Source organism: Medicago sativa, chromosome 6 (assembly GCF_051527215.1).
Source record: "Medicago sativa cultivar Bolivia chromosome 6, Bolivia_mono, whole genome shotgun sequence".
NCBI classification, from domain to species: domain Eukaryota; kingdom Viridiplantae; phylum Streptophyta; class Magnoliopsida; order Fabales; family Fabaceae; genus Medicago; species Medicago sativa.
Window position 1 is genome coordinate 94723545 of NC_140754.1, and position 274499 is coordinate 94998043.

General features: G+C 35.2%; 10 protein-coding genes, 1 non-coding gene and 3 pseudogenes across 15 annotated transcripts; 6 read left to right on the plus strand and 8 right to left on the minus strand.

Moving 5' to 3' along the window:
• Positions 1-15847: 15847 nt before the first annotated feature.
• Positions 15848-20165, plus strand: LOC146918424 (proline-rich receptor-like protein kinase PERK15). Its single transcript, XM_085720075.1, has 8 exons — positions 15848-16835; positions 17468-18007; positions 18096-18182; positions 18272-18342; positions 18450-18526; positions 18770-18917; positions 19041-19202; positions 19571-20165. Exons 1-8 carry the CDS (start codon positions 16208-16210, stop codon positions 19904-19906), a joined length of 2049 nt encoding a protein of 682 aa, XP_085576201.1. The 5' UTR covers positions 15848-16207; the 3' UTR covers positions 19907-20165.
• A 3309-nt stretch (positions 20166-23474) lies between these two features.
• On the minus strand, positions 23475-30443 carry S1P (SITE-1 protease). 2 transcript variants are annotated; one of them, XM_085720073.1, is made up of 10 exons: positions 29775-30443; positions 28551-28679; positions 28316-28468; positions 27952-28068; positions 27500-27684; positions 27147-27410; positions 25374-26445; positions 24631-25128; positions 24480-24540; positions 23475-23840 (listed from the first exon to the last, which is right to left on the minus strand). In XM_085720073.1, the coding sequence occupies exons 1-10, from the start codon at positions 30279-30281 to the stop codon at positions 23749-23751; spliced, it is 3078 nt and encodes a 1025-aa protein (XP_085576199.1). In that variant the 5' UTR covers positions 30282-30443; the 3' UTR covers positions 23475-23748. The 2 variants fall into 2 exon arrangements, with proteins under 2 accessions (XP_085576199.1, XP_085576200.1); XM_085720074.1 differs by having other exon boundaries at positions 27952-28078.
• A 1097-nt stretch (positions 30444-31540) lies between these two features.
• On the plus strand, positions 31541-38952 carry RSY3 (Adenine nucleotide alpha hydrolases-like superfamily protein). 3 transcript variants are annotated; one of them, XM_085720065.1, is made up of 11 exons: positions 31541-31896; positions 33511-33708; positions 33808-33892; positions 34317-34392; positions 34587-34763; positions 34866-34968; positions 35116-35225; positions 35376-35465; positions 35567-35695; positions 36770-37618; positions 38266-38952. In XM_085720065.1, the coding sequence occupies exons 1-11, from the start codon at positions 31554-31556 to the stop codon at positions 38356-38358; spliced, it is 2253 nt and encodes a 750-aa protein (XP_085576191.1). In that variant the 5' UTR covers positions 31541-31553; the 3' UTR covers positions 38359-38952. The 3 variants fall into 3 exon arrangements, with proteins under 3 accessions (XP_085576191.1, XP_085576193.1, XP_085576192.1); XM_085720067.1 differs by having other exon boundaries at positions 36905-37618; XM_085720066.1 differs by having other exon boundaries at positions 35119-35225.
• Positions 38953-41477: 2525 nt separating this feature from the next.
• On the plus strand, positions 41478-114191 carry LOC146918427 (uncharacterized; annotated as a pseudogene).
• A 12307-nt stretch (positions 114192-126498) lies between these two features.
• Positions 126499-132915, plus strand: LOC146918428 (protein tesmin/TSO1-like CXC 5). Its single transcript, XM_085720077.1, has 8 exons — positions 126499-127164; positions 128256-128363; positions 128932-129109; positions 129684-130034; positions 130456-130562; positions 130635-130729; positions 131103-131519; positions 132299-132915. The coding sequence occupies exons 1-8, from the start codon at positions 126848-126850 to the stop codon at positions 132625-132627; spliced, it is 1902 nt and encodes a 633-aa protein (XP_085576203.1). The 5' UTR covers positions 126499-126847; the 3' UTR covers positions 132628-132915.
• A 1288-nt stretch (positions 132916-134203) lies between these two features.
• LOC146918429 (uncharacterized) lies at positions 134204-135675 on the minus strand. The gene is made up of 3 exons (XM_085720078.1): positions 135534-135675; positions 135343-135429; positions 134204-135234 (listed from the first exon to the last, which is right to left on the minus strand). The coding sequence occupies exons 1-3, from the start codon at positions 135603-135605 to the stop codon at positions 134452-134454; spliced, it is 942 nt and encodes a 313-aa protein (XP_085576204.1). The 5' UTR covers positions 135606-135675; the 3' UTR covers positions 134204-134451.
• Positions 135676-137961: 2286 nt separating this feature from the next.
• Positions 137962-138672, minus strand: LOC146918430 (F-box/kelch-repeat protein At3g06240-like; annotated as a pseudogene).
• Positions 138673-140789: 2117 nt separating this feature from the next.
• Positions 140790-148409, minus strand: AIM1 (Enoyl-CoA hydratase/isomerase family). Its single transcript, XM_085720079.1, has 18 exons — positions 148148-148409; positions 147959-148030; positions 147589-147651; positions 147202-147258; positions 147022-147089; positions 146546-146627; positions 146379-146434; positions 145958-146254; positions 145715-145801; positions 145456-145630; positions 144830-144951; positions 144198-144361; positions 143792-144046; positions 142724-142845; positions 142485-142606; positions 141933-142081; positions 141553-141691; positions 140790-141135 (listed from the first exon to the last, which is right to left on the minus strand). Exons 1-18 carry the CDS (start codon positions 148239-148241, stop codon positions 141091-141093), a joined length of 2169 nt encoding a protein of 722 aa, XP_085576205.1. The 5' UTR covers positions 148242-148409; the 3' UTR covers positions 140790-141090.
• Positions 148410-159436: 11027 nt separating this feature from the next.
• LOC146918432 (putative protein ABIL3) lies at positions 159437-164014 on the plus strand. Its single transcript, XM_085720082.1, has 8 exons — positions 159437-159849; positions 159961-160043; positions 161428-161575; positions 162521-162620; positions 162730-162766; positions 163234-163382; positions 163500-163564; positions 163676-164014. The coding sequence occupies exons 1-8, from the start codon at positions 159760-159762 to the stop codon at positions 163763-163765; spliced, it is 762 nt and encodes a 253-aa protein (XP_085576208.1). The 5' UTR covers positions 159437-159759; the 3' UTR covers positions 163766-164014.
• A 133-nt stretch (positions 164015-164147) lies between these two features.
• On the minus strand, positions 164148-168369 carry LOC146918433 (rop guanine nucleotide exchange factor 9-like). Its single transcript, XM_085720083.1, has 7 exons — positions 167773-168369; positions 167163-167279; positions 166648-166802; positions 166134-166208; positions 165756-166031; positions 165295-165612; positions 164148-164865 (listed from the first exon to the last, which is right to left on the minus strand). Exons 1-7 carry the CDS (start codon positions 168053-168055, stop codon positions 164446-164448), a joined length of 1644 nt encoding a protein of 547 aa, XP_085576209.1. The 5' UTR covers positions 168056-168369; the 3' UTR covers positions 164148-164445.
• Positions 168370-173142: 4773 nt separating this feature from the next.
• On the minus strand, positions 173143-175638 carry LOC146918434 (uncharacterized). Of its 2 annotated transcripts, XM_085720086.1 has the most exons (6): positions 175365-175638; positions 174777-174932; positions 174592-174678; positions 174373-174507; positions 173964-174080; positions 173691-173850 (listed from the first exon to the last, which is right to left on the minus strand). In XM_085720086.1, the coding sequence occupies exons 2-6, from the start codon at positions 174897-174899 to the stop codon at positions 173698-173700; spliced, it is 615 nt and encodes a 204-aa protein (XP_085576212.1). In that variant the 5' UTR covers positions 174900-174932; positions 175365-175638; the 3' UTR covers positions 173691-173697. The 2 variants fall into 2 exon arrangements, with proteins under 2 accessions (XP_085576211.1, XP_085576212.1); XM_085720085.1 differs by having other exon boundaries at positions 173143-173850; positions 174777-175611.
• A 4500-nt stretch (positions 175639-180138) lies between these two features.
• On the plus strand, positions 180139-204249 carry LOC146918435 (uncharacterized; annotated as a pseudogene).
• Positions 204250-209600: 5351 nt separating this feature from the next.
• LOC146918436 (uncharacterized) lies at positions 209601-264604 on the minus strand. Its single transcript, XM_085720084.1, has 6 exons — positions 264323-264604; positions 264153-264239; positions 263926-264060; positions 210532-210645; positions 210337-210417; positions 209601-210249 (listed from the first exon to the last, which is right to left on the minus strand). Exons 1-6 carry the CDS (start codon positions 264443-264445, stop codon positions 210025-210027), a joined length of 765 nt encoding a protein of 254 aa, XP_085576210.1. The 5' UTR covers positions 264446-264604; the 3' UTR covers positions 209601-210024.
• Positions 254322-254428, minus strand: LOC146918437 (small nucleolar RNA R71). The gene has a single exon (XR_015017013.1). It is a non-coding gene; the product is annotated as a small nucleolar RNA R71 (small nucleolar RNA).
• Positions 264605-274499: the final 9895 nt, after the last annotated feature.

Here is a 274499-nt window from a genome sequence, read left to right on the forward strand (position 1 = left end):
CCCCCTAATAAATCTTTTGCACCGTTTCTGCTCAACCTCTCTCACATACTAGTTGCTTGCTATTGTTTTCACTTTCCACATTGCCAATAAAGTGCAATGTCACTTATCCCTTATACATTATGAAAAAGTGTGTAGTTCAATGTCAGGTGTCGTCCAATAGGAATTAGGAAATTTCAATGTTTTCTTTGTAGGACGTCATGGTTAAAATACTCTTGATATAATTTTATTTTAGTAGGCTAGTTTTAATTCTCTAAGGATAGGATAGATTATCTAGTTGGTAGATAGTATATTTAGAGCTTTAGTTTTATGTTAGAGTTGTTGTGGTGATTTTTTTTTGATTTAATTCATATACACCAAAAATGTGACGATATTATATTGGTAGAAACGTTAAACTTTGATTCGTCTAAACACTAATATTATTGTTGTTGTTATTATTATTACTGCTACTATTATTTCTACTACGTGCCTGTTTGGTTGCCAGTTTGCAACCTCTAAAAGCACGTTTTCAGGCTTCCATCGTGATTTCTGCCTTTTGTAACATGTTTGGCTATCATTTCTCAAATCAATTCAGTCTTTCAAAAGCAATTTTAGGAGAAGCTCCAAATCCTAGCTTCTCCAAATCAATTCTACGTTTACTGTTGGTTGGCAGTTAAAATACTTTTCTTCTTCCTTATTTGCCCTCACCTCCTTATTTGCTCTCACCTCCATCTCTCTTTTACCACAGATCCAACTGGGTTTTTTTTTCTTCTTCTTATGAACTGTTTTAGTTTCTATTCTATCTTTGCTTTTACGAATCTGCTCTTCATCTTCTCTATTTCTTTCAAGTAGATTCCGCCTTCCAGAAACCTTTGTTATGATATGCGTTTTCTTGCTGCTATTTGATTATGTTATTGTTATTTTTTCTATTCTTTTTTAATTTTTTTTTGGGCTTGAAAACGCATAGATTTATACAAAATGTATTTTATTTCTCAATATTCCAAAAAAAAGGGTAAGTTGGAAAAAGAAAAAAAAATTATAACTTCTTTTAAAAAAAATATTATAATTTTTCCATTTTTTTTGTGTTAAAAACTTTTCGGTTTTGTTATAAATTTTTTTTTAAATCAATTCTGTCAAATTTACATTTATATATAATAGTGAAATTTGTCAAAAAAAAATATAATAGTGAAATTAAAGGCTAAACAACATTTGAGTCTTTAAATGTTGGTGAATTTGAAACTTGTTTTAGCTAATTTAGAACTTGCAATTATATCTAGGATTTTAAATGAGAATGTGTGCATAGACCAACTTATACTTGTTTCATATTGCAAAAAAGTGAAGGAGAATTAATTAAGGTTTTCTAGAGAGAGAAGTTCTAACTTCTCTCTACCTCTCCTTCTGAGCTCTGTTTAGGGTTTCCATATTCATATAAGTGGTGGTTTTCCACAACACCTCCTGGCCTTCCCCAGCACCTCCTGGCGATTCATATATTATTTAGTAATTTACTACCTAACTCATTTAGGGTTAATTCGATCGATGATCATTCATATATGATTTAGTAATTTACTACCTAACCCATTCAGGGTTAATGTAGTGGCTAATGAATGAATAGACATAACAATTGTGAGTTGCAATTTCTTAAAAATAAAATAAAATAAAATAAAATGTGAGTGGTACTTAGAGTCCTGTCATAGAGTCACATGTGAATGCCACATTAAAGACTAGATTGCATTCTTTATGCTTTCTTCCAATTAAAGTGAGACTATATTTTACAACTGTATTCAAGGGATTCAAACACACTATCTTAAGATTACAACATTAAGCACATAAATTGATGCATTGTTGTGTAAACTCGTTTTGATTCAATTATAAGGGTTTTACAACTGTATTTAAGGGATTCGAACTCAGTATCTTAAGGTTACAACACTAAGCACATAAAATAATGTGGTGCTCATTTTGATTCAATTATAAGGTATAAAGTATACGGAAGAAACCTCCTAAAAATTAGATCAAGTGTAACATTGATGTCACATTTGTGTCTATTTGTGACATAACATATTATGGTGCGTATATATTTACCAGACAACTAGGCTAAGATTTTGCTGGCTAAAACCTTGTAGTTTTCACGTCTTCAAAAAACTTATGAAGGTGAAGTTTCCGGTCTTTTTATAGGGAAAGAATGGGCAGTGAATTCTGGTCTTGATAGCTATTGACACATTGAGACTAGTTTTTTTTATGTTACATGAGAAAATCTACTAAACTGGCTATACGTTGAATGTTACTCCCCATATTTACGATTTTATTCCTCTTCCTATTTGTGTTATTTTTCTTTGACAATAATTCCTATTTGCATTAAAAACATTATTATTAAGACAATAATTCCATGGCTGGCACACCTTTCAGCTATGACAGCCTCATCCATATGTTGGCGTGACATGGCATACAAGTTGGCAGCAAAATAAAGACGCAATTAAAGTGAAAAAACAAAGTTAAATAAAGATATTTTTCATGTTCATCCTACAATGTGCACAATAAACAAATCCTCATCCCATTTCATAAAATAGGTTAAAAAAATCCACAAATATATAGGACAAACATTCTTCTTTTTGTCTGTAAAATTAGAGTATAGATATATAATCATGTTCCTCAGCTCATAAACATGGTTTTGAAACTGATCCTAGTACAGATTGAAGCATGATGTGTGTGTATAGACTACAGACAACAATGTTTTTGTCATGCTAAAAGGACTGAAAATTTTTGTCAAAAAAAAAATCTTATGGACTAAATTTCTATTTTGCAAATTTAAAAGACTACGTGAACCAACTTATATAATTTCAAGGACTAAAATATCGTTTACTCAAATTTAACAAGTTTACAAGTAAATGTGTGAAAAAGAAAGTGACATTAAATGTATTTCTAATAACACTCTTAATCACCTTATGATGAAGAATTGATAGGTTACCGTTTCTCATATTTATTTATAGGCAAGCAAACTAGGTAGCTGACTTGCTTGCGGGTTATGCACTTCAACACCTACGAGTACTTGCTATTTAGACATTTGATGGGTTGTGTTAACCTTTTATGACAGAATGTAGTCAATCTCTATCTTAATCGTCGTGTTCGTCTGTAGTTTGGCCTAACGGCCTCCTTATATCGAAAAAATAACACTCTAGCTAAAATAGTTTAAAACTTGTGCTATCTTTGCACATTTGTATTGCTTCCTTTTGCTCATTTTTGGGGTAAATAAAACTACTTTTCAGTTCATATAATACTCCTTTCTTTTCTTTTGTGCTTGGTTTTCTTTTGTGGGCCTAGAGATTTGTTGTGCTCTGTGTCACTGAAATTCTACATATACAGTAAGCAACGGAGGTTGAGTTTAGAAGAAGGAAGTATTCTTTAACATGATGAATTAAAGTTTAAATATCAATTTGGAGAGGTGGCCGTATATAGTGTGTTTTGAATATGATTAACTTAAGTGGAAAAACCGACAGTGAGTTGGTTCAAATGATAAGGGATTTGAGTCTCTTAAATATGTGATCAGAGGTTTGATTTAAGATAAAGAATTGAACTGGTATACATTCAAACCTTTTAAGTTTTTATTGAGATTATCATGAGAAAAAATCGACCAAGAATTAAATTTTATCGTAGATTGTTCCATCACCGAAGATCGAACTCCATTACCAATTAAATATATTTCTTTAGATAAAACATATTAACCACTTGTGTGTCAACCTCGTGGTTATTACACTATCAAATTTAATTGCATAAATAAATGTACATAACCACCTCAAAAGGCTTTTGCAAAACAACACCGCTAGAAATGATTAAAGCTGTCAAAAATGGGCCGAGCTAACGGGCCGGCCCAAAAGGCCATATTTTTGGGCCGGGCTGGGCCTAAAAAACTAGCCCAAAAACACACTCGGGATTTTTTGGCCCAAGCCCATTTGGCCCATACAAAAATTGGGCCGGGCCGGGCTGCCCCATCGGGCTTTGGGTCGGCCCATTATTACTATTTAATTTGATTTTTTGTTAAAAAAATAGTATATTTTTGAAAAAAATTATCAACTATTTTAAAATTTATCAATAAAAAAATATTTAAATAAATAAACTTAATAAAAATGAATGAATTTAGCTTAAAGTTTTAAAATTTTAAACTTTATAAACTACTTGAATCAATTTGATTTAATTTGATTTAATTGAATGAATAATATAAAGTTTCATTAATATTCAATGTTAATGTAAAAATTACTTACACTTTTATGTTCATCCAATCATATTTTAGGAAAAAAAATAGTGGTGAGTGATTAATATATAAAAAAAAAGTGAATAAATTTTAGAAGTAAAAAATAAACGGGCCGGGCCGGGCTGACCCATGGCCCACACAGGCCGGGCCGGGCTCTAGAATATGCGGCCCAATTATAATTGAGCCGGGCCGGGCTGACCCATTTATGTAGTCGGGCCTCTTGGGTCCGGGCCGGGCTGGGCTGGGCCAGCCCATTTGACACCTCTGGAAATGATGTCAACAATTTAAAAATTGAATATTGCCAATAAATCATGATAGATAATAGCCTATGCTGGTTGGCCCTTTATATTTATAAGTTAGTAATATACTCATTTTAGGTTTTACCGCATATTTCTCTTTTGTAATTCTTATTTTCATAAGCTATTCTTTTTACATTGTTGAAACTCTAACCTTTTTCTACTTTTTATTTATTTCGTGGTCTCTATTGTTAACGTGACATTAGAGTTTAATTCGATCATCCTTGAACTATTTGCCACTATTATGTTGTTGAGTTTTCAAAAGTTCGGGAATATATTTAATTTAGTACTCTTTGATGATTGTATCTATTAATCGCGGTTTGGTTCTCTTAGTTTGTTCCTTTGTTGGTTATTAGGTTGTTCCTTATTGGTTGTTGTAGTAGATACGTTTTTGATCCAAGTTTGTGATCAGTGTTCAGTGTTATCGTTCGTTGAGAACGCACGGGGTAAACTTAAACTTGTTTCGAAACTTATATTTAAACGAAAATTGCTCAAAACACCCTTCAATTGTAACACACTTTTGAAGTGTATTTTGACTACAAATGCACTATTGGAAGGAGGCTATTTATTTAAATGTGAATTTTTAGCTCGGTCTTATAAAGTCTAAATTTCTATTCCCGTCGGTCTTAAGCGGGTCGGGTAGCTCATTTAAAAAAAAAATTGATTAAGGAAGAAACTATAGTATTACTTTATATTGCAATAGTATATATTACTTTATGTACGTGGGTTCGTTGGGTTACGTCCGTGATTAGTGAATCTTTGTTATGATAGATTAGAGATTATCCACTAGGTCTGTTTTTATCGATGTATTCCCTTTTGGGTTGTACCTGGGTCAGGTTTTATGTCCCTCAGTCTTTGTATCTCTCTTTTTATTTATTTTATATTTCCTTTTGATTAAAAAAAATTGCAATAGTATATATAAATTTGATTATGAGAAGAATATTAGTTTTTTTAAGGAATATTATAATAAGAAACGGGTTGAGCATAATATATTTGGTCCACATATTCAAAAATCAGACGAATGTTACGGCACAAATTATGATAAAGGTGGGAAACAAATATATAATAATTGACAGTTTGATACCCACCATGTGATGTGGTTGGCTATCAAATGAGAAAGGAAGAGAATGGTATCCATGTGACATTTCTGACTTTGATACCCCCACCTTAGATTGTTGTTGGGTTTCAACAACACACAAAAAAAGATATAGATAATAGTAGATAAGAAAATACAATAAACACTTTTTTTCTTTATGTATTTCCTATTTTCTATTTACTTATTTTCTGTCAACTTCCATTTATATATTTGTTGTCATTTTGTTCTTTTTTATTCTGCACTTTAACCAAATTTAACGAACTATTGCTAATAGGAATAGAAAGGTTCCCTACATATGAGACATTAAGACCATATACTTCAATCATATGGGAGGCAGTTTTCATAATGAAATTAAACAGAAATAACTATATGGTGGTGCTCAACTAATTTGTAATTTTAGAATTGGACTCTATACATTCTTTTTTTTTTTTTGACATAAACAAAATTATATCATTTCAATAATCAAAATAGAAAAAATAGAAGATATATAGTATTGAATTAAAGACATGGTGATTAACATATAAGGACTGTAGAGACTAAATCATATAATTTAAATCAAAGATTATTACCGTAGATTGAAGAAATCATCTAAACTTGTTCACACCAACTTCATTGACCCCAATATTCACAAGATGGAAAAGCTACTATAATCATATAACATAGATATAGAAACATCTCACCACCTTGTCAAACACTTCAAGAAGGACATAAGTCATCAAGTGCTCCCCCATTTCAAACCATTCTCATGCGAGAAGAAGAAATACAATGCCAAATAAGAGAAACAAAATTTGAAGGGAGATCAATATCGTCTATCAAATCCTTTACAAAATTTCAATCTAGACGAAGAACTTCTCCAAATCATCTATTGTACCACTTAAAAAAATGTTTAATCATCAATTGTATCCTTTTAAAAAAAGTTTGATATCACTATTAGGTCTCTAGAGTTGAGGATCATCACATTAAACATTTAACGACCACAAATTTGATTTGGATACCACATTTTTTTCTAAAACCTCAAAATATTATATATTAGTTATCTTATTTATATATTTTCTAACATCCATTTTTCCGTCAAATAAAGAATTTCTAATTCACACTCGACACATCAATTATTCCTATCATTAGTCATTCAAATTTATTAATATATATTATGTCTATAATTAAAAATTCAAGTAACTATATGGCGGTGCCCTACTATGGCACTATCCTATATGACTCACCTAAATTGAAAACCACTCGTAACAAAAGGTTTTTTTTTTTGTATTAATTGGACAAAGAAAAGTTTAAAACCCCTAATGCTTAGACTTAGTCTATTATTTCTAGAAACTAAATTGATTAGTTACATTTGGCATTATTAATGCTGTTATAGAAGCAAAATAACAGTGGGAAGATTTCTTAGTCAAACGTTAGTTATCAAATCCCAAATTTTACAAGCCTGCAGCTGCCGCACAAATTTGATTTGAATATGTCTTTCTTCCATTTTCCAACAACTCATCTCCAACGATATCTTTCTTTTCTTAATTTCTTTTTTTAGATATAATATGATATGATATTTTATGATGAATACAGTGCTACCCTTAAGTTTGGGTGAATATGCATCGATCACCCAATTATTTAATGACATATATTTGTATTTATTTATTTTAAAAAAAATAAAACTGTCGATGAACTTTGCCTATAAAGTACTTTTTTTTAAAAAGAACCTACAAAGTATGTCAATATTTAACCAAATTTGAAGGTATTTAAGAATTTACCATATTTTTTATATAAAAAATGGTAAAAAAAAATTCTTGTAAAAAAAAAAAGAATTTACCATTTTATATATAATATATATGATATGTTTGTGGGATAATGTTATGTCGAGTAGGCCTCTTTATTCTGGAAGCTAAGATTGCCTGCAAGTTGCTTCATGCAATCGCTGTCAATGAAACCATTAGGGTCAACATATTTTGTATCCTTTTAATCATCTATTATTTGCTCCATCTATCTATTAATTTGTCTTTTTAGAAAATCTTCATATGTTGCATCATAACTCATAAGTGTCATTTTCTCTTTTCAATGTACAACTGTATCATAATTAATTTATTATAAGTTATTACATTTTTTATTACAATGATAAGCAACTCAATTGTTGAGTTCATTGAATAATCGATGAATCTGATTTATAATATTGACCAAACACATCAACTATTCAATAAAAAATAAATATTTTTTTATAATAATGATCAGAAAGTGTTGTTACAATTTAAAATCACAAATATCTATAAATATATTTTAAGAAATATTTATGTCTATTTGTATCATTTTTTATTTTATTGCTAGAAATTTAGGGTGGGGTGGTGTCCTAGTCCATGTTAAGCAAGGCATTCGTCTCAAAGAACACTTCTAAAAGAATTTACATTTACCTTTATTTAAGGCACTAACAGAGCTCGAGTCCGGGAGCTCCAAAACCAACACATGTCTTATTACCTTTAGACCAACTCCTTGAAGTAATTTGTATCACTTTAAGTTATTATATTATCCTCCTCATATTTTTTTTTTTTTTTGAAGAAGCTAAATTAGCCTCCTCATATTGATGATTAATAAAAGTAATTTAATAATTTGTCGTCCTCTTTAATTTATATATGTGAAATAGTTTAGTCTAACACTCGTGTTCATAGGTCATGAGTTCGAATACGACAATAAGAATACAATAATGTTAAATTAAACATCTTGAAAACTCTTTTTCAAGCAATTTGGAACCAAAATATATATATAAAAAAAAGGGAATTTTGAATGAGAATAAATGAAAAATATTTCTCATGTTTCTGTTGTTGGAAGTCTATCGTATGTTTATATATATTGTGATCGGATATTTAGATTCCAATGTGCATGTGGTTGTGGTATTCTTGCAAATTAGCACTAGAGTATATTTTCTTGATGGTGAAATTGAGTTTCATGATCTCTTGTATTAAGGCTAGTTACTTTGCATGGTGTTTATTGATTAAGATTTTATTTTTGGACTTAGAATTGTAGATTCTATTTCTAGGTCTTTGAAAATAACTGTAGATTCTATTTCTAGGTCTTTGAAAAAATTTGCGATAATTTAATTGCTTTCTAAATGGTGATAAGAACAACAGAAGTGGCAGTTGGAGCAAACATAAAGATAAAAATTTGACCGTTTAGCACATTAAGATTGATTTGATGGTCATTGATCGTTTAATAAGGGCACACCAGCAATGAAATTCAAGGATTGTGTATAAAAAAGAATGGTTTGGTTCCATTTCCGAGTTTATACATCCGGGCTCCAGCTTGTTAATAAAACTCTTATGCTGTGATATTCCATTTACATTTACCTTTACTTAGGTATGATAGGGCACATGCATGGGTACGAATTTTGCTATCCACTTGATGAGTTTAGGTACTAGGACTTTTCCAAACGATATATACGCAGACGGATACTGTAATACCCTACCCATGTACCCTATCCATTATCATCACTAGTTGGATCTAAAATAAGATGTTAGTTAGACTTTACAACATGACGAATTAAAATTTAAATTCTAGTCAAAAGAAATATATATTTAATGTCAAATGAAAAGAACTTGTGAAAATTAAAAATAAATAAGTTTTTTGAATCCCAGTAAATGCATGTGGATATCCCCACAAATTATACTCTAGCCCACAATGAAGTAAATTTTGTGTATGGGATTTGATGGGGTAACTCCAAAAATATAACGGTTTATTCTTTATATAGTAAAATCACTCCAGAAAAAAAAAAACGAGCTTGCACTTAAAATATAAAAGCCATGAATCATGATCATTATTTTTTGTCTACTCTTTTTTCATAAAGCATAGAATCTAACATCCAAATACATTATTATAGCCTCCAAATCCCAAAACTAAAAAAATAATAGTTATTTGCAACACACTTGAAATATATTATTAATAAAAAAAGACATGACATAAACCATACCCAAATGAACAATAAAAGTTAACGAAATATACCCGTTGTTGGATCAGAGGGGAGGAGAGTCCGTGGAAAGTGTTTAATCTTCACTTTTCTATATGATAAAGACATATAACTCACTTGCGCTCAACTGATAATTTTGTTAAAACTTGACAATGTTGATTTTGTCAAAATCGCAGTGCTCACCATAATTTTGACAATCTCCCCGCAAATCAAACATGCACTAAATCTAATAGATTTAATCTATGCATATTATGAAAAAAGTGCTCTTAATAACGGTGACAAATATTCCCACCAGTAAATATCCTCCAAGGTGAAACCAAAATTTGCAAAAGCTTATAGGACAGCTAGCATTCTATCTGCTCTAATTAGTACAAAATACCTCAAGCAATGAATAATTATATATGAAGTTTTATTTTCAAGAATAATACATGAAGTTGGATTCTTTAATTTTACAAGTTAGAAAATTGTTCCTTATTATATTTTCAGCAAGCACGTCCACATCTTGTTACGTGGATAACCATTGGTTTCCACTTTCCAGCTGGTCCTCTCCTCTTACTTAGAGTAACAGCTACTGTGTTTAAACTAAAAAGAAATAAAAGAAATTTTTTGTCTTTCTCAAAATATACAGAAAAATGGGTTACCTAATCTTTGACTCACTCACAATTAACTACTAACAGGGAATTACCTTACTATAAATGAGAGAATAGACAACTAGCTTTCTTTGCAAAATTTAGTTTCTTTTTATAAAATGATGATATAGGAACACTTTATTTGCAAGCATAACTCTCTTAGTGAGTGACATCAATGGAAGTTTAGTTTCACACTTTAAAAATAGATCATATACAAAATAGTGAGTGAAATAGATCACATATACTTTAAAAATAGATCACATGCAAATTAATGCAGTTTTATTCAGAAATAAATTGAATGTTAGAATGAGTGTTGAAGAAAGATTGTTTCTAATAATTCTATTGTTTAGATATTTGGTGTTTTATTTCGCGAGATACTTTGTGTGTTTATCATTGTCGCTTTTCAAGATATTTTGATATGCTTTATAATATATGAAGTGTATGTGTGTTTGGTTCTACAAGAGAAAACTTTGATTTTGGATGAATTGATTCTATAAAATTGATTTTGGTTAAAATTGAGTTAAAGTAAAATGATTTATGTTTGGATACATTCGTGTAAAAGTGAGATGAACAATAAATTTAAATTCGAAAATCAATTATAGAACTAAAAACTACAATTTTTAGCTCCAAGTAGAATCAATTCTAGAGACAAAATTAAATTTCGGTCATATTCCCAAATTGTTCTTTTAAGATTATAAGTTATGTTTTAGGCATCTGTTGTTGGATTAATTATTTAATTAATCAATTATGGATTGACAATAATCAATTATTATAAGTTGATGTCATAATATAAATTATGGTCTATTGTGTTAAGCACTAATTATATGATGAATTTGAGTGATTGGGCTTTTGTTACTAAATGGACCGTGATGGGTTGGACCATTTAGATAAGCCCAATGAGAGGTCCCTGCCCTCAGCCGTTTAGCTATTTAAACGTCATCCCATTAGACGGTTAATTATTCTGAATGTCATGGTGAAAACCTAGAGCTAGACGGAATGAGGGTAGTTATCCCTCTCATAGTTGTCGGCGTTGTCTACGTTTATCCTTCATCAACCTAATTCAAAGGTACACAATTTCTTGTTCCTTCTTTGTCACTGATAATATGCTATAATTTGTATCTAGTGATCTGGCTAAACATTAAAACTTTCATCATCTGTTGCTTTGAATCTAGGTTATATGGGCGCACATGTTTGCCTACAATGAATGATCTTGTACTAGGTGTAATTTGAAGGACAAGATGGATAAACTCAACCCGAAATATCATTGTCACAATTTGGACCTTTTGATGACCCATTGTTGTCTCAATAAGAAACATCAAGATTTATATAAAATATGTTTAAACTCAGAGACTAAATAGCTATTTTATTTAAAAACTAAGATATATATTATCATTATTATTATTATTATTGATAAAAAAAAAAAGAAGCTAAGATATTACTTTGTTAGTAAGTGATTGATTACATGATCTCAATTTAAATATTTTAATGAGTTTTTCTCAAAAAGACTCATGAACTTTGAAGACAGTTGTCTACCTTGATGGTCTTAGTGCAAGACGACCACCAATCAGAGAACCACCTCTAGTTCAACTACGCATGAGAGGACCAACACCACTCCATCCATAGAGGACCAATACAAAATTATAGGAAGAAAACCATAAATTACATAAACCCTGAAAAAACAGGAGAAGATGGAAATGGGGGATGACCCATTAAATTATAGAAGTTGAACGAAATTGGGAAAATTAAAAAATGACAAATTAGCATTCAATTATCTTTAGAAATAGGCATGAAAAGAATCATCTCCCAAGGTTTGCATAAAATATTGTTGAAGAAGAATGTGGCTTTTTAATGTATTTAAAAATAGTGCCGCATAGCGCCATGTGATGTGGCATGATGTTGGATACAACTTGGCTACTACGCAAGTAGTTAACGGCCACATCATGTTCAAAAGGAGAGAAGTAACCAAAGGTCGACATTGTTTGAGTGTAAATAATTTTCTAGGGTATTTTGATAATTTGCAAATTTTAGGGGGACAAATACCACATCTCTACATTTCGGGGGGACAATTTGACTATTAACTCAATCATCATTATTTCTTTTCAAAGCATTCTTGTGTGATTATATTTTATTTTAATTTTTTTTTACAAAAGAGGTTGTTGCGTGATTTTATATAGGTGTTTTCCCATAGTTAAGTAAAATTTGATTTATAATATTTGATTTATAATATTTGAGTCCACAGCTGTCACATGCAAGTCTAGTCCATGTATTTAGTATTTTGATAAATATGTATTTAGTATAGATAAAATTTTGATAAATATGTATTTGATTTATAATATTTGAGTCCACAACTGTCATATTTTATATAGATAAATATTAACTCAATCAAATTTTTTATATAGATAATATGTATTTAGTATTTTGATAAATATTTGATTTACAATTTAAGACAAAATTCTTTATATTTATTTTTTCTAAAGACAAAATTCTTTATATTTATTTTTTCTAATAATGTCTTAATATAATTCCCTCAAAAAATATTTAAAACCAAATAAAATATACTCTCTCTCTTCACTTTTGTGTGTGTCATGTTTAATAGATAAATTGTATTAAAATTAATTTTGTTTGGTTGCAATGATATATAATTATTAGTGAAATTCATTTAATATTTTCTTTTAGGTGATGAGCTTGAGAGATTTTGTGCTTATTAAGAAGTAACATTAAAAAATAATAGAAAGTGTGATATGTATACGTGAGTCACACTTAAAAATCTAAAATGACAAGTTTTATTCCGACGCTCTAAGTGCATGTTTGATTTCATTTTTAGAATGATCAAAATTGATTTTGGAGGTGTATAATTAATTTTGACATGTTTGGTTGCTAATTGCTTCCAAGTATAATTGTTTTTGTTTCAGAATTGATTCACGTTGAAGTTAAGATTTTTTTTTTTTTTTGGATTACGAAGTTAAGATTTAGTTATTTATTCTTGAATTGATTTTTAAACACAAATTTTATGTTCAACTCAGTTCTCTACGATTGTATCTATTCTAAACGCAAATCACTTTACTCTCTGCTCACTTTTAATCATAATCAATTTTAATTACATAACTAATTCACTCAAAATTAATTTTTATTACTGCATAATTAAACACACACTAAGACTAGGCTTGAAATGAGTGGAATCCAACTCATCTGAGCTCGACTCGATAAAAATTGGTTCATCTTAAAACTTAACTCAAGTTCAAAATAATTTTTTTTCTTCGAGTTCGGTTCGTTTAAAGTTCATGAGCAACTCAATTCATCTCTTTTTCCTTTTATTTTTTTTTTGCTTTTTTTTAAGAACCTTTTAATTTTCTTTTAAAAAAACATATATTGAATTAAAATAAAAATTATCACTAACATAAATTGTTTAAGAGATAGACACAAATACAAAGTTAATACCTACCATAATCATGCAAATAAATATAGACAACAAGTATGATAACATCCGATTGAGGAAGCCAAGGAGTGGTAGACTCAAATGCAACGTTGATGCCTCCTTTTCTACATCCAGTAATAAAGTAGGCATTAGCATGTGCATTCGCGATTCAGAAGGAAACCATGTTCGTTCAAAAACCATGTGGTTTTCACCACCGTGTCCAGTTGACATTGGAGAAGCTTTAGGACTTTATCATGCAACTCGGTGGATCAATGAACTTCAGCTCATAAATGTTGATTTTGAGGTAGATTCGAAAACAGTAGCTGATTATTTCAACAAAGTCAGAGGAGATAGCACCAAATTTGGATCCATTATGGATAATACTATCCAATTTTGTAATATCTATTTAACAAACTCTCATGTCGAGTTTATTAGGAGGCAAACAAATGAGGTTGTTCATGAGTTAGCTAAGGCAGCCACATTATTCCCTAGCTTTCACATATTTGATGAAATTCCAGCATGTATTTCTGATTTAATTTTTTATGAAATAATATAAGTTATTTTCCCTAAAAAAAACCAAAAACAATAATACAAAAAGTACATTAAACCTAATACATGCAACAGAGACAAAACCATACATAATTTCACAATTAGAATTAAGTATAATCATATATAAAAAAATAATTGAGTATAATCAAGTTAAAAAACTCTTTTATTTCCAAATTCATATATATGGACACACAAATATATACATATAATCGAAATCAATTTATAAATTATTTAGTTATCAAATTGATTTTCAAATCAACTATGTACCTGTTTGCCATCACGGTGGATACCCACCAAAACCACGTTTTACCAAACTCTCTAATTTGGAGCTTCACAATTTTCACCGTGGAACTGTATGAGGAAGCGCAATTTAAGTTGAAAACGTGATGGCAAACACACACTCTAACTCATATGGTTCATGAACCATTATCAAACAATTTAATTATTGAATCAAAGTTCGAACTATTCTAGAGTTAACTTGATCTCGTAATTAAGACACTTGTTAACCTCATTTAAAAAATAGATTCACCACGTCGTAATTCCTTACTAAGGTGAAATTAAAACCGTAAATGAAGGTGTACTAATTGTAAATACCTCAATTGACGAAAAAGAAAGAGAACAAGACACCAAAAATGGAAAGGGGAAGAAAAAGGCAACCGTCGTAATGGACCAATGACCAAAGCAAAAGAAAACCAAAACAAATAGAAAGCAAAAAGATAAATAAGTGATGTGTTTGGGGTTCGAATCTCGGCCGCTACATATAATAATGCATGTCTCTATGCCAACTGAGCTATATTCACGGGGACCATTTTAAATTATTTATTTGGTAAAAAGTGAATTGTTAAATCAGATGTCGTAATCGGGTTCGAACTCCGACACATCTACTTATGTGTGAACTTATAATTGTTTTACATTTTGTCTATCTACAAAAATAAAATGCTATCGTATCATAACAAATAATCTAAAATTGATATTTTGGATAGTCAGTCATACTATACATTTCAAAAAAAAAAGTCATACTATCCATTTCAAAAAAAAATTGTGGATGCCTCAAATGGTAACGTATTAACAAAATTTTATTTTCAAATTCATTGAATAATTGATCGAATGCTCATTGAATAACTAATCGAATGCATTATTTACATTCATCTTTATTCAAAGAAACCAACAGGCTCGAACTAACCTATCAAATTTTTTAAATAAATCAAATTAGTATATCGAAATTAATATAAAAAAATTAAATTTAAAACCTTATAATAAACACACTCTAAAATCTTAAATCAGCATAACCATCAATCTAAATTGGTTTCATTCAGAAACTAAAATTAAAACAATACAATCACAAAACTCATGAATCAAAACCTATCACATTATCATTTTGAAATCAATGCTAACACTAACATACACATAAAAATATTAAGAGCTATAATGGCGTTATCAAAACAAATTCCAATCTTAAAGAAGAATATCCATTATTTTACAATAAATTCATTGTTTTATTTTTGGAAAAATTAAATCCAATTGCTAATACATTAAAATAATTAATTTAATGGTAATAAAATGTTGAATAGAACCGTGGGAATTTCGTGTGGGCCCCATGTTTCTCATATTCTCCTCTCTAATTGGCTCAACCAATAAGGTATTAACCCCAAAACCAAAATATAAAAAAACCAAAAAAGTGACCAATTCACACTTCACACACAAAACACAACACACAACAAAAACATCTTCATAAGACACACAAATCACACCTTACTCTTCAAAATATCTCTCTCTCTCTCTCTCTCTCTGAAAAAGTTTCAATCTTTCTTGAGAGAGAAACACATTCACATTCAATTGGGTTTTCTTAAATCTTCATAAGAAAACCTTAAACACTTCAAAAACTTTCTCTCTCTCTAAAAGTTTCAATTTTTTTTAGAGAGAAACACGTTCAAATCAAAATCTCATAAACCCATTTCAAATTCTTCAAATGGGTTCTCTTTAATCTTCATTTTCATCAACCCCATTAATTTTTTCATCTAAAAATTTGATTTTTTGAAATATTTTCTGTAATGTCGACTGCTCCGGCGCCATCTTCGCCGCCGGCGGGTAACGGCACCGCACCACCACCGTCAACTCCGGCGAATCCACCACCAGCAACACCTTCTGCACCACCACCTGCAACACCTTCGTCACCACCTCCGGCAACTCCTTCATCACCGCCGCCGTCAACTCCGGCGAATCCACCACCGGCCACCCCATCTGCTCCGCCGCCTTCTACTCCGGCAACACCTTCATCACCACCTCCGTCGACGACTCCATCAGCACCACCACCATCAACACCTTCAAATTCACCACCATCACCACCAACAACTCCGGCGTTATCACCACCGTCACCACCTTCCGGAGGAGGTACTACTCCGTCCCCACCGTCCCGGACTCCACCAAGCTCTGATGACAGTCCATCACCACCTTCCTCCAAAACTCCGCCGTCACCGCCGTCATCTTCACCACCGTCGTCATCATCAAGTATTTCAAAAGGAACTTACGTCGGAATCGCAGTTGGAGCGGTGGTGCTTCTGCTGATTTTCAGCTTTTGTTGCATTTTTTGCTTTAGGAAGAAGAAGAGAAGAAGACGTGATGAAGAATACTATGGGCAGCAGAATTATCAGCAACCACCACCAGCACAGAGACCTAAAGGTGAGATTTTTTTTCTAGGGTTCTTCAATTTTTCAGATTCAGTTTCTTAATTTTGTTGAATGATTATGATTATGCATTTAATTTCATGAATTTTTTACTTTTCTGGTGTTTAGTTTTTGTTTTGATCTCTTTGATTTTTATTGCTTGATCTGATTGCATGCTATGTGTGATGTTTTGCCCCTTTGATGGATTCGTATGAAGCTCAGACACATGCAACGCACACGACACTGACACTGACACGCTGAGTCTCGTTGTAAATTGAACACGTCCTGTTGATGTTGGTCACTGACGCATGTTGGACATTGGACACACATTTGATTAGAATTGCCGGTGCTACAAATATGGATCTGAGTCCTCCACTCGGACACATGACTTTGTCTGAGTGGAGGACTCGTATCTGTTAAGCAAGTGGTTTGGATTTGATTCATGATTAGAGTTAATACTGTTATGTTACTCTATTGCATGGAGAATACTAATGTACTTTTAATTCATTCTAAGTTATTAAGTTTTGTTCTGATCTATAAAGAAAATGGTTCCATATTTTGTGTTTTTTTATTATGTTAAAAGATATTGGTATTTAAAATAGTCAATGATAATTGTTTATTTGATACTGATTTTGTGATCATTGACAGTTGATCCTTATGGTGGTCCACCGCAACAATGGCAACATAATGCTCACCCTCCTTCCGATCATGTAGTCTCAAAGCCACCACCTCCTGCTCCAATTCCACCACGACCACCATCTCATGTTGCGCCACCACCGCCACCTCCCGCTTTCATCAGCAGCAGCGGTGGTTCCGGATCAAACTATTCAGGCGGCGAACTACTTCCACCTCCTTCTCCAGGCATTGCATTTAGCTCTGGAAAAAGCACGTTTACATATGAGGAGTTGGCGCGTGCAACCGACGGTTTCTCTGATGCTAACCTCCTCGGTCAAGGTGGATTTGGATATGTGCATAGAGGTATTCTCCCTAATGGTAAAGAGGTTGCTGTTAAGCAGCTGAAAGCTGGTAGCGGACAAGGAGAACGCGAATTTCAAGCTGAAGTTGAGATTATTAGCCGTGTTCATCACAAACATCTTGTTTCTCTTGTTGGATACTGCAGTACCGGGTTTCAGAGGCTTCTTGTTTATGAGTTTGTTCCGAACAATACTTTGGAATTCCATTTACATGGTACAATATGTTTTTGGTCATTCCTTTGTGTTGCACAATGCTTTTGCTAGAAGTGTTTTTAATTCTTAAGGTTATTTTTGAACTGCAGCAAAAGGACGACCGACAATGGATTGGTCAACAAGACTGAGAATTGCTTTAGGATCTGCTAAAGGACTTGCATATCTTCATGAAGATTGTATGTTCTGTACTATTGACTATAATTTTTTTCAGCCTCGGCCAGTTTATGTCAAACCAATTGTTTATTGTAAATTTCTGTTTGTTCAGGTCATCCTAAGATCATTCACCGTGATATTAAAGCTGCTAACATCCTTCTCGATTTTAAGTTTGAAGCAAAGGTATGTTCCATTACACGTTTTCTTTGTGTTAGTGGTGATGCACTGTTTAAAATGTTCTAAGAAGTTTTGAATTTTAGTTTAATTTAGTATCGAATTTCTGTTGTCAGGTTGCTGATTTTGGTCTTGCAAAGATTGCTTCTGATCTCAACACTCATGTTTCTACTCGAGTGATGGGGACTTTCGGGTATGAACAAATTTATTCCCTTCCTCTCAAAATTTGGATATCGGGATGAAATGCAGTTTCTTCATATCGGCTATTGTTTGTTGATAGATTGCATAAATACATTAAAGGGTCTGAAATGTACCATATGGTGGTTTTGAACTGCGTTAACCATATGAATTGCTGTCGAAATTTTCTGTTAAGTTTTTTTATCAACACATCATTTCTGATATATTCAACTCATGAACTATCAATTGCTGCTTACAGGTATCTGGCTCCAGAATATGCTGCTAGTGGAAAACTTACAGACAAATCAGATGTTTTTTCTTATGGAGTCATGCTCCTTGAGTTGTTAACTGGACGACGACCGGTTGATAAAGATCAGACTTACATGGACGATAGTTTGGTTGAGTGGGTAAGTGTTAACATATAGAGTTTATATATTAATAAAATAGAGTTTTATGTATCTTTCTTTTATTGGATGATAACAAGGTTCAATAGAATAGCTCTTAACTATATTCATCTTTCATCGTCACAGGCTAGGCCTTTGCTCATGCGTGCTTTAGAAGAAGATAATGTAGATTCTCTGATTGATCCAAGGCTTCAGAATGATTTTGACCCTAATGAGATGACTCGTATGGTGGCATGCGCTGCAGCTTGCACACGTCACTCAGCAAAGCGTCGACCAAAGATGAGCCAGGTAAAGTGAAGAATTTGTTATATCATTTATGAAATATTAATATGCCAAACTCATATCTGATTCTCCGACACATAAGGCAAAATACATTGTCTCATATAATTTGGAATGTAGAATCTTGAATTATAATCTTCAAATATTTGTCTCACTCTTTTTTTATACCTTTCCATTAATGTCAAGATTTAGTTCCAATATGTCAGTGTTGCTTGTACAAATGTAATGGATTTGTTTTGACAAAAAAAGATGTTGATATGACTATAAAATATTAAAATCCTACATGAATCTTACTTTCTATTTTTTGAATTTTGAGTTCATGCTATTTCCTTCTATATATGAGCATCTTTAGAGTCTAATAATTTTACATACTATAGGTTGTGCGCGCTCTAGAAGGAGATGTGTCGCTAGCAGATCTTAATGAAGGGGTTAGACCTGGACACAGCAGTGTCTACAGTTCTCACGAAAGCTCCGATTACGATACTCAACAATACAAAGAAGACATGATAAAGTTCAGAAAAATGGCATTAGGAACTCAAGAGTATGCTGGAAGCAGCGAGTACAGTGGAGCTACAAGTGAATACGGTTTAAACCCGTCTGGCTCAAGCAGCGAAAACCAAAGCCGTCAGACAACAAGGGAAATGGGCCAGACAACAAGGGAAATGGAAATGAGAAAGATGAAGAACGGTCAAGGATTCAGTGGAAGTTCGTGAGGCTTGACATGATTGTTTGCTTTTTTCCTTATCTTGTATAAAAAATCTATGTCCTTGATTTTTCACCTATGGATGGTACAGTTGAATTTTGCTTGACTGACATGTTTGGATTGACTTACCAAATTATTATCACACTCTTTTTTCATAAGATTGTTTCATATCTTTTAATTGTATTTATCAAGTTATACAACACATAACAGTTGATTCTTTCATTATTTTTTCCTTATTAAGGGTTGGAAATATATTGCAATTTGCATCACTATCAAGTATCAACCTTGTTTTCCATTGTTGCTCTTCTGTCAATTTGATTTTAGTTGGAAGTAGGTTTGATATCAAACCTTATTTTTTAAGGCCTTTACTTGATTGTGAATGAATCTCTTGAACAAAATTGTGATTTTTTACCTAATTGAGACAATGAGTAGTTGTATTCAGCATATTATATTTGGAGGTGTGTTATTGTTCAACTGTGTTACTTGTATATGTGGGAATATGTGTCTGTATCTGCTTTTTTTCATGTGAAGGAAAAGCAACTTGCTGGATACTCAAAATGGAGATCTTAAAAACCTTTATTAATTTTGACCAGCAAGACAAACATGGACAGTCAAACCAAATCACTATTAAGTTGAATTGTAGCTTTTATAGGTGCACATTGTTTCAAACCAAATGCACTTAATTCCTCAATCAAGATTGCTTGAATTACAAAGATTGCTTGAATGAAATGTTGAGAGTCTCTTTTAGTTGAATCTCTGACTTCGTCAAAACTTTTGGGGAGAGTTTGCTACTATCAAATGTGACATAACTCGAGTAATTAGTCTAAGTAGTTGAGTGCTTAGGATATCCAATCTAAACCAAAAGCAAATTTGTTTAGCATAGCCAGCAGTTTGAAACCATGGTGGAAGTGAGGCCAAATATTTGTTTTTTTTTAAGCTATAACACTCGTTGGCTTCTTTTTCATCGCAGAACAATAAAAACACGGAACAATTATATTTGTACAATTATTTTGTAACAACTTTTGCGACAATTATCTTATATCTTCTTATTAGACAAAAACAATAAAAGAAAGAGAGAAAAATAAAATAAAAACACAACAAAGGTATGAAAAAGTTGTCTAAAAATAGTTGTATAAATACTATTTATCAAAAAGGTTTTGTGAAAACACTCATTAAAGCATCATTTGTTTAAGATTAAGGTTGTGTCTTTCATTGTGTGAAATGATGTTTATTTTATGGACTTCATATAATTATAATTTTTTTCTTTCAAATTTTGGTAATTTTAAAATTTTGGTCATTATATTTATTTATACCAAGTGGGATTGTAAAAGAATAATATTGGAGCCAGATATGAAAAAGCTGTACTTTTGGACTGACACAACAAAAAGGATATATGTCACATGGGTTGAATCATTAAAAAAAAGACAGCTACAAAGTACAAACTAATTCAATTCATCATTCCATTTGGTAAGTGATGAAACAACCAACATTACTAGATTGGAAGAATTGCCAGGCCACCATCTCTCTCTCTCTGGGACACCTCAAAGGCTCAAACCTCTTTAAACTCCACACGGTTTGAGTAAAGTCAAGGTGTGTGTGTGCATTCAAAGAGAAAAATAAAAGTCATTGTGCAACATGGACATGATATTATTAACGTGACGTGAGTTCCACTTTGAAGAATATTTGAACATTTTTCTTATCCATAGTTACAAATAATAATTAGTCTATCATGATGGGGTGACATGGTCAATAGACAACCAATGTCCTAACTGCTTAGCCTCATAATCTCAACGTATCATTAGGTCACTTTAATTAATTAGAGGTTCATATACATATATATACAAGAATATTATTAAATGTATGTTTGGTATCATGACGAGTATGCCAGAATCACGGTAATCCATCGTGGCTTTGCAAAAGTTATAAAGTGTAACTTTTAAAAAATCATGATGGATCGCGGTGATTCTGACATATCCACCGTAATACCAGATATAGACTAATATTAATTGAAAGAGATCAACCATTTAAATAAATCTTAGTACTTTGAAGAAATGACCTGGAATACTCATGTTCACCCAAAAAATAAAAACTACATTAAACCTGGATAATCACTCCTTAAGAAGGGCAGTGGGAAACAAGAGTTAAGAAACTAGTAAGATCACTTAGTCAAAAATATCATTTTTGACTAAATATTTAGTTTTTAACAGTTTATATCAAAGGATGATGCATGTCAATCTATAAAATATTCAAAGTTTAGAAATTCAAACTAAGTGCTCATATAGCTGTAACCAACAAAGTATACATTTGAGTGTAGAAAAAAGAAATTGAGGTGAGTAAATTAAGATGAAGAAATAATACAGCAGTTTTCATGAGGTTTGAAAAAAAAAACACTATACAACCATTTTACACAATAAATCAGTATCTCTCGGATTTTATCCAGTTTACTATGGAAGTTGCTTGATATGAATTGAGCATGTGGATGGCAATACATGGAGAAAAAACTAAACATTAGCATGGATAAATAGCTTAAATAGTAATTGAAATACATTGAAAGCAAATTTTAAGTGTTACAAGTTATTTTTGTTAGTATAATATATATATGTTAGCAAGACTCATATATATATATATATATATATATATATATATATATATATATATATATATATATATATATATATGAGTCTTGCTAACCGGTGCCCTCAGGGCAATGGTTAAGGAAACCAAAAAAGTATATTTACATTGAATTCAACAATGTTTTGACTTTTAAAAAGTTAAATTATTCACTTTTCACCATTTCCCAAGACAATGTTTCTATTTTTATCTTCTTAACCAATGCCCTAAGGGCACTCTTTAGCATTTCCCTTTAAATATTAATCTAGCTACCAACATTACATTGGTTCGAGTAGAACTGGACTCTGATCTTTAAGCAAAATTTTGGATTCGAGCTTTGTGAATAAAAAAATGTGGCTGGAAAGCGATACCACTAAAGGTGGCCATCCAAATTTTTCAACAGAGATTAATCATCAAAAAATTAGTACAGACTTCACACAATGACATGATTATAAAAATAAAAAAAATACTAATCTAACTGTTTATATCATAAGTTGAAATAAGTTTCGAACAAGTTATTCCAAACAACTTTTTTTTTCTTCTTCCAATAAATGGTTATTGAGAAACTCATTCAAAACTTCAGCAATCAGTTTCTCTTTTTTACATTTTTGGTGAAGAGATCTTAGATTAGAAGAGCAGGATCCAAGTCATACGAAATCTACAACCTAGATAACATTGGTCTAACAAGCAACACATTGAGTGTCTTGGTCTTGAGGATCCACTGATTTCTTAAACTATTACTCCCTCCGAACATTTATAAGCAAATTTTGCTTTTTTGGGTTCATTAAGACAACTTATGTATCTAAACTAGATACATCAGTTGTTAAATGAACATGAAAAAGGTAAAATTTGCTTATAAATGTGACCGGAGGAAGTCATTTGCAAACTTATTTTAAATTAAGTATTGCCTAATTTTACGGTTACTGCATTCATTTGCTAAACTGCAAATAAACGTACTTCATTAACTCTTACAAATCTTGATTTAGCAATAAACATAAACATTTAAGAATACATTATTTCATCATCAGAAAATTGTGCTCTTGAAAAGCAATCAGTAACAGCAAAAATGTTACAAATTTATAGTGAAAGGAAAAAAGAAAGGAAAAAAAAAAAAGTAAATTATTTGGCTATCTTCCTACAGTGATGCAAATGGAACAACTCATGAATTTGTAACTATGCTAATGCTACAGGGGAATTTCTTTGGAGGCAAAGATCTATAATTACATTAATGTTGAGTCTGGACTATAAATTGGTCAATCTACCGGTGCTTGATGATCCTTTCCTTCTTCGACGTCTCTTTTGCCGAATGCGCCAAAAACTCAATAGTAAAATACCTGTCAAAATAGAGAGAAATTATGAAAACATAGATATACATCTTCAAATTTTGATTGGGTCTAACTAGTATCCATGAAACACTGACACGTATCTTTAAATACAGACACCAAGCACAACATTGAAAGTGAGATGTCGGCATCAGAAATAATTTGAGAAAATAGAATAATTGAATGTAACCACGTGTGTCGGTGTCATGTTGGTATCATAGTATCAGACACTGACACATGTTGGACATAGGACATGCTTCAATCTGAAGTGTCGGTGCTACATAAGGGTCTAACTCAACCCTATAAAACGGACTTGTAAGGTGAGAAAAGTCACCATTTAAAAACTCATTAAAGTCATATCTCATTCAATCTGGGAATCTTAACACACCCTCACACCTAGGACTTGACATATGGAGCATGACCTGAGTGCCCTGCCCTGATAGCGGGTGGCCTAACTGATCTTGGATAGGCCTTGACATCATCTTAAAATTTAGGTCGAGTCTAACTCAACTCTGCGAAACCAATTTGTAAGGTAAATGATGTCTCCTATTTATAAACTCATTTTCAGGCCATATCTACGTCGGAATCTTAACAATACATAAATTAGTACTAGTCTAAAAAATTGGATGGCAAAGTTAAGTATTCACTAACCAGTTGCTGCGATGGCCACAGGAATAAGCCAGTGACTACCGACCAGCATAGGTGCATCAGGCTGCAAGAAATATCAGAGTTCAGTACATCAGCAATATTCAGCATCTGAAATTTCTAGAAAACCAGCTCAACAACTGTTTCAGTTTCTTACCTCGTCTCCGTAGAACAAGCCCAAATATCTGTTCCCAAGAGAGTCGTCCTTATTTCGCAAAGTTACCTTCCGACGCCTAAAGTTGGAAGCATCAACCGTTGAATTGAAACCATTGCCCAGATCAATGACAGGATAACCAGGCAATCTTCTGTTTCTTCCTCTGACTTGCAAACTGTATCCCTTGGTTCCCCATATTTCGAACCTTGAGTCGGTCTTGCAGATCAATTCCTTCCCCGTAACAGCTGAATATGAAGCGAAATTTACATCAGTTCTGCGAGATGGCAACTGGTTGTCGTCTTCATACAAGGGAGCGTCTTGTTTATTTGAATTAGAGAAAAGTACTGGATCTCTAACATTCTTGCTAGTAAAATCAAGCATTTTCCTCAAAAGCGTAAAACAGTTCGTCACCATATGACTGCTGTCCAAACAGTTGGAGTCACCGTACACGGCAATGCGACCTTCACCCATCACTGTAAGACCAAGAATTGGAGAATCTGCCTGTTTCACCAAGAGAGGCCAAAATTTTAAAAACAGAATTGATATTTTGATACAAATTTAAAAAACCAAAAATAGACAACAATTTGAATGGTTAATACCATTTAAATATGTGAATAATTACGTTCAGTGGCCGATCAATGAATATAATAAGGTTTCGCAACTCATTAACTATCCACAGAACATAATTAAACACAATTTTAAACGTCATTAACCATGTTGAAGAAATAGAAGATGTCGTCTCACACCTTGGTGGTGCTAGAAGTAAGCAACACATTCTGAGTGGCTCCACTTTCTGAACTATCCGAGAAAGGAAAGCTATGTACATAACCACCCCTTGGAAACCTCACTATGTCTGTTCCAGATGCATATCGGTTCTCCTCACCGAAAAGTGAAAAATCACCGCTCAGAATCTTATCTCCAAAAGCAATTCCAAATGGAGCCAAAAGATCATTAAGTGCAGGATTATTAGCACCTCCAGTGACAGGGGTCCACCAACTCCGTGTATTATCATCAAAAAATCTCATCTTTACCATGGTATCTACATTGTACCACTCAGCAAAGACAGCTAATCCCAATCCAGTATTTATAACATCATCTCTCAACTTTTCAATCTCCTCGGGAAAGTACTCTTCTTCAAGATCCACCAAAAGAAGTGTTCCATACTGTCGAGCATCAAAGCATGTAAGAGGAGAACCGAGTGTTTCGACATAGTAACCAGCATCTCGTAACATGTTGAACATTATATGAAAATTTGTATGTAGATGATCCCCGTGCCAGTCAAGAATGTCATTACGAACATCCAAGGAATCTCTAGGAATATAACCTGGGGGGTATTTGATATTGTGAAACTGATCCCACAAAATTCGTTTTGCTCGCGGCGGTGTTGGCACCACTTTTAACTTCAATTGAAGCACACAAGTGCTAATTCGAGGGTGCTTCTCTCCTTGAGCTGGAGGGCTTGAAACCCTAAGAGTCACATTACCTTCAATGTTACCTGAAAATTGTGCACCTTCTTCCTTGATTTGCATATAAATGGCCAAATAACCAGTCCAAGGCCAAATGACTTCAGAATACGTAAAATGAATGCTTAGAAGATTCCCTACTTCTTCGAAAGGATGCCATATTGGTGGACTTTCGACATAGCCAATAACACCCATTCCATTTAAAATGCTGGCATTGAAGATGACTGGCATGGCACCTGCATAGAGTGGCTGGCGACAAAAGGGCCATGAATAAGGACAATCGGTGTAATCAAGAAGACTGGGAAAGATGCTTGCCCTAGGTTTGTAGCTCTTAAGAATCTCATATGATTCTAACCTGAAAATTGCATTAACAAACAAAAAAAAAATTATGATTAGACAACAGTTAAAGAAACTCCAGTCCTTATATATTGGGGAATTTTTCAATAAATACCAGTAGTTTTAAATTAATAAATGGATCCCTATAGTTTTTAAAATTTGGGTTGGGTCTAACACAACTCTACAAAACCGGCTCGTTAGGCCATATCTCATCCAAGTGGAACTCTCAACACACCCCTTCACACCTGGAGCATCTGGAGCACGACTTAAGTGGCTCAATAGCAGGTGGACCTAAGGGTCTTGGATAGGCCCTGATACCATCTTAAAATTTGGGTTTAGCCTAACTCAACCCTACAAAACAGGCTTGTAAGATAAAAAGCGTCTCCTACTTATTAACTCATTTCATCCAACGCGGGGCTCTTTCTAAGCTTCAATAAAAATGAGGTCCTTGAATCCAAACTATTGCTAACAAATTGTTAGGACACGTTAAGGAGCCAATTTAAAAAGTTTTTGAAATTATAGGGACCCGTTTATAGTTTAAAAATAGTGTTATATTTTGAAACTTTCAAAAATATACAAGAACCTGAAGATTAGTTTAAGAATCTAATTTAATAAAAAACAAATTGCAAATAACAATTGAAATTGTCACTGTGTGAAGCAATGTGATATGTTTTAAAAGTTAAAACAAAATAAAGTGGAGAGCTAAATAAGAGAACCTACAGATCAATTCTGCCAGCTCCCTGCTCGTACATGTTAGGTCCAGCAAGCTTTGCAGCACCCTCGACTAATGCTTGTTTCATACTTGCCGGGTTTAAGATATTTTTGCGATCAGATTCTGGAATGACACTGACAAGCAAACATACAACACCGGCAACTACAGGACTTGCAACACTGGTTCCTGATAAACTTTTACAACCCGAACTAATCTTTGATCCCATTATGTCTCGTCCATATGCAACTACGTCTGGCTTCACACGGCCATAACTGCAAGGTAAATATTTACAGTGAGTAAGACCAAACTTGCAAATATATTGCAGGGAATCACAAACTAACAGACGGCAAATATATGTTACCCGTGAGGAAGTTCCCAGGTACTCATGCCACGTGAGGAAAAGGAAGCTATATGATCACTATAGTCAATACCACCAACACCAATCACATCGCTTTGATCTGCTGGATTATTCAAAGTTCCATAAAGTGGTCCATCATTTCCAATTGCAGAAACCATAATTATATTATTGGCTGTTATCTCCCATATCTGGTCAACAAATATGTGTCATATAACTATAAAAAGCACACTTCTATAGTTGGCGGAAGAAATAATTACCCTATATGAACACTAAAAAAATACAAATGATGGCTTCTGCAATGTAAAGACTTTAGTAGATGAAATACATTCTCCATAAAATAATATAACTATCTGTGTAAGTACTAAATTTGGAAGTTTTCCAACTTAAGAAAAATAAACTACAATACCCATTACTATCAAATTTCTGAGCTAGAATAGATAGGAACAGGAAATTACCTTTTCTACAAATGGGAGATCCAAGTAATCCGGACCACCGATGCTCAAATTGAGCACATCCATATCGGTTGCAATTGCATAGTTAAATGCATCAAGGAACCAAGAGGTATATGACACCTGCAATAGGCTGAATGAAATCTTCTCAAAATCTTGCCAGTATTGAAGAATAAAAATAACATAAGCAGCAGATTGAAGATGCATCTATGTTCTCCTGTTTAAGGCTTGCTGATGATTGCTCTAACCGGTTAATAAACTTCAGACATTACATGATGCATTTCCATGCAGTTAAAAGGAGTTAAATTCAACCCCTTCGCCCCTTCTAAAGAAATAAGAGAGTTCAATAATAATACCCAACAGGCATTACCTGTGCATCAGTAAACACGCGAAATGCATAAATCTCTGTATCTGGTGCAAAACCAAGGCACTCAGCATCCATACCGGCAACAACACCAGCAACGAAAGTCCCATGTCCCAGATTGTCATTTAACGTATCCTCGTTGGTCCAATTTGTACGCTCCTGAAAATATACTCAACGCTCAATTCATTGACTATCAATCTACCACTAACCCCAACATCAAATTAAGCAAACAAGCATTTACCTTAATGTTACGGAAATGTGGGTGATCAGATCGAATGCCAGTATCAAATATGGCCATTTTGACCTTTGCACCAGTGTGCCCTCTCGTCCAAAGATCTTCCGCCCCAAACATGGAAGTAACTTGTGATCTCTGATACAATAAAAAAACACCTCAGACCATGCACATTTACAATGATCAATATAATTCAAACATGCCAAATTCAACTCAACAGAAACAAATACTATTGCTAACATCAACAAGGATAATACAGGTTGCCACCAAAAACATTACATAAAGTCATTAAACCAAATTCAACTCATCAAAGACAAAAATACCAAAAATTTCATAGTTTTCAATAATCAATAAATTCACTATACAACTAATTAAGTGGGATCGGCTACATGTATCAAACGACGCCAAAATGTTCTAGTATCATATATCATATCTCAACCTAACTCATTAATCTCTTTCTTAATAGTTTTTCTTCATAGTTTTTCTAGGCCTTTCTCTACCTCTAGTGGTTTGACTACCCTCCATCTAATATACTCTCCTTGCTACAAAATCTCTAACTCTTTTCTCTACATGTCCAAACCACCTAAGCCGAGTTTTCACCTAATTAAACTAGACAGAAACAAAATAATACTAACAATACAACCACAAATAATAACAAAGACAATACTAGTTCTAGTTACTACAATAAAACATTTCCTAGCTTTAACATGATCTATTTCTAAATAAATCTTATATTTCCCAGCCCGTTTATTCCCGTCAAAAAAGGAACCAACTTTATGACTCCAATGCTTCATCAAACCCCTCTTATAACTCACATACTTTACCAACCCTAACATCTTAATCTCTTCAATAATTTCTTTTATTGTTATCTTTTTCTCACTCTATTTTATCGTTATCTCTTTTTCACTCTATTCTTATCTCTTATATTGGTGCAATTCCTTACAAACTAAATAACTATGAAGCATCGACATACATGACATTGATGCCGGAAATTTATGAGAAAATGACATAATTGAATGTAATCAGTAATCACATGTCTCTAAATAGCATAATTTCAATCATAATGACGACAACGGAAATACCACATGTCTCTAAACAACACAATTTCAATCATAATGACGAGTGACGACAACAGAAATGTGACGAGTGACGACAACAGAAATGAAAGGTAACAAATCAAAGTTGTAATCTTTATAGCTTCCCAACAACATAAACCAAAACAAAAAAATCAACCTGAATCAACAACTGTCTCCTCAAATTAACAGAACCATTAAGATTCACACTATCTTGTTCTTGTCCATGTTCATCAGCCTCACAAAAAGACATCTTTGTAAAAATCTTCCCAGGCTTTTTACCCCCATCAAAAAAGGAACCAACTTTATCATCCAACAAACCCCTCTTATAACTCATATCCAAACTCACATACTTAACCAACCCTAATCTCTTAATTTCATCAATCACCCCCAAATCATCAACCGAAACAAGGCCGAAATCGGTTGGAAACTTTGAAGCTGGATTTTTACGGTTGATCCATTGCCACCCTTTTGATTGGAGGTTGGATTGAAGGTAGGAAAGGTGGTGGCTTGAAGGTTTGTATTGGGTGAATCCGATTATGTAATTTGGTGGGGGTGAAGATGAAGGGGGTGAAATTGAGGGGTTTTTTAGAGTTAGGGTTTTGAATAGGGCGAGGAAGAGGAGGAAGATGGAGAAGATGGTGGTGGTGGTGGTGGTGGTGGCCATTGGCCGAAATGAAGAAGATACAGTGAGAGAGAGAGAGAGAGTGAATCAGTGATTGAAATTGAAATTTTTAGGGTTTTGTTGTTGATTGCTACATTTGAATTTGGATTAAGACATTGGAATTGTGATTGATTTGATTCTTTGCTTATGTTTCAAATCTGGTTTGGTTTCACTTGTCTGAATCTTCCATGTCTTTTGTCTTTGGTCTGTTTTTCTTGTTTTTTATAAAGATTTTTTTTTTTTTAAATCATAATACAATCTAAAATCGATTAATTTGAGGGTCAATCTCAACGTCTATTGATATGATTCATTTAAAATCATTCATACGAAATTTAAGATTTAATCCATGTAAACAATGTATTCTGTGTCTAATTGTGAAGATTAATCCAGAGGGTCAACTTTTCTATGCTTCATTTGATCATATTTATAAGTATTTTTGCTTCTATATATCGGTTATTTAATGAATTTTAAAAAATAAAAATTACTTATAAATGTGACTGAAGGGGTAAATGTTTTTCTGTATGCATCGGTGAATGGATCAACTCTAAACAAAATGGTTAAAAAATTTAAATATCTACACCCTTTTGGTCATCAAATATGATTTTATTCGATTGGTAACGCCCACGGACATTAAATTTGGTACCATTTACTTTTGTCACTTTATAAGAAACTAGTCTCTTCTTAAATACTAGACCCAACCTCCATCAATAATTTTTTTTTATTTACACTCGTATTTTATCATCGTTTAAGATTGATTGTGATTTGTTAAGAGTGAAATTGTATCAAAATTAAATTCTTAGAGGGTGCATTTCCTATAAACCAAAGCATTGATCAATTTTTTTTATACCTTATTTGATTTAGAAATGATCATTTGACGAAACAAAACATGTATTAAAAAAGGATTGACCAAAGACATAAATTTTTATCCCCTACACCCTACCACATCATGATACAACATTTTCAATAGTACAAACTATTAAAAATATTTTTAATTTTAAAAAGACAAACTATTAAAAGTATTAAGAAATATTTTTTGTATAATTGTATCCAAACAAACTAAATTATTTTTTTAAATAATTTTTTTACAATAAACAAGTATAAAATAGATTTTAATTTTTAATAAAATCTCTAAAAATAATCTTTAAATTATAGAATATCAAAATCATTTATGACTTTTGTCAAAAGAAAAAAAAAATCATTTATGAGTATTTTTGTTCGTAAAAGTTAAGGTTAAGTAGGTCTCTGTGAACTCAACACAAAACATAGGTTTAGCTTATGTTTGGTAACAAAGTACAGTGGAACAGGGTGAAGTGGTTTTTGTTCCGACTGAAAGAGGTTATGGCACGAGGCTTAATCCTGTCATCATCACCAACATCACTCTCTGCAAACACTCTACTATCTTCCTTCTCCAAAAACCTATCAAAAAATTTCAAACTTTCACCGTTTTCTCACCTTTTACACCTTCCAAAACCTTCCTCTGTTTCATCACCATGTTGCTTCACAGTGTGTTCCTCCTCTTCTTCTTATTCACAGCAATGCTCAATTGATATGGTGAAATATAGACAAGTTTTTTCTAGGAGAATGGATATGGCTGGAATCAAACCGCACCATAGAATTGGTTAGCTTTTTTTTTTCCTATCACTCTTGTTCATGGTCATACAAAGAAAAAATTAATCTTTTATGGGAAATTTTGATGTTTGTGTGATTTGGAGTGCGTCTTTTTTGTTGTATTTGTAGTTTTTGTTAGAATCCATGCTCAAAGTCAATATGATGGTAAAGTATAATGCTCACACGCATAAAAATTCAATATTTTTTGAGAATTTTGCTATTTGTGCTACTTGGAGTGTTTGTTATATTTGTAGCATTTGTTAGAATTCAAGCTTAAGGATAATGTGATGGTATATGGTTGTATGTTTGGTTCCACTTTTGGAGAAGACAAAAATGATTCTAGAGGTGTAGAGATGTTCTCATGTTTGGTTCGGTGGTGACAAGAATTGATTTTGAGTTAATTGATTTTGAAAAAGTGATTTGAAGGTGGAGTGATTTATGTTTGGATATTATTCATGTAAAAGTATGTTAACAATAAATTTAAAATTTAAGTGTAAAAATAAATTTTAGAATCAAAAGCTCCAATTTCTAGCTTCAAGTTAGAATCAAATCTAGAGGCAAAATCAATTCTCTTCAAGGATATCCAAACATGTCAAAATCTATACACCTCGAGAGTCAATTTTGGCTCCTTCAGAAGTGGAACCAAACATACCCTTCTTGGTTCATCCTCACACAGAAAAATTTAATCCTTATTGGGAAGTTTTGTTATTTGTACAATTTGGAGTGTGCCCTTCTTGTTATATGTGTAGCTTTTGTTAGAATCCAAGCTTAAAGTCAATATGATGGTAATTGGTTTTTTAGCACATTGAGTCATTTGGAAAGCTTATTTAGGCTCTGTTTGGATATACAACTTAATTAGTTAAGTGCTTATAGCATTAAGTATTTGTGTATAAGCTCTTAATAAAAAGGTAAAATAGAGTCAAACGACTCCCATATAAGCAGTAAGTTGTTTCCGTAAGCTCTCTCAAAAAGCCTCACAAGTCGCAAGTAGTTATGTCAGTAGATAAGCTCAAATAAGCAATCCAAACCAGTATAAAAAATATTCGATAACATAGCTATAAGTTGTTCTCGGCATATTTCAATAAGCTTTAAATCTATAAACTTTAAAGATATTTGATGACATATCTTTAAGTTGCTTTTAGTCTCTGTTTGGATAGACAACTTAATTAAGTGCTTATAGCATAGGCATTTATCATTTAAGTGTTTATGTATAGTCTATTTCGATAACAAAAGATAAAACAAAGGCAGATTGTTTTTGTATAAGCTATGAGCTATTTTTATAAGCTATCCTGGAGAGCATGTTGAAATAAGTTGAAAACAACTTATATAGACATGTCGTCGTAACTCATAAGTTGTTTCAATAAGCTCTCCCAAACAGTCTCACAAGTGCTTATGCCAGTAGATAAGCTCTAATAAACCAATCCAAAGCTTTATAGACCAGACTTCTTGCATAAATAGTTTATGAATAAGGATTGAATTTAGTTTCTAAGAGCGATTTGTTGAATAAGTGCTTAATTTGTTAATTGCCCATATGCTAGTGATGCAAAAAACCTTTTTTTTCTTCCTTTTTTTCTTTGCATTGTTTATTGTCTGTGTGATGCTATTGTGCTTCTTTTCCTATCAGCTTTGGGAGTCTCTGGTGGTCCTGACAGTATGGCACTCTGTGTGTTAACTGCTGGATGGAAAACTGCTGGTGTTAATTCTGTTAGCACTGACAGTAGTGGTTTCATTGACGGTCTGTTGGCAATAATTGTCGATCATGGACTACGTGCAGAGAGTAAAGATGAGGCCAACATTGTTCGTAACCGCGTTTCTCAAATGGGTAGGTCTAACTTGGCTGTTTTATATAGTTTGGAAATGTGATTTGAGTTCTTGAACTTATTCAAACTATGAACTTTTCTGACCTAAACACTTCATGCAGGAATCAGATGTGAGATTGTTAATTGTGATTGGCCAAGTGGCAAGCCAAAACAAGGTCAATTGCAAGAAGCTGCTCGTGACATGAGGTTATTGCATTCAAATGTCGTGTTAATAAAATATTAGGCCTCGTTTATTTTCTGAGAACACTTTTTCAGTTTTCATTTTCTAATATTTATGTTCATTTGTAATTGCTAATAAGGAGATTTAAGACGTATGTAGTGAACAGTTGTGATAGGGAGAAGATGAAAGAGAAGCTAGGCAGAATTTGTTTTCAGAAACGATATAAATAGTGTTTTTGGTATTTTAATTTTCTTTTTTAAATGCTAGACCTGTTTTCAAAAAATATAAAAGAACACGATGAAGAAAATATTAGATCTATATTCTCTTATGCCTATAAGTTGAACTGAAAATGGAAACAGAAAACATGAAAGTAAACGGGCCCTTAGATGTTTGTGCTGGGAATTTCGATAAAGTGTGCTAATTGTGGATTTTAACTTCTTTGGACTTTAGGTACCAAGTCTTTCATGATGTCTGTGCCAAACACCAGATTGGAATGTTGTTTATTGCACATCATGCTGATGACCAGGTTTAATTGGCAATACTTTATGTTCAATTTTTTTTATTCTTCCATATTATTTTCAAACGAGACTAAAATAAGATTGGAGTTTTTGAAATACTTTGAGCCCTTGTGGTCGTAATCGTAAGTGATTAAAAAAAATTGAATTTTTGAAGGCTTGTTCAAGATGTTAGACATGTATTCATTTCTGAGAAATTATGCAGGCCGAGTTATTTATTTTAAGACTTTCTCGAAATAGTGGTGTGCTTGGACTTGCAGGCACACCTTTCACCTCCCAGATTTTCCCTATGCATACACATTCCTACTGTCAAGTTCCGGCAAATCAAGGCATCCTTCTTGTGCGGCCTCTTCTGGAATTTTCAAAGGAAGACATGTATAAGGTTGGTACTTGATATTTGTTTATTTATGTATTGTTCATTTTTTCCCATCTCTTATTGGAATGTTTACATGATAATTTTAATCATCTTCGTTTATCTTCACAGATATGCCGAGGAGGTACCGAAGAGTGGGTAGAAGACCCAACAAATCAAAACCAGTTATTCACACGGAATAGGATACGAAGGGAACTTAATCACTTGTCATCTTGTAAGTTGTGATGTTGAGCATTATGATTTCTTGAATAGTATTTCAAGTCATTGCTAAGTTCTTCTGGCCTACATTCTTTTCTGGTTTTAATAATATGGGTGAGTAATGGCTCTGAGTTATTCAAATGATGGTTTCTTATTTTTTCAGCAGCATTTAAGTCTGAACTCCAAAGAGTGATTTCTGCATGTCGAAAAACACGTACATATGTCGATCAAGTTTGCCATAGCCTAATACATCATGCTGTGGTTATCAATGACGTGAGTATCATTTAACTATTTATTCTATTCATTGCATTTGCCTATTTGAATTCTACTTTATGTTGAGTGTGGCATTTCTTAAGTTTATATAATTGCATTCTATGGAATTTTACTCCTGTCCTGATTCTACGATATTGGTTATTTTTGCAGCATGGATACGCCGTTATTGATTTACAGATTCTTTGTCCTTCTAAAATTGAGGACATGTGCCTGATGAAATTTCTTTCCTTGGTCTTGCAGGTACTTATGATCTTATACATGAAATTTTTGTTTTGTTTGAACCTTTATTTGTATGTGCATACTCTTCTAGTCATAATAATGTTCAAACTTTATTGTTTCAGTTTGTTTCACAAAGACAGAAGCAAATAAGAGGTAGTGCTTTGAAATTGCTAATGAACTACCTACGTACTTTCCTGTGTTGCATAGGTGCGGGTACGGGATACGGCATTTCTCAAAAAACAAAGCTACGGGTACGTTAGGATAATTTTTTTTTAATTTAAAATAACATTGCATGAGAAAATTATATTGCTCAAATGACGACAAAAATTCAACCCAAAAAAAATTACGACGCTAAAACATCCAAATTGAAAAACTAAAGTACGGGACAAAACTTAATATCTATGCATGAATAGGAAAAATCACACTCCAATAGTGTCAATATCACTATTTCCTTCCTCATATTCAGTAAAAAGACTAGCTTCCATGCTAGGTTCATCCAGAGAAAGACTAGCAACCTCAAGAATACCAGCTCCGTCAGATAGATTCCATTCATCTCCACCAATATCCCACATTATTGTTTCTCCTTCATTATAACTTTTACAATTTCTCGAGAGAAGACGAAGATTTGTATGAACAAAAACTAAATCTTCTGCTCTTTTAGGATCGAGTCTATTTCTTTTCAATGAGTGGATAAAAGAATAAGTGCTCCTATTTCTCTCAGCACAAGAAGAAGAACTTGGTTGTGAAAGAATAAGTGCTCCAATTTCTCTCAAGTTTGAGTTTTATAAAAAAACAAAAAAAAACTATAATTGCTATTAATTCTCATAAAAGCCTCATTTTCTCCAAAAAAAAAAAAAGAAGAGGATATACGTACCCTTCCAGTACCATTACCGTACCCAACCTTAAAAAACAAAAAAATAAGATTGGTGCTTCATGGATGCGTACAGTACGCGTACAGTACTTGTACCAGTACCCGCGCAGTACCCGGCACTGGTACGTTTAGCAAAATGGAGCACCCATGCTTCAGAGGTACTTTCCCATGCAAGGTAAATCTATTTACATCAAACTGCTTTTTTCCCAACATTATCATACAATTTCATCAAACATCGTCTTAGCTGTATACATGTCTGAAAGCTGCGTAGTATCGGCACCTTATATCGAAAGCCTGTCCGTGTCAATGTCCGACGCTCACACATCACTTCCACTTTTTTAATTATTATCGGCGTCTACGTGTCAGTGTCATGTCCAATGTCAGTGTTTTTAACTATAACTATTCGATAAATTTCAAATTTTTACTAATCTTTTTGTCCATAATTATGCTGTAGAACTCGATTTCTGCCGCTGGTTGTTACCTTTGTCCGGATCCTGGTTCTAAAGGGTCCAGAGTCCTAGTTTGCTGTTCTGTTGACATTGCTTTACCTTTAAAGATGGAATTTGCTGAGACATGCTCTTTTAAACAGCATGAGTATTGTGTTGCCGATGAGTTGGAAAAGATTATAGAAGATGAAAAATCAAATTCAAATCACTTGGTTCTAGATGCATCAGATGTCCACTTTTTGGATGTGAACCCTGAATCAGTTCTGGATGAAGCTAAAAGACTAAACATAATCAGTGAACCAACCTACAATAGCATTCTTGTACTGCAGAAGCAGGAAACCGACCGCTTCAGGTCCAAAGTTGGAGCCATTTCTGACCTCACATCAAAGCATGAAGTTAAAAATGCTGCCACTTCGGGCAATTCGCTTCAGCCGGGGCAGTGCTGTTACTTCATGGATCGATTCATGCTAACATGGAAGTTGAATGATAAAATGGATAGAGGCGTACTTTCCGATTTAGTTGATTATGGCATGGATTTGAGTGGAGAAGTCAGAAACTTTTGTTGCACGTCTTGTGTGGTTGGTCGTGATCAGGTTCTTGAAGTGCGGCATATGATTGAATCTGATTGGCTGTATCTTGCTGAGTTATCGAAGTATTCTCTTTCCAAAAACTTCACAGAATATGAGGTTATGTCAGCAAATGGAAACACGAAGATGATGGAGAAAACAGCTCCATGTCTGCACTATGCCAGTGTATCAGCAAAAAAGGCCCTCGTTTTGTTAAAATCTATCCCAGTTGCTGCAAGGAGAAGCTTGCCTGTTCTGATCAATCAACATGGAAAATTAATAAGCATTCCCGTAAGTTAACCTCTCTTACTATCATAGCGATTTTCTCAACTTTTTTTTGTAAATTGTCCTATTTTATCTGTAGGAATAAGTTACAGTTGCAATTGGTGCTCTCTAAATACCGATATTTCTTGATAATTAACTTGCGTAACACTGCCACTACAGAATGAAGGAGTGTCTAATATTCGACACGTGTCAGTGTCCGACATCGACAAGTTTAGCTACATTAAACCACTTCAATTTTCTTAAATATTATTAAGAGAGTTAGTTAATGTTGTCAGTTTCAGTTAGTTGTTAACTGATAACTGTTTAACAGTTTAGTTAGTTTCTTAACTGTTATTCTGTTATTTTCCCTCTAGCTAGAACTTCATCCTTGGTTTTATATATGATGAAGTTCCTCCATGTCATCATAACACAATTTTACAATAATGAAAAGTTCATATTTCTCTCTGTAAAGTGTTAACTTCAATAATTATTATTGGTGTCTAAATATTTTCAGTGTCTTATATCGTATCCATGTCAATGCTTCATAGATTGTAACCAATAATCAGATCACATCCTCTCTAATAATTTAACGCTTACTATTTTGAATTTTTTTTCTGAGTTCAGCACTTGACATTTGGAATCTGACTAAGCGTCTAACATTCTTCATTTTTCAGAGTGTCAATTTCAAGCATTGCTCTTGCTTGATGGTGCACGTGGAATATAAGCCGAAAATTCCACTTGGAGGAGGTCATAGCTCATTCATATAGGAAAAAAAAAAAAAAAGACACGACACTAAATATCATGATTGCAAGGATATTTTGGTGGTTGATTATCCAATTTGAAGTGAGAAAATTTATTGAAACCACCCTTGACCCAACACATTTCAAGTCAACCGAAAAGGGCACGTCGAAAAATTGAACAATGTCCTAGCCACGGTCACCAGAAGCCATAACTTGCCAGTAGAACATGAGCTTATTAGACGGTGATTACTGACAGAGCCTTTTAGGCAAGCTGGTAAAAAGGGTGATGGAGATTTCTTTAGTGTTCATCATGGAAGATGCTTAACAGGTTCTATAAGGAATGTAGATTGGTTTTGTTCATGTTCTTCATCCAGGACTCCAGATGGAAGTGGATGCTCAAACTGTGCATGGCAAACCTCTTCTAATCTCATTGACTGCTCTTTCTTAGTAAAATATGATTTGGTCAATACAATTGATTACAAAGGTCAAATAATTGAATGTCATGTCATGTACATTATTATCCATCAATAATGTATAGACTCCAAAATTTAAAATAGCAAAACAAAAACAATATTCTGATGATATATTAATAAAAATGTGAGGATTACCTTTTTTGCTAGAGTACTTTGAGCAAACGTTTGTGATAAGCAGATACATCTCATTACAATCAAGTGGTGACAAACAAGGGCAGACCCACATAGGCTTGAGGGTATGCACATGCACTATAAAATATTATTATTTTTTAAATAAATTAAGTGTGATCGAAGTATTATATGATCATTTATCATGTTATTTCAATTTTTTTTTACCGTGTTTGTAATTTGAAAAGGAAAAGTTAACTCTCCCCACCCTTTTCCTCCTAAATTCTTCATCCAAACACACCCTACGAGTTGTTTGGTATCACAATAGGTATGTCGGGATCAATACGATGCATCATGTTTTAGCACAAGCTTTTGAAAAGTCACGGCGGGTCACTGCAATTTTGACACACTTAACCTGATATCAAACGTATGCAAACTCGAAAAAGTTACTTCAAATAAAGCAACTCTACTACAACAACTTATTAAATTGATAAACTGGCGAGTTAATCAGAATGTCTATATAATCTCATATTAAAATGCTTTGTAAACCATTAAAAAAAAAAACGCTTTGTCGTGAAAAACTATTTTCTAATATTTATGACTTACGAGAAAAGAGTAAATTGTTTTCCTATACCAATTTTTTTTTTATATTTAAATGATCATTAAACACATAAAATTAAAAAGATTATCAGTTTATCTGGAGTTAAATATCAAATTTAGTTGCAGATTGATTTTTTTTTATTTTATTTTATAGAAATAAGTAGATTTGGTTAATATTAGAATTTGGATAAGTTACAAAATTTGATTGGACGATGGTTCAAAAGTTTTTTTTTCCTTACACACACCCAAACTTATCCGATAAATAAAAATGTTATCCACCGTAATAGATAGGTTTGCTTATTAGGGTGAAAAGTAAAATTGCGCCAACCAAATATTATAAGTGATCGATCGCTATGATTGAAATACTAACTGAAATTTCTGTCTCAGGCATTGTTATAACGGTCCATGCATGCCATTGGATATGAAAAGACTGAGCCACTAAAAATAGTCCCACATTGATCAAAAGGTGTAATATGACATTGTTTATAAACTTCAAAGTGTCTTACAATATAGAGTTGAGATTAACCTATATGTAAACATATTCCTGTTAACATCAGGTTTGATCTTAAACTTTTTGTTTACTTAGCCATTTTTTAAATCTAAATTTATGTCATTAATTTTTATGCAAGATTGTTTTCTTGATTTGATATTATAATATTTTTAATCATATAAAATATTCTTCAACTTTTATAGAAATAAGTAGATTCAGTAAATACTTAAATTTGGATAAATTACAAATTTGATTGGACGATAGTTCAAAAGTTTTTATTTCCTTACACACACCCAAGCTTATCTGATAAATAAAAATATTATCCACTGTAATAGATAGGTTTGGTTATTAGGGTGAAAAGTAAAATTGTGCCAACCAAATATGATAAGTGATCGATCACTATAATTGAATTACTAACTGAAATTTCTGTCACGGGCTTTGTTTTGACAGTCCCATGCATACATACCACTTGATATGAAAAGACCGAGCCACTAAAAATAGTCTCACATTGATCAAAAGGTGTAATATAATATTGTTTATAAACTTCAAAGTGTCTTACAGTATAATGTTGATAATAACCTATATGTAAACATATTCTTGTAATCTTGTTAACATCAAGTTGTGTCAACATTTTTGTTTACTTAGCCATATTTTTAATCTAAATTTGTGTCATTAATTTTATGCAAGATTGTTATCTTGATTTGATATTATAATATTTTTAATCATATAAAATATTCTTCAACTCTTATAATATTAATTGTTCAAACTTGTATTGTTTTAGTATGGCAAATAAGAGGCAGTGCTTTGAAATTGCTAATGGACTACATACATAATGCATACTCTTACATTTTATAAAACATTTTCTTTACATACAAGTTTGGAAGAGATTATCTCAGATTACACTGATTTTTTAACCTATCTTTTAAGGTTACACATCAGCATATTAGGTATAAATATATGATTATGCATTTGTTTGGATTGATTTATTCAAGCTCGACTTTTATAAGAAATTTTGAAATTGTTTGGGAGCATTTGGAAATAATTTATGACATGTCCATAAGCCGTTTATAGCTTATTTTCATATGTTCTCTGGGATAACTTGTGAAAACAGTTGTAAGCATATATTGTTCTAGAAATAGCTTACATGCAGTGCAAGTAACCAGTTTTTCTAAGAGAATTGAGGAATTAAGAGAGAGAAGAAGAGAATGTTCTATTGATTGCAAACTTGTTATTCTCATTAGCAATGAAAGGGGTTTACAACAAGCTTATATACGTGCTTATTTACATTACTTGCTTACTAAGAAATCAAAACAAACTAACTAACTTTGCTGCAAAGTAGCTAACAGCTATAACAAACTAAGTAACAACTTTCTATCTTACCCAACTTTGAGTTTATCTCAACTAACTTGAATTAAAACTAACAGTGATGTTACTTCATGGATCGATTCACGCTAACATAGAAGTTGAATGATAAAATGGATAGAGACGTACTTTCCGATTTAGTTGATTATGGCATAGATTTGAGTGGAGAAGCACGAAACTTTTGTTGCTTGACTTGCGTAGTTGATCGTTATAAAGTTCTTGAAGTGCGGCACATGATTGAATCTGATTGGCTGTATCTTAACGAGTTATCTAGGTATTCTCCATTGGAAATCTTCGCGAACGGAAACACGAAGATGTATTTGCACTATGCTAGCGTATCAGCAAAAAAGGCTCTAGTTTTGTTAAAATCCATCCAAGTTGCTCCAAGGAGAAGCTTGCCTGTTCTGATCAATCAACAAGGAAGATTAATAAGCATTCCAGTAAGTTAACCTCTTAGGGATTTTTTGAATTGACTTATTATCTATGAAGCTCCGATACCCGACACGATACCGATACGGCGATACGGAAAAATTTGAAAAATTCCCGATACAATACGGCTCGGATACGTTTAAAATATTAAATTTAAAATTAAATATATAAATGCACAATATATAACATTACTAAAATTGATGATAAATTACCATTCAAATTACTCAAAATGAGCAAACAAGTGACATTTACATATTCCTTCAAAAAAAAGTGACATTTACATATCTTAAGTTAAGTACTGTTATAAAAGGACATCATTAGTACTATCCAAAAAAATCATCATCAGCACTACACAAAAAGGACATAGTTTAGCTATTCATAAAGAACATCATAGTCCAACATTCACTACTTAAGAGGAAACATGGATTGTATCGGTCTCCTCTCCTCCGTTTCCATCATCAAAGAACATTGTAGCCTCCAACTCCGGTTCATCTAAAGATAACTCAGCTAATTCAATTCCAACTCCAACATTAGTATGCACATAAACCAAATCTTCAGCCCTTTTTGGATCCATTTTATTTCTTTTCAAAGATTGAATAAAAGAGTAAGTACTCCAATTTCTCTCAGAACATGATGAAGAACATACCTGAACTCCTTCACCAGCAATTTTCAATAAGTGAAATCTCGCTATAGAGTATGAACTCCTCACCTCTTTTTGACAAAAGTTGCACCTCCAAAGCTTGTTTCCACCTGCAGAATCATTATTCTGCACAACAGTGACAAATCTCCATAGTGGTTTACTATCATCTTGGGGTTCTTTTGAAGCAAACGAACTAGTAACCCCTTGGAGCAATCGGCAGGTAGAAAGACCGGAGGAGATCAGGAGAATCGCTGACGGTGAGAAACTCAAAATGAGTTTCATTCCAGATCCATGTTTTTTAGAATGAGGGAGACAGCTGCACTTCCACTACTTCTTATTGCTTATTTTATTATTATTCTTCTTATAAAATGTAGTCTGTTAAGTAAAAGCTAAAATAATAATAAAAAATAGTGTACACGTATCGAATGAAGTATCGGTGAGTTTAGCCGTATCGGTTGTATAAGTTAGCCGTATCCGATATGTATCGGTAATTTAAATATTTTTTAAATTAAATTAATTACCCGATACTTCTCTGATACGCGTATCGGAACGTATCGGGACGTATCGGTATCGGATACGTATCGGATACGATACTTCGTGATTTTTGGAGTATCGGGGCTTTGGAGCTTATTATAGTTTATCTACTAGCATAAGTACTTGCAAAAATGTTTGAGAGAGCTTATCAAAAAACTTATGACATGTCCATAAGTTGTTTTCAACTAATTTAAGATATCAAATAGCCTAAAGCTTATATAAAAATATTTTGACTTATATACATAAACACTTATATGATAATCATTTATGTTATAAGCGCTTAATTAAGGTGTTTATCCAAACATGACCTTGCTATCATAGTGAGTTGCTCTTCTTTTTTGTAAATTACCCGAATTCGTATACAGGAGGAATAGGGTACAAATGACTTCTTGTAACCAAATAATTACACCACATCCTCTCTAATAGTCTAGTTCTTGTGTCGAGGGAATCTGACTAAGTGACTATACATTCTTCGTTTTTCAGAGCGTCAATTTCAAGCATTGCCCTAGCTTGATGGTGCACGTGAAATATAAGCCGAAAGTTCCACTTGGAGGAGGTCATAGCTCATTCATATAGAAAAAAAAAGTAGAGACACAACACTAAATATGGCAAGGATATTTTGATGGTTGGTTATTCAATTTGAAGTGAAAACATTTATTGAAACCGCCTTTGACCGGACAGATTTCAAGTCAACCAAAAAGAGCCCTCGAAAAATGTAACAATGTCCTAGCTACGGTCACCAGTAGCCATAACTTGCCAGTAGCACATGAGCTTATTAATTTGGTAAATGCTACTCTGAAAAAGGGGTGATGGAGATTTCTTTACTGATCATCATGGAAGATGCTTAACAGGTTCCATATGGAATGTAGGTTGGTTCTTGATCTATAATTAAGCTCTTGCACACTAAAGTTCATTCAGGATTCCAGATGGAAGTGGATGCTCAAACTGTGGCAAACCTCTTCAACCAACCATGAAGTTGTCTACTTCTAATCTTATTGATTGCTCTTTCTTAGTAAAATAGTATGATTTGGTCAACACAATTGATTACAAAGGGCAAATAATTGAATGTGATGTACATTATCATCTATCAAATAATATATAGACTACCATGTTTATTTTTGTAATTCTATTTGAGACGTGTTAGACATTAAATTTGAGTATCTCTTCAAGGTGGGATTCAAAACTTGGTTATGGTCTAGACGCCATTGGTGTCTAGATTCCCGTGTTTACATTGAAGGTGAGAAAAACACAAGAAGGGGGGTTGAATTGTGTTTTGAAAAATTCTTCTTTTCTCCTAAAAACTGAACACACTGATCAGAAGCTAGGTGAGACAGCTTCTGAAGTGATAATCAGAATCTAAATGCAGCGGAATAAAACAGAGAGAGAGAAGAAGAACGACACAAAGCAATTATACTGGTTCCTTCCACAATCCGGAAGTAGTCCAGTCCCCCTTGCACTTCCAAGGAGATTTCACTATGAGTAATATCTGATTACAAATGCTCAAGCACACAAGCAAGAGACTTCCAATGCTCAAGCACACAAGCAAGAGACTTCCTTTGCTCAAGAACACAATCAAGAGACTTCCTGCTCAAGCACAACTGCTAGAGACTTCCTAACTAAACAAAATTACACAGAAAATTGTTTAAGGTTGAACACTTGATATACAATCAGAGGTGCTCACAATACAAATCAGATACAGACTCAATGGACTTAAGAATTTCTAAGATATGACTTTGAGACACAGAAATTCTAAGTGAATGCAGAACAATTTCAGCAGAGGTTTGGTACTTGTGAAAATCTTGTGAGTCTTTCGTTTAGCGTTCTTGCATTACCAATTCTCTAGGTCTTCACTCCTTTATATAGAGGTGTGAAAGAGACGTTATGAAATTGCCAGCACACCAAAGAGTCGTTAGTGAAGCTTGATCTTTCACCAATGATCTTTTGCCTGATTTGGTTGTTGTCCTATGAAGAACCAATTTGAAATCCATTCCTTATCCAAAGGAACATATATGCAGGCGAGACCGTATTCTGGAGCTGTTTTCTTGTCTTGAAGCGTGGACACAAAACAGAGTAGTGGAGAACGTGGTTGTACAATTCGTACAAAGTACAATGTCAACGCTTTCGTCCAAAATGCAAGCACAAGCCTTCAAACACCTTTGAAATGACCGTTGCAAAATTCCACTAATCCTTTGTTTGTGTTTTCGAATCCAATGGACAGCTTTTGCATTGATAATTCTTCAATTCTTGAATCTTTTGCAAATCCAGTTGAGATTCAGCTTCTGGTGAAATAGCTTCTGATGATATGACTTCTGCAGCTTCTGATGACGCAGCTTCTGATGATGTGGCTTCTGGACCTCTTGTCTTCAGAAGCACTATTCTTCAGGAGTGGCTTACTTCAGGAGCGCTATTTCTTCAGGAGCAGCTTGACTTCAGGAGCACTATTTCTTCAGAATCATCTAAGCTTCATTTTCTTTTGCTCTTTATTTGCTCATTCAGAACCAATGATGATGTAACTTTATAATTATGGTCCTGTACACTTGAACAAATATTAGCTAGTCCAATTTACAATTTTTAATACCTTGTTATCATCAAAACTCTTTAAGGTTCATTGTTAAACACATTTTGTTCCAACAATCTCCCCCTTTTTGATGATGACAAACAAAAGTATTTAAAATTGATCAATTGTTGTTAATCTAATTAACAAGTTGACTTTGGGGTTCTGAGGTTTGTAAGCTCAAACTCCCCCTGAGTCTGATAGTATTTAAGGTGAGGTTTGTAAGCTCCCCCTAAGTTCTATCCAGGTTAATTAAATTCATTTTTCGCACAATAAAGAATATCAGAGCTTAAAAACAAAATTGAATCATTGAAAGAATTAACTTATAGATAAGAAGAATGGTTCAATTAATTTTACTTGAATTTTGATACTCCTTCGTTCGTTCATAGCTTATACCAATAAGGTAAAAAAAATGATAGAAGTTTTTCAAAAAATTTCAAATGCCATTAATGGGGCTCAGAGCCTTTAAATACTTGTCACATATACTCCCCCTTTTGTCATTATCAAAAAAGATAAAAATAAGCATAAAAGACAAAAAGATTTGAGAAAAACTCAAACAAAAGAGAGTATACAAGAAATTAATTAAATAAATCAGATCAAAAATATATGAACATGAATATCTAAAATATCAGAAGCAGCTAAACAGTCAGAATCAGTAAGCATTCAGAAGCATAGAGAAATAAAACACGATGGTTTCAGAAGCAAGGACTAGGAATTTAAAACAAACAACAAACAAAAAGGAAAACACAAGGGTGTGCAACTAAGGGTTGGTTTGTTGTTGTTTCTTCATCTCCTCCATTTCTTCAATCTTCTTCTGCAACAGTTCTTCAAGCTGTTGTTGCCTCTGGAGAAGAGCCTGTTCCCTTTCCTTAGCTTCTTGCTGCTGCTGTGCCATCTGTTTCTTCAGAAGCTTACACAACCTTGCTTCTCTGGTCAAGTAATCCGTTTCTAAGAAGAAAGGCTGGTTTGCCAGGAGCAGTGTAGAACTTCTTACTCTAAGACTCTGATTCAGATTTTCCATTAGCCTTCTGACTGATGCTTGCTTGACTCTGATGCATTTAGCCTTGATCTCTTCAATAAACTCAGCTGCCCGGTTCTGAAGAGATGTCCAGGAGTCTTCATATGCACTTGTGAGATCAATTGTCCTTCGTTGATCCACAAGATTATGCAATCTACTAAGGATTGTCAGAAGCTCAGAATTAATATATCCAGATTCCAGGATGTTTGTGGGTGGTTGTTCAAGGATTTCAAGATCAGAATCACTGATTTCCAAATCTTGAAAAGGGTTAGGAATTGGAATGGTAAAGTGTGTTTGAGTGTTTGAAGATGAAGGCTGGTCAGAGGCAATGTGAGTGGTAGAGGTTGAGACTTGAACATTGACTAGAGAGATGTCAACATCCATGGGAGTTGGTTGTGGGGAGTGTTTAATTTCAGTTGGTGGTTGTTGTGGTGAAGTTGATGTTTGAGTGTTGAGTTGGGGGTCAATGGTAGCTGTTGGTGATTGTGGGGGTGTTGTGGGTTTATGTGGTTCAGGTGTTTGTTGATGAGGGTTTTCTAAAACAACGTTTTCAGAAGCAGCTGCTTCTGGAGTTGTTTCAGAGGCCTTTTCTGAGGTAAATTTGTCTATAGGTAACTCACCTGAGTAGTGGAGAGCAAGATTGTCTAAGACAGAAGTGTCTTCTATTTGTTCAGGTACTGATGGTGAAGAAGGTGAAATGGAGATAGAGGTGACTGGAATCTGGATTACCTCAGCTGCAGGGCCAGCTTCAGAAGTGATCTTCTGTGGACCAGCAGCTTGAGGAACTACTTCTGAAGTTCCCTCTTCTGGAGCATCTTCCATAAAAATCATCATTTCTTCATCCTCATTGTCTTCAGTAGACTTACCAGCAATGGCTCTTACTTCAGCCAATTTCTCTTTGAAGTACCTATCACAATCTTCCATTCCCAAGGCCTTGAGCTTTTCATCTCTTTGATGAGTGTATTGTGCTTTTAGATCCTTTTTGTCTGAAATAAGTTCAGAAGCACGTTCATCTGCCATCCTTTTCCTTATTGGAGTCATCTCAACCATAGGACTCACAAGTTGAAGGGGAGCCTTCTTCTTCTTCAGCTTGGGATCAGCCTCTTCTTTCTCCATTTCTTCAAGAGCTTCCTCCAGCTGCTCTTGAGTGATTACCAAGTCTGCCTTACCTTTTCTTCTCTTCTGAGGAATAGAAGCAGCACCAATCTTCTGCATCTTTCCTTTATCCTTGATAGAAACAGGTTTAGCTTCAGACTTAGCAACTTTAGCAATAGCAGCTTCTGACTCAGTACTGGTTCTGGCCTTCTTTCCTTTAGTAGGAGCAGCATCAGATTCAGAACTAGTTCTGGCCCTTTTCCCTTTAGGTGCATCAGAAACAGCAGCTTCTGACACAGCAACTGCTTTGGCCTTCTTGCCTTTCCCTTTAGCAAGAGCAGCTTCCTCCTGAGACCTCGCATCTTCCTCCAAGACGTACCCAGCTACTAATCTAGCTAAGTGTTCAGGATTACTTTCCTTAACTATGGAAGGAAAGTCCCTGATAATCTCAGATTCTTCTGTGGTCAACTCCAACCATTTCTCATCTTTAGGAGTTGTCTTGAAAAAGTGCATTGAATGCAAAGTCTTGCTACTGATAGTCTTCTCTGCAGTAGAAACTTCGAAGCATTTATCAGAAGCATCCCTTGTTCTTCTCAACAAATCCAGCACTTTCCCTTGATAAAAGATCTCAGAGAGCAATCTTCCATAGGGCACTTGTTTCCTTCCTTTGACTGTGCTTTCATTAATAGCCCAGCAGAGATGATCCAATACATATCTTGGAAAGTTTATCTTTTCCAGATTGGTCATGAAATAGATTGCTAGCTTCTGTTGGTTGTTGGGTTGATCAGACCCACCTGCTCTTTGAAAGAAGCAATCGTTGCTGAATTTCACCAACATTCTATTGTGAATCTCCATTTCAGAAGGCTTAGCATCTTTGTTTCCACCCAGAAGAGTGTTGTAGTAGTTTTGCAGCAGGACATCATCCTTCTTAACAATTTCTTGAAACCTTCCTTCTGCATCCATTCTACAAGCTTTAGCAACTATCTCCTCTGTGATGATTACAGGAATACCCATCACTTCAGACCTTATCTCAAGGCTACTGAAGGAAGTGGGATTCAACTCAATCTCCTTCTTTCCTTTCTTCGACCCAGCTGGTTTATCCGCTGCCTTCACAGGCTTTCTATTGACAATTTCAGCCCTTAACCAGAAATCTTTGACCAAGTTCACATATGTTGGCCTATTTAGCATGTTGAAGTATCCAGACAGTTTCTGAATTTCTACATAGCCTTCCATGTTCACTTCGTACTTCTTGAGTGAAGTGAAGTCTACTGGCGATTCAACTTGAACTATTAAGGATTCCCATGGAATATCCATAGTCTTCTCTTTGTAGATGGACTCAGATTCTGGTACTCTTTGCATGTTTGATGTAGATTCTGAAACTTTTGAGCTTGATGATGCCATTTGATGATTGACGAAGATTTGAAGAAGATGAAGATTTTAGGGTTCTAAAGTTGAGAGAATGCGCTTACTTCGCAAGAGGTTTGAGAGCAAATGTGTTTGTTGTGAGTGAGTAGTGTGTGAATTGTCAAAGTGTTAAAAGTAAAACGATTGCAATTCAAAAGAGACAAACAAACATAACATTAATGACAAAATTGGGGGCGCGTGAAAAGTACTTTCAAAGCTATTAAATCATCATTGCCCTTTTAGTTATACACCAACACATACAGGCCACGTAAGAAGTTCACATAGTAACTACCAAGTTAGTGGGCCAGAAGTTACTTTTTAAAAGGTAACTTCCAACGTTTCCACTAATTCAACTATTCAGAAGCAACAAATCCAGCTTCTGGACTTCAGATGCTGACGTCATCATCAGAAGCGAGTTTTTCTCAGAACCTCAATAGAGAGCTTCTGATGGACTACCGCTTCTGAACTAACTTCAGAACCTAAAATCCTATTCAGGAGCAAGCAAGCATTTAATCAGATACAAAGTGCATGTTCAAATTTTTCTTTATAAAATCAAATCTTTCAACAGTTAAAGGCTTAGTAAATATATCAGCCCATTGATTTTCAGTATCAATGAATTGTATATCTAAAATTCCTTTTTGAACATAATCTCTGATAAAATGGTGTTTGATTTCAATGTGCTTGGCTCTTGAATGCAAAATTGGATTTTTAGACAAACAAATAGCAGCAGTATTATCACAATAAATGGGAATACTGTTAGCAGTTATCTGATAATCTTCCAACTGATGTTTCATCCAAAGTAGTTGTGTACAACAACTTGCAGCTGAAATGTATTCTGCTTCTGCTGTAGACATAGCAATAGTTGTTTGTCTTTTGCTAGCCCAGGATATAAGATTATCACCCAGAAATTGACAATTGCCACTGGTTGACTTTCTTTCAATCCTATCACCAGCATAATCAGCATCACAGAATCCAATTAGCTTATAATCTAAGGATTTCCTATAAAGGAGTCCAAGATTAGTTGTTCCTTTCAAATACCTGAAGATTCTCTTGACAGCAGTCATATGAGATTCTCTAGGATCTGATTGGAATCTTGCACACAAGCATACACTGAATAAAATATCTGGCCTAGATGCAGTGAGGTATAACAAAGAACCAATCATACCTCTATACAGCTTCTGATCTACTTTAGCTCCTTCATCTTCTTTGCTTAAGGTGCACGTAGGGTGCATTGGAGTGTTCATCACTTTACAATCTTCAAGTTTGAACTTCTTCAGAAGCTCCTTTGTGTACTTTGATTGATGAACATAGACTCCATCTTTGCATTGATTGATTTGAATGCCCAGGAAGAACTTCAGCTCTCCCATCATGCTCATTTCAAATTCATCCTGCATTAACTCAGAAAATTCCTTGCAAAGAGATGCATTAGTAGAACCAAATATTATATCATCAACATATATTTGCACAACAAGAATATCTTTCTCAAGGGTCCTTCTGAAGAGTGTAGTATCAACCTGTCCTCTTTTAAAGTCATTTTTGATTAAGAAATTACTTAGTCTATCATACCAAGCTCTGGGAGCTTGTTTCAAACCATATAGTGATTTCTTCAGTTTAAAAACATGGTCAGGATATTTAATATCCTCAAATCCAGGAGGTTGCTTGACATACACTTCTTCTTCTATGACACCATTTAGAAAAGCACTCTTGACATCCATTTGATATAATATTATGCCATGATTAACTGCATAGGAAAGAAGTAACCTGATTGCTTCCAATCTTGCAACTGGAGCAAACGTTTCAGTGTAATCAATGCCTTCTTGTTGACTATACCCTTGTGCAACAAGCCTGGCTTTGTTTCTTGTTACTTCACCTTGCTCATTCAGCTTGTTTCTGAATACCCATTTTGTTCCAATAATGTTCTTGTGCTGAGGTTTGGGTACCAGATCCCACACATCATTTCTTTGAAATTGATTCAACTCTTCTTGCATAGCTAGGATCCATCCATCATCTGAAAGTGCTTCATCAACTGTTGTAGGTTCAATCATTGAGATTAGTCCAATCATTGACTCCTCTTGTCTGAAATGTGATCTTGTTCTTCTTGGACTATCTTTGTTTCCAATGATTAGCTCCTCAGGATGTGAAGACTTGTGTTTGAATGTGTTTCTGGGAGGATCTGCTTGATGTGAGCCATCTTGTGCTTCATCAGAAGCAGCTTCATCTTGTGCTTCTGATGTGGGTTCAGCTTCTGGACTATCTTCAGATTCAGCTATCTGATCAGGTTCTGGAGTAGCTTCAGGAACCTGTATCTCTGCAGAACTTTCACCTTGCTTTGAAGTTTTATCTTCAAGCTCCTTGTCATCAAATTTAACGTGCATAGATTCTTCAACACAAAGTGTTTCTGAATTATACACTCTGTATGCCTTTGACCTTTCAGAGTAACCTAAAAAGATTCCCCTTTGGGCCTTGGCATCAAATTTCTTTAGGTAGAGCTTGTTGTTCAGGATGTAACATGTACATCCAAATTGATGAAAGTAAGAGATATTGGGTTTTCTTCCTTTAAAGAATTCATATGCTGTTTTCTCCAAAATAGGTCTAATATAGATCCTGTTTTGAACATAGCATGCTGTATTCACTGCTTCTGCCCAAAAATGTTTTGGTAAATTGTTTTCATGAATCATGGTTCTGGCCATTTCTTGTAAAGTTCTATTCTTTCTCTCTACAACCCCATTTTGTTGTGGTGTTCTAGGAGAAGAGAACTCATGGAAAATTCCATGTTTTTCACAAAAAGCTTCAAATGGCTCATTTTCAAATTCTCCACCATGATCACTTCTGACTTTCAAAATTTTTGATTCTTTTTCAGATTGAATTTGAGTGCAGAAGCTACTGAATACATCACACGCAACATCTTTACTCTTTATGAATTTCACCCAAGTCCATCTGCTGTAATCATCAACAATGACTAATCCATATCTACTTCCATATAGGGATGCAGTACTCACTGGTCCAAATAAATCAATCTGGAGTAATTCTAAAGGTCTTGAGGTTGAAACAATGTCTTTGGTTTTAAAAGATGATTTCACAATTTTCCCTCTCTGACATGCACCACAGAGTGCATCTGAATGATAGTCAATGTCTGGTAGCCCTTTCACAAGTTGTAACTTACTAAGCTTAGAGATTAACCTCCAGTTAGCATGTCCCAACCTTCTGTGCCACATCCATTTCTTATCATTCACTGATAGTAGGCAAACTACCTTCTGATCAGCCAGTTCAGAAAAATTGATTTTATAGACATTGTCAACTCTCTTTCCCTTGAACACAATGGATTTGTCTTTCTTGTTGATTACTGTACAGTTGGGTTTTTCAAAAAACACATCATAACCATTATCACAAAATTGACTAATGCTCAAAAGGTTATGTTCAAGACCATCTACCAACCATACATTATTAATTGAGGTAGAGGAATTACCAATAGTTCCTGTACCTATGATCTTGCCTGACTGGTTGCCCCCAAATTTCACATTTCCTCCCTCTTTCATTGTTAGGCTGAGGAACATGGACTTGTCTCCTGTCATGTGTCTTGAGCAACCGCTGTCTAGGTACCATGATCTTTGCTTTGGCACTGCTCTTAGACATACCTGCATCATTGACATTTTTAGATTTAGGTACCCATTGTTCTATGGGTCCTGGAAGGTTAGTACTTAAGGCTTTACTTTTCACTTCTTGTACCTTGTGCTGTGAGTTGGGTTGCTTCTGATTAACCATCACCTTAGGTTTTGGTACTTCAGAAGCAGTAACTATCTTCTTCTGAAACTTAGACTTCAGAACCCCAGATTTTGGTTTCACCAGACTCTGAGGAATAGGTTCTGATCTTTTCAGGATCCTGAACTTTGAAGTCTTGGAATCAGATTTGATCATAGCCTTTGACTTAGAGTTCTTTGGCGTTGAAGTAATCTTAGCCTTAGGACTAGAAGCTTCAGGTTCTGATTGAACAACAGTTTCCAACTCAGCCCCTTCTGGTACAAAGAATGTTTTCAGACCTTCCTTGATGCATTCACAACAAGATTTTAGATTGGTTTTCTCAAGTTTCACTTCTGGAAAACCAATTCCTCTGCCATTGTTCTTGTAAATGCTATAAATCATAGAAGCTACTCTGCTTCTGTCAATGCCAGATATAATAAAATCTTCAAGAGCAATTTCATGGTTACTTAAAGGTTTTTCTTTACACTTTTCTTGTAGCTTCTGACATAAGAACCTGAGCTGATCTTCATATGTTTTACACATGAAGTCAAAGCCCCTAAGTCCTTGTTCAGAAGCTTTTAGATCCAATAGAGTTGATTTTTGCTGTTGTACCAAATCAGCATATTTTTCTTTTAAATCCATCAACTCATTGGTTCTTACTTCAAAATGTGTAAGAAGTTCTTTAAGTGACTCAACAAGTTCATCTCTGGGAATTTTGGAATATACCTCGTTTTCATCTTCTGAGTCTGAATCTGATCCAGCTTCTGAAGTTGCTGTTGCTACCAACCCAACAGCTACCTTTGCATCTTCATCAGCTTCCTCTTTATCAGATCCAGATTCACTACCCAAATCATCCCAGGTTGCCATTAAACTCTGCTTAATCTGCTTCTTGAGTTTGCTTGGTTTGAATGTAGACCTCTTTGACTTGTCCTTTGACTTTTCTCTTTGAAGATCAGGGCATTCAGCAATGAAGTGTCCAGGCTTCTTACAGTTGAAGCATCCCTTCTGATCTTCTTTCTTTGAGCTTCTGGAGTTACCCCTTCTGGAGAGAAACTTTCTGTTCTTCTTGGCCAGATATTGAAGTCTGTTTGAGAGCATGGCCATTTCAGCAGCATCTGGTTCAGAATCTGAACTTGACTGTTCTTCCTCTTCAGATTCAACCACTTTGAGAGCTTTTGATGACTTGCCTTTGGATGGAAGAGCTATTGATTTACTCTTCTTAGTAGACTCATGTTCATTAAGACTTAACTCATGAACTTTGAGAGAACTAACAAGATCTTCGACACTTAAAGTGTTTAAATCTTTAGCTTCCTCAATGGCAGTCACTTTTGGTCTCCATCTGGCAGGTAAGCTTCTGAGTATCTTGCTTACATGATCAGAAGCAACATAGCTCTTCTTTAGAATCTGTAGCCCAGAAACTAAGGTTTGAAACCTTGAGTACATCTCCTCAATAGTTTCATCATCCTTCATCTTGAATAACTCATACTGATGTACAAGCAGGAGAGCCTTTGCTTCTTTGACCTTCTTGCTCCCTTCATAATTTGAACAGAGAGAAGCAAACATAGCTTTAGCAGTGGATTTGTCACTCATCTTCATATACTCTGCTTTGGGTATGGCAGTGACAAGGGCTCCTCTGATAATATGATGCTTCTTGTAAAGTTTCCTCAGTTCTGGAGTATGTTTCTTTCTATCCACAGCAGCTCCTTCTTCATCAAGGACTAAATCACCAACACCATCTTCCAGAATATCCCATAATTCTTCATCCAGGCTCATGACGTAACTGTAAAAGTTGGTCTTCCACCAAGAGAACTCTTCAGCATCTCCATTGAACTTTGGAACTTTTCCAACACTGGTTTTCTTACTATCACTATAATCATGTGAGACATGTTTATAGCTAGTATCACTAGAACCAGTAGGAGGAGGAGTAGACATGTTTTTCTCAGATCTTTGACTGTTGCACGGTTAAGTGTTACACAACAGACCAAGGCTCTAGATACCAATTGAAGGTGAGAAAAACACAAGAAGGGGGGTTGAATTGTGTTTTGAAAAATTCTTCTTTTCTCCTAAAAACTGAACACACTGATCAGAAGCTAGGTGAGACAGCTTCTGAAGTGATAATCAGAATCTAAATGCAGCGGAATAAAACAGAGAGAGAGAAGAAGAACGACACAAAGCAATTATACTGGTTCCTTCCACAATCCGGAAGTAGTCCAGTCCCCCTTGCACTTCCAAGGAGATTTCACTATGAGTAATATCTGATTACAAATGCTCAAGCACACAAGCAAGAGACTTCCAATGCTCAAGCACACAAGCAAGAGACTTCCTTTGCTCAAGAACACAATCAAGAGACTTCCTGCTCAAGCACAACTGCTAGAGACTTCCTAACTAAACAAAATTACACAGAAAATTGTTTAAGGTTGAACACTTGATATACAATCAGAGGTGCTCACAATACAAATCAGATACAGACTCAATGGACTTAAGAATTTCTAAGATATGACTTTGAGACACAGAAATTCTAAGTGAATGCAGAACAATTTCAGCAGAGGTTTGGTACTTGTGAAAATCTTGTGAGTCTTTCGTTTAGCGTTCTTGCATTACCAATTCTCTAGGTCTTCACTCCTTTATATAGAGGTGTGAAAGAGACGTTATGAAATTGCCAGCACACCAAAGAGTCGTTAGTGAAGCTTGATCTTTCACCAATGATCTTTTGCCTGATTTGGTTGTTGTCCTATGAAGAACCAATTTGAAATCCATTCCTTATCCAAAGGAACATATATGCAGGCGAGACCGTATTCTGGAGTTGTTTTCTTGTCTTGAAGCGTGGACACAAAACAGAGTAGTGGAGAACGTGGTTGTACAATTTGTACAAAGTACAATGTCAACGCTTTCGTCCAAAATGCAAGCACAAGCCTTCAAACACCTTTGAAATGACCGTTGCAAAATTCCACTAATCCTTTGTTTGTGTTTTCGAATCCAATGGACAGCTTTTGCATTGATAATTCTTCAATTCTTGAATCTTTTGCAAATCCAGTTGAGATTCAGCTTCTGATGATATGACTTCTGCAGCTTCTGATGACGCAGCTTCTGATGATGTGGCTTCTGGACCTCTTGTCTTCAGAAGCACTATTCTTCAGGAGTGGCTTACTTCAGGAGCGCTATTTCTTCAGGAGCAGCTTGACTTCAGGAGCACTATTTCTTCAGAATCATCTAAGCTTCATTTTCTTTTGCTCTTTATTTGCTCATTCAGAACCAATGATGATGTAACTTTATAATTATGGTCCTGTACACTTGAACAAATATTAGCTAGTCCAATTTACAATTTTTAATACCTTGTTATCATCAAAACTCTTTAAGGTTCATTGTTAAACACATTTTGTTCCAACATACATGAATTAATTGAATGTAATCACATGTGTTGATGTCCTAGTATCAAACCCTGACATATGTCGGATATCAGACACGTCTTCTATTAGAAGTGTATGTGAGTAGATCATCAAGTACTTCCTTTTTCATTTCAAATGTGGTGCAGAAAAATTGTAGGACAAATTGAATTAAAGTAGCTGACTTGTATTTCAATGTAAACTACAATTTTTTTTGTCAAGTAGCCTAGAGGCTAGAAATCCACCTTTAAGGTGAGTAAGTGGAGAATTCGGGGTTCAAACCCCGACCAACTGAGCCATGCTTGATGTAGCTTTTCTACATGTCATATAACTATATACACGTGAGTATAATATAGGATCGTGTCCACAGGAAGTTGCTTCAATCATAAGCATTTTCACAATATTTCACATTAAGGAATGGGTGTAAATTGTTTGTTTGTAAAACTATGTTCCTAAACGACATAAAAGTAAAAACAAGAGAAGATCGAACTATTTCGCTTGCGGTATAAGATAACAAACAAGCATAACAACAGCAATCTCTCGATCGATTAACAGACTCTAGCTTTATAACCAATATTATCACAATCATTTCTACAATATCCTTCGTGTCCAAAGCAATATCGTTATTTCTAGGTTATCGTTTAAACATTCGTGTCCAAATCCCTTAAAAGATAACAAAGTCGATCGGATAACTTAATCGACCGTGTCCAGCCTGATTAAGTATCCGAAAGCATTAAGTTCTTGATTAAAAGCGATTATCAAAGATTTACAAACTTGTCAAGAATGATATAACTTAAGATAGATTGTTATTCTAGTTCTAGATTCAAGAGTTCGTGTCCAAATCATCTTGAATCTCTTTGAAAGCATTAAACACAAGAATAACAACAATATTGAATCATTAAGCTAGAACCTTATACATTAAAAGATCAAAAGATTACATAATAGCTTGTTTGATTACCTCAATACTACAAGAGTAGATGATAGCTACACATAGACATGTAAACTATGCAAAGGATGAAGGAAAGATGAAGATTTCATGCCAAGATCCTTGATGTCTCAATGAATCTAGGGTTGAATCTACTCCTTAATCACTTGCTTTGTGTTTCTCTCTTAGAAATAGCTCTAACCTCTCTCTTATAATGTATAAAAATATCTAATGGAATAGTGAATACCTAAAAGAGAGGTAAAAATGCTATTTAAATGGGCTGAGTTTAACCACTTTCGCTAATAGCGAAATACACGCTATTAGCGAAGTAGGTCGGTTTAAGTTCTGGCCAATGGAATTTTGCCACGTTGGTACTTGGGCCCTGTTCTTCATGAGTTTTTCGCCCAAATTACGCTAATAGCGTAGTCCCCTGGACTAATTACGCTAATAGCGTAAATGTCGCCAATAGCGACTTTCTTCAAGGCCATCTTCTGACTTCGCTCCAGTTACGCTAATAGCGTAACTCTCTAGTGTTATTTCGCTATTAGCGAAATACTCGCCAATAGCGAAATTTCTTCAAGTTGACTCCTGGCCTCGCCCCAGATACGCTGATAGCGTATCTCTCTGGAGGAATTACGCTAATAGCGAAAAACATGCTAATAGCGAATTCTTGTGAACTTTGACAATTCTTGCTCCTTGCTTGTATTTTCCTGCACAAAAAAGGTAGAATAAGGTTCAAAAGTATAAATGACATATTTGCATAATATTGGAGTTTTATGACATATTTGCATAATATTGGAGTTTTCCATGGATAATCTTGCAAAACAAGTCACTAAAATGCCTAAACTACCATATGAAATATATCACTTTTGAACACTTATCAATGCTCACAAGGAAAATGAAAAACTCTTCTATTACAATATTTTTAACATACTTGACCATTTATCTCATTTAAGAAAAGGTCATTTCATAACTTGGTTTTTATGATGTGATAAACTTATTTGGTATAAAGGCTATTGGTCACAACCATTAATAAAAGACATTTCAGTTTGAAAGAGTCCCATGATCATATTCATCACTATCATCTTCCAAATAGATACAAGAAAAAATGCATCTCTTATGTACGCAACAGTACCATGCATCATTTATGCCTCGGTAGTATACAAAGGCACAATCATCTGGATAATTCTCAATTCTTGATGAGTTTATGAAATAGTTTGGTCCCTTGTGGTCACAAGTGATTAAAAATAATTGAATTTTTGAAGGCTTGTTTAAGACTTTCTCGAAATAGTTGTTGCTTGGACTTGCAGGCACACCTTTAACCTCCCAGATTTTCCCTATCTATACACATTCCTACTGTCAAGTTCCGGCAAATCGAGGCATCCTTCTTGTGCGGCCTCTTCTCGAATTTTCAAAGGAAGACATGTATAAAGTTGGTACAAGATATTTGTTTATTCATAAATTGTTCATTTTTTCTTTCTCTCATTTACTTGATAATTTTAATAATGTGTTAATCTTTGCACATATGCCGAGGAGGTACTGAAGAGTGGGTAGAAGACCCAACAAATCCAAACCAGTTATTCACACGGAACAGGATACGAAGGGAACTTGATCACTTGTCATCTTGTAAGTTGTGATGTTGAGTATTATGGTTTCGTTAATATTATTTTAAGTAATCGTTTAGTTCTTCAGGCCAACATTCTTATTCAAATGATGATTTATTACATTTTCAGCAGCATTCAAGCCTGAACTCCAAAGAGTGATTTCTGCATGTCGAAAAACACGTGTATATGTTGATCAAGTTTGCCATAGCCTAATACAGCATGCTGTGGTTATAAACGATGTGAGTATCATTTAACTTCTTGTTCTATTCATTTCCTAATTGATTGATGTTTGATGTTGAGTTTGGCATAGCTAATTCTCTATGTTAATGTTGCTGAAAATAGTACATGTATCCTTTATTTCTTAAATTTATACTATCTCATTCTATTGAATATACTCTTGTTCTGATTCTATGATATTGGTTATATTTGCAGCATGGATACGCCATTATTGATTTACAGATTCTCTGTCATTTGAAAATCGAGGACATATGCCTGATGAAATTTCTTTCGTTAGTCTTGCAGGTATTTCTGATCTGATACATGAATATTTTTAGTTCGAACATTTACTTGTTTGTGCATATTCTTCTAGACTTCTGCTCATAATAATGTTGAAACTTTTATTGTTTCAGTTTATTTCACAAAGACAGAAGCAAATAAGAGGTAGTGCTTTGAAATTGCTAATGGACTACCTACGTACTTTTCCATGCAAGGTAAATCTATTTACATGAAACTGTTTTTTTCCGAACAACATCATACAATTCATCAAACATTGTCTTAGCTGCATACATGTCTGAAAGCTGCGTAGTATCGGCACCTTATATTGAAAGCCTGTCCAGTTCGACACATGTCAATGTCCGACACTGACACATCATCTCCACTTTTTTAATTATTACTGGCGTCTACATGTCAATGTCATGTCCAGTGTTGGTGTTTCATAGTCTGAAAGAGGTCATCTTGGACTATGCTGATTCTCTTACCTTTCTTTTTATCTGACAAATCAGCGTTTTAGCTATAACTATTTGATAAATTTCAAATTTTTAGTAATCTTTTTGTCCCTAATTATGCTGTAGAACTCAATTACTGCCGCTGGTTGTTACCTTTGTCCGGATCCCGGTTCTAAAGGGTCCAGAGTCCTGGTTTGCTGTTCTGTTGACATTGCTTTGCCTCTAAAGATGGAGTTTTTCGAGACCCATTCTTTTGGACATCAAGAGTGTTTTGCTGCCAATGAGTTGGAAAATATTATAGAGGACGGAAAATCCTATGCAAATCACTTGGTTGTAGATGCATTAGATATCCACTTTTTGGATTTGAATCCTGAGTCAGTTCTTGATGAAGCTAAAAGACTAAATATAATCAGTGAATTAACCTACAGTAGCATTCTCGTACTGCAGAAGCAAGAAACCGATCGCTTCAGGTCAAAAATTGGAGCCATTTCTGACTTAGCATCAAAGCACGAAGCTGCTACCGCTTTCGGCAAATCACTTCAGCCAGGGAAGTGTTGTTACTTCATGGAAGTTGAATGACAGCGACGCAGCTTGTGATTCAGTTCATTATGACATGAATTTTAATGGAGAAGCACGAAACTTTTGTTGCTCCTCTTGTGTGAAAGGTCGTGATCAAGTTCTTGACGTGCGTCACATGATTGAATCTGACTGGCTGTATCTTGCTGAGTTATCCAAGTATTCTCTATCGGAAAACTTCACAGACTATGAGGTTAAGTTAGCGAATGGAAACACAAAGATGATGGAGAAAACAGCTCCATATTTGCACTATGACAGTGTATCAGCAAAAAAGGCTCTAATTTTGTTAAAATTTATCCCAGTTGCTGCAAGGAGAAGCTTGCCTGTTCTGATCAATGAACAAGGAAAATTAATAAGCATTCCAGTAAGTTAACCTCTCTTACTATCATAGCGATTTTCTCGACTTTTTTTGCATATTTTCCTAATTTATCTGCTGTAGTAATAGGTTACAATTGCAATCAATGCTCCCTAAATACCGATAATTCTTGATAATTATTATAACTTGTGTAGCACTGACACTAAATTATTATTGAAGGAGTGTGTAATATTTGAGATGTGTCAGTGCTACACTACTGATTGAAGGAGTGTGTAATATTTGAGATGTGTCAGTGTCTGACATCGACACGTGTAGCTACATTAAATCACTTCAATTTTCCTAAATTATTATTGGTGTCTAAACTATTGTCTGTGTCTTATATCATATCCAGGTCAATGCTTCATAGATTGTAACCAATAATCGGATCACATCCTTTGTAATAATTTAACGCTCACCATTTTTAATTTTTTTCTAAGTTCAGCACATGACATTTGGAGTCTGACTGGGTGACTGTACATTCTTCATTTTTCAGAGTGTCACGCGGAATATAAGCCGAAATTAAAATTCCACTTGGACGAGGTCATAGCTCATTCTAGGTATGTGGATATCTCTCCTAGGTGGGATTTAAATCTTGGTTTGGCACGTTGTGGAAGTCTAGTCAGATCCACTTGACATAACCCCTTTGGTTTCTTGATTCCTGTTATTAGTAATATAAGGAAATGGATAGCAAAGGGAAAACCATTCTGTATCTTTTAGGTTGGGTATAGTAATAACCATCTTCCTTCTAAGGAGCACTTGCTTTGGGATTACAGGGATCTTTATTATTCCCATGTACATAATGGAATACGACATTACATTCACAATACTAGTTTTTTTTTTTTTTTTGAGGGAATTCACAATACTAGCTTATGAGATACTCCATTCATTCATTATTATAAAAAAAATCATTTTTTAAATCATTATTATAGAATACTACTTTATGTTGGAATATATGATTCTTAAGGATTTGAGCGGTATCAGGAAACGCTAGTTTGCAAACGTTAAAGAGTTAATGATTGTGGATTGACGGTTTACACACACAATCAATCAAAACATTTAGAATTGTCACATCAATTAATGTTTTTAAGTTATGTGACAATTTTGAATATTTTAATTGGTTGTGTGCGAAAAAAAAAAAAAATTAAACCTTCAACCCACCATAATTAAACTCAAAGTTTAAATACCTATTTTTTTAAAGTTATTATGACTTACTCTTTTTGAAAAATTACAAATTTGATTGGACTATGGTTCAAAAGCTTTTTATCATACACACCCAAACCTATTTGATAAATAAAAATAGGGTCTAGACTAGCGTGACTGGAACCTCTGAGGATAGAAAGCCCGCTGCTTACCAGATTATGCTAGCAACTTCACACCGACAGAGAGCAAAGATAAGGCGGAATAGAGACCATAGGTCTCCACGCCGACTCAAAAAGAAAGGTTCTTACTCCGAGAAGACTTACCAAAAAGAGCCAAAGCGCTCAGGTCAGCAACTCTACCTTCGCCTACTTCGGTGCCCCCGGGGCACTCTTTAAGCATGCTAAAAAAAGTAATTATTCTTTTAAAATTTAAAAGTTTTCAATTTCCAATGCACTGATTACACAAACTTTTATAAAAAGTTACTATTTAAGGTCCTTAACCAGTGCCCGAGGGCACTAGTTAACATTTCTCATAAAAATATTATCCACAATATTAGGAGGGTGAAAGATAAAATTGTGCCAATCAAATATTACAAGTGATATAAAATTTCTGGCCAGGCATTGTTACAAGTGATCTAAAAATAGTCTCACATCGACTAAAATATATAGTACGGCATTGTTTATAAATTTCAAAGTGTTCCACATATCTTGAGTTGAGAATAACCCATTAATACATATATCAGTAATTTTGGGTTAGACGCTTGACTTTTTGTTTATTCTCTCTTTCTTTTTTTTTTTAAATTTGTGTCATTTATTTTTTCTTTTCCATAGTGTCTTAATGCAATATTGTGTTCTTAATTTGATACTATTACTAGATTTTTGACCTGTGTTCCACACAAGTTTATTGTAAAGGGATTGACACATATATAAGAGATTACTGCAGACCTAACAAAATTAATAAATAAGGATTAGAGTATTCTGTTTGTAAACGTATAGAATAAGTGTAGAAACCTGTGAAGCCCCGATACTTCAAAATGGATGACGTACCGTATCTCCTGCGTATCCTACACCGATACCTGCCCGATACTTCCCGATACGTATCCGGAGAGTATCCAAATATTAAATTTTATTTTTTTAAAAAATAATTATCCGATACTTCCCGATACATCCCGATACGCACGGATACTTGTGTTTTTTTATATTATTTTGATTTCTGTTTTTTTTAAATAAGAATAAAAACATTTTATTACTATAATATATATATATATATATATATATATATATATATATATACACATTTAATTTATCTTTCTTTGGTGTCAGTACGACCCACACCACACCACACCACACAAACAATTGCATCTTCCCCTTTCTAAAAAATTAGGGTTTCAACTTTTTCTTCCAAAGTGGTCGCCGTCCACTTTGGCCACCGTTGAACTACTCGGCCATTTTCTTGTCAAGGAAAGAAGATGGATATAAGAAATGACAATCAAGAATGTGGGACATTAGTAGAGATGCGCATGAACCGCTTGATGATGTTGGAATTAAGTTAGCAGAGTTGTCTTTGGATGAACCGGATTTAGAAGCTGATTTGTATCTTGATGATGGGAATGGAGGAGAGGAGATGTAAAAGTTAGTTACATGTTAGTGTTAACTCTTAGCACTGATGTGTTCTTTTTTGGATATAGTGCTTCTTTTTTGGATCGATATAGTATAACACTAACAATGTTCCTTTTGGATATAGTGTAGCATTGATGTATAGCACTGATGGTGCTCTTTTTTGTATATATTGCGTATGTAATTGACTAATGACCACACTCTTAATCGTCAATATTATTTATATTTATGTTAATGTGCTACGAGCCTGGTTTCTTGTGTTTGTTAATATATTTGCATATTAAAAAAATGGTTATAATTATATTGTACATTTAACTATATAATTTTTTTTATTAACGTATCCCAGCCGTATCATATCTTGATTTTTGAAATTTTTCCGTATCGGTGCAGTATCGTATCCGTATCGTATCTCGTATCTGGGCTTCACAGGTAGAAACTAATATAAAAAACAAGGCAATAGAATAGGAATGAAATTGATGCGATGCATTTTTTTAGTATTAAATAAGTGTACAAAATATTGTCAAAAAAAAGGCAAGAGGATATGAATGAAATTGGTGTGATGCATTTATTTAGATGAAATTTGTTAGGTTAAATTATTGCTAACCTAATACAGCAAATGAGCGGAAAAATGTTAGGTTAAATTGCTGCAGACCTAACAAAATTAATAAATAAGGATATTTATGATCATATAAAATGTTCTTCACCCTTTAAATTTTTTGCAACATTACTTAAATTTTTTTTTTCTAGTCATGCTTAAAATATTATAAAAATTTCTTTAAAAGTTATTTTTTTTAAACTTACGATGAATTAAATATGAATTTTTTAAACACCAAAATGTCAAGATATAAGAAACATATTGGTTTTGTCAAAAAAAAAAAAAACATAGCATATGCGAGTTGACAAGTGCACCAAATCGTACAAGTAGTAAATTATCGTCTCCACAAAGATTGTCGTTCAATTTAGTAATTAGAAGGATTTATTAGAAATAAAACAATAAAAGAGAGAAAGTAGTTGCAGGTTTTTAATTGTCCTACCTAATACGAGATTAGATTGGTTTGATTCCGACGTGTAACGACGATTAGGGTATCCTTGAATTGCTCCTACCTTCTTTTATGAAATTTATGTGGTTAATTATTAGTTTATGACCTGTCTTTGATGTACGAAAGTAGGATATGACCCCGTGATATGGTTGTGGGTAGTTTTAATTTTATATCGCCACAATTTAACCAGTTATAATTACGGTGTCCCCTAAAGATGAGTCAAAACCCTAAGGATCAAACTTAGATTCAATTAAAATAAATTAATTAAGAAAATAAACAATTTACTACTATGTGGTTCTGGTGGAACACATGGAGTGTTATAGTGTGAATTAAAAATATTCTCATGTCAACTTTCTCAATTATTGCTCATTTATGAGGTGAGGTCAAATCATTAATTTTGTAATGGTCAAATGATCTTAACCATTGGATCTAAAACTCATCTTTGGCTCCTCACCTATAAATAGAGCTCTCATTCCTCACTTCTACTCACCCCAAAAGTTCTTTTGAGTTGTCAAAGAACTTTTCTCTCTTCTCCCTGCTTTAGCTTGTGTTGACGAGCTATTCGTTCTTTCTCCCTCTTTTTATGTCCCTTCGGATTTAAAGAGAGTTCTTAAGGCCATACTCCCTTCGGTTTAAAATGTCCCTTAGGAATTAAAAATGGTCTTAAGTGCATAGTCCCTTCGGTAAAATTCGTCCCTTAAGAAATAAGAGTATTCTTAAGATCATAGTCCTTTTCGAGACAAAGTGTCCCTTCGAAAAATAAGAATGATCTTAAGAATATAGTTTATCTTTTTATGTTTTATGTCATTGGAGAAATTAGAGGTTAGAGTGGTGGAAAGACCATATTAAAGTGGTTCTAGTACCATATAAGAGTGGTCTTAGTATCATAATAGAGTGGTATCAATGCCATATTAAAGTGGTCTTATAGTGCAATAGGACTCTGATACTGTTGTAGCTGGGCTTTTTTTATCCTGGGGACGTCGTGGTTGATAGTCTGCTTGAACAATTTTGGGCAGTTCCATGAAACGTTATAAAGAGAGCGACCTAGTCTGCGACTGAGCCTAGTAATCTCTTTGGTGACAAAAATATTTTTTTAACTAATTTTGACTATTATTCCAACAGGTTCGGATGGTGGTGGGATTGTTAGTCATATACTCCCGGGTTCCACTTGTGTAACATTGGCCATTCTCATGTTATATAACATTGCCCAATCAGGGTGTGCCACGTGGCACACCCTTTTTAAAAAAAAAAAAAAACACGTGAGAGAGAGAGGAAGAAAACTCAGCTCTACCCTTTCCTTCTTCTTCTTCTTCTTCTTCTTCATTCCTTCCTCTTCAAAACAAAACCCACCCACCATCATCGCCAGATTTGAAGCTGATAGAAGGCATAGTTGCAGTTCCATTGGAAAATATATTCTTTTGATATAAGTTTGTAACTCTTTTTAGAACATAATGAATTCAAATTCTTTCTTTTTTGAGGGAGAATTCAGATTCTTTGTTTCAGTACAATTACTCTTGTCCATTTAAATATTTAATTGAACCATTATCAACATACAAAATGAAAGCAAAAACACTATAATTGCTATAATTGCAGAAACGGGTTACTCTTGTCCATTTAAAACTCTGTTCTTTTATTAGTGTATACCAATGTTAAAGGTACAAACAGAGAAGCAGGTAATTAAGGTTTATAATGAATTTTATGGTTAATATACCTTTAATTTAAAGCATTGAGTTTTGTTTTGAAGAAAAGCTGGACGGAAAGCTGATGATGGTGGTGGGTGGGTTTTGTTTTGAAGAGGAAGGAATGAAGAAGAAGAAGAAGGAGGAGGAGGAAAGGTAGATCTGAGTTTTCTTCTTCTCTCTCTCACGTGTTTTTTTTTTAAAGGGTGTGCCACGTGGCACACCCTGATTGAGCAATGTTATATAACATGAAAATGGCCAATGTTACACAAGTGGAACCCATATACTCCCACCTAGAGATCAATTCAACCGATAGTTGAAAAAAATTAGAAGCAGATATATGCAAATTAAATCAGACGCTTGAATCATAAATTGAATAAAAAAATACTTTATTAATTAAATCCAAGAAATAAGAAGATGTACATCTAGGAACCCTGATCAAAAGAGAGATTTAATTGTACATGACAATAGACATCGTTACGAAACAATAGAAAAACACGTCTTAAAGAGAACAAGAGGAGAGGAGAAAAATCATCTGCCACGAAACTCTGATGTTTGACCCTTTTGCCTTATACCGCTAATTTTTTGAATGAATGAAAGTATTTGCAAGAGTCCCTATTCACTAATCTATGTACTCTAAAGAAATTAGACAGATATAACCTATAAGGTTAAAAAAATTGTGACATAATTAAAGTCATCTAAGTAACAAAAAAAACTAAATAATGCATGAAGGTTTAAAGTTGTTCACATAGGATAACAGAAAAACTAAATAATGCACGAAGGTTCAAAGTGGCTTCACATAGGATATTCCTAAGAGCCTTCTCAAAAAAAAAAAACACGTGCATATATATGTCAATCAAGTTTGCCATAGCCTGATACATCATGTTGTGGTTATGAATGATGTGAGTTTCATTTAACTACTCATTCTATTCATTGCATTTGCATTAATACTTTAGGTTCAGTGTAGCATATCTAATTCTCTATGTTTAATATTGCTGAAAATATTAAACATGTCCTTTATTTCTTTCTGAAGTTTATATAATTCCATTCATTGGAAGTTTACTCTTGTCCTGATTCTACGACATTGGTTTCTAACAAAATCTTACAATTTTATCAAACACTATGTTAGCTGCATAGACGTCTGAAAGTATGTAGCACTGACACCTCGGATTTAAGGAGTAGGTTCAGTGTTATATACATGTCAATGTCCGACACACTCTTATAGTCTTAATATATTCAAACTTACATTGTTTTAGTTTGTTTTACGAAGACAAAGGCAAATAAGAGACAGTGGATTGAAAATTGAAATTGCTAATGGACTACGTAACATACTTTTACATTTTATCAAACATTTTCTTAGCTGCATACAAGTCTGAAAGAGATTATGTCAGATCACACTGATTTTTTAACCTTTCTTTTAGGTATAATTATATGATTATGAGTTTGTTTGGATTGATTTATTCAAGCTTATCTTCTTGTATAAGAACTTGTGAAATTATTTGAGAGCATTTGGAAACAATTTATGACATGTCCATAAGCCGTTTATAGCTTATTTTCATAAGTTCTCTAGGATAGCTTATGAAAACAGTTGTAATTAGCATATATTGTTATAGAAATAGCTTAAACATGATGAAAAATCAAATTCAAATCACTTGGTTCTAGATGCATCAGATGTTCACTTTTTGGATGCGAATCCTGAATCAGTGAACCAACCTACAATAGTATTCTTGTACTGTAGAAGCAAGAAACCGATCGCTTCAGGTCCGAAGTTGGATCCATTTCTGACCTCCCATCAAAGCATGAAGTTGAAAATGCTACCTCTTCTGGCAAATCGCTTCAGCCAGGGAAGTGCTGTTACTTCATGGACAGGTTCATTCTAATGTGGAAGTTGAATGATAAAATGGATAGCGACACAGATTCTGATTCAGTTGATCATGACATGGATTTTAGTGGAGAGTCACAAAACTTTTGTTGCTCGTCTTGCGTGGTTGGTCATGATCACTGATCAGGTTCTTGAAGTGCGGAAAATGATTGAATCTGATTGGTTGAATCTTGCCGAGTTATCCAAGCATTGTCTTTTAGAAAACCCTACAGAATATGAAGTTATGTCAGCAAATGGAAACAAGCAGATGATGGGGAAAACAACTCCAGATGATGGACACTGTATCAGCAAAAAAGGCTCTAGTTTTTTTAAAACCCATCCAAGTTGCTCCAAGGAGAAGCTTGCCTGTTCTGATCAATGAACAAGGAAAATTAATAAGCATTCCAGTAAGTTAACCTCTCTTACTATCATAGCGATTTTCTCTAACTTTTTTTTAAAATTTCCATAATATATCTGCTATAGGTTACAATTGCAATTGATGCTCCCCAATACTGATAATTCTTGATATTATTATAACTTGTGTAGCACTGACACTAGAGATCGATGGAGTGTCTAATATTCGACAAGCTTTTTATCTTATACACACCCAAACTTATTTGATAAATACAAACATTATACACCGTAATAGATAGGCTTGGAAGTATTAAAGGGTGAAAGATAAAATTGTGCCAATCAATATTATAAGTGATATGAAATTTCTGGCCAGGGTATTGTTATAAGTGATCTAAAAATAGTCCCACATCGACAAAAATATAAAGTATGATATTATTTATAAACTTCAAAGTGGTCAACATAATTCAAGTTGACATTAGCCTATAATTAATTACATATTCTTGGTCAATTTTAGGTAATTGTTAATTTTTTGGGTTAAATCTTTGATTTTTGCTTATTTAGCCAAAAAAATTTGTCTAAGTTTTTGTCATTTATTTTTATTTTCCATAATGTCTTAATGCAATATTGTTTTCTTAATTTGATACTTTTATATTTATAATCAAATAAAATGCCACCCTTTGAATTTTTAATAACATTACTCAAAAATGGTTAAATAATTTTTTCAAGACATGTTTAAAATATCATAAAAATTTCTTTGAAAGTTATTTTTTTTTTAAACATAGGATGAATTAAATGTGAATAATTTAAACACAAAAATTTAAGATATAAGAAACATGATGATTTTATAAAAAAAAAAAAAAACATGATTGATGCAAGTGGGTTTCCAAGAATGTCTTCTTCTCCTTCTTTACCGTACAACGGGGTGCAGACTGGGTTTCTTTTCGCCAGACCAAGAAGATGTTTGAGATTTTTGTCGGAAAGGTTCGCAGTTTCAAAGAGCGTTTCTTTCTGGTTCGACCAAAGAGTGCGGCTGCCTTAAACAACCTGTTGGAGGTCGCGAGGGATGGCGTTCAGGAGCGTCGTCCTTCCTTCCATTTATGTTGGTCTCAGGACCATTTTGTTTATGAGCCACGAGACTATGGCCGAACCATTGCCAATCTGACCGATGAAGAGAAAGGCCTTCGTCAACAACTTTGGGCCTTTGTTCAGTCTCTCCCGCAGAGGGTTAAGACTGACAAACGAGGTAACTCATTGATGAGTGCGGATGGGACCCCAGTAACAGAGCCCCGCCTCATCAATACCCATGAGTTGCTGACTTCTGAGAACTTTGAGGACTGCCATGGTAGTTTATCTTCTTTCGTTTTCTTACTTGTTTGTTCATTTGCCGTATTCTTGTTTTGCTTCCCTAATCTGACGAAATTATCCTTTCTATGTTTTGCAGGAAAAATGAAAAATTTGGGGGCTCTTGTGAATGCGGCGAGCAAGAAGATCTCGGCCAAGAAAAAGCGCAAGAATGTCCAGTCCTTGGAGCATCTTATAGTTGGTTCTGCTCCCGGCTCGTCCTCTGGACCTGTGGTGGACTTGAAAGGTGAGGAGCCTCCTGAGGAGCTGGTGCAAGATTCTGCGTAGAGGCAGAGGGTGAGAGTGCCCTCCGAGGATCCAATCACTTCGATCAAGGCTGTTGCTGTCCGTTCTGAAAGAGGAGACTTCCTCCAACTTCCGAAAGTATGGTCCGAGCCGGAGCTATGCGGCCCCCATTCAATCCTTTTAGTGGATGACCCTGAGCTGAAGATCATCCAGGATCTGGGTCCAGCCGACCGGAGTAAGGCGATAACTGATGGGGTTATTGCCACTATGAAGGCTTTGGAGGTCACCGCTGCCCTGAACAACGCTTCGCTCGAGAGTGAAGTTCGGGTTGATGCCTTGGCGCGGGAGAGGGATGCCTTGTCTACCAATGTCGCTGCTCTTGAGGAAGATCAAAGGAGCAAGAGGTCTGTTGCAGAGGAACGTGGTGGTCAACTTGCTGTTTTGAAGGAGAAGTTGTCAGAGGCTCAGGCTGCTCTCGAGCAAGCTGCTGCATTTTCTCTGAAGTTAGATGAGGAGAAGGTGTCTTTGGAGGAGGCTCTGAAGAAAGCGGACCTCCCGGAGGAGGATGAGGCGGAAGACCTTGCTGTCCTAGGGCACATTGGCCTTGTGGACAGGATTGGTGAGCTAGAAGGAAGCTTGGTGGAACCCGTCCAGCTCAGTTTTGATCGGGCGGTGGCCCAGCTGAAGGTGGTGAACTCGGGTATCGAGCTGAATGTCGAAGGAATTCATCCCATGAGCGAGGTGAAAGACGGGGTAATCACTCCGCCTCTGATCCCGAGGAGGAAGATGGGCATGTTGATAAGGCTCGGGCCTGATGAGGCCTTGTAATTAATCTTTCTTCAACAACCAAATTTGTAATGACATTGTGCGCCCTTCGTGGTTTTAGCACTTTTATAATATAATTGCATTATTCTCAATTACACTTGTTTGAAATGTATGATTTACTTTCAAGTATAATGTTTTGAATTTGCGTGCTCGTTGTGTGAGGCTTTTTAATACTGTTTAAAGTATTCGTTGAGAGTGAATTATCTATCTTGTGTGTTTGACAGACTGCAATAATTCGTATGCTCTTTTAGCTGTTTGACTTACAATGATGTTCGTTTTTGAATCGCGAAGTTTTTTAAGCCGAAGGTTGTTTTGCTGTGGTGGGATGGACTACCCCCCGCAGTCATTATTTCGACGAAGTGATTTAATGAATGGAGAGTTTAACATGCCCGCTTGACTTCTTTTTACTTTGACTTAATGAAATCAAAGTTCTGCCTTTTTTCTTCCCAGGTAATAAGTTACTTTGTTTGGAAAATTTTACCTTTGCGTTGTTTTGCGCGGAAGAGCTTGGGCAGGAAATTTGCAACTGTTTACGCGGAGTATTAGTCAGAAGTATTGCACATCCAAGAGATTGTTTATCTGAATGTGTGTCCAAAGTTATGGATGTGTAACAGTGGATGAACGAAGAAACCGTTCTAAGTTCAACGCACTAAGGCGTGAAACACCCATCGCGAGTTGGGGTTCTACCTAACATGCCGAGCAGTGATGTCGCAGCGGTAAGCGTACATACTGAGGAGTAAGAGAATTTGTTGTGTGAATTTCTCTCATCCTTTTTCTTTTTGGATTCGGAGTGGCACGACTTTCTTCTTTCGTTTATTTGCTCTTCGGGGAGCGATAAGTTCGTTGTATAGAACCGAGTATGTACATTAGAGTAAATTGGTGTTGTCTGCTATCTAAGTGTAATACTTTTTGAGTTTTTCCACATTCCAAGTCCTTGGAATTGTGTTTTGATGGAGGTCTTTGAGTCCGTAAGCTCCCATCCCGGTCTTCATCCAGATCCTGTAGGGGCCGTCCCAGTTGGCGGCGAGTTTCCCTTCTTCGGAATCCTTCTGGTTTCGCCGGAGGACGAGGTCGCCTACTTCGAATTCCCTTCTTATGACCTTCTTGCTGTGGCGAGCGGCTATTTTTTGTTTTAGCGCTGCCTCTCGTAAGGTCGCCCCGATCTTAACTTCGTCGACAAATTCGAGCTCTTCACGTAGATTCACCATGTTGGTTGGGAAGTCAGTGCTGGCGTCAGTACGCCATGTGAGTTCGGTTAGCTCAATGGGTAAGACCGCTTCTGACCCATACATAAGTCAAAAAGGTGACTTGCCAGTTGTGGAATGGGGAGTAGTTCTGTAGGCCTAAAGGACCGCATGTAATTCCTCAACCCATTGGGTTTTGGAATTTTCTAGTCTTCTTCGTATTCCTCGTAGAATGACCCTGTTTGCGGCCTCGGCGAGGCCGTTGGCTTGAGGGTGTTTGATGGAGGTGAAGCTTTGTTTGATGATGATATTCCTTAGGTAGTCCTAGAACCTTTGGTCTGTGAACTGTGTACCATTGTCGGATATCACTAGCGCCGGTACTCCAAATCTTGCTAAGATGTTTCTTTTGAAGAAGCAGAGTATGTTTTTAGCGGTGATTTTGGCCAATGGTTCTGCTTCGATCCATTTGGTTGAATAGTTGATTGCGACGACCAGATATTTTAGCTGCCCAGTGGCTTTGGGGAATGGTCCCAAAAGGTCGATGCCCCACCATGTGAAAGGCCAAGGAGAGACCAAGGATGTCAGCTCAGCAGGGGCTGCTAGGTGCATGTCCCCGTGTCGCTGGCATTTATCGCAGAGGTTCACGTAATCTTGGGCGTCTTTGAACATGGTAGGCCAGTAGTATCCTGCTCGTAGGACCTTTTTTGCGAGAGCTTTGGCACCAAGGAGTTGCCCGCATATGCCGTCGTGGATGTCAGCGAGGACTTCTTGGGTCTCATTAGGTCCTAGGCACTTGATTAGCGGAGTGATGAAGCCTCTTTTGTACAAGGTTCCTTCCACCAAAGTGAATGAGCAGGCCCTTCGTTTCAACCTTGTTTTTTCTTGTGGGTTGGAAGGGAGTTCTCCGCTCTCTATGTATCGGGAGATGGGTGTCCTCCACTCTTCCATCCCAATGATTGAGTTGACCTCTTGAGGTCGAGTTTCTTTATTCTGGATGCTTGGTTCGGTACTTGCAAGTTTTGAAAGAATGTCTGCCCGAGTATTCTGTTCGCGGGGAACGTGAGTTACCTCGACGACTTCAAATTCTTTCATCTTCTTTAGTACCAACTAGACGTACTTTTGGAGGTGGTCCTCCTTTACCTGGAATTCTCCCGTGACTTGGGAAGCCACTAGTTGTGAGTCGGTAAAGATTTTCACCCTCCTGGCCCTCATGTCTTTAGCGGTGCGCAAGCCGACCAAGAAGGCCTCATATTCTGCAGTGTTATTTGTAACAGGGAAAGATAAAGCGAGGGAGATTTTGAAGATGATACATTTGTTATCTTCTACGATTATTCCGGCTCCGCTTCCCTTGGAATTGGATGATCCGTCTACGAAGACGGTCCATTCCTCAGAGCTTTCCTCAGGTGGGAAAGTCATCTCGGTGAGGAAGTCGGCGAACACCTGTGCCTTCAGTGCCTTTCTAGATTCGTAATGTATATCGAACTCGGATAGTTCGAGTGACCATTTCATCATCCGACCGGCTACGTCTGGGCGACCCAAGATTTTTCTGATGGGTTGGTCCGTCCGGACTATCACTGTATGCACTAGGAATTACTGCCTCAATCTTCGGGCTGCGGTGAGGAGTGCGAGAGCTACCTTTTCGATTCTCTGGTACCTCATTTCGGGTCCTAATACCAGCTTCTGTCCCCCCGTTGTTTCTCTGATGAGGACGGCGCTGACCGTGTCAGAGGAAACAGAGAGATATAGGTACAGTACTTCACCTTGATCGGGTCGCGAGAGCACTGGTGGCGCGGAGAGCGTTTCTTTGAGATGCTTCAAGGCGGTTTCGCACTCGTCTGTCCATTCGAACTTCGTTTCTTTCCTCAAGAGTTTGAAGAAAGGAAATGCGTGTTGGGCGGATTTAGCCACAAATCTAGAGAGCGGTCAGCATTCCGTTGAGCGTTTGGATGCACTTATTGGAATGGGGTGTTGGAAGCTCAGTAAATGCGCGGCATTTATCTGAGTTTGCTTCAATTCCTCTTTCTGTTTGATAGAAACCAAGGAATTTACCCGCTTGGACTCCAAAAGTACATTTTTCTGGGTTGAGTCGCATGTTGTACTTCTGAGTTTGTTCGAACACTCTTCTGAGATGGGCGACATGATCCACCTCTTGTTGGGATTTTACGATCATGTCATCCATGTAAACCTCAAGAATGTCGCCCAGAAGTGCCTTGTCATAGACTTTGTTCATCATTCGTTGATTAGTAGCCCCCGCGTTTCGTAGACCGAAGGGCATTACATTGTAGTAATAGTTCCCTGATTCGGTCCTGAAAGCTGTTTTCATTTTATCTTCTTCGACCAAGGGTATCTGATTGTACCCAGAATAGGCATCCATGAAGGATAAAAGTCTATAGCCGGAGGAATTATCTACGAGTTTATCGATGTTAGGAAGAAGATATGCATATTTAGGGCAGACCCTATTAAGACCGGTATAGTCAACACACATACGCCATTTTCCATTAGATTTCCTCACAAGTACAACATTGGAAGCCAGGTAGTGTATTCGGCCTCAGAAATAAAATTTGCCTCTAGGAGGTCTTTTACAGCTTTTTCTGCAGCCTCTGATTTTTCAGGAGACTGCTTTCTACGTCGCTGGGCTACAATGCTAACTCCGGGATCTACTGTCAATTGGTGACAAGCGACGCTAGGGTCGATTCCGGGCATGTCGACCGCGCTCCATGCGAATAGGTCGGTGTTTTCCCTGAGGCATGCGATCAGCTGATTCTTGACAAGTTCGGGGAGATCCTTGCCAATTTTGAAGGTTTTCGAGGGGTCGCTTCCAAAACCAGCTCGAACTCACCATCAGGAATAGGTCTAAGAAGTTTTGCGTTGAGCGGATTCTTCTTTTCCCGTTTTTGTTCCTTCAGGTCTTCCTTGGTGAACCTGGGGTCAAGTTCAACCAAGTTGGCGTCGAGAGTGCTCGCAATAGCTTTCCCGTTGTCCTCAGCAGGCTTGCTGGGTTGGGAAACCGAGCTCTGGGACTTGTTAGCTTGGAGGAAACATCTTCTTGTAGCTTCGATGTCTCCGTTGAGAGAGGCGATGATGCCATCCTTTGTATGGTATTTCAACTTCAGATGAACGGTTAAACATGCGGCCCCAAGTTGGGCAAGCCCGGTTCTCCCTATAATGCAATTGTAGAGAGATTGGCAGTCGATCACCAGAAATGGGACCTTTATTGTTTTCTTGGCCTCCTCTTCGCCGAAGGTGACCAGTAGCTCCACGTACCCCCATGGTTGAGTAGATGAGTCGTTGAAGCCGTAGAGTTCATCCCCAAAGTAGGGAGAAAGGTTTTTCTCCGTTAGTTGGAGAGACTTGAGCAGGCTGGTGTACATGATGTTGCATGAGGCCCCTGTGTCTATCAGGACTTGTCGGACATCTGCATTGGCCATCGATGCTCGTACGAGCAAAGGAATGGCAGAATTTGAAGCCCCACCATGTAGTTTAGAGTCGTAGAATGCCAAAGGCTGCCTTCCTCCTCGACTAGAGGGGGCCATCGTGCTGACGCTCATGAGCTCCTCGAATTTCCTCTTCATGCTTCCCATGGAGATGTTCAACGTTCCTCCAGTGATGAGGTTGGCGGTGGGGAACTGCTCCCAGGTGCATGAGTAGGGGGTGATTTCCACGTTGTCAGGGAAATCGATGAGGTGTTCCCCGGACATGGCGATGGTCCTTCCATGCTCGGAACCGTCACTAATGAGCTCGACGGCTTTCCTTTCTGTCTCTGGATTTTTCACGAACTGTTTGAGCCGTCCCCTCTGGATAAGGAGTTCAATGGCATCCTTCAGATGAAAGCAGTCATCGGTGGTGTGTCCGTGGCATTTGTGGAATCAACAATATTTTGTTTTGTCAATCCACATCCTCTCCTGAGATGGAGCCTTTGGTGGCTTGATGCCAACTTCTGCCAGATCCGCTACAACGATCTCAGCGAGGATTTTCTCCCTTGACATGGCCAAAGGAGTGTACTCGGTGAAGTTGCCGTTGGGCTTCTTGCTTTCCCGAGCAGTTTTGCCTTCCTTCTTTTTCTCATGGAAGGGCTTTTTGGAGGATTCAACAGCAGGCTCCTCCTTCCTGAGTTTGTTGAGGATGTTCGCGTACAGAGCCTCTTCGTAGGCGATGTAGATCTTGGCGATCGCTAGGAACTCGTTAAGAGTCCTTGGGCGATCTAAGAGGACAATTTTCTTGACGTCCGTCTGTTCTCGCAGGCCTTTGGCGATGGGGTACAACTTCATCGTCTCATCAGCGCTTGGTACCTGAACTGCCTCTTTGTTGAACCTCTCAATGTAGTCTCGGAGGGGTTCACTTCTTCCTTGGACGATGGCCTTTAGGGAAGCCACCGTTTTTGGTTGCGTCCTTGACGCGGTGAAGTGGGTCGTGAACTCGTGACAGAGGTCGTTCCATGAGTTAGTAGAGTTTCTCTGCAGGTTCTTGAACCACGTGACGGCTCCTCGCCTCAAGGTAGTGACGAACAACTTACATTTGACGGAGCCTCGTACCGATCGATAAGTGAGGACGGCTTCGATGTTCTCGATGTGCTCGTCTGGATCGGTCATCCCGTCGTAGGGATCTATTTGCAGGGGCTTTTCCAGTCCTCGCAGAATAGGAGCTTCCCGGATACGCCGTGTGAACGGACCGTAAGCGTTGCGGTCTGTTTTATCTTGGTTTTCCGGTGTCAAACATTGATTACGTTTGAACCTTTTAAACCGGTGATATCTTATTTTTTCTTGGGAAGGGAAAAAGTAAGCAAAACCCTTGAGAATCGAGGTCCGGGAGTTGTTTTCGCTACGGGAAGGTGTTAGGCACCCATAACGACTATAGTATCCTATAGGAACCGTCTTTAATTTCTACGCGCGCGCTTTATTTTTAAATGCTATTTTGAAAGATGATATTTACACCTAAGAATTTACTAAATGAAGAATTGCAGGGAGAAGAATGTTTTTGGATTTTTATTTTAGTTGAATTGAAGGAATTTTGTTCCTTGCCTACGTACCCGTTTAAGGGATCAAATCCACCGTAGTTCTCTTCCAAAAATGTTTTTGTTTTTGTTGGTTGATTTTAAGTTTGAAAATGGAATTTGAAGAATAAGAGAGAGGCCTTAAAGGCATGAGAATTTATGAAAAGAGTGAGGTTTGATTAGTCATTTTGCAAAAGAAGTCAAAGTTTGATTATTTTTCATTGAAGTTTGATTAAGAAAATAAAAGGAAAATTCAATGGGGTTTTGACCCCAAGGTTTATTGTGAAAAACGTTTGAGTGAAGTTTGTCCAAGTTTTTTGGGAAAATGATTTTTCTAAGTATAAGGCCTAAACATACATCTAAACATACAATCCTAAACATACATCTAAACATGCATATTCTAGCTATATAGTGATGTGTGTGCACGTGTCGGTGCTTGTGTCGGTGTACATTATTAGAGTCCATTGTCCTTATTACATCACACCCTAGATACATTCTATGGCCTCTTTGCCAAGAAATTAAAAGTGCATGAAGGAAAAATATTACAAAACTCCTAAGTGTTTACATTCTAACTTTGGTACAAATTAAATTGCAAGAAAAAAATAGAGATGAATATGGGATGAAATGGAGATGCTTATGAAATGATAAAACATGAAATGAAAGGAGTTAGTAGCACATGACAATATTAAAGGAACTAAAGCAAGGGAAATACTAGAACATAAAGGGTAGAAAATAAACCGAAATAAAGGCAAAATGAGTGCAAACATGACTAAATTTTGTCCATAGGATGCAAGAACCATATGACCTATAATTCTCACATTCCAATACATTTTAAAGGTTTAGAATCAAATCTTGGAATGGGAATCAAGGCAACATGATTAACTTAGCATTTCAAAGCAAACTTTAAGCATATTAACATTGTTTATTTACACAAGTAACTTGTAACCTAAGCAATTAACCAAGATTCACAACTATGCAACAATATCAAACACAAACAGTAGCTAAAACCCCCCCAAATCAAGTGGCATAGGTCACCAAAATTCATCAAGCAATTTGGATTAAAATCAAGCAAATTTTCACTCATTTTTAGCACAAAATAGTAGGAAAATTACCACATTATTTTTATCATTTTTAATCATGTAAAATTGCCACTAAGAGGTCACAAAATTATCAAGAAACATTCACGAATCTTTTGGGACTTTTTTTTTTAAAGCATCTTTGATCACAAGAACATGGAAAATTTTCACAAGTTTTAACAAATGTAATAAACCATTAAAAAATGCTACTTATTTTTTTTCCAAGTTCAACACATAACAACATCACAAGAAAGTCAAGAAATTAGTCAAAAACACATGAAAAATTAATTGGAATTTTTAACTAAGTTTTTGAGCATGAAGGTGTGTAAATAGCAAGGAGTAGAGTTGAAATAGCAAGAAAAATGCCAGGAAATGAAATCCACAGGCCAAACTGACCCAGGCCCAAAGGAGACGGATCTGATGAAGGCACAAGGACCGTTGGATTGATCCAATTGGATTGGATCCAAAATCCAACGCTCAAGCATGCGCCAACACACAGATCCATACATCAGGCTAAAGGAGAGTTCACAGTAGCCGTCAGATCAAAGATCTGACGGCTCACACAGAAGAGGAGCATGGTAAACGTAGCATACACACACACAGGAACAGGCATGGCATATATAAGCAAAAATGTGAAGGGAAACCTCACAACTCTCACATGCTTCTCTCTCTACAAAGTTCTTAGAGAGAGAGAGTCTGCAGACTCTCTCTTCTCCGACCTAGCGCCGGTCATCTTCTCCAACTTTCCGACGCGGTGGCCGGCAGTGGCACCGCCGCGTCGGAACCCTAAACGGAGACCTGAACACATATTCTTGACGCTCATGACCTCCTCTCTTCGATTCTGAGGCTCGTTTCTCAAAGAAACTCTCGAATCAAAGTAGATCGGACTTTTATTTCACGGTTCTGATGCTTCTTTTTGTTAACTCTTCTTCTTCTTCTCTTATTCGAAAGGTTCTTGCAAGAAAACTCTTAAAATGCTCCGATCTACTTTGATTCGTAGCCACAGCACATGTACGGAGCTAATGTTCAGGATTTTTGAAAGAAAACGTGAAGAGGAAAGGAAAGAGAGTTTGATACCTGTGTTTTGGACTGGTGATGTGACGAACGAAGAAGATTGTGAATTCTTCGATTGTCCTTCTTCTGGTGAACTTCGTATCCTTCCTCCTTCTCTGCTACGGCTTCGAATTCGAACTTTTTCCATCTTCTTCTTCAAATCCTTCGTGATCACGAGGATTTCGTCGTTATTGATGAGTCTTCGTTGGAATTGCGAAGGTAAGCTTGGTGATGACGATTCTTTTGAATCTCTGAAAGCTTCTTTCTCTTCCTTGCGAATTCGTCTGGTTTTTTGTGAAATTGATGAGGAATTCTGTGTTGTGTGATGTTTTTGATTCGGTTATGGCTTGAATTTGATGAGGATTGATGAATTTGGTGATAATCGAATTCGGTTAGGGTTTGAAGATGATGAATTTGTTCATCATGTTCTTGAGCTTTTTCTGGATTGTTGTGGTGTTTGATTCGTGGAAGGGAGAGAGAGAAAATGTGATTGTGTTGTTGATGATGTGTAAAAGTGTGAATGGATCTGTGATGAGTTGGCCTTTTATAGGCTGACACATGTATGGACTGGACCAATGAAATTTTGACATGTGGCATGCCTTTGTAACAAACTTCTGTGGACCATTAAGACTCTGACACTTGTACAGAATAGATGACTTGGACAAAAGAGGACTAAATTGCAAAATAACAAAAAAATAAGGACAAAAAATGAAAAGGAAAAGAACACAAAGGACCAAAATGCAAAAATAATAAAAATTGAATAAAAAAGGTAAATTTGAAATAAACGTAAAGTGAAACGATTAAAATTGACAAAACGGACTGAAACGAACCAATGGCCTAAATGAGGTACTTTAAAGTAACCTCTCTCTGCCGAAATTTCGTGTGAAATGACCAAAATGCCCCTGGGGCTAAAACGACTAAAAATGACTCAGATGCAATTTAAAAAATGGATTTTTAACAGAGAATTGAAACAACAGTTTATTTAAACCAATTTGAAAGACTCAGAGACAATTTTTAGTATTTAAACAGGGCTTTGACACATGAAAAGACTAAAATGCCCCCTAAGGGCAAAACTGACTCAAAATGACTTCAAATGCAATTTTAAAATGGATTTTGACATAAAATTGGAAGCAAGGACTTATTCAGACTATTTGAAAGGACTCAGACAAAATTTTGAGAGACTGAGAGAAAATTGACATAGGAAATGACTAAAATACCCTTGCATGTGAATTTTGCAAATAGCATTGAAATAGAATGCAGAGAAAGATGCAATTAATCAGAGACATATCAAATGACTTATAATGCAAGATAAGCAGAAATGAGTTAGTATTTTTAGGTCCAAAATTAGGGTATAACAGCTGCCCCTATTAATGTTTCTTTGTCCGGAGAATCAAGAGACGAAGTCTTAGAGTTGACCGGACGAAGATACTTAAATATTAACATTTGCATTGCTTTTGGACATAAAAATACGTTTTCAGATTTTCAAAAACATGAATGTTATGCAATACTTTGATTATGAATGCAAGACAAACAACTGGAGTCTATGGAACCTATCATGTCACTGGGGATTCAGGTGGACATTGACAGGGTAGACAAACCAGGGAGTAGAAAATAGGGTACAAGTTGTTCTTTGGGTCGAACTAGCCACTTGACCAAGGAATACAAAACAAGAGATAGGGGCAAGCTGTTCTTGGGATTGAACTTGGCACTTGACCGGAAACATAGACATATAGGCAGATACGAGCTGTTCTTTGGATCGAACTTGACACTTAGCTGAAGATACAAACAGATAGGCAGACACAAACTGTTCTTTTGGATCGAACTGGCCGTTTGGCTGGAGACATAGACAAAAGGATTGATACAAGCTGTTCTTTGGATCGAACTTGCTTGTTGGATTATCACCACATCATGTGGGGGGGTGCAAACTGTTCTTTTAAATCGAACTTGCCGTTTGACTGATAACAAAGCATAAGCTGGGTACAAACTGTTCTCCAGATCGAACTTGCTGTTTGACCGATAACAAAGCATAAGCCGGGTACAAACTGTTCTCCAGATCGAACTTGCTGTTTGACCGATAACAAAGCATAAGCCGGGTACAAACTGTTCTCCAAATCGAACTTGCTGTTTGTCCGGAGGTATAGGTATATAAGCAGGTACAAGTGGTTCTTTTTTGGATCGAACCTGGCACTTGACCAGTAACAAGATACAAATTGAGAGTCTGGTTTAACAAGATACCAATTGAGGGTAAATTGTCATTGACCTGATTTGCAAATAGACATGACCATTTTTGTTGGCCCAAGAGTAAATTGAGAGTAAATTGACATTGATTTGAATTGAAAGTTGACATTGAAAGAGGGGTTGAGAATTGAGATTGAGTAGAGACATAGACATAGACATTGGATTGAGAGTTGAAATTGAAAAAGACATTGGAAATTGGAATTGGATTGAGACATAGACATTGACATTGGATTGGAGAGTTGCAATTGACATTGAAATTGGATTGGGATTGAATTGAAAGTTGAAATTGACATTGACATTGGATATTGGAATTGAATTGAAAATTGATATTGACATTGACATTGACATTGACATTGGATATTGAAATTGTCATTGAAATTGACATTGGATATTGACATTGGAGATTGACATTGAAATTGGAATTGAAATTGGAGATTGGAAATTGCTTCGAATTGTCATTGAATTGAAATTGAAATTGAGATTGCTTCGAATTTGACAGTTGACATGATTTGGAATTGAGATTGGAAAGTTGAGATTGCATCGAATTTGACAGTTGAAATTGATTTGAATTTGACATTGGAATTGGAATTGAATTTGAAATTGAATTTGACAGTGGAGATTTGGATATGCAACATGTATGTATGGTATAGCAAGATTATTGGATGTATGAGCACATAAAATGCATGATTATGCATGTATGAATGCTTGAAATGCATGATTGATTGGCAGTTTGACAGAGAAATTTCACAAAGGCAGACGAAACATTGGAAGATTGGGCACGTAGTGGCTCGTGCTGCAACACATTCACAGGGGAAAAACCTCTTTGGAGAGACCGTCGTTGAGAGACGTATCGGAACCATGGCTGAGGGCAACAAAACTTGTAAAGGGAGGACCCTTGGAAGGTTCTTGAATACAGGTCGCCGTTGCTAGGCGTGTCAGTGCTGGGTAAACATTGGATGTTTGCATCTGTGGTCAATGCTTTTCAATACTTCATTCTTTCATTTTTCATTTTCAAACCCCATTTTTGCCTGAACCGCCCTTTCGGGTTTTCGATTCACCGGGGAACTAAGATTCTTTTCATTGCCCCATTTTTGCCTGAATTGCCTTCATAGGTTGTCAATCAGCGGGGTGCTCATTTTTGCCTAAGCCGCCCTTTCGGGTTTTCAACTTAGCGAGCTTTTTATTTTCATTCTTTTCAATTTTTCATTTTCATTCTGTTTTTTCATTCTTGCCATTGACCACAGATTATCCTGGGGAGTAACCTGCTTATAACATGTATTGAAATAGACATTGACACTCATTTATTCATGCATGTTTCATTGAAATGTACCCTATTGCTCAGGTTTGCTTTCAAAATAGACAGAAGAAGATTTTTCAATTTTCAAAAGATGTTTGTTTCAGACATTAATATTATCAAATGGCAAAGAAATATTTTGTATAAAGCATTGAAAGTAGAAGGAAAAATAGAGTTTCAAACAATAGCACAGGCTCAAATTGATGTAGAAGAGTGAGAGTCAGCCAAAGGCATGACTTCACGGATTTACAAAGCTTGGAAAATGGTAATTTTATTGGTTGGTGATACATTGAACACGATGACCTCTACATTTCATAGAAATTTTGAATTCACAAGTACAGAAACTTCTGATGAAGATGATCATTGACAGTTGCAGGTGCCCCAAGGGGTGATGGTGATTTGCCAGATATAGTTACTTGTCTTTTATTGTTAACCTCATTTTTGCATGAACCGCCCTTTCGGGTTTTAGGCTCATCGAGGCGCTCGTTCTTGCCTGAGTTGCGTACAATCTCAGCGAGCTCTTTCATATTCATTTTTTTTGTCCCTAACTTTTGCCTGGATCGCCCTTTCGGGTTTTCGATCCACCGGGAAGCGCATTTTTGCATAGGCCGCCCTTTCGGATTTTCGACCTACCACGCTGTTCTTTTCTTTTTAGACAAAGTATTTCTTGACTATATCGGCATTAACAGGATTCGGAAGTTCAACACCATCCATGTGTGTAAGAATCAAAGCACCGCCAGAGAAAGCCTTCTTGACAACATAAGGGCCTTCATAGTTAGGTGTCCACTTGCCCCTTGGGTCGGGTTGTTGACTTATCCTTCTTTTCAATACAAGTTCGCCTTCCTTGAATTCTCGAGGTCGGACTTTCTTGTCAAAAGCATTCTTCATTCGCACTTGATACAACTGTCCATGAGTCATAGCATCCATACGTTTCTCTTCAATCAGATTCAATTGATCATACCGACTTTGACACCATTCAGCCTCAGTTAATTTTGCTTCCATGATTACTCGAAGAGATGGAATCTCCGCTTCCAGAGGGAGAACTGCTTCCATACCATATACCAGAGAGAAGGGAGTTGCCCCGGTTGAACTGCGCACTGTAGTACGGTAACCATGCAAGGCAAAAGGTAGCATTTCATGCCAGTCTTTGTAAGTTGTGACCATCTTCTGAACAATCTTCTTGATGTTCTTGTTAGCGGCCTCAACTGCACCATTCATCTGAGGCCTATAAGGAGAAGAGTTGTGATGTTCAATCTTGAATTCTTCACATAAAGCTTGCATCATGCTATTGTTCAGATTGGAACCATTGTCAGTGATGATCTTGTTGGGAACACCGTATCGACAGATGATGTTATTCTTGATAAACTTGACAACCACTTGCTTGGTCACATTTGCATAGGAGGCAGCCTCGACCCACTTAGTGAAGTAGTCAATTGCCACTAGGATGAAACGATGTCCATTGGAAGCCTTTGGTTCAATTCTTCCGATCATGTCAATGCCCCACATTGAGAAAGGCCATGGGGAAGAGATAACATTGAGAGCATGTGGAGGCACATGAATCTTGTCAGCATAAATTTGACATTTGTGGCATCTTTTAGCATGTTTGTGGCAGTCACGCTCCATGGTTATCCAGTAATAGCCGGCTCTTAGCAATTTTCTTGACATGGTATGACCCGAAGCGTGGGTCCCAAAAGTACCGTCATGTACATCATGCATCAACTTCTCAGCTTCTTGTTTGTCAACACATCTCAACAAAACCATATCATAGTTCCTCTTGTATAGGATTTCTCCGTCCAGAAGGAATCTGCTAGCCCATCGTCTCAAAGTCTTTTTATCTCTGTTAGAAGCACCAGGTGGATATTCACGATTCCGCAAGAATTGCTTGATGTTGTAATACCAAGGCTTTTTACCATTCACATCTCCATCAGCTTGATCTGGCATATTTTCAATGGTAAACACATGAGCGGGTCTATCAAGACGCTGCACTTTGATTACGGGCACATCATTCCAGTGATTGACACGAAACATAGAAGACAAAGTAGCAAGAGCGTCAGCCATCTGGTTTTCATCCCGAGGGATGTGGTGCAGCTCAACCTTGGTGAAGTACGTCAACAGACGTCTTGCATAGTCACGGTAAGGGATCAGCTTATCATGATGAGTCTCCCATTCACCCTTTATCTGATTAATAACAAGTGCAGAATCTCCATAGATGTCAAGGTGTTTAATTCTCAGATCAAGGGCTTCTTCAATGCCCAAGATGCATGCTTCATACTCAGCTATGTTGTTTGTGCATTCGAAAGTTATTCGAGCGGTGAAAGGAATGTGGTGCCCTTGTGGAGTTACAATGATGGCTCCAATTCCTTTACCATAAGCATTAACAGCACCATCAAACACCAATCCCCACTTGCTATTGGGATCTGGCCCTTCATTGATCAGTGGTTCTTCACAGTCTTTTGCCTTCAGATACATAATCTCCTCATCAGGGAAATCAAACTTAATTGGCTGGTAATCATCGAGAGGCTGACAAGCAAGATGCTCAGCAAGGATGCTTCCCTTGATTGCTTTCTGAGCTTTGTACACAATGTCATATTCAGACAACAACATTTGCCAACGTGCAATCTTTCCCGTAACAGCAGGCTTCTCAAAGATGTACTTGATTGGATCCATTCGGGATATCAACCAAGTTGTATGATTCACCATATAATGACGCAGGCGTTTGGCAGCCCAGGCTAAAGCACAACAAGTCTTTTCGAGCATCGTATACCGAGTCTCGCAGTCGGTGAACTTCTTGCTCAGGTAACAGATAGCATGCTCTTTCTTACCAGTCTCATCTTGTTGACCGAGAACACAGCCCACTGAATCATCCAACACTGACAGATACATAATCAAAGGCCTTCTTTCCACTGGTGGGACAAGGATAGGTGGTTCCAACAGGTATTCTTTAATGCTATCAAAAGCTTCCTGACATTCATCATTCCATACAACAGGCTGATTCTTTCTGAGCAGTTTGAAAATTGGACCACAAGTAGTAGTCATGTGAGATATAAATCTTGAAATGTAATTCAGACGTCCGAGGAAACCTCTGACTTGCTTCTCAGTTTGAGGGGCCGGCATCTCTCTGATGGCTCGGACTTTGTCAGGATCAACTTCAATGCCTCTCTGGCTGACAATGAAGCCTAGCAACTTTCCGGATCTTACACCAAATGTGCACTTGTTAGGATTCAACCGCAGCTTGTACTTTCTTAGTCTTTCAAACATCTTTTCCAAATACACAACATGCTGCTCTTCATCACTTGACTTCACAATCATATCATCGACATATACTTCAATCTCTTTGTGAATCATATCATGGAACAGGGTAGTCATACCCCTTTGATAGGTAGCACCAGCATTTATCAAGCCAAACGGCATCACTTTATAACAGAACGTTCCCCATGGAGTAATGAAGGACGTCTTTTCTCTATCTTCGGGAGACATTCGTATCTGATTATAGCCAGAGAAACCATCCATGAAGGAGAAGACTTTGGATTGAGCAGTACTGTCAACAAGCACATCAATATGAGGCAATGGGAAGTTATCTTTTGGACTGGCTTTATTCAAATCTCTGTAATCAACGCACATTCGAACTTTCCCATCTTTCTTTGGTACTGGCACGATGTTGGCAATCCACTCAGGATATTCAGCTGTCATGAGGAAACCCGCATCAATTTGCTTTTGTACCTCAGCCTTGATCTTAAGAGCCATGTCTGGACGAGACCTTCTCAATTTCTGCTTGACAGGAAGACATTCAGGTCTTGTCGGTATCCGATGTTCCACAATCTTGGGATCTAGACCCGGCATATCTTCATAGGACCATGCAAAGACATCTGGATAATCATGGAGGAGCTGAATAATCTTCCTTTTCACTTCTGGCTCAAGTGCAGCACCAATCTTGATCTCTCACTTGTTCTCTTCAGTACCCAAGTAGATGAGTTCAATCTCTTCCTGGTGAGGCTGAATGGCTCTTCTTTCTTGTTCAAGCAGTCGAGTGATCTCATACGGTATCTCTTCATCATCATCCTCATCTTCAGCTTCATATACAGGGAATTCAAAATTTGGAGGAACCATAGGGTCACTGTGTTCAACGGGTTTATTATGGTTCAATCTGCATAATATGATTGGGATGATTTTAGAAAAAGTTTTTTCATGCAGATTTTTGAAATTAATAAGAAAAATACAGATGTTTTGGTTTTTTCTGGCATTACCATTATTTCCAAGAAAAAGGCACTAAAAAGTAAAAAGCAAAGAGTCGTGAGAAAGACGACAACTTTCATTGATAACGGCAATGCCGAAACAAACAGCCCTTACAATGATATCACTTTCGCCTTGGGCAGAGCGAAAGGATTGTTATTTTGAAAACAAGAAAACATGAGCAACAAGACATATTACATGGAAGCATGCATGACTAAGGGAACATCAATGGCCTCCCAATTTCTCACAGTGCCTCCTGGTACAACAAATGTAGGCACATGACCTCTTTCAGCAGCATCTTCAGCAATAGCATTGATGAACCCAGCACTGTAGAAGGTTCCCTTTGAAACACCAGAAGTTGGAGAGAATCCAAGGCCCTCTTTACGCTTGTTTTCCAGAATCTGAATTACTTTGCCCCAGCCGGCAGCTTGCCCTTCTTGAACAGCCTTCTGGGCATCCTTCAATGAAGCCATGCTAGCACCAGCCCTCCGGGGTTCTGCGCCCTCAACGGTCAAGCCTTGAAACGACGTCCCTTCAGCGGACCCTGCTTCAACACAAGAGAAAGATGACACTTGGCTAACCAGATATGCCTCTTCACCATGTACAGTGACAATCTTACCGTTCCTCATGAACTTGAGCTTCTGATGCAAAGTAGAAGTGACCGCTCCAGCGTCGTGGATCCACGGTCTTCCGAGGAGACAACTGTAGGAAGCATTGATGTCCATGACTTGGAAAGTAATTTGGAATGTCTCAGGACCAATGGTAATTGGCAAGTCTACCTCCCCGAGAACATCCTTGCGGGATCCATCGAAAGCCTTAACCAGATAGCTGCTACCCCTCAGGGAAATTCCATGATGACTTAATTGGCTTAGTGTGGACTCAGGCATTACATTCAACGATGATCCAGTGTCCACCAAAACGTTGGATATCATATCAGACCCACAGTGCACCGAGATATGTAGAGCCAAGTTGTGATGTTTCCCTGCTTCGGGGAGTTCATCATCACCGAATCCCAAACTGTTGCAAGCAGTGATATTACTCACTATCCCATCAAACTGATCCACAGAGACTTCGTGGTCAACATAAGCTTGCTCGAGTATCTTCATTAACACTTTCCTATGAGCCTCTGAGCTCATGAGCAGAGACAGGATGGATATCTTTGAAGGAGTCTGTAGCAGCTGGTCAACAATCTTATAGTCACTCTTCTTGATAAGCCTCAGGATTTCGTCCAGATTGGACTCTTCAATAGATTGGCCTGTTGGGCCGGTGTTCTTGTCAACAGGTGGAACAACTGGTGGAGTTATTGTGGCAATAGGTGTCACCACCTTCTTTTGAAACAAGGGTGGACAGATTTTTCCACTTCTCAGAGTTGTAATTTCACCGGCAACACTGTCAACTGTAGCTGGGGATACCAGAGGCACCTCCACTCCGTTCTCAATCATGGTTGCATTGTACTTGTAGGGAATTGCTTTGGTAGAGGTATAAGATACCGGACCAGGTAGCCTGATCACCAAAGGCTCAACATTTCTTGTATGAGATGCAATTTCAACAGGAGAATCATGGAATACTGGCACAATCACACATACATCACTGACGATCAAGTATTTGTAATCCATCAGACCCTGGATATCGTCTTGCACAACACAACAGCCCATAGGATTCCGAAGACATTCTGAATAAGAAGTATGATCATGTTTGAACAGAGAAGCCTGGCAGAGCTTGACATGTAATGGCACCAAGGGAGTGACAACATTGTGGACATCCAATATGGGCTCTTCCTGAGGAACAGGGATTCCTTCGAAGGCCTCGATCATGTTAATAGCAGCATGGTTTGGAAGCGGGTTGTCAAGGACATGAGGAACACTGTTCTCAAAAGTCAACCGTCCTTTTTCTATCAGGTCTTTCACAATATATTTCAGAGCAAAGCAACCTTCAACATCATGGCCTTGAGCACCCTGATGGAATTCACATGTCAGATCCTGTCGGAACCTGGGAGGCAATGGATTAGGCGGAGGCTTGCCTGGTCTGGTGACACAGTGTCCCTTAGCCAGTAGAGTTGGGAGCAACTCGCCATACCGCATTGGTATTGGTGGAAAAGAAGGTTTGGGTCGGGGACCCTGTTGTTGCTGCCGTTGCTGTTGAGCAGGAGGCTGTTGTTGTACTTGCTGAGGGATGGCATTGACGGGCATTGGTGGTTGACCCGGTGGCAGAGGATATTGCTGGTAGAATGGTGGGAAGAAAGGATGTTGAGAGTACTGCATGTATTGATAAGGCAAAGGTAATTGTGTAGCAGCTGCCGATGGGTTACCAGATACCATCCCTACGTCAGATTCTTTCCTCTTATGGTGACCATTACCATACTTCTTTGGTGCACTGGTTGAGGTTTCACCTTTCTCAAGGACAATAATACCATCTCGGACAGCCTCCTCTAGACGAGTTCCCATTGTAACCATATCAGAGAAGTTGTTTGGAGCAGAGACTATCATTCTCTCCTTATATTCCTTCTTCAGAGTCTTCAGGAATGTTTGTGTTAACTCTTCCTCATCAAGTCGAGGAGAAACACGGGCAGCTGCCCCTCTCCATCTCTGAGCGTACTCACGGAAGGTTTCATCTGATTTCTGAGATAGGGCTTTAAGAGAGTCCCTACTTGGCTTCAGACGGGTATTGAATTCATATTGACCTTCAAAAGCAGCAGCGAGTTCCTCAAAAGTATGGATGTTATCTTTGCTCAAACTAGTGTACCAATCTGCTGCATCATCTGTCAAGCTACTCTGGAAGCAATGGATCATCAGCGCATCATTGTCGGCGTAATTAGCCATCTTTCGGACATACCGGATAACATGGTTATGTGGGCAAGAAGTCCCATTGTACTTGTCAAATTCTGGCTCTTTGAATTTCTTAGGAACCTCAAATCGGGATACCAAGCATAGATCACGAGCTTTAGCAGGAGCACCATTGTTTCCTCGGCTAGCCTTGACCTCACGAAGTTCTCCAGCCAACTCCCTCAACTGTCTTTTCATAGATTCCATTGCGGGATCTTGTCCACGCGGAGTATCAACATCAAGCACCTGTTGCACGGTGTGGACAATAGGGTCGGTAACAACAGTAGTCACCTGAGGCATAGCAGTAGACACAGGAATCTGTCCTTGACCAGCAAAACCAGAGACACCAGCAGCAGTATTAGGAGAATAGAAAGGTGGGAGTCCATAAGGACGGCCGTTGGGCATAACAAACCGAGCATCAGTAGCCACAGTAGACAGTGGGATAGAGGGAATCACCTCAGCTGTAACTGGAACAGAAGTGGCTGGTTGTTCCTGTGCAGCCATCATAGCGGACATAGCGTCATGAGCCTTAGCCAAGTCTTCTTTCATAGCAGCCAATTCGGCACGGAGCTGAGCATTTTCCTCTTCAAAGTTAGCCATCATTCTTCTCTTGTGAAATCTTGTTTGATGAATTCTATCTGGTTGGTAGACTTTGCGAACACGAGCCACTTTTCAGACTGCGGCGGACAAAACCAGGAGGCGATGAGCACGAGGGAAGTTTTTTTGTGACCAATGAATGCATATGATGCATGAAATGTGTTAATGCGTATGCAAAAAGACTCTTTTTGTGTTATCGAAGGGTTTTAGACAAATTATAAACTTGTAAACATTACTAAACAGCAATTAACATAAACGGGAACAAACAACCATCATATAGTTTTACAAGACAATTTCAACATAAACAAATGGAAATAACAACAGGAAATGGAAATCCTCAAGCATAGGAAGTGGAAGCATCATCCTCAGACTCAGACTCATAGTCGCAGTATCGTGCATAGAAGTCACGGGCACCCCTAGCTCTCTTGGAGTCCCTCATAAGCAGTCTATCTTTCTCCTCAATCTCTCTCTTAGCCTTAGCTAACTCTTTCTTCAGTGTCAAGACCTCATGAGTCTGCTGCTCACCTTTTCCATCCAAAGTCATGATCAAGTTCTCAGCCTCATAGTATCTAGCCCTCCACTGATGTTTCTCCCGACTCTCCATAGCTAGATGTTCCTGATACATCTCCTGGGTAGGTGGGAGTAGAGGCAAAGGCATGGTAGGAATAGATGCAGACACATATCTCATAGAAGGGTAAGGCATACCAATCTACTCAGCTTGGTTTATCACCCACTGTGTATAGGCCTCATGAGCAACACCGGACCTTACACCCATATGCTTCACCTCTTTCTTCCGAAGCTTGGTCCAAGCTTGCATGAAATCTTCTCTAATTCCGGTGGGAGCATTGGAGTAGTGAAAGAAGTAAGGAGCCGTAGCAAGATTGATGGGTTTATCTTTCATCGGGAAACCAAATTGTCGCAAAGCAAGCTCCGGGTTATAGTTGATTCCCCCCCGGGTACCAAGAAGAGGTACATTAAGAAACTTTCCACCACCAAAGATGATTTCCTTGACCCTAGAAGCGGGAGTGAGCCAGACCACTGTATTAGGAGTGAGAGCCATAATCCTCTGCGAAATAGACCAATTCTCCGGATTGTCATGGAAAGACTTCGGAAGGTGCGAAATAAACCACCTATAGAGGAGAGGCACACAACAAAGAATATATCCACGACCCTTGCCGGAACGATCGTGAATAGCATGGTATGTGTCAGCTAGCAAGGTAGGAACCGGATTCTTGGAGTGGAAGATCATAATAGCATTCATGTCCACGAAGCCATCAAGATTCGGAAAGAGAATAAGCCCATAGATGAGAAGTGCAAGAATAGCCTCAAGAGTGTCCTGACAAGTGGTATTGAGGTTGGCTTTCCCAAGAAGATACTCTGAAGTGAACCCTCGGATGCGTGCCTTAGTGACAAGATTCTTGGAGACATCGGAGGTCGTAAGATGGAGATCCTTAGCAATAACCAGAGAAGTAGGAGGATGCTCAAGTCCCGCAAAGGGTACCCCCTTAGCAATAGATAGACCCATCAAGTGGGAATAAGCCTCTAGAGTAGGCACCAACTGAAAGTCTGGAAAAGTAAAGCACCGATACCCCCGATCATAGAATTGCACTAGAGTGTGCACAAGCTTCTCATCCACATTAGTATGGAGAATAGGAAGTAAGGCCCCGTAACGACGTCGGAAACCAGTCGGATCCTCAATCTTGAGTGCCAAATCTCTCAAACTAGCCAAATCCACTTCCTTGAACTTGTAGGACTTAGTCATCTTCATCCCTACAATGTTTACAAATTCAACTTGTCTAAGCCCTTCGATAACAATGCATGACAAAAGTTTATGCATGTATGCATGAATGCATGGATGCATGATTATGTTCAAGTTCGGAGAAAACATGGTGGGTTAAAGTTCAAAGTCGAGGAGTCACGGGTGGACACGGTGTCCGGTGAAACTAGGGCTTTAGGAAATAGTAACCGGGTTCTAAAAAGGTTCCCAAGTTGCAACCTCTCCGACGTATCTCATGGTGTCACGAGACGAACACTCGCTCCATGATTATACGTGGAAGGTCTAACTTGAGTGTAGTATCGCGTGACAACTAAAACTCGAGACAACACTCGGTTTAGCCTCCGCACTACGTCCTAGAAAAATGGCCATGGATGGGTTTGGTTATCTACGGTTCATAGCGTCATAGAACAATTAGAAGTAAAGTGCCTAAACGCGACAACACGCGCCGACAGCATCACCCCCAAAATGCCTCAGCTATGTGGGATTGATCGCATAATCCAAAACACGAGGCAACCCCCGGAATGAATTGTCGATTATATCCCTCCTAAATCCTAAGTTCACTCAGCCCGGGTGCAGGACTTTTGATATTCTCACCCCACACGTTTGCAAGAAATTAAACATTTATTCACATAGGAAAGCAAGTAAAAGAAGCAAGTAAAAAAGAGCGCAAGCGTGGAAATAAAGACTAGGCGTAACTCTCGAATCTCCCCAGTGAAGTCGCCAGCTGTTTTATCTTGGTTTTCGGGTGTCAAACATTGATTACGTTTGAACCTTTTAAACCGGTGATATCTTATTTTTTCTTGGGAAGGGAAAAAGTAAGCAAAACCCTTGAGAATCGAGGTCCGGGAGTTGTTTTCGCTACGGGAAGGTGTTAGGCACCCATAACGACTATAGTATCCTATAGGAACCGTCTTTAATTTCTACACGCGCGCTTTATTTTTAAATGCTATTTTCAAAGATGATATTTACACCTAAGAATTTACTAAATGAAGAATTGGAGGGAGAAGAATGTTTTTGGATTTTTATTTTAGTTGAATTGAAGGAATTTTGTTCCTTGCCTACGTACCCGTTTAAGGGATCAAATCCACCGTAGTTCTCTTCCAAAAATGTTTTTGTTTTTGTTGGTTGATTTTAAGTTTGAAAATGGAATTTGAAGAATAAGAGAGAAGCCTTAAAGGCATGAGAATTTATGAAAAGAGTGAGGTTTGATTAGTCATTTTGCAAAAGAAGTCAAAGTTTGATTATTTTTCATTGAAGTTTGATTAAGAAAATAAAAGGAAAATTCAATGGGGTTTTGACCCCAAGGTTTATTGTGAAAAACGTTTGAGTGAAGTTTGTCCAAGTTTTTTGGGAAAATGATTTTTCTAAGTATAAGGCCTAAACATACATCTAAACATACAATCCTAAACATACATCTAAACATGCATATTCTAGCTATATAGTGATGTGTGTGCACGTGTCGGTGCTTGTGTCGGTGTACATTATTAGAGTCCATTGTCCTTATTACATCACACCCTAGATACATTCTATGGCCTCTTTGCCAAGAAATTAAAAGTGCATGAAGGAAAAATATTACAAAACTCCTAAGTGTTTACATTCTAACTTTGGTACAAATTAAATTGCAAGAAAAAAATAGAGATGAATATGGGATGAAATGGAGATGCTTATGAAATGATAAAACATGAAATGAAAGGAGTTAGTAGCACATGACAATATTAAAGGAACTAAAGCAAGGGAAATACTAGAACATAAAGGGTAGAAAATAAACCGAAATAAAGGCAAAATGAGTGCAAACATGACTAAAGTTTGTCCATAGGATGCAAGAACCATATGACCTATAATTCTCACATTCCAATACATTTTAAAGGTTTAGAATCAAATCTTGGAATGGGAATCAAGGCAACATGATTAACTTAGCATTTCAAAGCAAACTTTAAGCATATTAACATTGTTTATTTACACAAGTAACTTGTAACCTAAGCAATTAACCAAGATTCACAACTATGCAACAATATCAAACACAAACAGTAGCTAAAACCCCCCCAAATCAAGTGGCATAGGTCACCAAAATTCATCAAGCAATTTGGATTAAAATCAAGCAAATTTTCACTCATTTTTAGCACAAAATAGTAGGAAAATTACCACATTATTTTTATCATTTTTAATCATGTAAAATTGCCACTAAGAGGTCACAAAATTATCAAGAAACATTCACGAATCTTTTGGGACTTTTTTTTTAAAGCATCTTTGATCACAAGAACATGGAAAATTTTCACAAGTTTTAACAAATGTAATAAACCATTAAAAAATGCTACTTATTTTTTTCCCAAGTTCAACACATAACAACATCACAAGAAAGTCAAGAAATTAGTCAAAAACACATGAAAAATTAATTGGAATTTTTAACTAAGTTTTTGAGCATGAAGGTGTGTAAATAGCAAGGAGTAGAGTTGAAATAGCAAGAAAAATGCCAGGAAATGAAATCCACAGGCCAAACTGACCCAGGCCCAAAGGAGACGGATCTGATGAAGGCACAAGGACCGTTGGATTGATCCAATTGGATTGGATCCAAAATCCAACGCTCAAGCATGCGCCAACACACAGATCCATACATCAGGCTAAAGGAGAGTTCACAGTAGCCGTCAGATCAAAGATCTGACGGCTCACACAGAAGAGGAGCATGGTAAACGTAGCATACACACACACACAGGAACAGGCATGGCATATATAAGCAAAAATGTGAAGGGAAACCTCACAACTCTCACATGCTTCTCTCTCTACAAAGTTCTTAGAGAGAGAGAGTCTGCAGACTCTCTCTTCTCCGACCTAGCGCCGGTCATCTTCTCCAACTTTCCGACGCGGTGGCCGGCGGTGGCGCCGCCGCGTCGGAACCCTAAACGGAGACCTGAACACATATTCTTGACGCTCATGACCTCCTCTCTTCGATTCTGAGGCTCGTTTCTCAAAGAAACTCTCGAATCAAAGTAGATCGGACTTTTATTTCACGGTTCTGATGCTTCTTTTTGTTAACTCTTCTTCTTCTTCTCTTATTCGAAAGGTTCTTGCAAGAAAACTCTTAAAATGCTCCGATCTACTTTGATTCGTAGCCACAACACATGTACGGAGCTAATGTTCAGGATTTTCGAAAGAAAACGTGAAGAGGAAAGGAAAGAGAGTTTGATACCTGTGTTTTGGACTGGTGATGTGACGAACGAAGAAGATTGTGAATTCTTCGATTGTCCTTCTTCTGGTGAACTTCGTATCCTTCCTCCTTCTCTGCTACGGCTTCGAATTCGAACTTTTTCCCTCTTCTTCTTCAAATCCTTCGTGATCACGAGGATTTCGTCGTTATTGATGAGTCTTCGTTGGAATTGCGAAGGTAAGCTTGGTGATGACGATTCTTTGGAATCTCTGAAAGCTTCTTTCTCTTCCTTGCGAATTCGTCTGGTTTTTTGTGAAATTGATGAGGAATTCTGTGTTGTGTGATGTTTTTGATTCGGTTATGGCTTGAATTTGATGAGGATTGATGAATTTGGTGATAACCGAATTCGGTTAGGCTTTGAAGATGATGAATTTGTTCATCATGTTCTTGAGCTTTTTCTGGATTGTTGTGGTGTTTGATTCGAGGAAGGGAGAGAGAGAAAATGTGATTGTGTTGTTGATGATGTGTAAAAGTGTGAATGGATCTGTGATGAGTTGGCCTTTTATAGGCTGACACATGTATGGACTGGACCAATGAAATTTTGACATGTGGCATGCTGTCATACCCCAAATTTTGACCACTTTGCTCTGTTTTTACCTATTTTTGTCCGTATTTTAAAACGGCTCAATTTCTCTTCTTTTCGCTTTAACGAGTTAAAACCTTTCCCAGTCATTTTTTTAAAAACGTCTCAAACGCTTTTTCACTTTAAATATGTAAAGTCATTTAGTCGTCTTTTAAAATTTTTGAGGCTTTATTTTACAGTTCAAAGTGAAATTCTTTTTTGTCCAAGCTTCAATCATGTCTGTTGCGCGCCAGCATTTTAAAATATTTTACGCGCTCTTTTTAAGCATTTAGTGTCATGTTTTTATTTTTATTTCCTTTAAAAGCCTTTAATTTAAAATTTCCTCTTTGTCCCTTTTTAAACTGCTTTAAAAGAATTTTGTTCGCACTTTAAAACGCCGTGTTATTTTAGACGTTTCAGTCCAAATTTCGGCAGAGAAGTATTTTAAAATACCTAATTTATTGAAAAAGTTTTTTATTATTATTATTGTTGCTGCTTTATTACTCTTATTTTTATTCTTCTCTTTTCTTTTGTGTTTGTTTTAAAAAAATATTAATAATAAATTATTTTGGTCTTATTAAACATGCCACTTACGTGACATTCCATTTCCTCCCCTTTTAATTTCTTTTTTATTTTCATTATTATTTGTTATTTTGTTTTAAGTCTTTTGTGTCGATGTGTCAAGCTTCTAGTGGTCTTTTGGTACAAACTTTTCCCCCAAGTCTCATTTTGTCTTGCTGTCATGTAGCAGAGGCTCTTTAAGGGCAGTGTGGTAATTGCAATTTATCAGTGGAAAACCCTAAAAATAGCAGTATTTATAGAGCATTAATTGCACAGCACTGTTCACCCAATCATTGACTGGAGCCGCAGCTTTTCCATCAGAAACCCTAATTTCTCTTTTCAATTCCCAATTTCGAATCAAACCACAAAAAAAATAAAAAATGTCAAGAACAGCATGAACACATGAAGAACACATGAACATGAGCTTATTTGCCAGAATCATCTTCCATCAAAAACACTAATCACCATAGCCTCAAATCCGAATCCAATTGTCTTACAACAACACAAATCCGATTTCACCACTTTTACAACCTCAAATCACGAGCAATTTTCGGACTACAACAATAACCAAAGCACATCGGTTCAGATTCACCGATAACAACTCAGTACAAGTTCAAAAAGGAAGAAGAAAGTGAAAGGAAGCACAGCTGAGTCGGATCTGGACATATAAGGAAGGAGCAGCAGCTTGTTTTCTTTTCTTTACAAGTCCAAATTGATCTACAAGAGGTAATCCCACCACTCCTTTCTTTGTTTCAATTTTCGTTCATAAACTTTTCTTTCAAAAAATGACGAATCTAAAAGTGTAGATCTATGATTTTGTATTTGTTGTTTGAAATTTTTGAGTTGATATTCGGTATGAGGGGAAAAATGGAATGTTAAAAATGTAAAAAAAATTGGAAACGGAGAGTTTTTGCTTTCCGGTACGGCGGCGCCGCCACCTTTGGCCGGGAGCCACCGTACCGGAGCTTTGGAGCTCGCCGGAATCTGAAATTCCTAAGAACACCAACGTGTTCTGTGTTATAATGAAAGAGAAGCTTTTGTTTTGTAAAATTGTATTAGAAAGAAAACCAAGGCATAAGAGTTTTTTTAGGCAGCAACTTTGAAGCCCCGATACGGATACGGATACGGGTACGATACGATACGGGTACGCGAATACGTCAAAAATTTCAAATTTAGGATACGATACGGCTTGGATACGTTTACAATTTTTTTTAATATATATATATATATTAGACATAAACGCACAAAAAATAAATAGCGTGAAATCTTAAAACTAATTACACCAAGTCAAAATACAATGGACCATTCACCAACTAAGATATCCTTTAAACCAAAACATACCATATAAACAACCTGCATTATGATGATACCAAGGTAGTATGAAGATAGTCACCCTTTTCAAGTAATGGCCAATATAATGATCCCAATTTACAAAAATTAATACTTGTGATCAAAATACAAATAAAAATTTTAAATAAAAATTAAATCATTCGGATACTTCTGGGATACGTATCCGGGAGTATCCTTAACGTATCCTTAAGGTATCCAATATATTTTTAAATAAAAATTAAATTAAATCTTTCGGATACTTCTGGGATACGTATCCGGGAGTATCCGCGGAGTATCGGTATCCGATACGTATCCGACACGGGTACGGCACCATTTTGGAGTATCCGGGCTTCATAGGGCAGCAACAACACTTTTATATGCTGCCATGACCCATTTTAAGTGAACCGACCCAGTCTGCTGACTTGCTCCAACTGTAAATCCAGCAGCAGCCCATTTAGAAATAGCTTTAGCTCGCTGCTGCTTGTTTGCAGTAGGTTTCTGGTTGCTTTTTACACCCTCAGTACTACTGTCTAAACCTCCATATCTGCTTTTGTTTCCTTTCCCTGCATGTTTGTGACATTTTAAGCAACCCTTTTTTATAATGAAATTCATGCATTTTCATTCAAAAAACTCATACTAACACTTTGACTATTTTTTTTTTTTTTTCTCTTCCTCACGTATGTTCTTTGGTACTTTAATGATCATTTTTTCCTCTAAATTTGTCTTAGCGTTTTAAAGCTTTATGTTAGTATGTGATCCTTTTTGGCATGCGGACCCAATACCTTGTTATGTTATGCTTTATCTTACTACATGGTTGGATTAATTGTCATGCATTTTAATTCAAACATCTTTTATGTCATCCATTTTTTTACTATGCTTCCTGCGTTTTATTGATGCTTTAACCCGTAACACTTTGGTTCATGCATGTTCTTAATATTTTCATTTCATGATTTTATACATGGTTAAGTGTAGCATATAAGATCTTTATGCCTTTTGTGTCTATTTTGTTCCCATTGCCGTAACACTTTGGTTCATGCATATTCTTAATCTTCTCATATCATGTTTTATACATAATTAATTTTTGCACCTAAGGCCTTTATATCTCCACTGACTCATGATCTAATAGTCTACTACATTTCAATTCTGGCATCATCTCTAATATTGCACCATGCATCTTTTAATTCTTGATAGGTGATTTATTCTTTTATTTTGCTTACCTTTTAGTGTGTGTTTTAGGTATTGATGTAATTTATTTTGAGCATTTTAATTTCTTGTCTTAGAATGGATCTAGGGTGGTATGTAATAGCGTAGTAATTGCACACACCGACACTTGCACCGACACCATATCACTTTATTTATCGCTTTTATCTCGCTTTATATTTCCGCATCGTTACGCTACTTTACCGTTAGTTTAGTCAAACTTTTTTATCTCAAAAATCAAATAAGCGAAAGTCAAATTATTTTCTTAATAAACCTTGGGTCCAAATCCAAGTTGTTTTCCCTTTATTTTCTTAATCAAATTCCTAAATGAACTTTAATTAAACTTAGACAAAATTTCTCAAATAAAATGAAACAACCTCACTTCTATTTTATTCTTCTATGCCTTGAGGTCTCGCAATCCTTCTCAAAAATCATTTTCAAAAATCAAACTAAAATCAACCCAACCCACAAAAATATTTTTAAGAACGAACTACGGCGGTTTTGATCCCTTTTAAAGGGTACGTAGGCAGAGGCTTTAATCCTTTCAAATCGATCAAATAAAAATAACCAAAACTCCAACTTCTTCTCCCTCCATTCTTTCACTTCAACTTTAAACAATAAATTTTCAAATAAAAATGAAGTTAGAAAGAGGTTCTCACGGAGTACCGTGAACGACGCGGGTGCCTAACACCTTCCCGAATCGTAACCAACCCCCGGATCCAAAAAGGGTTTTTCAATCTCATTTTTCCCTTCCCAAGAATAAAATCGAGCAAGTCCGGTAGATTGAAGGTTCAAGTCCAATCAATGGCTTGACACCCGAAAATCTTGGTCTACACATGCCTTTGTAACAAACTTCTGTGGACCATTAAGACTCTGACACGTGTACAGAATAGATGACTTGGACAAAAGAGGACTAAATTGCAAAATAACAAAAAAATAAGGACAAAAAATGAAAAGGAAAAGAACACAAAGGACCAAAATGCAAAAATAATAAAAATTGAATAAAAAAGGTAAATTTGAAATAAACGTAAAGTGAAACGATTAAAATTGAAAAAACGGACTGAAACGAACCAATGGCCTAAATGAGGTACTTTAAAGTAACCTCTCTCTGCCGAAATTTCGTGTGAAATGACCAAAATGCCCCTGGGGCTAAAACGACTAAAAATGACTCAGATGCAATTTAAAAAATGGATTTTTAACAGAGAATTGAAACAACAGTTTATTTAAACCAATTTGAAAGACTCAGAGACAATTTTTAGTATTTAAACAGGGCTTTGACACATGAAAAGACTAAAATGCCCCCTAAGGGCAAAACTGACTCAAAATGACTTCAAATGCAATTTTAAAATGGATTTTGACATAGAATTGGAAGCAAGGACTTATTCAGACTATTTGAAAGGACTCAGACAAAATTTTGAGAGACTGAGAGAAAATTGACATAGGAAATGACTAAAATACCCTTGCATGTGAATTTTGCAAATAGCATTGAAATAGAATGCAGAGAAAGATGCAATTAATCAGAGACATATCAAATGACTTATAATGCAAGATAAGCAGAAATGAGTTAGTATTTTTAGGTCCAAAATTAGGGTATAACACGGTATGTTCGGGTATCGCGAGTGTCCTCGGAACTGGAAGGTGACCAAGAACGCCCGTTGCGCCTAGGCGGAGATCTCCCGGGAGGAGCTCGGCGTGGTGGGGACCTTCTCGATGGGGCTTGTCTTGGAGGAGGTCTCCTGAGTGGAGACCGCCTTGGAGGAGATCTCCTAGGTGGGGACCGCCGGGGAGACCTCCTTATTGACCTCCTGGTGTAGGTTGGAGATCCGATGCTCACCGAATGTCGAGGGGATCTGGAACGTGAATGGCTTGGGTTTTCTCCTCGTCTGTTACGTATTGGGGAGAGAGACCGCCAGGTTGGGACGGCTGGACGTGCTTTCTCCAGATCCATCAGTCGGCGGTTCTGTTCCTCGATTAACGACATCTGTCGTTGAACCGTGCAGATCAGGTTGCCGATGAGTTCGCCGGTTGGCGTTGCATCTTCCGGTGTCTCTGTAGGTCGGATGGGACCTTGCAAAGGTCTTTGCTGGAGAGGAACTATTTGAGTTGGTTCCTCCCTGGGTGTATCCACAGGTGAAGGTGAGGATGTCATGCCATCCCGTTGAGGGATGCGTACTTCACTTCGTAGCTGAGATTTGGCACCGTTGGCAGCCATGGTATATTTTTTTTTTTGGAAAGCTTTGGTTTTTAGGAGTATTAAAACGGGGGAGCTTATATATTTCCCACAAACGGCGCCACTGATCGTACCTGACCAGAAGGTGACTGCCGGTGCTTTGAATGCGGTGGTTGCTACGATGGTAGAATGTGTTGGAATGCTTGTTGGAGCGGATTGGGGGTGTGTACCTGCAGACACTTCGACGCTCAAGTCAGTAGAGATTCAGAGAGTGAGGGTTTGAGAGGAAGAAAGAGTTCTACCTTGGGGAGTGCATTGAGTCCCCTATTTATAGAGGTGGATGGCTGCAGAGCCGTTGAGGAGGCACACTTGGCTCTGGCGGTTACGAAATCGTGGGAAGTGTAACCGCCAGAGAGTTTATTGCGGGAACGTGCAGAACGTGCAAAGAGACGTTGGGGTTCGTTTGAACCGGTCTCGTTTGCTTTGTGCACCCCCCTCGCAGAGAAAGGGTATGTTGCAAGCAATAACGCCAAACGTGAAGTTTGGGCTTTGAATTGTATTGGGCCTAAGTAATGGGCCAATGATCCTTTTGGCCGGTCCAGAACAATTTTTAATTGTCATACTTAATGCAAGATTATGTTGGTTTGATTTGGATGCGTAATAGTGATTAAGATATACTTGATTCACTTCTACATTTTTGTTGCAATTCATGCGGTTAATTATTAGTTTATGACCTGTCTTTGATTTACGAAAGTAGGATATGGTCCCGTGATATGGTCGTGGATAGTTTTAATTTTATACCGCCATAATTTAACAAGTTATAATTGCGGCGTCCCTTAAAGAATGAGTCAAAACCCGAACAGTCATACTTAAATTCAATTAAAAGAAATTAATTAAGAAAATAAGTAATTTACTATTGTCTGGTTCAAAATGGAGTTGGGGCTGTCAATCATATACCTCCACCTAGAGATCAATTCAAACTACTAGTTGAAAAACATTAGAAACAAACGTATACAAATTAAATGAGACGTTTGAATCATAACCTGGATAAAAAACTTTATTAATTGACTCCAACAAATAAGAAGAGGTTCATCTTAGAACCTTGATCAAGAGAGGTTTAGTTGTATATGACAACCGGCATCATTACAAAACAATAGAAAAACATGTCTTAGAGAAAACAAGAGGAGGAGGAGGAGGACAATTCTCTCCCACGAACCTCCGATGTTTGACCCTGCCTTGTACTGCTAGCTTTTTAAATGAACAACGGTGTGTGCAAGAGTATTCACTAATCTATCTAACTCTACTGAAATTAAACAGATATGACATTATAAGGTTAAAAAATTTGTGAAGTGATTTAAGTCATCTAAGTAACAAAAAAACTAAATGCATGACGGGTCAAAGTGATTTATATTCCAAAGAGTCTTGAAAAACATGAGCATATGTCGATCAAGTTTGTCATAGCCTGGTACATCATGTTGTGGTTATGAATGATGTGAGTTTCATTTAACTACTAATTATATTCATTGCATCTGCATTAATACTTTATGTTGAGTGTGGCATATCTGCTTCTCTATGTTAATATTGCTCCTTTATTTCTGAAGTTTATATAACTAGTATAGTGACCCGTGCCAAGCACGGGAAATAAAAAACTTTTTTAATCAAATATATAGATTTTATATTATGTTATCTTAAAGTTATAAGTGTGGTTATAATTTATTTGATATGGAAAAAAATATCATCTTGATTTTGTTAATTTTGTATATATTTTGAAATATCTAAACATTGCACATAACGATTAAAGTATTTGGATTTATACTTATACTAATTATTTGTAGTATAAGATGTAAAAATTGTTAAACTTAGCGTATGTAATATTTTTGCAAAAATACGCCGACGTACTGTATATTATTATTTGTTGACATAATGTATTTTATTAATCATAAAAACTAAAAAATTTGTATTTTTTTATATAATAGTCAGTGTCAGATGTATACACCTAGTACGTGAATGCAAACGTTAAATTTTTTACGGATGTGTATAAATATAGTTTGGGCTACAGAAACACCGATTATTATTTGTTTTTATTTTTTACAAAACCAATGGTCTAATGTAAATATTGTATTTTAGGGTAACAACGACATAAAAAAAAAGTTTTGCGTATTGTTATACCTGAAAGTGCATCAATAAAAAGTCAATGGCAGGAGGATCTGCTTATATAGAAATTGCATGTCCTGTAATGACCAGTACGCCTTGCAAAGAAACTATAAAAAAAAAAGACTTCCAAACAATACGCAACTTTAGTTTTCTAAATTATATCAACAACAATTCTAAACCATAACCAATGATCATACTTTTTGAAAAACTTCACGATACACAACATTTGTGGTCTCCTTGCAAACATTATTATCTTCATCCAAGATGAGCAGCTTCAAACCTTTTCTTGAAGTAACTCGAGAGACAACGACATAGAGTTGTTCATGTGTGAACACTGGGTTAGGAAGATAAACTCTCACTCGAGATAAAGATTGACCCTGACTTTTATTTATTGTCATTGAAAAACAAAGCGTCAATGGAAATTGTTTGCGCTTGAACTTGAAGGGTAGTCCTGGATCACTCAGAATAAGATTCATCCTGGGAATGAATACCCTGGCACATGCCCTTTTTCCTGTAATTACAGTAGCAGCTATCGTGCTCTTCCTTAGATGTGTAACTGTCAGCCTCGTATCATTACACAGTCCATTGGCCTGATCGGTGTTTCTCATCAGCATAATTGGACATTCCACCTTTAGTTTCAACCGGTGATTTGGAATTCTAGAGCTCTTAATACCATTAAGAAATTCCGTTGTGAACCACTCGCTTTGGACATCAGAATTTTCACCCGATCGACAAACAGAATCAGAGCTTAAATACTCTTTCTCTTCACCTGGAATCAGTGACATCATATATTCGTTAACATGCTCAACTGAATCAAGCATTGGTGCGAGTATTCCCCTTTCTTGGAAAAATAGCGGGTCACCAAGGTTATCATTCAAATCGGGATACACAAAGTCTATAAGTGACATTAACGGATATGTTGTGTCCGATATGAGCAAATCTTTAAGAATTTCTACCTTCATTTCACCATTCTCATCCGAAGCGTCGTTGCCGTCTCCAATTGAGAGTATCCACTTGCCAAAATTAGCAATTTCTTGCTGCTCTGCAGGAACCGAAGATGCACCCAATCTCATATTAATAGTAAGCCTCAACACATTACAATTAGCCCGTATCTTTGATGAATTGATTGAGGCATCAACAATATCTGGCCTCGTTCCTTTTCGGACAACAGTGATCTGTCAACTGCCTCAAAACACCATCGGTGCATCATTGGAGCCTCATCCCAAATTATCAACTTTGCAGCATGCACCAGGTCTGCCCTAGGACTATCCTTTTCCATCGTAAGAGATGATGCCTCATTAATCTCGATAGGGATCTGTAAGCATCGAGTGTGCAGTTTTTCCACCTGGTAATTAAAGAGCCGCTATATCGCTGGATGTAGCATTCAATACAATTAACCCCTTCGATCTAACAGTAGCCGACAATGTTTTCCATATAAAGGTTTTTCTAGTACCACCGTAACCATATAAGAAAAAGAAACCACTGTCGTCAGAACCAACGGACTCCATGATTTTGTCATGCACACTTCTTTGTTCATCAGTCAACATCAGTAACATATCAGCGTCTGTCTTTTCCAGTTCATCTTTGTTGTAATTTAGCTCATCAACGATAAGCTTGTTTGTGAAAGTTGGCATGTCTGCTGCGTTTGGCCTGGGCATATATTTGAAGTTAGTAAGCGACCGTCTGTTTTCCTGAAGCAGCATTTCAATTTCAATCAAACACAGGTTCTTCAAGTCATCGTCTCCGATACGCAGATCTGCATATTAAATGTAAAGTCACGAAATTAATATTATCACCTGAAGGAAAATGATAGTAAGAGAATATATGCAATGCAACGGAAAAAATGATATTAAAGTTACGACTCAATTCTTAATCGAAAAAAGCTTCTTTCAGCTTAACTCAACTAAAAAAATAAGCTTATTTGTAAAGGATTTCCCAAGCCATTATTTATTTAACGCGAAAATAAATAGATATAGGAACTGTTACAAAATGATGTCATGAATGCTCACTAATCTAGATAACGTGAAAAATTAATCAATTAAAGAACGGAAAATGTGAACAAATTATTCAAGATATACATAGTGGAAAGCTATATATGACAGTTTTATGGTGTTGACAGTAGGTCTTGCATTAAACTTATGTTGTTTGCATTATTTGTGGGTGTGTTGGTGTCAGTTTTGTGCTGCTATTACGTGATGTAGCCGCTGGCTGGGAGGCCTCTGTGTGTGCATAATTGCTGCTGCGTCCGCTTGGATTTTTAGTTTTCTTAGTTGCTGGTATTTCGTCCTGTTGTAGTGCAGCTTTGCTGCTGTGCAGCTGCGATTTTTTAGAGGATCTTTGTGGGCATCAGATTGTGAGACAGGGTACTCTCGTGTAGGAAGCACCACGGTTTGTCGTGGTACTTTGCTGGGTTTAGTCTTTGATTAAGGCAACCTAGTGTATACCTCGGCCTCATGTTTTTTGGGTGCAGACGTGTTGCCTTTGTTGCATCTTGTATTCATCCTTTGTTCATTTCCGCGAGTGCTCCTACGTTCAAATAAACATTACCCGGAATATTCAGATGTCGTTGCTTCCCCTTGATGTCTGTCCTTTCTCCTGGTTTAGCGAGGAAAAAAAAAATCCTTATCACTTGTTGACAACAAATTTCTAGAGATAGTTGTTTTCAAATCATTAGGAATGTTCTCCCTCTCCATTCGATCTCCAATTTCCCTTCTCTATCTTAATTATTTTTTCTCTCGTCAATATTTCTTTCTCGCTGTTGCAGTGGAAGGATAAGATACATTTGGTTTGTTTTCTTCTAGTACAAATATGTTGGGATGCGATAGAAAAATTACTATTTATAAGTCAAGTCTAATTCACGTGATATTTGGATTATTATAAGATGCACATTTAATCTTACCTCAGCTCAGGTACTATCACTTAATGAGTAATTCGACATATTAGGTACTTCCTATCAATTTTTGGTATCGTATTCACACGGGGAAGTCACAATCCCTTGCTATAAACATACACAATAACTTGAACTATTTTATTTCTCCCGGGTCTTTTAAATCAAATGCCGTGAAGCAAAGAAAAAAATAGACAGCTGAAGAATCACATTGTCTTTCAAAGCATGGTATAGAGTGGACTTATGTACATAACATATCCTCTTATTCGAACTAATTGCATGAGAGCAAATTAAAAATAGTCTCAATGCACCACAAAGCTCTTTCACTTCCATAGGAGAAATGTTTTTTTTTCTCCAGCTACTCAAAATGAAAATGATTTCACAACTAAGGTAGTTGCTATCCAAAATATAAAAATGTATACAAAAAAAAAATTGTATTTTTTTCATCGAAATTTCAATGTCGATACATATACATTTATAAGTAACCAAGGTGCATACCTTGTTCATATATAGTAAAGAAAAATAATTTTTTTTTACAATTTAAAAAAAAGACCTGATAGTAAGAATTTCTCACTCATTGTTGCTTGATGTACACATAAGTGGTAGAGACGGCGAGAATATAAGAAAGATAGAACTAAAAAAAATTATATCGTAAAAAAAAAAACCTAAACAAAGAAAAAATGACAATCAATTATATCTCATATTCTATGAAATCAATTAAAACAATTTCTTTTCTGGTGGCTCAATTTTTTTTTACGCAATTAAAACTATTTCATTGAAACATGGTTTTTATTTATATATAAAAATTGAAAAATGGTTTTTGATCCTAGATAAAATCATTATCAAAATGTTTCAATTTTCCTTATGACTACCAATATTTAGAAATATCATATAAGAATTTAAAAATTAAATAATCTAAAATCATTACAAAAATGTTTCAATTTTCCTCACGTCATAGCCTATCAACCAAAACATGGTGGAAGAGTTAATTATTACATGCCCAAGAAATTATAATTGTACATCTGATGAAAAAAATCATACAACATTAACATGAATCAAATCATAACTTATAAATATTTCATTCTAATAAGAAAGAGATGCATTATAATACTCATTGGACTAAAGTTTAATATGACACAAATTAGACATTACAAAGGTCAAGCTACTGATAGACGTGCACCAAATAAGCTTGGGGAGCTTAACAGGTTTGAAACCAATTGTTTTAAAACCAGACAAATTTGAAAAACTAATCTAATAACTATTTCTTAACATTTGTCATTAAAAAATGCACTAAAGTACAGTAAAAAAAATCAACTTTTAACATCAAGAAGAATTTCAAATTTTCATTGATTATGGGAGCGAAAGAGAACCGTACAAAAATAAAGTGCAAATGTGAGTAGTATAGGCATGCACTTCAGTTACTACGAATCAAAATTTGATTGACAATCGATACATCAATCGAAATTAGAATTAAAAGCATTGATCAGGTTAATTAGGAAGTATCAAAAGCATTGATAACCTTAATGGCTATAAGAATTAAAATCATTGATTAAATATCCGTTTTTGTCTAATATGAATATAAATATGAATATTTGAGTCTTGAATGATTTTGATTAAGTATGTAATGATTTGATTATGTTGCGCATATGTGCAATACCTTGACTTATCAATGATCCAGATTGCAATATCATATCATACCACATTTTTGTTTTTTAATTTATTTAAAAATTAAATTAAGTTTAAATGAGTGTTGTCTACAAATTACCTTGCCCAACTAAACTTCAGACTCCCTAAAAATTCTCATCATTTATATGAGTACTAAATTTATCAAGGAATATGCCGTCAAATAAAAAATTGATAATATAGAAATAAGAAATAGCTCAGTTGTTAGATAAATTATTTTATTGCTCAAAAAAAATTATATTATATATGTAGGAGTCAGTGTTCGAACCTTAAATTTTCACTTATCCATCTTAAAAGATAAAATTCAAGTCATTTATGAGGAACCTTTGTGAATTTAATATTAAAAATAATTAAGACTACTTAACTAAAAAAAAAATTAATATATGATAATGCTTGAATATCCTAATTCAATAAACCGAGCATATTCCCCAAAAAAATCTCCCCTTTAAAATCATACTAATTATTTTTGCTTTTGAATTAAGGAAATTTTTTATTTATTTATTTGAACACTCATTTATGAGGAACCTTTGTGAATTTCCTAACAAAAACTTAACGTGCAGTACAAATTCCTCATGCTTTTAGAATAGAAAAAATGAATATTAATATTAAATTGGGAAAAAAAATTATTTGAGTAAGAGTATTAAATTCGGGAAAAAAATTATTTGAGTAAGAGTATTAAATTCACGTATTTCAACAATAATTTATAAATAGAATAGATGATTTTGATTCTCAAAAAATGAATAATATCTATATATCTATGAATAAAAAGAATGAGAATATTACAAATTAATACTCCTATAGGATTCCACATCAAAATAAACATGATCTTCATTAAAAAAAATCATACATGTAAATGAGAGATTGTCTAACATATACGTTAGAACCCTCTCATTCATTATTCATGAATTACTTAAATAAAACTAAATTAATTTATATGCAATTGATGAATCAATTAATTCATATGCAATTGATGAGTTGAGTTTGAATTCTCTTATATAGAAAATGGATTCATAGAATACAAAATAAAAATCAGATGCGCACAAAAGGAATTTAGAGAATATAACACTTATTTTATAGGACATTTAATAAAAAACGGAGAAGAGGGAAGAAGAAATTGTATTATTCAATTTAATAACAGTTATTTTACATGTGTTTGTAGATTAATTTGAAAGTATGAAAGGAAACATTATCCTTTATTCTAGGCAAAGACAATACAATATTGGTCAATTTCAATATTGACTTGCTCGAGCTTATAGGCCGGAGTTGTTTCAAAAAATGAAAACCTCATCTACATTGGTTCAACAACATTTATGTCTATAATGAGATCTACGATATCTGTTATTCAAAGCTTGGTCACTGAACCTCTCCGACAGATCTTGGTGTTGAAATTAAAAAAAAAATTTAATTCATCCTGCAAAAAATATATGTATGATAAAATTATAATAAAAATGAGTAGTGAAGATTAAAAGAATCTAAAAACACACAAGCATTATGAACTTCATAAGAACCATTACATTCAAGTCAACATCAACAATATTACCGAAGAAACTTCTTCACAAATAGCAACAACCTAATTTTTTGAATTTAACAATTAAAATTAGTAAACAGTTATTACAACAATGACTACAAACTAAAGGGGTGTATGTGCCTTATATAGGCTTGTGTGCAGTACAAATGTGTGCAGTAAAATTGTGTAGTACAATCTTACATTTAAAAACGTAAAATAATTAAATTATGATTGTCATTTAATATGAATAATTGTGATTGATATGAGTGATTCTTATTTTTTAGTGTAACGTGTAATAAATTGCAAATAGCATTGACAAAAAAATTGCAAATAGCAATTTTTTTTTGAAAGAAAAAAAAATTATTAAATGTTGGAATATAATTAGCACTGATTGTATGATGTTTTTTTTTTTAGAAAAATTGTAGGGTTAATTATGTTTCTAGTCCCTATAAAATAGCGACCTTGTAAGTTTAGTCCCTACTTAATTTTAATAGCATTTTTAGTCCCTATAAAAAAAATTTACTTATAATTTTATTCCCTGCTAAAACAAAGTTTGATTAATTATCCTTAAACTCTTAAATTTTTGAACGATTTTTTTGAGGCAAGATTAGAACACTATGAAAGGTTCGTTTACTAAAATTTAGAATTTTCTGACATGAAATGAATTAAATATGAATTTTTTAAAACGACAAAAGTTAAAGATAAAAAGTAATAAAATCTGGATGTAGAAATCAAATTTTGCGATAATTTTTTGCGGACGAACTTTTAGTAATGTTCTAAACATGTCTGCAAAAAATTGTTCAAAAATTTAAGAGTTTAAGCATAAATTAAACAAATTTGAATTGAGTAGGGACTAATACTCAGTGCAGAAAAACAAAATTAGGGACTAAAAATGCTATTAAAATTAAGCAGGGACTAAACTTACAAGGTCGCTATTTTATAGGGACTAGAAACATAATTAACCCAAAATTGTATGATGATTTTTGTAATTCTTTTTTCTGTCCTAAAACAAAGTATCAGATTTTTTTTCTTTCCTAAAATAAATATTGAACAATTCAACGAAATTCATTAAAAAAAATGGTGAAATCTATTTAACGGTTTTTGCGATTTTAGAGGAAAGGTCTTGAAATATTATTTTTTTTAGCTATCAAGCAATTCCGATTTTTTTTTTTTGGTTTAAGGCTTATTTTATTTTTTTTAGGGAAGGTTCAACGTTTATTTTAGCAAGACCATTAAATAGAATCAACTGAAATCATATTTTTGATATTCTTTAATGATACGTTTTCAATTCCAATTAAATACCTCCAATTCCAATTTTTTTATGTCCTAAAATAAAGTATCCGTTTTTTTCCTTCCTACAATAAATATTGAATAATTCAACGGAATTCATTAAAAAAAATGGTGGATCACGGCACTATACTTGGCACAGGGATAAAACAATATTCATATTTTTAGCACAGGGATAAATATCAGCGTGGGTTAACCTTTTATTTTCAACGATATTTTTTATTTATTCTGCACGTACTTTCATGTTATAATTGAAATATCATATGATATAAAACAACCTCGTTAAAATTTCATTCCTTAATACCAACTATAAAATATATGATAACTAAACACTACATTACACGATTATACAAATAATATAATAATACAATATCATTGGTCTTCCAAAAAAAACATTGAATTGTAACATTTCCATAAAAAATAACATATAATAACACAATATAATTGGTCTTCCAAAAAAAAACATTGAATTATAACATTTCCATAAATAAAATATTAGAATAGAAGAAGATTAGAGCGCCACATGTCGCTAGTTGAATGAAACCTTAAAACCTTTAAAAATGGTGACACTTGTCAAGAAAAGAAGAGAAGAGGCCTTGGAATAGGTGGTAAATTTATATTATATAGATTCCATTCATTGGAAGTTTACTCCTCTCCTGATTCTAAGATACTGGTTTCTAACGAAATAGTACAATTTTATCAAACACTGTCCTAGCTGCATAGACGTCTGAAAGTATGTAGCATTGACACCTCGGATTGAAGGCGTGTCTAGTGTTATACACACACGTCATTGTCTGACACCAGAAACAAGTGGTTACATTTAATCATTTCCATTTTCTTAAATTATTATCGGTTTCTACATGTCACCGTCAGTGTTTCATGGTCTGAAGAGATTATCGCAAACTATGCCAATTCTTTTATCTTTCTTTTTAGCTGACACATCAGATTTTTAGCTATAAATATTGAATTTCAAAACTTTTTACGATTTATGCTGTAGAACTCTGTTACTGCTGCTGGTTGTTACCTTTGTCCGGATCCTGGTTCTAGAGGGTTTGCTCTTCTGTGGAGATTGCTTTGCCTTTAAAGATGGTATTTTTTCAAGAAACGCTCTTTTCAACAAGAAGATTATTCTGTTGCCAATGAGTTGGAAAAGACTATTGAGGATGAAAAATCATATGCAAATCACTTGGTTCTAGATGGATCAAATGTTCAATTTTTGGATCTGAAGCTAAAAGACTAAACATCATCAGTGAATCAACCTATAGTAGCTTCTCGTACTGCAGAATCAAGTAACCAATCGTGTCAGGTCAAAAATCGGAGCCATTTCTGCATCAAGTTGAAAATGCTTCCACTTTTGGCGAATCGGCCAGGGCTGTGTTGTTACTTCATGGACCGGTTCATTCTAACGTGGAAGTTGGTTGATAAAATGGATAGCAACACAGTCTCTGATTCAGTTGATTATGACATGGATTTGAGTGGAGAAGCTAAAAAATTTTGGTGCTCGTCTTGTGTGGTTGGTCGTGATCAAGCTCTTGAAGTGCGACATAAGATTGAATTTGATTGGCTGTATCTTGCCGAGTTATCTAAGTATTCTCCATCGGAAAACCTCACAAAATATGAGGTTAAGTCCGCGAATGGAAACACAAAGATGATGGAGAAAACAGCTCCATATTTGCACTATGCCAGTGTATAAGCAAAAAAAGGTCTAGTTATGTTAAAATCTATCCCAGTTGCTGCAAGGAGAAGCTTGCCTGTTCTGATCAATCAACATGGAAAATTAATAAGCATTCCAGTAAGTTAACCTCTCTTACTATCATAGCGATTTTCTCGACTAATTTTGTAAAATTTCCTAGTTTATCTGCTGCAGGAATAGGTTACAATCGCAATTGATGCTCCCTAAATACCGATAATTCTTGATAGTTATTATAACTTGTGTTGCACTGGCACCACAGAAGACGGATTGAAGGAGTGTGTAAAATTCAACACGTGTTAATGTCTGAAATCGACACGTGTAGCTACATTAAATCACTTCAATTTTCTTAAATTATTATTGGTGTCTAAATTATTGTCAGTGTCTTATATGGTATCCGTGTCAATGCTTCATAAATTGTAACCAATAATCGGATCACATCCTCTCTAATATTTTACTGATTACTATTTTAATTTTCTTTCTGAGTTCAACACTTGACATTTGGAATCTGACTAAGTGACTGAACATTCTTCATTTTTCAGAGCATCAATTTCAAGCATTGCCCTTGCTTGATGGTGCATGATGACAGTACGTCATTACTAGTTTTTTAGTCATATTTGTGTCCTTTTTGTAATGTTTAGAGAGTCAACTGCTTGTAATTCATGGTGAAATCAGATTAAAATAGGAACAAGAGCCCAAAGGAAGAAATTGAGAAAAAGAGGAAAAAAATGTGAAGAATCGTGCCACGTTTGCTCTAATCGTGGCACGTTGCGAGGATGTGGAATTCATTGATACGTTCTGGAAATTTCGTGGCACGATGAACCACGAAACGTGCCACGATGGTTAAATTAAGTTGCTGCCACGTATGAATTAATGGGACGGAGCAAGTGTTTTTGGTGGTGTGAATAAAACAAAAGGATGGTAAGAGTTAGAACTAAAAGAGATGGGCCACCAAGTTGTTGATAGACTAGTGAGGTCCACTTACGGCAATTGGAAAAGGAATAGCTTTTGGAGCAAGAAAAGAAAATAGGTTACAAAGGCTATATAAGAAGCAGCCGCACAACACATAAGATTTTCAAGTTTTGCGGTTCTGGAACGGCAGCCGCACATCACTTTGAATTGGAAGCAGCACGCAACACGAGAAAGAAGGAAGAGCAGCACATGGAAAAGTAAAGAACAAGAACAGCACCGATTGGAATGAAACTGTGAACAACGCCGACATCGTCGAAACTCTCGGTTTTGTTTTCTTTTTATGTTGTTTATTTCTATGATCATGTGTAGCTAATTTCCTTTGATTAAGCCATGATGAACCTATTGTAATATATGAACCAGTAGTTGAACTCTCTTTATTATCAATGTTATTCAGTCTTTATTCAGAATTACTTGTGTTTATTGCTTTTCATGTTATTGTTTTGTATGACTACTAGCCCTAGCTTCTTGCAATCACATGAATTGATTTTAGGAATTGAATGACTACTAGCCCTAGCTTTTAATCCTGATATAGTAATTCTGTTTAACTCAACATTAGGAACCTAGAGATAGGAAATTGAGGGTTATGACATATAAATTAACGTTCCGACTTTGCTTCCACGGTTATTCAATCTGGTTAAGAGATTAATAGGGTTATAACTTAGGAAAGGGTTTTGAGTCAAGAGATTGATCAAAACCACTTAGTTAATTTGTCGTAAAGAATGAATATTGATTGAGAGTAAAGAGAGGTAGACTATTCATATAAAGCAATAGCGGATTCACTGGCTTAATCATTTGTTTTCTATATAACTTCCAACCATTGTTTATTTACTTGCAATTTATTATTTTAGCACTTAATCCAACTGCCTAGGGCAACTCTATAAATTTAATACATCCTTAATTTTAACGACTTTGCCGAGTAGAAATTGAAACAGTCCCTGTGGATACGAACTTATAAATTTTATTACTTCGATGGTTTTGGTACACTTGCCAGATATTTATCAGTGCACGTGGAGTATAAGCCGAAAATTCCACTTGGAGGAGGTCATAGCTCATTCATATAGAAAAGAAAAAAAATAGAGACACAACATAAATATCATGATTGCAAGGATTTTGGTGGTTGGTTATCCAATTTGAAGTGAAGAAAATTTATTGAAACCACCCTTGACCGGACACATTTCAAGTGAACCAAAAAGAGCACGTCGAAAAATGGAACAATGTCCTAGCCACGACCACAGGTAGCCATAACTTGCCAGTAGCACATAAGCTTATTAATTTGGAAAAAGGGGTGATGAAAATTTCTTTAGTGATCATCATGGAAGATGCTTAACAGGATCTATAAGGAATGTTGATTGGTTTTTGTTCATGTTCTTCATCTATAACTAAGCTCTTGTACATTAAAGTTCATCCAAGATTCCAGATGGAAGTGGATGCTCAAATTGTGCCAAACCTCTTCAACCAACCATGAAGCTGTCTACTTCTAATCTATTGGCCTTCCGTAGCAAAATATTATTTTGGTCAACACAATTTATTACAAAGGGGAAATAATTGAATGTGATGTACTCCCTCCGTTTCAAAATGAGTGTCGTTTTAGGTGATTACACACATATTAAGAAATGCAATGATTAAAAGAAAGAGAATGGTTATTTTACCAAATTATCCTTATTAACTATTGGTTAGTTTTAAAAGTAATACTTTGGAAGTAGTGTGCAGAGTATTAATTGAAGGGTACAATTGAAAAGAAAAAGTTATTATTGCATTGGAAACTGAAAGCGACATTCATTTTGAAACAAATTTTTTTGGCTAAAACGACACTCATTTTGAAACGGAGGGAGTACATTATTATCTATCAATAATGTATAGACTCCCGTATTTATTTTTGTAATTCTTTTTGAGATGCGTCGAACAATGGATTTGATTATCGCTCCCAAGCAGGATTGTAAACTGGGTTCGACATGTTCCGAGAGTCTAGACCCCATTGGTGTCTAGATTCCTATGTTTAAATGCAATTTACTACTTCTTAAAGATCATAAGATCTTCTTGCAACAGTTTCTTGGTGCCTTTAGGTAGAAATTGCCTTATAAATGATGGATTTTGGAATTGTTTGATGACAACAATATTTATTTAGTTGTAAAATCAATTTGTGGGTTCGGTATGACACTTGTTTATAAATTTATAATAACCATCTCATTAATTTTAGGCAATGCTTTTTCTTGCTAAAAAACAAAGGTCTTGTTAACTTGTGCCCTAAGGGCACAAGATAAGAAACTGAATTAAGAAATTTAATCTTGAAAATTGTGCATTTATGATCTTAAAAGTTTAAAATTTTAACTTTTTAATACAATATTTATTGTTTATTTCTATTTTAAGATTTTTATCTTGTGTCTTAAGGACACAAATTAACATTTTTTAAAAAAACAATTATTTGCCTAAGGAATTTTTTACTCATGATTTAAAGTAGTATTTGATTGAATACAATATTACTATGAGAATACCAGCCGAAGATTTCCCCTTGAGGCTGGAGTATATTCTAATAGGGTATTTGATGTCTTCACTGAATTTTGTGCAATTCACGGGGCCTAGGAAAAAATTCTCACACTAGAGTAGGAGATGGATAATACTTTCTTCGTCTCTAGATACATTGGTTATTCAATGTATCTAAAAAGTTGTTTTTTGTTTATAAATGTGACCAGAGGGAGTAGTCGTTTAAGATTTATGCATGATTATTAAGAAAATGATTAATTGTGTTGATTTTGATGGTAAAATTAGTATCATTTACTAAAACACCCTTATTAATTGTAGTTAGTGGAGTAGTTAAGTAGAATGAAATTCAATAAATAAGGGTATAATAATGGAAAAAAATAATAAATGTCGCATTGCTATTCTAAAGTGACAATTATTTTGAGAAAAAGAAAAAGTGGTAAAGAGACAATTGATGTGAGATGGAGGGAGTATGATTAAGTATTCAAGCAGTATTAGTCTGGTGTCTAGTATCTTGACCTTTTAGTCTCGAGAAGGCTGGACCATAAACTCTTTTTTGAGTCATCCCTGGTGGCCACATCATTGTAATGATTTCAAAACTAATTTAGTTATATTATTAAAATTTTAAAAAATTATGAATTTGATAGGACAATGGTTCAAAGTGGTTTATTGAGCACACCCAAAGTTATTGGATAAATAAGCATAAATAATTATTGCACTCCTTCTAATCTCAATTACAAGAAAAAATACATAACTTCACAGTGAATCAACAGAAGCAATGTCCGTCAATCATGTTTTTTCTCTCTTTCGGAATACATGACATGGATGACGTCTGATGGTGCGGGTTATATTTTCAAGTACTCCGACTTTAAGTTAATATAATGTTTGAAGTGGTGACAGTTACAGAAAAATGCACTTTTAAATGATGATGTGATCTTATAGTGTGAAAAATGTGGCATTGAGCTTGAGCTGGTTTAAAGTTCAATCCAAAACACCTCTTGGTAAGAATTTTTTTTTAACATCAAATTTTATTTAACAACCAGATCTCTGCTCAAGATGAACAGAGACTAGTGATTCAGAGAATATAAACTAAAACGTCGTATATAGGTGGAACACCAGAAAACAAACACCATAAAATACCCCCTTACACACAACGCCTAGCCATTACCTTACCTTCAACACCCACGAGAACAACACCCACCAAAATAAACACTACCACATAAAACAGACTCATTAACGAAAACGGCCCCTAAAAACGATAGACATAACCACCTATCGTCACTACTCACCCCAAAAGAACATCCCTCTAAATGAAACTCCCAGTCCTCGTCACCAAAGCTGAGTCATATCCAAGAAGCTCTTGTTCGAAAGATCATGCAGCTTCCACCACCTCCCAACCTCTGAACCACCGAAAGAACACTAAAAAAGCCCAAAATAAAACTTGAGTCCAAGAACTGACTCCCGATCTCGAATCAAAAACGATCGGCCCACCAGACTTAGGACCAAATCAGAAGGGCACCCCTCACCCCCGGTCCATCATAGAAACACCATAACAAGCCAAACAAGATTGCAGCTAGACACCAACTACCGATATCGAAGCAAAAGTAACCGACCCACCGGAATCCAGCACACAATATGTAAGAAGCCATGCTATGCAGTGGTGCAAACATCAATCAAATCCAAAAGGAAAAGGCTCAACTCGAAATGACATACACCCTCAAAACACCCCAAACACCATAACAACAGCGATGAAGAAAGTGTACTCGAATAATAGAGACGGTCTCCAAAAGAAATCACCCACAACAAACACCACAAAACCTTCACCTCGTCACATAATCAACACCAACCATCCCCTTTTATAGCTCACGTCCGCACATTGTTCCGACACCAAATTCGAGTCCAAAATAGTCCATAACCACCCATCCCAACCACACCACTACAACCCCACGTACCCCCACGCAAAGCCACAACCACCACCACGCATCACCACCACCACCACGTATTACCACCATCATCACATCACCACCACATAACAAAACACAGCAGCGAAACAACCCACACCACCACAGAACAAAATCCGACGCGGCGGCGCGACCCACCACCAGTTGGAAAACAAAAATTAAATATATTTCAACATAATTGATATGGAATATTAAATAAACAAAGTATAAATATAGAGTAGTTAAATATGATAGTATTGCAGATATATGTTAAAATTGAGGAACAAAAAGAATCAGTTTGTGTTTAAATGAAAAAAAATGGAAGAAAATGGAGGATTCGAAACTCACCGAGGAGAAAAGAAGACACGAGAATTATTTTTAGATTATGGTTATTGAGGACGAATGTGTTTTTTAGTTGTGAATGATGATGATGATGATGATAGTGAGTTCTTTTTATGATGATGGCGGATGACGATGATTTTTAATTAATTGTTTTTATATTCTAATATAATTAATAACTAAAAACAATGACATGCAAATATTTAAAGGGACTAAAATGGGAGTTTTAGAAATAGGAGATTAAATTTTCAATTAAGTTCGAATAGTGGGACCACACGTGCATTTAACCCTTCATTTTAAAATCAATGGGGGTCTCATCAGTAGTGTGAGAGTAGTATTATATTTATTTTGTTACAAGATATTTTATTACTAATCACTTGATGAAAACTACACTTTCGTCAATCTTGTCAAAAATGGTCCTCTTGTTGTGACCATAAATACAATATATAAGCAGACATATTAGACATGTTGGAGGAGTAGCCGCGAGCAATCTGTGTTTGTGATCTCGTATATTTCGCTTCTCTAATGCTACACATGTTCATGGAGGCTGGATCATGGAGAGTTTTGTTGGTGGGATTGAAAATCCATGGGGTGAGACTTGGGGCGAAAATGGATACTGCAAAATTTGCATGGAACAAATGTTTCTACCATGAAAATTGTTTCTACTACTATGTTTTTAATCCCAAATGTTGTTTGTATAAAACATTATATGTTGTTTCTATTGCATTGTAAAAAACATGATTTGTTGTCAGTATTCTTGTTTTAAAGTGGTGTGTTATAACATATTTATTATATTATCAACTACACAATTTCTTGACCTTAAAATAAAACAATCATCAGATTAAATTTGAGAGTGAGATTGATAGTAATAAACAAAATCTAGTTCCTTCAAAAAAAATAAATAAACATAATCTAGTAGTTGTATAAGCATGATAGGAGTCGGCGGTCCAAATACATAAAGGGCCCCAATTTTGTTTGTATTAAATCTATTATAAAAATTATTATTGTGTGTGTGTGTGTATTAATATAGCGATAGAGATATATTTGTTATATAATAAGTATATAATTTTTTTAAGGGAATAATAAGATTTATTTAGAATCAAAAGAAAAAATATAAAATAATAAATATTTTATTACAATCTATATTATATAAAGAAAATACAGGAGTTTGTGTTGGCTTTTTTTTTTTTACCTATTTTAACATTCGTTCAAACAATTTTTTATTATTTTATCCTTTAATTATATCATTTCAAATTTTAATTGAAAAAATTAAATCCCATTAAAATAGGAATATCCCACTACAATATGAACAATATTATCTATACTACTATATATATAAAAGAAGAAGGATTTTAGGCTAATTTTGTTATTATTCCAATTACATCCTTAAAAAAATTATATTAATGGTATATTGTTTGTGTTATTAGAAAAAGGTAGGAATTTATAATATATTTGTTAGATTATTGATATCATTTTTTTTGAAGAATATAAACATGGTTTGCAATATTCCAATTACATCTGTAACAAATTTCGTATATTAATGGTATATTATTAGTGTTATTAAAAAAGGTAAGAATTTATATTATTTTGTTAGATTATTGATGTCATTGAAAAATATAAAATGGTTTGTTTTGTCTGTTACAATTTTAATCAAAATTAAGATTTCATATATAAGACTGTTCTTAATTACAGGCGCATTGCAAAAAAAAAAAACGTGGTTTTATACTAATTTTTTCACTTTCAATTATACCCTTAAATAAATGTGCTTATAAGAATGTTATATCGCTGGTGCCATTAAAAAATATAATAATTTAATTTATATTATTTTTTCTATATTGTTTATTGAAAAAAATAAGTATAGTTTGTTACAATATGAAATTGCATAATATCTATATCTATAATTTTAGAACAAATCAAAGTAATATTAATCCAATTTTCATGAAAACTAATGTTTGAAATTTATACGTATTTGTGCAATAAAAAAGTAGACAGACATGCACACTCCGAATGTCAGTTAAAGATAGAAACTAAAGTTGAGTGACACTAATCTATAATGTATTTTTGAAGGATTTTGGGTTGCCTTTTTTGTTATTTCTATTATACCTTTTTTTTTAATAATGTTATATTGTGGTGTTATTAAAAAGGATAATTTTTTTATTATATTTGTTATATTATTGTTGTCATTTAGAAAACTAAATATGATTTGTTGATTTAAAAAAACATTATTTGTTGAGTTTGTTACATTTGAGAATCACAAATATCTATATCTATACTTATATATACACGTGTGTGTCCGTCTTTTCACTAGTTTTTTTACAATATTATTCGTTATTGTTAGAGAGTGACAATTTTTTGAGATTGTTGCGTGACAATTTTTTGAGATTGTTGCGTTTACAAAAGTGTTTTTTTTTCCACACATTTGTGCAAAAAGCTTTTTTTTTTTTGAAGGAATGTGTGCAAAAAGTTGAAAATAATAATTGGAAAATACAAACTAATAGATGAAGACAAATGAGATATCATGAAATAATTAGTGTTTTTTATGTTCCTCTTTTAAATTCAAAGTGGTAACTGATGTAATTTATAATTTGTCTATGAAATAATAGAACATTAAAAAAAAATATGTGCAATTACTAAAAAAATTGTTATTGAATTAGAATAAATACATAATACACAAATGTAATATAAACTAAAATATGTAAATACTTTTTTTTTTCTTCTCGAATGACAAATACTACATGAAACACACACACATAAGAGATCTCACGACACCATATATGTCCAACCTAATTTTTTTGGCATTTCTTAGTTAGCTAGGACTTATGGATGTTACTTTGTATTTCTAATACATTTATAATAGGCTTAATTACATATTCGATCCCTTAATTTATTTGTTGTTTTCGATTTGGTCCCATAATTTTACCTTTTTCCTTTTCGGTCCCTCATGTACACTCCGTTAATGAAGTTAGTCCTCACCGTTAGTTTTTTTAATGTCTAATATGTATGATGTGATTTTAACCACTTGATTACAGGTCCATTGTATCTAACAGTGCACTATCACCACATAATTTTTTCTTTTCATCATCTTTCCATCTTCTTCTTTCTCCTCACGTCTTCATGATCTTCCTTCTTCTTCTTCCTCTAAAAAAATTCCAAAAACCTAAAAAACACAATGGCAATAAACTTCATCTTCTCCCCCTCAATCTTCATCTTTTTTCTCTCAAAAACACATAAACTTCAATTGCTTTTTATCCATGGATTCCACACACGAATTCTTTTTATCCATGGATTCCACACGAATTCAAAATCTTTTTTCGAATCCAAAATCAACAACGACAACAACATCAACTTCAATTGATTTTATCCATGGATTCCTCACGCGAATTCAAAAGATTCATCTCCTGAACCTGAGTTTCTTCACCGAATTCCGAAATCCAGATCTATCAATCTCCTGCTTCATCATCGACGTTGAGTTCACTGTCACCGATTGTGTAATGATGGTGTTTCATTCTTTTGTTGATTCAATGTAACAATGATGTTTTCATTTGGTTGGTTACTGAGAAATTTTCTCAGTGAAGATAAGCATCAAAGAGAGGAAAAAGAATCCATTTTTTTAGTGTTTAGTTTCATAGAAAAAGAAAGGTAAAAAAGTGATTTTTAGTGTTTGCGCTGAAATGGTAGTGGTGCTGCTTCAGTATGGTCCTCCTCTTCAAAACTCAGATTCGAATTCGAATTTCGAATTTGTGTTGTTGTTGTTGTTGCCATTATCGTTGATGTTCTTGTTCCTTCTCCAAGTTTTTCGAATTCTGGATTTAAAGAATTGAAAGTGTAATGATGAGATTGTGGTGATGATTTTGTTGTTGATTTTTGTTGATGATTATGTTCATGTTCTTACTAGGTTGCTGGGTTTTGGAGGAAATACAGGAAAATATAACATATGATTTTTATTTTTTAATTTATTTTTATGGGTTTGTTTGTATAAATGTATGATTATGATGATGATGAAGAATTTGAGTTTTTTTCCATCCCTTTGTTTGAAAAAAAAAATTTGGGTTTATTGAATTTTTTATGAATGTATGAAGATGAGTAGGGAAGAAGATGAAGACATGTAAAAAAATAATTAGATGTTGGGGGTGCATCGTTAGATACAATGGATCTCTATATTCTAACCATTCACTTTTTGAAAAATAGATCAAACGGCTAAAATTAAAGAATTCAATAAAGTCTACGATGGACAACTTACAATGTTGATCCACTATACACATTTATGGTTAAAGTTAACAGACTAGGACCAAAAGGCTAACGGAAATATATTTGAGGGACCGAAAAGGAAAAAGTTAAAATTATGGGACCAAATCGGAAACAACAAATAAGTTAAGGGATCGAATATGTAATTAATCCTTTATAATATTCATTCTAACGTGATGTGCATGTCTCAAAGAGTCATATTTAATCTATGATAAATGAGAGAGATGTGTGCTCTTTGTAAGATATATTTGTGATTTATGCGTGTAGTTGGTTGTGTTGTTTGTGATAGAATTGCGAGACCCAAAGATTCATGTTCAATTCATGAGAACCAGATAAAATAAATTGTGTGTAGTTTATTTAATATTCAAAATTTATGTTTCAACTTAAAATCTTTCACATATTTTTATGTTTTTTATTTGAGAGGATATTTTTATGCCTTTTATCTTTTCTTTAATTAATAATGTATACATTCAAAAATATACATTCAACAAAGCTTAATATGTTAAATTTTAGCATTGTAACCTCAAGCTATTGAGCTTGAATCACTGAGGGACAGTTGTAAAATGACATTGAGCATAATATTTTATTTGATCATCCTCTTTGTGGGAGAAGTTTTACTTCGTACAGTGGGGATGGTCATACTATGAGTCAGTTGGATCAATTTTTTTTATCTGAAGATTGGTGTGCTAGCTGGCCTAATTATATTCAAACGACTCTTTCTAGAGGTATTTCCGATCATTGCTCGGTTATGTTGACAATTGATGAGAAAAAAATGGGGACCATGTCCTTAGCGCATACTGAAGTGTATGACAAATTTACCCGGATATTTTGAAGGATCAATGGAATTCTTTTCAGGTGGTGGTTTGGGAAGGATATGTATTGAAAAAAAATTCAAGTTGATAAAAGAACGTTTGGAAAATTGGCATCCGCATCCTACGGAGAATTGGGAGGGTAGGACTAAAGCGGTAAACGATCGCATGTCTATTTTGGATGGTTGTTTATTTATTTTGATAACTTTGTCATTTGAATTATATTTTACCATACAAATTTATTTTATTCTATCACCTTCGTGGAGTTAAGTCTCTGGGGAATTTTTATTTTTCTATGATCTACTTGGTAATCATACAAAGACAATTTCCTTTTAATATAGCTATTTGTGCGGGGGGAGGGGGCACCAAGACTTAAAGAAAGAGGAGTTGGAAGGGCTGCATTATTTGTTAGCTAATCTGCTTTCTTTGACTCGTTTAAATTCTAGTACCTAATGACAATGATCAAGATTAAATCGGTTGAGAGAGGGAGATGACAATTCTAAGTTCTTCCATAGTTAATGTCTTCTAGGCATCGATCAAACACACTCATTTTGATTCATGTCAGTGATGTTTAAGTGGAAGGGGTGGATAATATTAGAAGTGGTGTGTTCAATCATTTCGCGAACCATTTTCCGTCAGGTATGTCTGCTCATCCACAGGTAGATAATATGAATTTTAAATCGATCAATATGGCGGAGAGGGGGATTTAATTAAACTGTTTGCATTATAGAAGATTAAATAGGCTGTTTGGGATTATGATAGCTTCAAGAGTCCAACAACAGATGAAATTAGTATTGCGTTCATAAAGGATTCTTAGGAGGAGTTAAAAATATAATGTGTTGCATTTTTTTTTACCGAGTTTCATCATGATGGTAAATTAACAAGAGGATCTAATAATACACTTATAGCTTTTATTCTTAAAGTGGAGAGTGCTCAATGTTTGACGGATTTTTGTTCTATATCATTGATTGGTTGTTTATATAAATTTTTGGCAAAGGTGTTTGCTAATAAGTTGAAAAATGTTATTGGAAGTGTTATTTCCATTTCACAGTCAGCTTTTGTTACAAAAAATCCTATTAACTTTGTAATGTTATTGGTTGTTTATATAAATTCTGAATGGGATTCTTATTGCTAACAAGGTGACTCCTGTAATTTAAACAAAGAGCTCTTATTATTTAAAGTCGGCTTTGAAAAAGCTTATGATTATATGGATTGGTAGTATTTGGAAGATTAAGATGAATTTTTCAACTTTATGACGTAAATGGTTTTTTGAATGTGTAACAACAGCTACTAAATCGGTCTTGGTGAATGGTAGTCCAAATAATATAATAACATAGTACAAAATACAATAATTCTACAAAAGAGAAGGCACCCACAATTCCAACCGGTCGATTTCTTTCGATAGAACGTTGTTCATCAATCTCACCTCATCTCTTTTAACTTTTTAGATTTCGTTTATTTAATTTTAATAAAAAATTCTTCTTCAATTTTTTTTTATTGAATGTTATAGTTTTCAATTTTTAAAATTAGTTTTAATTATTAAACTTAACTATCACACGAGATTAAAACACACATAAAATAATAAAATAACCCAACTCAACATGTTCACATAAGCAATTCACTTTAATAAAGATAAAGATTATTAAAGAGATAAAATTTAAACTTAATTTTTTTTAGAGAGATTAAAAATCAAAATTACGCAATATTATAAGGACTTAAAACATTATGATCTCATCCTATAAGCACTACTCAGTTGGTAGCTGTAACATAAAGGTTGCGATTTAAACCCGAGACGAATTCCTCATTCTTCCACGTTTAAAACATGTAGCTTTAGTCATTAAACTACTTGACAAAAAAATACAAGATTAACCCTACAAAACAATAAAAGAGACTTGTCAAAAAAAAAAGGGAATTAGTCATTTTAGTCCTTGAATAGGAAATGAGTAGTCACTTTAGTCCCTGAATGCAGAGAAATTGCAAAACAGTCCCTGAATGTAGACTCTGTTGGTCAATTTTAGGGACTAAAGTGCTTAACAGAGTCAACATTTAGGGACTAAATTGACTAACAGAGTCTGCATTCAGGGACTAAATTGACTAACAGAGTCTACATTCAGGGACTATTTTGCATTTTATCTGCATTCAGGGACTAAAGTGACGACTCTTTTCCTATTCAGGGACTAAAGTGACTAATTCCAAAAAAAACAATAAAAGAGATTTTTCAGTTTAAATACCTTCTCCACCGTAGATGAGAAATACTTCTATATATATCAACCCTCCAATTCACCCTTCTAAATCCACCGTTCAATCCATCTTAAAACAAAATCTCACCGTCAAATTCTCACAAAACAAAAAATTGAAAAAATTGAATTTTCAAAACCTGCTGAGAAAGTGGAGAGTACTCAGCGTTTGGCGGATTTTTGTCCTATATCATTGATTGGTTGTTTATATAAATTTTTGGCAAAGTTGGTTGCTAATAGGTTGAAAAATGTTATTTGAAATGTTATTTCCATTTCACAGTCAGCTTTTGTTAAAAAAAATCCTATTAACTATGTAATGTTATTGGTTGTTTATATAAATTCTGAATGGGATTCTTATTGCTAACGAGGTGACTCCTGTAATTTAAACAAAGAGCTCTTATTATTTAAAGTCAGCTTTAAAAAACCTAATGATTATATGGATAGGTAGTATTTGGAAGATTAAGATGAATTTTTCAACTTTATGACGTAAATGGTTTTTTGAATGTGTAACAACAGCTACTAAATCGGTCTTGGTGAATGGTAGTCCAAATAATAGAATAACATGGTACAAAATACAATAATTTTACAAAAGAGAAGGCACACACAATTCTAACCGGTCAATTTCTTTCAATAGAACATTCAATGTTGTTCATCAATCTCACCTCATCTCTTTTAACTTTTTAGATTTTGTTTATTTAATTTTAATAAAAAAACTTCTTCTTCAATTTTTTTTAATTGAATGTTATAGTTTTCATTTTTTAAAATTAGTTTTAATTATTAAACTTAACTATCACATGAGATTAAAACACACATAAAATAATAAAATAATCCAACTCAACATGTCCACATAAGCAATTCACTTTAATAAAGATAGAGATTATTAAAGAGATAAAATTTAAACTTAATTTTTTTTAGAGAGATTAAAAATCAAAATTACGCAATATTATAAGGACTTAAAACATTATGATCTCATCCTATAAGCACTACTCAGTTGGTAGGTAGCTGTAACATAAAGGTTACGATTTAAACCTGGGACGAATTCCTCATTTTTCCGTGTTTAAAACATGTTAACTTTAGTCATTAAACTACTTGACAAAAAAAATACAAGATTAACCCTACAAAACAATAAAAGAGATTTTTCAGTTTAAATACCTTCTCCACCGTAGATGAGAAATACTTCTATATATATCAACCGTCCAATTCACCCTTCTAAATCCACCGTTCAATCCATCTTAAAACAAAATCTCACCGTCAAATTCTCACAAAACAAAAAATTGAAAAAATTGAATTTTCAAAACCTGCTGAGAAAGAGGGAGTAGTAGCTTCTTCGCGTCTGCGTTACCTTCTTCCTTCTTCTTCAAACCCTTTCTCTCACTTTCTCTCTCTAAAAACCTTCACACACTTTCTCACTCTCATTCTCTTACATCACCAATTTTGGATCCAACAATTTTCAAAAACTTTTGAATTTCAAATTGCCAAAAATTGAAATTCTTCGTAATTCAATTCACAGCTTCGAAATTCGTATTCGTTAACGATTTTCGATTTTTTGAATTTTTTTTTGAATTTTTTTAGAAATTTGAGGGAAGAATCGTAATCGGTGGTGGAATTTGAACAATTTGAAGGAATTTGAAATTGTGAGTTTTGGATTGAAAATTGTTGTGTTGTTTTAATGGCGGAAGGTGAAGGAGGAGATTGTCCTCCAAAGAATGTTGTTCATCCGGAATTTGTTACGGTTACGACTGCTGCTGCAACGGCGGCTGCGGCTGCCAATGCGACTGCGACGGCGTGGTTGGATGTACCGTCGAAGAAGCTAGCGAGGCAGCTTGATTTTAATGCGATGTTGATGGAGCAGTCGAAACCGCAACAGCAGGTGGTTCAACAGGGGAGTGTGACGGTGCAGAAACCGGTTGGAGTGGGTGGTTTGCCGATACCGGTACCGGTGCCAACGCCGGTGCAGACAATTCAACACTCTTCTGTGAGGGTTGGGTGAGTAATGCTGAAACTGTTCTATATATATAATTTGTTTGAATTTGAAGAAAATTTGTGGTTTTGAATTTTTGAAAGGGTTTTTGTTTGGAAAGTTTCTTGTTTTGTTTATTTAAATTTTAAATTTTGATTAAGTTGATGTGTAGTTTAATCATTATTGAATTTGTTTAGTGTGTGTTTGATTCTATTTAGTATGTGTTTAGTTGATTTAAATTTTGATTAACTTGATGTGTAGTGTTATCATTATTGACTGTGTTTAGTGTGTGTTTGGTTTCGTGCTAACGATAATTGATTTTAGTTAAAAGTGAGTTGAACTGAAGTGGTTTATGTTTGAAATACATTCGTTTAAAAATCGTGTTTGGAGTCAAAAGCTATGAATTCTAACTTAGTTAGAATCAATTATAGAGGCAAAAGCAATTCTACATGGGACATTCAAACATGTCAAAATCAATTTTACCCCATCCAAAATTGAAACCGAAGTTTTGATTGTATGTTTGTAATGTATCGTGTTCTTCACGAGGATTATATGTTGGCGGGAGTTTGAATTTGTTTTAGTATTTGAGAATGTAGGATTTAATTGGATACACATTTTAGGTAACGGATTTTCAGCGGTTAGTAACTGCACTTAGTGAATTTAGGTAACGGATTTTCATAGTACAAGTCGTTATTTGAGTCATCGTAGCATTCATTTTTTATTTATTTATTCTTTTCAAAATTTTAACACTCATATATTAGAAGTTACGGCTTGAAGTGAAGTAGGCACTTCCCAGTCATGGTATAATTCACTGTTTGCAATCGCGGATTGTGGAAAATAGCTGTTTGCTCTGATTATGCTAATCTACAGTGCTATATTGCCACTATAGCCGCTGTTTGACACACTCTGTTCTAAATAGTGTATCGCAAAGCAATATCAATTTGTTGAAATTCTGCTACGCTATAGCCGCTATTTCATAACACTAACATAATTTTGATGTTTTGATTCAACAATACATGATAATTACGAACATGATATTAGTATCTCTGTACATGTCTTTATGTTTTGACAAGCAACTGTCTTTTGGTCTTTAATTAACTACCCTTTAATTTTTCAGGAAACAAGAATCTCCCAAACCAAGATCAAGACCTAACTTTGAAGTGAAAGAAGGTACTCCAAAGAAGCAAAGGCAGTGCAATTGTAAACATTCTAAGTGCTTAAAACTGTAAGAAAAAATCTCTTTTTCTCTCTCCGTGTGTGTGTTTCTTTCAATGGTGTTAGTTGACATATAAAAACACATATCAGCATATATGTGTATAGTGTGTGCATAGCATGTACTGGCGCATGTTCTCACATTTGCAACTTTGAAGTACAAATCAACACTTGTCTATTATTTGAAATTTGTATATATAGTAAAGCATCTAACTGGACCCACAGTGGGTATGAATTTCCCGCCGTCCGCCGACCTTGCCATGACAGGAATTTTGCTGTAGCATCAAATTTCCCTATTAAAAACAAATAAATTTTCTTACCTATCAACTGACTGATCGTTTGCATAGAATTTGTTTCTATAGTATGCATAGGTAGTTTTAACTTCTACTGTATAGTCATGGGTTTCCCATGGCCAAAGTTAGGCTCAAATGTAGCTGAATTATCATAAAAAGGAAATATATTCTTTGGTCAAAACTTACTATCTTTGTTTGTTTTATCTCTCCTTTGGCAGAGGTCATTTGTCATAGCACCTTATTGGCTGTTACACTTCATGAAGCTGACTTTCAGAATGTTTTGTGCAGATATTGTGAATGTTTTGCGTCGGGAATATATTGTGATGGTTGCAACTGTGTAAATTGTTTCAACAATGTTGACAATGAAGCTGCTAGACGAGAGGCTGTTGAAGCTACTTTAGAGCGTAATCCAAATGCATTTAGGCCCAAAATTGCGAGCAGCCCTCAGGGAGCACGCGATAGCAGGGTAAGTAGGTCTAGCATTTTGTGGCAGGTAGTATTGTATTGCACAATTGTGTATGATTAGATTGGTTTAGGATATATTGCCTATAAGTTATATTGATTCCAAAAAGTCTTGAATGTGTTTTTATTGGAGCATATAGCGTTTAGGGTAAGTTATACTAATGAGTTAGATAGAAATATTTTATATGATAGAACATTATGGTGTCGTTTGATCCATGTAGCTGACATCACTTAGTTGAATAAGGCTTGGTTGTTGTTGTTTAGAAACTTAAGGGTAGAAAGTCAATAATGCTAAATTTAATTATAAGTAAACTATAAAAAGTTTCCATTCACGTTCGTATCTAACAATGCATATCTTCGCAAGAAGTTGGATGGTTTCTGGTTTAATTTTCTGAATTGACTGGATCTTATTATTAATTAAACTACTTCACAAATACCTCTTTATATGATCTAAAAAGTTATAGAAAAAAGGTTTCTGGACTTGATAATGTTCCGTGTATCAGACACTTAATGAATATATTGTGTATCACATACTATTTCAATTTTTTTGCTGACTGGTGTTTTGATAATAAATGTAGGAGGAGGCTGGGGAAGGTTTAATATTAATAAAACATCACAAGGGGTGCCATTGTAAAAAATCTGGCTGCCTTAAGAAGTACTGTGAATGCTTCCAAGCCAACGTTCTTTGTTCTGAGAATTGTAGATGCATGGACTGCAAGAACTTTGAGGGAAGTGAAGAGAGACAGGCTTTGTTTCGTGGAGATCAAAATAACAATGTGTATCTTCAGCAAGCGGCAAATGCTGCCATAACTGGAGCTATTGGTTCCTACGGCTTTTCATCACCTCCAGCATCAAAGAAAAGAAAAGGTCAGGAACTCTTCTTATGGCCTACAGCCAAGGATCCATCAATTAGCAAGCCGGGACAACAGGTAAAATTTGCTCATTGCACAAGTAGTACTGGTACAGGGTTTATTTAAACTTAGGTATTGGTTAAATCGGAGAAATATTAAACAACGGTTTGACCAGTCTCTAGTCGACATAGTAATTTTTGTCACATTAGACAACTATGTTTTTGTTATGAGTTGACATGATTATCATTGAGTTTAAAATACTCATTTAAACTTGAATTAAGTCTTTACTAAATTAAACTTTCTAGTTTTAAATCCTAAGGTATAGAGACAAATTAAGTTTGAGACTCTGAAGCGAAAGCTTTAGTTTCAATGTCATGATGAGTTAAATCATTCGTATTTGCTATCTGCAGACTATGGTGAATGGTATCAGGATTTATGTACATCTTTTGTTGCTCGATTTATGTACACTATCATAATGAATTTTTTTTTAATGTGTCAGGTGAACCTTGTCAAAGGTCCAGCACCCTCCTCATCAGCTTCACCTGTCTCAAGTGCTCGTGGTACAAATCCAACATTAGGTCAGAGTCCATCAAAATTAAAGTACAGGTAATGTTGGTTATATGTATGAAATGAAGGTACATTTATTAAAGTTAGTTGCTTACTTGATTATTTTTGTAGGTCTCTTTTATCAGACGTTGTACAGCCACATCACCTTAAGGAGCTTTGTTCAGTTCTGGTACTAGTATCTGGCCAAGCTGCAAAGACGCTTGCAGGTACACTGACTTCTATCATCGCCAATCATCAATTATTTTTATGTCTTTAAAGGCCCGTTATGTTTTCTGATATTCTTTTGTTGTATGAATGACTGGTATTAACCTAGAGAGGCTTTCCTCTATACGTGTCACTTTTCCATGCATTTCCTGTTTTCGTAATCAGGCTCACTCTTTAATTTTGAATGTGTGTGCATTATAACGGACCAATAAAAACTTCACCGTATGAAACTTTATCATAATTATACCTCTAGACTCTAGTGCATAATCAAAATGAAAACAACAGAGCTGAGAATCACACTAAGGATCGGATACCTTTTTCAGAACCATTGATTGTGTTTCCTTTTCTCATCAATTTTTGTTTTAATTTGATCAGACCAGAAAAAAACAGTGGAAAAGCGTACAGAAGATCAGACAGAAACTTCCCTTGCTTCATCAACTCAAGAGCAATTACCGAGTCAAAAAGAAGTTGACGTTGAGAAGGCTATGGATGATGATTGTTCAAGTGCAAATCAAACAGATAAAATCAGCCCTGGTAATTCATGTTCAGATGGCGCTGATGTCCCGAAAAGACCGATGTCTCCTGGGACTTTAGCCTTGATGTGTGACGAACAAGATTCAATGTTCATGACAGCTGCCTCTCCCATCGGGCAAACGACCCATGCCTGCAATACATCTTCGCAATTTCCTGACGGACAAGGAGTGACAGAGGTTTATGCTGAACAAGAAAGAATAGTATTAACGCAATTTAGAGATTTTCTCAATAGAGTTATTACTATGGGAGAGATAAATGGTAATATTTTCCTCTCCTTATTTTTAATTTAATTTTACATTTGGAAACATTCATAAAATCTTTTCATATCGTCGTTGTAATTTTGGTAAAAAGACCGTCAATTTTTCATTTTGGCAGTTAACCCCCTAAGTTTTGAAAAACATATAAGTGCTTCAATTAGTTTATTTGTCTTTTACTACCTTCCCCAAAGCATGAAAATTTTCAATTGTCAATTTATTATGTTCCAATGATTACTCTACAAGTGTTTGTGCTTAACAGTCAACACTAAACTTTACATTTCACATGAACTAGCTACTGAGACTTTGTAATTATCAAGGGGGTTAATTGTCAAATTCAATAAGCTGAAAGTTGAAGGGTCAAAGCACTAAAGATAGGGGCAATGGTTTGGATGTTTATACTTCATATCCTTTTAGTCAGAAGTTACTTTTTTGAAATTATGTCGAAGTTAAATAGTCTCAGTATAGATAGTCTGCTTTCCATGGCAATGCCATTAGAAAGAATTCGGATTCCCTTCAATAAAGGTATCCTGCTTTCAGGCAGCAAGGGAAATTGGTGGTCATTCGGTCAAGATTGTACAATTCAAAAAAATGCATTTTTTAATTTTTATAATTCAAAATACCGAACTTGAATCTAGATCGTTCCATCTTGATCGAATGACTACCGATGTCCAGACTGAGTGAATATGGGGAATCCATGACTACAAGGGAGCTACATCCCTTCATATTTTCTCATTAGCCACTATATTGTTAAAAATTGCTGATTTTTATTCCCAATTTCAGAGACAAAGTGTTCTTCATTGGCTAGAAGTGAATTAGAGAATAAAAATGATCCAATCAACAATGAAACTGGAAATGCCAGTACTGAGATAGTACATCAGCAGGAAGCCACTAGCAATGGTGATGTCAAAGCTGCATTTCCACCTATGGCCGCAGCTTCAACACCTGCAGTTCCACCTATGGCCACAACTTCAACACCTGCAGTTCCACATATTGCCACAACTTCAACACCTGCAGTTCCACCTATGGCCGCAACTTCAACACCTGTGGTCCCTATTGATACTGTAGCTGAAAATGGAGAATCCAAGCTGAAGATGGAAAAAGAGACATGAAAGGAATCTAACTTAGAAGAATTCGCAGAGATACCCCTGATAGAACTTCTCTGATGTAATTAAGAAAACCATTGCCATTAGTCATTTTATTTATGCATTCCTCCTTTGTGAAGGTCTGTTAAGCATACAGGCCCCACCATTAGTCCATGGAGGATCATTTTTTTTCTTTCATCATTTTTTTCCATCAATTTTCTTATTTTACATTGACCATTCATACATATCTAAATTAAATTTTAGCTTCGACGTTGTTTTATAAATTAAATTATATCGTTTAGATATTTTGTTCAATGACTACTTGACTAGTGGTAAGTTCATGGGTGATAGAACGATGTGGCTGCAGCCAATTGTCAATGTTAATATCGGAGAGGCGTTGGGATCAGTTTTGTCTAGTTGTAAAATGACGCTTTCCTGTGTAATAACTCTTATGTCGAACTTTTTGTATGCCCAATTGTCAATGTTAATATCGGAGAAGCGTTGGGTATCTTAGGATTCCTTGCTGTTACAACACGACGCTGTAACAGATCACGGTCATCTGATCTCCAATCGGCGGACGTTGTGATTGTTTTACTGTATAAAATTAATTTTAAAATCGGAATTGTTTGATCTCAAATCAATGGTTGAGATTGACTACAATATAAATATAATGACAAATTGACGGAAGAAAGCTAGAATCATTTCAAATATTGATATCAGCTAATACAAAAGCGAAAAAAGACCATACTTTAAAACACTACAAAAGTCACAAAAGTCAAGGCTTTTATCAGAAAAAGACCTTACTTTGAAACACAAAAGTCAATGCTTTTAGCAACACCAAAAATGATGTGCATGTATTTTCACGTTGAAGAAAAGAGAAAAACGTGTCCGTAGAAAATGAGCAATGAAAAAACTTATCAAAAGTTTATACAACAACCAAGCTTTATTATATTAAGTATGGTCGGTTACATAGATCAAACAACATCATAATGTTCTATCAAATACAAAATGTCTATCCAAAAGCTTATATAACGAGTAAAATCATTGATAATAATGTATATATTTAAAATCATATAATATTAAATACAAGTCTAATTATGTTGCCCATGTTATATATAGCTCCAAGATGACGCTGATAACACTATGTCCCAAAATATTAAAACCCATAAAAGAAATATTGGCTTGTAGTTGGAATTAGCCAATATGTACAAGCCATGAAACAGCGGATATAAAATCTCTGAAACTGATTAACATAAATGTCATTATTTGCATTTTGCAATGTAACAACTAACAAATGATTGGATTAACGTGATTAATGAACTTCAATAAACGACAAATCAATCAAGATAATCTGAATTTGATTCCCGACTAAAATTGCAATCCTACCCGATTCAATGAGAGTTTTGCCATCTATTAAAAGCCTTACTCATTCGTCTCTATAGTTGAGCGCAAATGATACTCAATTCACATCAAAAAGTTAATATCAAAGTTGAATTGCATAATAGCACTCATTCATATGTCACTTTAGTCCATGTAATGTAACAATTAGTTGAAAGAGTTGTTTATCATTTAGACAAGAAAATAATTGTTGGATATTGGAAAATTCAAAACAATGAAATTCTTTATATGATATGCAACAGGCCAAATTGTTCCCACTGAAAAACAGCTTCTCCAATAATGTGTACAAATGAAAATCATATTCTTTATATTCTTTTTGGGGTGAATTCTGTTTACCTTTTGTGTGGTATAATCAGAGAGCAGTTAAATCAATATCTAACTAAAAGACTAAAAAGGGGCAAAACATAAACCACATGGATTATCTTCATCTTAAGCCTTCAACTGCTTTTAAACTTAAGCTGCCTTAGCGATCCTGGGTGGCTGCTTTCGAACTTCAGTTATTATTTTTGCTTTCTGCTTTCGGTCTTCAGCTTTCTGCATTCTGTTTTCAGCTTTCCGCTTTCTGTCTCTCAGCTTTAGAATTTCGATGTTAGCTTTCCTCCTTTTATCTTCAAGATTTTGAACTTCAGCGAAATCTGTCTCTTCACCGTTCCTCATTCTTTCTTCAGCTCTCAGCTTTTGCTCTACAGCTCTCAGCTTTTCGTCTTCAGCTTTCTTTATTCTTTCTTCGGCTTTCTGCTTTTGGTCTACAGCCTTCTTAATTTCAATTTCAGCTTCCATCATATTCCATTCGGCTCTAACCTTTTTAGCTATTTTCAGCTTTAGAACATCGATGTTAGCTTCCCTACTTTTATCTTCAAGATTTTGAACATCAGTGAAATCTGTCTCTTCACAGTTCCTCAGTTTTTCTTCAGCTCTCAGCCTTTTGTCTTCAGCTTTCTTCATTTTTTCTTCGGCTCTCTGCTTTTGGTATTCAGCCATCTTAATTTCATTTTCAGCTTCCATCATTCTCAATTCAGCTCTCTCCTTTTGAACTTCAGCGAATTCCTCCATCCGAACTTCAGCGAATTCCTCCTCTTCAGGTTTCGTCATTCTGTCCTCACTCTCCTTTTGAATGAATTCCTTCTTCTCTTCAGCTTTCCTTGTTCTTTTTTCAGCCCTCCTCTCAGCTCTCTTCGTTCGAGCTTCATCAGCCTCGTCCTTTTGAACTTCTTGCACAATCTTCAACATAAAGTTCTGCAGGTTTGGAGATGAATCAATATTAAAGAATTGAAAAAAATGAAGAAAGAGGCTAAAGGCAGGCCGGTCCCAAAAACTATGTTAACATATCGAGAAAAAACTTGCCTCACGAGCAGTTAGTGTGCGTTGACTCCTTTTGCTAAGAAGATCAGCAACGGTGGCTTCACGTGAAGCCTTGAAGAATGTCTGTGGCTGGTATATAGTTAACAATAACATTTATAAAAAAAAAGTCATCAAATTGTTTGAATCAAATTAAAAGCATTGATAACTTCGTTAGAATTTACAGAAAAACTTACATCAGTTTTGAAGCCTTTGAAGCCACGGGGTATTTTTGGGAAATACCTTTTGGGTGAAAAGATCGTTGACATTGTAGAGACAGTGAACTGAAAAAGACAAATTTAATTAGACAACATGAGTTGCAAGTCAAAAAAGGACAACAAATTAACAAGGGAGGGGATATATAATAAACCCTAACCCCCAAATAAAGAAACCACATAAAAAAAATTCAAATTGAGAACCAAAGAAAGAGATTATGAATATTAGAAATTAAAAACCTAAACCCCAAATCCAAGAAGATTCAAATGAATATTTCCAGCAATCAACCAATCGATCACAACAAATGATGTATAATAACCCCTAACCTAACCCTAAAAAGACAAATTTAATTAGACAATGATCGATGAAATGATGTATAATAAACCCTAACCCTAAAAAGAAAGAAAACACATAACAAATTTAAAGGACAATAAACTAACTTACGGCCCGTTTGATGGTCAGGATAGGGAGACAGGATATGATACACTAATCATATCTGCTTAAATATCATGTTTGATGCACCAAAGGGATATGATAAAATAAACCATTTTACTATCCCCTATCCTGACTTTCCTTTGTCATTTCTATCTGAGTATATGCTGGGTCAGAAGATTATTACTTAGTTATTATCTTGATATTCTACCATTTTTAAAATATTGTCTTTTTTAAAATAATGATAGCATGTATTTTCTATTATAATTAATAACATGTCATTTTTACAATATTTAATTAATTATGAGAGCAATTTTTTCATTTAATTATAATGATATCCTGGTTGTTATCATGTGCGCATCAAACACATGATAGGATTAATGTTTATCATGTTCTTATCATATCCTATCTATATCCAGCTTTATATCATATTCTGCCTCTATCTTATCCTGATCATCAAACGGACCCTACAAGTCTAATAATAACATACACCCTCCGGTCACTATTATAAACAAAAATTAATATTTTAGATTCGTTCATTAAATGTTGTAGGTGATATATAATACAATTGAATAAATCTAACATGTTGAGTTTTGCTTATAACAATGATTGGAGGGGGTACACAGTTTAGTTTGGTTATTGATGTTAGGAAATGAACATCCGAAATCTCTATATGAAATACAATCAACAATGTCATGGCATATCTATCTAGAAACTAGAAAAGAAAATGCATATTATGTTATGTTATTATTATCTCCTCCCTCCCTCAGATAGATTGATTCATTCATTCATAGGCATTGAAAACGAAAGAAGCTTTGCATTGCATTGCATGGAATTGGAAAATTAAGAAAAAAAAAGAAGAAGAAAAAAAGGACAAGAAACTAACGAGTTAAATTAAATTCCATATGACAGAACAACAAAGAATATGTATAATAAACCCTAACCCCTTTCAAAAAAAAAAAAAAAACCCTAACCCTAAAATCTGAGATGATTCGAATGAATATTTCGAGCAATGGATCGATCACACAACAGGAACATATTAAGTATCGAAAGAAGAAAAATAATATATAGAAACCTTGTGATCGAGTAGAGCAGCGGATTATGAGAATCGCGGACGATAGATTATGATTAGAGAGACTTCTTTTCCCGCTTGAGAAAATATAGTAACTAACTCCTCCCTACATTCCTTAAAAAAAAAAAAAACTCCTCCCTACGTTTTGATTTTAGTGTCGTTTTGGGATTATATATGTGTGTGTGTGTGTGTGTGTGTGTGTGTGTGTGTGTGTGTGTGTGTGTGGATGAAAATGTACAAAATACACCAAAAAGTCGTCAAACGACGCTTCAAAAAACCACCACAAAGAGGAACACCCGAAGCCCCACATGCGAGGCCAAGGGCACACCCACAACTACCCTAGAGGAACAAAAACAGCAAAGGAAAAGAAAACAACACCAAGAGCCGGGCGCCACAAGCAATAGCAACCACAACAAACACCTGCGAAACCCGGAAAAGAAGAGCGAGGAACACCGCGGAAGCTGACCAGGAGGGGGAGGAGGCAGAAAATGTTTTGGGATAATATATTCTATATGTGTTGACTTTTTCTCTTTTTAATTATAATCTTAAGCAAATTTGATTAAAATGTTATTTTGTTAGTGTTATTTAAAAATATAAGAATTTATACTATATTTTTTATTTTTTTGAAAGATATCGTATTTGTTATATTGTTGCTACCATTGAAAAAGATAATTACTAAAAGAAAATCATTGAAAAAAATAAGTATAGTTTGTAACAATATAAAAACAAAATATTTATTATCTACACCTCTAGTTTTAATAACGCACAAATTAATTTTAATAAAATTTTCATAAAAATTATTGTTCATAATTTATACACAATAAAAAGAGCGGACAGAAAGGCACGAAGTGTCCGTCTAAATGCTAGTAGTATTAGTAGTAATAATAAGTCCTCGTGAGCTTAGCTCAATTTTTAAAAGTAGTCGTCTCTTCAATATGTGAGAACAATGCAATGGACCCATTTAGCACCCCCAAGTTTATCCATGATGCTTTAAATTTAAAACAATCATCATCTTCATCTGAGTGTATGGGTGTTACAAGGAACACCTCATTGCTCAAGTAAAATGATACCAAACATGGTTGAAATGGGCTATTATGTTTTTCTGAAAATCCATAACTTTTTTTACACTACCAATGACACACACCATCCATGTAGAGATGGGTGCCCTCGGACCATTTTAAAGAAGGTGGCATGTCAACATCAAGTTTCCTCCACGAGTTACTTCTAATGCTATATATCTCCCATAAGGGATCAAAATATTGGTTTCCCAAATATTTGCGGTGCCTATTGTTTTGATCTGGAAAGAATATATAATGAATGACCTTATAGTCGTTTGTTGTACAATCATAACCAAATCCATGAAGATAAGACACAAAGTCAGAAGAAGCCTTAGCAACATCTGGGACATAGGAATCAATTGTACGTGGAGGGATGAGTCCGAATTTCTCAGTAGTTGGATCCCACAATATATGTTCATTTTGACAACATTGATGGAGCAAGAGAGTGCCATTAATACTGCCAAAACCAAAAATTTGAAAATTTTCGTCATCTTCAAATGGATTTGAGAAATTTAATTGGAGCTTATTCTCAAATTTGTCGCCTGAAAGAATATACATAAGTTGTGTCTCCTTCGAATCAAGCCATGTCGGAACCTTTAGGATGAGAGATGCTCCATCGTAATAAGAACCACGAAGAGAATTAGATAATAAATTGTTGCAGAACACTTTCACGAAGTGTTGGTTTTCAGATAAGAGAGACCATGGTTTACAAACACATTCAAAACGCTTGAAAGATTTAAGAGGCAATTTTGATAGAATGGACAAGGAAATCTCATGAGGAATATATTTGGTGCTCACCTTTTCATTTATCGCAGTAGCTGATTTCTTCTCCATTAAGACGAGACAAGAGGGACGAAGTTCGGGTGCAAATTGCGATTGTAATCCTTAACCGGTTGCGGAAGAATAAAGGATTTGATTTTGGAGTGTTAGGGTTTTGAAATGAGAGAGCAATGAAAGAATAATTGGAGACTCGGACTAGAGTGTTATTTTGAATAACTTCTCATAAAATTTATTTTCACTAGAGAAAAAAATATGTGATTTTTATTATAAAAAATATCTAACAAATGAATATTTAAATTGCTGAATGTCAAAATTTCTCTTTAAACTTACGCATAAAAATGTTTTTTGATCAAATTTTATTTTTAGTCCTTATATAAAATTTGTCCAAACAATTGTCCTTCAAAGGTTTTCCCTCAATATTTTTGGTCGCTACTTTTAAGTAATCTCCTAAAATTTGAACAAATTTTTGCAATGATGTTTACTACATTACATAGAAATTTCATTTGAAAAAGTTAGAATTTGTTAACAAGTGATGAATTTTTAAATTTTTTGACACGTAAAAAATTATATTTAATTAATCTTATGTTAAAAATTTCTAATTTTTTTCTACGAGAGTTTCTTATAATATTCGAAACGTGATTGCAAAAACTTAACCAAAAATCTGAAAAGCACGTATAATTGACTTAAAAATAGGGATAACAAATGTTGAAAGAAAATAATGTTACTTTTAACTTGACGATATTTTGTGGATTATTTAATAACTTGACAATATTTTGCGGATTATTTAACAATCATGAAGCTCCATATTATCCCATTCTAATTAAAAAAATTATCTATAGAAACATAATGTTATTTTTCTATCTTTTATAGTTTTATCCTTACATTATGTTTTTACGTTGTCTCTTCCTTTTTTTTTCTCTTTATTGTTTTTGACCAATTAGAAGAAAGAAAAATAAAGTTGTCACCAAATTAGTGTACAAATATCTGGAAAAATAACATTTCAATTTAAAGTTACTAATTCATTTTGTGTCATAAGACTTTGAAACGAGGAGTCTACCATCAAAAGGAAGACACTTATGCTTATTACAGGAACGTTACATTCATAACCAAAAACTCGTTAGAAGGTACAACATAATTAAGATTCAGCTTATGTTGTCCAAAAACAGCCAAAAAGGCATTTTTAATGGACACTATTTAAGAACTTTATTTGAAAGTATGCATTCATACCATGCAAATATACAAACAAAAATTCTATTCACATGTTGATTGAGTCATTGATGTATCAAGTTTATAATACAGACCAAATATATTTGTTATTCAATGAATCTGAGAAGAAAAAAAAAATTGATAGTGACCAAAGGGTGCAAGGGTTTTTAGGCTTAAACACATTTTTGGTCCCTTAACTTCATTTCGAGGTTCATATTGGTCCCTTATTAAAAAAAAAAGGTCCAGATAGATCCTTTAATTTTTTTTTATTGGTACGACGTTCGCTGCATTATACATGTGACATGGTAATTAGCATCTCCTTCTTCCCGCTTTACCAATTCCTCTATATATCAAAATTGGGGGTTCATTGGACTCATTTTTCCCCAAATTCTTCAACCCATCTTAGGGATTGCAACCAATCTTCTTCCCTATATGAACTAACATGCCAAATTTGCAAGGTTTCTTATCAACTTACTTTCTGAAATCGTTAAGCAATGGTGCAAAGGGTGGATCCAACATGAATTTGCATGGATCTCGACTTCAGAAATACGAATTCACATGGAAAGGACCTACCTGCACCTTTTTTTAAATAAGGGACCAATATGAACCCCGCACCAAAAAGGTGTTTAGCTTAGTTTTTATAGATATAGACATTTGAACTAATGTTGAGCAATGAGGAGAAATAGGGGTAAATCAAAACACAAACCAAAGTTGAAAGCGAAACGGTTTATACTACATAAGAGTTCAACAAGGGGACTATTAGCAATCTCACTAACTTCTTTGAGGTAACCATGCATTTTCAAAATGTAACAAGAGAAGCATAAACCTCATGAACCCATAAAAACATTTATTTTCCTATGAATTTTCCATTTTGCTGGTAGGGGTGAGAATATTATTTAAACTTGGTAGGAAACAAATCTTATGAGCTAAATTTCCTATCCTAGAACATCCAACATGAGAAACACTCTGTGTAGGATCATCATTTCCTTCTCATAGACGCGCCTTTGATGTTGGATTTGTTGAAGCCGGTGCACTCTGCAGGCAATACATAAAACAATGTCAAGCATGCTCTTGTTGATCATTAATCAATGCATTTATGTGTGTGTGTGTGTCCATGAAGTGTCAGTTAAGTGGTAAGATGATGTTCAAACTCCCTCGGAGACCGTTGTAAAATGAAAATTAGTGTCAAATTAGTAAATAATAATGATCCCTTTCATAAGGGTGAAGTGTGTTCTCATTACAAGTAAATGTCAAATTATAATAAAATTACAGAAGGTTAAAATTGAAAAACAGTAAGCTAAATCTCTATAGTTAGTATTTTTTTTTTTAACCTAGCAACTATACATGCTTATGATGTTTTGTTTTAAGATGTCATTTCATGCACAAAGGAGATTAAGAAAACTAAATTTCATGGAATTTGCATAGATTATAAAGAGAACATTGTTGTCTTACCAAAGGAATGCCTTTTGTTGCTCTTTCTTCCAAATACCTTGATGGTTTATAAAAGTTACCATATAATTGTGCCCATTTTTTTAGGCTGCTATATATATGCTTAGCTCCAACTAGATCAGCCCAGAAAACAATGCCACCCCTACCACAAAAAATGATTGCAATGAGACAAGTTAAAGAATAAAAATACATTAACAATTATGGGTGAGAATAGGTCAGGCCGACCAATAGGAGTCAATGGCCAATCCTACGCCTGGCCCAGGCTAGGTTTTCTTTCGATAGCCAAGGTCAAGACTATTTTAGAAGCTTATTACCCTCATTGAACTCTCTAAATTATTTTAAAGATCATCCTCAATCATTAAAAGAAGGGAAGTGAGGCCTACCGATAACTTGGGAAGCTCATTCCAAGGACAGATGCAATGTCAAGGTCTGATGCGCGAATAACAATTCCTTCTTCTAAAACACGACAAGCCTCGTTCACTACTGGAAAGAGTATCATCTCCACGATCTCTTGGTCGGTGATAGAAATAGGCTACAAAATTAACAAAATATGAGTTTTACTTGCCCTTCACATCAAAAGGCAACAATGTTTGTTTCAATGTAATTTTAATATCAATTTGTATCTATGACCTTGTTTAGATAAACAACTGAATTAAGCGTTTCTAGTATACGCGCTTATCATACAAGTATTAATGCATAAGTTATTTCTATGATAAGATATAAAATAAAGTCAAACTGTTTTGTTATAAGCTAAAAGTTGTTTTGTAAGCTATCCTGGAGATATTATAGAAGTAAGAAAACAGCTTATGGACATGTGATAAGCTGTTTCTATAAGCTCTTCCAAACAGTCTCACAAGTACTTATGGCAGTAAATAAGCTCAAAATTAAATAAGTCAATCTAACAGGACCTATATATCACTACAAAGTAAAAGCACCTTTCCATTCGGCATAATATTGCTAAGTCTTCTAGACTCCTCAACCATTGGTAGTACTGAAGGGTCGGGTTTTGGTCTGCTACCCTTTTCGTAAATGTAGTACCCTTTCCCGTTATTTTTTCCTGATAGGATGATATAGGTAGCCAATGACAGAAAACATTAGTTACTTGCAGCACAAGTAATGACTCTAGCACAACGAAAGCATAATGTTTTTTTGAAAAGTGATGATTAAGTATTACCGTTTCGCCCGTTTTTTATCAAAATATCAAGTAGTGGAGTTGGGAATGTGCGGCCAGCAAATGAACCGGCAAATTCTTTTCCGACGGCTACGGCAACTCCATAGCCAGACAAGTCCTGAAGCCTGCAAGTCATGGAAAGATTGTTTCATGATATAGAACCGAGACTTATGCACGGTGTTTTGGAGTGGATGCCATGAAATCATTAATTTTTTATTCATGCAAGCCCTTAATCTTAGCATAGTGAATGTAAACCGAGAGTTAAACATCTGTTTACAAGAGAATTTCTATAGCAATGAATTGCATTAGTTTAGAAACTTCAAACAATGGCATCAGATTAGTGCCATATGCATTTTGTTACATATTATAAAATATAAAAAATAAAAAACAAATGATTTTCGAATCCAATAATTTAGGGATTTTTAAGAAAAACAAATGCTATTTGTGTTTGTTTACCATAATGAAAATCACTTTTTTGTTAAATCATCTATCAGAAATGTTTTTTTTGCTTCAGAGAAGCTACTCAAAACATCTTTTCCTATTTTGAGCAGTTTTTAGATTTTTTTAGATTCAATTTTTTTTTAAAAGCTAGCAAACAGATGAAAACTCCTAAAAATGATTATCTTTTAAAAAAGGGAAATGTTAACCAGTGCCCCTGGGGCACTGGTTAAGGAAGCCAAATGTAGTAAGGTTACATTGTAACTTGTGCATCCAAGGTCTTAAAAGTGTAAAAAGTGACATTTTTAATTCAAAACTTTCTCTTTTAACTTCCTTAACCAGTGCCCCGGGGGCACTGGTTAAGGAAGCCAAATGTAGTAAGGTTACATTGTAACTTGTGCATCCAAGGTCTTAAAAGTGTAAAAAGTGACATTTTTAATTCAAAACTTTCTCTTTTAACTTCCTTAACCAGTGCCCCGGGGGCACTGGTTAACATGACCCTTTAAAAAAATCTGAAACAAACAAGCCCAAAATTAAATTGAGTGTTTATGTTGAAATTGTGGGGAAGAGGGTTAATATTGTACTCGAGATAAGTAATGAAAATTCAGAAATACTAAGAGATAAGAGGATTACTGGAAAGGACCCATAGGAAGGCCAAAATTGCTTATCAATCTGTCAATTCTGAAAACATCCACACCCAAGTTGGCCAAAAAATGGGCACCTTGTGCATATGGGAAGAAGGTTCTGTTCACCGCAAAGCCAGTGCAGTTACCGACCACAACAGGAGATTTTTTGATGATTTTACCAACTGTCACCAGATCAAGAATAACTTGGGCCGAAGTTTTATTCGTTCGTACAATCTCCAAAAGCGGCATAATATGAGCAGGACTGTACATCAAGAAGAGAAATCAGAAAGCACCCATAGAACATCTTCAAAAAGTTATTTACAACAGGACTATGTGTGCGTGTGTGGATGTGTATAATTTTATATTTTTTCCCCTTTAAGAAGAAAGGAAACAAGAGAAATGAGTTTACTAACCTGAAAAAATGAGCACCGATAACACGGTCTTGAGAGCTGATCTTTTCACCGATAATGTTAAGGTCAATAGTCGATGTGTTTGATGCCAAAATGCAGTGTGGGGGACATATCTTCTCAAGATCACTAAATATATCTTGTTTAAGACTCACTTTTTCAATTACAGCCTGCAAAGAGAGAACAGTAATAGTAATTAGCTTCTAATAGCATCAAAAAAGAAATGTTACATATGTCCTTCACTTATAAACAGACACAGACACCGCACATTACACTGACATGCCAACATTGGTAATAATATGAGAGAGTGAAATATTTAAATGTAATCACATTTGTCCTTCACTTATAAACAGACATGGACACCGCACATTACACTGACATGCCAACATTGGTAATAATATGAGAAAGTGAAATATTTAAATGTAATCACATTTGTCGAGCACCAGACACACCTTCAATTTGAAGTGTCGGTGCTACATAGTGAGACAACAAAAATGGACTTGAAGAAAAATTGTACTATAACAAAAAAAAAAAAAACACTTCGAAAATCTGTTCAAACGATCCAAATTCCAATGTCCGGTACCACGCGAATCGATACACAAAGTTAAAAAAAAAAAAAAAAACTTCGGGAAACTAACCTCAATGACCATGTCCACATCTTTAAACTCTGCATAATCCAGAACACCTTTAAGCAGTGAGAGAGCACCTTCTGCCTTCTGCTGAGTCAACTTTTTTCTTGTTACTAAGCCACGAACATTAGCTATCATATAAAAGGAAACAAAAATATGTTTAGCAAGTCGTATAGCATAAAGTCATACATATTAAGGATGAGACTGGTGTACATTTAAGGGCTGGTTCTCTTTAGTTTCTTAGATACTCTATTAGCGAGCGTCAAGAACTCAGAAAAGAAATGAAAATTTGATAGAAAGAATCAAAAGAAAAAAAAAAACAATGGAAAATGCTAACAAGTGCCCTAAGGGCATTGTTTAAGCATCTAAAAGTAGCAATTTTTGCATTGGAAATTGTACGGTTATGACTCTAAAAAGTGTTTGACTTGTATTTTCAAGACATTGTTTCTTTCTTTGGGTTCCTTAAAATATGCCCTTAGGGCACTTGTTAGCAAGACCCAAAAACAATTTATTGTAATAACAAGTCACTCATAGCAACTTGACAATAATGTATCGCTAACATTGACCAATTATCAATTTGTTTTATGTGTCCTATTATTCCTACTTTACTCACATCACATGACTAAAACTATCACCTTCTATTGTTTTTATTCCTTTTTGAAGATATTCAGAATTGACTTCCTTGAGTATAACACGAATGTTGCCTAGAATAAGTGCGGTAGCAATGCCAGAACCCATTAGACCTCCTCCAATAACAGCTGCTTTTCTCACATTTCTTGGCTTAAGTCCAATATCAGTTACACCAGGAATCTGCCAAAAGAGAGAGTCGGTGAATACATATTAAAAACCGAAGTACTAAACCATATGAAACTTTGGTCATATCTAGCGTTGTACCTTTGATATTGTGCGCTGAGCAAAGAAGACATGAATTAAACCTTTCGCAGTTTCAGACAAGACTAATTTCTTGAATACTTCTGCTTCCTGCAATTAATTTGATCCTAAGTTACACAAAACACGTAACAGGAAATTTCTAATGCTAATCATACAAGAAAAAGAAGAAAGAAGTGCCAACTCAAACTCAAGCAATACGACAAGAAAAAAATGAATTAAAGAACAAAGATAAAGAACTAGCAATACCCTTAAAACTCCACTGTAACCACCGTGAAGTATCCCATGCTCAATCACATCTATGCAAGCTTGTTGCTGAGGCAAATGTGGAGCAGTCTTTTTGACATGTTCTCTGGCAGTTCTCAATACCTCACGTGCGTTGGAACCAAGTTTGTCTGTGATATGAAGTGAACGAATCCAAGGTTTGCGCTTTTCGGCAATTTCAAGAGCCCATTGCCTAGATACCTTTAGTAACTCCGCAGGAGATACAATAGCATCAATAAGTCCTAGTTTTTGCCCTTCTTCTGATGTGATTGATTTAGATGTCTGTAAGAAATGCAAGATTAACATATGTCTATTGCACCACAAAGGGTGAAAAGAAAAAAAACATAAAAATCCATGCGTGATGATTGATGCTCAAACGATTGCAAATGAATGATCAACATCTTACCAGCATCATTTCAACTGCTTTAGACGTCCCAACAAGCCTTGGAAGACGCTGTGTACCTTATTAATCAACAAATTTTGGCAACATTTCAGTGAATATTACTAAAACATGAAAATTTTCTTACTCCTGCCCTAGATTACCAAACAAATGAGCATGCAAATGTTGATTACCTCCGAATCCCGGAATAATACCAAGTGTCAGCTCTGGCAGGCCCAATTGAGCTTTTGGAGCAGCAACACGTGCATGGCATCCCTATACAATGAAAAAGTGGTGCATTACAAGGATGAAAGATTTATATCAATCTAACGGTTTTTGTAACATATGACACTCAGTGTTGTCAAATAGAGACGTGACAATAGTCGCACTCTAGCGCTATAACATTATAGTGCAGCAGAATTTGGATGAATAGCTATTGTTCCGCTGTATACAAAGTGTAGCATAGCACTTGGTACAAAGTGTTGTCAAAAAGCAATTATATTGTGCTATAGCACTGTAGCGTAGCGGAAATAAAACAGACCGCTATTTCCGACGATTTGTGATTGATAATACTGTCCTAAACATTCCCTCCATATGCAATAATGAAGACACTTGCAGAACAATTCTTATTTAGAGGAAAACCATGCATTTTCAGTGACAAAAAACTAACCATGGCCAATTCTAATCCACCTCCAAGTGCAAGCCCCTCGACTGCTGCAACAACAGGCTTCTTCGAATCTATAATTACGAAGATTCAATATTATTAATCAATAATGTTGCAACTTGACACATTCATACTAAAAGAAACATAATGGAAAGTCGTCCTCTTAGGCAGGCTTAAACTTATAACCTTCAATTGAGTTGACAACCAGCTCCACAGATACATCAGGAACAAGCGTGATATCCCCTGTCAAGATAAAAAACAGCAAATATATAAGACTCGTAACCATAATTCAACTAATTTTTTTTATCATTCAAGCACAATGTTTGGATAAGCAACTTAATTAGGTGCTTATAGTATAAGCGCTGATCAGCTATTTCTATAACAAAACATAAAATAAAGTCAAACTACTTTCATAAAAGCCATAATCTATTTTCATAAGCTATCGTGGAGAGCATGTGAAAATAAGCTTAAAACAGCATGTGAACATGTTATAAGTTGTTTCCATAAGCTCTCAAATAGTCTTAAGAGTGCTTTATGCCAGTATATAAGCTCAAATAAGTCAAACCAACTTACCGGTTTGGTGAACTTTCTGCATAACACTGATATCAAACCCTCCAGAAAATCTCCCACCTTTACCTGAATTCAAGGGAGAAAGGAAGAAAACAATTACAAATTTTCTTACTTCAACAATCAAATCAAATAAAATTGTATCCATGATCCATTCCATAAAATAAACTGAACAAACCCATTTTCATAAAAACAAAAAATCATTGACCTATGGAGCACAATCACAGATACATACACCAGACACCACACTAACACTGACATATGAAAATGAATTCAATATAATCACATGTGTCAGTGTCAGACACTGACATGCCTTTGATCAGACGTGTTGGTGCTACAAAGATCATGAAGAACATGCAATCCAAATCAAAATTACCTGTCAAAACTATAGCTTTCACATCATTCCTCCTTGCTGCTTCTTCAAATTTGTATTTCAACCCTCTAATAACTAATAAAACAAAACAAAAACATGAAAATTTCACATAACTATACCAAAATTTTTATTAACAGCTATAATTCACAAAAAAAATAAAAAAGTGGAGAATTGATGAAACACTGATCTTACTTGGAATAGCCAAAGCATTAACAGGTGGATTACACATAGTGATAACAGCAACACCATCATTTCCAACTTCAAAATCAACCTTAACGGATGCCATTTTTGAGAGAAATTGTTACAAAGATCCAAAGTTGGGTGCTTTTTGAATCAAGAAATGGTTTTTTGGATCAAAGGAGAAGAAACTGATGTGGGTTTAAAGTGGCATAGGGAATGATTGAATGGAAAAGAAGAAAGTCGTGGGGGGTTTCCTGAGTGACTTCGGTGGTGTGAAAATGAAATGTTGACTCACCGACCGTATACGAGGTATGTGTGAAACACGTGTAAGGGGTAAGATCTTGAGATTGTACTGTATAGGATTTGGATTGAGTAACCTCGTCTCGCAATTACTTGTCTTGACCGTTAGATATGAAATCGATGGATGAGATACGGTTAATTTTTGTTAGTCTATAATTTGAATTGTTCGATTTCCAATTAACGATCGAGATGAATTTAAAATGTGTAATTGTGTGTTGTTTAACAATAAGTTAATCATCTCTTATTCAAAGTCTTTTGTCATATATTGTGTGTTGAGTAGATAATATATGGCAAAAGATGTTGAGTATGAGAGGATCAACATGTTAATGACGGTGTTGATTAATGGAAGCGCGCACATGGTGAGCTAGTGAGGGAATCCGTGTGGGCTTACTTAGTCACGCAAATATGGAAAAACTCCTTTTTTACAATTTTCTGGGTATTTATGGTTTTACCCTTATTTAATTCCTACTATTGAAAATTTACGGGAGAAACTTTAAGATGTTAGTAGTATTTATCGTGTTGTTATTTTCTACACCAGGGAGATAAAAAGTTGCTTTGAGCACCGGTGAAGGAGTAGTATTTATGATTTTTTGGGTATTTGTAATCACAATAGTTTTTACAATTTCATCTTTTAAGATAGAGAGTTGGTTTATGTTTTCAACGTGTTATTTATCGTTGATTGAAAAAAAAAAAGATGTATAATCAATAAGGATATGAAGATAATAAAATAATTAATATAGTTTGAAATACTCCCTCTGGTCCTTAATATAAGCAACTTTTCAAAAAAATTGTTTGGTTCTTAATATAAGAAAAAGTACAATTTTGAGTGCATATTTATCGATTAAATGTCACTTTTACCCTTATTTGATTCCTACTACTGAAAATTTACCAGAGACACTTTAAGATGTTAGTATTTATTGTGTTGTTATTTTCTACACATAGGGAGATAAAAAGTTGCTTTGAGCACGGGTGAATGATTACTTTAAAAGTATATGAAAAGAACATGGCTAGCCACTGATAACTCAAATTGCTCTTGATTGTTCTGCAGTTTAATTAAAATACATACAATGCGTAGTTAATAATGTCTATCCGTTTTTTAAGTGATGCTTATTTGGACTTGGAACATAATGTATTTAATAAGGGCATTTCCGGAAATTTGTTAACAAAATTATACTAGTTAATCTGCTCCTTGGTCTTGATGATTTTTTGTTTTCTTTCTTATATTAAAGATCGGAGGGAGTAGTAAATAAGTCCTATAAAAAAAGACAAAATTTCTCAAAAAAATATTTTTTTTGAAGAAGAAAAAAAAATTCTCAAAAAAGTATTATAATTAAGGACTGAGACAATACAATTTATTTTGTGCTCAAAAGTTGAAGCAACATGAAAGAAATGAGTGTTGAAATCTCCCTCGATAAAGTAATAAGTTTTAGCACGTTGATGCCTAAAAATTATTGGGTTAATTATGTTTTTGGTCCCTACGAAATTGCGACCTTGTAAATTTAGTCCTTACTTAATTTTAAAAGCATTTTTAATCCCTACAAAAAAAATTTACTTATAATTTTAGTCCTTGCTAAAATAAATTTTGTTTAATTATCCTTAAACTCTTAAATTTTTTAACGATTCTTTTTATACAAGTTTAGAACACTATGAAAGGTTCATTTACTAAAATCTATAATTTTTTAACATGAAATAAATTAAATATGAATTTTTTAAAACGACAAAAGTTTAAGATATAAGTAACAAAAATATGGACGTAGAAATCAAATTTTTGCGATATTTTTTTCGGAGGACCTTTTAATAACGTTCTTAACACGCCTGTAAAAAATTGTTGAAAAACTTAAGAGTTTAAGCATAAATTAAACAAATTTGGATTGAGTAAGGACTAATATTGAGTGCAGAAATTTTTTGTAGGGATTAAAAATGCTATTAAAATTAAGTAAGGACTAAACTTACAAGGTCGCAATTTTGTAGGGACCAAAAACATAATTAACCCAAAATTATTTACACCAATAAATGAATGAGACCTATCATGTGCAAAATTATTTGTATTAAAATGTATGAATTACTTCAAATATTATGTTATATTTTTAAGGGTTTTTCTACCATGTAGAAATTTAAAAAGGTAAATTTGTCTTAGAACTTGTACATTTTACATTAAATATATAACATTTAAATAAATAATTGATGTTACTTTACTTAATATATCAAAAAGGCAAGCTAACCTATATCGATATAACATTACTTCTCCTAATTTAAATGATTCAGACCAATATTTTAAAAAAATAATAATACTCAATTGCATATTCATATATACTACGTATGTCTCTAAATATAAGACTATTTTGACAAAATCATGAGAATTAAGAAAGTTAATATTTCTATTAAAGTTGTTTGTAATCACTATTGTTTTTACAATTTTATCCTTTAAGAGAGATTAATTTATGTTTTCAACATGCTATTTATTTCCGATTAAAGAAAAACATGTACTCCCTCCGGTCCTATTTACAAGAGACAATTAATTTTTTAGATACATTAAATAATTTATGTATTTGGTTTAGATTCTTGACTAGATACATAAATTATTCAATGTATCTAAAAAGTCAACTTTCTCTTGTAAATAGGACCGGATGGAGTATAATAAATAAGGGTACGCAGGTAAAGAAATAATTAATGTAGTTGAAAATAACAAATGAGTCTTATAAAAAGGGACAAAAAAATTATCAAAATAGTCTTATAATTAGGGATAGAGGTAATATAATAGTAATAAAGCGCCGATTTTCTGTGACATTCAAGAACCCAAAATATAATTTTTGGTGATCCCTCTTAATTAGTTAAAATGAAAGTGCATAAAATAGTAGTTTTCAAAAATCTAATTTTTATGAGAGTAGAGGATATCACATGTAACATACATGAAATCACAATGTCAAAAGCTGAAGATTCCCAAAATAGATTACTTGTCTTGCCGCTTAATAACCATTATTTACAAAAGTTTTGCAATTTGAAAATAGATTACTTGTCTTGCCGCTTAATAACCATTATTTACAAAAGTTTTGCAATTTGAATTACAACTGATTTAATAAAACTATGACCTACATTATCCCAACCCAATGTCACTTTATTGAGTGGGGGAATCACATACAAAAGACATTAAAAAATCAAGACGTCGACAAAATGTAAATAAAGCCTTATGGAGAAGCTCCTCCTTGGCTATAAATGTACTAAATATAAATGGGAAATGTTATCTTGTGCCCTCAAGGCACAAGTTAAGAAGTCAAAGATAGAAATATTTTATTGGAAATTGTGCATTCAATATTCTTGAAATTTGAAATCTTATCTTTTTAAGACAAAATTGATTATTTAATTCCATTTTTAGATTCTTAACATATGTCATGAGGGCACAAGTTAACAATACCCAATATAAATATAACTTGGAGTCTGTGGCGATCTTGTGTCATCACAAGCACCAAACATAATTAACGAAGAATAATCAATTTTAAATAAGGTTTGCACATTAATTCTTGACATTAGGTAATTATCCCAAAGCCACGTAGGAATAACAACCATTGTAATTCACACAAACCCACCACCACAAGTCATAATAACAACCATTAGGACGCCTAAAATCTGGCATCTTGCTTCATGGCTCAACCATATTGACCTTCACTATCAAGCTCTAACATTGTACTTCCTCAAACACTGGTTATTATTAAAACCTCACAAATTCTAATGTTATGCATATAAGATACTAGGTCATTAGACCCGTACATAAACACCAAGTTATTAACCCTCACATATCCTCCCCCTCATCATCCCAGGGCTTTCCTTAATGGGCACTAAGGGGTTGGGTATTTCACAAATCACATTATCACAAGTTCACACTCTCACTTATCAACAAACACATAAGTTCACATTTTCACATATTCACACAATCAAATAAAGTTAACAATGACAGAAACTTACAATTACACTAATTCATAATCACATCAATTCACAACACAGTTTCACAAAGAGTATACACTTGTCATATCTATTCACGTATAATATTCACACAAAACAACCACAAGTCATAACAATAACAACGTAACAGCAATTCATCGCATTTTGTATATATATTTAAATAATAACAATTTTAACAATAAATCATGACATATATGTCACTATTTTTACGAATTTTAGCAATTTCAAAATCAAAATGATCATAAATGATCTTTCTACCATTGATTCCTTTAGGTAAGTCTCTCTTCCTTGTTGCTTGACATCTAGTTTTTACGAGGGTTTTAGAATTTGTAAATAAACACTCTCAATCGACGCTGTCTCTTTGAATTTCATAAAAGAAACTTGCTTATATGGGAGGTTGATCATGAAAAGAGTTCCACAAGTTGAAGAGGTCATTCAAGTGGAAGACCCATAAGAAAAAGACCGTATAATTGATACTGAAGACTAAGCTACTAGTGGAAATCACTATCATATTTGGACGCACTTTGATTCAAAGATGAGTTGTTTAGAGCAAGAATTTCTCACCTAGTGTAGCCATGAGTAATCCACCAAAATGATATTGAATTCAATGACCATTTTGCACACATGGTGATTGATTCCCTTTACAGTTAAAACTCTATAAATTAATAATGTTAGGACCGGAGAAATTTATTAATTTAGAGAGTTATTAATTTATCGATAAATTAATAATTATTAATTTAAAGAGTTTTTAAGTAATTATACTGTACATACCAAATAAAAAAGTAAATTAGTCTATGCCTCTTAAAATTACGTTGAAGCGAACCTTGAGACTCAACGTAAATTAGTAACTACTGTGTTCATATGCATTGGAAATCAATAATGACTTTTGAAGTATAGTAAATGTAAACAAGAGGAACAAATGTGTTCAATGTATTCTTAATATATTTTTTTTCAGTTTCTATCAATTATTAATTTATGATTTTCTTGGGACCGAAAATTATAAAGGGATCTCCCGAAAAATTATTATCTTATTATTTTATCGAGTTTTTCAATTTTTTACCTTGGCCCAAGTCGGGACCGGACAAATTTATTATTTTAGAGAGTTTATTAATTTACCGAGTATTAAATTAAAGAGTTTCTACTGTATATAAGTCTCCCCCTGATATTTACACTATTTGCGGTGGTTTATAATATTGTAAATAAACATTTTATGCATATGTTCCCTCTCTTTGAATTTCATTTTAAAAACTTCATGTAATCATCTTAACAAATACATTTAAGTAAATATAAATGATGCATATGAATACACAAATAATCATTTTGAAAGGCTGAGTGGATATTTTTAAATGTTCTATTGAATAATTTAAATTGGTAAAAATAACGAGAGACATATTTTACAAGTGTGCTTGTATATCACATGAAATGAAACCTTTGCGTATGCACGTACATGATTGGTTAAATTACACAATATTTTTTTAAAACATTATCTCAAAAAGATATTCCAAGAAGTTTAATCAAACATTTATTTATAAATTAATTTTATAAATATATCTAAATACTAGGTTTTCACAACATACGTTGAAATAATTATTATTTCCATCAACAAAAAAGATATAGAACTTAAGAAGAGAAATTAGAATATATTTTATAGAAATAGAATGGACTTTATACAAATGGTAAAAGAATATAGAACTTAGGAATAATACAAAGCATTTTTGCACTTTTAACATATATATAATAAACAAAAATGTTAAAAGCATGTGTTTTCATCATAAATAAAATAGAATATAACTGTCTCATGAATCATTTATGAAACTGAACCGTTCATATTGTTCTTATGACTCATTCTTTAATCATGATTTTAAAAAGATGATTTTTTTTTATGATTAAAATATGAAAAACCTTTGAATTGATGATTTAAAAATAAAAACTTTGTTTTTGAGAGTTGTTTAATTTTTTATTTTTTTGGGAAGAGAGATGTTTAATGTTCTTGGATTTATAATGACGACATTCTTTCTATTGATTATGCTGTTGAATTTGTTAACTATGTTGGATTTGTCTCATAAGCTTATTTTTACCACATCCTTATAGTACGTTTGACCGCATCCTTCATTTTATTGTTCAGAGTGGTTTTATCTCGGCATATATATGATGCATGTTGTGTAGCTTGCTTGTGTGTGGATAATTTGGAAAGAAAGGAACAACCACTGCTTTAGAAGTAAGGAGCAGTCAATTGCTCGATAGAGTTAGATTATTGTCTTTTTGGTGGTTGAAATCTAAGATAGTTAGATTATTTGTCTTTCTAGATAGAGTTAGATTATTGTACCTTTTAATGATAGCGACTTAATTCCGTTGTTTCTTTCATTTTCATTTGTTTGTGTTTTGTTGTAAAACTTTTGAGTTCCTCTTGCACATCTTGTACTAGGGGAAACATTTTCGTGGTGTGAGTGTAGAGTAGATAGAGTAAAAAAGAATTGTGAAGGTTCAAAAGAGATATAAGAGATATATCAACAAAAGTATGATAACACATACCTAACTAAAAGCTATGAAATTTTTAGAATTAAAACGCTATGAAAACATAAGTAAAAGCATAGTTTTAAAACTCGGACCGGATCGGCCGGTTCGACCGGTTGAACCGCGAACCAAACCCCTGACCGGTCCGGTCTAAGTTTTGGATCGGTTATGCAACTGGCTCGGTGTGAACCGGTGCAACTCGGCCTAAACCGGTAAAACCCGGTGACTCGGCGGTCTATTTGAACTGGACCGGTCTGAAGCAATAACAAATTTTAATTGAATTATGCTGCAAAAAAATTGCCTCTACAAAAAAAATGCCTCGGTGGGAGTTGAACTTGTGACCTCCAAAAATATTGGGAGTTGAACTTGTGACCTCCAAATATAGAAAAGTGACCTCCAAATATAGAAAAATAGAAAACGCTCCAAACCACTGCAGCACCAACTGCTTTTGTTTGTGTTCAATGTTCTTTTTTCAACATATTTATAATAACATATATTTTGGGTAAACATCATTTCATATTTTCGGACTATTTACTATAAAGCAAAGCAATTACCTTTCAATTTTTTTTTCCTTCTGATAAAACCTCACATATAAATGTATTTTTTGGGTGCGAAATCTATCTCTTTTCACTGATATTTCACTTCAATTCATACATTCACACATATAAATGTATATAATCTTTGTCAAAAACATGAGCATATATAACTATTTCAAAAATAAAACATAAGCATATATAATTATTAAGCTCAAATATTTTATTTAAAGCTCATAATAATTAATCTATGAAATTATGTTTGTTGGATATTTATTTTTTATTATATGTGTTATTATTTTAGTTTTTGGATTAACCGAGTCACCTGTTCAATCCGATTTAATCTCATTAAATACCTATACAAATTTAATCTAAACACCGGGTTATCTTACAGAGTCATCCGGTTTGATCTGATTCAGTCATGCGGTTCAACCAGTGACCCGATGGTTCGATCATCGACTCAGTGACCTAGTACATATGCCGAGTCGATGACCGAGCCGAGTTTTAAAACTATGAGTAAAAACTAGAAGAATAAAAAAAAACATAAGTAAAATGTGAGTAAAATAATATTTTTGAATGACTGAGTGTGCCTAAAAATGAAATTTATTAAGTGGTTTTATAGATAAGTGTTCAAAGCCTAAAATTCTATTTGCTATGAATGTGATGACCTACACAAATCATGCTCTGATTATCATTATTCGGCCACACACCTTCTCTCTAAACATGTTCCCATTATCCATTTTTATTGGCTTTGACCACTTATAATGTGTCTTCAACCTCTCTGAAACTCTTTGAAATTGAGAAAGATTCGGCTAAATCAATGTTAATCGTTCTTGCTTCGACTCACATATTTGGATTTTAGACTTCGACTCATCCTTAATTCGATAAATGATCTTTCTCGACTAACAACTTAGAATATTTTTAAGTGTAAACAATATTTCAGAGAATTTGTCTTTTCATGACCTCCTATTTAAATTATTATTATTGATAATACATTTAAACCATAAACCTTGTAGGTCGGTTTGCCTTTTTCCTTCCCTATGCCTGTATCACACGTTACCAAAGCTATAAATCAAGCTAATACAAATCATTCTCTATATCCAAATAAAAGAAAAGTAATTTTATAGCCTTTGAGTTGATTTTAAGAAGGCTTAAATATGGTATTGGTCCCTGCAAAATAGGCTAGTTTTTGTTTTAGTCCCTGCAAAAAAAATTTATAGTTTTTGGTCCCTGCAAAAATAGGCCAGTTTTGGTTTTATTCCCTGCAAAATTTTTGTTTTTGGAAATAGTCCCTGACCCCAGTTATGTAATAAAAAAATATTAAAAAATTCTGGAAAAATGAAAAATTAATAAAAAAATATTAAAAAATTATGGAAAAATGAAAAATTAATAAAAAAATTAAAAAATTCTGGAAAAATGAAAAATTAATAAAAAAATTGAAAAAAATATTAAAAAATTCTGGAAAATTGAAAAATTAATAAAAAATTTTAAAAATTCTGGAAAAATGAAAAATTAATAAAAAATTGAAAAAAAATATTAAAAAATTCTGGAAAATTGAAAAATTAATAAAAATGAAAAAAAATAAGAAAAAATTTAAAAATTCTGGAAAAATTAATAAAAATAAAAAATGATTAAAAAAATAAAATAATCTAATAAAATGAAAAATAATGATAAATTCTGAAAAAAATAAAAAAGATTATAAAATTCTGAAGAAAAAAAAAATTCGAAATTTTTTGGAAAAAATTAAAATTCTGGAAAAATGAAATTTTTCGAAATTTTAATAAAAATTTTGGAAAATTTAATTAGTATATATGTCGAGCTTAAGTTTTTTCAGTGTATTTATTTCCAAAAAAAATTCCGGGAATTTTGTGTATTTATAAACCGAGAATAAGGGAAAAAATATGTGTATTTATAAACCGAGCTTAGGTTTTTTGTGTATTTTTTGAAATTTTGAAATTTTCATTAGTATTTTTTCCAGGAATTTTTGTGTATTTATAAACCGGGAACTTTTGTGTATTTATAAATCGAGAATAAGGGAAATTTCGAATATATACTAATCAAAATTTCGAAAAATACTAATGAAAATTTCAAAAATTTCATTTTTTTTAAAAATGATTAATCTTTTTAATTTTTTTCGAAAATTTCGAAATTTTTTAGATATTTTCCAGAATTTTTTCAGAATTTTAATTTTTTAGAAAATTTCAAAATTTTATTTTTTCAGAATTTTTTAATCTTTTTATTTTTTCAGAATTTAGCATTATTTTTCATTTTATTAGATTATTTTATTTTTTTAATCGTTTTTTATTTTTATTAATTTTTCCAGAATTTTTATTTTTTTGGGTATTTTTTTAAATTTTTTCCATTTTTATTAATTTTTCGATTTTCCAGAATTTTTTAATATTTTTTACAATTTTTTTATTTTTCCAGAATTTTTTAATTTTTTATTAATTTTTCAATTTTCCAGAATTTTTTAATATTTTTTTCAATTTTTTTTATTAATTTTTCATTTTTCCAGAATTTTTTAATATTTTTTAATTTTTTTATTAATTTTTCAATTTTCCAGAATTTTTTAATATTTTTTTTAATTTTTTTATTAATTTTTCATTTTTCCAGAATTTTTTAAAAAATGTTTAGTTTTTTTATTAATTTTTCATTTTTCCAGAATTTTTGCAGGGACCAAAAACTATAAAAAAAAAAATTTGCAGGGACTAAAACCAAAACTGACCTATTTTTGCAGGGATCAAAAACTATAAAAAAAATTTGCAGGGACTAAAACCAAAACTGACCTATTTTTGCAGGGACCAAAAACTATAAAAAAAAATTGCATGGACTAAAACCAAAACTGGCCTATTTTGCAGGGACCAATACCATATTTAAGCCTTTTAAGAATAGCAATTTCAAGCATTGCACATGCATGCTTTGCTAATTTTGCGAGCACTGGTCAATTTAGTGAGAAACAAGTATGATTCTAATTTTCCCTTTCCTTTTTTTTCCTCAACACCCAAATCTTTTTGTCATTTTAGTAAATATTTTTGAGTCATTATCATACCTTCTTCTTTTTCGAATATGCATTATTATACTATCCCATTAAAAATTATCATTCGCTTAGGTGTGACACTTGAGTCACATTTTCATTTCTTCAATATGAGGCATCCTTTACAAGTGTGATTGTGAATCACATGAAATGAAACCTTTGCATGTGCACCTACATGTTTTGTTAAGTAACTTGATTAAACATTTTTTTCGGAAGAACTTAATTAAACATATATTAATATAGTATTTCAACAAGTTTATTCAGTATTTATTTATAAATTTTTATAACTATGTCTACAAATATACAAATACAACCAAGTAGTTGGACTCAAATGGATAATAAACTTTAGTTAAGGTTAAAGATTAATCCTTCAAGAAAAAAAAAAACCCAAATTTGAATCCCAACAAAAAAAATATTCGAGTTTGAATCCTTGCTAAAATAATTATCAATCTAACTTTACTCCCCAACCAACAACCTCTAAATTATCAAGGTCTCATTTCCCGGATAATTAAAGGGTTAAGAAGAAAAAAAAGTGCACACACAAATGTAAGTCTTATAAAATAAGCGTCAATAAATTATAAATAAGATCTTCCAAATTCAAATTCATTCCTAACTAACAAGGATCAACTCTACCTTATTTAAGTGTCATTAACAAAAAGAAATATTAGCAACACACTCTTTAATCCAATTTTTTTAACACACTATCATGGATCAGTTAACATTTACACGAGTCTCATCAAATTTTATGAGTCACATAAAATTTTGATGAGACCCTGCAAATTTGAACCAATCAAAAAATATGTGTTAAAAAGTTTGTATTTTCTTGCTAACATTATTCTTAAAAAAAAAGGTAATTAAATAATGATTTGCTTTTACCACATACATTGAAATAAAAAGAATTAGTAGTTAGAGTAAAAGTAACACAATCTTGTCTTTATCAATAGAATTTCAGATGTTAATCTCAATCAACAGTTCTAAACCACAATGCTAGTACTAGTTTCTGACCTGTTATATGAGTCAGTCATTACCATGCTCTTTTTATATATAAAAATTCACAAAAAGAAGAACAACATGTCACGGGACTGAAAAACTGTATTATTTATTTGTCATGTTCCACACCATGTTTTGAATTGTCTCTTAATTGAATTTTGTTTGTTTCATCATGTCACAAACATAAACACACCACATGTGACATAATCCCTTATCTTTGTTGCTTTTAAAAGCATTGTTTGTGTTTTGTTTTCATAACTTCAACCTTTGTTGATTTCTTCTTCCAAAGCAGTAACATGGATGTGAATTTTAAGTCACTTTCCTTTGAAAAATCAGAAGCTGAACCTGAAGTGGAAGAAAACATGCACTTTCTTAAGTCTCTTCAGGTTTATATATATATATCTACTGTGTTATGTTCTGTTATTATGGTATTAATATTCTATAGTTTTTTTTTTTTTTTTTATTGAAATTGAATATTTTGGTTATGGTTTTTTTAGGAGTTAAAAGAATTGAGGTCTCAGCTTCACTATGCTGCAGATTACTGTGAAACAACATTCATGGAAAGTGAAAAGAAGAGAGAGTGAGTATTTTCTATATGGCAAGAATTTTTCTGTTGATTAGCTGAATTTAGCTAGCATGTTATTTTCTTTGATTTTCATTTTGTTTATGTATCTTGGTCAATTTTTCTTCTACTATTTCTTATGAACAAATTTTCTTCTATTTCTTATGAACAATTTGCTTACATTTGTGGCCTGTGAGGGGATTTACTTCAATGTTTTAAAAAACTGAAACGAACCGGTCAATTAAAGCGGTTCAGCCAAGAACCAGCCGGTTCATTAGTTGGTTTGATTCTTCAGTTTGGTTGAACCAGATTGAATGTTTGAACCGGTTGAGTCACGGTTGGTTCAAGCGATTTTCTTTTTACTTCTTTTTATTTTTATTTTACATTTTATCTATTACTTTCTCCGTCTCAATGGAAGCATCTCAAATATGTCACTTATTATGAGACGAAGGAGTTAGAAAAATTGAGGTATAATAAATAATACTAGTATATTAGTAAAAAAATTAATTAATATTTCATCAATAATATTAAGAGACAAATAATATGAGACAAACAAATATTACAAATGAGATACACAATGTAAGACGAAGAAAATATTTATCATCTAGTTCAAACTTAGTTAAAACGATTGAACCAATTGAACCATAACTCAAAAATCTAATCGAATCAATTCTAGTTTTAAAACATTGTTTTACTTGGACACCTTGAAAGCTCCATGACCTATGGCAGGACAGATTTGGACTTGAAAGCTCAATTCTCAATTTTTGTTTTGGGTCTAAAATTGTACATTTGTGTAGTGGGGACCACTCACCAATGAAGCCAGGTCACTATTGGGGGCATTGGAATATAAAACCAATTAATCTAAATCAACTTGAGTTGGATTTTCTCCTACTCTTCCATTTTTTAGACTCAATCAAATCTTAGTCATTTGGATTAATTAAATGGTTAATAAAAAATTTCTCTTCATTATTACATTAATTCAACAATTAAGATAGGACCGAAGAGGCACTAAAGATGCATATCTATGGACAAATAATATAGGTGTTTAATATTATTAAGGAAGAGAAGAATATGAAAAATGTTAAAAGTCTCACATCGGACAAAAGATGATCTGAACATGTTTTATAAGCGGATGTAATCTTCACTTTACAAGCCGGTTTTGTGTAATTGTGTTAGAAACAACCATGATTTTTAAGGTATCATAGCCTCCGTTAAGATCCATTAAGCCAGCCGTTATAAGATTTCCGATATCGGGCCACCACAAAGCCCAATAGTGTTGATCACATCACTTTAATTTGTGTACTTCTTTTTTAGTACACTTTCTAACTTTAGTGTAAAAGTTTGTTTGTTTGTTAGTTGGACATATTGACCCGTGACATATTGAAATTTGTACATTTTTCAGTGTGATGGATGACACAAAAGAATATATATGCAGAGCTATGGTCACTGTAGTTGATCATCTTGGAAATGTTTCCTCTAATCTTGAAGGCCTTATTTCTCACACAAATGCATTTTCTGATGCTGAGATACGAATCCAATGCCTCACACAAGTTAGTGCTATTACTTGCACAAATGCACTTATGTGCATAATTATATGTTATCTCATTATAATCCACACGTAGGACCATATTTCAGATTCAAAGTATGTCCAATATGCATCAGTCAGTGTCTGTCTGACACTAGGTGAAACCAATCCATATGGTTACTTTCAAATATTTTATTTTTCCAAATTATTGAATTTGGATTTTAGTCATGGGAGTCCACATTCACATAGTCGTGGCATCGGCGATCGTCCGATTGAGATTAGACAATCTAAAAAAAGATTTTATTTTGATTTTATATTTTAAAATACTGAGTTTGAATATAGATTGTTCGATCTTGATCAAAAACCCACTGATATTTTGATTGTGAATGCGGGGAACCCCTAATTGCAGGGAATTAGATCCCAACTTATTACCAATGTCCACGTCCGCACGGGTGCTTCATAATATCTCACACTAACTTGCTAAATATCTTCACAACTATTTATAATTGCTAATAGTTTATCTTTATTTTCCTAGTTAGTATATCTTTAATTAAGAAACTTTTTAGTAACATACTTAACTTGTAAAAAGTGAAGAAAAAATTAGGACCACAACAAATTATCTAAACTATTTACCATAAAAATATATAAAACTAATTTAAGAATAGAGTAGATATCTAAATTAATCTTTAAAATTGTAGAAATGTATTAATGTAATCTCTCATATTATCGATATTCCAAAACGATCTTTGAAATTGCAAAATTTTACAATTTCTATGATTATATTGGAATTTTGATAATGTAGGGGATTAGGTTGATACAACCCTACAATTTCAAGCACAAACTTGAGTATTTCCTCTTTAAGAATATCAATGTCATTTTCATAAAATAAATGCTTCAAATGGGGCAAAAAAAATATTAACATGGTTATAGCAAATTAACAACTGTTACTAAAGATGATGCTTTTTGACAGAGACTTTTCACATGTGAACAATATGCTGATAAGCTTTCCCTATCAAATATGCAATGGAGGGAGAAATTGCCAAGATTACATACCAGATATTTATCATCACGTAATATTCCATGTCACCTTTGATTATTTTGATACATACAACATTTATTTTTTTCAAATCAATTGCAATGTAATGTTACTAATTTTTCTTTATTGTTTTTCTTGATCAGCTCCTATCCTTGAGAGATCAAGGAGTGACAAATTAAGGTACCTCTTGGTTCCTCACTGCTCTCATGAATCTGATTATGAGCAATGTTTCACCATATATATTTTTTATTGGCTTAATTACTTATTTAATTTAATATTTAGGTTCAATTTGGTCCTTAACTTTAAAAAGTGTCAATTTAATCCCTTAAGTTAACCATGTTAGTAAAAGTTAGGCATTTTCATCCAAATTCCCATAAACGGCACACCTTATGCTGATGTGACATATTACGTGTGATTACACATAATATGTGACATGGACTTTGACTAGCGAATTGGACGAAAATGACTAATTTACACTAACATATTTAACTTAAATACCAAATTGACGTTGTTTAGAGTTAATGGATCAAATTGAACCTCAAAATTAAATTAAGGGACTAACAAGGTAATTAAGTTTTTTTTTCACTACCAAGAAAGACTATGCTAGATATGAAATGCTAAATGTATATATATTTTATCTAATGCAGTGATTCTAAAAGTGAAGTTCCTTTAAAAAAAGAAGATAAAATTACACAAGAGGATTTGCCACTTTATATGTACACTCAGAATCCATGTAAAGCCAAGAATTTGAAGCCAGCCCCTGCTACAGTTAACAAGCATAACAATTTAGCCTTTGGTAACATATCATGTTCTTATCAAAATATAATGTTATCTTTTCTTCTTCTACATAGCCATTTTTTTTAGTTGCATCTCTAACATATTTTTCTTTCCATCTTAATTAAAACTATGCTAGTGATGCCTGTTCGTGACGGTTTATCAGTGTTAGCAAAAGTTTCGAATCCTGCATTTGATTTCCATGTGAGTTTTCTTCTGAAATGTTTCACTCTCCTGATTCATGCTACATAAAGAGTTTGATTTCTCTTCTAGTCATGGATTTTTAACTGTAATTGCTTAATTATTATTTTGTAGGGTACTCCAAAGGTTGCACCGCGTCATAGAAGATCCTTGCATGGAAGCGACATCTTATTGCTCATTAAGCGCTCGAAACGAAAACATTGAATAAATGGAGAACATAATTGCTTATCATTTTCATGTGGAAGTCTAGTGTATATTGCATGATTCAAGAATCAAATATGATTAATAAAATATTTGTATTTTGAAGCACTTTGAAAGTAGTAGTTGTTTTTGTAATTTTAGTAGGAAATATGATTATGATTATGATTATGACGATGTACAAATTAGCACATATGAATTGTTCATACTCATTGAAATTAATGTACTAATCCGGTCTAGACGATCCTTACTTTACCTCCTGAGTGAACTTCGGATTACCAGAACCTTTTTCCTCGTAAAAACTGGCGGCTTAAGATAAAAACATAAACCGTTGAACTTATAACTTTTGAACTAAAAATCAACCTTGCAGAAGTACTTTTCAAAGATATTTTTACCAAAGTAAAGAATTGTAGTGTTAATCAAACTCCTATTCAAAAGTCCTTTGACCATTTCAACAGTAACATTAGCAGAAGTACTATGAACCTTCCACTATTTTGAGGAAATAAAAGAATTTACTTTAAGTACAGAAATTACACAATAACCTAAGAGACTTTACATAATGTACAAGTTGGTTATGCTAAGAGAAGTTCACAAGAGTTTCTACTACTGCATAACCAAGGCCTTAATCCATGATTGTTTACATCTGCATTGAACTTTTATAATCTTCCCTTTTTTCGTTACCGATATTAATGTCGCGCGATAGGACTTCTTATAGTGTTCAAATACTCAAGCTTGTCCAAGTAATAATTTTTCTTCGGTGTTCCAAGCTTATTCAAAACTTTTTCATCTTTGTCTTTCAAGTCTTCTAAGTCACCTGTAGAATTAGTCCTTTTCAAATCTCCTTTTGTCCATCCCATGAAATCTGAGAGAGTCATTGATGGTGGTGTGTCTGAAGAACTCATCCTTTTTATCCCATCCTCAGAGTTTGGAGATGTTTGCTCCGCCACTGGCAAAGAATCCAACGAGAATCTCCGGCTGGATGCCGCCAACGATGGATTCTTTGTCATTGAATCCACATATAAAACATCATCAATCCTTGATAAAACTGTGTAAGCCAAGCTTTCTATTACTCTTGAATAGCTCTCTAGAATGGCTTGTCCCACATCCTGTGATCATTTTGGAAGCAGTCAAATTTCATCAGTAAATTTTATAATAGATACCTTGATTCACAAGAAAATAGATACAAAAAAAAAGAACAAACAAGATTGGATCACGAAGTTTGGCTAGTTGTGCCAGTCTCCGAAACAGCAGTGATTTTCTCTTATTCAAACTTAGAGTTACATATTATAATTTGTGTTAAAATAATATCGTCTAAAGGGTAGTCGAGAGTGACCGGTCCACTTATCAGTAAACTATGAGCCATACTCAACTAAACGATGTATTAGTCCGTGTTTGGTTTTGTGGTGGCAAAATTTGATTTTGTCAAGTTAATTTCCGTAAGAAGTGATTTTAATGTAAAGTTATTGGTGTTTGGATAAATTCAGATAAAAGTGAGTCGGACAATAATTCAGATAAGAATATAATGTTGTTATCACCTTGTTGTATTGGATTTTGCTGATATCAAGTGAAGACTGTGGAAGTCCTGGAAACTCTTGTTTGATCATCAACAGTATTGTTTCTGCTCTCTCTTCAAAGAGTTCCCTCTTCTCCATGCTTATTGCCGAACTCCATGAAGATTTTCCATCTTTATTCATCTTCCTTTTCCATATTACAATAGAAGCTTCAATCCTATTCTTGAGGTCAAGAACTTTATGTTCTGTGGTCATGTCCATTGTTGAGAGGAATTGTCCCGGATCAAAGTATTCGACAGTAATGCACTTATAGATCGACTCGCCAAGGCTTTCTCTACCATTCTGACAGACATGAAAGAAAACAAAAACTTAGGTACATATAGATTACAACATTATCTCTATACCGTCTCAAATGGTCTCGCAAGTGCTTATATCAGTAGATAAGCGCAAATAAATCAATCTAAACCGACCCTTAATTATATTACCTTAGGGAGAGATTCAATGTAGTTGTCAGGTATCTCCATCTCGGATAGTACTTGAGCATTTATTGCCATGGCTGCTTTAAGTACTTGGTTAACATTGTCTTTCTGGAACTGTATCCATTTCACAGCTACATCTGACAATCCTGTTGGAGGAACTTTAACAACTGGTAGCCACCATTTGTCACTCTTTCTTTGAGTGACAGTGTTACCTTCAGCTTCCTCATCACTTTTTGAGACATACCAGAATTCATTTTGATCTCTAAAGTTGTCCAAAATGTCCTATATTTACATTGCCATAAAGTTAGTCCAAATTTTAATAGTAATCAAGATAAAATGTAGTTAAGCTGCATATCCAAATAGGGCAAAAATGTAGTTACTTACAAGGAGCATCGCATCAAGCTTGCGCAAGGCCGGAATGTTCATGAGCAGATCGCTTCTTTGCCGAGTCGTCATGATCTACATAATGTCATAATATGTTATTTTGTGTCACAGAAATATCTAGTGACGGATCTTGAAATTTGAAGTCGTGGGAGAAATAGTTATGCATGTAAATTTGTAATGCTGAAAATATAGCATTAATTTTATAAGCATTAAGATACACCATGTTGTTCTCTACGAATCTTATTCTTGATGATATTCGGATTCCATGCAGTCAAGGATTCTCCGCATTCATGCAATTGGGATATCAATAGTCGTTTGATTAAGATCAGATGGTAAAAAAATGCATATTTGAATTTTATTTTATAATTCAAAATAATGAGCTTAAATCTAAACCGTTCGATCATGATCGAAAGGCCACACTGTCCCAATTGTCTGAATGTGGAGAATCCCTAATCGTATGGAAGCCGAATCCATGATATACATCAATTAAATAATTTTCAAGCTGAGTGTTTACCTCCATGGTTGATCCATCCTTAGCTAACTGTTGTGATGGAGCAAATTCAACAATATGATCAGTCACAGAAAGAAGCCATTCAATTTCTTTTCTCCACCTAGTCTTCCTTTCTTGAGACATTGGCTCCAACTTTGATTGTTCTCCAAAAACAGATGCTACATGGAATCATGAATTTTTTAAATCACCAATGTTGTTTTCATTAAAAAAAATTAATGTGATTTTAATAAAGAGTTTAATTTTGATGCATTGTTAATGTAAAAAAAAAAATTACACTCGTCAAAAAGACTCACTTGTCATATGTTTAACCTACGAAGTTACGATTAAAGTTCAACATTTTAAAAGATTTGACAATTACGATTTGTTGACGGTGTAAAATATTTACAAATTAAATCCTATAACAAACCACATGTCATGTCATGTGACACATAATTTAGAATATGTTTCCACTTTTGGAAAATATATACAAAACCATTTCATTTCCTACCATAAAGATTTGAGGGTAAAAAAGTATATACCAGCAAGGTTTGTTATGGCATTTGACAAAGCCAGTGCTGAAGAAACACCATTTCCTGCACCTGACATGTCTTCTCCTAGAAGAAGCTTAGCAAATCTTTCCTTCATCAAATCAGTTTCTGAATGAAAACCATTAATTAAAAAAAAAATTCAGCAACTTAATTATGTATTTTCCTTCATGTAGAGACAAAAAAAAAATCAAATCCTTTGTTATAGTTTTTATTTTTGAAAAAAATCACTTTTTAAATAATAAATAATTACTTTAAAGTTTTCATCCACTTATTACCTTTTTTTAAATTGATAAAAACAAAAATAGCTTCAAATGAGAAATTATTTTGAGTAGCTTCTCTCGAAAGTCATTTTCAATAGATAATATATATTCAAAAAATGATTTTAATTCCGACTAACACCACAAAATAAATTGTGATTTTTCTAAAAACTGTTCTCTAAATTATAGAATATCAATTTTTTTATTTTTTTTATCATCAATAACAAATCTTATACTAACTTGTAATGAGAATCCCATGATCTTAGTTCATGACTTTTAAATGGGTTTACATATAATATAAAATATATGCATAATAACTTAAAATGTAGGGAGAAAAATTATACCAGTTGGTGGCTTAGGAGGCATTCTAGCTGCTGCTTCTTGAATATGATCATTATTAATATTGAGAGCAACTCCTATTGGCTGAGTTTCCAATGGAATATCACTGGTATATCTTGCTGATTCAAAGCTTTTTGAGTAAACTTTATGATCACTATGATCACTCCCTTCATCATGATCCTTATCAAATAAACCTTGAATATGTTTCCCAGGGATCTCAAACATTTTTCTAAAATGAAAAGACCTTGATTTCTGCATGCTGAATTGGTGATTAAAAGCCCTAACCATTGTTAATTAGACCTTATTTAATGTTCCACCTTTGTTTTTTTTAATATTAAAAAAACAAAGGGTCAAAAACAATTTGGCTATTGAATCTCTTGATGTAGAATTTGTTGACCTTTGCAATTCTTGTTGTGTTCTTTCTTCTTGTTTATTTTAGAGGAATTTTTTTCTTGTTGTTGAAATTAGTATTTGATCAATTAGAGAAAGAAAACAAAAGAAGGGTAATGAAAAGGGATAACCCTCCTTCAATCTAATGAGATGAGATGTTAAAGAATGTTACAAAAAAAATTTCTAAAATGATATGTTAATGCATGTAAAATGGTTAGGTTTGGTTTCATGATAGAAAGAAATTAGTTGAGCTTGTTTTATGAATGAGTGGATGAGAGGTTAATACATGAAATTGATAACCATAAATGACAAAGAAAAATGATGCATATTTCTAACTATAGTAGTAGTTATTATCTCTTATTTTTCTACCATCCCTTTGTACAAAATTTAAAAACGGATTGTTTGAAAATGAAAAAAGAACAATTAATTAGTTAGTGGATGAAAAAATTGGCATCAAATTGAATATTCACAACTACCTTTTTAATGGTTTCTTCTATGGATTAATTTCCGGAGAGCCACAAAATGAGCGCTCACTATAATTAGAAGGGAACATGCCTTGCCAGCCATATGAGAAATGCTTTATTATATTCCAATCCTTAAAAAAAAAAAAATTGGGGAAGGTGGTTTGACCATTTTACCAAGATTAAAATGTTAAGCTCTTACCACTAAACTTTATTTGATCCCCTTGATCCTATTTCATTATATATATATATATATATATATATATATATATATATATATATATATATATATATATATATATATATATATATATATTTTAACTTCTTTTTTTTGGGTACAATTTTAACTTCTTTTAAAAAACATAATGTTTTAACTTTGTACATGTAACGGTCATATCCTCACAGTCTCTTATGATCATTCTCTTTTACTTAATTATATTTTTGATATCATACATGGAAAGTAAACACTAAATGATTATAAACTAATGTTAAGGGTGTCAGAGTGAGCAAACCGGATCCAACTCTCAAATCCATAATTTTCACATAGTTTGTTATATCCAAAAAAGGTGTATTTTTAGTTAAGAACCATATGAAAAACACACCAAAAGAATTATACCTAAGTTTTATCTTTTTTTTATAGGTAAGAACATTTTCTTACTTGGGAAACACGTTATACATCATCTGAATTGAATCCTGAATTTTTCAATCTTTTTTAGTTTCTTAATTGAAACTTTCTTATTTTATTGATTTACTTTATTCAACAATTGAACAATTTTACATTTTGTCTTTTTATCAAAATGACATTTTAATGTATCCACTATCAGTATGAATACATAGATCCTATCCCATATTTCTAGAGATTTTTTGAAATTAACATGATACATTATCATCATGATATTATTTGATTGAGTGCAAATGGTAATAAAGATGAACCAGGACGTTGGTTTAGTTATAAGAGACCCGTGTCATCGCATATAAGCGTTGTTTGGTAAAGTTGTTTATTTTAACCTTAATAAAGATGAACAAAACTTAATTAGCACTGTGCTTTAAGTGCAGTTTTTGCTACTAACATTAGGTGGAAAACTTTGAATTTGTCAAAAGGTGTTGGTGCCTTGGTTGTACAATAATTGATTTTGTTACGTACATCTTTAACTTATTTTGCTGAACCAAGTTAGGAGATCATTAAGGAAGCATTCATGAAGAAAATTAAAGGAAATTTAAGAAATTTGTGAAAGTTTTGCACCTTCAAAGCCATGTTATAATGTGAGTGGAATTTAAGAAATAGAATTGCCTGAATTTGGAGTTTTGTTTTCAGATGGTACTTTTTGGGATTTTCTTGCAGAGAATTACTTTATTCAGATTGAATATGGTCAGATTTTGTATGATATGAAGAAATCAAGACTTGTTTATGCTCCAATTCATTATGATTTTTCTTCAAATTTTCCTTACAACAGACCTATCTCATAAAACTTCAAAAGCATTAGAAAGTTTTCAACAGGCGTCAGTATACGACGTGTGCCGGTGTCCAACAACGATACGAGAACGACGTGTGCTTACATTCAATGATTCAATTTTCTCAAAATAATGTCAAGTTTGGATTACATGTATCTAAGGCTCAATATATTTTCTTATTGTTCGATACAATTAGTTGCTGCACATCCATTTTACTGAACACTTCAACAATGATGCCTGTCCTTTCTCTTGTGTCCTGTCCAAAGTTTGCATGATTTTGCAGGTTACTCAGATGAATTTCACCATCTGATTCAAAATGTTGATGGTTATACAGATTTTATTTTCAAATTGCTTATTCAATTAGAGCCATCCGCTAGCTAGTGCCTCGTTTGCCATGATAGTTTGGAGCTTACGAAAAAATAAATAAATAAATCTGGCAAAACATGGAGGGAATTCATTTTGTTGAGCTTATGTGAGCGCGAGCTTAGCTGGTTGACAGGCAGAGAGAAAAATAGCACCGGGTGAATTAATATTGATGCGGGATATTTTCGCTATAATAATGTAACTTCAGCATAGGGCTGGCAATGAACCGAACCAACTCGAAAATAGTTCGAAACTCGATTCGACAATTAACTCGTTGAACTTGGTTCATGAACCAAATGAGCTGAACTTGAGTTCAAAATGAAGTTCGTTAACTAAACAAGCCGAACTTGAACTATATATAGTTCGACTCGTTTGGTTCATGAGCTGACTCGATAATATATATCCTCTTAAATATACATATATATTGGAAGTAGAAAAGTATTTTGAGAATATTCTCAATTATAGTTGCTTAATTATGTTGATTTTATTAGTGCTAGTTCTTGTGTAGTTTTAAGTTTCTCCAATATCCTTATTTTCCTTACTCATAACATCCTTAATTAAAACCAATTTTGCATGAGAATTGATATAAATTTGGTAATAGGATGAGCCAAATTAGTTTGACGATGGATGAATGATTTTATATTCACATCATAATTATGTTTTCTTTTTACTATTCCAATAACTTTGTTATAAAAAATCATATTCCTGCAAAACAATTAAAAAAATAAACTGAAAGTAAAAGGAACTGAATATAGTCTAGTCTTCACTATGAGGTTTGCAAATGTAATATACATAACTGATGTCCCACATCGAAAGTTTATTAAGTAGAGGAATGAAAATTGGCTATAAATAAAAGCAAAAGAAGAGAGTGCAGCGCATTGGTGGAGTATTTGGTCTTATAATGACCAACGTACCACAATCAAATGCAGTTAATATTTTTTTGGGACTTGTAGTAAATTATGTTACTATTTGGCCTTTAAATTGTGAGGCTCTATGTTAAAAGGCTTTTAAATTTAAATGAACCTAACGAGCCGAACCGAGTTGTTCGTGAACTATAAACGAGTCGAATTCGAGCTAAAAAAAAGGTTCGTTTCGAACTCGAGTCGAGTTTCGAGCTGAACCAATTCTTATCGAGTCGAGTCGAGCTCAGATGAGTTCGGTTCGACTCGACTCATTTCCAGCCCTACTTCAGCAGACCTGTGTCTAAGATGTGCAACTAGAAGCTTTATTTCAGGCTTGTCTACATGGTCTTATACCTTACTAGAAATTAAGCTGGGAGAGGCGGTTAGCATTGCAACTCAGATGCCAAACTGTTTGTTGATTTTATTAGTGCTTGTTCAGAAGATTTAACGGAGTTTTGTGTGATTCTACACGAGAGTCGCGGGCTTCTCTATTTTAAGTCCAAATTACCTAGTTCAGTATGTTAGGCATCAAGCGAACGTATCAGCTTATTTCCTAGTTCATTATGTTACCAAGTCACCAAATCCAATCCTCAATCCTATAAGCATTGCCACTTCATTCAAAGATCAACAAACATCACTAATTTGGGCTTTGTAAGAGGAAGGACCAATATAAAAGAAAGCTGCGTCATTCGCAAACTGATCTGCTTGCCATTGGACCAAAAAGTTTCAGGTCAGGTTCTTTCTCCTCCGAATATTTTAGTAGAATCCAATGGAGCAACCTTGTTTTGAGTTTCATCAATACAACTATATGATAGCTAATTGATGAGCCAGTCAAATTTTTGAACCGATAAACGCCATTACCCTAAAATAATTTTCTATAAGAATTAAAAGAGAACCTTATCAAGTGGTGAATGCAAATCAAAGTGATGCATCGGAAGATCACCAATTGTGACAGGCAATAACATTCATATCATTGAGTCAAATCAATAGTAACATAATTAACAAGAAAATACAGGACTTGCAACTTATATCTGAGAGTATAAGAATGAAAACAAGAAGAGCAATGCTATATCTCTAGAAAAATAACATCAAGAATTCTTCAAGAATAAAGAATAGCCAATCACAATGCACTATTTGCCACAATTCAAGGAGGTGTGGCTGAAAAATAGGAAGTAGACAAATAAATCATCCAATTAAAATTTGCCAACTATTTCTTGAAAAATTCTTGAAGCTATTTTTCTTGAGAAGTAGCATTTTCCAAACAAGAATAATAAACAATGCAATGCTATACAGGGGCAACTTAGATCTGAAGAATTTGATAAGACATTTGCATTTTTAATCTCTAGTTATGCAGATAAGAGTTCATGATCACGTCATGAAAACTACTCTTGCCGGTGGTCTTTATTATAGACTACATGCATCATTTAATGAATGAATCTAAAATGTAGTTTTTTGCTTATAATAGTGACCGGAGGGTGTAAATGGTAAGTCCATTCTTATAACTTATTATTGGTTGCATATTCCAGTGTGGAGCATTGGGATTGGTGCTCATATTCCAGTGTGGCGTCAACCTTGGTTGGGTAATGCAGAGAGTATTCTTCCGATCTCACAAGACCATTTTTAGCTTGACCGCATATCACCATAGCGGATTTATAATTCCAAAGTAAGCAATAGAATACAAGTTTGATTAATGCTTTCTTTGACACCAATACAACACTTCACATCCACAATACACCACTTCTAGCATCTATTCAAGACAATATGCTATGGACTTAACAAAAGTACCAATATCAAAACTTTTACAAAGTGTAAGAACCAATGACATATTTAAGCCTTTCATATAAATCCAAGTCATCATTAACAGATTGGAATATGTATTTGAAGAATAACATATTCAACCAAACTGGCTTCCCTCCATTTCTTTGGTTCACCAAAAAATTAATTCAATAAATGTAAAATGTATGTAATATTCTCACTTACTAATTATATTTACTAGACTCCTCACCTTGGAAACCAATAGACAAATATCTACAAGTCAAAAAAACAACCCATAGCCCATACTAGATGCAAGTGATACTCTCAAAATCTGAACAGAAACAGACAGATTTTGCACAATCCTACTAATTTCTTTTAAGTATTCTTTACAAGAGGTCTGACATATTTCATCTTAAGCTTCGTACTCCTGCTGGTTTGGAACTTCAGCTGCCTTAGAAGTAGCCTTTTCATCTATCTTCTTTTGAAGTTGAACTCTCAGTTTCTTAATTTCAACTTCATCCCTTTTAAATTCAGCTTCCTTCTGCTTTTCAATTTCATCCAGGGCAGTCAGCGCTGCATTCGCCAACTTCAACTGCTGGTTTATAGGTTAATTAATATCAAAGAACTCCAATATAAACAAAGAAACTAAAAGTATGAAACTTAAATATAAAGAACTTGCCGCGGGGTGTAAATCAGACACAGTGTCCGCAGTTCTCAAGAGCTTTTCAATATGAGCAATAACAGTTGTAGGGTTCATTTTCTGCAGGTGGTATAGAGATAAATATCATTCAGTAACTCAAAATATGGAGAAAGAAACTAAAAGCATTGCCCCAGCCCCCATAAACATTGTTAACATTTCATGAAAAAACTTGCCCTAGGTTTTGTACAAGCATCGTGAATCACACGGCAAACGCGAGGGAAGTGCTCGTAGCGCTTGAAGCTCAGGTAAAGGAATGGACCCATTTGCAGTTTTGAGTTGTGGCATTTCGACTGCAGAGTTAAAATGAAAGAATAAAATTGTGAAAACCCAAATTTAATTTGATGATAATAATAATAATAAAAGGAGCAACATGTATGTATGTATGTGTATGCTAAGCACGTCCAACACTGACACGACATCGACACATATAATTACGTTAAATTATGTGATTTTTTCAAATAGTTCAGAATAACAAGACAGGGATAGACACTATAACTTGATGATAAAACATAACATAATTTAGTTTCGCTTTCTTACTCTACACACAACTGCCTAATTTTAGTTACAGCATATTTAACATACTTTAGCTGCCCGCTTTCGAAATTCAGCTTCCATCTTTTTAATTTTCTTTTTCAGACTTTTAAATACTTTACGGTCATTGTCAATCTCTTCTTTAAACTCAGACTTGGATCCCAGCGCACAATCCAGATCCACGAGCTGCTGGTTTAGAGTATAATTAATGAATATTAAAGAAGTCAAATATGAACAAAGAATCAAAAACATTTTTAGAGAAAAACTTGCCTCAAAATCTAAATTAGCATCCGGCTCATTCATGCGTGTACGAATTCCATCAATCACTTGATCCTCAAAGGTTTCCCACATTAAGTGCTGCAGGCATAGAAAATAATATTAAAGAGCTAAAACATGGACAAGGAAACTAAAATTTGTTTGAATAAAAAGCATAGCTAAAGATCCAAAAATCATGCCTCGTATTCTTCAGAAATTACGTTGACATAACTGCCGGACTTTGGACCAGATCTCTTTTTGCCGGTATATTGCGGTTTTTTAACGTACCAAGTAAGTTTCCTAGATCTCTTCTTCACAGTCATTTGTGGAAGATTGCAAGAGAGAGAGAGACTCAACTGCAGAGGAACAGATTCAAAGGCTATTTAAAAAAGAAAGACGAATGAAAATCGCAAACCCCTAGAGAAGAAGCGTGGAATAAGAAAATGAAAACCCTAAACCCCCCAAAAAGAGAAGATTCGAATGAATATTTCGAGCAAGATCAATAGTAGATTAAAAGGCAAAAAGAGAGACATAATAATAATGAACTAGAATTGACAAAGAATGAAAATCAAAATACCACCATATATATACCTTCTGAGTGTATAAAGCAACTATGAACACGAAACTCGGCAAACAAGAGGTTATCAAAATTGGCGAACTCTAAAGAGACAATAAATATATATATATTCATGGAGTAAGTAGGTTAAATATCAACCATTAGATTAAATAAAAGATTTGGATTAGATTTTAACTTAAAACACTTAACTAACATTCTCTAGTTAACTCACGTTCTTTTCCTTCTTTATTTCCCACGTGGAGACTATTCCTATTCTTCTGGTTGAAGAAGTTGAACAGCGTCCTTCTCTTCTCTTTCCATTCACTTCTCATTGTAAAAATCTTCTCATTGCAAATATCTATCTCTAACTCTCTTTTTGCGGCGAATACAAGGTTAAAACATTTTCTAATGTTATGAAACAAATCCACTCTTTTGTAACATCACTATTGTTACTATTGTCGCCGACGTTTCCACTTCTCTGAATGTTATTTTACCATTGTTATTGTTGTTTAAAGAGGCCCAACTTTGCTACGTCGCTGACGATTCGACTTCCTGAATGGTATTTTTTATTATAATAATTATTATTATTATATTCAAACAAAGACAACGTTGATATTATTATTATATTACTGGGATTTTTTTTTCTTCAGATGGATTAATTAGCATTTTTATTAGGCTTAATTAATCCTTTGGTCCCTTAACTTATTTTTGGATTTCAATTTGGTCCTCTAACTTTAAACTGTCTCAAATTGGTCCCTTAAATCTTACACCGTTTATTATTATGGTCCTCTCCATTAGTTTTTTTGTAAAAACTGTTAACATTTGCCACATGTCAGTTTTGATTGGTGATCAAAGGTTGGATTTGAAAGGCACACATGACATACTGTGGACTCACATCATATGATCATTCTTATTATTATTATTATTGTTCTTTTTTTATTCAAACAACTAGGTAGCGTCATATCATTGTTAAGGTAAGGAAGACACACAACCAAGCGAGCAGGTGTCAAGTTGTGAAGATGAATTAAAGCCTAAGGTTCGACAAGTAGAACTTATGTTCCATTTAGCTCCTTTACATGATAATTAAAGAGATGGGAATGGAATACGTCAAGAAGAACATCCTTTAAGTAAGTGAGGATCCACATGCTGCGAAGATCAAACATATGTGACAACCATCAATTATTTTCTAACTCAAACCTAGTGATTATATATTGTCATGATTCTTCTGTCAGTTTCCACTTCTTAAAACAACAATAATAATAATAACAATGGTAAAATAACATTTTAAGAAGTGGAAACGTCGGCGACAATAATAATAACAGTGATGTTACAAAACAGTGGATTTGTTTCAAAACATGCATCGTTATGCAGAAATCAAATACTGGAGCAGAGTTGTAGACATGAGCATGACAAGGTTGGCGACAGAGAAAATGTTTTAACTTGTATTCGTAGCAGCGAGAAGAGAGTTAGAGATAAATTTTTGCAATGAGAAGATTTTTGCAATGGGAAGTGAATGGAAAGAGAAGAGAGGGAAGTTGTTCAACTTCTTCAACCAGAGGGAATAGTATGTACGTGGGAAAGAAAGAAGGAAAAGAACGTGAGTTAAGGAGAGAGAAGGTCAGTTGAGTGTTTTAAGTTAAAGAGAAAATTACGTTCACCTCCCCTGAGGTCAATGAAAATGACACTAACACTCCCTCTAGTTTTAAAACTTACATTAACATCCCTTAAGTTTTCTTAAAATATAGACAAACACCACCCTGTTATTAACACTTTTAATTTTTCCGTTAACTTTTTTTTAGAATATTCAATTAACTGTTAATGGGGGCAAACCTCCGCAGTTGAACTTGAATTCATTCAAGAAACCAAATTCAAATTCAAATTCAATAAAGGTACTATTCCAAACATTCAAGAAACTATAGGTTATGCTTTTTAATTTCACATTGATTCTAGGCAACCCATTTCATTCTTACTTTTGCTCTTATCCTTAATCTAATTATATATGTTGAATTGTGATTATTGATTATATGATTCTGCTGTCTCAGATTTAATCATAAATTTAATCTGCCACTAATCCTTTATTTAAACCTTTATTTCTGGTTCTTTGATGCTTACTTTCTTAATTGAAATTATATTTTATTAAGTTAATCAAATCAAAATTTCATTGTCATTGTCATTAGAAATCAATTTAGCGGCATAATAGTGAAAGCATGCAAACAAAAACACGTTTATAAACATCTAAGAAAAAATAACAACGGAAAAAGTAACAGAGTTAATAGCAATGGAGGTGTTTGTAGATTTGAGGAAAACTTAAGGGCTATTAGTGCAAGTTTTAAAACTAGAGGGTGTGTTAAAGCTCGAGGGAGGTGAGTGAAATTAATTTTCCCAAGTTAAAATTCAATCCAAACTGTTTATTTAATCTAATGGCCGATATTTAACCTCCTTATTTCTCTTTTTAAAATCACTTCTTATTTGAAACATCCCATGTATATATAAACACACATGTTGACTGTCCCCAAGCTCAGTTTCTATGAACAATGTATAGTATATGCAAGGTCCAAGTTCAAACCCCGGCCACCAAAAAAAAAAAACACACTGTTGTCTCTCTAAGGTTCGCTAATTTTGATAATTTCTTGTTGGCCGATTTTCATGTTCATAGTTGCTTTATGCACTCACTCAGAAAGTATGGATGGTATTTTGATTTGATTTTCATTCTTCTTCTTTCTTTGTCAATCCTAGTTGATTAGTATTATGTCTCTCCTTTTGTCTTTGTATTTATGATTAATTGCTCCAAATATTCATTTGAATCTTCTTGTTTTGGGGTTTAGGGTTTTCATTTTCTTATTCAATGCTGCTCCTCTAGGGTTTTCGCAATTTTGTTGTTTCATTTTTGCCTCTGCAGTTGAGTCTCTCCTCCGATCTTCCACATCTCAAAACCGCAAATGGCTCCACCCGGCTACCGCCGCTTCCCTCGTGTTTGCCGTGTGACTCACGAAGTTTCTACAGAACCCAAGGCAAGGTTTTTCATGAAATGTTAACAAAGTTTATGGGGGCTACAGCAATACTTCTTATTAAAATAATTTTAGTTTCTTTGTCCATATTTTGAGTTCTTTAGTAATATTTATTATATCATCAGCAGAAAATGAAGCCTAAAACTACTATTGCTCATATTGAAAAGCTCGTGAGAACTGCGAAGACCGTGTCTGATTTACAACCTGCGGCAAGTTTTTTCTTGAATTGTTTTATATTTAAGTTTAATACTTTTAGTTTCTTTCTTTATATTTGAGTAATAAACCTCTAAACCAGCAGTTGAAGTTGGTGAATGCAGCGCTGATTGCCATGGATGAAATTGAAAAGCAGAAAGAAGCTGATTTAAAAAAGCTTGAAATTGAAATTGAAATTGAGAAATTGAGAGTTCAACTTCAAAAGAAGATAGATGAAAAAGCTACATCTAAGGCAGCTGAAGTTCCAAACGAGTAGGAGAATGAAGCTGAAGATGAAATATAAAGAATAATTAAAAGAAATTAGTAGGATTGTGCAATATATGTATGTTTTTGTTCAGATTCTATCAGTATCACTTGCATCTAGCAAGGGTTATGGATTTTTTTTTACTTGTAGATGAATTGTCTAGTGCCTTCTAAGGTGAAAAGACTAGTAAATAGAAGAGCAATGCTATTTGTAGCGAGACAATTTGTAGCGAATTTCTCTCGAATTGACTCTCACCCGATGAAATTTTACACTGGCCGGAAAACATGAGGTAGTTGATGACACCTCGTCATCTTAGTTTTCTTAGGCCTTTTTATGACATTTTGGATCATACTCAATGTAATTCTGGGAGCAAAGAGCCACAAAGAAGCAAAAGAGAAGGTTTTAGAGAAGTCAGAAATCGGTTACCGAAATTTATCATCGGTGACCGATTTTGCTGCTGATTTTAATATTGCCAACGCTGGAATTTTCGGCCACCGATTTGGGGATTTCGGCCACCGATTTTGCGAAAAGCTGGCACGCATTTTGGTTAATGAAGGGTGTTCGGCCACCGATTTGGGGGGTTCGGACACCGATTTTCTACAGCTCTATATAAAGGAAACTCGTTTTCAGAATTAGGGTTCACGTTTTTTGGAGATCAAGAAGCACAGAAACACAGAGGAAGAACTCGGGAGCACCATTGAAGGAGATTTAGCAAGGATCATTGATGAATCATTCTTGTAATCTTTCCTTTATCCCTTTTTCTTGCTCAACGACTATGTGTAACTAAACCCTCCATTGTTGGGGATGGGTAACCTAGATGAACATGATTGTCATATGACCTAGTTTTCATTATTGAATAAATTCATTGAATTGCTTTTCTTATCTCTGTTCTTAATGCTTTTATTGATTGATCACCTGTAAATTGATTTATGGTTTATATTGTGAAACGGAAGTGGAATTTATAAACGCTTTGAGATAAGAAATCCTTGCCTTTGTAATCTAGGAATAGATGCAAACCCTTGGAACCAATTGAGAATCTTTGTTCGTTCATGCTTAATTCTGATCTTAAAACTCACTAAGGAATTAGGTGTTTATTTTAGAATTAACGTTTCTGTCACTAAGGAATTAGGGCACGAATTTTATAGAGGATTCGGTAGCAATTAGATGAATCGATTCAATAACGATAATTAAGTTGTTAACAGGAATTAGTCATCTAGTAAAACTCATCCCCAACACCTTTTTCCTTATTAAATTTGAACCGTATTTACTCTGCTTAATTTCAATATTGCGATAAAAACAAATTACGTAACCTTTTGTTCAATTAAGTCCTAAGTTCTATTCAACAGTATAACGCGATCCTTGAGTTCGACACTCGGTCTTACCGTTTTAATTTTTACTACTTGAACGATTTCGTACACATGCGAAATACGCCATCAAGTTTTTGGCGCCGTTGCCGGGGATTGCCAAATCACTGTTGAATTTTATTTTCTTAATTGAAATTTTTTGCTCTGCAACAAAATTATTGTTTTTATTTTTGTTTTTAAAATTATTACTCACTCATTGTCTAACCTTGTATGCGAGGCCAGCCCTCAGCTGAACTTACCTTTATTCCAGAAGTTGAAAAGTACTGCCGAGCAATCCGGAAAGAAACAAAACTCAGAAAACTTCGAGAAAAGGAAGGGACTAGCGGAGTAGAGGTTGACACGGACGAGCAGTTAGACGAAGAGATGGCGGAGGGACAACAGCCACCACCGCCACCACCTGCAGAAAGACTTCTCGGTGACTATGGGGCTCGTGACAGAAACCGAAACAGGTTGACCATTACAAATCAGCCTGTGACGGTGGACAAGTTTGAAATCAATCCCGGTCTATTGCGGGAGTTGAAGGAGAATCAGTATGCTGGAAAGTACAATGAAGATGCCAACAAGCACTTGAAGAGTTTCTTGATACTCTGTGAGACAGCAAAAGTGCAAGGGCACTCTGAGGAAGCAAAAAGATTGAGACTGTTCCCGTTCACTTTAACTGATGATGCATATGAGTGGTTTGATTCCTTACCGGCTGGTAGCATAACAACTTGGAATGAGATGGAAGACAAGTTCTTGGAGCAATTCTTTCCTACAGTTCTATTTGTGAGAAGGCGACAAGACATTTCCAGCTTCCAACAGAAAGAGGGAGCGTCCTTGGGAGAAGCTTATAAAAGGTACAAGAAGTTACTCTCAGCATGTCCCGAGCACAACTATGATACTACAGTTCAAATGCAGATTTTCTGTAATGGTCTACTGTTATACCCTAATTTTGGACCTAAAAATACTTGTTTAATTCTTCTTTTCTTGCATTATAAGTCATTTGATATGTCTCTGATCAATTGCATCTTTCTCTGCATTTTATTTCAATGTTATTTGCAAAATTCATGAAAAAGGGTATTTTAGTCATTTCCTGCATTTAACTCATTTTAATCCTTGAAAATTGTTTGAGTCTGTTAAATTGGTTTGTATAAGTCCTTGTTTCAACCCCATGTCAAAATTCATTTCAGAAAACATCAGTTGAGTCATTTTTAGTCAGTTTAGCCCTAGGGGCATTTTAGTCATTTCATGTGTTAAAATTTCTTTCAATCTTTTAAAATTTTGTTTGAGTCCTTTCAAATAGTTTGAATAAGTCTTCATTTCAATTCTATGTCAGAATCCCTTTTAAAATTGCATTTGAAGTCATTTCGAGTCAATTTTGCCCCTAGGGACATTTTAGTCTTTTCATGTGTTAAAACTCTGTTTAAATTCTAAAAAATTGTCTCTGAGTCTTGTATAAGTTCTTGCTTTAATCTCCTGTTAAAAATCCATTTTAAAATTGCATTTGAGTCGTTTCTAGTCGTTTTAGTCCCTAGGGGCATTTTGGTCATTTCACATAATATCTCTGTTTCATTTTAATCTGCTTTGTTGTGTTTAATCGTCTCGCTTTACGTTAATTTTCATTTTTACTTTTTCAATTCAATTTTAGTTTAATTTTCATTTTAGTCCTCGTACTTTTGTTATTTACGTTTTAATCCCTTTTAAGTTGTTAGAGTCCAAGTGCCATGTGTCCAAATGTTATTGGTCTTTAAAAGTTTGTTAGATCCAAGTGCCACATGTCCCATTCCAATTGGTCCAAGCATCCCTTTCATCACCTATATAAGTCAAACTATGGTCAAAATTTCACAACACCAATCACTTTTTCACAAATTCCAAAAAATCACAAAAAAACTTTTTCATTTTTTCCCTCTTTTCTTTCTCTCACGTGGCTAATTTCCACCACCATAACAACCTCTAACCACCACTTCCTCCACCACTCAACCACCCTAACAACCTCCTAACATCACCTCTAACCAACTTTCTCTCTCTCTCTTTCTTCCCTCTCCACCGCAACCAACCCATCCTACCACCACTCCACCACCGTAACCTTCCTCTTCCACCATCAAAACATCCCACTCTTCATCCACAATTCGAATCCGTCAATACCAATTTCAAGTGCATACAATACGCAACGTTCCTTTTCAATCGCATATCACTGGAATTTCGGCAAGAATTCAACAACCAGAAGCAAAGGGGAGCTAAACCACATTGAAGAGGAAGAACGCAAACATAATCGAACCTGTTCAAGAAGCGGAAGCAAGGATCGATCGAATCAGTTTTAGGATTAAAAAGAACGAAGAGAAGAAGAAGGATCCGAGTTCAACGTCGCCGTCACAACAGAGCCATTCTCGCGGAAGAACAGAGGTAACCAATCTTTCACTATTCTTCCATTTTTGCTGCGTTTTGAATTTACTTGTTTGTGTGCTTCTTGCTGATTCGAAAACACTAGAAAATAGATGTCAAAAGATGAATCTCTTGGTGTAGATCTAGAACTTTTTGGTGTTTGTTTTCGAAAATTAATGGTGGATTTGAATAGAGGAGAGAAAAGTGGTTATAAATACGCGAAAATTTTTGAATTCGGAGAACTTTTGGAACTCCGGCACGGCGGCGCCACCACCGGCCACCGTGCCGGAAAACGAGTGTCTTGCCTGAGAAGAAGAAGGTGCAGGCGTGTTCTTTGGCCTGGAACGAGAAAGAAGAAGAAGGAAGCATGTGTTTTTGTGTTATAACTTGTATGTTCATGCTTTTTATACATGATCCATGGTTTGACCCATTTTTTTACTACCCATGACCCATGGTTCAACTGGATTTGCTCTTAGGCCCAACTGCATGTGTATTCTGCTTGTTCCTGTTATTTCCATTATTGTTTGGACCCCCAGTGTTGCTGTTTCCACCCTGTGCACTCAAGAGATCCTCCAAAAAATTCCTAAAAATTCCTATAATTTTCTTTGTATTTCTTGATCAATTTTGACATATTGCATGTCAAGATTGATCAAGAAATACTGAAAATTAATTTTGCTTTGGTTTAAAATGTTTCTTTTTATCTTTTTGTTGTTTTGTTGAAAACTTTGTTAAAAACTTGTAAAAATTTGGGTGAGCTTTATTGCGATAATCTTGATCGATTTAGGGTTGTTTCTTGTGTATTTTGAAGGCTGGAAATTGTTAGAAAAAATACATGTGGAATTGTGAGTATTTTGTGGTGTTTTTTTTATCCTATTTTGTGAAGCTTTTTGCACATTTTAGCTCCAATACTTTGGCTCATGATAATGGTTACTTGATGAGTGATCTTAGGGTATTGCTTGTTGCATAATATGTAGTTTTTGGTGCTGTTTTGAATGTGTGATAATTGTTTGCTTAGTTAGCAAGTCACTTGTTATTTTTTAATATGTGAATTAGTGTAAAATTGCCTTAATTTCATACCACGATTCCTTGGCTTACAATTTTTTCTTGTGGCTTTCACATTGGGGCTGAACCTAAAACCCCTTTGAAAATGCCAAAATGGATCTCTTACTTGCTTAGGAATTTTGGGTATTCTATTAAGTGCATTTTTTGCTACTTTTTGTTGTTTTCCCCATGTTGATACGCTTCATTTTCTTGCCACTTTTTTCTACTATCCAATGCCTATTATTACTAACCCTTTGTTCATTGTTTCATAAGCATCTCATATCACATTTTCATCTTTTATTTCTTGCACCTTTGTTTCTTACAATTTAATTTCATACAAAAACTAGAATGTAAACACTTAGGATTTCTTGTAATATTTTACTTCATGTCTTTTAATTTCTTGGCAAAGAGGCCATAGAATGTATCTAGGGTATAATGTAAAGGACAATGGACTCTAATAATGTACACCGACACAAGCACCGACACATTGCACACACACCACTTTAGATATAGTTAGAATATGCATGTTTAGATGTATGTTTAGGATTGTATGTTTAGATGTATGTTTAGGCCTTATACTTAGAAAAATCATTTTCCCAAAAAACTTGAACAAACTTCACTCAAACATTTTTTCATAATAAACCTTGGGGTCAAAACCCCATTGAATTTTCCATTTTCTTAATCAAATTTCAATGAAAATAATCAAACTTTGACTTCTTTTGCAAATCACTAATCAAACCTCACTATTTCCTAATCTCATGCCCTTGAGGCCTCTTTCTATTCTTCAAAATTCATTTTCAAACTTAAAATCAACCAACAAAAACAAAAACATTTTTGAGAGAGAACTACGGTGGATTTGATCCCTTAAACGGGTACGTAGGCAAGGAACAAAATTCCTTCAATTCAACTAAAATAAAAATCCAAAAACATTCTTCTCCCTCCAATTCTTCACTTAGAAATTCTTAGGTGTAAATATCATTTCAAAATAGCATTTAAAAATAAAGCGCGCGCGTAGAAATTAAAGACGGTTCCTATAGGTTACTATAGTCGTTATGGGTGCCTAACACCTTCCCGTAGCGAAAACAACTCCCGGACCTCGATTCTCAAGGGTTTTGCTTACTTTTTCCCTTCCCAAGAAAAAATAAGATATCACCGGTTTAAAAGGTTCAAACGTAATCAATGTTTGACACCCGAAAACCAAGATAAAACAGCTGGCGACTTCACTGGGGAAATTCGAGAGTTACGCCTAGTCTTTATTTCCACGCTTGCGCTTGTTTTTTTACTTGCTTCCTTTACTTGCTTTCCTATGTGAATAAATGTTTAATTTCTTGCAAACGTGTGGGGTGAGAATATCAAAAGTCCTGCACCCGGGCTGAGTGAACTTAGGATTTAGGAGGGATATAATCGACAATTCATTCCGGGGGTTGCCTCGTGTTTTGGATTATGCGATCAATCCCACATAGCTGAGGCATTTTGGAGGTGATGTTGTCGGCGCGGGTTGTCGCGTTTAGGCACTTTACTTCTAATTGTTCTATGACGCTATGAACCGTAGATAACCAAACCCATCCATGGCCATTTTCTAGGACGTAGTGCGGAGGCTAAACCGAGTGTCGTCTCGAGTTTTAGTCGTCACGCGATACTACACTCAAGCTAGACCTTCTTACGTATAATCATGGCGCGAGTGTTGTCTCGTGGCACCATGAGATACGTCGGAGAGGTTGCAACTTGGGAACCTTTTTAGAACCCGGTTACTATTATCCTAAAGCCCTAGTTTCACCGGACACCGTGTCCACCCATGGCTCCTCGACTTTGAACTTCAAACCCCCCATGTTTTCTCCGAACTTGAACATAATCATGCATTCATGCATACATGCATTCATGCATAAACCTTTTTATCATACATTGTTATCGAAGGGCTTAGACAAGTTGAATTTGTAAACATTGTAGGCATGAAGATGACTAAGTCCTACAAGTTCAAGGAAGTGGATTTGGCTAGTTTGAGAGATTTGGCACTCAAGATTGAGGATCCGACTGGTTTCCGACATCATTACGGGGCTTTACTTCCTATTCTCCATACTAATGTGGATGAGAAGCTTGTGCACACTCTAGTGCAATTCTATGATCCGGGGTATCGGTGCTTCACTTTCCCAGATTTTCAGTTGATGCCTACTCTAGAGGCTTATTCTTCCTTGACAGGTCTATCTATTGCTAAGGGGATACCTTTCTCAGGACCTGAAGATCCTCCTCCTCCATTGGTTATTGCTAAAGATCTCTATCTCAAGACCACCGATGTCTCTAAGAATCTTGTCACTAAGGCACGCATCCGAGGTTTCACTTCAGAGTATCTTCTTGGGAAAGCCAACCTCAATACCACTTGTCAGGACACTCTTGAGGCTATTCTTGCACTTCTCATCTATGGGCTTATTCTCTTTCCGAATCTTGATGGCTTCGTAGACATGAATGCTATTATGATCTTCCACTCCAAGAATCCGGTTCCTACTTTGCTAGCTGACACTTACCATGCTATTCACGATCGTTCCGACAAAGGTCGTGGATACATTCTTTGTTGTGTGCCTCTCCTCTATAGGTGGTTTATTTCGCACCTTCCGCAGTCTTTCCACGACAATCCGAGGAATTGGTCTATTTCACAGAGGATTATGGCTCTCACTCCTAATGAAGTGGTTTGGCTCACTCCCGCTTCTAGGGTCAAGGAAATCATCTTTGGTGGTGGAAAGTTTCTTAATGTACCTCTTCTTGGTACCCGGGGTGGAATCAACTATAACCCGGAGCTTGCTTTGCGACAATTTGGTTTCCCGATGAAAGACAAGCCCATCAGTCTTGCTACAGCTCCTTACTTCTTTCATTACTCCAATGCTCCCACCGGAATTAGAGAAGATTTCATGCAAGCTTGGACCAAGCTTCGGAAGAAAGAGGTAAAGCATATGGGTGTGAGGTCCGGTATCGCTCATGAGGCCTATACACAGTGGGTGATAAACCGAGCTGAGGAGGCTGGTACGCCTTACCCCTCTATGAGATATGTGTCTGCAACTGTTCCTACCATGCCTTTGCCTCTACTCCCACCTACCCAGGAGATGTATCAGGAGCATCTAGCTATGGAGAGTCGGGAGAAGCATCAGTGGAGAGCTAGATACTATGAGGCTGAGAACTTGATCATGACTTTGGATGGAAAAGGTGAGCAGCAGACTCATGAAGTCTTGACACTGAAGAAAGAGTTAGCTAAGGCTAAGAGAGAGATTGAGGAGAAAGATAGATTGCTTATGAGAGACTCTAAGAGGGCTAGGGGTGCCCGTGACTTCTACGCACGATACTGCAGCTATGAGTCTGAGTCTGAGGATGACGCTTCCACTTCCTATGCTTGAGGATTTCCATTACCTGTTGTTATTTCCTGTTGTTTATGTTGAAACTGTCTTGTAAAACTATATGTTGATTGTTTGTTTCCCGTTTATGTCAATTGTTGTTTAGTAATGTTTACAAGTTTATAATTTGTCTAAAACTCTCCGATAACATAAAAAGAGTCTTTTTTGCATATGCATTTACACATTTCATGCATCATATGCATTCATTGGTCACCAAAAAAACTTCTCTCGTGCTCATTGCCTCCTGGTTTTGTCCGCTGCAGTCTGAAAAGTGGCTCGTGTTCGCAAAGTCTACCAACCAGATAGAATTCATCAGACAAGATTTCACAAGAGAAGGATTATGGCTAACTTTGAAGAAGAAAATGCTCAGCTCCGTGCCGAATTGGCTGCTATGAGAGAAGACTTGGCTAAGGCTCATGACGCTATGTCCACTATGATGGCTGCACAGGAACAACCAGCCACTTCTGTTCCAGTTACTGCTGGGGTGATTCCCTCTATCCCACTGTCTACTGTGGCTACTGATGCTCGGTTTGCTATGCCCAACGGCCGTCCTTATGGCCTCCCACCTTTCTATTCTCCTAATACTGCTGCTGGTATCTCTGGTTTTGCTGGTCAAGGACAGATCCCTATGACAACTTTTGCTGGTGCAAGTACTTCTATGCCTCAGGTGACTACTGTTGTTACCGATCCTATTGTACACACTGTGCAACAGGTGATTGATGTCGACACTCCGCGTGGACAAGATCCCGCAATGGAAGCTATGAGAAGACAGTTAAGGGAGTTGGCTGGAGAACTCCGTGAGGTCAAGGCTAGCCGAGGAAACAATGGTGCTCCTGCTAAAGCTCGTGATCTATGCTTGGTATCCCGATTTGAGGTTCCTAAGAAATTCAAAGAGCCAGAATTTGACAAGTACAATGGGACTTCTTGCCCACACAACCATGTTATCCGGTATGTCCGAAAGATGGCTAACTATGCAGACAATGATGCACTGATGATCCACTGCTTTCAGAGTAGCTTGACAGATGATGCAGCAGATTGGTATACTAGTTTGAGCAAAGACAACATCCATACTTTTGAGGATCTGGCTGCTGCTTTTGAAGGACAATATGAGTTCAACACCCGTCTGAGGCCAAACAGGGACTCTCTCAAAGCCCTATCTCAGAAATCAGATGAAACCTTCCGTGAATATGCTCAGAGATGGAGAGGGGCAGCTGCCCGTGTTTCTCCTCGACTTGATGAAGAAGAGTTAACACAGACATTCCTGAAAACTCTGAAAAAGGAATATAAGGAGAGAATGATAGTCTCTGCCCCAAACAACTTCTCTGATATGGTTACAATGGGCACTCGACTAGAAGAGGCCGTCCGAGATGGTATTATTGTCCTCGAGAAAGGTGAATCATCAAACAGTGCACCAAAGAAGTACGGTAACGGTCATCACAAGAGAAAAGAGTCTGATGTAGGGATGGTGTCTGGTAACCCGTCTGCAGCAGCCATGCAACTACCTTTGCCCTATCAATACATGCAATACTCTCAACATCCTTTCTTCCCACCATTCTATCAACAATATCCTTTGCCACCGGGTCAACCACCAATGCCCGTCAATGCTATCCCTCAGCAAACACAACAACAGCCTCCTGCTCAACAGCAACGGCAGCAACAATAGGGTCCCCGACCCAAGCCTTCTTTTCCAACAATACCAATGCGGTATGGTGAGCTGCTCCCAACTCTACTGGCCAAGGGGCACTGCGTCACTAGACCAGGCAAGCCTCCGCCTAATCCATTGCCTCCCAGGTTCCGTCAAGACTTAACATGTGAATTTCATCAGGGTGCTCAAGGCCACGATGTTGAAGGTTGCTTTGCTCTGAAATATATTGTGAAAGATCTGATAGAAAAAGGACGTTTGACTTTTGAGAACAGTGTTCCTCATGTCCTTGACAATCCACTTCCAAACCATGCTGCTGTCAATATGATTGAGGCCTTTGAAAGGGTTCCCGTTCCTCAAGAGGATCCCGTGTTGGATGTCTGCAATGTCGTTACTCCCTTGGTGCCATTACATGTCAAGCTATGCCAGGCTTCTCTTTTCAAACATGATCATACTTCTTGTTCAGAATGCCTTCGGAATCCTATGGGCTGTTGTGTTGTGCAAGATGATATTCAGAGTCTGATGGATGACAAACACTTGATTGCCAGTGATGTATGTGTGATTGTGCCAGGCTTGACTGTTGAGGGTGCAGAGCCCCGGAGGGCTGGTGCTAGTATGGCCTCATTGAAAGATGCCCAGAAGGCTGTTCAAGCAGGGCAAGCTGCTGGCTGGGGCAAGGTGATTCAGATCTTGGAAAACAAGCGTAAAGAGGGCCTTGGATTCTCCCCAACCTCTGGTGTTTCAACAGGAACTTTCTACAGTGCTGGGTTTATTAATGCTATTGCTGAAAATGCTGCTGGAGGTGGTTACGTGCCTACCTTTGTTATACCAGGAGGCACTGTGAGAAATTGGGAAGCCATTGATGTTCCTTTAGTCATGCATGCTTCCATGTAATGTGTCTTGTTGCTCATGTTTTCTTTGTTTTCAAAATAACAATCCTTTCGCTCTGCCCAAGGCGAAAGTGATACCATTGTAAGGGCGTGTTTGTTTCGGCATTGCCGTTTTCAATAAAAGTTGTCGTCTTTCTCACGACTCTTTGTTTTTTTAGTGCCTTTTTCTTGGAAATAATGGTAATGCCAGAAAAAACCAAAACATCTGTATTTTTCTTATTAATTTCAAAAATCTGCATGAAAAACTTTTTCTAAAATCATCCCAATCATACTATGCAGATTGAACCATAATAAACCCGTTGAACACAGTGACCCTATGGTTCCTCCAAATTTTGAATTCCCTGTATATGAAGCTGAAGATGAGGATGATGATGATGAAGAGATACCGTATGAGATCACTCGACTGCTTGAGCAAGAAAGAAGAGCCATTCAGCCTCACCAGGAAGAGATTGAGCTTATCAACCTGGGTACTGAAGAGAACAAGCGAGAGATCAAGATTGGTGCTGCACTTGAGCCAGAAGTGAAAAAGAAGATCACTCAGCTTCTCCATGATTATCCAGATGTCTTTGCATGGTCCTATGAAGATATGCCGGGTCTAGATCCCAAGATTGTGGAACATCGGATACCGACAAGACCTGAATGTCCTCCTGTCAAACAGAAATTGAGAAGGTCTCGTCCAGACATGGCTCTTAAGATCAAGGCTGAAGTGCAGAAGCAAATTGATGCGGGTTTCCTCATGACAGCTGAATATCCTGAGTGGATTGCCAACATTGTACCAGTACCGAAGAAAGATGGGAAAGTTCGAATGTGTGTTGATTACAGAGATCTGAATAAGGCCAGTCCGAAAGATAACTTCCCATTGCCTCACATTGATGTGCTTGTTGACAGTACTGCTCAATCCAAAGTGTTCTCTTTCATGGATGGTTTCTCTGGTTATAATCAGATACGAATGTCTCCTGAAGATAGAGAAAAGACGTCCTTCATCACTCCGTGGGGAACGTTCTGTTATAAAGTGATGCCGTTTGGCTTGATAAATGCTGGTGCTACCTATCAAAGGGGTATGACCACTCTGTTTCATGATATGATTCACAAAGAAATTGAAGTATATGTTGATGACATGATTGTGAAATCAAGTGATGAAGAGCAGCATGTTGTGTATTTGAAAAAGATGTTTGAAAGATTAAGAAAGTACAAGCTGCGGTTGAATCCTAACAAGTGCACATTTGGTGTAAGATCTGGAAAGTTGCTAGGCTTCATTGTCAGCCAGAGAGGCATTGAAGTTGATCCTGACAAAGTCCGAGCCATCAGAGAAATGCCGGCCCCTCAAACTGAGAAGCAAGTCAGAGGTTTCCTCGGACGTCTGAATTATATTTCAAGATTCATATCTCACATGACCACTACTTGTGGACCAATTTTCAAATTGCTCAGAAAGAATCAGCCTGTTGTATGGAATAATGAATGCCAGGAAGCTTTTGATAGCATTAAAGAATACCTGTTAGAGCCACCCATCCTTGTCCCGCCAGTGGAAGGAAGGCCTTTGATTATGTATCTATCAGTGTTAGATGATTCAGTGGGTTGTGTTCTCGGTCAACAAGATGAGACTGGTAAGAAAGAGCATGCTATCTACTATCTGAGCAAGAAGTTCACCGACTGCGAGACTCGGTATACAATGCTTGAAAAGACTTGTTGTGCTTTAGCTTGGGCTGCCAAACGCCTGCGTCATTATATGGTGAATCACACAACTTGGTTGATATCCCGAATGGATCCAATCAAGTACATCTTTGAAAAGCCCGCTGTTACTGGAAAGATCGCGCGTTGGCAGATGTTGTTGTCTGAATATGACATTGTATACAAAGCTCAGAAAGCAATCAAAGGAAGTATCCTTGCTGAGCATCTTGCTTGTCAACCTCTTGATGACTACCAGCCGATTAAGTTTGATTTCCCTGATGAAAAGATTATGTATCTGAAAGCAAAAGATTGTGAAGAGCCACTGATCAATGAAGGGCCGGATCCCAATAGCAAATGGGGATTGGTGTTTGACGGTGCTGTTAATGCTTATGGTAAAGGAATCGGAGCCATCATTGTAACTCCGCAGGGGCACCACATTCCTTTCACCGCTCGAATAACTTTTGAATGCACAAACAATATAGCTGAGTATGAAGCATGCATCTTGGGCATTGAAGAAGCCCTTGATCTGAGAATCAAACACCTTGACATCTATGGAGATTCTGCACTTGTTATTAACCAGATAAAGGGTGAATGGGAGACTCATCATGAGAAGCTGATCCCATACCGTGACTATGCAAGACGTCTGTTGACATACTTTACCAAGGTTGAGCTACACCACATCCCTCGGGATGAAAATCAGATGGCCGATGCTCTTGCTACTCTGTCTTCTATGTTTCGAGTCAATCACTGGAATGATGTGCCTGTAATCAAAGTGCAACGTCTTGATAGACCCGCTCATGTGTTTACCATTGAAAATATGCCAGATCAAGCTGATAAGGTTGTGAATGATAAAAAGCCTTGGTATTACAACATCAAGCAGTTCTTGCAGAATCGTGAATATCCACCTGGTGCTTCCAACAGGGATAAAAAGACCTTGAGACGATGGGCTAGCAGGTTCCTTCTGGACGGAGAAATCCTATACAAGAGGAACTATGACATGGTCTTGTTGAGATGTGCTGACAAACAAGAAGCTGAGAAATTGATGCATGATGTACATGAAGGTACTTTTGGGACCCATGCTTCGGGTCACACCATGTCAAGAAAACTGTTAAGAGCCGGCTATTACTGGATAACCATGGAGCGGGACTGCCACAAACATGCTAAGAGATGTCACAAATGTCAAATTTATGCTGACAAGATTCATGTGCCTCCACACGCTCTCAATGTTATATCTTCCCCATGGCCTTTCTCTATGTGGGGCATTGACATGATCGGAAGAATTGAACCAAAAGCTTCCAATGGACATCGTTTCATTCTAGTGGCGATTGACTATTTCACCAAGTGGGTTGAAGCTGCTTCCTATGCCAATGTGACCAAGCAAGTGGTTGTCAAGTTTATCAAGAATAACATCATCTGTCGATATGGTGTTCCTAATAAGATCATCACTGACAATGGTTCCAATCTGAACAATAGCATGATGCAAGCTTTATGTGAAGAATTCAAGATTGAACATCACAACTCTTCTCCTTATAGACCTCAGATGAATGGTGCAGTTGAGGCCGCTAACAAGAACATCAAGAAGATTGTTCAGAAGATGGTCACTACTTACAAAGACTGGCATGAAATGCTACCTTTTGCCTTGCATGGTTACCGTACTACAGTGCGTAGTTCAACCGGGGCAACTCCTTTCTCTTTGGTGTATGGTATGGAAGCAGTTCTCCCTCTGGAAGTGGAGATTCCATCTCTTCGAGTAATCATGGAAGCAAAATTAACTGAGGCTGAATGGTGTCAAAGTCGGTATGATCAATTGAATCTGATTGAAGAAAAACGTATGGATGCTATGACTCATGGACAGTTGTATCAAGTACGGATGAAGAATGCTTTTGACAAGAAAGTCCGACCTCGAGAATTCAAGGAAGGCGAACTTGTATTGAAAAGAAGGATAAGTCAACAACCCGACCCAAGGGGCAAGTGGACACCTAACTATGAAGGTCCTTATGTTGTCAAGAAGGCTTTCTCTGGTGGTGCTTTGATTCTTACACACATGGATGGTGTTGAACTCCCAAATCCTGTTAATGCCGATGTAGTCAAGAAATACTTTGTCTAGAAAGAAAAGAACAGCGTGGTAGGTCGAAAACCCGAAAGGGCGGCCTAGGCAAAAATGCGCTTCCCGGTGGATCGAAAACCCGAAAGGGCGATCCAGGCAAAAGTTAGGGACCAAAAAAGTGAAAATGAAAGAGCTCGCTGAGATTGTACGCAACTCAGGCAAGAATGAACGCCTCGATGAGCCGAAAACCCGAAAGGGCGGTTCATGCAAAAATGAGGTTGACAATAAAAGACAAGTAACTATATCTGGCAAATCACCATCACCCCTTGGGGCATCTACAACTGTCAATGATCGTCTTCATCAGAGGCTTCTGTACTTGTGAATTCAAAATTTCTATGAAATGTAGCGGTCATCGTGTTCAATGTATCACCAACCAATAAAATTACCATTTTCCAAGCTTTGTAAATCCGTGAAGTCATGCCTTTGGCTGACTTTCACTCTTCTACATCAATTTGAGCCTGTGCTAATGTTTGAAATTCTATTCTTCTTTCTACTTTCAATGCTATATACAAAATATTTTCTTTCTATTGGATAAAGTCAATGTCTGAAACAAACATCTTTTGAAAATTGAAAAATCTTTTTCTGTCTATTTTGAAAGCAAACCTGAGCAATAGGGTACATTTCAATGAAACATGCATGAATGAATGAGCGTCAATGTCTATTTCAACACATGTTACAAGCAGGTTACTCCCCAGGATGATCTGTGGTCAATGGCAAGAATGGAAAAACAGAATGAAATGAAAAAATGAAAAAATACAAATGAAAAGCTCGCTAAGTTGAAAACCCAAAAAGGCGGCTTAGGCAAAAATGAGCACCCCGCTGATTGACAACCTATGAAGGCAATTCAGGCAAACATGGGGCAATGAAAAGAATTTACTCCCCGGTGAATCGAAAACCCGAAAGGGCGGTTCAGGCAAAAATGGGGTTTGAAAATGAAAAATGGAAGAATGAAATATTGAAAAAAGCATTGACCACAGATGCGAACATCCGATGTTTACCCAGCACTGACACGCCTAGCAACGGCGAACTGTGTCCAAGAACCTTCCAAGGGTCCTCCTTTACAAGTTTTATTGCCCTCAGCCATGGTTTCGATACGTCTCTCAACGACGGTCTCTCCAAAGAGGTTTTCCCCCTGTGAATATGTTGCAGCACGAGCCACTACGTGCCCAATCTTCCAATGTCTTGTCTGCCTTTGTGAAACTTCTCTGCCAAGTTACAAACCAATCATGCATTTCAAGCATTCATACATGCATAATCATGCATTTTATGTGCTCATATATCCAAAAATCTTGTTATACCATACATACATGTTGCATATCCAACTGTCAACTGTCAAATTCAATGCCAATTTCAATTTCAATTGCAAACGTCAAATGTCAATGTCAAATGTCAAATGCCAATGTCAATGTTAATGTCAAATGCCAATGTCAATGTTAATGTCAAATGCCAATGTCAATGTCAATGTCAATGTTAATGTCAAATGCCAATGTCAATGTCAATGTCAATATCCAATGTCAATGTCAATGTCAAATGTCAATGTTAAATGTCAATGTCAATGCCAATATCAATGTCAAATGTCAATGTCAAATGTCAATGTCAATTTCAATTGCCAAGCCAATGTCCAATGTCAATGTCAATATCAATGTCAAATGTCAATGTCAAATGTCAATGTCAATTTCAATTGCCAAGCCAATGTCAATGTCAATTTCAATTGCCAAGCCAATGTCAATGTCAATGTCAATGTCAATGTCAATTTCAATTTCCAAGCCAATGTCAATGTCAATGTCAATTTCAACTTTCAATTCAATTCAAATCAATGTCAATTTACTCTTGGGCCAACAAAAATGGTCATGTCTATTTTCAAACCAGGTCAATGACAATGTACCCTCAATTGGTATCTTGTTAAACCAGACTCTCAATTTGTATCTTGTTACTGGTCAAGTGCCAGGTTCAATCCAAAAAAGAACCACTTGTACCTGCTTATATACCTATGCTTCCGGAAAAACGGCAAGTTCGATAGAACAGTTTGTACCCAGCTTATGTTCTGTTATCGGTCAAACGGCAAGTTCGATAGAACAGTTTGTACCCAGCTCATGCTTTGTTATCAGTCAGACGGCAAGTTCAATCTGAAGAACAGTTTGTACCCAGCTTATGCTTTGTTATCGGTCAAACGACAAGTTCGATCTAAGAGAACAGTCTGCACTCTCCCACATGATGTGGTGATAATCCAACAAGCAAGTTCGATCCAAAGAAACAGCTTGTATCAACCCTTTTGTCTATGTCTCCAGCCAAACGGCCAGTTCGATCCGAAGAACAGTTTGTGTCTGTCTATCTGTTTGTATTTTCAATCAAGTGTCAAGTTCGATCCAAAGAACAGCTTGTATCTGCCTATATGTCTATGTTTCCGATCAATTGTCAAGTTCGATCCAAAGAACAGCTTGTATCTGCCTATATGTCTATGTTTCCGGTCAAGTGCCAAGTTCGATCCAAAGAACAGCTTGTACCTGTCTATTTGTTGCCCGTTCTTTCTACCTTGATGTCTATAAATCCCTTGGTGGTGTGACACAGCCCGTAGATTCCGGTTCGATTGTCTTGCCTTCATAAATGAAATGTTGCATGGCATTCATGTTTTTGAAAATCTGAAAGCGTATTTTTATGTCCAAAAGCAGTGCAAATGTTAATATTTAAGTATCTTCGTCCCGTCAATTCTAAGACTTCGTCTCTTGACTCTCCGGACAAAGAAACTTAAATAGGGGCCGCTGTTATACCCTAATTTTGGACCTAAAAATACTTGTTTAATTCTTCTTTTCTTGCATTATAAGTCATTTGATATGTCTCTGATCAATTGCATCTTTCTCTGCATTTTATTTCAATGTTATTTGCAAAATTCATGAAAAAGGGTATTTTAGTCATTTCCTGCATTTAACTCATTTTAATCCTTGAAAATTGTTTGAGTCTGTTAAATTGGTTTGTATAAGTCCTTGTTTCAACCCCATGTCAAAATTCATTTCAGAAAACATCAGTTGAGTCATTTTTAGTCAGTTTAGCCCTAGGGGCATTTTAGTCATTTCATGTGTTAAAATTTCTTTCAATCTTTTAAAATTTTGTTTGAGTCCTTTCAAATAGTTTGAATAAGTCTTCATTTCAATTCTATGTCAGAATCCCTTTTAAAATTGCATTTGAAGTCATTTCGAGTCAATTTTGCCCCTAGGGACATTTTAGTCTTTTCATGTGTTAAAACTCTGTTTAAATTCTAAAAAATTGTCTCTGAGTCTTGTATAAGTTCTTGCTTTAATCTCCTGTTAAAAATCCATTTTAAAATTGCATTTGAGTCGTTTCTAGTCGTTTTAGTCCCTAGGGGCATTTTGGTCATTTCACATAATATCTCTGTTTCATTTTAATCTGCTTTGTTGTGTTTAATCGTCTCGCTTTACGTTAATTTTCATTTTTACTTTTTCAATTCAATTTTAGTTTAATTTTCATTTTAGTCCTCGTACTTTTGTTATTTACGTTTTAATCCCTTTTAAGTTGTTAGAGTCCAAGTGCCATGTGTCCAAATGTTATTGGTCTTTAAAAGTTTGTTAGATCCAAGTGCCACATGTCCCATTCCAATTGGTCCAAGCATCCCTTTCATCACCTATATAAGTCAAACTATGGTCAAAATTTCACAACACCAATCACTTTTTCACAAATTCCAAAAAATCACAAAAAAACTTTTTCATTTTTTCCCTCTTTTCTTTCTCTCACGTGGCTAATTTCCACCACCATAACAACCTCTAACCACCACTTCCTCCACCACTCAACCACCCTAACAACCTCCTAACATCACCTCTAACCAACTTTCTCTCTCTCTCTTTCTTCCCTCTCCACCGCAACCAACCCATCCTACCACCACTCCACCACCGTAACCTTCCTCTTCCACCATCAAAACATCCCACTCTTCATCCACAATTCGAATCCGTCAATACCAATTTCAAGTGCATACAATACGCAACGTTCCTTTTCAATCGCATATCACTGGAATTTCGGCAAGAATTCAACAACCAGAAGCAAAGGGGAGCTAAACCGCATTGAAGAGGAAGAACGCAAACATAATCGAACCTGTTCAAGAAGCGGAAGCAAGGATCGATCGAATCAGTTTTAGGATTAAAAAGAACGAAGAGAAGAAGAAGGATCCGAGTTCAACGTCGCCGTCACAACAGAGCCATTCTCGCGGAAGAACAGAGGTAACCAATCTTTCACTATTCTTCCATTTTTGCTGCGTTTTGAATTTACTTGTTTGTGTGCTTCTTGCTGATTCAAAAACACTAGAAAATAGATGTCAAAAGATGAATCTCTTGGTGTAGATCTAGAACTTTTTGGTGTTTGTTTTCGAAAATTAATGGTGGATTTGAATAGAGGAGAGAAAAGTGGTTATAAATACGCGAAAATTTTTGAATTCGGAGAACTTTTGGAACTCCGGCACGGCGGCGCCACCACCGGCCACCGTGCCGGAAAACGAGTGTCTTGCCTGAGAAGAAGAAGGTGCAGGCGTGTTCTTTGGCCTGGAACGAGAAAGAAGAAGAAGGAAGCATGTGTTTTTGTGTTATAACTTGTATGTTCATGCTTTTTATACATGATCCATGGTTTGACCCATTTTTTTACTACCCATGACCCATGGTTCAACTGGATTTGCTCTTAGGCCCAACTGCATGTGTATTCTGCTTGTTCCTGTTATTTCCATTATTGTTTGGACCCCCAGTGTTGCTGTTTCCACCCTGTGCACTCAAGAGATCCTCCAAAAAATTCCTAAAAATTCCTATAATTTTCTTTGTATTTCTTGATCAATTTTGACATATTGCATGTCAAGATTGATCAAGAAATACTGAAAATTAATTTTGCTTTGGTTTAAAATGTTTCTTTTTATCTTTTTGTTGTTTTGTTGAAAACTTTGTTAAAAACTTGTAAAAATTTGGGTGAGCTTTATTGCGATAATCTTGATCGATTTAGGGTTGTTTCTTGTGTATTTTGAAGGCAGGAAATTGTTAGAAAAAATACATGTGGAATTGTGAGTATTTTGTGGTGTTTTTTTATCCTATTTTGTGAAGCTTTTTGCACATTTTAGCTCCAATACTTTGGCTCATGATAATGGTTACTTGATGAGTGATCTTAGGGTATTGCTTGTTGCATAATATGTAGTTTTTGGTGCTGTTTTGAATGTGTGATAATTGTTTGCTTAGTTAGCAAGTCACTTGTTATTTTTTAATATGTGAATTAGTGTAAAATTGCCTTAATTTCATACCACGATTCCTTGGCTTACAATTTTTTCTTGTGGCTTTCACATTGGGGCTGAACCTAAAACCCCTTTGAAAATGCCAAAATGGATCTCTTACTTGCTTAGGAATTTTGGGTATTCTATTAAGTGCATTTTTTGCTACTTTTTGTTGTTTTCCCCATGTTGATACGCTTCATTTTCTTGCCACTTTTTTCTACTATCCAATGCCTATTATTACTAACCCTTTGTTCATTGTTTCATAAGCATCTCATATCACATTTTCATCTTTTATTTCTTGCACCTTTGTTTCTTACAATTTAATTTCATACAAAAACTAGAATGTAAACACTTAGGATTTCTTGTAATATTTTACTTCATGTCTTTTAATTTCTTGGCAAAGAGGCCATAGAATGTATCTAGGGTATAATGTAAAGGACAATGGACTCTAATAATGTACACCGACACAAGCACCGACACATTGCACACACACCACTTTAGATATAGTTAGAATATGCATGTTTAGATGTATGTTTAGGATTGTATGTTTAGATGTATGTTTAGGCCTTATACTTAGAAAAATCATTTTCCCAAAAAACTTGAACAAACTTCACTCAAACATTTTTTCATAATAAACCTTGGGGTCAAAACCCCATTGAATTTTCCATTTTCTTAATCAAATTTCAATGAAAATAATCAAACTTTGACTTCTTTTGCAAATCACTAATCAAACCTCACTATTTCCTAATCTCATGCCCTTGAGGCCTCTTTCTATTCTTCAAAATTCATTTTCAAACTTAAAATCAACCAACAAAAACAAAAACATTTTTGAGAGAGAACTACGGTGGATTTGATCCCTTAAACGGGTACGTAGGCAAGGAACAAAATTCCTTCAATTCAACTAAAATAAAAATCCAAAAACATTCTTCTCCCTCCAATTCTTCACTTAGAAATTCTTAGGTGTAAATATCATTTCAAAATAGCATTTAAAAATAAAGCGCGCGCTTAGAAATTAAAGACGGTTCCTATAGGTTACTATAGTCGTTATGGGTGCCTAACACCTTCCCGTAGCGAAAACAACTCCCGGACCTCGATTCTCAAGGGTTTTGCTTATTACTTTTTCCCTTCCCAAAAAAAAATAAGATATCACCGGTTTAAAAGGTTCAAACGTAATCAATGTTTGACACCCGAAAACCAAGATAAAACATCTACGTCTGGCTACTAGACAAGTCCTCGACACAGCTTCTGGTGGTTCCATAAATTTCAAAACCGCCTCTCAAATAATCAAAGTCATTGAAGCTGTTGCACTTAATGAACAAATGGAGATGTATGATAGAACTGGTGGTACAAGGGGAGGACTCATAGATCTGAATCAACTTGAGCTCAAAAATGCTCAAAGCATACTAACTGGTAAGCAGATTCAAGATGCAGTAGCTGCTGAAGTGTCAAAGAAAATGACAGCACTTAACTTAACTCACCCCCAAGTTGCTCCGGTAAATCAAATGAACACTGTCAAATGTGATTGGTGTGCTGGCCCTCATTTCACTATGCATTGTGATGTGCCCGTGGATGCAACCCAAGTAGAAATGGTGAACTACCTCAGCAGTCAAGGGAACCAGATTAGAAATAACCCTTTTGCAAATACATATAATCCAGGCTGGAGGAACCATCCAAATTTCTCATGGAAAAATCAACAAGGTGGTTCTCAAAATCAACAACAAGGGGGTTATCAAGGAGGTCCATCAAACCAAGCTCCAAATAAGGCGGATTGGGAGTTAGCAATTGAAGCAATGGCTACCAACATGAATTCCTTAGCTCAAGAAACCAGAGAGGCTCAAAAGAATACAAGGGCTTCGATCAAAAATCTTGAAACTCAAGTTGGGCAAATTGCTCAACAACTCACTCAAAGAGCTCCAGGAACCCTTCCAAGCAACACTGTTATCAATCCAAGGGATCATGAAAATGTGAACATGGTTACCACAAGAAGCATGAAGAAGGATGAATCATTATCATCTCAAGCTAAACATGATGGAGGTGACTCGCCTCCTGAACTAATTGAAGTGGAGGTTGAAGTGCGTGATCCTGGTGTTACTCAAGTTGTTGAAGAGCCTGAAAAGAAAAAGAAAGATGAGGCTCCAAAGCCACAAATCAAGCTGCCTTATCCTCAAAGGGTGAAGAAAGAAAAAGATGAAAAGTGCTTTGCAAAGTTCATTGAGATGTTCAAGAAGCTACAAATCAACATTCCTTTTGCTGAAGCTATCCAACAAATGCCTTCATATGCAAAGTTCATGAAAGACATCCTTTCAAGAAAGAGAACAATCGATGATGAAGATGTGATGCTCACCGAGCAATGTAGTGCGGTCTTGCAAAGAAAAATTCCAAGGAAACTAAAAGACCCCGGGAGTGTCACTATTCCTTGTACAATTGGGGATAGAACTTTTAAGAAGGCGTTGATTGATCTTGGAGCTAGTGTGAGCTTGATGCCGTTGTCCATATATAAGAAGTTGGGCATTGGAAGGGTACGAGACACAAGGATGACTCTACAGTTTGCAGATAAGTCTTACAAATTCCCCTATGGCATAGTTGAAGATGTTCTTGTGAAAGTTGATAAATTCATCTTCCCGGTAGATTTTGTCGTTCTTGAGATGGAAGAAGATGATGATATTCCCTTGATACTAGGAAGACCGTTCTTGCAAACCGGAAGGTGTTTAATTGACATGGAAGATGGCACTTTAACGTTGAAATTCTTTGATGAGGTGGTAAAGTTGAATGTTCTTAAAGCTATGAAGCACCCCGAAGAGAAAGAAAAATGCTATAGGGTCGACATGATCAAATCCTTTGTGAAAGAAAAGCTCCAAAAAGAGATACCAGCCCTACCACTTGAAAGAGTCTTAAGCTTGCCACCGGAAAGTGCACAAGAGAGTGAGGATCCTAAAGAATGTGAAGTCTTAGCTATGTTGGAGGCCTCTCCGTCCCACAACCGTCGCACCCCTACTAGGTGGGAGGAACTTCATCCTCAAAACGAAGTTGTGGAGAAATCAAAAGAAGCACCAATAGTTGAACTCAAACAACTACCTTCTCACTTGAAGTATGTGTTCCTTGGTGAGAAAGAGAAGTACCCAGCCATCATTAGTTCTAACTTGAGCAAACTTGAAGAAGAAAAACTGTTAAGGGTGCTTAGAATGTACAAGGGTGCTTTGGGTTGGTCTATTGAGGATTTGAAAGGTATTAGCCCTACTTTTTGCATGCACAAAATTCTGATGGAGGATAATTTCAAGCCGGTGGTGCAACCTCAACGAAGACTAAATCCAGCCATGAAAGAGGTAATAAGAAAGGAGGTTGTCAAGCTACTTGAAGCAGGTATCATCTATCCCATCTCAGACAGTTCGTGGGTGAGTCCCGTCCAAGTTGTTCCTAAAAAGGGTGGGACTACCGTGGTTACAAATGAGAAGAATGAGCTGATCCCAACACGTACAGTCACCGGGTGGAGAGTTTGTATTGACTATAGGAGGCTGAATACCGCAACAAGGAAAGATCACTTCCCACTACCTTTCATTGATCAAATGCTAGAGAGGTTAGCGGGTCATGAGTACTACTGTTTCTTGGACGGGTACTCTGGTTATAATCAAATTGCGGTGGCACCTGAAGATCAAGAGAAAACTGCTTTCACATGTCCTTATGGGATATTTGCTTACAGGAGGATGCCATTTGGGCTATGCAATGCCCCTGCCACGTTTCAAAGGTGTGTCATGTCCATATTCTCCGATATGCTTGAAAAACATATCGAAGTTTTTATGGACGATTTCTCTGTCTTTGGCTCTTCTTTTGATAATTGTTTGCATAATTTATCTCTTGTTTTGGAAAGATGTCAAAAAGCTAATTTAGTCCTAAACTGAGAAAAATGCCATTTCATGGTGAGAGAGGGAATTGTTTTGGGTCACCGAATCTCCCACAAGGGGATAGAGGTTGACCAAGCTAAAATTGAAGTAATTGAAAAACTTCCTCCTCCCACTAATGAGAAAGGCATTCGAAGCTTTTTAGGCCATGCAGGTTTTTATAGGAGGTTTATCAAGGATTTTTCAAAAATAGCAAAACCCCTTACTAACTTGCTTGTAAAAGACATTCCTTTCCAATTCAATGATGAGTGCTTTAATGCTTTTAATACCTTGAAACAAAAATTGATCACTGCCCCTATTGTCATCGCACCTGATTGGTCACTACCTTTTGAAATTATGTGTGATGCAAGTGACATAGTTGTTGGGGCAGTACTTGGTCAAAGAAAAGATAAGTTGTTGCATGTTATCTATTATGCCAGCCATGTTTTGAATCCGGCACAACTTAACTATGCCACCACTGAAAAAGAACTTCTGGCTGTTGTTTATGCTTTTGATAAATTTAGATCTTACTTGTTAGGGTCTAAAGTTATTGTTTACACTGACCATGCTGCACTAAGGTATTTGTTTTCTAAGCAGGACTCTAAGCCAAGGCTTCTTAGGTGGATACTTTTATTGCAGGAATTTGATATAGAGATCCGTGACAAGAAAGGATCGGAGAACACGGTGGCTGACCATCTTTCTCGCCTGGAGAAGATGGATGAAACAGAGGAGAAGAGGCCTATCAAGGACCTCTTTGCTGATGAGCACATCTTAGCTTTCACGATGGTGCCGTGGTTCGCGGACTATGCGAACTACATGGTGGGTAAGATTATTCCTCTTGACTTTAACTCCCAACAACGTAAGAAATTCCTACATGACTGCAAGTCATATGTTTGGGATGAACCATTTCTGTATAAAAGGGGGGTTGATGGTTTGTTAAGAAGGTGTGTCCCCGAAGATGAACAAGAAAAGGTGTTGTGGCACTGCCATGACTCCAGCTATGGGGGACACTTTAGTGGGGATAGGACTGCTGCAAATGTCCTTCAGTCTGGCCTATTTTGGCCTACTTTGTTTAAAGATGCGTTCACCTATGTTAAGAAATGTGACCGCTGCCAACGCACAGGAAATATTTCAAAAAGAAACGAGATGCCACAAAATCCTGTGTTAGAAGTGGAAATCTTTGATGTGTGGGGAATTGATTTCATGGGACCATTCCCATCCTCATACTCAAAGATGTACATTTTGGTGGCAGTGGACTACGTTTCTAAGTGGGTGGAAGCAATTGCCACGCAAACCAATGATGCTCAAGTAGTGGTTGCCTTCCTTAAGAAAAACATTTTCTCATGCTTTGGGGTTCCTAGAGATTTAATTAGTGATGAAGGCACCCACTTCCTCAATCGAAAGATGGAGGCGTTGTTGAAAAAGTACAATGTGCATCATCGGATTGCCACACCCTACCATCCTCAGACTAGTGGACAAGTAGAAGTGTCCAATAGGCAAATCAAGCAAATTTTAGAAAAAACTGTGAACTCGTCCCGAAAGGATTGGTCTCTTAAGCTTGATGATGCCTTATGGGCATATAGGACTGCCTTCAAAACACCTATAGGTATGTCCCCTTTTCAAATTGTCTATGGAAAATCTTGTCATTTGCCCTTAGAGCTCGAACACAAGGCTTTGTGGGCAACTAAGCTCCTTAATTTTGATCTTTTTAAAGCAGGTGGGTCTCGAATTCTGCAACTCCATGAGTTGGATGAATTCCGGAACTATGCCTACGAGAATGCCAAAATCTATAAAGAAAAAACAAAAAAATGGCATGACAAAAAGATTCAAATTAGGGAGTTTAGAGAAGGGCAACTTGTTCTACTTTTTAATTCCAGGTTGAGGCTGTTCCCTGGAAAGCTGAAGTCAAGATGGTCCGGGCCATTCAAAGTGGCGAAAGTTTACCCGTACGGTGCTATTGAGGTACAACACTTGGATTCTGACAAGACCTTCAAGGTCAATGGACAAAGACTCAAACCATACTATGGGGGAGAGTCGGAGCGTTCAAGGGAATCCATTTCGTTACAATCCACTTGAAGAAAGAAAAGTGGACCGTCAAGCTTAGGACGTTAAACCAGCGCTTGATGGGAGGCAACCCATCTTCGGTATATTTTCTTTTCTTTAATCTTTGCATTTATTTTATGAAAATGTGGGCAGTACATTTCTAAGTCCCACACCAAAAAAAAGTAAGTCAAAAATCAGTAGTCGTTTATCACAATCGGTGACTGCTTTTTGACACAAAAACATATTTTTGCTACTAGAATTTTTGTTTAGTTTTGCTTTTCTTAAAAAAAAAAAAAAATATCATCGGTGACCGATTCTGTGGCATCGGTAGCCGATTTTTAAAAAAAAGGATTTTTCGAGTTTGCCACTGGAAAAATCGGTTACCGATTTCTCCCCATCGGTAACCGATTGTGCATTTGAATTTTAAAAACTGGCCGTTTTTGACCGTTAGGGTGGGAATCGGTGACCGATTTGTCTGCATCGGTGGCCGAGTTCGCATTCCCCTATAAATACAAGCCTCCCTTCTCTTCATTTTCCATCTTCCACAAGCAAGGTTATGCTGCCCAATTTTCCCTAGACCGAAAATCAACTACAAATCTTCATCTTCTACCTTTCTTAACTTCCATATACCAACACCACAACCACAATTTCACTACAAACAAACTACCCACTACCCATAACCTTCAACAATCATACATAACAACCACAAATTCATCCAAAGCCTAACTTTCTAATTCTCATCAACCTTCCTTCAATCCCAACACACCCATGGCCCAAACTAGAAACCAAGGTCAACCACCACCACCACCTACACGAAAGAGGAAAGGAAAAGAGTCTTCCTCCTCTCAACCACCACCACCAACCCCTCCACCCCAACCACAACCCATTAACCCACCACCTTACCGACGGTTTGTCTCTGAGACGGCGGAGAAACGATACCAGGAAATTCAGGGGAACACTTTTACTAAGGAGAGGGGATTTGATTTTGGGTCACTTACAAGGTATCCAATTTTTGCTGAAAAAATTGAGCAGAAGGGTTGGCAAGGTGTGGTGAATATGGTGACCGGTGAAAGCAACAAGACCATCGCTTTGGAATTTTTGTCTAATGCATTTGCTGCGGGAGAAACGAGTAGACATGCGAAAGTTCGAGGCAAGAGGGTGGGGTACAGTTCTGATGATATTGCTAGGGTGTTGGGGCTTACTAGGCCGGACGAGTGCGGTGTTATTGAGCGGAGGAAGGAGTCTGGAGGAGGGGAGAAAAATGCTGATTATTGGACCGGGTTACTTGCTGGTCTTGTACGAGAGGGGACTGGTTGGAAAGGAAGGAGCGGAGTACCGCAGCGAATTGATGTAGTGGACTTATTACCGATATACAAGGCTTGGTCGAACTTTCTTCTGACCACTATTGAGCGGACTTCCGCTAAGGCTGAGATGACCCGTGCTCGCTTTTATATTTTGCAGGCTGTGCTTTCTGATGATGACATTGATGTTGCCAGGTTGATGTATGCGAGTTTGAAGGACCTCATCAACACCACTGGGTCCACTGCTGGTCATTGTTGTTTGATTAACGCTCTCTGCCAGGAGGCACAGGTTCCTTCAGAACCTACTGATATCTATCTCACATCTCAGCTTCCAATTTCAGACAAGACCCTGGTCAAATATGAGAAAGAGCAAGAGATGTTTGAGCGCGAACTCGCGCGACAGAGGGAGCAGCAGGGTCAGCCTCAGATGATGGAGGACGATCAGGCACACGAGATGCCTCAGATACCACCTCAGATGATGCAGCAGCAGGGGCACATCCCTCCTCATTTTGCACACTACACTTATGCTATGGCCAACTGGGCCATGGATATCTCCTCCCGAGACCGGATGCCACCACCAGCCTTCCATGAAGAGTTTATTCTTGCAGCTGATGACTATCGCCGTGGCCCTGATGCCATGACTAATGCATATCAGAAATTTGCGAGCCCCGAGGACATGGAGAGGTACTTTGCTGAGGAGAGGGCGAGGGGAGCTGCCAGAGAGGCTCACATCAGAGAGGAGTATTACCGGATTCAGGCTGAGCAGCCTAATACCGAGGAGCATCCACACTACTATCCATTCCCACCAGCTGGACCAGGAGGGTCGTCAGGAGGACCTTCAGGAGGACCTTCAGGAGGACTACAGTGACTTGGGCACCTTGTCTAGCCCGAGCATTTTATTTGCATTTCAGTTTTTACTTTTGTTGTTTCTGTTATTTGCTTCTGTCATTTCTTTCAGTTGTATTTGAATCAAACCTGATTAGTACTGTGATGTTTTGGTTATTCCCCTTTTTGTAATGCATCTGCGGTTGTTTTTTATTAATGAATTCACTTTTCTTGAAAGGTACCAGTTTAGTAACAAAGATTTCACCAATGGTTTGTCAAAAGTTCAAAAGGAGGTGGTTGCTTGATTGGATCTTTTCAATGGGAAGTGTACGGCAGGACGGAATGCTTAGGTAGCCACAACTTCCAGAAACCTCATCTTGTAAGGTCATAGCCAAATTTTATTTTTCAATTTTTACAAATATGAGTGTTTCCATGTGAATGCTATTTCTAGGGCTTTCGATTTTTCTCTGCTATTGATTGGTGATATTGTGTGCACACTAAGGCAAATTGCTTGTACCTTGAGCCTTTGCAGCCAACCTGAGTTTATATTGAATTATTCCTTTGTTTAAGCCAAGTTGAGCCATTAGGATTAGACCCCTTGTTTCGGTGACGAACCACATTACAAGCCTAGAGACCATAGGATTGTCCCAATAATTTTGTTGGAGTTAGGCATCAATTGTGTTTCAGTGTTACAAAAATTCAAGTTTGGGGTTGCTCATGGAACTAGCAACACTCTCAGTTTGGGGTAGGGGTACTAGAGAATTGAAGATCATCTTGTGTTGTCTTATAAAAGAAAAAGAAAGAAAAGCATGTCAAAAATAAGCTGAAACGTTAAAAATTCAACTCAAAAAAAATAATAATAATAATATGAATATGCATAAAGACAACAAGTGATCAGTTTTTTATTCAATGTTAATGATCTCTAGTCCCTGAATTTTGTGTGGTATTGTTTTTAAATTTTTAGAACCGTAGGATGATGCTTAACTCCAAGTTGTTTATTAAGCCTACTTTCCAAATTATCCCACCTCGAACCTAAGCCCCGTTATAACCGAAAAAGTCCTTAAAAGTGTGTGCATGATATTAACTTTGATTGATGCTTAGAAATTTTTAAAGTTTTGGTAATATAGTTGTTTGCATGTCGACTGTGTGAACCCTGTTTCAATATTGTTGCGAGAAGTTGTGGATTGAATGTGTGCCAAGCAAGTTAGCTCATCAATTGCTAACAAAGGAGTGAACTTTTGACATGATCATTGGTGGGGTAAGTGTTATTCTACTGTTACTTTTCATTCAAAGTGCGTTCCTTGAGGACAAGCAACGATGCAAGTTTGGGGTTGTGATGACACCTCGTCATCTTAGTTTTCTTAGGCCTTTTTATGACATTTTGGATCATACTCAATGTAATTCTGGGAGCAAAGAGCCACAAAGAAGCAAAAGAGAAGGTTTTAGAGAAGTCAGAAATCGGTTACCGAAATTTATCATCGGTGACCGATTTTGCTGCTGATTTTAATATTGCCAACGCTGGAATTTTCGGCCACCGATTTGGGGATTTCGGCCACCGATTTTGCGAAAAGCTGGCACGCGTTTTGGTTAATGAAGGGTGTTCGGCCACCGATTTGGGGGGTTCGGACACCGATTTTCTACAGCTCTATATAAAGGAAACTCGTTTTCAGAATTAGGGTTCACGTTTTTTGGAGATCAAGAAGCACAGAAACACAGAGGAAGCACTCGGGAGCACCATTGAAGGAGATTTAGCAAGGATCATTGATGAATCATTCTTGTAATCTTTCCTTTATCCCTTTTTCTTGCTTAATGACTATGTGTAACTAAACCCTCCATTGTTGGGGATGGGTAACCTAGATGAACATGATTGTCATATGACCTAGTTTTCATTATTGAATAAATTCATTGAATTGCTTTTCTTATCTCTGTTCTTAATGCTTTTATTGATTGATCACCTGTAAATTGATTTATGGTTTATATTGTGAAACGGAAGTGGAATTTATAAACGCTTTGAGATAAGAAATCCTTGCCTTTGTAATCTAGGAATAGATGCAAACCCTTGGAACCAATTGAGAATCTTTGTTCGTTCATGCTTAATTCTGATCTTAAAACTCACTAAGGAATTAGGTGTTTATTTTAGAATTAACGTTTCTGTCACTAAGGAATTAGGGCACGAATTTTATAGAGGATTCGGTAGCAATTAGATGAATCGATTCAATAACGATAATTAAGTTGTTAACAGGAATTAGTCATCTAGTAAAACTCATCCCCAACACCTTTTTCCTTATTAAATTTGAACCGTATTTACTCTGCTTAATTTCAATATTGCGATAAAAACAAATTACGTAACCTTTTGTTCAATTAAGTCCTAAGTTCTATTCAACAGTATAACGCGATCCTTGAGTTCGACACTCGGTCTTACCGTTTTAATTTTTACTACTTGAACGATTTCGTACACTTGCGAAATACGCCATCAGTAGTGGGGTATAATTATGGTTTGAATTCGTGTTTTGTATAGTTCTTAACTAAACTCACAATGATTTTCTCAAATTTATAATTTTCTCATAATTTGTTGTATCCAAAAAGGTGTATTTTTCGTTAAGAACCATAAGAAAAGCACCTAAAAGGGTCTTATTCATTCCCTAGTTCTCATATATCATACTGCTCCGCAAACTCCTAAATCAAAGTTGTTTATTCTAACCGTAGTAAAGATGGACAAAACTTAAGCACAGTGCTTTAAGTGCAGTTTTTGCTACTGACATTAGGTGGAAAACTTTGAATTTGTCAAAGGTGTTGGTGGTACAATAATTTATTTTGGTACGTACACCTTTAACTTATTTAGCTGAATCTTGTTATGAGATCATTAAGGAAGCATTCATGAAGAAAATTAAAGGGAATTTAAGAAATTTGCGAATGTTTTCCACCTTCAAAGCCATGTTATAATGTGAGTGGAATTTAAGAAATGGAATTGCCTGAATTTGGAATTTTGTTTTCAGATGGTACTTTTTGGGATTTTCTTGGAGAGAAGTACTTTATTAAGATTGAATATGGTCAAATTTTGTATGATATGAAGAAATCAAGACTTGGTAATGGTCCAATGAAGTGTGTTAAAGTTTAATTAACATCTTATTGTGATTTTGCTTCGAATTTTCCTTACAACATACGAATCGCATAAAACTTCAAAAGCATTAGAAAGTTTTCAACACGCGTCAGTATACAACGTATGACGGTGTCCAACAATGATACGACAGCGACATGTGCATACATTCAATGATTCAATTTTCTCAAATTAATGTCAATGTCATGTTTGGATTACATGTATCTAAGGCTCAATATATTCATTCTCTTATTGTTCGAAACAATTAGTTGTTGCACTTCCTTTTTATTAAACACTTCAACAATGATGCCTGTCCTTTCTCTTAGTTCATCGGAAAAGAAAAAAAAGGATTGTTACACATTATTGTTTAAGTCAAGAAACGCTCTCTGCAACCAATTAATAAAGAACTCGGCGTTTGGAGGGCATTATTTTTTGAAGTTTCGGATCTGCTACCTGATGTAGCAGAGTTGCATTCTTATTGTATTAGTATTAGACTTTGTGCTTTGCTTTTTCTTATGTTCACTAAAAATCAATACTGATGCGGGGTGTTTTCGCTATAATAATGTAACTTCAGCAGACCTGTGTCTAAGAGATGCCAAACTCCTGCTCGTTTGGAACTTCGGCTGCCTCAGATGTACCTTCTTCATTTAGAACTTCAGCTTCAGCTGCCTTAGAAGTAGCTTTTTCATCTATCTTCTTTTGAAGTTGAACTCTCAGTTTCTTAATTTCAACTTCATCCCTTTTAAAATCAGCTTCCTTCTGCTTTTCAATTTCATCCAGGGCACTCAGCGCTGCATTCACCAACTTCAACTGCTGGTTTATAGGTTAATTAATATTAAAGAACTCAAATATAAACAGAGAAACTAAAAGTATGAAACTTAAATTTAAAGAACTTGCCGCGGGTTGTAAATCAGACACAGTATCCGCAGTTCTCAGGAGCTTTTCAATATGAGCAATAACAGTGTCAGGGTTCATTTTCTGCTGGTGGTATAGAGATAAATATCATTCAGGAACTCAAAATATGGACAAAGAAACTAAAAGCATTGCCCCAGCCCCCCATAAACACTGTTAACATTTCATGAAAAAACTTGCCCTAGGTTTTGTACAAGCATCGTGAATCACACGGCAAACGCGAGGGAAGTGCTCGTAGCGCTCGAAGCTCAGGTAAAGGAATGGACCCATTTGCAGCTTTGAGTGGCACTTCAACTGCAGAGTTAAAATGAAAGAATAAAATTGTGAAAACCCAAATTTAATTTGACGATAATAATAATAAAAGGAGCAACATGTATGTATGTATGTATGTATGTGTATGCTAAGCACGTCCAACACTGAGACCAACATATATAATTACGTTGAATTATGCGATTTTTTCAAATAGTTCAGAGAGCAATGCTATGGTCACTCACTCAAACACTCTCCAACTAACACTCCCCATGTGTATGGTGCCACGTTTCCACTTATTTATCTCTTTACCTTGTTTACCGGCATTTAGGGTGTGTTTGGTTGGGCTAGAAACATGAAGGAAAGATTGAAGGTTGAAAGAAGGAACGGATTCCAACATCCTTCCTCAGTTTGGAACAGCCTAAGAAAGAGAAGTGGATGGATTGTTTGCATGGGACCCACGCCAAAAATGTTTCCGCACACCATAGGACAGAAAGTGGGCTGATTGTTACTTTTTGAGTGAAAAGACCATAATACCTACTATCATTTATTTTATTATTATAAAATAATACTTATAAAAGGGTATAAATGTCATTTACAAAATATAGTTTATTTTTTCCTTCCACTTTCTATTCACTTTCACTATAATCAAACAACCTAACAAATCATCTCACTTTCCATTCACTTTCCTCATACTTTCTTTCCTTTAACAATCTTTCCTCTTACAATCTTTCCTCTCACTTTCTTTGGTGATCCAAACACACCATTAAGGAATGAAATGTTTTTATTACTTTTTTATTTTTATTTTTATTTTTTATTATTGGCATCTCAAAAGTCATCTCTGCACTTGTCAAAACAAAAAAAAAACCATCTCTGCAAACGGACCGCTGCTGCCATGGAGAAAAGATTACACAACTGCCATGTTCAAATCTTCAATTATTAATTGTATAAAGCAAAGCATTCAATCGATTTTCTATTGAAATATTAGCTAACATTCAAACATTGCATAAAAAAAAAACATTGCATCACTCCAAATTTTCTGGGTTGATGTAGTGTGAGGATGAGATCTACGATGGTGGTGGTCAATCGGACTCCGCCGCAAACAAGAATCCTACCACAACAGTGGAAAAATATGTTCACTTGGCTTCCAGTCCAAATAGCAAATAACCATTAGAGGTTTCTACTTCATCTGAAAACAACCACTTCATCTGAAAACAACCACCGCCGGTGAGGACAACCAGAGATCGGTGAGGACAAGAGCAACGACGGTGAGAGAGAAGAGTACGACGAGGAGGAACGGTCGTCTACCGAGTAGCTGAGAAAGGCGACGGTGCAATCACTATAGAAGAGGAATAACCAGGTACCGCAAACGGCGAGGACGATGACGGGGAGTTGGATTCAAAACAACGATAAGTGTAAAAACAATAAAGAATTAAAAAAAACAATAAAAAATTGTGTTTGAAACATATCTCTACCTGCTGAGCCGGTTGTAAGTAAAAAATTGAAAAGGTGGGACACGTGGAACCATACACCAAGAGAGTGTGTAAAAGAGAGTGTGTGAGCAAGTGTTCCTAGCATTTCCCTAGTTCAGAATAACAAGAAAGGGATAGACCAAGATTCAAGAGAATGGTTCACTCCCCGCCCCCCAAATGTCTAAACACTATAACTTGATGATAAAACATAACATAATATTTAACATACTTTAGCTGCCTGCTTTCGAAATTCACCTTCCATCTTTTTAATTTTCTTTTTCAGACTTTTAAGTTCTTTACGGTCATCGTCAATCTCGTCTTTAAACTCAGCCTTGGATTTCAGCGCACAATCCAGCTTCGAGATCTGGTGGTTTAGAGTATAATTAATGAATAGTAAAGAAGTCAAATATGAACATAGAAACTATCAAAAACATTGTTAGAGAAAAACAAACTTGCCTCAAGATGTAAAATAGTATCCGGCTCATTCATGCGTCTACGAATTCTATCAATCATTCGATCATGCCAGGTTTCCCACATTAAGTGCTTCAGGTATAGAAAATAAATAATATTAAAGAGCTAAAAAATGGACAAAGAAACTAAAAATTGTTTGAATAAAAAGCATAGCTAAAGATCCAAAAATCATACCACGTATTCGTCAGAAATTACGTTGACATAACTGCCGGACTTTGGCCCAGATCTCTTTTTGCCAGTATATTGCGGTTTTTTAACGTACCAAGTAAGTTTCCTAGATCTCTTCTTCACAGTCATTTGTGGAAGATTGCGAGAGAGAGAGAGAGAGACTCAACTGCAGAGGTAAACTAAAAGAATAAAATTGTGAAAGAGGAACAGCATGTGCGTATGTTTGTACAAGAAAGACGGATGAAAATCGCAAACCCTAGAGAAGCAGCATAGAATAAGAAAAATGAAAAAACCCCTAAACCCCAAAACGATAAGATTATTGGTTTGAATATTTCGAACAATCAATCATAGATTCAAAGGCAAAAGGAGAGACATAATAATAATCAACTAGAATTGACAAAGAATGAAAATCACAATACCATATAAGGTATAACATTTTTAATTTAGACCGACCTGGTTGCAAGTTAGTAAACATATAACGCCAACTCAGTGGGTCTAAATTAACAAGTACTAGTAATATATTTTTTTTTTACAGGAAAGTACTAGAAATAACTAAAAATTTACGATATAACCTTATGATGTAATTTGTTTATTTACAACAACTAAAAATGATGGATGTAACCAAACAATTGAGCTCAAGTGGTTAATGAGCTTCAACAAAAACAAATAGTTTGAGAGAACTTGTCGAGTTCGATTTTTGGACAGAACAATTCTTAGCTAGTCTATCTTTATCTCAAGGTCGAACTCTAGATTACTAGGGTTCATTTTCTCTCGGAACCAGATGGTTTCGAAGCATACTTTTTGATTTTTTTTTTAAATTCTAAGTTGCACATGAAGGGGATTTTAAAGGAGTCATCCGCAAGTATAATTTTGGACAAATCCCGTCCTAATTAGTCATCCAGCAGAGGGTCAAAATTGGTAAAAGAAAATGACCATTATTTTTCCACGTATGAGTTTCTTGTGCGCCCTATTCGATTTAAAATCTGAAATGTTTCAACTTGTTTTTGAAGCTTTTTATGTCGTTCAGATTCTATAATCCGAACTGCATAGGACGCTCGAGAAACTTATAAGGTGTGAAAAGAAGTCGTCAAAGAAAAATTGGGGTATTCTAGAGTTCCAAGCCTTTTTGACAGCAACAAAAGCCCAAAAGGATACATTGTTATAAGACTATTACTTTTCACACCCTATGTCTTTCCTCGCGCGCCCTATTTTTTTTTCTAATTTTACCCCTGTCCGGATTTCGTATTCCGGATTACATTGTTAGAATTTTGCAGATGTTTCCGGATTTTACAATCCGGAATAATAATTTACCAGAACTTTTGCAATTTTAATCCGGAATAAAATGCAAATAAAATTAAAAACAGAAATAAAAAGACACAAGAATAAAAAAAAAACTCATTTTATTAATATTTGAACAATACATTACAATAATTTTCAAGTTTTTTAAGCTTATTACATCCTAAAACTATTTCTAATCTTATCTTATTACATAACCTATACCAGTGGCTCGAGCCACTGGTGGAGAGGAAAGAGGGTGGGAGGAAAGAAGAAACCAATGCTTCCTGATGGGACATACCAGTAGCTTTGGTGTTGGTGGGGAGACAGAGGGGGCACATGGGCCTCTAGGGAACAAGAGACCATGATGGTCAACATAACACCCAGACAAACCAACCTCACACCCAGACTGACCCCTTCCTTATTGACCGATCATATGACCCCTGATGGATTTCCAAAGAGGCCTCTTTCTATGAAAGGCCAACGATGAAAACACATCGTTGTAGAAGAGGAGAAAGAAGAAGGTGTGAAATTTTTTGAGAAAATGTAGCCTATTTATAGGGGAGGGGGATGAAAAGAAGGTGGGGAAGGGGTAAAATTCGGTCAAAAAACGTGTAGAAACACATTTTTCAACTTGACCACCGCCCAAAACGTTTGAAAAATGTTTTCTTTGTGGTGCAGACCACCGACCAAAAGCTTCTGGTGCACTCCAGAATATATAATCCGGAATACACATACATTTCGGAATATGTATTCTAGAAAGATACGATCATTGCGTGAATCAAAGGAGAACTTGGGACTTTGTGTATGGTGATGCTTGGTTCGGATTTTAAAATCCAGATTGCTTCAGCATTGGATTCTTTTGTGTGTCCCACATTGCATCGACAATTTTCGTGGTCCACAACGCCCATATACCTCTATAAATAGGGGTCCCTGTTTTCATTACAAGTAAACTACAACGCCTAGATACCTCTGCAACATGGAATTCCCTGGCTTTGATCCGAACACCAAGCTAGCGGCAGTCTACTACAACGGTGGAACACCACCCCATCTGTTTAGGATTCGCGACGATGCATTTTTTTTATGCCAATTAATTTTTTCTTATAGGCGTGATGTAATATCTTCACTAGAAATGTTAAACATACACTGTTTCTAACATTCTATGGTTGGAATTAATTGAATCTCACATTTTGAAAAATGGATTTGATATAAAATAGTGTGATGTACATGAGTTTCTCTCAATAAAATAGTGAATGTCAGAGTGTTAGAAAGAGAGTGTGTTAACACTCCTCTATCTTCATGTAATTTTTTGTTTACTTGGCAATGTACCATTGGATTCAAGATAAATTTTTGTTAGTTTTATACTATATATTTATCCATCCATATAATTATTTCTCTAACAATTCTTCTATTCTTCTCAAGAGAGATGTATTTACATTTTAGAATTCTAGATCCAAGTATGTGTACGCTTTTTACTGTTCGAAAAATAAATTTCTAAACAACCTTTGTTCTTAAGAAACATTGGTATGTTTATGTGCAAATTTTGAAGTTTAAAGAGAAATTATCTTTTGATTTTATGTTTCTTAAATATCCCGATTTTTTCTTTTACCAATTTTGATCATCTCTAGGGCAACTAATTATGAATAAATTGGATCTTCTCTTTCCTTTCACTCTCCTTCTTTCTCCTTTATTAGTTGTGTCTATATCTTTCTTGATCTGAATTCTCTCTCGCTCTTGATCTTATTTTTTTATTTTCCCTCTCTCTCTCTTGATATTCTCTCTAAAGTTTAGAGAGAGATTGATACAACTTGGTGAAGGTGGGAGAAGGAAAGAATCAGAAGAAGGAGAGGATCCAATTCTAATTAAGATGTGATTTGTCCGAAATTATACTTGGAGACGACTTGTTTAAAATCCCCTTCATGTGCAACTTAGAGTTAAAAAAAATGCTTAAATGCATTTTTGAACCTTTTTGTCCCTTTTAATCTTCACTAAAATTTTAATCTCCATATTTCTAAAACCGGCATTTTGGTCCCTCCATTTTACATTTCTTGGGTTTTTTTAATCCATATCATTGGAAAAAGTAATTTGAGGTAAAATCATGTAAATCGGCAAAGCAAAGCATCTTATGAAGATTTGGGAAGACAATGAGTGAAGATTCAAGAGGCTTTTGAAGACATTACAAGATAGAGAAGTTCTATTCCAAGTCCCAAGATAAGTTATAGAAAAGACCCAAATGACGAAGAAACAAGAGATTCTGCGTGATAAATTGCACTCATGCGCCCCCGGGTGTGAGTCATGCGCCCTCGACACCCAAAGTAACTCTCATGTGTCCCAGGAGGTTTTCCATGCGCCACAAGGCACACACACAAAAAAAACACTTGTGGGACCCCGGGTGAGGTTCGCGCGCCCAGGGTGTGCTATTTTGGGAAATAACAGCTTTTTGCTACTTTTTGGTTGAAAAAACTCAATTTTTATGCTCGAGCCCAGGTGGAAATAAAGCCTATAAATACAACTCCTCTTATTCATAATTTTTAATTGAGAATGAAACAGTTCAAGAGAAATGCAAGCACTAGGAGCTTCAGAGTCTCTCTCCTCACTCTAAGTCTCTAAGGTATGTTTTATTTCTTTTGTAATTTGTCTTTAGTTTCCATGAGTAACTAAGCCCTATTGGGTAAAGTTCTAAGATGAACCTCCATTTTATTTGTTGGATCTATTTAATTTAAATCTTTTTATTCAGTTATTTTATGAGTTTTGTTTAATTTTATTATGTGAAGTACGTAATTCTTTCACATGACCTAAGACACACATAAGATAACAGTAAATTACTCGATTAGGGAAGTGATATACCTAATATAACGGTGAATTACTCAAATTAGGAAGTATATCTATAAGATAATAGTGGACGACCACATAAATTAGGGAAATTGTTTTAAGGGAAATGTTAACCGGTGCCCCGGGGGCACTGGTTAAGGAAGCATATATAGTAATAATGCATTGAAACTTGTGAAGTAAACTCTTTAAAGGTTTAAAAAAATATTACTTTTAAACTAAAACTTTCTTTTTTTGATTTCCTTAACCAGTGCCCCAGGGGCACCGGTTAACACAACCCTTGTTTTAACTAGGAAAACTGTGAATGAACATGCGAATCTAGCATAGTAAATTTACCCTTTAATCCTTGATAAGATAGACGAGACAGGATTTTTCGTTTGTAGAACTACGAAGAGAAAAAGTATGATGATGTATTTCTAAGATTCATAGATGAGGGAACCTTTAGAACAATTAAGAATTTAGGAACTCTAATTTAAGTTTATGTTTCAGTTGCCTCTGAGAGAGTAAGGATCCACATAAAGCAATGTACGCAAGATAAAAGTTTACAAATTACATCCATCATTTTAAGTTGATGTGAATAAACAAATTACATCATGAGGTGTATATGTAAATTTTTAGTTATTACGTACTTTCCAGTCAAAAAAAAAAAGTTATTTCTCTAAAAAAAAAAAAATTATTACTAATACTTGTTAATTTTAAGAATTCTGCTCTTTACCCAACAATTATTGCTCGCTTCCCATTGAACTTCTCAAAATATCCCTGCGTGAGTTAACTCACACAGCGTGAGTTAACTCACGCAAGTGTTGATTCCAGCATGAGTTAACTCACGCAAGTTTTAATTTCCAGCATGAGTTAACTCAGACAAGTGTTAATTCCAGCGTGTGTTAAAATGCGTAGATTTTAACACCTGCGTTACTTAACTAATACAGAGGTATTTTCGGTATTTCAGTTGGGCGCGAGCAAAGCGTGTTGGGAGAAGAACATAATTCTAATTTTAGACCCACTGGGTTGGTGTAAGTTACCAAGTCCTTATATGTTTACTAAGTTGCACCCGAGTTGGTCTAAATTAAAAATGCTATACCTTAAATGTATTTAACAAATGAAAAGTTATACTAACTTTGCTAATTATACAGCAAGCCTGTTTGTTATACTGATAATAATAATTACTAAATTTGTTTTTTGAAGAGTAATATCACCACTTTAAGTTTTTAAATTTCAAGTTATATAACCTCGAATTAAAAACTTTGACCTAGGCCAAAGGCATAGCTCAAGTGCTTCATTGGTTACAATGATTTTGGGTGTGGAGTTTAAATTGAAGGAGATATAACTTTGAAAAATAAGTAGTATTTATCTAAAAAAAAACTTTGGAAAATAATTGGGGATATGGATATATAAATTCAAAACAATGAAATGACTTAATATTAAGAATATGTTGTTTAGATACCCCAATTTCTGGAACACTATAGATTAAGGTGGTCCATATTAAATCTTGCAGTAAAACATGTCTATAAATTATAAATAAATAGTGCAAAGAAAACAAAAATCAACAGAAGTATTATATGAGGAACACTTGCTTGGACACAAAACCAAATAAAAATATTTGGACACACATACAAAACCAAGAAAAACGAAAATGGGGGTATTTGTAGTTGTGGATATTATATGAAATGGTCCACAATTATAACTGTGTATCCTTTTGGGCTTTTGTTGCTGTCAAAAAGGCTTCGGGCTCTAGAATACCCCAATTTTCCCTTGACTGCTTCTTTTCACATCCTATGAGTTTCTCGAGCGTCCTATATAATTTGGATTATAAAATCTGAACGGCATAAAAACCTCTAAAAAAAACGTTGAAACATTTCAGATTTTATATCAAATAAGGCACACAAAAAACTTATAGAGTGGAAAAAATAATGATATTTTTCTTTTACCAATTTTGACCATCCCCTGGACGACTAATTAGGACGGAATTTGTCCAAAATTATACTTGCGGATGACTCCTTTGAAATCCCCTTCATGTGCAACTTAGAATTTTTTAAAAAAAATCAAAAAGTATGCTTCCAAATGTATTTTAGATTGAAGATTATTGGGATTCATTAATTTACATCCATAAATTTTTTTTTTCGTTAATCATCTGCTTTCGAGGGGAAAGGGACCCTAGTAATCAAGAGTTCGGCCGTGAGATAAGGATGTCTAGCTAAGAATTGTTCTATCAAAAAATCAAATTCGACAAATTCTCTCGAACTACTCATCCTCATTGAAGCTCGTTAAGCACTTGAACTCAATTGTTTAGTTTACATCCATCATTTTAAATTGTTGTAAATAAACAATTTGCATCATAAGGTGTATATCATAAATTTTTAGTTATTACTAGTACGTTCCTATCAAAAAAAAGTTATTAATAGTACTTGTTAATTTAGACCCACTGAGTTGGTGTTATATGTTTACTAACTTGCACCCAGGTCGGTCTAAATTAAAAATGTTATACCTTAAGGGTATGTTTGGTTTAGAAGAGAAGTTGTGAAGAGAGAAATAGGTAAGAGAGAGTATGAGAAGAGAGAAAGAGGTGAGAAATAGAGTAGATTTGAGGGATTGTTTGATATAAGAGAAAGATAAAAGAAATAGGGAAGAGAGAAGTTTTGATTATATCTAAAAGTACAAAAATACCCTTGAGATAAAAAATCTCATAAAAATAATTTAATTAATTTAATCACTTAGGGTAATTTAAATAACTAGATTAATTTAACTATCTATTATATTACTTATTAATTATTAGTTTAAATAGTTTAGTTATTTTAATTATTAATTAATTTGACTAATTTAATGTGTAGTAAAAAAAAATGAACTCACGTAGCTTCCAAAGAAAAAAAATGAACTCACACCTTAAAAAAATAAGAAATGAACTAACACCTTGAGAAAAAAAAGAACTCTACAGGTAGGGAAAAAAGGAAGAAAAAACACTCAATACTACCATAACCAATCAACTCACCCACCCTCGTAAGCTTATTTTATTAACAAAAAAAATCTATCGGAGCAAAGAAATTAAATTAGAGAAAATCTATCGGAGCAATTTAAGAAATTAAAGTAGAGAACAATTTGGTAATTAAATAGGAGAAATATCTGGAATTAAAGTTTAAAGGGGATACAGTCTTTAAATTTTCTGCAATTTTGAGGAGTTTGAAACAAGGTAGAAGACAATGGCAAATATGGAATTTTGATAAAAATACCCCTTTCTCATCTATTTCTTCGCTCATTTGAAGAGAAATAAAAAACATGTGGGTCCCACGTGTTTTAACTCTCTCTCCCCTATTTCTTTGGTTTCCAAACAAGAGAAATTACCAACTTCTCTTCTATCTCTCTCCCCTCAACTTTTCTCTCCCCTATTTCTTCTCATCCAAACACAGTGTAAATGTATTTTTTTTTGGTTACAAGGGGAAAATAAAAGAACAGCAAAGGAAAAACAAGAAAAAAGGGCAAAAAAGCTAGCTAGGCCCTTGGGAAGTAGGTTCCCATAGCATCATCTCTAATGTGAGGAAGAAGTCCTTCAGGCGGAGAAGCATAAATAGTCAACGCATCATCTGAAGCGGCACCCATCTTGGCAAGAAAATCAGCACAAACATTCCCCTCCCAGAGAGTGTGAAGCACGAGAGTGTTGTTGAGGATGAGCATGTCCCTGATGTCTTGAATAAGAGTAGCATAAACATGGAACATCATGGGAGGACTGTTGATAAGACTAACCGAATGGAGGGAGTCTGAATAACACACAAAATCCGTGATTCCCAAATCCCTAACCGTGCGCAGACCATTATAAATGGCGTGAAGCTCTGCTAGAAGGATATTATTAGAGTTAGCAATGTAACCAGAGAATCCGGAGATGAAGAAACCAACATTGTTTCTAAGGTGACCTCCAAAACCGGTTCTTTGAGGATTTCCAAGAACGCTCCCGTCAATATTAAGGATGTAACAATCAAAATTACCACAGTTCCAGTTCACCACACAGTCACCATCGGCAACATGAGGCTTTTGAGGGAGAGCGGCACGGTTGACAGCAATGGAGTTGTGGATGTTAAAAGCAAGGCGAGTAATGGACCATTCTTCATTATTAAGGCATATTAAGTTGCGGTGGCGCCAATTCCACCAAAGACCAGCAGAGAAAGCGGGAGAAGAAGAGCCAGTTAGACCATTTTTTAGCCAAGTATAGCTGCTATTTTCTGCGAAAAAATCAGTGGAATTGAAACCAATATGTCGCCAAACTTTGGAAGAGTGTGGACAATCCCGTAAACAATGGAGCAAAGTCTCATCATGCTTGCTACATCGAGTGCATAGCGCTGAATGCGCAATGTTTCTGTGGCATAAAAGAGAAAGAGTTGGAACAGCGTCATGACAGGCCAACCAAGCAAGGAATTTATACTTCTCCGGGAGATGAAGTTTCCATATCCAAGACCAAGATTGGGAAGATGTGGAGGTGTTGCTAACGGCTGATTGGGAGAGGAGCCATTCATACCCTGTTTTTGCCGTATAAACTCCATTTTTATTGCTGGACCAAATGAATGAGTCTTCAATGGCGTCATTAAATCGAGCATGAAGGTTATTGATGTTAGTAGTAACCTCTACTGGTAACATGGTGTAAAGGATATTTGTGTGTGGTGCCGGGTTATTGAGGACATCTTTGATGGTTAGATGAATATCATGAATATCAACAAAAGGAACAATAGTTGCTAGAATACCTGACGAGCTCCAATTAGAAAACCAAAAGGATGAAGCTCCGTTTCCATGCCTCCACGAATAACCATCGGAGAGGATGTTTTTAGTACGGATGATGGCGGCCCATGTGGAGGAGTTGCTCGGCTGGGCATTGGCGATAAGGAAGTGAGGGACGGTAGAATATTTGTGAGAAAGGAGCTGAACCCATAATTTTCTGGAGTGTTGAACCATGTCCCATACTAATTTACCAAGAAGGCAGATATTAGTATTCCTAGCTGATCGAATTCCCAATCCTCCCATGATCTTAGGCTTAGTAATTTTTTCCCATCCCACCAAGTGAATGCCTTTGTTATTTGAGTCTCTCCAGATGAAGTTTCTAGTTGTTTGATCAATGCTATCACAAATACTTTGGGGCAGCCAATGAATCTGCATATAATAGGAAGGAATAGAAGATAAAACCAAGAAAGCTAGAGTAAGTCTTCCCGGTTTGTTTAGCAGCTTGTTCTTCCAAGAAGATAACCTTGTTTGCATTTTCTCAATTATGAATAAAAAATCATCTTTCTTGGGCCGGCCTTTGATGAGAGGAAAACCCAAATATTTGTCAAGAGAAGTAGTGCTACGGATGCCAGATATGGAGTTGAGATTAGTAATTTTACCATGAGGAGTACCTGAGGAATAGAAAGCTCTAGATTTATGAAGATTAATCTTCAACCTTGAGGCCTTGCTGAACCGATCAAATAAGTCACGGATGATTCTAAACTAGGAACTTCGAGCTTTGGCAAATAAGAGAACATCATCAGCAAAAAAGAGGTGGGAAAGCTTAGGCCCAGGATTAGAAATTTGAATTGGGTCACAATTTCCTTTGTTGACAGCGTTGATAATAGCAGTGGAGAGCTTTTCCATACAGAGAATAAAAAGATAAGGTGATAGAGGGTCTCCCTGTCTGAGACCATGAGATGGCTTGAAAGAAGGTAGCTTGTTGCCATTCCAAAGAATAGAAAAATTTGATGAAGTGACACAATGCATGATGAGTGTAATGGTAACATCTGGAAACCCAAAGTCTTGGAGGCAAGAACGGAGGAAATCCCAATTTACATTATCAAATGCCTTTTCCAAATCAATTTTGAAAGCCACATAACCCTTTTTCTTCTTAGACTTGCGCATGAAATGGATGATTTCCTGCAAAACACTAGCATTGTCAGTAGTGCCCCTACCAGGCAGGAAACTGCTTTGGTAGGGACCAATAATATTATTTAGGATAGGTCTAAGGCGATGAACAAGGACTTTGGTGATGATTTTGTAGGTGATGTTGCATAGGCTAATGGGTCGGAAGTCTTTGAGGGTGTTTGGAGGGTCAACTTTAGGGATGAGGGCGATAAGGGTTTCGGAAATGGTGGGGTCGAAGTGGCCGGTTTGGAAGGCGGATTAGACAAGGTTAAAAACATCATCACCAACAATATGCCAATATTGCTTGAAAAAAAATGCATTGAAATCCATCAGGACCAGGTGCTTTATAGGGCTTCATGGAGTTAAGAGCGGTTGTTACTTCTTTTTTGGTTATAGGACTAGTGAGAGAGGTCAAATCGGCTGCATTTAAGGTAGGATGGCTGCCTTCATTGATCACAGGATTATGATGATGATGTTGGTTACCACAGAAAAGGTTTTTAAAGAATTTGAGAGCCTCTTCTTGGAGAACATCACTATCAGAGGACCAAGAACCATTGGGAAGCTGAAGCTTATGGATTTTATTCTTCTTTCTTCTAATGACGGTTTGGGCATGAAAAAAGGAGCTATTTTTGTCACCAAATTTCACCCATTTCTCACGGGATTTTTGGTACCAATGCATTTCCTCTTGAAAAAGAATATGATTGTATTCTTGTTGAAGCTCTTTTTCAAGTTGGACATGTCTAGAGGAGTCGACATGCTCAAGATATTTTTGAACTCCCTTTAGCCTATTCTCCACTCTTCTTTTTCTTTTAAAGATGTTTCCAAAAACTTCAAGATTGAAATTAATAGACTGATCCCTAACCTTACAAAGGGCGTTGGTGATGTTGTGGTTAGAAGATCTCCATGCTCTGTCGACCAAATCAGCATAGTCCTCATGGTCAATCCAAGCAGCTTCAAAACGGAAAGGCCTAGTCCCCCTAGCCAGAGGAAGGCCACCGAAGCGGAGGAGGATGGGATTATGATCAGAATGTAACCTGCATAGGACATCAACAAAAGCTTCGGGGAAAGCTAGACGCCAAGCTACAAATGTATTTAACAAATGGTGTTATATGTTTACTTTTTTTTTAAGGAATTATATGTTTACTAGCCTGTTTGTTATACTGATAATGATATTTACTATTATTTATTTATTTTTAAATAATTCATCACTTTAAGTTTTTAAATTTCAAAAAGTTATAACCTCGAATTAAAAACGTTGACCTAGTCCAAAGGCACAGCTCAAGTTTAATTTGAAGGAGATATAACTTTGAAAAATAAGCATTCATCTAAAAATAACTTTGAAAAATAATTGGGATATGGATATGTAAATTCAAAACAATGAAATAACTTTATAATAAGAATATCTTGTTTAAATATCCAAGTTTGTGGAACACTATATATTAAGGTGGTCCATATTAGATCTTGCGGTAAAACATGTCTATAAAGAAAGAGCAATGATATTCTAACAACCAAAAATCAACAACTTTTGTGACAACCACCAATTTTCAAAGGAAAAGTAGATAGTGAAACGGAAACCAAAGCAATAGAGAGAGAAAGTAAAAAGATAATGTGAGTATGAGAGATAAAGTTGTCACATGGGTTGTCACAAAATGGTTGTTAGAATATCATTTCTCATAAAGAAAACAAAAATCACAGAAGTACTATACAGGCCACTAGGGCACAAAATAACAAGATATGTCATTCTACAACCTAATCAGTGACCACAAAAATACAAGGAACAACAAAATCTTTCTGCTTCAGGTTTTATTATTATTGTCTGAAAGTATCTAGGGCTATAGTATATATGGGTATCCCTGTTAATCCTGCAAATCCAATTAAGAGTTTTTAAATATTCTCATACATTATATTTTCTAGTCCTAGCTAACTAGGTATATTATTACTTTTTCATAAAGTTTTGACCCTCTACTTTGTCTCTCTTGGTCACATGTGCTAGCATAATATGTCACTGTATAACTTTGTGCATTAATATATGTTTACCCCTATAATATTAGCGATTTTCGGATTATCTTCTATAAAAAAAAAAAAATTGTTTATATTTCAACTATGTAATTTGAAGATTCTTTGGTTTTTAACCTTCATGAATTTTGACTGTATAAAATCGAAGATATAGCAGGGATAAACCAAAACTCTCTCAAATTACAGGCGGAAAAAGTACCTTAAATTTTGTAATTTGATGCCATGAAGATTCAAAACCAAATAATCTTCAAATTATTGAGTGGAATTTAAACAAGTTTTTTTTACATGAGGGTAAACCGAAAATCGCTAATATTACAAGGGGTAAACACGTGTTAACCCTAATTTTTTTGGTACTACATGAGGGTAAACTGAAAATCGCTAATCTTACAAGGGTAAACATGTATTAACCCTAAAAAAATTGGTACAAATGTAACTTTATAATTTTAATTTACTTATATTATATTATATTTTATATATATATATATATATATATATATATATATATATATATATATATATATAGACACACACACTTGCCGGAGTCAGATATTATAATTTGGGACCATCATATATTAATTCATGCAAATGTGTAGTATATGTAGAGTCTATGCACAAGCTGTCATTTGTCAAAACTGCATGTCACATTCAAACTACTCATATTTCCTTAAAAATTGAATTCAAATTCAAATTTTATAGATAGTGACTGAAAGAGATGTTGAAAGCATTTGGCTTGGTTATGTTGTTGTTATTTAGTAGAAGACTAATGTGACAAGGGAAAAAGGTTGGTGATCTATATTTAGTTATATATTGTGACCCATATATCTATCTATAAGCTAAAATTCATTAATCATTTTGGTCACAATGGTATTTACGATCAATTTCCTCTTTTATGTTTTCTCTCTATTTGCTTGACCACTAGAAGAATGAATTAATTCTCGATTCACGATAAGATAAGAGAATGAATTGTCGTGTTTAGCGCTGAAATATAACGAATGAATTAATTCTCGATTCACGATATGAGAATGGATGGTAGTGTTTAACACATCCTTCTATTTTGATTTCCTGCATTTCGTTGTATGCTTCTCATTTTCATCGACACCCTTTCATTTTTGGCAAGTGTTAGCGACCACAACCGTTTCAAACGGAGAAGATGGCCAATAAAAAGATAAAAGTACCAATTTGGTCTCTTAAAATTTACCACTGTATTTTATATGCCATGAACATAGACCTGATATTTCAATTGAATTAGAAACTAGTTTTACCAAACAAGATATCGAGAAACTCAGGAAATCATAATCACTTGTCATCATTTTAAACCAAGTTCTAGTTTATTGTTTTTAATTAAGTGTAGTTTAATTGAAGAGTAGAAAAAAAAATGTATCTAGAGACGATTTGGTGCCATTGTCGAGGATCATTGATTTATTTTAACAAGGCAATTACGTTTTACTTACACAATTTATTTTTTAATATTAATTTTTTTGTCATTTAAACAAAAAATATTAACTTTTTGTTCTTTTTTTTTTGTTTGGTCAAGTAGCATAGCGGCTAGTGAAACCTTAAAGGTGAATAAGTTGGGTGTTCGGGATTCGAATCCCGACCCCTGCATATATATGCATTATCTCTTATCAAGTGACCTAAGTTCACGGGAGCAACTTTTTATTCTTTTTACTTTACTGAATTGTGAAATGTTAGTGATATATTTCGCGTGTTCTTTAGGCCAGGTCAATTAGATGGGAAGTTTTGCAACTCGGCAACATGATCCTTATATTAACAATTACAATCATTGGTAAATGAGCCATCCTAACTTCCATTGGAAGGAAGATCATGGCTTAATGCCTAATCAAGGTACCTTTTAGAATCAACAAGAGTCTAACATGACAAGAAATTCTCCCTCATGTTCATGAAAGTGTCTTGCAAGTAATTAAACTTGTATATTAATAGAGTTGGGAAGTAGAAAAAGAGCAAGAAGAAGAGAGGTGAATGAGTTGAGGGTGATGAAGGAAAAAATGAAAGTGATGAGGGAGTAGTTGAAAAAGATAAAAAAATATTGAAAAGAAAAAAAAAAGTGTTTCACAAATACTTTTTTAGATAACGGATTTGGAGTAATTTGTTCATGGATGTTAGTTGATAGACTTAGGGTTAGATTTATAGTCACAACCCACAGTTGGATATTAATACTATCATACAAATTAGTTGAGCAAGATATCGAAAGTTATCTATATTATATAAATTTAGGACCTATTTCATTTTTCTTCTCTTCTCTTCTTGACACGTGTCTCTATATTTTAATGTTTTAGAATTTCTTTCAAGTCACGACATGTGGCACTCTAAGATTGTTTTATTCTCAAGCATTTGCATTATTGTAACTTTGTGTATTAACTTTTCTAATTAATTTTTTCTAATTATTATATTGAACCATGTGTATCAATTATATTGTTTTTTTTGGAAGACCAATTATATTGTATTATTATATTGTTTGTATAATCGGGAAGACCAATTATATTGTATTATTATATTGTTTGTATAATCATGTAATGTAATGTTTTATTATCATATATTATATTGAACCATGTGTATCAATTATATTGTTTTTTTTTTTTGAAGACTAATTTTATTGTATTATTATATTGATTGAACCATGTGTATCAATTATATTGTTTTTTTTGGAAAACCAATTTTATTGTATTATTATATTGTTTGTATAATCGTGTAATGTAATGTTTTATTATCATATATTTTATAGTTGATATTAAACTGATTTTTTTTTGAATAAATTTCGTTGAATTGTTCAATCTTTATTTTCGAAAAGAAAAAAAAATTCATTTTTTCTAATTATTATATTGAACCATGTGTATCAATTATATTGTTTTTTTTTTGAAGACCAATTATATTGTATTATTATATTGTTTGTATAATCGTGTAATGTAATGTTTTATTATCATATATTTTATAGTTGATATTAAAGAATGAAATTTTAACGAGATTGTTTTATATAATATAATATTTCAGTTATAACGTATTTAAATATGCAGAATAAATTGCGTATATTTTTAACCTTCCCTAAAAAAAATATTTCAGTTATATTATATTGTTGGCAAAGAATATAAAAAAATATGATTTCAGTTGATTGTATTTAATGGACTTGCTAAAATAAATGTTAAACCTTCCCTAAAAAAAAAAAATAAACCTTAAACCAAAAAAAAATCAGAATTGGAGGTATTTAATTGGAATTAAAAACCTTAACAAAAAAATAATATTTTAATTAATTGTATTTAATGGACTTGCTAAAATAAACGTTAAACCTTCCCTAAAAAAAACATTAAACCAAAAAAAATCGGAATTGGAGGTATTTAATTGGAATTAAAAACCTTAAAAAAAAAATTTGAGACCTTTCCTGTAAAATTGCAAAACTATTAAACAGATTAAATGCCGTAAAATTCATAGTCCTATTTATTTATTTTTTCAAATGCAAATCATTTAAAAAAATATTATATTTTGCTTAATAGCTAAGATATGAGCTATATTGTATTTTTTTTTTTTTTGGAAGACCAATTATATGGTATATGATATAACCTTATCATCTCATATGATTCTTTTTAACGAATTCACATTTTAATTAATGAAATGAACTAACTTATAATATTAAATTCTTAAAAAGAATAACAAATAGTGACTATCAAATTAATTTTTTTATACTCTTCAAAAAAATAAATTTTTTATAAAAGAATATTCCTTTTAAAAAAATTAAAAATAGTTACACAGAACCTAATAAGTTTGTTCCTCTTTTCTTCATTTTGTAAAATGTATATGGAAATCAAAATCTGCAATTATTATAAAGATTGTTGAATAAAAAACTTATGCTTAAAAAAAAGGAATTCATATCATTTCCAATAATTTCATTTAATTACTTATTATTAATTATTAATTTGCCATTAATAAAAAAATGTATAATTCATACAATTATTGTCTATATAAGGCACAACAAACTAGCCATTCCAAATTGCTCACATCTTTGTTAAAAAATTGTAGAACTTTTTTTACTTTTGTGCAAAACCTTCCTCCTTTTTTAATGTCATGCACCTCCTACAATCTTAGAGTTATATGGTTATATGGGTGGGAGGTATAAAGGCTATTAGGAGGGCATTCAACAATATTTTCATATTGCTGGTGGTGAAATTAATTTTGCTTGCATGGAATATCCTCTCAAGTTGATGCAGCTGGTGTGTTTTGTTTCCATGTACATACTATAAATCAATTTCCTATATAGCACAAGATGTATTATTTGGGTTCAATTTTTTTCTTTAAGTATGTGGTTTATAATGACTACTGTTTTTCTTTAGTCTTTATAAGGCAAATATCATGTTGTACTATTATTTATAATCAAAGTACATGTTGTGTTTTGTGTTATTCTTTATGTAGAATACTTTTACATTTTGAAGGCAAAAAAAAAAAAGTCTATGACCCTGAAATGTGAAAACTTTTGTTGTGCCTTACTTTGACTGTTTCTGTTGTAGGAAATGTCTGATTATGAGAAAAAAAATGAGAAGAGAGAGAACATTGTGATAATTTTTTTTTTTTATAAATACATAGGGGGGAGAGAGAAATCAAATAAAGTAAATTGAATCTATTGTTTCTTATAAAAGATATTCTTTCCTTTTCTTCTCTATCTCGGTTAGATAGAAAGTGATAAAAGTGAAGTTAAAAATAAAACTATCCGCATCAATGTTCTTTTATTGAATTTAAAAATAAAAAAATAAAAAATTTTCTTTTTTGGATTATAAGTGATCAAGTATACACATGTTTTCTCTCAAAAAAGTACACATATGTTTTGCAAGAAAGTACACACATGTTTTGAATAAGCAATCATCATGTACGATCTAAGTGAGAGTAATAACTGTTTATTGATGCAAATCATAGCCTTCAAGACGGAAATTAAATGATCAATTAAGTCAACTAATTTTAATGGGAATATATTTTGCATTTATTGACAGGAAAAAAAAGGAAGCATGTGTGATAAATTATTAATTTTAAAAAGTTATATTTCTAAAATGTATCATTATCTATATAATAATACATCTTAGACTTTTTTCATTATTGTTTCAATAATTTTCATTAAAAAGGTTTATATCATATAAAAGGTTTATATCATATAAATCAGTTCATTCTATTATAACTATAATGTAACAATAACAATGAGCTTCAGTATATATAAAAATACAGGTGATGCATGAAAATAGGTTAACGATGGAATTCACATTTTTTTTAAATCAATTCTAAATTAGTGCATGATGGTTCCAAAATAATATTAATATGATAGGAACCGAAAACAGCTATAACTATTCCAAATTGATCAAGAATATTATTGACATAATTTGGTCAAAGAATTATGCATTTAAACAACTTAAATATGATGCGGTATTTTTTGTTGACAAAGAATATGATACATATTACTATTGATAAATGATTTAGTCATAATATATTGATCAAAACAATTTTAATAGAATTCACACATCTGTTAGGCGTACTCTCATATACAAGTATGCGAAAGAATTAAGTGAAGATCAATTGTATTCTATTAACAAATTTAGTGTTGTTTCTGATGCATGGTCATACAGGACAACAAGACAAGGTTAACTTTCAATATGGTACCATAATTTTATAAAATAAATAAATTAATATATGAATCAACCAATGTTTGACTAAGAGAATGAAAAAAATCAATCTGAAATTGAATGAGCCATAAAAGGAAATGAGAAATTTTCCCTGAGAAAGTCATCATGGAATCAGCATCATTTAAGCATTAAAATCATATTTTTGGTGATTCTATTACAAATGTACCGTTTTTAAACATATATTAAAAAGTTTTAGAAAAATACATATATATTTTGAACATTATGGTTATGTATATAATTTAAGAAAAAAATGGCAATGTTTAAATTTTATCGCATCCATCTTTCCAATACATAGATTTTTTTTTCAGGGAAGACACTTAGAATTTTAATTTTTGTTTTAAATTAAATGAGTAAAATTGATTATTTTAATGAAATTTGGTATAAAAAAAACATTGATATTTTCATGTTGATACAATTATTTGATTTTATACACAATATGCATGTCAATACAACTTAAATTATAAGACAAACATTTTGGATCAAAATTTAATGTGTTAGTTTACATGTAGAAATGAGTTTAATTATAATTTTAATTTGTTAGTTTACATGTAGAAATGAGTTTAATATAAATTTAATTTGTGCTATACCTCAACGGCCAACGTAAAACTTTATTAAATCTATATAACAAATACCAAATATGTAATAATTTGAATGCTCGGTCGTTTCCTACAAGAAAAATGATGTAGAGTTAAAGTACAACGTTAAATAAGAAAGAGTCCTTATATTCCTACCTAGATACAGTGAAAAATAAGCAAGGTTCCTACATATTCGTGTACGAGTGTGGATAAAGAAGTTACTACATGAGAGTATGATACTTTTTGGAACATGAAATATAGGCACTCTTTTAGGAAGATATATGGAATTAGTTGATATTATGACTAGAAGGAAGATTAATTTTTTGTGCATACAATAAATTAAGTGAGTGGATAAAAAGACAAAAGAATTAGATAGTTCAGGATTTAAGCATTGATACACTGACAAAGTTAAATTGAAAAATGAGGTAGAGATTATTATTGATAAAGAATGAAAGAAGGATATTATGGATGTAAGAAGGACAAAAGATCATATCATAGCCCTATGACTTATAGTGGAACAATACATCTTTAGTGTTGTAAGTTAGATCGAGAAATGGGGTAGGCAATATTGCAGATAAGGAATGAAATAATGATATTATGGATGTAAAAATGATTGGAGATCATATCATATTTCTAAAATTTGTAGTGGAGCAATACATATTTAATGTTATTAGTGATTACACACCTTAAGTAGGGTTGTAAAAACACCTTAAAGTATGGTTTTGGGAGGGTTTAGGATGCTTAATTCAAAATATAACACTAGGAGAAAATATTCTCTAAGAGAGGATCTAAATGGGCATGTAGGTAGTATTTTGAGAAGTTTTGAAGGTGTGCATGTGAGTATTGCCTCAGGGAAATAAATGTGGAGGGTAAATCCATCCTATATTTTAGGAAATGATAGGAGCATATTATCATATACAAGAGTGTGGTGCAAAGTTCTCATATATATTTCTTTCTTATTAAGGAATCTAACAAATATTTGTTTGAACTATAAAATATTACCTAGAGAGAATTTAACTACCCAACATATGTGATTGGTTATAAATGTAAGGGTTTCAAGGGAGTGAAAAGAAGAAGCCATAATTGGATTCCAAGAGTCAAGCGATGGCATTTAAAGGGTGAAAATTAAATATTTACCAACATAAGATTTTATAGGGAGGTTTCACAAAGCTGTACGAATTCCCAAATGATATGTGGGAAAAGATGACACATGAGGTTAGAAAAGTAGCAGAAGAGTCACTAGGAGAATAAAGAGGTTTTGGATCTAGGGGTAAAGAATCTAGGTGGTCGAACTAAAATGTTCAAAGAAAAGTGAGAATCAAAATGAAATGTTTTAAAGAGCAGCCTACGTGTAAATGTGCCGAAATTTGGGAAAATTACAAGACCTAAGAAAGAGACCACGAATGCGTTAAACGAAGCAAGAACCCAAACTTTTGATGGATTATACCAATCCTTAGGCACCAAGGAGGGAGAAAAATCTATATATAGTCTTGCTAAGGGACGAGAAAGAAAAACAAGAGATTTCGATAAAGGATAATGGACGAATTATTTCCATAATTGATTTAATGAAGGTTATGAGATCTTACCAGACTCTAACATGCTAGACATTTGATAGGAGGATCGAAACTATAACTACTATTGTGGTATTCAAGAATATGAGGTAAAAGAGACGTTGAAAAACATGGGTAATGGCAAGAAAGTTAGGCCTGCAAACATACCGGTTAGATTGTGGGAAAATTTTGGAGAAAGAGACAGCGAGTGACTCGCCAAAAATTTTAACGAAATTATGAGGTCAAAGCGAATGTTGGATAAATGGGGAAAAACAATTTAGTTATAATTATAAGAACAAGGAGAATATACAAAATTGTGCAAATTATAAAGGAATTAAAATTATTAGTCATGTCATAAAGTTATGGACAAGAGTGATTGAACGAAGACTAAGAAAATAGACTAGAGCTACTAATAATCAATTTAGTTTTGTGTTTAGGAGGTCGACTATGAAAGTGACCCACTTACCACGATGTACGATGGAGCGATACCTGATGGATATAATAAAAAAAATCACTAAATTTCGAGAATTGAGAAAAATATACAAATTTCTTACACGAGTTTAGCACGGCTATATGAATACATATAATTTGCTTATTTGGTGTTAACTTCATCATAATTATATGGAAATCCCATCTAAATATTAGTAGTAGAACACACACACACACATAAAGAGAGAGGTTAGACAAAAAAGAGATTAGTGGAACCAGCTAAAAAGCATAAAAGGACATAAGCTGTGCTAGAGGTATCTACTCCTTCGTCCAAATTTTAACGCACGACATGACTCAACTCCTTATCCTTTAACCAAAACCAGCCGAGATACAAAAAAATCTCAACACCCCACTCCCACAAACAAAAATTTATAAATACTTTATACTTTTTTAATGATGAATGTTGGCAATTAGTTGTTAGATTAATATTTACGCATTCATCAAAGTTCGAAACGCTGACCTTTCAACTCCTTATTCCTAAACTCAAACCAGCTAAGCTACCCAAACCCCATCCCCTGAAACAAAACTACTTATATACTTTATCTTAATAGAACTATATATATATATATATATATATATATATATATATATATTACGAAAACTACTTTTAAATTTATAATTTATACTTTTCATCAAAAAAAAACTTTATAATATATATTAAGTTTACTTTAAATTTATGTTGATTTATTTGTCAAATAACTTAAATATTCACTAACTTTGTGTGATATATTTTTTTGTGTGAATTTTCAATTGAATTTAAAGTAATATTTTTATTAAAATTTTGTTCAAAGATATGGGTTTATTGTAATGTGTTGAGGCTTACTGTTAATATGAGATTGGGTGCATCTTCGGTAGGCATGGCAACAATACCCGTACCCGTGGGTACCAGCGCATACCTGTTTTATCTTGGTTTTCGGGTGTCAAACATTGATTACGTTTGAACCTTTTAAACCGGTGATATCTTATTTTTTCTTGGGAAGGGAAAAAGTAAGCAAAACCCTTGAGAATCGAGGTCCGGGAGTTGTTTTCGCTACGGGAAGGTGTTAGGCACCCCTAACGACTATAGTAACCTATAGGAACCGTCTTTAATTTCTACGCGCGCGCTTTGTTTTTAAGTGCTATTTTGAAATGTTATTTACACCTAAAGTTTGCTAAATGAAGAATTGGAGGGAGAAGAATGTTTTTGGACTTTTATTTTAGTTGAATTGAAGGAATTTTGTTCCTTGCCTACGTACCCGTTTAAGGGATCAAATCCACCGTAGTTCTCTCTCAAAAAATGTTTTTGTTTTTGTTGATTGATTTTAAGTTTGAAAATGGAGTTTGAAGAATAGAAAGAGGCCTCAAGGGCATGAGATTAGGAAATAGTGAGGTTGAATTAGTGAATTGCAAAATATGGTCAAAGTTTGATTATTTTCATTGAAGTTTGATTAAGAAAATGGAAAAGAAAATACAATGGGATGTTGGATCCCAAGGTTTATTTGGAAAAGCTTTAAGTGAAGTTGTTCACATTTGTTTGAAAAATTGGTTTTCTCTAAGTATAAGTCCTAGGCATTCATCTAAACATACAATCCTAAGCATACATCTAAACATGCATATTCTAGCTATGGTGGTGTGTGTGCATGTGTCGGTGCTTGTGTCGGTGTACATCATTAGAGTCCATTGTCCTTTACATCATACCCTAGATACATTCTATGGCCTCTTTGCCAAGAAAATTAAAGTGCATCAAGGAAGAATATTACAAGAATTCCTAAGTGTTTACATTCTAATTTTGGTACAAATTAAGTTGCAAGAAAGAAATAGAGATGAATATAGGATGAAATGGAGATGCTTATGAAATGATGAAACATGAAATGAAAGGAGTTAGTAGGACATGACAATATCAAAGCTATCATAACAAAAGTAAGAAAATTAACATAAAAAACAAGCAAAAACAATGCAAAATAGGCCTAAAGATTCATCAATAATGCAAGGCTTGAACAAGACCTATAATCCTCATATTTTAACAAGTTCCCAAAGAGTTTTATTTCAGTCCCAACACAAGAATTAATAGGACCTATCAAGCCAAGCTTCCTAGCATATTTTTAGGCATATTTTCCACTTTATCTCCACAAACAATTATTTACATGACTTATAAAACAAGAAACTAACAAATCAAACTCCAAAAACAGTAAAGAACAGCACCAAATCATAGGCATACACATTGTAAATTCTCATATCAAGGGTCAATATACCATAGCAAGATTTTGGGATCAAGAACATGCAAGAATTTCACAAAAAAATTAACAAAAAAGTAACATAAAATCACAAGAAAACCTCACATATATTTTTCCCAATTTTAATATGCAACAATTATCACAAAAATACCACAAAACTATTAAGAAATATGTATGAAAATTTTTGGAGTTTTTAGAGAATTTTTAACCACAAAAAACATGTAAATTTCACAATTTTTAACAAAAATAGCAAACAATTGAAAAGAAAACACCACACATTTTTTAACCAAGATTCAACATATGACAATATCACAAAAATATCAAGAAAATGATTAAGAACACATAGGAATTTTTTGGGAATTTTTTAAAGGGTTTTTGAACATGCAGGGGTGCAATTAGCAAAAAAAATCAGTACAACACGCAGGGAAGGGGGGGGGGGCGCATAGCAAACTGAAAAAAATGAGCAAAAAACGTTGGGACTAGCACTGGGTATGGGTAAGGTCCATGGGTTATGGGCATGGAGCATGGGTTGAATGTAATTAACACACAAACATGTGAGCACAAAGAAAAGAAACACAGTTTCCTCTCCTTCCTATCTTCTTCTTCGCGTGACCTTCCCTCCCTATACACCTTCTCTTTTAGCAATTTTCCGGCGGCGGTTGGCCGGCCAAGGGTGGCGGCGCCGCCGCCTGAACTTGTTTTTTTTGTGTTATTTTCGCTCTTTCTACCCCTTAATCCCTCATCTTCTTCGAAAATCAAATCAAAAATCCCCATAAAATTCACACAAAGCAAGATCAGCAAGCATTTCACACAATTTTCACACCATATGCAGCAGCAGGACAACACAAAATCAAAGAGAAGCATATGATACCTGGAACTTAAAATTGGAGGCAATATCTTTCAAAATACGATGGAAAACTTCATTCTTGCTTGCTTCCGATCTACTTCTAGTTCGTCTGGATCTGCTCCCTTTCTACCAATTCGGTTCGTCCTTCATCTCTACCAATTCTGCCATGTTCTTGCTTGTTTCTTCGATGTTGTTGTGGCTGTGTTCGATTGTGATCTGAAAACGTTTGTTCGCGATGAAGCTTGCGGTGTCGTCGAGGAATGGACTTGGACGAATTTTGTATCGAATTCGGTTGTGATTGATGAAGGTCGAAGATTGTTGAGGATTGTTGATGATGATGATTGTGGAAGGTTGATGAAGGTTGAAGATTGTTGATGTTGTTGATGATGATGATTGTTGAAGGTTGATGAAGGTTGAAGATTGTTGAAGAATAGAGGTGGTTAAAGGTGGTTAGGGTGGTGATAGAGTTAGTTAGGGAGGAGGAGTGGTGGAAGAAAAGGTTGTTATGGTGGTGGAGTGGTGGTTGGAAAAGTTGGTTAGGGTGGAGAAAGAAAATAGCACGTGGGAGAAAGAAAGAAAAGAGGGAAGGAAAAGAAAATTTAATTTTTTATCATTTTGTGTAAAATGAAAAATGTGTGAGACTTTGACTTGGACCTTTGACTTATATAGGGGATGAAAGGAATGTATGGACCAATGAGACAATGCCATGTGTACTTGACTTGTAACAAACTTTTGTGGACCAATAACATTTGGACACGTGGCATTTGGATTCTAACAAATTAAAAAAGGATTAAAATGCAAATAACAAAAGTACGAGGACTAAAATGAAAATTAAACTAAAATTGAATTGAAAAAGTAAAAATGAAAATTAACGTAAAGCGAGACGATTAAACACAACAAAGCAGATTAAAATGAAACAGAGATATTATGTGAAATGACCAAAATGCCCCTAGGGACTAAAACGACTAGAAACGACTCAAATGCAATTTTAAAATGGATTTTTAACAGGAGATTAAAGCAAGAACTTATACAAGACTCAGAGACAATTTTTAGAATTTAAACAGAGTTTTAACACATGAAAAGACTAAAATGCCCCTAGGGGCAAAATTGACTCGAAATGACTTCAAATGCAATTTTAAAAGGGATTCTGACATAGAATTGAAATGAAGACTTATTCAAACTATTTGAAAGGACTCAAACAAAATTTTAAAAGATTGAAAGAAATTTTAACACATGAAATGACTAAAATGCCCCTAGGGGCTAAACTGACTAAAAAATGACCCAACTGATGTTTTCTGAAATGAATTTTGACATGAGATTGAAACAAGGAAAGACTCAAACAATTTTCAAAGATTAAAATGAGTTGAATGCAGGAAATGACTAAAATACCCTTTTACGTGAATTTTGCAAATAATATTGAAATAAAATGCAGAGAAAGATGCAATTGATCAAAGACATATCAAATGACTTATAATGCAAGAAAAGAAGAATTAAACAAGTATTTTTAGGTCCAAAATTAGGGTATAACAGCTGCCCCTATTTAAGTTTCTTTGCCCGGAGAGTCAAGAGACGAAGTCTTAGAATTGACGGGACGAAGATACTTAAATATTAACATTTGCACTGCTTTTGGACATAAAAATACGCTTTCAGATTTTCAAAAACATGAATGCCATGCAACATTTTGATTATGAATGCAAGACAATCGAACCGGAATCTACGGGCTGTGTCACACCACCAAGGGATTTATAGACATCAAGGTAGAAAGAACGGGCAACAAATAGACAGGTACAAGCTGTTCTTTGGATCGAACTTGGCACTTGACCGGAAACATAGACATATAGGCAGATACAAGCTGTTCTTTGGATCGAACTTGACACTTGATCGGAAACATAGACATATAGGCAGATACAAGCTGTTCTTTGGATCGAACTTGACACTTGATTGAAAATACAAACAGATAGACAGACACAAACTGTTCTTCGGATCGAACTGGCCGTTTGGCTGGAGACATAGACAAAAGGGTTGATACAAGCTGTTTCTTTGGATCGAACTTGCTTGTTGGATTATCACCACATCATGTGGGAGAGTGCAGACTGTTCTCTTAGATCGAACTTGTCGTTTGACCGATAACAAAGCATAAGCTGGGTACAAACTGTTCTTCAGATTGAACTTGCCGTCTGACTGATAACAAAGCATGAGCTGGGTACAAACTGTTCTATCGAACTTGCCGTTTGACCGATAACAGAACATAAGCTGGGTACAAACTGTTCTATCGAACTTGCCGTTTGTCCGGAAGCATAGGTATATAAGCAGGTACAAGTGGTTCTTTTTTGGATTGAACCTGGCACTTGACCAGTAACAAGATACAAATTGAGAGTCTGGTTTAACAAGATACCAATTGAGGGTACATTGTCATTGACCTGGTTTGAAAATAGACATGACCATTTTTGTTGGCCCAAGAGTAAATTGACATTGATTTGAATTGAATTGAAAGTTGAAATTGACATTGACATTGACATTGGCTTGGAAATTGAAATTGACATTGACATTGACATTGACATTGGCTTGGCAATTGAAATTGACATTGACATTGACATTGGCTTGGCAATTGAAATTGACATTGACATTTGACATTGACATTTGACATTGATATTGGCATTGGATATTGACATTTGACATTGACATTTGACATTGACATTTGACATTGACATTGTCATTGGATATTGACATTTGACTTTGACATTTAACATTTGACATTGGCATTGGATATTGACATTTGACTTTGACATTGACATTTAACATTGACATTTGACATTGACATTGACATTGGATGCTGACATTGACATTGAAATTGGAATTGAAATTGGAAATTGACATTGGAATTGGATTGAAATTGGAAATTGACATTGGAATTGGATTGAAATTGGAAATTGGCATTGGAATTGGAATTGGAGATTGACATTGACATTGGAATTGGAGATTGACATTGACATTGTCATTGGATGTCAACATTGACATTGTCATTGAATGTTGACGTTGACATTGTTATTGGAGTTGAGATTGCTTCGAATTTGACATTTGACATGGTTTGAAATTGAGATTGGGAAGTTGAGACTGCATCGAATTTGACAATTGAAATTGAGTTGAATTTGACAGTTTGACATTGAAATTGAGATTGGAATTGACATTGGAGATTGGAGATTGCTTCGAATTTGACAGTTGACATGATTGGAATTGAAGTTGGAGAGTTGAAACTTGCATTGAATTTGGCAGTTGAAAGTTGGATATGCAACATGTATGTATGGTATAGCAAGATTATTGGATGTATGAGCACATAAAATGCATGATTATGCATGTATGAATGCTTGGAATGCATGATTGATTGGCAGTTGGACAGAGAAAGTTTCACCGAGATAGACAAAACATTGGAAGATTGGGCACGTAGTGGCTCGTGCTGCAACATATTCACAGGGGGAAAACCTCTTTGGAGAGACCGTCGTTGAGAGACGTATCAAAACCATGGCTGAGGGCAAAAACTTGTAAAGGAGGGATCCTTGGAAGGTCCTTGGATACAGGTCGCCGTTGCTAGGCATGTCAGTGCTGGGTAAACATTGGATGTTCGCATCTGTGGTCAATGCTTTTTCAATATTCTTTTCATTCTTTCATTTTTCATTTTCAAACCCCTATTTTGCCTGAATCGCCCTTTCGGGTTTTCGATTCACCGGGGAATAAATTCTTTTCATTGCCCCATTTTTGCCTGAATTGCCTTCATAGGTTGTCAATCAGCGGGGTGCTCATTTTTGCCTAAGCCGCCCTTTCGGGTTTTCAACTTAGCGAGCTTTTTATTTTCATTTTTCATTTTTTCATTTTCATTCTGTTTTTTCATTCTTGCCATTGACCACAGATGATCCTGGGGAGTAACCTGCTTGTAACATGTATTGAAATAGACATTGATATTCATTTATTCATGCATGTTTCATTGAAATGTACCCTGTTGCTCAGGTTTGCTTTCAAAATAGACAAAAAAGATTTTTCAATTTTCAAAAGATGTTTGTTTCAGACATTAACATTATCAAATAGAAAGAAAATATTTTGTACATAGCATTGAAAGTAGAGAGAAAAAATAGAGTTTCAAACAAAAGCACAGGCTCAAATTGATGTAGAGGAGTGAAAATTAGCCAAAGGCATAACTTCACGGATTTACAAAGCTTGGAAAATGGTAATTTTATTGGTTGGTGATACATTGAACACGATGACCGCTACATTTCATAGAAATTTTGAATTCACAAGTATAGAAGCCTCTGATGAAGATGATCATTGACAGTTGCAGATGCCCCAAGGGGTGATGGTGATTTGCCAGATATAGTTACTTGTCTTTTATCAACCTCATTTTTGCATGAACCGCCCTTTCGGGTTTTCGGCTCATCGAGGCGCTCATTCTTGCCTGAGTTGCGTACAATCTCAGCGAGCCTCTTCACATTCATTTTTTTTGTCCCTAACTTTTGCCTGGATCGCCCTTTCGGGTTTTCGATCCAACGGGAAGCGCATTTTTGCCTAGGCCACCCTTTCGGGTTTTCGACCTACCACGCTGTTCTTTTCTTTCTAGACAAAGTATTTCTTGACTATATCGGCATTAACAGGATTCGGGAGTTCAACACCATCCATGTGTGTGAGAATCAAAGCACCACCAAAGAAAGCCTTCTTGACAACATAAGGACCTTCATAGTTAGGTGTCCACTTGCCCCTTGGGTCGGGTTGTTGACTTATCCTTCTTTTCAATACAAGTTCGCCTTCCTTGAATTCTCGAGGTCGGACTTTCTTGTCAAAAGCATTCTTCATTCGCACTTGATACAACTGTCCATGAGTCATAGCATTCATACGCTTCTCTTCAATCAAGTTCAATTGATCATACCGACTTTGACACCATTCAGCCTCAGTTAACTTTGCTTCCATGATCACTCGAAGAGATGGAATCTCCACTTCCAGAGGGAGAACTGCTTCCATACCATATACCAAAGAGAAAGGAGTTGCCCCGGTTGAACTGCGCACCGTAGTACGGTAACCATGCAAGGCGAAAGGTAGCATTTCATGCCAGTCTTTGTAGGTAGTGACCATCTTCTGAACAATCTTCTTGATGTTTTTGTTAGCGGCCTCAACTGCACCATTCATCTGAGGTCTGTAAGGAGAAGAATTGTGATGTTCGATTTTGAACTCTTCACATAAAGCTTGCATCATACTATTGTTCAGATTGGAACCATTGTCAGTGATGATCTTGTTGGGAACACCATATCGACAGATGATGTTATTCTTGATAAACTTGACAACCACTTGCTTGGTCACATTTGCATAGGAGGTAGCCTCAACCCACTTGGTGAAATAGTCAATTGCCACTAGAATGAAACGATGTCCATTGGAAGCTTTTGGTTCAATTCTTCCGATCATGTCAATGCCCCACATAGAGAAAGGCCATGGGGAAGAGATAACATTGAGAGCATGTGGAGGCACATGAATCTTGTCAGCATAAATTTGACATTTGTGGCATCTTTTAGCATGCTTGTGGCAGTCACGCTCCATAGTTATCCAGTAGTAGCCGGCTCTTAACAGTTTCCTTGACATGGTGTGACCCGAAGCATGGGTCCCGAAGGTACCATCATGTACATCATGCATCAATTTCTCAGCTTCTTGTTTGTCAACACATCTCAACAAGACCATGTCATAGTTCCTCTTGTATAGGATTTCTCCGTCCAGAAAGAATCTGCTAGCCCATCGTCTCAAGGTCTTTTTATCCCTGTTGGAAGCACCAGGTGGATATTCACGATTCTGCAAGAATTGCTTGATATTGTAATACCAAGGCTTTTTATCATTCACATCTTTGTCAGCTTGGTCTGGCATATTTTCAATAGTAAACACATGAGCGGGCCTGTCAAGACGCTGTACTTTGATCACAGGCACATCATTCCAGTGATTGACTCGAAACATGGAAGACAAGGTAGCAAGAGCGTCAGCCATCTGGTTTTCATCCCGAGGGATATGGTGTAGCTCAACCTTTGTAAAGTATGTCAACAGACGTCTTGCATAGTCACGGTAAGGGATCAGCTTCTCATGATGAGTCTCCCATTCACCCTTTATCTGATTAATAACAAGTGCAGAATCTCCATAGATGTCAAGGTGTTTGATTCTCAGATCGAGGGCTTCTTCAATGCCCAAGATGCATGCTTCATATTCAGCTATGTTGTTTGTGCATTCAAAAGTTATTCGAGCGGTGAAAGGAATGTGGTGCCCCTGTGGGGTTACAATGATGGCTCCAATTCCTTTACCATAAGCATTAACAGCACCATCAAACACCAGCCCCCACTTGCTATTGGGGTCCGGCCCTTCATTGATCAGTGGCTCTTCACAGTCTTTTGCTTTCAAATACATGATCTCTTCATCGGGGAAATCAAACTTAATTGGCTGGTAATCATCAAGAGGCTGACAAGCAAGATGCTCAGCAAGGACACTTCCTTTGATTGCTTTCTGAGCCTTGTACACAATATCATATTCAGACAACAACATTTGCCAACGTGCGATCTTCCCAGTAACAGCAGGCTTTTCAAAGATGTACTTGATTGGATCCATTCGGGATATCAACCAAGTCGTATGATTCACCATATAATGACGCAGGCGTTTGGCAGCCCAAGCTAAAGCACAACAGGTCTTTTCAAGCATTGTATACCGAGTCACGCAGTCGGTGAACTTCTTGCTCAGATAGTAGATAGCATGCTCTTTCTTGCCAGTCCCATCTTGTTGACCGAGAACACAACCCACTGACTCATCTAACACTGACAGGTACATAATCAAAGGCCTTCCTTCCACTGGCGGGACAAGGATAGGTGGCTCCAACAGGTATTCTTTAATGCTATCAAAAGCTTCCTGACATTCATCATTCCATACAACAGGCTGATTCTTTCTGAGTAATTTGAAAATTGGACCACAAGTAGTAGTCATATGAGATATGAATCTTGAAATGTAATTCAGACGTCCGAGGAAACCTCTGACTTGCTTTTCAGTTTGAGGGGCCGGCATCTCTCTGATGGCTCGGACTTTGTCAGGGTCAACTTCAATGCCTCTTTGGCTGACAATGAAGCCTAGCAACTTTCCAGACCGTACACCGAATGTGCACTTGTTAGGATTCAAGCGCAGCTTGTACTTTCTTAGTCTTTCAAACATCTTTTTCAAATACACAATATGCTGCTCTTCATCACTTGACTTCACAATCATATCATCAACATATACTTCAATCTCTTTGTGAATCATATCATGAAACAGAGCGGTCATACCCCTTTGATAGGTAGCACCAGCATTTATCAAGCCAAACGGCATCACTTTATAACAGAACGTTCCCCATGGAGTGATGAAGGACGTCTTTTCTCTATCTTCAGGTGACATTCGTATTTGGTTATAACCAGAGAAACCATCCATGAAAGAAAACACTTTGGATTGAGCAGTACTGTCAACAAGCACATCGATATGAGGCAATGGGAAGTTATCTTTTGGACTAGCTTTATTCAGATCTCTGTAATCAACACACATTCGAACTTTCCCATCTTTCTTTGGTACTGGTACGATGTTGGCAATCCACTCAGGATATTCAGCTGTCATAAGGAAACCCGCATCAATTTGCTTTTGTACTTCAGCCTTGATCTTAAGAGCCATGTCTGGACGAGACCTTCTCAATTTTTGTTTGACAGGAGGACATTCAGGTCTTGTCGGTATCCGGTGTTCCACAATCTTGGGATCTAGACCCGGCATATCTTCATAGGACCATGCAAAGACATCTGGATAATCATGGAGAAGCTGAATAATCTTCTTTTTCACCTCTGTCTCAAGTGCTGCACCGATCTTGATCTCTCGCTTATTCTCTTCAGTACCCAGGTTGATAAGCTCAATCTCTTCCTGGTGAGGCTGAATGGCTCTTCTTTCTTGTTCGAGCAGTCGAGTGATCTCATACGGTATCTCTTCATCATCATCCTCATCTTCAGCTTCATACACAGGGAATTCAAAATTTGGAGGAACCATAGGGTCACTGTGTTCAACGGGTTTATTGTGGTTCAATCTGCATAATATGATTGGGATGATTTTTTTTTAGAAAAAGTTTTCTATGCAGATTTTTGAAATTAATAAGAAAAATAACAAATGCTTTGGTTTTTTCTGGCATTACCATTATTTCCAAGAAAAAGGCACTAAAAAAGTAAAAAAACAAAGAGTCGTGAGAAAAACGACAACTTTTATTGATAACGGCAATGCCGAAACAAACACGCCCTTACAATGGTATCACTTTCGCCTTGGGCAGAGCGAAAGGATTGTTATTTTGAAAACAAAGAAAAACATGAGCAACAAGACACATTACATGGAAGCATGCATGACTAAAGGAACATCAATGGTCTCCCAATTTCTCACAGTGCCTCCTGGTATAACAAATGTAGGCACGTGACTACTTCCAGCTGCATCTTCAGTAATAGCATTGATGAACCCAGCACTGTAGAAGGTTCCCGTTGAAACACCAGAGGTTGGGGAGAATCCAAGGCCCTCTTTACGCTTGTTTTCCAAGATCTGAATCACCTTACCCCAGCCAGCAGCTTGCCCTTCCCGAACAGCCTTCTGGGCATCCTTCGATGAAGCCATGCTAGCACCAGCCCTCCGGGGCTCTGCACCCTCAGCAGTCAAGCCAATCACACATACATCACTAGCAATCAAGTGCTTGTCATCCATCAGACTCTGGATATCATTTTGCACCACACAACAGCCCATAGGATTCTGAAGACATTCTGAACAAGCAGCGTGATCATGTTTGAATAGAGAAGCCTGGCAGAGCTTGACATGTAGCGGTACCAAGGGAGTAACAACATTGCGGACATCCAACACGAGATCCTCTTGAGGAACAGGGACCCTTTCAAAAGCCTCAATCATATTAACAGCAGCATGGTTTGGGAGCGGATTGTCAAGAACATGAGGAGCACTATTCTCGAAAGTCAACCGTCCCTTCTCTATTAGATCTTTCACAATATATTTCAGAGCAAGGCAACCCTCAACATCATGGCCCTGAGCACCCTGATGGAATGCACATGTTAGATCCTGTCGGAATCTGGGAGGTAACGGATTAGGCGGAGGCTTGCCTGGCCTAGTAACACAGTGTCCCTTAGCTAGTAGAGTTGGGAGCAGCTCACCATACCGCATTGGTATTATTGGAAAAGAAGGCTTGGGTCGGGGACCCTGTTGTTGCTGCTGCTGTTGAGCAGGAGGCTGTTGTTGTACTTGCTGGGCGATGGCATTGACGGGCATTGGTGGTTGACCCGGTGGCAGAGGATATTGTTGGTAGAATGGTGGGAAGAAAGGATGTTGAGAGTATTGCATGTAGTGGTAAGGCAGAGGTAATTGTGTAGCAGCTGCAGATGGGTTACCAGACACCATCCCTACATCAGATTCTTTCTTCTTATGATGACCATTACCATATTTCTTTGGTGCACTGGTTGAAGATTCACCTTTCTCAAGGACAATAATACCATCTCGGACGGCCTCCTCTAGGCGAGTTCCCATTGTAACCATATCAGAGAAGTTGTTTGGAGCAGAGACTATCATTCTCTCCTTATATTCCTTCTTCAGAGTCTTCAGGAATGTTTGTGTTAACTCTTCCTCATCAAGTCGAGGAGAAACACGGGCAGCTGCCCCTCTCCATCTCTGAGCATATTCTCGGAAGGTTTCATCTGATTTCTGAGATAGGGCTTTAAGAGAGTCCCTATTTGGCCTCAGCCGGGTATTGAATTCATATTGACTCTCAAAAGCAGCAGCCAGATCCTCAAAAGTATGGATGTTGTCTTTGCTCAAACTAGTGTACCAATCTGCTGCATCATCTGTCAAGCTACTCTGGAAGCAGTGGATCATCAGTGCATCATTATCGGCGTAGTTAGCCATCTTTCGGACATACCGGATGACATGGTTGTGTGGACAAGAAGTTCCATTGTACTTGTCAAATTCTGGCTCTTTGAATTTCTTATGAACCTCAAATCGGGATACCAAGCATAGATCACGAGCTTTAGCAGGAGCACCATTGTTTCCCCGGCTAGCCTTGACCTCACGGAGTTCTCCAGCCAACTCCCTTAACTGTCTTCTCATAGCTTCCATTGCGGGATCCTGTCCACGCGGAGTATCAACATCAATCACCTGTTGCACAGTGTGTACAATAGGGTCGGTAACAACAGTGGTCACCTGAGGCATAGCAGTAGACACAGGAATCTGTCCTTGACCAGCAAAACCAGAAACACCAGCAGCAGCATTAGGAGAGTAGAAAGGTGGGAGTCCGTAAGGACGGCCGTTGGGCATAACAAAACGAGCATCAGTAGCCACAGTAGATAGTGGGATAGAGGGAATCACCTCAGCAGTAACTGGAATAGAAGTGGCTGGTTGTTCTTGTGAAGCCATCATAGCGGACATAGCGTCATGAGCCTTAGCCAAGTCTTCTTTCATAGCAGCCAGTTCGGCACGGAGCTGAGCATTCTCTTCTTCAAAATTAGCCATCATCCTTCTCTTGTGAAATCTTGTTTGATGAATTCTATCTGGTTGGTAGACTTTGCGAACACGAGCCACTTTTCAGACTGCGGCGGACAAAACCAGGAGGCAATAAGCACGAGAGAAGCTTTTTGTGACCAATGAATGCATATGATGCATGAAATGTGTAAATGCATATGCAAAAAAGACTCTTTTTAGGTTATCGAAGGGTTTTAGACAAATTATAAACTCGTAAACATTTCTAAACAACAATTAACATCAACGGGAAACAAGCAACCGACATATAGTTTTACAAGACAATTTCAACATAAACAAATGGAAATAACAACAAGAAATGGAAATCCTCAAGCATAGGAAGTGGAAGCGTCGTCCTCAGACTCAGACTCATAGTCGCAGTATCGTGCATAGAAGTCACGGGCCCCCCTAGCTCTCTTGGAGTCCCTCATAAGCAGTCTATCTTTCTCCTCAATCTCTCTCTTGGCCTTAGCTAGCTCTTTCTTCAGTGTCAAGACCTCATGAGTCTGCTGCTCACCTTTTCCATCCAAAGTCATGATCAAGTTCTCAGCCTCATAGTATCTAGCTCTCCACTGATGCTTCTCCCGACTCTCCATAGCTAGATGCTCCTGATACATCTCCTGGGTAGGTGGGAGTAGAGGCAAAGGTATGGTAGGAACAGTTGCAGACACGTATCTCATAGAGGGATAAGGCGTACCAGCCTCCTCAGCTCGGCTTATCACCCACTGTGTATAGGCCTCATGAGCGATACCGGACCTCACACCCATATGCTTTACCTCTTTCTTCCGAAGCTTGGTCCAAGCTTGCATGAAATCTTCTCTAATTCCGGTGGGAGCATTGGAGTAATGAAAGAAGTAAGGAGCTGTAGCAAGATTGATGGGTTTATCTTTCATCGGGAAGCCAAATTGTCGCAAAGCAAGCTCCGGGTTATAGTTGATTCCACCCCGGGTACCAAGAAGAGGTACATTAAGAAACTTTCCACCACCAAAGATGATTTCCTTGACCCTAGAAGCGGGAGTGAGCCAAACCACTTCATTAGGAGTGAGAGCCATAATCCTCTGTGAAATAGACCAATTCCTCGGATTGTCGTGGAAAGACTGCGGAAGGTGTGAAATAAACCACCTATAGAGGAGAGGCACACAACAAAGAATTTATCCACGACCTTTGCTGGAACGATCGTGAATAGCATGGTATGTGTCAGCTAGCAAAGTAGGAACCGGATTCTTGGAGTGGAAGATCATAATAGCATTCATGTCCACGAAGCCATCAAGATTCGGAAAGAGAATAAGCCCATAGATGAGAAGTGCAAGAATAGCCTCGAGAGTGTCCTGACAAGTGGTATTGGCTTTCCCAAGAAGATACTCTGAAGTGAACCCTCGGATATGTGCCTTAGTAACAAGATTCTTGGAGACATCGGTGGTCTTGAGATATAGCTCTTTAGCAATAACCAATGGAGGAGGAGGATCTTCAGGTCCTGAGAAAGGTATCCCCTTAGCAATAGATAAACCTATCAAGGAAGAATAAGCCTCTAGAGTAGGCACCAACTGAAAGTCTGGAAAAGTGAAGCACCAATACCCCGGATCATAGAATTGCACTAGAGTGTGCACAAGCTTCTCATCCACATTAGTATGGAGAATAGGAAGTAAAGCCCCGTAACGACGTCGGAAACCAGTCGGATCCTCAATCTTGAGTGCCAAATCCCTCAAACTAGCCAAATCCACTTCCTTGAACTTGTAGGATTTAGTCATCTTCATCCCTACAATGTTTACAATTTCAACTTGTCTAAGCCCTTCGATAACAATGCATGACAAAAAGTTTATGCATGTATGCATGTATGCATGAATGCATGATTATGTTCAAGTTCGGAGAAAACATGGTGGGTTTGAAGTTCAAAGTCGAGGAGTCATGGGCGGACACGGTGTCCGGTGAAACTATGGTTTTAGGATAATAGTAGCCGGGTTCTAAAAAGGTTCCCAAGTTGCAACCTCTCCGACGTATCTCATGGTGCCACGAGACAACACTCGCGCCATGATTATACGTAAGAAGGTCTAGCTTGAGTGTAGTATCGCGTGACGACTAAAACTCGAGACGACACTCGGTTTAGCCTCCGCACTACGTCCTAGAAAATGGCCATGGATGGGTTTGGTTATCTATGGTTCATAGCGTCATAGAACAATTAGAAGCAAAGTGCCTAAACGCGACGACTCGCGCCGACAACATCACCTCCAAAATGCCTCAGCTATGTGGGATTGATCGCATAATCCAAAACACGAGGCAACCCCCGGAATGAATTGTCGATTATATCCCTCCTAAATCCTAAGTTCACTCAGCCCGGGTGCAGGACTTTTGATATTCTCACCCCACACGTTTGCAAGAATTTAAACATTTATTCACATAGGAAAGCAAGTAAAAGAAGCAAGTAAAAATACAAGCGCAAGCGTGGAAATAAAGACTAGGCGTAACTCTCGAATTCCCCAGTGAAGTCGCCAGCTGTTTTATCTTGGTTTTCGGGTGTCAAACATTGATTACGTTTGAACCTTTTAAACCGGTGATATCTTATTTTTTCTTGGGAAGGGAAAAAGTAAGCAAAACCCTTGAGAATCGAGGTCCGGGAGTTGTTTTCGCTACGGGAAGGTGTTAGGCACCCCTAACGACTATAGTAACCTATAGGAACCGTCTTTAATTTCTACGCGCGCGCTTTGTTTTTAAGTGCTATTTTGAAATGTTATTTACACCTAAAGTTTGCTAAATGAAGAATTGGAGGGAGAAGAATGTTTTTGGACTTTTATTTTAGTTGAATTGAAGGAATTTTGTTCCTTGCCTACGTACCCGTTTAAGGGATCAAATCCACCGTAGTTCTCTCTCAAAAAATGTTTTTGTTTTTGTTGATTGATTTTAAGTTTGAAAATGGAGTTTGAAGAATAGAAAGAGGCCTCAAGGGCATGAGATTAGGAAATAGTGAGGTTGAATTAGTGAATTGCAAAATATGGTCAAAGTTTGATTATTTTCATTGAAGTTTGATTAAGAAAATGGAAAAGAAAATACAATGGGATGTTGGATCCCAAGGTTTATTTGGAAAAGCTTTAAGTGAAGTTGTTCACATTTGTTTGAAAAATTGGTTTTCTCTAAGTATAAGTCCTAGGCATTCATCTAAACATACAATCCTAAGCATACATCTAAACATGCATATTCTAGCTATGGTGGTGTGTGTGCATGTGTCGGTGCTTGTGTCGGTGTACATCATTAGAGTCCATTGTCCTTTACATCATACCCTAGATACATTCTATGGCCTCTTTGCCAAGAAAATTAAAGTGCATCAAGGAAGAATATTACAAGAATTCCTAAGTGTTTACATTCTAATTTTGGTACAAATTAAGTTGCAAGAAAGAAATAGAGATGAATATAGGATGAAATGGAGATGCTTATGAAATGATGAAACATGAAATGAAAGGAGTTAGTAGGACATGACAATATCAAAGCTATCATAACAAAAGTAAGAAAATAACACAAAAAAAACAAGTTCAGGCGGCGGCGCCGCCACCCTTGGCCGGCCAACCGCCGCCGGAAAATTGCTAAAAGAGAAGGTGTATAGGGAGGGAAGGTCACGCGAAGAAGAAGATAGGAAGGAGAGGAAACTGTGTTTCTTTTCTTTGTGCTCACATGTTTGTGTGTTAATTACATTCAACCCATGCTCCATGCCCATAACCCATGGACCTTACCCATACCCAGTGCTAGGCCCAACGTTTTTTGCTCATTTTTTTCAGTTTGCTATGCGCCCCCCCCCTTCCCTGCGTGTTGTACTGATTTTTTTTGCTAATTGCACCCCTGCATGTTCAAAAACCCTTTAAAAAATTCCCAAAAAATTCCTATGTGTTCTTAATCATTTTCTTGATATTTTTGTGATATTGTCATATGTTGAATCTTGGTTAAAAAATGTGTGGTGTTTTCTTTTCAATTGTTTGCTATTTTTGTTAAAAATTGTGAAATTTACATGTTTTTTGTGGTTAAAAATTCTCTAAAAACTCCAAAAATTTTCATACATATTTCTTAATAGTTTTGTGGTATTTTTGTGATAATTGTTGCATATTAAAATTGGGAAAAATATATGTGAGGTTTTCTTGTGATTTTATGTTACTTTTTTGTTAATTTTTTTGTGAAATTCTTGCATGTTCTTGATCCCAAAATCTTGCTATGGTATATTGACCCTTGATATGAGAATTTACAATGTGTATGCCTATGATTTGGTGCTGTTCTTTACTGTTTTTGGAGTTTGATTTGTTAGTTTCTTGTTTTATAAGTCATGTAAATAATTGTTTGTGGAGATAAAGTGGAAAATATGCCTAAAAATATGCTAGGAAGCTTGGCTTGATAGGTCCTATTAATTCTTGTGTTGGGACTGAAATAAAACTCTTTGGGAACTTGTTAAAATATGAGGATTATAGGTCTTGTTCAAGCCTTGCATTATTGATGAATCTTTAGGCCTATTTTGCATTGTTTTTGCTTGTTTTTTATGTTAATTTTCTTACTTTTGTTATGATAGCTTTGATATTGTCATGTCCTACTAACTCCTTTCATTTCATGTTTCATCATTTCATAAGCATCTCCATTTCATCCTATATTCATCTCTATTTCTTTCTTGCAACTTAATTTGTACCAAAATTAGAATGTAAACACTTAGGAATTCTTGTAATATTCTTCCTTGATGCACTTTAATTTTCTTGGCAAAGAGGCCATAGAATGTATCTAGGGTATGATGTAAAGGACAATGGACTCTAATGATGTACACCGACACAAGCACCGACACATGCACACACACCACCATAGCTAGAATATGCATGTTTAGATGTATGCTTAGGATTGTATGTTTAGATGAATGCCTAGGACTTATACTTAGAGAAAACCAATTTTTCAAACAAATGTGAACAACTTCACTTAAAGCTTTTCCAAATAAACCTTGGGATCCAACATCCCATTGTATTTTCTTTTCCATTTTCTTAATCAAACTTCAATGAAAATAATCAAACTTTGACCATATTTTGCAATTCACTAATTCAACCTCACTATTTCCTAATCTCATGCCCTTGAGGCCTCTTTCTATTCTTCAAACTCCATTTTCAAACTTAAAATCAATCAACAAAAACAAAAACATTTTTTGAGAGAGAACTACGGTGGATTTGATCCCTTAAACGGGTACGTAGGCAAGGAACAAAATTCCTTCAATTCAACTAAAATAAAAGTCCAAAAACATTCTTCTCCCTCCAATTCTTCATTTAGCAAACTTTAGGTGTAAATAACATTTCAAAATAGCACTTAAAAACAAAGCGCGCGCGTAGAAATTAAAGACGGTTCCTATAGGTTACTATAGTCGTTAGGGGTGCCTAACACCTTCCCGTAGCGAAAACAACTCCCGGACCTCGATTCTCAAGGGTTTTGCTTACTTTTTCCCTTCCCAAGAAAAAATAAGATATCACCGGTTTAAAAGGTTCAAACGTAATCAATGTTTGACACCCGAAAACCAAGATAAAACAATACCCTCCCCGATTTGACAGGTTTTCTCCGCTTTGACTGGGGTTGGGTATGGGTTTGGGTTTTCCCCGATTTCAAAACACGGGTATGGGACGGGTAACGGGGTTATATTTACCCACCCCGAACCCATACCCATACCCGTCCCAAATATAAAAAATTACTTTTTTTTTACCCTTTTTACATAAATACAAGCACAACTCTAGATCATTTCACTCCAGTCCAAATGACAAATGTCATTGTCAGACGACATTTTTCTGGGTTCTCTCTCAATCAGTCAACGTTGCTCACAAAGGGAACATAATGCTGTCCATTATTGCCATTGATGTTGGAAAAAGGAACCTTTTTTTATTAAAAAATGATTCACTACGGGTACTGATGAGTCATAGATAGTATAATTTATTGCCTTATTTAGTTTAGTTTTATTTTAGATTTGATTTAGTTTTATTGCATTTTATTTTATATTAGAATATTTTACTTCAAATTATGTTTTATTTTATTTTAGGAATAAATATATGGTGGAAGGTGTCTTGGAGCAAAAGAAAGAGGACTGGAACAAATACAGCGCAAGAATACGAAGATACGGGGCAAAAATATATTCCCCCAAACTCAGAAGCTTGGCACGGCCCGTGCCAATATGTGGCACGGCCGTGCCCGTCCCAGAAACCACTTTTGCTGCTTTTTCTTCAAGGCCAAGTTACCCTGTTGCGGCTTTACCGTTTTATCCTTTTAGTTGCTTAGTTTCTAAGTCAATTGTAAAGCTATAAATAGAGTAGCTCTCCACCATAAACAATCATCTTTTACTTTGTTTATTTCAATCGCTATTTTCAATAAAGTCTTTATTTCGTTTTACTTTCTTCTTTGCAATTTACTTTTATCGCATTCTCTCTTCTTCCCCCATGTCTACGATGAACATGAGTGAGTAGACTTCTTTGTCTTGGGATCGTTGGAGAAGTCTAATGACGTAATCCGGATCAAGCCAAATCTTAACCCTTAATTAATTGTTGCCCTAATTCCTAATCTAAATTCACCGTTTTAACATGAATTAATTATTATCAAACTGTGGAAGCGAACGTGGAGGGTTTGATAATGGTTAATTCATCATCACAGATATCAATTCATAAAGCGAACGCGGAGCTTTGATATCCGAACAAGTGAATTTAGACAAGGTTTGCGAAACATGAGAATAGTCTAGCAAACCTTGGGACACATAAAGTTTCGATCTTCAAGGGTCCCAAAGGCAATCACCCATGAGAATAGGTGTGGTTGTTGGAGGGATACACTCACTGACTTCGAGAGGAGCTGTGATATGCTAAAGAGAAACTTGTCCTTAGTAATTAGGATTAACGTTTAATTATAAGTTTAAGGCTTGCTTGTGAAAAGATTCGTTATTATGATAAACCAATGATCCCAAGGCTTTTTAATATTACTGTTATTTACCTTCAAAAACTGCACTCTCCAACTTCTTATTTCTTTCCCTTCTAATCAATTTCTAAAAGCTAATTGGATTGACCAACTCCCTAGCGGAACGATACTCTACTTACTACTATTACTTCGATAGGCCGTGCACTTGCGGTTTGGCCCTATCAAGTTTTTGGCGCCGTTGCCGGGGAGTTAACTAATTTAATTAGCTTTTTCTTAGTGATTAGAATTTTCTTCTTCTTTCTCTTTTCTTTTTATTTTTATTTTTAACTTTTTATTTTTCTGTCATTATTAACTTCTTGGGTTCTCATTTTTTTTATGCGAAAAACTAGAAATCGAGTTGTAATAATCAACGAGATCGAAAGGTATTTGCATAGACGAAAGAGAGACGCACAAAATAACACTGCCATGGCCAATCGCACTCTCAAAGAGTATGCAACGCCGTCTACGGCTGAGCCACAAGCTGTTATTGTGTACCCAACGGTTGAGGATGACAACTTTGAAATCAAGCCTGCCCTACTTAACTTGGTGCAGCAAAACCAATTCTCGGGATCCCCCACTGAGGATCCCAATCTTCACATCTCTGTTTTCCTACGAATTAGTGGAACCATGAAGGAGAACCAAGAGGCCGTAAGACTTCATCTCTTTCCCTTTTCCTTAAGGGATAGAGCTAGCGCTTGGTTCCATTCCCTCGAAGTCGGTTCCATTACTTCATGGGATCAGATGAGGCAAGCATTCCTTGCCCGTTTCTTTCCACCATCTAAAACCGCTAAACTTAGAGACCAAATCACGCGGTTCAACCAAAAAGATGGGGAATCTCTCTATGATGCGTGGGAGCGTTTCAAGGAAATGCTAAGACTTTGTCCCCACCATGGCCTAGAGAAGTGGCTTATAGTCCACACTTTTTATAATGGCTTGTCTTATACCACTAAGATGTCTATTGATGCAGCTGCAGGTGGAACACTTATGAACAAGAACTACACGGAGGCGTATGCCCTAATTGAAGACATGGCTCAGAATCATTACAAATGGACCGACGAGAGAGCCATCTCTAGTTCTTCACCCTCCAAAAAGGAGGCAGGTATACACGAAGTCTCTAACTATGATCACCTTGCTTCTAAAATTGATACACTAACTGAAAAACTTGAAAAATTCAATGTTAGTGCTATCAATTCTGCTTCTACTCCTTCTTGTGAAATATGTGGTATAACTGGTCATGCTGGTGTTGATTGCCAACTAGGTAGTGCTATTAACGGTGTTGAGCAAATGAACTATGCTCAATACAACCAAGGGATGAGACAAAATCAAAATTTTTATAAAAATCAAAATCCCTATGGACAAGTAGCACCACCCGGTTATGCAAACAACCAAAGATTCACTCAAAAATCCAATTTGGAAATTTTGTTGGAAAACTCTATTGCCAACCAAAACAAACAACTTCAAGAACTCAAAAACCAAACTGGATTTCTGAATGATTCTCTTTCCAAGCTCAATACCAAGGTTGATTCTATTGCTACTCACTCTAAAATGCTTGAAACACAAATCGCCCAAATAGCCCAACAAATGGCTACATCTTCCCAAACACCGGGAGTCTTTCCTGGTCAAACCGAAGCCAATCCCAAAGCCCAAGTTAATGTCATATCTTTTAGGGGTAGTAAGTTAGGCGAAACTTTTGCTAAGGTTAAAAACATTGGGAAAGAAAATGTCAAGCCCTTAGGTGATAAAGTCGCGATAGAAGAAGCTAAACCACTTGAAGAAAACAAAACTCCATCCCCCTTAAATCCTGAAAAGCTTAAACTAGAGGGTAAGTTTGAAAAATTTGTTAACATACTTAGGAAGATTTGCATTAAACTTCCCTTTGCTGAAGCTTTGTCTAGGATGCCTCTATACGCCAAGTTTTTAAAGGAAATTTTTTCAAAGAAAAGGGCTATAGAGCATAATGAGACAATAGCCTTGGCTGAGGAAACTAGTACAATCATCCAAGAAGCACCCCCTAAGCTTAGAGATCCAGGTAGCTTTGCCATACCATGTGAAATTGGGAATGAAACCATAAACAGAGCCTTATGTGACTTAGGAGCTAGTGTTAGTTTGCTGCCTTTGTCTCTTCTTAAAAGGATAGGGATAGGAGAGTTGAAACCTACCGAGATGGAATTAAAAATTGTTGATCGTTCTACCATGAAACTTGTAGGATTTGTCGAGGACATACCTGTTAAGATAGAAGGGATATACATCCCAACTGATTTTGTAGTCGTTGACATTGAAGAGGACGATGACGTCCCCATAATCCTAGGTAGACCTTTCCTTGCAACTGCAGGAGCTCTCATTGATGTTAAACTTGGTAGGATAGTCTTTCAAGTGAGTGATAAGATGGTAGGATTCGAGTTGGAAAACGTTATGAAAGGTCCCGCTCTTTACTCTTGTTGCATGCTTAACGATCATGTTGTGACAGAACGTTTTATAGCGTCATCTACACAATATGATATCTTTGATCCATTCTAAGGACTCTTTCTAACCGTCAAGCTAATGACATTAAAAGAGCGCTTCGTGGGAGGCAACCCACACATTTTACTGCTTTTGTTTTGTTTTTCTTTGTTCTAAGATGTTTTGTAGGTAATTGTCCGAGTTGATTCGAAAAGATGGAAAAATTTTGAAGCCCCAGGACCAGAAAGGTGGCACGGCCCGTGCTAGGTATGGCACGGCCGTGCCAAGTTTTTAAGAAAAAAAAGGGCCATTGAAGTCAGAATGTTGGCACGGCCCGTGCCAAGGGTGGCACGGCCGTGCCCGACCTCTTGTACCCTATATCACAAATTTTTTCTCTTCTTCTTCCTCATTCTCAAAACACAAACCTCTCTCTACCTTCAAACTTCTCTCTAAACCTCCATAACCTTCAAACCTTCATATCTCCCTCAATTCTTCACCAAACCACTCAATTCTATCACCAATCAATCACAAACTTCATCCCAAACAAAAACCACCAATCAAAAACATCCTTCATCCATTCAAACCCATAATTCACCAAAACCCTAATCTTTCAAAACCTAACCCAAACACCACAAAAACTTAACCAATCTCCATATCCAAACCAACAAACCTTCCTTAAGCATCAACCCCAACCCTAAACCAATCCTTTCCACCAAAAATCTTCCCAAACCCTAAAACTTCAAAACCAATTCCAACACGGGTCAATGGCTTCAAGAAGAAGTGGTAAAGAACCAGCAAGCTCTCAAGGAGGACCTCCCCCAAAGAAGCAAGCCCAAGTGAAAAATCATGGGATCCAGTTCAAAAACAACAAGCAACGGGACAGGTATAAAATTCTAATCTCTAAACACTTGCATCCTTCTCGTTATCCTGATCCCAATACTTTAGATGTGCTAGAACTGTTTGATGATGTCTCTAGGTTGATAGGAAAGTTAGGTTGGACTGATTTGCTGAAACCTATGAGGGGTTATGAAAACTTCACTTATGAATTTTTAAGCTCAATTGTTTTCACTAAAGATAAGTTGAATTTTGATAACCCTAACCATAGAGTTGTTTTCCGGTTAATGAATATTGATTATGACATGTCACTTCAACACTTTTGTGAAGCCTTAGGTTTTGCAAATGAAGGATATATTCACGATCATTGGGATCCTAGCCTAAAACCGGATAACTATGACCCAGCTGCCTTTTGGACACGCATCACCGGCATTTCCAACTATGTTCCTAGAGCCAACAAAGCTAGCAACATCCACAACCCCGTACTTAGGTACCTCCAAAGGGTAATGGCTTGCACTATTTGGGGTAGAACCGAGCTAGGAAACACTAGAACCGATGAATTGTTCATGCTATGGGCAATGCTCCACAACCACCCCGTCAATACTTGTTTTTATTTGATTGATTACCTAGACTTTGTCGGTACTAGACCGGCCGGTAGAGGAGACATAGTGGTAGGTGGAATCATTACATATATAGCTAGATGTTTTGGAGTGGGTGAAGATGAAGGGATCAAACCAATTGAGGGAAACAATAGGCTTAACATAGAAACCCTTATTGCTATGAATTTTATCAAACATCGTCCACCGCTCCATTACCAACTTAAGCTAAATATGCCAATCGTGTTTTTATTGCCTAACCCATCTCGGACTACCACCGAGGTGGAAGAAAATTGGTTGTATGTTAATGATGTGCAGGTTCTTGGTGAGCAAGATGATGAAGAGGGAGAAGGTGCTAACTTGCACCATGATGAAGGAGAAGGTGCTAACTTGCACCAAGAGGGGCACCATGGCCATGAATCCGGTGAGCTTAATGAGAATCAAAGATGGACATGGATTCACAATGAAATCGAGAGGATGAGCACCGAGCAACAAAGGCAAGGTGTTGAGATCTCCGGCCTTCGCAATGAAGTTCAAAGGGGCAACCGTGTCAATGATGAAAATAATGAGATGCTCCGTCGGATGATGCAACACCTCCAACTTCAAGGTCCTCCTTATGGACCTCAATAACATGTGAGCTTTCCTCTTCCTCTCTTCCCTTCTTTTCTCTCTCTACTCCTCTTCTTCTACTCCTTCTTCTCCTCTACTTCTTCTTCTTCTTCTTTTAATTTCTTTTTCTTTTGAATCATTGAGGACAATGCTTCCCCTAAGTGTGGGGGGGGGGGGGGGGGGGGGGGGCTAATAAAGTGTCTAGAGTCGTAGTGTCCAAACTCCCTTGAACTTTATTCTTTTGTTTTGTTTTTGTAGCAAGAGGCATGACGAGTAGCTTGTTTTTAATGTAAATATGGCATGAAATTTTTTTGTTTTGTCTCTTTCTCTAAAGGTTGTTTCTTGTACATAAAAGTAGTTTCTTGTGTTTCTTATGTTCTTGCTATACCCATATCTTGTTTTATTGTGAAAATTCTCCAATGAGAAAAGCACCCGGTTGCAATCCTTGAGTAAATGTATGAATAGGTATTTTAAGGAACACGTTCTATCTTTAGTGTTAACTTAGACCCTTTAAAGTCTTAAGAGTAAAAGTAGTATAAGTTTGTGTGGGAAAATTAATCAAATTGTTCTTAATTGTTATATTCTTTTTAATTTGTTAAATGTTAAATGGGGCGGGAGAATGGCACCAACATGTGGGGGAAAGGACAATCCCTAACTTCCTAATTGTGGTGGTGACTCCCTAATTGAACTTAAGTTCCAAATCCCTCAAATGAGGAAAACAAATTCATCAATGCTAGGGGGAAAGGACACCCTCTCCAAAAAGACTTCCTACGCGGAGATGATAAAATTTTGCAGCACTACTTAGGGTGATTTTGAATCTAGGAGGAAAGGACAATTACATCCAAAAAGACTTCCTATGAGGATAGATAGCCCCTAAGCATCTGCAGCCCCTTGTGCTTAATTGTTAAATTAATCTAAATTAAATTTTAACTCAAATTCCCATCACTCTTATATGAAATGAAGAAAGGACTTTTCTCGGTTACTTTAGCACTAAGGATAGAACCTATTCCTCATAATATCTGTCTTATACAGGAGCAAGAAAAGGGTTGGACTGCACACACACACTCACTTGAGACTTGATGTTGGGTAGAATAGGTTCATGAGAAGTATTTGAAATTGTAATTAGTGTACTTGGAACAAAACCTTTCTTTGAGACTTATGTTCTTAATATTGCCATAAATCAATCTTTGTTGCTGCTATGTTTGCTGCCTTTTGCTTGAGGACAAGCAAAGATTCAAGTGTGGGGGAGTTTGATGAGTCATAGATAGTATAATTTATTGCCTTATTTAGTTTAGTTTTATTTTAGATTTGATTTAGTTTTATTGCATTTTATTTTATATTAGAATATTTTACTTCAAATTATGTTTTATTTTATTTTAGGAATAAATATATGGTGGAAGGTGTCTTGGAGCAAAAGAAAGAGGACTGGAACAAATACAGCGCAAGAATACGAAGATACGGGGCAAAAATATATTCCCCCAAACTCAGAAGCTTGGCACGGCCCGTGCCAATATGTGGCACGGCCGTGCCCGTCCCAGAAACCACTTTTGCTGCTTTTTCTTCAAGGCCAAGTTACCCTGTTGCGGCTTTACCGTTTTATCCTTTTAGTTGCTTAGTTTCTAAGTCAATTGTAAAGCTATAAATAGAGTAGCTCTCCACCATAAACAATCATCTTTTACTTTGTTTATTTCAATCGCTATTTTCAATAAAGTCTTTATTTCGTTTTACTTTCTTCTTTGCAATTTACTTTTATCGCATTCTCTCTTCTTCCCCCATGTCTACGATGAACATGAGTGAGTAGACTTCTTTGTCTTGGGATCGTTGGAGAAGTCTAATGACGTAATCCGGATCAAGCCAAGTCTTAACCCTTAATTAATTGTTGCCCTAATTCCTAATCTAAATTCACCGTTTTAACATGAATTAATTATTATCAAACTGTGGAAGCGAACGCGGAGGGTTTGATAATGGTTAATTCATCATCACAGATATCAATTCATAAAGCGAACGCGGAGCTTTGATATCCGAACAAGTGAATTTAGACAAGGTTTGCGAAACATGAGAATAGTCTAGCAAACCTTGGGACACATAAAGTTTCGATCTTCAAGGGTCCCAAAGGCAATCACCCATGAGAATAGGTGTGGTTGTTGGAGGGATACACTCACTGACTTCGAGAGGAGCTGTGATATGCTAAAGAGAAACTTGTCCTTAGTAATTAGGATTAACGTTTAATTATAAGTTTAAGGCTTGCTTGTGAAAAGATTCGTTATTATGATAAACCAATGATCCCAAGGCTTTTTAATATTACTGTTATTTACCTTCAAAAACTGCACTCTCCAACTTCTTATTTCTTTCCCTTCTAATCAATTTCTAAAAGCTAATTGGATTGACCAACTCCCTAGCGGAACGATACTCTACTTACTACTATTACTTCGATAGGCCGTGCACTTGCGGTTTGGCCCTATCAGGTACGGGGATGGGATACCCGAACCCATCAGGACGGGGATGGGATTCAAGTTCTTATCCCCGTTGGGTATGGGCAGGGTAACGGGTAAGTATATGGGAATCGGGGATGGAGATGGGGATAGGGAAGGTAAAACCCGTCCCCACCCCGCCCCATTGCCATGGCTAATCTTCGGTACATGCAGAGCAGAAAGAAATTGCTAATTTTAGCAAGTGGATACTCTCAATTGGAGACGGAAACGACGCTTCAGATGAGAATGCTGAAATGAAGGTAGAAATTCCTGAAGATTTGCTCATATCAGACACAACAAATCCGTTGATGTCACTTATAGACTTTGTGTATCCCGATTTGAATGATAACCTCGGTGATCCGCTATTTTTCCAAGAAAGGGGAATACTCGCACCAACGCTTGATTCAGTTGAGCATGTTAACGAATATATGATGTCACTGATTCAAGGTGAAGATAAAGAGTATTTAAGCTATGATTCTGTTTGTCGATCGGGGGAAAATTCTGATATCTAGAGCAAGTGGTTCACAACAAAATTTCTTAATGGTATTAAGAGCTATGGAATTCCAAATCACAGGTTGAAAAATCGGAATTGGATGCCCAGTTATGCTGATGAGAAACATCGATCAGGCCAATGGATTGTGTAATTGTACGAGGCTAATAGTTACACATCTAGGGAAGAGCACGATAGCTGCTACCATAATTACAGGAAAAAGGGCAGGTACCAGGGTATTCATTCCCAGGATGAATCTTATTCCGAGTGATCCAGAACTACCCTTCAAATTTAGGCGCAGGCAATTTCCATTGACGCTTTGTTTTGCAATGACAATAAATAAAAGTCAGGGTCAATCTTTATCTCGAGTGGGAGTTTATCTTTATCGAGTGGATGAAGATAATAATGTTTGCAAGGAGACCACAAATGTTGTGTATCATGAAGTTTTTCAAAAAATATGATCATTGGTTATGTTTTAGAATTGTTGTTGCTATAATTTATAAAACTAAAGTTGTGTATTATTTGGAAGTCGTTTTTTTTTAATTTCTTTGTAAGGCGTACTGGTCATTAAGGGACATGCAATTTCTATATAAGCAGATCCTCCTGCCATTGACTTTTAATTGATGCACTTTCAGGTATAACAATACGCGGAACTTTTTTTTTTTACATCATTGTTACACTAAAATACAATATTTACATTAGACCATTGTTTTTATAAAAATAAAAACAAATAACAATCGTCGTTTCTGTAGCCCAAACTATATCTATACACACCTGTAAAAAATTTAACGTTTGCATTCACAGACTAGATGTATACATCTGACACTGACTATTATATAAAAAAATACAAATTTTTTAGTTTTTATGATTAATAAAATACATTATGTCAACAAATAATAATATACAGTACGTCGGCGTATTTTTGCAAAAATATTACATATGCTAAGTTTAACACTGAGTACATCTTATACTACAAATAATCAGTATAAGTGTAAATCCAAATACTTTTCACTACAAAAATAAAATTCCAAATACTTTAATCGTTATCTACAATGTTTAGATATTTCAAAATATATACAAAATTAAAATGATATTTTTTTTCCATGTCAAATTTAAATTATAACTACATTTATATCTTTAAGATAACATAACATAAAATCTATAAATATGATCAAAAAAGTTTTTTATTTCCCGTGCTTGGCACGGGTCACTATACTAGTTAAGTAAGATATATCTCTCGTTGTTTTTCGAACACAAAAACATACAAAGAGAGACATGTGAAGGTATAATACAAAACCTAGAATCATATAATCAATCAGGAGAATGTTAGACAATGGTTAACGAAGTATAATCCCAACATACATTATTATTGTTGAAAGGCATCGATATCACACAAGACCATATGAATACTCTAACTCAAAATACTTACATTTGATGTGTTAGAACTGCAACATCAATCACATTTCATCTATAGTCTTCAGAATGGTGATCTTATTTCCATTTCTTGACAAATTTCAATGTGTTTCGGAACTAGAAAAATAAGAATAAATTAATAGAAATATAAACTATGAAACTAAATTGTAAACTAAAATGGAAAGAAGAACTGAAATGATTTAAAATGTATATCTCCCTCCCAAATGATCCTGACCAAATGGTTTGCGTACAAAGACAAGCCAGTTGCACCATACGTGCCTCGGGGATATGACTCTAGAGCATGTTGTGGTTGTGCCTTTTCTCACCTCTTTTAGCTATGCATTTCGCCATCCACTCTTGCCTAAAAAAGGTCGTGCCGAGACTTTATTCTCCCTAACACATCAACGCGTCTTTCCATTTCAGAAACATTGAGAAAACGTGAGAAAATCCAGAAAATACATGAAAAATCAACAACTTTGCATCATTTTTCATGTTATACAAGTAATAGTAAACGTGGTTTCACTAGTTTAAGAATAAGATCACCGGGACAAATTTGGACATCCAAAAATATAAAATAACATAAAAATAATAAAAAAAAGTCACAATTTCTATCTCTATTTATTATAAACAAATGACTTCCTAAAAATCAATAGTACACGTGACATCTTCATATTGCTCATCTCATTTAATGTTCTTTCATCTTAAGCTTGGTACTCCTGCTGGTTTGGAACTTCAGCTGCCTTAGATGCAGCTTTTTCATCTATCTTCTTTTGAAGTTGAACTCTCAGTTTCTTAATTTCAACTTCATCCCTTTTAAAATCAGCTTCTTTCAGCTTTTCAATTTCATCCAGGGCAGTCAGCGCTGCATTCGCCAACTTCAACTGCTGGTTTAGAGGTTAATTAATATTAAAGAACTCCAATATAAACAAAGAAACTAAAAGTATGAAACTTAAATATAAAGAACTTGCCGCGGGTTGTAAATCAGACACAGTGTCCGCAGTTCTCAGGAGCTTTTCAATATGAGCAATAACAGTTGTAGGGTTCATTTTCTGCTGGTGGTATAGAGATAAATATCATTCAATAACTCAAAATATGGAGAAAGAAACTAAAAGCATTGCCCCAGCCCCCATAAACATTGTTAACATTTCATGAAAAAACTTGCCCTAGGTTTTGTACAGGCATCGTGAATCACACGGCAAACGCGAGGGAAGTGCTCGTAGCGCTCGAAGCTCAGGTAAAGGAATGGACCCATTTGCAGTTTTGAGTGGCATTTCAACTGCAGAGTTAAAATGAAAGAATAAAATTGTGAAAACCCAAATTTAATTTGATGATAATAATACTAAAAGGAGCAACATGTATGTATGTATGTATGTATGCATGTGTATGCTAAGCACGTCCAACACTGACACCGACACATATAATTACCTTAAATTATGCGATTTTTACAAATAGTTCAGAATAACAAGACAGGGATAGACCAAGATTCAAGAGCTTGGTTCACTATAACTTGATGATAAAACGTAACATAATATTTAACATACTTTAGCTGCCTGCTTTCGAAATTCAGTATCCATCTTTTTTATTTTCTTTTTCAGACTTTTAAGTTCTTTACGGTCATCGTCAATCTCGTCTTTAAACTCAGCCTTGGATTTCAGCGCACAATCCAGCTTCGAGATCTGGTGATTTAGAGTATAATGAATGAATAGTAAAGAAGTCAAATATGAACATAGAAACTATCAAAAACATCGTTAGAGAAAAACAAACTTGCCTCAAGATCTAAAATAGCATCCGGCTCATTCATGCGTGTACGAATTCCATCAATCACTCGATCATGCCTGGTTTCCCACATTAAGTGCTGCAGGTATAGAAAATAAATAATATTAAAGAGCTAAAAAATGGACAAAGAAACTAAAAATTGTTTGAATACAAAAATCATACCTCGTATTCTTCAGAAATGACGTTGACATAACTGCCGGACTTTGGACCAGATCTCTTTTTGCCGGTATATTGCGGTTTTTTAACGTACCAAGTAAGTTTCCTAGATCTCTTCTTCACAGTCATTTGTGGAAGATTGCAAGAGAGAGAGAGAGAGAGACTCAACTGCAGAGGAACAGATTCAAAGGCTATTAAAAAAGAAAGACGAATGAAAATCGCAAACCCTAGAGAAGAAGCGTGGATTAAGAAAATGAAAACCCTAAACCCCCAAAAAAGAGAAGATTCGAATGAATATTTCGAATGGTAGATTAAAAGGCAAAAAGAGAGACCTAATAATAATGAACTGGAATTGACAAAGAATGAAAATCAAAATACCACCATATATATACCTTCTGAGTGAATAAAGCAACTATGAACACAAAACTCGGCGAACAAGAGGTTATCAAAATTGGCGAACTCTAAAGAGACAATAAATATATACAAATTCATGGAGTAAGTAGGTTAAATATCAACCATTATTGGAGTAAGTAGGTTAAATATCAACCATTAGATTAAATAAAAGGTTCGGATTAGATTTTAACTTGAAACACTCAACTAACATTCTCTCCTAAACTCAGGTACTTTTCCTTCTTTCTCTCCCACGTACAGACTATTCCCATTCTTCTGGTTGAAGAAGTTGAACAACCTCCCTCTCTTCTCTTTCCATTCACTTCTCATTGCATAAATCTTCTCATTGCAAATATCTATCTCTAACTCTCTTCTTGCCGCTACGAATACACGGTAAAAACATTTTCTGATATTATGAAACAAATCCACCGTTTTGGAATATACGGTTAACTGTGCATGTATTCCTAGCACCGAGAAGAGAGTTAGAGAGAAAGTTACATTAGCCTCCCTTAAGTTTGTTGGAACAAAATGTGTTTAACAATGAACCTTAAAGAGTTTTGATGATAACAAGGTATTAAAAATTGTAAATTGGACTAGCTAATATTTGTTCAAGTGTACAGGACCATATTTAAAAATTTATATCATACAAAGATTCTGAATGAGCAAATAAAGAGCAAAAGAAATCAACGAAATTGAAGCTTAGATGCTCCTGAAGGCAAAGTGCTCTTGAAGACTAAAGCGCTCCTGAAGGAAAAGAGGAAAAGTGCTCCTGAAGACCAAAGCGCTACTGAAGGCAAAGTGCTCTTGAAGACTAAAGCGCTCCTGAAGGAAAAGTGCTCCTGAAGACCAAAGCGCTACTGAAGTCAAAGTGCTCCTGAAGACTAGAGGTCCTGAAGCGTCACGTCATCAGAAGCTACATCATCAGAAGCTGCCTCATCAGAAGCCATTTCACCAGAAGCTGAAGATCAACTGGATTTGCGAAATTCAAGGATTCAAGAGTTGTTTCATGGATCGAAATTCATCTAAAGACAACAGAAGACTAGTGAAACCTTGCAACGGTCATTTCAAAGGTGTTTGAAGGTATCTTCTTGCAAAAGAAACGAAAGCGTTGACATTGTACTCTGTACGAATTGTACAACCACCTTCTCCACTACTCTGTTTTGTGTCTGCGCTACAAGACAAGAAAACAGCTCCAGAATACGGTTATGCCTGCAAAGATGTTCCTTCACAATGGGAATGGATTTCAAATTGGTTCTTCATAGGACAACAACCAAATCAGGCAAAAGATCATTGGTGAAAGATCAAGCTTCAACAACGACTCTTTTGATGTGCTGGCAATTTCACAACGTCTCTTTCACACCTCTATATAAAGGAGTGAAGACTTAGAGTTTGGCATACGACTCTACTACAATTTACAAGCGCCAAAACTCTGCTGAAATTGTTCTGCATTCACTTAGAATTTCTGTTTCTCAAAGTTCTTATCTTAGAAATTCTTTAGTCTTAGAGTCTGTATCTGATTGTATTGTGAGCACCTCTGATTGTATATCAAGTGTTCAACTTCAAACATTATTCTTTGTAATCTTGTTTGTCTAGAAGTCTCTTGCAGTTGTGCTTGAGCATAGAAGTCTCTTGATTGTGTTCTTGAGCATAGGAAGACTCTTGCAAAGTGTGTTTGAGCAAAGGAAGTCTCTTGCTGTGTGCTTGAGCAATTGTAATAAGATATTACATTCAGTGTGTTCAGTTTTTAGGAGAAACGAAGAATTTTTCAAAACACAATTCAACCCCCCTTCTTGTGTTTTTCTCACCTTCAAAGTTTTCCTTTAAATATAGACAAACACCTCCCTTGCTATTAACACTTTTAAATTTTCCGTTAACTTTTTTTTAGAATATTCAATTTACTGTTAATGGGGGCAAACCTCCACTGTTGAACTTGAATTCATTCAAGAAACCAAATTCAAATTCAAATGAATATCAGATCAAACATTCAATAAAGGTATTCCAAACATTCAAGAAACTATAGGTTATGACTTTTTAATTTCACATTGATTCTAGGCAACCCATTTCATTCTTACTTTTGCTCTTATCCTTAATCTAATTATATATATTGAACTGTGATTATTGATTATATGATTCTGCTGTCTCAGATTTAATCATAAATTTAATCTGTCACCAATCCTTTATTTAAACCTTTATTTATGATTCTTTGATGCTTACTTTCTTAATTGAAATTATATTTTATTAAGTTAATCAAATCAAAATTTCATTGTCATTGTCATTAGAAATCAATTTAGCGGCATAATAGTGAAAACATGCAAACAAAAACACGTTTATAAACATCTATGAAAAAATAACAACGGAAAAAGTAACAGAGTTAATAGCAGTGGAGGTGTTTGTAGATTTGAGGAAAACTTAAGGGCGGTTAGTGCAAGTTTTAAAACTAGAGGGTGTGTTAGTGCTATGTTCATAGAGCTCAAGGGAGGTGAGTGTAATTTTCCTAAGTTAAAATTTAATCCAAACTGTTTATTTAATCTAATGGCCGATATTTAACCTCCTTATTTCTCTTTTTAAAATCACTTCTTATTTGAAACATCCCATGTATATATAAACACACATGTTGACTGTTAGCTCGGTTGCTATGAACAATGTATAGTATATGCAAGGTCCAGGTTCAAACCCCGGCCACCACAAAATAAAAACACACACTGTTGTCTCTCTAAGGTTCGCTAATTTTGATAATTTCTTGTTGGCCGATTTTCGTGTTCATAGTTGCTTTATGCACTCACTCAGAAAGTATGGATGGTATTTTGATTTGATTTTCATTCTTCTTCTTTCTTTTGTCAATTCTAGTTGATTAGTATTATGTCTCTCCTTTTGTCTTTGTATCTATGATTAATTGCTCCAAATATTCATTTGAATCTTCTTGTTTTGGGGTTTAGGGTTTTCATTTTCTTATTCAATGTTGCTCCCCTAGGGTTTTCGCAATTTTATTGTTTCATTTTTGCCTCTGCAGTTGAGTCTCTCCCCCGATCTTCCACATCTCAAAACCGCAAATGGCTCCACCCGGCTACCGCCGCTTCCCTCGTGTTTTCCGTGTGACTCACGAAGTTTCTACAGAACCCAAGGCAAGGTTTTTCATGAAATGTTAACAAAGTTTATGGGGGCTGCAGCAAATAATTTTAGTCTCTTTGTCCATATTTTGAGTTCTTTAATAATATTTATTATATCACCAACAGAAAATGAAGCCTAAAACTACTATTGCTCATATTGAAAAGCTCGTGAGAACTGCGAAGACCGTGTCTGATTTACAACCCGCGGCAAGTTTTTTCTTGAATTGTTTTATATTTAAGTTTAATACTTTTAGTTTCTTTGTTTATATTTGAGTTCTTTAATATTAATAAACCTCTAAACCAGCAGTTGAAGTTAGTGAATGCAGCACTGATTGCCATGGATGAAATTGAAAAGCAGAAAGAAGCTGATTTTAAAAAGCTTGAAGTTGAAATTGAGAAATTGAGAGTTCAACTTCAAAAGAAGATAGATGAAAAAGCTACATCTAAGGCAGCTGAAGTTCCAAACGAGCAGGAGAATGAAGCTGAAGATGAAATATGAAGAATAATTAAAAGAAATTAGTAGGATTGTGCAATATATGTATGTTTTTGTTCAGATTCTATCAATATCACTTGCATCTAGCAAGGGTTATGGATTTTTTTTTTTTTACTAGTGGCTTCTAAGGTGAAAAGACTAGTAAATATATTGATTAAGTGAGAAGAGCAATGCTATTTGTAGCGAGACAATTTGTAGCGAATTTCTCTCGAATTGACTTTCACCCGATGAAATTTTACACTGGCCGAAAAACATGAGGTAGTGGGGTATAATTATGGTTTGAATGTATCACTTAGCTTCTGATCAGTGTGTTCAGTTTTTAGGAGAAACGAAGAATTTTTCAAAACACAATTCAACCCCCCTTCTTGTGTTTTTCTCACCTTCAAAGTTTTCCTTTAAATATAGACAAACACCTCCCTTGCTATTAACACTTTTAAATTTTCCGTTAACTTTTTTTTAGAATATTCAATTTACTGTTAATGGGGGCAAACCTCCACTGTTGAACTTGAATTCATTCAAGAAACCAAATTCAAATTCAAATGAATATCAGATCAAACATTCAATAAAGGTATTCCAAACATTCAAGAAACTATAGGTTATGACTTTTTAATTTCACATTGATTCTAGGCAACCCATTTCATTCTTACTTTTGCTCTTATCCTTAATCTAATTATATATGTTGAACTGTGATTATTGATTATATGATTCTGCTGTCTCAGATTTAATCATAAATTTAATCTGTCACCAATCCTTTATTTAAACCTTTATTTATGGTTCTTTGATTGTGACGACTCAGATTTACATGAAAACATGGAATGTGATATTCCATTATTGCCTTTATACCTCTCTAGAATAGAGAACAAAAGTTTTTAAGAAATTTATTTTCGAATAGTAAAAAGTGTACACGAATGTGGATTTGGATCTATAATTTTTTTTTTGTGGTGTCCGGGGTTCGAACCCCGGACCTTGCATATTTTTATGCATTGTCTATAATTTTAACATGAGGGGAAAATATCATGATTTCACCATCCAAATTTCCGATAAAAAAATCACCATCCAAATTTATTGGTTATCTTTTTTAAGTTTAAAGTTTCCAATTAATTTTTATTATGAGATCACTAACATAATCCTTTCATGTTGAATTCAAACATGAAAGATCCAAATGCTTAAGATAGAGACAATAATTTTTGAGTGAATTTAGGTGTACTACGAAAATGGGGGTACTTGTAGTTGTGCCCTAGGATATTCTAACATGGGCTTTTGCTGCTGTCAAATAAGGCTTCAGGCTCTTGAATGACAATTGCTTTTTCGACATTCAGAAGTTTTGTATAACACAAGTAAATTACTAAAATACCTCCAACGGTAGTTAACTACCGTTGGGTTATAACTAGAAAACCAGCGGCAGTTAACTGCCGTTGGGTTTTTTGGTCTTTTACTTGTGTCCTTAGGACATTTTGAATGTCAAAAAAGCAACCTTCCTCTTGAATACCCCAACTTTTTGAAGGTTACTCTTGTCATTTTTGAAATTGCTCAAAAACTACCACATTGACGGTTAATTGTCGTTCTCGTTCGGCTTTTTCAGTGACAGCTAACTGTCATTTGACACTTTTAAGATTGGTTAAACTAACTTAAAAAAATGATTGAACCACTTGAAAAAGTGTACAACGGCAGTTAACTACCGCTGGAATAGTTTTTGAGCAATTTTAGAAGATAAAATCTGAAAGTATACTTATAGATTTATAGATGTATGTTATATTGAAGAAAATAGGCATTTAAAAGTATACTTCCGGAGTAACAATTTGAAAATTATTGGGATTCGTTAATTTACATCCATCATTTTTAGCTGTTGTAAATAAACAAATTACACCATAATGTGTATATCACAAATATTTAGTTATTATTACTAGTACTTTCCTGTCTTAAAATTAGTACTTGTTAATTCAGACCCACTGAATTGGTGTAAGTTACCAAGTCCATGTATGTTTACTAACTTGCACCCAAGTTGGTCTAAATTAAAAATGCTATACCTTAAAAGTATTTAACAAATGAAAAGTTATACCTTAAAAATGCTAATTACACAGCAAGCTTGTTTATTATACTGATAATAATAATAAGGGTTAATAGTGTTTTTCACCCCTGTAATATAGGCCATTTCCGGTTTTCGCCCCTGTAAAAATTCCGGTTTGATTTATGCCCTTGTAAAAAAAAAAAAATCCGGAAAACACCCCTCCCCCCTCCAACTCAGCAGATTCGCTGACGTGGCTTTTTTTTCATTTTTTATTTTTTTAATGCCACGTGTAAAAAAAAAATTCCAGGTCAGATTTTTTTTAAAAAAAATATTTAAAAATAAATTTTAAAAAATAAAAAAAATCCAAAAAATAATAAAATATTCAGTTTTTTTTCTAGAAAATTTAAAAAATCTATAAAAAATCCAAAATATCATAAAAATAAAAAAGTTTTTTTCAAAAAATTTTAAAAATCGAAAAATAATTTATAAAAAAATCATAAAAATAAAAAAGTTTTTTTAAAAAAATTTAAAAAATCGAAAATAATTTTTAAAAAATAAAATATCCAAAAAATCATAAAAACATTCAGTTTTTTTAAAAAATTTTAAAAATCGAAATATAAAAAAAAGAAAAATAGTCATATTTTTTTTCCAAAAAATTTTAAAACCGCAAAAAAAAAAAAACTAAAAATTAGAAAAAACCTATTAAGATTGTTTTTGGAAATTTAAAAAATCAGAAAATATTATCAGATTTTTTTAAAATTAAAAAAAATTTTAAAAATTCTGGAATTTAATTTTCAAAATACAAAAAAAGTAAATTTTCAAAATTAAAAAAAAAGGTCAGATTTTTTATAAAACATTCTGGAAAAAAAATTTAAAAAATCTGAATACAAATATAGAAAAATTCAGATTTTTTATTCGAAAATCTTATACCACAATTTTAATAAAATATTGCGAAAAAAATCATTTCATTCCAAAAATTATTTTTTTTGCCTAATGATTCTAACAAAAATCCATTTTGGGGCTATAGTAAGACTTTTTATTCTCAAATAATATCAGAGGGTTTTGCCATCGTCGTGAAAAGATTTTATGAGATTTATGATTTATGATTTCTACCTCCTCTAAGGAAGAGCTTAATTATAGGAAAAATGGAATTTCCATGACTTTTATAAAAACCTCTAAATTTGTATTCAGATTTTTAAAAATTAATTTTTTTTCCAGAATGTTTTATAAAAAATCTGACCTTTTTTTAATTTTGAAAATTTACTTTTTTTGTATTTTGAAAATTAAATTCCAGAATTTTTAAAAATCTTTTTAATTTTAAAAAAATCTGATTATATTTTCTAATTTTTTAAATTTCCAAATACAATCTTAATAGGTTTTTTCTAATTTTTAAATTTTTCAAAAAAATCTAATTTTTTTTCCGGTTTTAAAATTTTTTGGAAAAAAAATATGACTATTTTTCTGTTTTTTTATATTTCAATTTTTTAAAAAAACTGAATGTTTTTATGATTTTTTGGATTTTTTATTTTTTTAAATTTTTTTTCGATTTTTTAAATTTTTTGAAAAAAACTTTTTTATTTTTATAATTTTTTGGATTTTTTTATTTTTTATAAATTATTTTTCGATTTTTTGGATTTTTTTTATTTTTTATAAATTTTTTTTCGATTTTTTTAATTTTCTGGAAAAAAAACTGAATATTTTATTATTTTTTTTATTTTTTTAAAAAAAATCTGACCTGGAATTTTTTTTTTACACGTGGCATTAAAAAAAATAAAAAATGAAAAGAAAAAAAAAAACCACGTCAGCGAATCTGCTGAGTTGGAGGGGGGAGGGGTGTTTTCCGGAAGAAAAAAATTTTTACAAGGGCATAAATCAAACCGAAATTTTTACAGGGGCGAAAACCGGAAATGGCCTATATTACAGGGGTGAAAAACACTATTAACCCTAATAATAATTACTTCTTTTTTTGTTGAAGAGAAATATCATCACTTTAAGTTTTTAAATTTCAAAAAGTTATAACCTCGAATTAAAAACTTTGACCTAGTCCAAAGGTATAGCTCAAGTGCTTCATTGGTTGCAATGATTTTGGGTGTGGAGTTTAATTTGAAGGAGATATATATAACTTAGAAAAATAAGTATTTATCTATAAAATCTTTCAAAAATAATTGGGGATATGGATATCTAAATTCAAAACAATGAAATGACTTAATAATAAGAATATATTGTTTAGATATCCCAATTTGTGGAACACTATAGATTAAGGTGGTCCATATTAGATCTTGCGGTAAAAAATGTCTATAAAGAAAACAAAAATCAACAGAAGTACTATATGGCCACTTGGGCACAAGATAACAAGATATGTCATTCTACAACCTAATCAGTGACCACAAAAATACAAGGAACAACAAAATCTTCCTGCTTCAGGTTTTATTATCATTGTCTGAAAGTAACTAGGGCAATAGTATATATGAGTATCCCTGTACAATCCTTCAAATCCAGTTAAGATTTTTTAAATATTCTCATACATTGTATTTTCTAGTCATAGCTAACTAGGTATATTATTACTTTTTCATAAAGTTTTGACCCTCTACTTTGTCTCTCTTGGTCACTTGTGCTAGCATAATATGTCACTATATAATTTTTTTGGGTACAAATGTCACTATATAATTTAAATTTACATACATACATACATATATATATATATATATAGAGGAGGGATCCATTGACTCCAAGAGTAAGTTTATTGACTTACTCCAAATCTTATCCCTTCATTTTGTTTTAATCTAATGCTTCAAATTAATCATTAACCAACACACGTGAACCCCTAATTTATGTTCTCCCACACTATTTCTCTTCTATTCCTTTGTTTGCTTCCTGCAACTGATGAAAAATCCATCCTCCCATGTATCGTTTCACTCAGTTTTTGATGTTATCATCACCCATACCATTCATGAATTCTAGTGATTATCAAAGAATAAAGGGAATATTTACGTTTTCCACCAAAAAAAAAAAAAAGGGAATATTTACGTTGGTTTTTTTCTTCTTCTAACTTCCCTCCTGCAATCATTTACAAAGAATAAAGGGGAATATTTTTAGGGATGTGATTGATGTTGGTTGTAACAAACATCTTTGTTTTTTTTTTTGTCAAAAAAAACATCTTTGTTTTTGAACGGATTTTGGTTATTGTTCTCCCCCTTCATTCCCTAGCGGCCAATAGTCTCTTCTTTAATTTAGATACAATTTAATGTTTTAGATTGTTTAACCTCCAATTTTCAAGAATAAGTAAGATAGTGGCTCCTCGTGAATATGAATTGGCTGGGGGATCTTTATTGGAACACATTGAGAACCCTAATTCAAATCATTTGGGGGATCTTCAATAACACTACTGTAATAAAAAATCGTTGAAATTTCTTGCAATAGGAATATGAATGAATTGAGATCCGTTGGTAGATGATGATGGTCTTGTAGTCCTGGATGATGGGAAATATTAATCTGGATGAGTGACAACTGATGAAGAAGGAGATTCAAGAGAGGACCACATTAGTGATAATTAAATGAATCATAAAGCGTTAGATTAAAAAGAAATGAATGGTGGTGATTTGGAGTAAGTCAATAAACTTACTCTTGGAGTCAATGGATCCCTCCTCATATATATATATATATATATATATATATATATATTTTGCCGGAGTCAGATATTATAATTTGGGACCATCATATATTAATTCATGCAAATGTGTAGTATATGTAGAGTCTATGCACAAGCTGCCATTTGTCAAAACTGCATGTCACATTCAAACCTACACTAATACTATTTCCTTAAAAATTGAATTCAAATTCAAATTTTATAGATAGTGACTGAAAGAGATGTTGAAAGCATTTGGCTTGGTTATGTTGTTGTTATTTACTTGAAGACTAATGTGACAAGGGAAAAGGGTTGGTGATCTATATTTAGTTATATATTGTGACCCATATATCTATCTATAAGCTAAAATTCATTGATTATTTTGGTCACAATGATATTTAAGATCAATTTCCTCTTTTATGTTTTCTCTCTATTTGCTTGACCACTAGAAGAAAAAGACATAACTTGAACTTTTGAATTAGATTATAATGAGTTGATAAGGAAAAGTTAACAGTCTAAGCATAAAAAGAACTAAGTTCAAATGGAGCTAACTAATTACA

Bases quoted from the DNA above. Each gene is read 5' to 3' on its own strand.
- LOC146918424 (XM_085720075.1), top strand. From the start codon at position 16,208: ATGTCGACTGCTCCGGCGCCATCTTCGCCGCCGGCGGGTAACGGCACC. The intron at 18,918-19,040 runs GTAAGTGTTAAC...TCATCGTCACAG, and splicing joins ACGATAGTTTGGTTGAGTGG to GCTAGGCCTTTGCTCATGCG. The intron at 19,203-19,570 runs GTAAAGTGAAGA...TACATACTATAG, and splicing joins GTCGACCAAAGATGAGCCAG to GTTGTGCGCGCTCTAGAAGG.
- S1P (XM_085720073.1), bottom strand. From the start codon at position 30,281: ATGGCCACCACCACCACCACCACCACCATCTTCTCCATCTTCCTCCTC. The intron at 28,069-28,315 runs GTAATGCCTGTT...AGCCTATTGCAG, and splicing joins GCGTGTTTACTGATGCACAG to GTGTCATATACCTCTTGGTT. The intron at 27,685-27,951 runs GTAATTTCCTGT...TTTGTTGACCAG, and splicing joins ATCTCCCATTTGTAGAAAAG to ATATGGGAGATAACAGCCAA.
- RSY3 (XM_085720065.1), top strand. From the start codon at position 31,554: ATGTTTGGTAACAAAGTACAGTGGAACAGGGTGAAGTGGTTTTTGTTC. The intron at 33,893-34,316 runs GTTATTGCATTC...TTTGGACTTTAG, and splicing joins GAAGCTGCTCGTGACATGAG to GTACCAAGTCTTTCATGATG. The intron at 35,226-35,375 runs GTGAGTATCATT...TTATTTTTGCAG, and splicing joins ATGCTGTGGTTATCAATGAC to CATGGATACGCCGTTATTGA.
- LOC146918428 (XM_085720077.1), top strand. From the start codon at position 126,848: ATGGCGGAAGGTGAAGGAGGAGATTGTCCTCCAAAGAATGTTGTTCAT. The intron at 130,035-130,455 runs GTAAAATTTGCT...TTAATGTGTCAG, and splicing joins TTAGCAAGCCGGGACAACAG to GTGAACCTTGTCAAAGGTCC. The intron at 130,730-131,102 runs GTACACTGACTT...TAATTTGATCAG, and splicing joins AGCTGCAAAGACGCTTGCAG to ACCAGAAAAAAACAGTGGAA.
- LOC146918429 (XM_085720078.1), bottom strand. From the start codon at position 135,605: ATGTCAACGATCTTTTCACCCAAAAGGTATTTCCCAAAAATACCCCGT. The intron at 135,430-135,533 runs GTAAGTTTTTCT...ACTATATACCAG, and splicing joins TCAAAGGCTTCAAAACTGAT to CCACAGACATTCTTCAAGGC. The intron at 135,235-135,342 runs GCAAGTTTTTTC...CCAAACCTGCAG, and splicing joins GCACACTAACTGCTCGTGAG to AACTTTATGTTGAAGATTGT.
- AIM1 (XM_085720079.1), bottom strand. From the start codon at position 148,241: ATGGCATCCGTTAAGGTTGATTTTGAAGTTGGAAATGATGGTGTTGCT. The intron at 146,255-146,378 runs GTAAGATGTTGA...CATTTCTTACAG, and splicing joins AAGCAGTTGAAATGATGCTG to ACATCTAAATCAATCACATC. The intron at 141,692-141,932 runs GTAGGCCTCACT...TTTTTGTGGTAG, and splicing joins ATGAGCTTCCCAAGTTATCG to GGGTGGCATTGTTTTCTGGG.
- LOC146918432 (XM_085720082.1), top strand. From the start codon at position 159,760: ATGGATGTGAATTTTAAGTCACTTTCCTTTGAAAAATCAGAAGCTGAA. The intron at 160,044-161,427 runs GTGAGTATTTTC...TACATTTTTCAG, and splicing joins GAAAGTGAAAAGAAGAGAGA to TGTGATGGATGACACAAAAG. The intron at 162,767-163,233 runs GTACCTCTTGGT...TATCTAATGCAG, and splicing joins TCAAGGAGTGACAAATTAAG to TGATTCTAAAAGTGAAGTTC.
- LOC146918433 (XM_085720083.1), bottom strand. From the start codon at position 168,055: ATGGTTAGGGCTTTTAATCACCAATTCAGCATGCAGAAATCAAGGTCT. The intron at 165,613-165,755 runs GTAATATAATTA...CATGTCTGTCAG, and splicing joins ACATTGAATCTCTCCCTAAG to AATGGTAGAGAAAGCCTTGG. The intron at 164,866-165,294 runs GTGATAACAACA...AAATGATCACAG, and splicing joins GCAAAATCCAATACAACAAG to GATGTGGGACAAGCCATTCT.
- LOC146918434 (XM_085720085.1), bottom strand. From the start codon at position 174,899: ATGACTGTGAAGAAGAGATCTAGGAAACTTACTTGGTACGTTAAAAAA. The intron at 174,679-174,776 runs GCATGATTTTTG...CTATGCCTGCAG, and splicing joins TAATTTCTGAAGAATACGAG to CACTTAATGTGGGAAACCTT. The intron at 174,081-174,372 runs GTATGTTAAATA...TTAACTCTGCAG, and splicing joins TTCGAAAGCGGGCAGCTAAA to TCGAAATGCCACAACTCAAA.
- LOC146918436 (XM_085720084.1), bottom strand. From the start codon at position 264,445: ATGACTGTGAAGAAGAGATCTAGGAAACTTACTTGGTACGTTAAAAAA. The intron at 210,646-263,925 runs GTATGTTAAATA...TTAACTCTGCAG, and splicing joins TTCGAAAGCAGGCAGCTAAA to TTGAAGTGCCACTCAAAGCT. The intron at 210,250-210,336 runs GCAAGTTCTTTA...ATAAACCAGCAG, and splicing joins TGTCTGATTTACAACCCGCG to TTGAAGTTGGTGAATGCAGC.